The sequence below is a fragment of the Diceros bicornis genome, chromosome 3 (assembly GCF_020826845.1).
Source record: "Diceros bicornis minor isolate mBicDic1 chromosome 3, mDicBic1.mat.cur, whole genome shotgun sequence".
Taxonomy (NCBI): Eukaryota; Metazoa; Chordata; class Mammalia; order Perissodactyla; family Rhinocerotidae; genus Diceros; species Diceros bicornis.
Window position 1 is genome coordinate 87,468,524 of NC_080742.1, and position 207,914 is coordinate 87,676,437.

General features: G+C 44.9%; 2 protein-coding genes and 2 long non-coding RNA genes across 6 annotated transcripts; 1 reads left to right on the forward strand and 3 right to left on the reverse strand.

Moving 5' to 3' along the window:
* Nucleotides 1–3,070: 3,070 nt before the first annotated feature.
* On the forward strand, nucleotides 3,071–156,379 carry TBXAS1 (thromboxane A synthase 1). Its single transcript, XM_058531249.1, has 13 exons — nucleotides 3,071–3,159; nucleotides 39,048–39,141; nucleotides 41,868–41,920; nucleotides 71,544–71,640; nucleotides 83,068–83,184; nucleotides 97,796–97,884; nucleotides 99,607–99,755; nucleotides 101,499–101,629; nucleotides 105,679–105,993; nucleotides 147,193–147,284; nucleotides 151,063–151,200; nucleotides 152,738–152,900; nucleotides 156,135–156,379. Exons 1-13 carry the CDS (start codon nucleotides 3,071–3,073, stop codon nucleotides 156,207–156,209), a joined length of 1,602 nt encoding a protein of 533 aa, XP_058387232.1. The 3' UTR covers nucleotides 156,210–156,379.
* On the reverse strand, nucleotides 6,655–10,125 carry LOC131398107 (uncharacterized). Its single transcript, XR_009216833.1, has 3 exons — nucleotides 10,057–10,125; nucleotides 7,294–7,424; nucleotides 6,655–6,810 (listed from the first exon to the last, which is right to left on the reverse strand). It is a non-coding gene; the product is annotated as an uncharacterized LOC131398107 (long non-coding RNA).
* LOC131398113 (uncharacterized) lies at nucleotides 12,885–26,401 on the reverse strand. Of its 2 annotated transcripts, none has more exons than XR_009216836.1 (3): nucleotides 26,175–26,401; nucleotides 21,790–23,210; nucleotides 12,885–15,418 (listed from the first exon to the last, which is right to left on the reverse strand). It is a non-coding gene; the product is annotated as an uncharacterized LOC131398113 (long non-coding RNA). The 2 variants fall into 2 exon arrangements; XR_009216834.1 differs by having other exon boundaries at nucleotides 23,092–23,210; nucleotides 26,175–26,400.
* A 2,803-nt stretch (nucleotides 156,380–159,182) lies between the features above and the next one.
* On the reverse strand, nucleotides 159,183–195,112 carry PARP12 (poly(ADP-ribose) polymerase family member 12). 2 transcript variants are annotated; one of them, XM_058531238.1, is made up of 12 exons: nucleotides 194,352–195,112; nucleotides 190,104–190,239; nucleotides 187,089–187,389; nucleotides 186,069–186,170; nucleotides 182,481–182,604; nucleotides 177,918–178,113; nucleotides 173,789–173,930; nucleotides 170,649–170,745; nucleotides 164,665–164,740; nucleotides 162,690–162,820; nucleotides 161,648–161,799; nucleotides 159,183–159,394 (listed from the first exon to the last, which is right to left on the reverse strand). In XM_058531238.1, exons 1-12 carry the CDS (start codon nucleotides 194,936–194,938, stop codon nucleotides 159,312–159,314), a joined length of 2,127 nt encoding a protein of 708 aa, XP_058387221.1. In that variant the 5' UTR covers nucleotides 194,939–195,112; the 3' UTR covers nucleotides 159,183–159,311. The 2 variants fall into 2 exon arrangements, with proteins under 2 accessions (XP_058387221.1, XP_058387215.1); XM_058531232.1 differs by having other exon boundaries at nucleotides 159,183–160,351; nucleotides 194,352–195,111.
* Between the last annotated feature and the right edge of the window lie 12,802 nt (nucleotides 195,113–207,914).

Below are 207,914 nucleotides of genomic sequence, written 5' to 3' on the forward strand. Positions count from 1 at the left end.
CTGAAAATATTAGTTGGAGGAATGAATGAGTGGACTCAGTGTCACTAGGGGAGCTGGCAACCTCTCAAGAAAGTCAGACATCTCTGAGTTGGCCACCAACTTTCCCTGTTCACCATGAACAGGGCGGGACCTGCACATGGTGCATGGGTGACACGTCCATGGGTGACGTGAGGAGCATATTCTAGACACAGAGCCTAGAAAGAGAGATGGGAGACCTGGGCTCTATTACCAGGCAGCAATGGGACTTTGTACCAATCGCTTTCCCTTTCTGGGTTTCCGTTTCCTCTCCTGTAAATAAGAGTTGGGCTTGGTCAACATTTCTCAAAGCACGTTCCTAAGAACACTACATTCTAGATGCGTTAATAAATGTTCCTTTAAGAAGGATTCTGCAGTCAAATACACTTAGGAAATGCTGCTCTCTGCGTCCCACTCTTGGAGCTTCCCAGTGCACATTCGCGGGTTAAAGGCTCTGAGAGGTCTTTCAGGAAACAAACTTCCTTATCGATGCTTACACCAGCATTTCCCACATTTATTTCACCTTGGAATCTTAGAAAAAGTTTTTTCTGAGCAACTTTCTGATACGTACACTGGTCTAAGTAATATCTGAAGTCCTTCCAACTCTGAATCTGTGGCCATGATGAACTTGCTCTCTCCACACCAGCTTGCTATCCTCCCACACCCCACACAGTGGCTCCAATATCATATTTCAGATGCCCCTTATTGAAGTGCAACTCTGTTTTGTGAAGGGGAAGACGCAGATGCATTAACATCTCGGTGTGGTACTGATCCAATGGGACAAAGGAGCCAAAGCACATGAGAGGGGAGGGGAAGCCCGAAAGAGCTGGGCTGGAGCCTGGTGCACTTGGGTCCAGATGGGGTGAAACTGTTGGGGGACACCTTAGTAGGAATGCAAAACAGGGAGACAGGGCAAATGGTCAGAGAAAAGGGAAGTACTGGGAAGGTACTTGGTAGCTGTGTGGTTCACTATGTTATTTGTGGCTGGAGCTCATCTATTCCTCTGGATTTAAATACTATTTGTATGTTGGTATTATTGTACTGAATATTGCATATTGGCCTTCCATGTTTGAATATAATCTTTTGTTAAGAGAATGGGCTTTGGAGTCATATATTCCATGCCTCAACTTCTTCTTCTATAAAATGGGGTTAATAAGCTTTACCTCAGAGGGTTGTTTATGAGGATTAAATGAGTTAACACATATGAACACTCCTAGAATAGTAATTAGCACATAGTAAGTACTCCATAAATGGCAGTGTCATCATTAATTATAATTATTATTTATATTTTCAGCCAAGACTCCTCTCTGACTTGACAGCTCCAACCAGATGTCTTCCAACCATCTCAAACTTAACAAGAGCAAAACTGAGCTCTTGATTTTCCCAGTAATTCCCCATCTTCCCCATCTCAGTAAATGGCACCCTTAGACACCTGTAGCTCAAGTCAGGAGCCTGGGAGTCAGGCGTGTTCCCTCCTTCCGTTTCCCTTTCAGGCCCCTCCACCAGCAAATTCTGCAGAGTCTACCCCCAAAATATATTTCAAATTCATCTACTTCTTTTCACTTTCCATCCCTACTCTAGTCTGAGCAGCCTCATCTTGGGATGAATGCAATAGTCTTCTAAGGGGCCTCCCTGCTTTTCTTCTTGCTCCCTTCCAAGGAATTCTTCATGTGCAGCAAGAATGATTTTAACAAACGTAAGTACAACCATATTAAAACCTTAAGTGGCACATAAAATGAAGCCCAAGCTTCTCACCGTGGCTCTGTACTATCTGGCCTCTGTCCCTGTCTACACCTTTTCCCAGCTGCTTCCGCCGGCTGGCCCACTGTGTTCCAGCAGTACTGGCCTCCTTCCAGTTCCCACAACATGGGAAGTTCCTGCTCACCTTAGAGCCTTTATCTCTGTCTCCCTTTTGCCTGGAAGGCTTTGCCCATGGCTCTTTACATGACGGACACCTCCTCAACTGAGAATCTCAGCTTTAAGCCTTCTTCTTCAGATCCATTTCCCCACAACACTCCCTTACAGGTCACCCCAGTTGTTCTCGATCACAGCTCCATGTTCATGATCTTCACAGCACTGTTCCCAACTTGCAATTACTTATTTATCTGTCTACCTGTTTATTGTCTGTCTCTCCCCAGAGAAAATTTTCCAGAGTCCAGGACTAATTCTATTTTCCAAACACTGTTCATAAACTCACCACACAGTCTGGTCTCCATACATGTTGAGTGAATGGAACAACGTCATAATGAGTGAACAATTTCCTCTCTGATACACCCTCCCCGTGACTAAAGGTGTAATATGCTGACTAATAAGCAAAAAAATGATTCAGTCTACTTTCATCAGATAAGCTCAGAGCTAGAACAAAGGACCCAGACGTAAGCCTATGGATATGCATTCAGACATTTAAGAAACCCTCCAACTCATGACGAGAGTGCAGATCTGAGACAAGATTTTGGTCTGTTCCAACAGCCAGTCACCAAAGATCACGGTGACCCCAGAAGACTCCTTAGACCCCAAGAATCAGTGAACTTTGTGGGATGGATGTCCTCAATGCAGCCAGTGTTTTTCATCAGGCTAATGTCTGGCCCCACACTTTTCTGGGACATTCAGAGTCTCCTGACCCATATCTCCATTTAATTATGAATTAATTTTTTTTTTTTTTTTTTTTTTGGAGAGGAGTTCTTCTTTAAGGCCCACTTATCAGAGTAGAAATCTATGGTTGCAACCATTTTGTTTCTCAGCAAACATGGGGCCAGGTCTGCTGCTGTTTCCCATGGAAGTTAACATAAATGTTTATTGACAGTACAGTCATCGAGAAAATAAAGTTGCTGATTCATTGCCTGACACTGAAACCCTTTGCTTTTTCCCTCCTCTTCCTTCCTCTTTATAAGGAGACACTCTGAGAAAGAGCACATTTTGGGGACCCATTTGATGTAACGTTTTCTTGGTCTCGCATTCCTTCTTCCCTCTGCAGATTGTGGTTCCTATAACAGCAGGAGAATCACTCTCCCTCTTTCCTCTGGGAGGACCACCCCTCTAGGGTCTCTGAGGAAGAATGGAAGTCTTGAGGTTTCTTCAACTGGAAGTGAATGGCCTCATGGTGACAGTGGCTCTGTCAGTGGTCCTCTTAGCCCTCCTGAAATGGTAAGTGCAGCCAGCACGTTCCAATGACTGTGACATTGACGGAAATGGCAGCCCTGGAGCCTTGCTGGAGCCAGGTGGGGTATGTGGGAGTGTGTTTTCCTTCTTTTCTAATCTAGAGGGAGTTGAGTATTAACACAGCTTCAGAATTAAAAGCAAACAGCCAGGTTAATCTTTTGCTAAAATGCATGAGATTGAGGTGTCAGGAAAGGTTGGTGATTCAGTGACTGAGAACACTACACATAATTAAGTTTGAAAGAGCTGGAAAAAGAAACAAATTGGAAAGGTTTGGGTAGAAGTATTATCTTGTACCCTGTCATATCTTCTCACCTCATTTTTCTAAGACCCTCTCCTCATGTTGGGATTTACAGTGGATTCAGCCTCTTGGTTCATGGTACATTAAAAACAAAAAAGACATAGAAGCTGTCGGGCATCATGAGCCACTTTGTGGGAAGTCACTGGGATTTCTGTAGGTTTAAGGAAAAAGAGGTGGAACTAATTTCCTAACATTTGCTAGAAGGGAATGGATTCCGACGAATGTGGTGCATGCAGAGCCCACAAAGTTTGAGACCCTGAAAGGATCTCAGATTTGAACTGAGAGTAGCTCTCGGTGACTTTTTAATTCAACAGGAGGTTTTTCGAAGTCTGGCTTGATTGAAGGCCTGTGTCTGCAGATCGAAGGCTCCACAGTATGTGACATTTATGCATATTCACCCTGTCGTTAAACTTATTAGAGTTACCCACTCAATCAAAAGCACCTGGATTTAGGCAGCTCTGGTTTTTGAGGGGAAAGTGGAAAAAATAATGGAGAACTCGAGTTTGAACAGAATTTTAATTTATGTTTCCAGTGGTAATAAAGTCTCCTCTAGATTAATAACTGGGAAACCACTTTGAAAAGCATCAAGCATTATGCAAATGTGAGGTATTATTCTTTTGGAATTTGCATAGCTGAAAATGGAATTCACGTTTGATGTTCTATGATGATGAAATTACTTCTTGAAAATTGGCTCTGAAACCCAGCTTCAGTCCCAGTGCCGTTTTCCTTTTTAACTAGTTTAATTGTCTTTTGAACTTTTCTCAGTATAGCTTATCCTACCTTGAAATCAGCCACATGCAAAACCAGGAGCAAATGGTGGCCCTCCCCTCCCACCCCCCCCATCCCATTAATCTGAGCTCACTGATCTCAGTGAGCTCAGTGATGCATAGGAGTAGTGCCTGACATGTAGTAGGTGCTTAGTAGACATCAGCCACTATAATTAACCATCATCTATGTAACCTAAACGCAGAGGAAAAGAAGTCTTTAGTGCTTTAGGCATATTTTAGATTTCTTATTAATGTGCTTATTAATATTAATTTCTCACCAATAGCTATGCTCTGTGATTCTCAAAGCAAGTTCCATCGGAGTCCTCCCGGTGGTCTCACAGCATCAATGTTTCTATTACACACCTTTCTACACTTGTGTTTCTGTCTTTTTTGTCTCTTTCTGTATTCTTAACTCCCTGCTCAGTGCATGATATAATATGGCCTTGATAAATGTTTGATGAATGAATGAGTGAACTGCAGACATTAATGTTGCTCTGGTCATGGAAAGGGGCGTGTGTCCTGACTGATAAGCTGCTGTAACTGGGTGTTTACAATCAGCGTTGATCAGAGAGTCACAGACAATAACACTGCACCATTTAGCAAATTGGCTGTGCAGTCGTAATCTCTTCCTGGGGCCATATTAATACCCCGGGTCAAAGACACAGAGATTAGATAAAGGCATGAACCACAGGTGGTAAAGAGGAAGTGAGGGCTGACTTCCACTTGTTATCACAAAAATATTTATTGATCTGTTAATGTGTGCCAGAGATGGAGTGAAGTCCTGGTACAAGGTCAGGAAACAGGAGGTCTGGATCAGACGCTCAAGGCAGGGGCAGACATGGAAGTTCTGGGGAGCTTATGTCTGGAGAAGATAATGCTGAAGGGGAGGATGCAGCAGGAGGGAGTGGCTGTGGCTGGCTATGGTGCTTCTGGGTCTATCCCTTGATCTAGCTCAAGGGAACCATCCTTGGGCTCTCCACCGTCCTCTTCCAGGCAAGACTCCGGGTAGCCTCTGAGCAACAGACATCAGTCTGAATGAGGTAGGGCCTCCCTCCCACTTCATTCTCTAGAGAGGTCCATGTGGGAGAGGGAGGGGTGCTCAGGGAAAGCTGGAGGTAGAGAGACCCCTACAGCCATCTTGCTCCTGAGGAGAAATGGTGGAGGGTGGCGTGTCCTGAACATTCAAACTCCTTAGTCTTTCCTTTAAGAGTTATCCCCGCCATTGGGCCAGGAAAGATTGCCACGGAGAGCCTAAACTCTGAGGAGGGAAAATTATGAGGAGCACTTCTTGCCTCTTCAACCAGGCTGTGTGTTCTTTCAAGGCAGGGGTGAGGTCTCATATCTCATTGCAATTCCGGAAACTTCCGTTCTCCTAGCATGTGGTTTAAGGTGGTAAATTAAGAAGTACACATCCATCAGCCCAGCACCTAGGACTTAGGGTTTGGCTCCTGCCTCTTTCAGTGGCCTCATCGGCCCCCCTCTCCCCGACCCCGTGTGCTATGTGCAGTTCTGTGAACGGTTACGCGGCAGCATGCACTCACATCTCTGTCCTTCCTAGGCTCTATGCTGGAAATCTCTTCCCCCTCTCCTTCCTTCAATGCTAAGTTCAGGGGCATCTCCTCAGGGAAGCTTTTCCTGTTTGCCCAAGGCACTTATAAGCCCCCACTCAGGGCTGCTTTTCATCTCTTACCACCCCCCATCTCTCTCACAATGCCCAGCATATAGTTAGTGCCTAATAAATGTTGGCTGAAGGCTATTCCAGTCTCTATTCTCGGCTGGTATTTTTCTTGCTGGTTCTTCTCTTAGCCTTCACAGCTCAGTACAAATCTTAATTCTTTTGCCCACAGGAACCATCCCCTTTCCTGAAAGCCTACTGTATTCTCAGTTGGTACCAAAATGGTGTCTCCTGTTGCAGGTGTGCTGTTTTTGTATCCCCACTCACCTTACAGGGCAGAGATCTTGGCATGTCCTTAACAAACACTTCGTAATTATTAAGTGGAGAGTTAATTTCATTTAAAAAGAGTCCATCATAAAATAGGCATAGCATATTTTGATAGTTTTTCCCAAACTGCATTTGACATAATTTCCCAACGACGATCATTTAAATGGACAGTGATGCGGCTGAGCAGCAAGAACTGGGGTATACAGAGGTCAGAGCCGCTGCTCCAGGGAAGGGCCTGGGAATGGACAATACATCAGCTGGAAGTACGTGAAGCATGGGCGCACGTGATTAACATACTTGATAAGACATTTTAAAAACTCATTTTTCTGTCTAAAATTGTTTGAAATTCTGACTTCTGGAAGAGATTTGAGGTACAAGAAAGAACTTGTACAAGGTGAAAATTGCTAGAGGCAACCTTAAGTACCAGTGTATTTAAACTTTCAAACATGTCTAAGAATTGGCAGCCGGATTCCTACTGGTAAGAAAAAGATTTCTTTATTCTTTCTGAAAGAGTGTAAGGAATAGCCAAATATTAATAGTAGTTTTCTTCAGTGGTGGGATTATGGGTGATTTTTATTCCTTCTTTTAGTCTTTCTACATCTTCCATATTTCTTTAATGAGATGAATTACTGAGCCAAAAAAGAGAAACTTTATTAAAAAGAGTAGGAAATTGCTCCTCTCTAGTGGTGAAGAGGAAAGCAGTTTTATGCTTTGGGCATGGAGGTTCTGGGATTGTAATCTCACGATTTCTGCCAGCAGAGTAGAATGTACAGGGGACTTTGGAGTAATGGGGGAGTGTCTTGGCTAAGGGGCAGTGAGAAAGGTAAACCTTGGCTGTTCCATTAAGTAGCTGAACAGTCAAAGTAGGTAAATATATGAAGATGGTGGAGGCTGAGAAGAGCTGTCTTGGAAAGGTGGAAGGGCTTTCAATGCCAATCTGCATTTAAAGCTCAGGAGCCCAAGACCCAGAGGTATGAATCAACTGGACATTAAAATAGGAATCAGGGTGAGGTAGTGTTCTGATCAAGTCTCATTCTAAGATCCGGTTAAAGTAAAATGTGATTGGTGATTCTTAAGACTTAAGACTAAAATGAAAAAGTTCATCACTGTACCTGGAAGTTTCTCTCTCAGACAGCTTGCTTTATATGTGGAAGAACTGGATTCTAATTCTAGACCCACATCTAGTTCCAGACCATATTTAAAAGAAACCATTGCTCCCTGGGATGCAAGGATGGTTCAATATCTGCAAATCAATAAATGAGATACATCACATTAAAAGAATGAAGGCTAAAAATTGTATGATCATCTCAACAGATGCAGAAAAAGCATTTGACAAAATTTAACTTCTTTTCATGATAAAAACTCTCACTGAATTAGGTATATAAGGAGTGTACCTCAACATAATAAAGGCCATGTACGACAAGCCCACAGCTAACATCATACTCAACAGTGAAAAGCTGAAAGTTTTTCCTCTAAGATTAGGTACAAGACAAGGATGCTCACTCTCGCCACTCCTATTCAACATAATGCTGGAAGTTCTAGCCAGAGCAATTAGGCAAGAAAAAGAAATAAAAGACATCCAAATCAGAAGAAAAGTAAAACTGTGTCTGTTTGCAGGTCACATGATCTTATATATAGAAAATCCTAAAGATTCTATCAAAAAACTGTTAGAACTAATTAATGAATTCATTAAAGTTGGGGGATACAAACTAACATACAAAAATCATTTGCATTTCTGTATACTAACAACAAACTATATGAAAAGGAAATAAAGAAAACAATTCCATTTACAATAGCATCAAAAAGAAGAGAATGTTTAGGAATAAATTTAACTAAAGAGGTAAAAGATCTGTACACTGAAAAGTACAAGACATTGATAAAAGAAATTGAAGACAACACAAAATAAATGGAAAGATATCCCATGTTCATGGATCAGAAGAATTAATATTTAAAATATCCATACCATTCAAAGTGATCTACAGATTCAATTCAATTCCTATCAAAATTCCAATGGCATTTTCCAAATAAATAGAAAAAAAATCCTAAAATTTGTACGGAACCACAAAAGACTCCAAATAGCCAAAGCAATCTTGAGGAAGAAGAACAAAGCTAGAGGCATCACATTTCCTGATTTCAAACGACATTACAAAGCTTCAGTAGTCTAAACAGTATGGTTCTGGCATAAAAACAGACACATAGACCAATGGAACAGACTAAAGCATCCAGAAACAAACCCAGGCATATACAGTCAATTAATTTTTCACAAAGTAGCCAAAAATACACAATGGGGAAAGGATAGTCTCTTCAATAAATGATGTTGGGAAAACTGGATATCCATATGCAGAAGAATGAAATTGAACCCTTTATACCATACACAAAAATAAACTAGAAATACATTAAAGATGTAAATGTAAGACTTGAAACTGTAAAACTCCTCATAGGGGAAAAGTTCCTTGATATTGATCTTGGAAATGATTTTTTGGATATGACACTAAAAGCACAGGCAACAAAATCAAAAATAAACATGTGGAACTAGATCAAACTTAAAAGCTTCTGCATAGCAAAGGAAGCCGTCAACAAAGTGAAAGGCCACTGAGATCCTTCTAGATCTGGACTCCATGACTGCTTCATGTGTTGCTACTTGGGCAGGTCTGCACTGAATCGAGCTGCTGCTGGTAAAAATAAGTCAGACACAGCACAAGCAATCCACTAGTGACTGCCCCCTCTTTCACCTGGACACCGTACTCATCCTCAGTGGCAGTTCCTATGGCACTGCCAGAGTGTCCTAGGAACCTGGAAATACAATCAGGAAGCAGCTTTTAGGGGCCTCATTGTAGCTTTGTGTGCGATTCTTGCTTCTCATCTTCCAGACCCAGTCCGTCGGCCTTTCTGGGTCGCCAGCCAATCAGAGGTGGATTTGGAAAGCAAAAGGGTCTTGAAACGTAGGAAAGAATTGACTTGGCAGAGGAGGGAAGGGAGAAAATTTCAGGTGGGGAAATATCACAGGCGAAGGCAATATCAGGGTTTGCAACATTTGGTGGAACAAAACATTAAGAGTGTGAATAATGGACACATTTTAGAAATACATTTTAAAGGCCGTGGATAATTTCCAGTGCCCCAGAGCATCTAGAGAAGGATGCATGCTATTTTCCTTTTTATTTTTTGTATTTTTGTCTAGGATATGATGGGTACTTTGGTTTAATAACTCAGTGATGAGCTTGGAGATAAAATTGAGCCTGCTTATGAAAACTAGGTCTGTGCTTCCTTGAGGACCATTTTCACAGAATATTATTTTTTGTTTTCTCTCTTTTAAATAGTTATACACAATATCCCTAGCCTTCCCCTCACTTTATTGATTTTCCAGAATGAGAGTACGAGGTGTGACTATAAAGTAACGTGACTGATTATTTTAGCATACACACCAGAACTTATACAGCCAAATGAATTTTATGACCTTCAAAGGCATTTTTCCTGATAGGCTAAACCTTTACTGCAGATATGCCTCTATCAGAAAACTCATTCTTAGCACTTTTCTTCAGGAATGGTCCTTGGTGTCTAGATATAGTCTTTTGACAGCCCTCAAGGCAACAAATTATCTTTGTTGAGAATGGACTGATCTTTTAATACTGCCCAAATTTTGGCAAATAAGTGATTAGACTAAATATTATTTTCAATCTAAAACAAAATGTGATTATAAAACAATACGGCTTGTTGTTGTTGTTTACTTGGAGGTTATGAACCAGTTCTGGAAGCCTGGGAATTCTGTTCAAGGGCCACACTCATTGGGCATATGAGTTATTCTTAGTTTTTTTTTTTTTTTTTTTAAAGAAAACAATAGCAATAGTCTTAATACTTATGGTCACCCCTTCTCTTACCCGGTAAGGAATTCAGGCTTCTGGTAGCATCTTCTCTTTGGGCAGAGATGAAAGAAGAGTCTCATTCATTCTATAAACAAAGCAAATCATTAGATTTATGTTGGTGCCTCACTGAGCTGTTTGAGTATACGCTCGGTGGCACGTTCCCTTCGAGGACAGTGGCTCTTCCAGAAATAAAGCTGTAGAATGAACCCTTCCCTCTACTCCTGAATACCATAACAACAACCAACCTAACAGGCTGTCACTTGCCACTGACAATAAGTGCCCCATCTTCGGAAATCTCAGCAGTGTTACAGGTACTTGTTTCTGCTTGCAAAAATAATGTACATCTGGACATAGGGACGAGACTTTGGAGAGAGAAGGAACAGGGGCAGGTGCTCATGCTGTTGTGGATTTGCACTTCAATTATTAAGAGCCCCCTTGTTCCTGGTTTACCAGAAATAAGTGATGTTGCACAACTTCCTGGTGGCTGGGGGAGGAGAGGAGTTTGGGCAGTGGGGGTAGGACCCAGGATCCCTGCTCTTTAGTTGTCCTCAGCCTCCTTGCAGAGTCTGGCGCTGGGCCACACTGCAGGGCCATCCTAAACCTCCGCATGTCCTTGCAAAGGTGTGCTTCTTAGGTTTCGCCTCAGCATACAGCAATTCCTGAAGACGGTCCCAGAAAGAGGATGGCCTTTTTGTTTGCTCAAAGCTATCTGGAAAAAATGGTGTCAGAGATGGCCTGAAAGCAAGACCAACCTCTACAAATAGGGGCTTCCACAAAAACCCCATTTCCCGAGCACCACACATACATGCCCTGGGGAGAACCAGCGCTGTGCACCAAAACCAGCAGCTGCCGCCACATTCGGAGCGGAAAGGTACCCCCGAATCCTGCCCCGCGCTTCCCTGCTGCCTGCACACAATACGCCCCTTCTTCTCTCCACACTTCGCACATCACACTCCCTGCTGCCTGAATGCGCTCCCCTCTCTTTAAGTAAATCCCACCCATCTTTCAAAATCTTGTCCAAATGTCACTCTTCTTGAAGGTGTCCTTAACCAGGCCAGTCCTCAACGAGCCCTACCTCCTTTGAACTCCGGTAGGACTTACTGTTTCCATTGTTATCTTGGCACTTACTATATTATTTTATTGTTTATGCACATGTCCTATCTTCCTAGCCTGACTATAGGCCCCTGGGGGCAGGGGCTGAATGTTAAGCCAATGAGTGACTTGTGCGTAGTAGCTGCTCTCTAAATATTAATGATCATAATCGTGCCTCAGGTGACTGAGACAGCAGCACTGCTTCCAAATGGTCACTGTTATGTGTGTGTGCAAGCATAGGCGAGGGCAGGCTCAATCTCCCTCCCACTTGCACACTGGTTGCACAGTGTTCTCAACACCTGGCAGAATGCCTTGCACATGACTCATTGAAAGAGTAAATAAATTACTTCTTAGTTCACGCACTCATTGAATGCTGAAGGTCTTCTAGGCTGTGTGCTGGTTTACCTCATTGATGTGCAGTAGACAACATTCCCATGAACTCAGATAGAGGAATTGTCACATTAGAAATTGAAGAGCAAGGCTCTGATGCAAAAGAGGGGATGGGATAGAACGCAGGACCAGCCATTTAGAAGATGTGATAAATGGGGGAGCACAGAGCACCGGGGATCTGAGCCGGGTATCCTGCCAATAGCACGGGGTGGGGATAGGAGGCATCGACCCCCAGCAGAGAGGCATCAAAGGACAACACTTCCTCCTTCACTGTTCCGTTGACCACTAATCCCCATTGTTTAGAGCAATGCTATCTAAACTCTCCACCAACATCCACTGTTTATATTATTTCCCCACAGGTCCCATGTTCTATTGTCCAAACAACAATGTATATTTAAGTAATGATTGATTTATTTTCCCATTTTAATTATTCAGAGACAAGCTGATGGAAGCTCTGCCAATGAGAATAGCTGATCAATGAGATAACCAGCATTAGTGTACCAAGTTATAATTCCACTCCAAAGCAAAGAAACTTGACATTTTAGTTAACCTGAACAATCTTATTGTCAATAAATGCACAACTTACATCAGGCTCTTTGAAATGTTGAAAGTATCTCATGTACCCCCTTCGTACCTTCGCAAATCAATAGACATCTGGGGACCGCAGGCTGTAAGCATTATAAAACACTGTCAGTTATACACTGAAGGGCTTGAACTCTACCTGTCCCCAGAGAGTGACCAAAATTGGTAGCATCATCTCATGACATGAGAGATGATAGAAGGAGGTAATTGGGAAGTTCTCAGGAGACACGTGGCATTGTGGAAATCAGCTAGGCCTTTACAGTTCAGGGTAGATACGCTTTTCCACTGGATCACCTTGGGCAAGTCACTCCATCCTGGCTAGTTTCCTCATTGATAAGACAGGGCTGACAGTCCCTGCCTCTCAGCACATGGCACCTTTTTCACCCAGGTCATCTCTCCCTCAAACCTGGCAGTCAGCCAACCCACAGTCTTGTTTCCTAAGTGTTCCTTGAATCGCCCCTTCCTCTCTATCTGCTCTTCTACTGCTGTAGTTCAGATTTCAAGAGCATCCCTAGGCCTAAAATAGCTTCCCAATTGGTTTCTCTGCCTCCTGTCTTGTGCCCCTCAAATTTGTCCTGCAGCTCTGCAGCCAGAACAACACACCAGAAGCTCGTCACTCTCCTGCATAAAACCGTTCCATGGCCTTCCCTGCCTAGGGAATTAAGTCTTTTTGGCCTGGGACACGAGGCCCTCTCTGGCCTGGTCCCATCCACCTCTGCATGTTCATCTCCCATCAGTTCTCACCTGGCACAGTTCCTTCACACCTCACAGTTCCTTCCATACACCATGCTGTTTACCACCAATTTCCTTCCCTCTGCTGGGTTGCCCTTTACCCCTTCATTCAGGTGAGAGCTTCTGCATCCCCTGTGCTCCACCAACCACACCTGGTACCTCTTCTCTCTCTGACTACTTATCCCCGCTATTAGAAGGTGAGCAGGGTTGTGTTTACCTAGCTTTCGCTTCAAGTGCCCAGCATTGTGCCTGGGGCACTCAATACATTTCTATTGGGTAATATGCATTCCATTATTTGTTGAACCAAACTGAATTAAAAGAGATAGTATATAGGATTTCGTGTGGTATGTGCTTGGCATATATACATACAAATACATGTTAGTTCTTTGCTTCTACGAATATCATCACAGAGAATTTCCATCCACTTCTGGCTGCATACCACTGCAACCAGCTACCACCCCCACTTGTTATATAACCAGATTTCACTGAAGTGAACTCTGGATCTTAATAAAACATTTTGTCTTTACAATTCAGGCTAGACTAGGCTGTGGGTTAAAGTTCATCTCTGCACGATTTATGAAGGAAGCATTGCTAAACAGAATCAGGGTGCAAAGGTGACTGTTGAATCCATCTAGGAAAGTAAGCTGCTCTCAAGCACTTGGCTGCATGTCCATTCATCAGCACCGCCTCTAAAAACACCTGAAAACACTTTGCTCTTGGCTGCCTCTCCCCACTTTGTATAAGGGTCCAGAGCCTGGGCTTTGGAACCGAATTGCCTGGGTTCAAATCCTGGCTAGCTCTGTGACCTTATGGAAGTTTGCAAGGTCTCTGTGCCTCAGTTCCCCCATTTGTAAAATAGGGATAATAACAGTACTTACCGATAGCATGTTGGGAGGATTAAATGAGCTAAAACATGGAGTAGACTTGGAGCAGTGCTGGGCACAGTCAGTGTTCAAAAAGTCTTAGCTATTATCATCCCATAACTGCAGGCTGTACTCAACAATAATCACATAGATGCTAGGTAGATAGGTCGTGGTTTTGTTTTCATTTTATTTATCTATTTTTTAACACCATTCGGAACTCCTACATGATCTTCAGAAATGCATTGAAGTGAAAAGTGAAGAGAGGCATACTTCAAAGAAGTGGCCTCACTTTGAATGATCTTGGGCTTATACCAAAAGTAAGTAGTTTTGGCCTTGAACAAATAAGATGAGGTTTAAAAAATGTCTATTGGATTTAGCAACTAAGAAGTCTTAGGAGGTGATGGAGATAGTCACTGATGGTGTGGTGGGGACAGAAGCCAGAACGCAGCAGGTTTAGAAGTGATCGGGAAGAAAGGCAGTTGAGAAGATGAGTGTGGATTTTTCTTTCAAGAAGAAGGTCTGAGATGTTAGCTGCCTTTCTGAGCTGCAGTTTCCAACAGTGAAGGGCAGAGAGTCATCCTACTCCTGTCTTCTTAAAAGGGAGTATGGGCACTAATGAATGGTAGATCTTACATCAACATATATTATTACTAGTCTGTTGATGGCAACTATCTATCTCCTAGTTGTAGGTATTTAAAAATAAAAGAAAATCTATTTCTTGAAAAGTACTATATAAATCAAACTTTAAATGCAATTTGCTTTCCAGAAATTTTTCAGGTTTTCCTATGACAAATGTACATTTATCCTCTGATTTGAACAGTAATAGCACAATTCTATGTTTCATTTGATCTTTGTTTCACTGGTTGACGCTTGCCCTGCCGTTAGGTTTGAGAACCTGAAGTGTAAATGAGCATATCAAATCGGTAAATACATCTGGTGAGTCTCACTCGACTCTCTCTGGTAGACCAGACCTCTTGTTTCCTGTACACTCTTGCCCAAGCTCTTACCTTTGTTATCCCTTAACTATGACACTGTAAATGTTTCTTTGCAGATTCAATTCTCTCCATCTTAAATCATTACAAGTCAGTCAGACAAAGAACCAACTAACCAACTAACTACCTGTTCTTTGACTGTATGTTCCACCCAAGCTACTACTCCACCCATCCTTCTCTTCCCAGCCAAGTGGCTTGAGAGAGGACCCCATGCTTGCTCACTTTCTCACCTCCCATTTACCTTTCAGCCCTGCAATGGGGCTTCTCCTCCATTGTCCACCAGAAATGACTCTTTCCAAGGCCCTAATAAGTCCCCAGTTCCTAAATGGAATGCACGTTTCCCAATGCTTTTCTTTCTTTAGTGCTTTCCAATATTTGACTCTGGTATGTTTTGTCTCTGTTACTGTTGGGTATACGCCAGAGCCCTCAGCTGTGGAGGGGTATAAAACAGGTTGAACACCTTGATTATAATCCAATGGCTTCATTTTACAGATGGAAATGAAGGTCCAGAGAAGTTAAGTGAATTGACCTATATTAGTCAACTACTGCTGCAATAATGCTGTGTAACAAACACTCCAAACTTGCTGGCAAACAACACTGATTTTTCTCATGGTCTGTGGGTTGGCTGGGGTAGCTCTGTTCCAGGCTGCGGTGGATTCAGATCTGCTCCACATGTGTTTGTCATGGGGCCCAGGCTGAAGAGGATACTTCGAGAAAGCTCTCCTCCTGGAAGATCACAAGAATGCAAAGCAGAAAGAGGCCATGAGTGACAAGAAAAAATAAAACAAGAAACAAAAATAAAAACAAACAGACAAAAACTTAAAGCTAATGGATGCTTGGATTTTTATTTTAAATGAAAACAATGATCTCTGAAAAAAGAACAGACGTGGTGGGGAATTTGCCCACTGAGGCACTGACATGGTGGGTCATGGTGGGTCTTGGCTATGGAGTGGTAGACTAGCACCAGGATTGCTAAAGCAGAGTTGCGAGCTCATGTAGAAGCTCAGCTTGTACCTGGGCTGAGCTTGGGGATGTACCCAGGAACTTCAAGCTGAATAAGTGATTGAGGTCAGGGGCTGAGTGATGATGGAGCTAGAACATACAATGAGAAGAGCAAATATTGACTCGGGGGATGAGGTGGGGAAGGGAGCAGCTGCTATATAAAGGACCCAACTCCAATCTGGAAAAGCAGGATTGAGGGGAGGCATTTCTGAAGTCCAGAAGACCAGAAGAAGCCTGAATGCAGAAAAGACAGTGTGTACACCATACCCTGAAATGCAACAACCAGGGGATATCCTTGTAGATTGTGAGCTGCACAGTTTAGGACAAATTCATTGTTCTACACTGGGCAATAAATTTATGGATGCTGTTATGTCAAGAAATGGCTATGCCTGAAAACATAAATAGCTCCAGAATTGTTTTAAATATTCTCATGGGTGCTAGAGCCCTACTGGGTTATTAAAGAAAATATATGTTTTAGGATTATCTCTTGTCCTTCCAGAAACTACCCCTTGCTGCTGGCTAGCGGCTGAAAGAAGAAAGGGTGTACCCTAGTATCACTAGGTCTGTTACACAGGGTGAGTTTAACCTTGACTTCCCAAGATAAAAAGAGACCTTGGTCTCACTTCCATGCTCCCCCCTGTCACACGCTATTGAACAGTCTCTTCCAGGAAGTCGCTGGTTTATCAGAACAGGGAGGTGCTCTTGCCATGCAAAATCAACCACAAAATATCATTTCCTTTTTTCCCAGGAAAAGGGTGTGCTGACTAAAACAACTAAAATATATACATTAATTAGTATAATAATAATAAATAGTAAAAAAGAAAAAAAAAAAGACCCAAAAGCCCAATAGACGAAATAAAAAACAAAGCCCAACATTCAGAATGAGCCAAGAAAAAAAATGTTTTTGAATCAGTGTTTTCTTTCGTTAGGGTCCGTTTCTTTCCATCTCGCCTTCTCTGTCCCCCCAGTGGTCAGGAAGACCCCTCCCTCCAATACACCCAGGTGGATTATTCTCTTTAGGCCTTTTCCAGGGCTGCTGACAGCTCAGATGGTCTTTGTACTGGGTTGAGTCGTGTCTCCCCCAAATTCACGTCCGCTCAGCACCTCAGAACGTGGCGTTATTTGGAAACAGGGTCTTCGCAGATGTAATCAAGTTAAGATGAGCTTATACTGGATTACAGTGGGCCCTAATCCATGACTGATGTCCTTATAAGAAGAAGAAAACTTGGACACAGAGACACACAGAGTGAAGATGATATGAAGACAGACACACAGGGAAAACACCCTGTGATGATGGAGGCAGAGGCTGGATTGATGCAGCTGCAAGCCAGCATCTGTCAGAAGCTAGAAGAGCAAGGAAGGATCCTCCCCTAGAGCTCAGAGAGAGCACCACCCTGCTGACACCTTGACTTTAGACTTCTACCTCCTGAACTGTGAGAGCATAAATTTCTATTGTGGTAAGGCCCCAGCTTGTGGTACTTCGTTATGGTAGCACTAGGAAACGACTGCAGTCTCCTTCCCCCCACCGGTCTTGCTGAGCCAGGACAGATCCATCAGAGGCCTGGCTAGAGGCTCAGGCCCTTCCGTCAGAGAGACCAGCTCTGGGCTGTGGCCTGGTCACCAACCAGTAGGCCAGTCCCTGGGGCCTGTCTCTAAGCCTCTGTTTCCCCGTTGATATAATGGACATAACAAGGACAGCGGTGGAAATTAAAGGCCACTATGTTTATAAAGTCTTTGGTACAACGCCTGACCCAAAGCAAGTGCTCGGTAAATGTCAGCTATTGTTAGCCATATGGTTTTCTGAAGGCTTTAAATCCATTGTTATCCACCCCAGTTTGAAGTTTCCCTGATTTTAATTTTCCAGTAAAAGCCAAGTAGACCCTATCTACTCTCTTAGTGTGACGGCATCTGGCATAGTGCCTGGCACAGAGTAGGCACCAAATACATCTTTATGGAACGAAGAATGGAACAACTACATCTTGTTTAAATACCTCATCATAGGAGGAAACAGCTTACAGATTTTACAAGGCTTAGTAATCAGCTTGAAAAACCCGAGGTGAAACTTTGGAAGAAGGATATACTTTAATTAAATTTGTCCACACTGGGGCATAGGTGATGTGGCAGCCACCTCCAAGGTGGTCTCTAATGATCCCTATCCCCTAATATTCACACCCTTGCATAGTCCCCTCCCCCACTGTACCAGGGTCAGTCATGTGACTAATAGAATACTGTATGTCACTTCCACCATTAGGTTATAAAAGACTGAGGCTTCCATCTTGGGCACTCTCTCTCTCTCCTTGGTTGCTTGTTTAGGGGGAAGCCAGTTGCCCTGCTGAGCAGCCCTAGGGAAAGGCCACAGGGTAAAGCCTGCCAACAGCTACAAAAGTGGGCATGGAAGTGGATTCTCCAGGCTCAGGCAAGCCTTAGATCATTGGAGCCCCAGCTGATGGCCTGACTGTAACCCCATGGGAGATCCTTGGAAACTGTGTGAGATAATAAATCTTTGTTGTTTTAAGCCACATAGGTTTTGGAGTAATTTGTTACACAGCAGTAGATAACTGATACAGGTGATGAGATAGGAATGGCTAGGATTAGCCAGGACTAGGACAAGGGATAATAATTATACAAGGGATTATAAAGTGCAGGAGGCAGCCAAGATGCCAAACCCAGAAAGGCTGGCCATGGGGAAGGTCAGGCAGGTTCTATGCGTCTGTGCATCTCGTCCAGAGCCCAGGGGGTGAGAGCTAGAACCAACCACACTAATGAGCAAAGGGCACTGAGACTCTTGGTGATCCTAGACTGGAGCTATTGCCTTCTGACCTCGTTTTATACAATTCCCAGTTGGACCCACAGTTGAGCACTGAGGTAAGGGGGTGATCAAAGGCCAATGAACTTGCCAAGAATTAGGTCAACATAAAGATTTGGGGATTACGGTAACAAACAAGATGCAATGGGGATTATAAATATATTTGAAACACTCACAATATTCTTTTGTTATTTTGATTGCCCAAGCTCTCTATGTCGTCTGCCAAGCTGGGAGACAGAATTGGGTTTCCCAGGCCTGTTCCAGGCTTTTGGGCAGGTCACGGAGCAATAGAAAGATGGAAATATTGGCTGGGTTTATGAAGACATAACCTCACATCCAATTGGCAAATATCTTTTGAATGCCTACTAGGCTAGAGGCAAAAGAACTTAGAATCATTCTCTGCACCTACTACCAGTACCCAATGACCCCGTGTATCGACCTTGGCTACTCAGAGGTAACGAAACTCTACCGGCCAAAGAAACATCCTCTCTACTCTGCACAGGCCAGGTCTTCACTTTAAATTTACCTGTCCTTGTTGCAAGTCTGGGGCCCTGCTGATTAATCTGATCAGTTGATTTGATCCCAGGGAATAACCGAGTCCTGTGAATGGCATCTCTCTTTTCACAGGGATCTCAGAGTCTTTAACCCACAGAAGTGAGCAAAGCAGGGCTTTCCGCGCCCCCTGTCTTGTAGACAGTTGGGTTCTAGGCAATTTGCTGCTCTGCAAATGTAAAATGAGACAGCAGAGGCTGCTAGTTCAGAGCACAGACTCCAGAGCCAAACAGCCTGGGTTCGAATGTTAGCTCTGCTACTTACTAGCTGTGGGACCTTGGGCGAGTTACTTAACCTCTCTGAGCCTCTATTTTTCCATCTGCAAAATGAAGATGATCATAATAGCACCTTCCACACAGAGTGTGGAGAGGAATAAATGAGTTAATATGCGTGAAACACTTAGAATAGCTCCTGCCCCTTGGGAAACCTTCTGTAGCTGCTCACTATTATTATGGAGGACACAGAGGCAGGAGGAACTCCTTTGCCCTCTCTGGACCCTAATTTAATTGTCTGTTGGGGTTCACCCCAGGCAGAAGTCGCTCTTTCACAACAACGCCTAAAGGGTTCTTCAAGGACTTCATAAAAACAAAAGGATTAACTACAGATGACTAAGCCCACATGATGGAAACAGACCCAGGTACAGTAAATAATGAATTTAGGCAGGATTATATTCCTACAAACAATACACTGAGCTCTCCCACTCTTTGTTTGTAATCCCTCCGTCATTAGGGAGCCAGTCGCCAAGGAAAATGTCTCCGTGTGCCCAGGATATTCTGGGTGGGCTCCTGGAGGAGGTAGCCCTCAAGCAGAAACCTGAAAAATGATCAACACTTGCCAGGTGGAGAAAGAGGGTGGACACACTAGGCAGAGAAAAGAGTGTGCTGGGATCAGGGTGAGGTAAGCAGGTACCTGGGTGCAGGATTTAAGGAGGCACTCACTCTTAGGGTGGTGCAAGAGCAGGGTTGGCACTTACACATCCCTGAGAGTGAGTGCCTCCTTAAATTTTGTGTCCTAGGTGCCTCACATGGCTCGCCTTAGTCCTGGCCCTGGAGAAGAGCATGGATAAAAGGCTGGAAGTATGAAACAAGATGGCATAACTGGAAACGTCCAAGTCACGAAAAACTGCCAGAGTCTAAAGCTGGGGGACAGAGACCACATGCAGTGAGGCTGGGGAGTCAGGCCAGGGCCAGATCATCAAAGGCCCTATGTACCATATAAAGGAGTTTAGTGTTTGGTCTAAAAGCGACAGGTAGCCAACGAGGAATTCTGAATCGGGTCACAACATGGTCAGATTTGCGTGTTAGCAGTTTTCTTCTGGCACTAGTGTGGACAGCAGATTGGTGAATGAGGGGAGAAACTAGAAGCTGGGAGGCCAATTTAGGACCTATTGAAGAGCTCATGCCCAAGGGAGAGATGATGAGGGCCCGAAATAGGGCAGTGTCAGTTAGAAGTAAGGAGAACCTACTAGAGAGATGTTTGGATGGCAGGGCTGACGGCACTTGGTGATTGATTGCAGATGAGTATTGATGGAAAGAGTCAGAGAGGGCCCAGTTTAGAAGCCACAGGGAGTTATCAGGTAAGATAAGAAATACATGGAAAGCAGTTATCAGGGCTTCCCCAAGGCCAAGGGAAATCCCCGGTACGCCCCCCCCCCCCGCCCTGTTTCCCATAGGATACACTCTCTGGTGGTCGGGATGTGTCTCACCCTTTGTATGGTATCCACATCCTATAAGTATCTGAATTGAGTGGCTTCCAGACCGCATCCCCTCATCCTGCTCATTGGCTTCCAAGTGGCCTTAAGGCTGTCAAAGTGCTTTTAAAGATAGCTGTGCAGGTGGGATCAGACCAACACAGCAATGTGTCCAACCTTCCGTTCTGGACACGCAGGACCTCAGGGCTCTGCCCCGCCCTGCGTGATCTTGAGTCCCTGCAGCATGACTAGATACCAGGCAAAGGACTCAGGCCGACCTGGAGCTCTGGGAGGCGGGGGAGGGGGAGGGGAGGTAAAGGGGAGTGAGGGCCTGTCCCAAAGCTGGGGAAGCTTGAGCTGCCTGTGAGAGATGACTTGGAATCAGAAAAGTCAGCCGGAGAGCAGGCTGGAGGGTGGCTGGGTCCTGAGGGGCAGCCCAGAAAGGCTGAGGCAGCTGTCCTGGGAGGAAGTGGGGAGGTGTTCAGTGGCATCCCAAGCCTGGGGCAAGAGGAAGTGCTAAGGCAGCATTTGGAGGCATACACTGAGACTAACTTCCTCTGATCCAGGCCCAGCCACACACACTGATCTTGTGGTCAGCTAAAGCCCCAGATCCTTCTCTACGAACTTAAGTGAAGCCAGGTCTCACCCTTCCCGCACTTGAGAAATTTGGAAAATACCAGCTCTGCATGCATTTCCCCACATTTTCATAAAAATAAAGCTAGTAAAAAAGCAAGTCTGAGCTCTCTGAAAGATTAATTAAAGACACCATAGTTTCCTTACTTAACTGAGGGTTGTTGCCTCATTTGGGATCATTAGCAAAGCAAGACAGCCTTTGTTGTGCTTGACAAAGTGACTAATTCAGACTCTAGGTGAGTTTTGGCTTTCTCAACATCTTTTGATGTGCTAAGATTCCCCGGTGAGGACAAACATCATCAATTACTTAAACAAGCCATTACCTTGAGAGCACAATTATCAGGGAGGCCCAGTCTACGAATTGGCAGATGGAGAGATAGAAATGAACTCTTTGGCTCTGGCCTGGACCCTTACCTGTCCAGGAGGAGCAAGAGTCCTTTAAATTGTCTTGTGAAGATGCTCCTGCTGATCTGGGGACACCTAATTATTTTTCTGCCTCTGCAAATGTGCATCTTGGGCTCCTCGTGTCTCTGGAACCCAGAAGCTGCCTGTGGCTCTCTGATGAGAACCTTTTTCTCCTGGGCAGGGCTGCCGAACTCAGCGTGGGGGGAACACAGAAGAGAGGAGTTCACAGAAGTAAAATTCTTACTTGAAGGGAGTTTGTAAGAAATTCTTCAGCTTGCTTTTTCCCTCTCAAGATCCAGTTCTCCAGGTCCTGGGATAAGCAGGATGAGGCAGGGCTTTTGCAGGATGCCACATCTGGGCTGATAGTCCCGACATAAGGAATTCAAGGCCCAGAAACAAAAGGCAGCTTTTCATTTTTAAACATATAAACATATAAATTATATTTATATTTATATATTTAAATATATTATAATACATTTAAATGTTTTATTTAAAACTATTTATCATAAATATATTTTCAAATGCACTAAGCCATTACTCTCTTTTTTTTCCCCTCTCTATCCTAGAAGAGAGGTTCTGGGGGGATGGTTTTATACTGCATTTACATTTATATATGTCATTGATTTTTCTGGTGGTGGGCAGAGGAGCTCGGTCTAGCTAAATTCAGTCAAACAACAAATACTTAAAAAAAAAATCCAGAAGTGTTTCATAAATATCAGCCACTTAACTGGTTTTATGACATAATTCAATTGCTTTGTTCTATTTTTAAAATAGAAAGATAGGTCGCATGTGTGTTTATATTGTGAAGCTGCTCTTTGCATTACCTCCATCATTCTACGCCTTTAATTCTCGCTGGCACAAAAGGGCAAGGCACGCTCTGGAATCCTTCTGTGACCAACTGTGTGATGTGGCAGAGAATTTGGGAACAAAGGCTGAGGCCTCACTCTATGAGTTCCCTCCCTTATTTACCACCAACTCAAACTGCGCGCCATTTGCTGCCATCAGTTCTAGAAGGTAGTAGTTGGTTTTCTGGGCAGGAAGGCGTTGGAAAGCACACCTGAGAAAGCAGGGCACACTCAGCGCTAAGGCAGGTGCACAGCGTTTCCTCCCACATGACCCCCTTCCCCACTCTTCTCTGGGGCCTCCTGGTACACCACTACTTTCAAAGCAGCAGCCCCTTCTAGCACCTTCGCCTGCTATTTAACACCTCGGTCCTCAGTTTAATGGTTTTTTGGAGACTGGTCTTCTTTGGAAGGGCCCGTTTTTTGAAAACTAGCCTTGGGGGAAATAATAAGCATAAGGACCACTCACTATTTTTTCAGGTTCAACAAACACCATCAAACAGTTGGAGAGAAGAAGTGCTCTTAAGTGATCAAAATACAAAGCATACATTTCAACCGGCACATCCTCTGGCATGTGATGCTTCTTTGCTGCAAGGATCATAATGTAAATGCTTAATAAACTGCTTGTCAGGTCTGTCTGGTCCACCAGGCTGTAGGTGCCATGTCCCTGCAGCATCCCCGGCACCCAGCACCACGCCTGGCATGTAGGAGACGGACACTGAATATGTGTTGACCCACGGTTCTCTTCATTTGTAACATGTCAATTAACATTAGCCCTAACAGTGATAAAGGACTTCACTACTAGGACTTCACCCTTCATGAGGGTAAACTAACTTCATAGCTTGGAATAAATCCAATGCAGACCAGCTCTCCTTAGTTCTGAGACATGAAACACAGGACGCAAAGATTCATTTGATCTAATTCTCCATGTGTATTCTGAGAAAGGACTGAGATTCCTTCCTCATTCTCTGGCCATGGTGTTCAACTATCAGCAGAGCCAGGGCGACCTAGACAGAGTACGCTATAAAATGTGACCTGCCTGGACCATCCTCAGAGCCACATCTTCCCGGCTGTGGCCTCTGGATGATCCATGGCAGGTCAGATCATTTTAGGGGGTTCACAGGCTTTTAAAATTTTCCATTGTAAAGTGTTTATTTTTACCATTAGTTTTTTTTTTACGGAAGTGGTAATGGTTTTCATTTATGGTCATGACATTAAGTTTCATTTTAAAATAAATGTGTGTGAGTTTATTTAAAGGAAATTGGGAAGCAAGAGATAGCACAGGCGATTTACAGATATGGCAAAAATTGTAAAGATGTTCTATGAATAACTGAATTTAGAAGATTAATGTCTTAATACTAATTGAGATTTATTGACTTAACTGAGTCACCTGCCCTGAAAAGTTGCGACAAAAATGGGCAAGTTAGTTAACTCTCTGCACTATAATTACCAATAACTGACTTATTACTATTATTATTATTAATTGTAGTATTTTCTTTAAAATACTTATCAGTTTGGTGTTTAGGTGGCAGGCCCACCAAAGCCTGGTGCCCGATGCAGAGGCCGAGAATCACGCAAGCTCTGGGCTTTCTTCCTCCCCACCCCCCAGCAGCTGTGCCATCCAGTTCTCCCTAAACAGGAAGTTCTGACAATCTCACAGTCCCCACCCCAGTCACTTCTCCTTTTCAGGCACACTCCAAAATAAAATTAGGATCTATACACAACATAGATGTGGATATAGGTGTGGTAGCTGAATAATGGCTGCCAAAGATTTCTATATCCTAATCCCTGGAACTCGTGAATGCCACTTTCTATGGCAAAAGGGACTTTAAAGATGTGATTAAAGACCTTGAGATAGGGAGAGTATCCCGGATTACCTGGGGGGGCCCTAAATGTAATCACAAGGGTGCTTATCAGAGGGACGCAGGAGGAGACCGTCACGGAAGGCCTGCGATGACTGGAAGCAGAGGTTGGAGTGATCAGCTATATGCCAAGGAGACAAAGAACTGATACTCCCTGGAGCCTAGAGAAGGAACCAGCCCTGCCTGACACTTGACTTTAGACTAGTGAGACTGCGTTTGGACTTCTGGCCTCCAGAACTGTAAGGTAGTAAATTGTGTTGTTTTAAGCCACTAAATTTGTGGCTGTTTGTTACAACAGCAATGGGAACCTAATACAGTTGGGAAAGATTAGTTTACTTAAAAAAAATGCCTCCACTCTCTGATAGGATTCACTATACTGATCTTTCATGTAAGGCATTACTATACATTTTAAATAATTCTAATTATAAAGGATTCAACTAACAAGTTTCAAAATCTATTTAAGTTTTTGAATAGGCATTCACATGGTTAAAGAATCAAACATGGTATCATAAGTATCACCAAGAAATACAGTGAAAAGTCTTCTTCCTGTTATGGTCCCTAGATGCCATTTTCCACTAAAAGGATCCAGGGCTCCTTGGGAAAATTGCTGATCCAGGTTTGGGGCAAGAAATGTACAAGGTGAACTTGGATCATCTTGTCATTTAAGAAAATGAAGAAACTATTCTATCAAAAGTACTTAGGAACAAACTTATATGTACCAACTAGCCAAAGATGCAACAATTTGATAAATAAAATAATAATTGCAATGGATCAAAACATATCAAAAATATTTAAATCCATGAGCTCCTAATGATAGAAAAATATCATGTGTCACTATTGTAAGACGTTATGGAATCAACTCTTTAGTTTAGCACATTTTATATTCAGAAGTTTCCTATTAGAACACGACAGACACTGAAAGAATCACATTTCAAAATCTGTGAAATGCAGCTAAAGAAGTACTTAGAGGGAGAGTTACAGACTTAAATGCATTCATTAAAGATAAAATATTGAACGTAAGTGAGCTAAATTGTTAAGAAACTAAAACAAAAAATATATATCAAAGAAACAAAGAACACAGATTAAACCCAAGGAAAATAGAAGGAAGACTATATTAAAAATATGAGCACAAATTAATGAAATAGAAAACAAAAAATTAGAAAGGATCAACAAAAGCAGGAGAGAAGTCAAGATGGCGGCATAGGCAGACTCTGAACTCACCTCCTCCAGCGGACACAGCCAATTTACAACTACTCTTGGAAAAATTACCCCCGAGAGAGAACTGAAAACTGGATAAGAGGAACTCCTGCAACAAACAACAAGCCTAATTGAGGTGGAAGAGCCAGAAACTCCCTTCTGGAGAGGAAAAACGCCACTTTTACAAGCCGCCAGCTTCACAGCTGCCCGAGAGCAGCCCACAGGTCCGCAGCCTCCCTGGAGGAGCAGGGACCTGAGGTGGGGAGCGCCCTCGTTGTAGGCATTTTTTGGACCCAGCACAATCGAGACGAGGGGCATAATATCTGACTTTGCCTGCTACTAAAACATTGGGGGAGTACCCCCAAAAAAGCTGGTACACAAAGAAATTAAAACTGACTCTTAAAGGGCCCACACACACACTCACCCATTTCAGAAAGCAACCTAAAATGACCAGAAAGAAAGGTGCACAGCCCTTTGGGGAAAAGAGACTCACCTAATAGGTTCTGAGTGCATCTCGGTGAGAGGTGAGACCTCTCCGGGGACTGGGACATTGGCGGCGGCCATTGTTATGGCCTGGTGTGGGCGTGCTGACACAGACACTGGCAGAGCCATTGGAGTTCTCCCTGCTCCACCCATTAGAGCACCGATTTAATCCCGCTCAGCCAGGGCAGGCAGCCCCCCCTAGGGACTGGCCCCACCCAACAACAAGCCCTCAGGCAACTTGTGGGGCTGCTAAGGGAGCTGCCTGGATTCTCCACAGCCTGGCGACTGGGTCCTCCTCTGTAGGGCGGGTGTGTGCAAGGAGCGGGTGGAGAGTGTGGGGCTCCCACCTTGGAGAGACTGGGTCCACTTCAGGAGGTTGGGGCGTGCGCACGGAGCAGGACTGTGTTGACTGTGTGTGTGGACCTGTGGGCGGTGGGGCTTGTCAGCTGCAGAAGACTTGTGCTTCTCAAAGAGCCACATAGGGGGTTGGTCCCACCTTCCAAAGCCTGAAACAATTGGGTACTCCTGTGCCTGAGGTCAGCCCCACCCAGCTGCAATCCTCAGAGAGTTGACAAGGGACCTAAAGGCTGGAGGCTTATAGCAATTGTAAGCCCCTGAGCCTAACAACCTGCCACGCTGGGGGCCTACTCACTTAATAGAAATACGACAACAGGAATGTGCTATTAGACCTTGCAGCCAAATGTGCTGTGGCTCGCCACACCCGATAAAGAGACTGAAGGGCCCACAACAACTACAAGCAGCTGAGCATTACAACAGCTGGCCAAGGGCATAGCTCAGCCTCCCTGGGCACCTGTGGGAAGAACAACCCCACCACAACAGAAAGACACACGTAGCCCACAGAGGGGTCACTCCTGGAACATTTGCAACTGGAGAGGAGAGGAAAGCACACTGCCAGGCCTCCTAAGGCATCACTTATATAAGGTCACCTCTCCGAGAGCAGGAGATGTAGCTGACCTACCTAATACATAGACACAAGCACAGGGAAAGAGGCAAAATGAGGAGGCAAAAGAGTATGTTACAAGTAAGGGAACAGGACAAAACCCCACAAAAGGAACTAAGCAAAACAGAAATGAGCAACCTAACCAACAGAGAGTCCAAACAAAGAGTGTTAAGGATGCTCGCTGATCTTGGGAGAAGAATGGATGAACTCAGTAAGAATGTCAACAAAGAAATGGAAGATATAAAAAAGAACCAATCAGAAATGAAGAATACAATACTGGAAATGAAAAATTCACTAGAGGGACTCAAAAGCAGAGTAGAGGATACAGAAGAACGCATCTGCGAGCTGGATGAAAGACTAGAAGAAATCACCCAAGCCAAACAGATAAAAGAAAAAAGAAGTAAAAAGAGTGAGGACAGTCTAAGGGACCTCTGGGACAACATCAAGCACACTAACATCCATGTTATAGGTGTCCCAGAAGGAGAAGAGTGAGACAAAGGGGTAGAGAATCTATTTGAAGAAATTATAGCCGAAAACTTTCCTAACCTAAGGAAGGAATCAGACATACAGGTACAGGAAGCACAGAGAGCACCAAACAAGGTAAACCCAAAGAGGCCCACACCAAGATACATCATAATTAAAATGTCCAGAATTAAAGATAAAGAGAGAATCCTAAAAGCCACAAGAGAAAGACAAGTTACATACAAAGGAAACTCCATATGGCTGTCAGCTGACTTCTCAGCAGAAACCTTACAGGCTAGAAGAGAGTGGCATGATATATTTAACGTGCTAAAAGGAATAAACCTACAGCCAAGAATACTGTACCCAGCAAAGTTATCATTCAAAATGGAAGGAGAGATAAAAGGTTTCCCAGACAAGCAAAAATTAAAGGAGTTTGTCACCAAGAAACCAATACTGCAAGAAATGCTCAAGGGACTTATTTAAGAGGAAAAGAGAAGACCACAAATAGGAAAAATTATCTATTTCCATAAGAGGGTAATAAACACAAATGCACAAAAAAGAGGTTAGATATGATATCAAAAACATAAAATGTGGGAGGAGGGGAGTTAAAGAGTAGAGCTTTCAGACAGAGGTCAAACTCAAGAGGCTATCAACTTAATATAGACTGCTATATAGGTAGGTTACTATATATGAACCCCATGGTAATCACAAACCAGAAACCTATAATAAATACACAAAAAAATAAGAGAAAGGAACTCAAACATAATACTAAAGAAAGCCATCAAACCACAAGGGAAGAGAGCAAGAGAAGAAGAAAGGAACAGAGAAGAACTACTAAAACACAAAGAAAAATAAGTTAAAAAATGGCAGTAAGTACATACTTATCAATAGCTACTTTAAATGTTAATGGAATAAATGCTCCAATTAAAAGACATAGGGTGGCTGACTGGATAAAAAAACAAGATCCATATATATGCTGCATATAAGAGACACACTTCAGACCTAAAGACACTCACAAACTGAAAGTAAAGGGACGGAAAAAGAATACTCCATGCTAATGGCAATGAAAAGAAAGCTGGGGTAGCAATATTCATATCAGACAAAATAGACTTTACAACAAAAACTGTAAAAAAGAGACAAAGCAGGTCACTACATAATGATCAAGGGAACAATCCAACCAGAGGGCATAACACTTGTAAATATCTACGCACCCAATGCAAGAGCACCTAAATATATAAAGCAATTATTAACAGACATAAAAAGAGAAATAGATAGTAACACAATAATAGTAGGGGACTTTTTTTTTTTGCTGAGGAGATCAGCCCTATGCTAACATCTGCCAATCCTCCTCCTTTTTTGGCTGAGGAAGACTGGCCCTGGGCTAACATCTGTGCCCATCTCCCTCCACTTTATATGGGACGCTGCCACAGCATGGCTTGCCAAGCTGTGCGTCGGTGCGGCACACGGGATCCAAACCAGTGCACCCCGGGCCGCCATAGCGGAGTGCATGCACTTAACAGTTTGTGCCACCAGGCCGGCCCCAATAGTAGGGCACTTGAACACTCCACTTACACCAATGGATAGATCATCCAAACAGAAGAACAAAAAGGAAACATTGGCCTTAAATGACACACTAGAAGAGATGGACCTAGTAGATGTATACAGAACATTCCATCCAAAAACCAAAGAATACACATTCTTTTCAAATGCACATGGAACATTCTCCAGGACTGATCACATATTAGGCCACAAAACAAGTCTCCATAAGTTTAAGAAGATTGAAATAATACCAAGCATCTTTTCTGACCACAACGGTATGAAACTAGAAATCAACTATAGGGAGAAAATCAGAAAAGCCACAAATATGTGGAGATTAAACAAAATGCTACTGAGCAATGATTGGGTCAACGAAGAAATCAAAGGAGAAATCAAAAAATACTTGGAGACAAATGAAAATGAAAATACGATATGCCAGAATTTATGGGATACAGCAAAAGTGGTTCTAAGAGGGAAGCTTATAGCAATACAGGCCTATCTCAACAAACAAGAAAAATCTCAAATAAACAATCTAACAATGCACCTAAAGGAACTGGAAAAAGAAGAACAAAGTCCAAAATCAGTAAAAGAGGGAAAATAACAAAAATCGGAGGAGAAATAAATGAAATAGAGACTAAAAAAACTATAGAAAAAATTAATAAAACCAAGAGCTGGTTCTTTGAAAAGATAAACAAAATTGACAAACCTTTAGCTAGACTCACCAAGAAAAAAAGAGAGAAGGCTCAAATAAGTAAAATCAGAAATGAAAGAGGAGAAATTACAATGGACACCTCAGAAACACAAAAGATTACAAGAGAATACTATGAAAAGCTATATGCCAACAAATTGGATAATCTGGAAGAAGTGGATAAATTCCTAGAATCATACAACCTTTCAAAACTGGATCAAGAAGAAATAGAGAATTTGAATAGACCAATCACCAGTAAGGAGCTCGAAACAGTAATCAAAAACCTCCCTAAAAATAAAAGTCCAGGACCCGACGGCTTCCCTGGTGAATTCTACCAAACATTCAAAGAAGACTTAATACCCATCCTTCTCAAACTCTTCCAAAAAATTGAGGAGTGGGGGAAGCTCCCTAACTCATTCTACAAAGCTGACATTACCGTGATACCAAAACCAGACAAGGACAACACAAAAAAGAAAATTACAGGCCAATATCACTGCTGAAAATCGATGCAAAAATCCTCAACAAAATACTAGCAAATTGCATACAACAATATATTAAAAAGATTATACACCACAATCAGGTAGGATTTATTCCAGGGATGCAGGGATGGTTCAACATTCGCAAATCAATCAATGTGATACACCACATTAATAAAATGAAGAATAAAAATCACACGATCATCTCAATAAATGCAGAGAAAGCATTTGACAAGATACAGCATCCATTTATGATAAAAACTCTGAATAAAATGGGTATAGAAGGAAAGTACCTCAACATAATAAAGGCCATATATGACAAACCTACAGCTAACATCATCCTCAATGGTGAAAAACTGAAAGCTATCCCTCTAAGAACAGGAACCAGACAAGGATGTCCACTCACACCACTCCTATTTAACATAGTATTGGAAGTCCTAGCCAGAGCAATCAGGCAAGAAAAAGAAATAAAAGGGATCCAAATTGGAAAGGAAGAAGTGAAACTGTCACTATTTGCAGATGATATGATTTTATATATAGAAAACCCTAAAGAATCCATCAAAAAACTTTTAGAAGTAATAAACGAATACGGTAAAGTTGCAGGATACAAAATCAACATAAAAAATCAGTTGCATTTCTGTACACTAACTACGAAGTAGCAGAAAGAGAAATTAAAAATACAATCCCATTTACAATTGCAACAAAAAGAATAAAATACCTAGGAATAAACTTAACCAAAGAGGTGAAAGATCTGTACACCGAAAACTATAAAACATTGCTGAAAGAAATTGAAGACACAAAGAAATGGAAAGATGTTCCGTGCTCTTGGATTGGAAGAATTGACATAGTTAAGATGTCCATACTTCCTAAAGCAATCTATAGATTCAATGCAATCCCTATCAAAGTTCCAACAACATTTTTTACAGAAATAGAACAAAGAATCCTAAAATTTATATGGAACAACAAAAGACCCCAAATAGCTAAAGGAATTCTGAGAAAAAAGAACAAAGCTGGAGGTATCACACTCCCTGATGTCAAAATATACTACAAAGCTATAGTAACCAAAACAGCATGGTACTGGCACAAAAACAGACACATTAGATCAATGGAATAGAATCAAGAGCCCAGAAATAAACCCACACATCTATGGACAGTTAATCTTCAATGAAGGAGCCAAAACATACAATGGAGAAAGGAAAGTCTCTTCAACAAATGGTGTTGGGAAAACTGGACAGCCACGTGCAAAAAAATGAAAATAGACCCTTACCTTACACCATACACAAAAATTAACTCAAAATGGATTAAAGACTTGAATGTAAGACCTGAAACCATGAAACTTCTAGAAGAAAACATAGGCAGTACCCTCTTCGACATCGGTCTTAGCAACATATTTTCAAGCACCATGTCTGACCAGGCAAGAGAAACAATAGAAAAAATAAACAAATGGGACTACATCAAACTAAAAAGCTTCTGCACAGCAAAGGAAACCACCAATAAAACGAAAAGACAACCTAACAATTGGGAGAAGATATTTGCAAACCATACCTCTGATAAAGGGTTAATCTCAAAAATATATAAAGAACTCATGCATCTCAACAACAAAAAAACTAACAACCCAATTAAAAAATGGGAAAAAGACCTGAACAGACATTTCTCCCAAGAAGATACACAGATGGCCAACAGGCACATGAAAAGATGTTCAGCATCATTAATTATCAGGGAAATGCAAATCAAAACTACAATGAGATATCACCTATGGCTATAATTAACAAGACAGGAAACAACAAGTGTTGGAGAGGATGTGGAGAAAAGGGAACTCTCATACACTGCTGGTGGGAGTGCAAACTGGTGCAGCCACTATGGAAAACAGTAGGGAGATTCCTCAAAAAATTAAGGATAGAACTACCACACAATCCAGCTATTCCACTGCTGGGTATTTATCCAAAGAACGTGAAAACACCAATGTGTAAAGATACATGCACCCCTCTGTTCATTGCAGCGTTATTCACAATAGCCAAGACGTTGAAGCAACCTAAGTGCCCATCAAGGGAAGAATGGATAAAGATGTGGTATTTATACACAATGGAATACTACTCAGCCATAAGAAACGATGAAATCCAGTCATTTGTGACAACATGGATGGACACTGAGGGTATTATGCAAAGTGAAATAAGTCAGAGGGAGAAGGTCAAATACCGTATGATTTCCTTCATTAAGTAGTAGATAATAACAACAAACAAACACATAGAGACAGAGATTGGATTGGCAGTTACCAGAGGGGAAGGGGAGAGGGAGGAGGGTGAAAGGGATAATTAGGCACATGTGTGCGATGATGGATTGTAATTCGTATTTAGGTGGTGAACATGAGAACATAATGTAATCCATGCAGAAATAGAAGTATAATGATGTACACCTGAAATTTTTACAATGTTATAAACCAATGTTACCGCAATAAACAAACAAAAAAAAACAAAAGCAAAAATTGGTACTTTGAAGAGATTAATGAAATAGACAAGCCTATAGCAAGACTAATCAAGAAAAACTTTTCCAGGCAAAGTAGGATAGAAAGAAATGTTCTTAACCCAATAAAGGATACCTATCAAAAATCTACAGCAAAATGTCACACTGAATTTTGAAACATTAGATGCATTCCCATAGAGTCAGGAATAAAAATAGAATGCTCTCTCTTACTGCTTCTTTTAAACATTGGAGGTCCCAGCCAATGTAATAAGAAAAGAAAATGAAAAAGTGAGTCAAAAGGATTAGAAAGAGAACAAACTGATATTACTTGCATAAAATATAATTGTCAGCATAAGAAATCAAAGAGATTCCACATGTAAACCAGTAGAACTAATAAGAAAGTTTTGAAGGATCATTGATCACAAGATTGGCATAAAAAAAAAATGGTGTTCCTACACATGAGCAATACCAATATACAACATATGCAAATAGCAAAAAGATACTCTTCTGTGCATAAAATTATAAAAACAGAATCAATGGACAGATGTAACACATTTATAGATGAGAAGACTCAATGTTATAACAATGTTGGTACTCTCTAAATTAATTTATAAATTTAATGCAATTCCAATAAAATGTCCAATAGTATTTTTCATCAAACTAGACTAATTCTAAAATTAATAAGAGAAAGTAAGATATCAAAAAGTATTATAGAGTTAAAATAGTGAGGCACTGGCATAAGCCAGACAATTGGATCAGAATAGACCCAAGCACCTATATTACTAAGGTGTATGAGAGAGGCAGCACCACAAATCAGCAGGGAAAGAGGGGCAAGGCAGCAAGCACACTGTCTCCTTGCTAAACCTTTATAGGTGTGTGCTCGGCTGTGAGGCAGGATTATTTTACCAGGCTCCTGGTGACATATCTGTTCTGACGAGCTACCTCTCATTGTAGAACCTGGCTCAACAATCATCCTCTGATGATGGATTTGGCTTCTTGAGTACCTGGAAAGGATGTGCTCTGAGTAGGGACATCATATTCTTGTTCCTGGAAAAGGACACTTACTCTTATAAATTAGTAAATGAATATTCTGGTTTGCGGGTTATATCTTAGGAGATAACCTAACTACTACTAACTGACACATGAGTGAATGTATACCAGATGATTTCCAGCCTTGAGGGCAAGCTGAGAGCAAGGACTTGAGGGAATGGGTCACAGTAGAGGGGACTGACCATGAGGATGAGGATGCTAAAGCAGAGATGAGGTACTAAAAGGGAACTGAGATGACCTCACCTAGAAACTCTGCGTTTCCAAGGAACTCCTGCCTTGAGGCACAATTGAAGCAATTTTTATTCTTACAGTTTCTTTTGTTGTTGTTGTGGGGGAAGAATGGGGCAAGGAGGGAGAAGGAAATAGAACTGAAAGTCAAGTAACAAGGCTGAGTGAGTTATTTTCTAAATGTAAGCTGCTCAGAATTCATCTGCTTATCTTCCTCTCCCTGCCCAACTGTGTGCTTGGAGTCAGCTTGCGGTCACCTATCAATCACTGCTCGTTTTCCAACTAATTCTTTAACCAATTGGTGTAGCACAATTCTGCCTGCCACCTACATAAGCTGTGATGGGAATGGGGGGGGGAAAGAAAGAATAATTTCAAAGTTGGGAAATGCTTTTGAAATTAGAGGAAAAGAGATGGCAAAAAACTGTTCCCTCTCTAGTAATGAAAGAAATGCAGACATCAAGATACATTGACGAGTCTACAAAATTACGAAAAATTTTATGAGAGTATTTGGTGAAATGGATACACTGACAGTGAGACTAACTGGGACCAACTTTCTGGAAAGAAATTTGGCACCGTGCACCAACATTTAAAACCAGTGACTCATGGATTTCAGGTCTGGAAAAGTTTCATGCATGAAGTGTTGGCAAAGCTTGATGCACAGAGATGTTCACTGTAGCAGCATAACTTAGATTAAAAAAATGAAAACCTCCTAAATACTTAACAATAAGAATAGTTTGGTAAATTATGATATGCCCACAAGAGGAATATTATACAGCCATAAAAATAATATTCACAGGGGCTGGCCCAGTGGCACAAGTGGTTAAGTGTGCGCGCTCTGCTGTGGCAGCCCAGGGTCGCCAGTTCGGATCCCGGGAGCGCACCGACGCACTGCTTGTCAAGCCATGCTGTGGCAGCGTCCCATATAAAGTGGAGGAAGATGGGCATGGATGTTAGCCCAGGGCCAGTCTTCCTCAGCAAAAAGAGGAGGATTGGCAGATGTTAGCTCAGGGCTTATCTTCCTCACAAAAATAATAATAATAATAATAATAATAATAATATTCACAAAGGATTGATAACACAGAGATTTTTTTCCTTATGATAAATGAAAAAAGTAGAAATATAGAGAAATAGAAAAAAATTGTAGAGAATATGATCACAAACATAAAAAATACACAGAGGAAAAAAACTAAAAAGAATTACAATAAAATGAGAGTAGGCTTTCTCTCTGATAGTTCTAGCTTTTTTGCCCAAATTTCTGTCAAGCATTTCAAGATTTGTCTGCTGGGAAGCTAGCAAACCTCGTGTTCTGCTCCCATGTCTTAAAACCTTTTGAAAAGGCAACAATTTAAGACATTGTTTCTAATACAGTTTCTGACGTGGCCACAACTTTTTATGGAAATGCTGGCAAAGCCTTTGATGGCTGTGCATGTCACAAGCATAGAGTAACCATGACAATGGGCTTTTCTTCTCCAAAGAGCAGGACAGGTAGGTTACTTGGCACCCCCAGGTGTCACCTGTTCCTGGAGCATCAGGATTCTTATCCCAGGAGAAGTGCTATTTGTCAAAGGAATCTTGAACCATTTCAAAAACATCAACAGCCTCTGAAAAGCAGCTCACCAAGTAGAAATTCTTTGATAGTGACAATGAGGATGTAATAAATGAACCGAGGAGCTGACTCTTCCCAGAAGCACACTAGAGAGAAGCCAATTCCTCTATGGCTGCTTAAGATATGCAAGGAGGGAAATTTTAGAGGGCATCATTTGACTGTTTTCTTCTTTTGCTCCAAACCTCAACCAGCTTACCCATTTCCTTAAGACACAATTCATCAAAATATCCCCCAATTTATTGCAAGTGGCTTCTTTGGCTAAACAATGAGCTGACCACTCTTGTTGAATGCATCAGGAAAGGGCTTCGTCTTGGGGAAAACAAAATATTGGGGAATTTTGACGCATTAAAAATCGAATCTTATTTTGAATGGTTCAATTTATTTTGAGAATGGACAGTATAGGGTGCACCACTGGCACTGCAGGATTTGTGTCCTGTAGCAATAAACTACTGCTTTAGTTGTGCAAATAACACCAAAGGATGCTATCTGAAGCTTCTACATACACTTTCTGTTGTCATTTTCCAACTGAAGTATCCTTAATGTAAACAGTGATAGATGTCCATAATCGTAATTGTGGGATACATCTGCATTAATTCCCATCAAAGAGAAGCTATTCTAAATATCACAACATGGTGGCCACATGACAGCTGCATATTACCTGCTTTACACAGTAGCATCCCAGACTACCTGTACTTTTTTCATGGCATAGGATTTAAGGGCCCAATTTGACATAAAAAGGAAATTTCTTTCATGATGACAATTTTTAAAGTAACAGCAGGAAATTCTTTAAAATCTTTTTTTCATTGACTCTCTAAAACTCAGTCATGGGTATTCCTGGTGTATCAGTTTCCTAGGGCGGCCATAACAAAGTACCACAACTGAGCTTGAAACACTAGAATTTGTTGTCTCACAGTTCTGGAAGCTAGAAGTCTGAAACCAAGGTTTTTATAGGGCCGTGCTCCCTCTGAAACCTGCCTCTTGCTAGCTTCTAATGGTTTGCTGACGATTTTTGGCGTTCCCTGGCTTGCAGCTGCATAACTCCAATCTCTGTCTTTGTTATCACATGGCACACATGGCACATTCTCCCTGTGTCTCTGCGTTTTCATGGGGCCATCCTCTCACAAGGACACCAGTCATAATGGATTAGGGGTCTGCTCTACTTCAGTATGACCTCATCTTAACTAATTACATTGGCAACCACCTTATCTCCAAATAAGGTCATATTCTGAGGTACTGGGCGGTTAGGACTTAAACTTATTTTTGGGGGGGTGACACAATTCAACCCCTAACTCCTGGGGTCCATGGATTCTGGGTTAAGAGCCTGTTGAGACAGACAGAAGGGACCCTGGGACCAGAGAATAGGAAACAAGAGTGCAGAAAAGGAATTGGGAGTGAGACAAATGGAACCTACTTAGCAATTCTTTCCAGAAGTCTGGTGGCAGTGATCTCTCCCTGCTGATTTGGGGGCAAGGACTCTGGTTACTGATGGCAACATATGGCCAATTCCTAGCTGAAGACGCTCAAGTTCTATACTTGAGTCCAGGCTGCAAAGTGAAGTTTTTGGTTGTGTCCAGAACATTCTCTGCTGATGCCATATGTTTGAAAATGTCTGAATTTTGTGCAGAGACACACAAGCAGTATTTTCATAAGTGGAGTTACATAATTAGGGCATGGACTTGCATAATAATCAGCATGTGTAATTAGCCACAGACTTCTTGTCCTTTAATTAGACAATCAAGACATCTAATTACAAAATTAAGATGTAATTACGTGGCCCAAGATCGACATATTTCTTTCTAGCCATTAGAGAGTACATTTAGAAAATAATTCACAAAAAGTGATGAAGAAATGAACCTAGAAACCAGATTCGAGGATGTTGAGGGAAGTGTTAAGTGGACTGGTAAGTCTCCTTTAGTCTTTCCTTTTAGGGGTGGGGGGAGTTATTTAAAATATCATAGTCTACTTGAAAGAATAACTTTTACACACTGTACTGTCAACCTTTGGTACACACACTAATGAAGAGGAACGCATGACTAATCCATGTAATTTGCACGTGGCTCTTGAGTGTGGTTTGTAATTACACTTGAATATGAACTTAAATTTGGTGTCCTGGGGATTCAGTCCAACGTAATATTGTAGCCGTATGGTGGAAACCTTGGTAGGGACAGCTGGGAGGAGAATCCGACTTCCCTTTCTGCTCTGGTTTGCTTCTCCCTCTGGCCACTTTAAAAGTAGACCCATTGCTCAGAATAACACAAATCAACAGTTAACCTGGGTTGTCCTTGCCCTGAATATTTGAGTATTTGGTGAAATGTTCTTATTTTAAGTGCTCTTTATTGGACTGCAGGCAGGAAAGGGGAAGGTCAAAAATTCTAGCTCACATTCCCTCTTTCTAATGATAAGTGAGTGATTCTTACAGCAGTGTTTTTTGGTTTTAAGTTCCAGTAGTCCTATGAAGCCCATCTGTAGTGATTTTCTTTATTTTTTTCCTTGCTCCTAAATTGAGATTTGGCTGATCTCTGCAGGATGCTAAACACCCAGTTTGACTCATTAATTTTTTTGAACTGAACTTTTGACCTAATTGGCTGGCTGATTAGGGATTATAGCCATATGTCCAGGTTTTTCTAAGCCAGTTCTGACTTTAACTGTGTTATCCCTCTGTTCCCATAAACTGTTGAAATATCCTAGTAATTCCAATGTTTTGACAGCCACATTGCACTTCTCAGACCGCCGCTTTCTCCTGGAAAGTGGCACAGAAATCTGTCGGGGGACGTTTCCTGATTTTTCATTGAGAAAATATGCTTCCCATATGGTTTCAGGCCATGAAAACAAAGACTTAAAGAGGTTGTAAGTGGTAGGTGACGAGGTCTTTTCTCCATGATGTGTCCCCTCTGTTCCAATTTTTTATTTTTCCCTATTAGGCCATGGAATGTGATGAGGAACAAATTATGTGAGGGGTCAGTTTTGACCTAGAAAATACACAGATTTGCACAAGGAACTTATTTTTGCCATTGTCACTTTTTTTTGCCTTGCCTTCAGAGACAACTGTTCATGGCAGATTTACGGGCAAAGGAAGTGAACTGGAGAAAAGCACATTTTATAAACAATTTATTGACGGAAATTTTAGGTGGGGAAGGGGCATTTAAACTACATCATCTCTAAAGCATCTTCCAACAGTGAGATTTTAGGATTCCTTGATCTCTAGCCTGTCACTCAATCAGGAGGAATTGACCGAGCTCTATTCCACTCACTCACCTCTATGACTGTACCTCTTCAGTCCTCAGACGTTGTCAACTGGAAACTCTTCCTTCTACCCTTACTTCCGGAGAACTCAATAATTCTGATTCCGAAATAGGGCTATAAGCATGAACGCAAACTTAAGTTTCTCAGTTTTTAAAATTTGCTTTTCCCCTCAGGTATTCCATGTCAGCATTTTCAAGACTGGAGAAGTTGGGTATCAGACATCCTAAGCCTTCTCCTTTTATTGGAAACTTGATGTTTTTCCGCCAGGTAAGGGCTGTCTTCCATGATCTTCCAGCATAAAATATGCTGAGCCTAGTGCACCTTCACCCATGAAGCACTGGTCCCGTCTAGGTTACTCACACCTGGGGTGATCTCTATGTGAAGGTGCTATGTGATAAGCCTTCCTCTACTTGAATGAATTCTTGTGTGATATCAATAATCCATCTCTTATCACTCACTCATCAATTTGTATTGAGTCCTGTCGTCCATTCATTCATCTATTCACCCAAAAATCTATTTACTGAGTGGCTAAATGCGCCAGGCCCTGGAATGCAAAGAAGAAGTTACTTATGCCCTCAAGGGCACACATCAAATAATGGTGTACAACACCAAATGGGATATACCCTAGTGCTGATTGGGTGGTATAGACGGTAATTGTGGTCATCGTTTAGAGGACAGGGAGATCTGTCAGGGCCAGAATCATCCCAGAGGACTTCCTGGAGAACAGGGTCCTACAGGAGCAATAGACACAGAGACAAAGAAAAACAAACCAGTTGGGGAGCAACATGTGTGTGACTGCACCTACATGAAAACCATGGCACAGATTGACGAGCAGCCTGGACTGACTGAAGCCAGAGACTGGAGAGCACTGGGCAATGCAGCTGTTAGTGGGAGAGCTGGGCTAGATTACCGACAGTCTAGAAAGCCAGGGGAAGAACAATTCGTGTACTATCACTTGTGAGTAGAAGAGGGACACTGAAGTGGAAGATTACTCCGCAAGGGAGAGAATCTAACTGTTGTTGAAGTCTAGGTGTGAAGTGGTGCAGGCTTGGCCCCGGGTGGTGATGAGACTGAAAAGAGAAGGCTATTGGGGGCAAAATTCATACCTCTTGTGATTAATTAGGTGAAGAGAATTCAAGGCAAAATGAGTCAAAAATGCCTCTAAGTCTTGAGCCAGGGTAACAGGGAGAATGGCCATGTGTTGACAGAAATAAAAGGTCCAGAGGGCAGCTGGCTCAGGGAGACGACTTTGATTTGCTGGAGTGACACTCGAGTCAGATGTCCAGTAGCCATTTGCAGATCTAGGCCCAGGGCTCTATCTTCTAAGGTTATTTTTTTCTCGTGTTGGGTTTTCTCAGAAGCCAGATGGTTTATTCTGCTAACTCACGGGGGGGGGGGGTGCTGCCACCAGACCCAACATCAGGAGCCAACAGATCTTGCATGTGAAGAACCACTAAGCCAAACAAAGGCAGGAAGGACTAAATTTGGGCCAGTCCTGATAATAGCCTTTAAGATCTCTAGGATTTCTCCTACCCCTTCCCCCGGAAGGGCTGGCCTGTGGCACCAGATAGAAAATAACGTTAGCTATTTCTGTCCTTTTTCCTCCCCCTTCTCAGTTTCTTTTTCTATTCCTCTCTCTGATCAACAGCCGTTTTCACTCTTTATTGTTGTTGTTGTTTCTCTCTTCCTAGCATTTTTTAAACACTTCTTCTCTTATCTCTATCCCAGAGGTGGCCAATTCACAACTTTAACCCCACAAACAGCTATCTTATCAAGGCTTCCTGTGAGATCCTTGAAGCAAGTGTGAAGAAATCTATAAGTGTGAGAATAGAACAAAAAACCAGATAGGAAATTAAAATAAATAAATTTCACATATTTCTGGGGGAAATGATCAGTTGCATTCAGTTGAGTAATTAATTTAGTATTAACACTTTGAGGAAAACAGTATAACTGTCGATGTGAGGAGAACACAGTGCTCCTGCCTCTGGATAATTTCCACATATGCTCCTTTTCAGCTCATCATCCTTATATGTACAAACTCTGCCAAGTTCTTTCTAGAACATAGTAATTTCAGTGAATATTTTTATATGCATATAAGCTTTCCTTGATATATGGCAAGCTTAGACTGTGAAAGCAGATTTAATGAGAATGGGATGTATTTCCATTAAGGACATCCACCTCTTCTATCCCCCAACACTCTACTCTCACCCACCTCTTATATATCTGCCCATATACTCCATTACCACAACACAAAGCTAGCATTTTCCACTCCCCCGCCCCATCCCAACCCATATGCATATATATGAAAATATGTATATTTTCATATATACATCATCCCCACAACACAATGGATCTAGCATTTTCCAACCCCTATGTGTATCTGCATACACTCCATCCCTACAATATAATGGGTCTAGCATTTTCTGACCCTCCACCCTCACGTACATCTTCAGGTATACTCCTTTCCCACTACAGAATGTGTCTAATGTTTTGTCCTTTATAAAGTTACTCTAAGGTTCTTATGTTTTGAATATGTTGATTTTAGTTAATTTTTAACTTGGGTCATGATAATTCAGAATTTGTGATAATTTAGATAGACTCAGCAGACGTTTACACATATAGTGTCTGTGAAAAGAGGCTTTGCCAAAAATAATAATAACACAAACCAAATTGCAGAGGAGAATGTTAACATAGTTGAGAAGGCAAACAGTTTTCAAATATTTTAGCAGCAGTTATACACAAATAGTTTAAGTACAGATGATCTCTTCTGTCCATTAAAGCAGAGCTGACTGAAACTTTCCCTTGGCGATATATTTTTTTAAAGCTATTAGTTTATTCTAATACTCCAAAGTACTTGAAAGCAATATACTTCACTTCTTTTTTTATTGTTTATGTAATTGTGTTCTCACTGTTCCAGACTTTTTTCTGAATAAGTCTGAATACATGAAATTTTGTTTAATCTTATTCTTACTATAGCACTGTGTTTTCTGCAGGGTTTCTGGGAAAGCCAGTTGGAGCTCAGAAAGCTATATGGACCTCTGTGTGGGTAAGAGGGAAACTCCATTCTTCTACCATATATTTTGATCTTTGCATGTTGAATTGATATGGAAGTAATGACAAGAATGGGAACGTTGCATGTGTTTATATCTTTTGAGGACACACATAGAAAGTGCCCAGCAGTACAGATAAGGCTCCTAGAGAAGACCCCAGGGTTGCCCAAGGGAGCACCGTGCTAGGCTGAAAGAGTGCCACTTCCCAGCCTTTAAGACCCTGACCAGCTGGGTCAGGCCCTGGGTGCCTTGACCATCTCCTACCACTGCGCCACAGGGCGTGCTGCAATGGGACATCATGGCCCTCCAGCCTCAGTCTAATTTGCTTTGATAACTCATGGCAGGTCTTTCCCCATGAACTTATCTAAACCTTACTTGGAACTGTTTTGTTCAACTCTATAGGTAAAATATGGTGTCATACGTAGGACCATATCATTTACCATCCAATCCAGTACACTTTTGAAAGTGAAAAGGGGTGCTATTAATAATTACCCAGGACAACAGAGGAAACTAAGATTGTCATGGATATACTGGGACATATGGTCACTCAAGTTCTCAGCCATGTAAAGTAATACAGCCCTTCCCTTTATTTTTTCTGAATTTTTCCTTTCTGTGTTTCAGAGTATGCTTTTTTAAAATAAAATTCCAGAATCTGGTGAACAAACCCATGTTCAGACCATTTCCCCTACTCAAGATTTAACAGAGCTGAACCATACTGATTCTCAGCATGTGTCTTTCCACACTGGAGTCCTAATCATTTTAGTCTGTTCTCACATGGCTTCTCCTCAGCCACTGGGCGATTTTCAGTAGCTCTTTTCCAGACCTCCAGGTCTGTGATAACTTTCGTGGGTGCAGTAAAGCTCTATCGTATTCCTCATGTACATCCTAATGGGGTCTAGTGGTTTGTGAGCCCTTCTATCACAGGATACGTGATGCTTGTTCTCCCAGTGATGATTTTTGAAAGGGATTGACTTCTACTCTGTGGAAATGGTCCTACTCAGGAGACCCACAGTTTTGGCCAAGTTCTAACCACTTTTTAGTTTGCTATGTGACCCTGCAAAAGTAATAAATTAGGATGTTATACTAGATGCTCTCTGTATTAGTTTATTATTACTGCATCACAAACTACTCTAAAATGCAGTGACTTAAACAACAAATTGTTATTTATCATGTGTCTAAGGGTTGGCTGGAATTGACTGATCTAAGCCACCCTTGGCTGGGAAGCTCAGCTGGGCTTCCTGGTGGATCTGCAGGTCAGCTGGGGAGGTGGCTCACCTAGGCCACTCTCAACTGGGGCAGCTCAGCTCCACATAGCTCTCATCCTCCTTGGAACAGCAGGCAAGCCAGGGCAGGTTCTTCTCATGGTGAAGGCAAAGGTTCAAGAGAGCACAAGAACATTTCAAGTTTATATTGTATCACGTCTGCTAACATCCTATTGGCCAAACCAAAGTTATATGGCCAAACTCAAAGTCAGGGCAGGAAGCACACTCTGCCCACAGTGAGGCCAAAGCAAGTCACCTGGCCAAGCCAGACAACGATGGAGCAGGGAGGTGTATTCCTCTGATGGAAGGGCAGTGAGATGGTGTATACCTTTCAATAACAAGCAACTCGACCCCACTCTCTAAGATCACTTTTAGCTTGGTCTTTACTTACTTTATTTTTTCTAGTGCATAGCTTCTTGCTTTAAGCATGATAGGTACTCAATAAAGACTCAAGGGATTGAACTGTTTATCTTTCTCTTATCTTGTGCTGTTCTATTGCTTTTTAAAAGTTCTCATTCCAGCTCTCTCTTTCCAATAGTCTCATTCTGCAGTTGACTTGACACTGACCTTGGAGATTGTCCCACACATTTCTGAGACATAGCACTGACTTGGAATGACGGTAGCTTCCCAAGAATTGGAAAAAGGCCACCCTGAGTTTGAATTCTAGGAATCATTTCCCTTGAGTACTTCTTGTACAGATTTTCAGAGTACAGCCCTTGGGTATTTTAAATAATTTTTAAATGTCAGATGAAGGGTTTAAAGGGCACTATATTAACTGGTGGTTGGTGTGGTGTGTGTGTGTGAGAGAGAGAGAGAGAATGAGAGAGAGAGAGAGACAATTGGTTTCCTTGACAACAGGATGTCCAATCAACTTTTTCCCCCAACTATAAGTTAACACAATTTATCCTTTTCATTTCAAGAAAACTTAAATCAAAGAGAATGATTTCAAATGAGGTTTTGGAGATAGAAATTGCAATATCATCTCCACTCTTTGTTCCCACCTCTGGTGAAAGGAAAAAAAAAAGAAAGGTGATGGCATAATTTCTTTATACAAAGCTATCAACTTTCTCTGCTTTAGAATAAAGATGAGGCATAAAATGCTGACTTCATTTTAAACACGTCCACTCCTGGATTTAGAGGCAATAAGGTGGTGGGGTACAGTCCTGTTTGAGCTCTGTAATCCTGATGAGACTCAGTATGCTCACCTTTTAAAATGAAAGGGTTGAACTAGAATATTTAAGGTCCTTTTTAGCCCTAAAAATTATTTTGTTACTGCTTAAATTTTAGCAAAATGATTTCGCTGATTGGGAATATGAAGGATGGACTATGTTCAATGAAAGATTCTTCCTTTAGGAAAAGATTTGGTTTAAATTACGTTAATTTTTAGACTACTTCTATCTTTAGAAAATATTATCAATCCTAGATTGGGCTTCTTAAAAACTGAAATAATAGATGATTCACCATTTGACAAGTGAAACCCCACACTGCTGATGCCAGAGGATCCCCTCTCTGCTCTGGACCTGAAAACCAAATATGATGATTATTTACGCTTATTATCTGGTTGTCATTGTGGCAACTCAGACAGAGTTTGGGTCCCAAAACTGGAAATCAGTTCCTTCTACCCATTTTCTCTTCCACTCACTGCTATGGGGATGATATCGCTGGAGAAGCTTTCTGCCAGAGGGATTGACAACATCAGTGGTAACCACCACCACCACCACCACCATCCCATCACTACCATCACCGCCACCACTACTACCACCACCACCATCCCATCACCTCCACACCACATTCACTACCACCATCACTACCACCACCACCACCACCATCCCATCACCATCACCACCATATTCACTACCACCATCTCTACCACCACCACCACCACCATCCCATCACCATCACCACCACCACCACCAGCATGAACAAAATGTCTTCACTACATGTCTAATTATGTAGCCTGCTTTGCCAGGCTCTGAGCAAATAAAATACAAACGTTGTCTCTGCCTTCTTTGAACTTGAATGTAAAGCAGGTGGACTGGCATGCATACCTATACAGTTTTTATTCACAATACTTAATTAGAATTCTTTTGAATTGCACAGTAGTACCCTTGACAACATAATATGAAGAAGGCAAGGCTTTATTGCTTTAGATAACCTTCAGTCAATTAACAATTATTAGTTATCTCCTTCAGTCTGAGAATGAGCCCCAAGTTGGATTCATATTCCTTCCCAAACCCTAAAAGAACAGTATCAACATAATCATCATACATTTGTGATTGAATATAAACAGGATACAGATTATGTCTCCTCCAACTTGTAATTGACTTTGTAATCCAGTGGAGGACAAGCCTTTATTATGCTATTACTACTACTTACTTATAAATACTTACACAGCATCCTAAGTTCAGTTCATCTGCAACTCCTAAAGCCTCCTATCCAAAGCCTTTTCCCCCTATCTCATCTGTCTTTTAAGTAATAGCTCTGCAGTTATTTTTTATTTAGCCTTATCCCCAGTTCTTCTTGCCCCTACATCAGTGAAGTCTTGATTTCTAGTATAAACTTAGCTCCCTCTTGTTGAATTTGACTTGCATGCTTCCTGGAGTCCATCACCCATGCCCCTCCATTTGATTAGTGGCCCGGATTCCTGAATCCCTTCATCAAGCCAGACTTGGTGAATAATCTCATGACTCTCATTAGGATGTTAAATTGTAAGTAGGTAAACATGCACGTTGTACATAATTCATAAAATACAAACAAGTATACAGAAAAAAGACAAGTATACAGACTCCCACCATGGACCCTTAGCCACTCCTCCTCAGAGCAACCTCTGTTATCAATTTCTTAACACTCAAATGGATAATATATGATCAACGCTGTTTTTTACCTTGCTTTCTTCATTAATGACATTTGGAAAATTGTCCCATTTTAATACATTCATTCTTGTTAACTGCTATTCTAATTTTTAGGGATTCCATAGTATGGATGTATCCTATTTTTTTTTAATTGAGGTAAAATTGGTATATAACGTTATATAACTTTTAGGTGTACAACATTATAATTTGACATCTGTATATACTACAAAGTGATCCCCACTAAAAGTCTAGTTACCATCCATCACCATACAATTGGGATGTATTCTGATTTTAAAAACAAGTTCTTAATCAGTGAATACCTTTTGCTTTTATAAACAATAATGCAGTGAGTATTCTTGTATATATATCATTGCTTTCTTGTGTAAGTATATCTGTAGGATAAATTCCTAGAAATGGAATTATTAGGTCAAAGACTACCTACATTTTAATTTTGATATTACTAAATTGCTCTTTCTAGGCGTTATATCAACTTACACTCCCATTATAAGCATATGAGAGCACCTAGTTTCCTCACATGATTGCCATTTAAAATATGTGTTCACAATTTTAAATCTTTACCATTTGACTGCAGTTTTAATTTGCATTTCTCTAATTATGAGCAAGTTTGAGCATCTTTTCCTATGTTTAAAATCTATTATATTTTGTTTTCTGAAGAATCCTTTGCCACTTTTCTATTGTTATTGATCTTTTCCCAATTTATTTGTAGAACCTCTTTATATATTCAAGAAAATAGCCCTTTATATTTAATTTATGTTGCAAGTATTTTCTCCTTTTTATCATTTGTCTTTGACTTTGTTTATTGTGTATTTTTTCCAATCAGAAAACATTTGTTTTGGGGTTGCTGAATTTAGTCAATTTTAACAGTGTCTACATTTCGTATCTTACTCAGAAAGGCTTTCTCTACTAAGGATTTTTTTTTAAAAACTTCTATTTTTTTAGTGTTTTTATTTTATTTAAAAAATTTAGATATTTGATACATCAGGAATCTATTTGAGGGTAGGGATGGAAGTAGGGATCTGCTCTTATTTTTTCCAGATGGTGATGTTCCATCTGGAAATTCATCCTTTTCCGACTGATTTGAAATGTCATTTTTATCATTTATTAGTTCCTATACGTATTTCTGACTTCTCTGCTCCATTCTTCTGCCTAATCACACGCCAGTGCCGCACGGCATCTCCTCGTTTAGATATCACGTGTGTAGACCCTTCTTGTACCTAGCAGCAGTAGACTGTTCTAAGAACATCTTTGCAAGTATCAGAATCTAAAGCAATCTATTTCCCAGGGAACCTTGGGTCCCTGCACTGAAAAAAATCAATTTACCAAACAAATATGCCTTCAGTATAAAGGACCTGGCCCTCAGACGCAAAGTTCACGCCCACAGGAGGTAGAGGTGTCTCATATGCCTCCAACTGGGAGGCTTTCAGGAGCATTTTTTATTTAATTAGCTAGCATGCATGAACTAATAGCACCTTGTCACCAGGCAGTGAGGAAGCTGAGAACTTTGGGATGCATATGGAAAAGCATGTGGCATCAGCAATGAAAACAATAAGATTGTTTCAACAGTTTGTTTTAAGCTCAGATTCCACTGCGCCATCCATTAGGACAGTGTGTGCTCCGGAAGTGACTAAGGTGTGAAAACTTCTCACGTAAGTGCCCTTCACTTACATGATGCTTATGTACTACTTAGATGAGGCTGAAGAGTAGCACAGAGATGGTTTACATTAATGCAGTCAGATGGCTATGTCATCAACGCGTGGGAGATTTGCTGGCCTACTTCCATAAATCAAGAACTCTGGGAATCAAGGGGCTCTGAAGGACTCAGCCTGTTGCACCCTGTGTCACGTGATTGTTCTTTGCCTTAGAAGACACAAGACATCTGAATACACCGGACTTGCAAATGTGACAGAGAATGGGGTGGGGTGGAAACTATTGCGGATTTGTTCAAGAAAACATAAGTATTCAGACTCACATTGGGCAGCTGATATGGGGAGACTGTTCTTGTTTTTAAACTGGACTGAGCTCAGTAGAATCATAGATATTGAAGAACGGCAGAACTCGTAGGTGGAAATGAAGCCACAGCTGCAGAACAGCCTCGCAGACACTGATGCACAGAAGTCTAATATTAAGTTTCTGCTGCTGATATGGAGTGCACGCCTCAGAATGACACTCACTTACTAAGTGTTTGACCTAAAAATGTGACTCAGTTTTAGAGAAATTGACAAAAATGAAAACATACTATGATCACTGAGAAAACATAGTATCCTTGAAACTATGGAATTAAGTACAGAAATTCTAAATTATCCTTATATTCCTGGCCATGAGGCTAGACTGAGGGCAATATTTGGGTCCTCTAGCTTGGTAGAAGTTGAGTCTTTCACGAAAGCATTAAAAGCAAAGCTTAGAATCACCAGTTTCAAGTAATGTGAGCCTGGAACCAAAATTAATATGAGACCTAATAGTCTGTATGCCATAATTATTGAGACTCATTCAATGAGTTAAATATCTATATTCTCAGTGGTCAAAATAGATCAATCACTAACACCTGACCTGGAAGGGCATTTTTTTTTTTTATATAATTTTATTTATTTATTTTTTTCCCCCAAAGCCCCAGTAGATAGTTGTATGTCATAGCTGCACATCCTTCTAGCCGCTGCATGTGGGACGCGGCCTCAGCATGGCTGGAGAAGCGGTGCGTCGGTGTGCGCCCAGGATCCGAACCCGGGCCGCCAGCAGCGGAGCGCGTTCACTTAACCGCCAAGCCACGGGGCCGGCCCAAGGGCACATTTTTAAATGAGTGTTTATTAAACTGTTATCATATTTTAGGGGGCGCATTATTTTATAAAAGTGAATACCCTGACATAATGGGCTGATTTTTTAAGCAGCCTTTAAGAATAGGAAAGAAGTGGGTCAGCCCCCGTGGCCTAGTGGTTAAGTTCAGCATGCTCCACTTCAGCGGCTCCTGTTCATTTCCTGGGCGTGGACCTACACCACTCTGTTAGCAGCCATGCTGTGGTGGCAGCCCACATACTAAAAAGTAGAGGCAGATTGGCATGGATGTTAGCTCAGGGTGAATCTTTCTCATCAAAAAAAAAAAAGAATAGGAATAAAGTTGTCCACAGGAAGATACATGACAATTATTACCAATCCAAATGGTAGAATTATCAAAGAAACAATTGTCCTCAGATAAATAGGCAACTTAGACTAAAAAGGGACAGAAGAATTCTATTCAAGTCCCACTTTTCTAGAATTAAGCTTTAATAGACTCTTCACCCCGCCTGTCCTTATGATGGTCTCTTGTTACACCAAATGGTGAATTACTACAAAGCTTCCACTCTTCCTTATGGTTTAAGACCAGCTTTCTTCCTAGTCTTCATGAAAACACCCTTCTGAAGTTTACCCATTTTTCTGGACTTCTGACCTCTTCTTTTACCTGTTATTTCACACCACTTCCCCCATCCTCATTCTATGACAACCTATAGGTGATGGCTGCTGCATATTTTCATGACTACTGCTGTCCACATCATTGTGACCTATACTTCTAAAGATCAAGAGCCTATACTAATTCCTCTTGTTTGGGTAGAAAAACATCAAACAGAGCATGCCAACTTAAAATAGAAAACTTGGGTTCAGATTCCAGCTCTGACTTTCTTTCTGCCATTTGTTAGCTTAACAGATTTAGGCCAATCCCTTCCCCTCTCAGAGCCTGAGTTTACTCAGATGTAAAATGAGGGGATTTGGACTAGATCAGTGACTTTGACACTTTAATTATGAGCCTCAGTATTAATATACTTTACATTAATATCCAGCACACACACACACACACCCCTGAAATAAAAGTTTTACAAAATAATATCTTATTTACTATATAAGATCCACTTGGATCTATTCTATTCTATTCTAATTTTATTTTGTGAAAAAACAAAACAAACACAAGTTGGTCACAACCCACTAAATTGGTTTCATAACCACTAGTGAGTCAAGATGAGCAATTTGAAAAGCAAAGAGCCAGATGATATCTGAAGTCCTTTCCAGTTCTAAATGAGATGACTACAAACTGATGACTCAATCCCAACAGTCTACATTAGAACAATGTTATAAGCCCTGGTTTTTGCCCCACTGTGGTTTAAGATATTGAGAAACCTCTGACAAAATGAATAAAACCCACTGTTGGCAGCTGAAGTAGAATCTAAGCTGAAACATTATTCCTCCCGAGATGGGGCTCCTGCACCTGCCCGCAGATCCAGGGCTAGCTTTGCTGCCCCATAGCACCTTCCTTCTTCTTTAAAATCACAAGTTCAAGAATTATTAAAATTACTTCCCAGCCTTCATAAAGAATCTTCCAAGCTAAAAAGCTTACCAAAATATATTGGTTGACAATTAAAACATCTCTCTGTGAGATTTTTGCTCTGAGTGTATATATCTAAGTAATTCATGACGCTATCCTATCTCAGCTAGGTACGGCCAACAGATTGCTTACTTCCAGGGGATGGGGCAGAGGAGGGAATGGCCTAGAAACTGGAAGTAGCCCCATTCGCTGGGTAGGCTAAGTGTGGAAAACTGAGCAGGCTGTGGGTGCTGAGAGAGGAGGTTTCAGCTGATGAGCAAAGCGCAGCGTTTAAAGGGTAAGAAACTGGCAACTGCCCATTCTAGTCAACACTGGCCATCTTGGACAATCCAGGAGAAAGCTGCCCACAGAGAAGGTGTCGGGTGGACAACAGTCAGGTGTCCAGTAAAGCAGGAATTAAGAAAGCCTGTCAGTGGACATTAGGGCCCAACTAGAGGGTGTTCCAGGCCCTGAGAAGTGAGTCTGGCAGAAGCACAAGCAGGGTCTCAGGGGGAGGGGCCCAGGGAAAAATCACACATCCAGACACTCAGCTCTAAGACTGAGACCCTGATGCGAGGGCCAGGACTCAGAAACCAGACCCTATCCCCGTTATCACCTGGGGACAAAAGGTCCATCCTGGCTGGAACAGATCGAGGCTGAGGATGCTGGGGGCTGTTCCACTTCTGGGGACAGGCTGAGACTGCGGGTGGGGCATGAGCACCTGGCTGGAAGAGCAGAGGGCTGCAGAGGCTGGGAAGTCAGCCACTGACTTTCAGTTTTGCATTCCTTGATGTGTGTTTCCCAAATCCACATTATGTCAGGTTCAGGGTGGAAGGGAGCTCATTCTCCATTAGTGACAATCAAATATGGCATCAATAACTTCTTTATCCCCCAAATGACAGCCCTGCACAGATGTGTTCCTGAACAATAGAACATCAGAAATTAAAGTTGCCTAAAAGCTCTATTTCTAGCTAATATTGTCAAATAATAAATTCCATATTTAATTGAATTGTACCTGCAACAAATCCAAGTTGTTCAACCGAAAATGCAAAATAGAGTTATGTAACACAGTCATGAATCACTGTGGCATTTGCCAAGGCATTCTCCCATCTGGAAATAGGTCCAGATAACTCACGGCATTACACATATATCTACTTCAAGAACTCTTTTGCACTGATAGTCTCAAAAATTGCACACATTTACCCAATTCTTATGACTCTTAACCCTAATTAATTGAGAACGCAAATAGCATTCCTATTCTATCCAAAAAGAAGAATGACAAACCATCTTTAATTTCATAATTAAAAAAAAAAATTACTCAATTCAAAGAAGCAACTAATTCCCACTTCACATAGTGCTTAAAATTCCTCTTTGATCACTCTTTTGTGAGCAGAGAAACTTTTTCCAAACAAGTTCTCAGAATCTTTGAATGATTAAAAAGACAGTTTTAAATCTGGTTACTCACACAGGGCAAAAGGCAAAGGCACCTAAATGTATAAACCAAGTTAACTCTAGATACACAGTGTAAACTTTCACCACACACACATCTGAAATTCTACTACATTTTGAATAATCCAAGTTTATCTCTAAAATGGAACATACTGTCTTTTCTTCCTCAGGACTCTAAATCTTTTAGAGTTTAAGTTGTTTACTATGCATTCCAATTATTCCTGGTCAGTCCTATGTGTAACATTTCTGCAGCTGTGCACATGAAGGAACTCCCCAGCAAGGCACTGCCAGGTTTTATGATGCCTACATGCCTGGGGCAGATCATAGTTAACTACCGAAATAAGTTCCTTGATTATTCTTCGCATCTCAAGACCATGCTCCTGACAACTCCCCCATCTTGCCCCCAACCGGCAAGTTTTGTAACCTATTACATGAAGTTTTCCACTCTGGGTAAGGATCTCAGTTTATTGGCCTGTTTACAAAGGCCTGACTCTCTGACATGTTTTCCAGGCTCCCCACATTAACCACCAAGGAGGCACTGTTAGCAGATGATGCTATTTTTGCCTCTGCTTAAAGAGGAACTTACTAACCTTTCTCCTGGGGTCTATGGCTGGTGGATGGCCTGTTGCCACATGTCAGGTGGACGTGGTGAGTGTGGTCTTTTGTGTTACAACACCCACCAGCACCTCTTGATACTACTCAGGCTGCAGGAGAAGTGGGCATCCAGGTATTGATGGAGACTACTGCCTTTCCCAACAGGACCCCCAGGTGAAGGAAATCCAGGTCATCTCTAGATTATCCCCTCTTCATCTTCTCCATTGCTAACACAGTGCCCCGTGCATATTAACTACCAGAGAGGCAATCGTTGAATGCATCTTCCACTTTCCTTCAAAGGTTGTCTGTAATTCTTCAAGTTCTCTTCTCTGACTCACTGCTAGACCACAGTCTGTGCCTTATGATTGACATGGCCACTGGATCCTTCCAAAAGACTCCAGCCTAAAGATTCTTGACTGCTTCCCCAAAGTCTTAGATATCTCTGCTAGAGTTTAGGTTCCCCAGACCATTCCGTGAGCAAAAAGCCTCAGTTCTTTGTCCTCCTTAGCCTGGGAGTCTACTACGATGCTTTATCTCCAACCCTGAATGGACACTTAGCATCCTGAGTTCCACCCTCCTCCAAATCCTTACTTGTTAATGAGCGTCAGGCTTCAGAGTCTGAGAACCCACAACTGACACTGACAGAATAAAGATTTCATCTGAGTAGGTGGAATGGGTGGGTCTTCATGCTTCTACATCGTGGCTGGCAGGGGGAAGTCTATGACTCATGGCTGTGGGATTGACGGGTCCCCTGCTTCCCGGTCAGATCCAGGTGTTGAGAATGGCATGAAGGACATTTAGCTGGAGGATATTTTTTTTTATTGTAGTAAAATACACAAAACATCCTAACCATTTTTAAGTGTACAGTTCATTGGCATTAAGTACATTCACATTGCTGTGCAACCACTACCACCGTTTATCTCCAGAACTCTTTTCATCTTGAAAAACTGAAACTGTATATCCCTTAAACAATAACTCCCCATTCCTCCCTTCCCCTAGCAACCCCCATTTTACTCTCTGTCTCTGTGAATTTGACTGCTCTAGGTACCTCATACAAGTGGAATCATACAGTATTTGTGACTGACTTATTTCACTTGGCATAATGTCCTCAGGGTTCATCCATGTTGTAGCATGTGTCAGAATTTCCTTCCTTTTTAAGGCTGAATAATATTCTATTGTATGTATAACCATATTTTGTTTATCCACGCATGCATCAATGGCCACTTGGGTTGCTTCCACCTTTTGGGTATTGTGAATAATGCAGCTATGAACACAGGTGTACAAATATCTCTTTAAGACCTCATTTTCAATTCTTTTGGGTATATATCCAGAGATGGAATTGCTGGATTATATGGTAATTCTATTTTTATTTTTTTGAGGAGCTGACACACTGTTTTCCATAGTGACTGCACCATTTTAAACTTGGAGAACATTACTTAGCAATGGTTTATTGCTCCCTTTGACCATTACTGAATGACCATTACTTCTTGCCTTCAAACCCTGAGAGTGATCTCCAGGAGAAATTTACCCTTCTCCTTGTGCTCTGGAACCCAAGTGGTCAATGTGAACCACACATTCTGATTGGCATGCACAGCCCCAGTGATCTTGCCCAACTTCCTGTTGACTATAAGCCAGCAAGCACATTCTTTACCAGACTAGCCCCATTATCAACAAATGCTTGTACTGCACCATAAATTCAGTTCGTTTTAATAAATTCCCAGTAGTCCCCCCCTGGAGCTCCTTCTCTTATCTCACTCTCTACCAAACCCTTTACAATTTATGTGTTTGTTTTTCGATTCTGCTTTCAGCCCCTCCAGGTTTCCTCTTTCCCACCAGGTCACTCTGGACTTTGTGTCTCATCTAAATTTAGTCTTCTGTGTCTGAGACTCTTGTTGACTTCTACTTTCTTGTTCACTGGGCCTACACTTCTCCTTCTCCCCTCCCTGGCACCAGCCCTTCCATCTCTGGGCTCCCTACCTCAAATAATTTGTCAAGATCATGTCCTCGTGACTTGTAGCTTATTAGTTTTCCTTCTCTGTGTTTCTTTCACACAGTCTTCCAACTATTTCATAGGCATATGTACTAGCTTTGTGACCATCTGCTGGAGGTGACACACTGAAGTCCTCCTTTGTCCTCAAAGTCTCTGCACTGAGTGTGCACTCACGAGAGAGGTTAACTAGCTCCATAGCTATCCAAATAAAGAAGAGAGGGCAGGCGGCTTGTGGAGAAGAATGTGCACCTGTGAAGAACCTGCTCAGGCATATAAGCTTGGGAGGAAGTTTAGAGGTTTTGGCTGAGGTAGAGAAAGGGAGAGTAGAGGCCGAGGGTGTGCAAGGAAAGTGTGATGTTTGGGATGCAAATAGAGAGGACAACCTTGGCAGTACAGGAGAGGAGATATATCTAAGGAATGATGCTAAGGAAGTGGGTTATATGAAAGAAGTTGTGCAGACATACAGAGTAGAGAGGGGCAAAGTGGGGAGTGTCAGGGGAGGAAGGAATTTATAAAAAACAAACAAACAAACAAACAACCATTCTAATAGCCCAGGGGAACAATAACAGTGATTTGGCAGAAATGTAAGGAAAAGAGAAGGAGAATTTTATATAGGAACTGTCTCATAGCAGCAGAATTGAACAACTGGTTAATTATAAGGAATAAGAGACTAGTCAACATTGATCACTGATGCTGGCTTCAAATTCTGTAGACAAAATGGTCATGCCTACCATAGTGAGGAGGTTGAACATGGCAGAGGGAAAGATAGTGCCATCTTTGCCACAGTCAGTTGGAGCTACCAATGAGACATTGGATCCACAGTGGCTGAGGAAGAAAGCACTCCAAGGATCAGCCAGCTGCATTAGGAAGAAGAGAGGAGGACGTGAGTCCCAGGCTGTGCTTGGAATCTGGACTCTCTTGCCTCTCATCTTTTAACAATCTAACGTGGCATTTCCCACAGTGCGTCCTTTGGACCATTTCCACTGACAATAATCATCGTTACACGGAAAATAAGAAGGGGGAGTTCCCCTTGGTCAAATGCTGGAAACACTAGATTAGTCAAAGGAACACAGGTCTCTTTATTGTAGGACGTCTCAGAATCTTTCATGTAATAATGCGTTTGGAAAATATCCCAGTGAGAAATTTAGTATGCAGTGTTTATCTGACCACAGAACTTTTTTTTTTGTTTTCCAGAATATCTCTTGGGACTACAATATGGAGACTAGGCTTTGAGAGAAAACACTGATCTAATAAATAGCAGCATTTTACTCCTAAAGAATCTCACATAAAAAACAGCCATTGATAAGAATAGTTCAGTTCACCGTTGTGAATTATCAGTGTTGCAACCAGTAATTACTAATTACCTCCATTTCAAGGTTGTCTGTGTGTGTCTATGTGTGTGTCTGCGTGTGTGTGTGTGTGTTTATTCTGCGGTCCTAAGGAGAACTAGGACCGCACTGCCACATGTTTTGCATATTTATTTATTCCCTTTTACCCACATACTTTCTCTTATTTCCCTTCCCATCCCCAACAGACAACCATTCCATTGTGTTCAATGTGTATTTTCTTTTTGGTACCTGTTCTTGCAGACTGTGTATTCTTGTTCTGTGTGTGTTGTCTTCAGCTTATGCCCCTGGTAGGGTCATATATCTCATTCTGTTCTTTAGTGTTTTCACTGAGCACTATGCTTTGAGAATCCATCACGTCACTGTGTTCCCATCGAGTCTGTTGCTTCTGATTACTGTCCATCCTCCTCAGTGTGCCTCCCCCTTCCCACCCCGTCCATGCACCCAGAGGGAGACCCTCAGGGGTCTCCAGCAAACAATGCTGCAGTGGACATCCTTTCGGGGGCCTTTATGGACCTGTGCGCATTCTACAGGCTATGATCCTGCTTTATGACTGTAAGGGATATGTATCTTTGTTTCCTGGGGCCACTTATATAGCAAGTGTTACTAATCCACAATAGTTTTCCAGTCCCCTATCTGGGTCTTGTCCTTTCAATACAGTTTCTCATGTGACCATCCTAACCACCCTGCAAGTTTGGCTGGGCTGATTGCATAATCTCAATTTACACGGAAACATAAGATGAGAACAATATGTGGTTAGGAAGAGGTGAGCGCAAGGCTATGTGGGTTTTCCTTATTAATCCAAAGGCTTTTCTGCTCCACTGTCCCTTATTATTGGTCCTCAGACATTCCACACACTCGTGCCTTAGGACACTGGCCCTAACAATAGGCCAGGTAATTATTTGTTTACTGTTCCGCTCTCCTGCTGGAACACAAGCTCCATGAGGACAGGAACTCTGTCTCTTCTTTGCTCTGATAGTCCCAGCACCTAAGACAGTGCCTGACACACAAAAGGTGCTCAGGAAATATCTGTTGAATGATCAAAGAAATCGCCTCTGAGCACGTGACTTTCAGGACAAATTTGTCCCCAAGGAAACCTCAAACAGGAAGGTCTTGTTATTTTACTGATTTTAGCAATTAGTATTAATTCCCAGGGACATAATGAAAGGAATTGGGGAAGTCTCTCACCTTAAAATCAAGACTTCGGGTGGAGGGGTCTGTAATCCTTCCCCATCAGTGACCTATGCTCCATCAATCCGGCAGGAAGCCCATAAAAGTACAAAATTGATTTGCTACCATGTCAGGCCATCTCTGGATCCACAGGATAAAGGGAAGGGTCCGCTCTCCTGACACGCTAGCTATCTCTACTCACTCAGGTCATTCATCGGGCTCTTATGGGGCTACGACCTCACCCCTCCCTCTCCCCAGGCCTAACTCTTGGGGGTCTGCCTAGAGTGCCAGAAAGAGCACTAGATTGGGAGCCAGATCAGGTTCTGGTCTTAGCTCAGCTGCTCTCAGCCACCGGACTAGAATGAGTGACTTAACCATCGTCCTCAGCTTTACAAAATACTTGAGCGCCTGCCACCTTACAGGTCTGAGGTGAGAGTCAAAGGAACTGTCAGTGCTCTCAGAGCAGCAGGGATGCTCATCTTGAGTCTTCTGCTCTTCAAGTCGGGCTTTGAAAGGTCTTCTTACAGCCAGCCGGCATCTAGGGAGTGCTGACTTCAGGAGGCTGTCCCTAGCCAGCTCCGGGGTGAACTTCACTAGTTCCCACACGGGGATCCTCAGAAAACCTGGGGACGAGTTTCTGTCGCCTTTCATGCCTCCCCAGGAAATCCCGACCCCATCACCTCCTCCTGGCCAAGGGGCAGCTCTAGGGCGATGGCGTGTGTCCTGGCAGGGCCCACCCAGACATCTCACCTCTTTGGACCTCCGTTTTCCTAGCTCTAAAATGAGGCGGTTGGGCTAGAATGATATCTTGAAGCTTCCTGCTCTAAAATACTGTGATCTGTGCTTTAATTTTTTTCCTCCTGCCTCTTGTTTTTCCCCAGCTGTGTCTAAAATTCTTTTGCCACTAAATTCTCCTTTTTCCAGGGTCACACACTGGGCTCTCTAGCACCTAGCCCAGGACAACACATCCCTCCTGCTGCACTGGGGTTCTTCCTCTGGCCCCAGGGCCTTTTCAGAACTGATGCTGGCTTTGGTCAAGCCTCTCTATTCGTATTCTGAGTCCACATGTCATTTGGGGAGAGGAGATTTTGCCATATACTCTCACACAAATATATATCCTGCATGTATTCCATGTAATAGCACACACACACACAGAGCTCTCTCCAGTGCCCAAAAATCTACATGCCTGGGCATAACTGTATGGGCGCAAATATTCAGGGACAGCCAAATGACTCTTTTAATGTTTCTTTGTCCCTGCGGTGCCATCTAACTATTTATTTAGTAGCTTGATGCTGTTTGCATCAACAACTTTGCCTTATAGGCTGTTATTCATGTTTATGATTCTTACTGTGAAAAAAATTGCTTGCCTAACAACTGTTCTGAATTTGTTTCTTCTTTATTTTTATTTATCTATTCCCTACTGAATTAAATTTGTACCAAGGATGGTAACTTGAATTGGACTCTTCAGTGTCCTTCAGGATTTCTATGCACTTCAATACATCTCTTAATTACTCTTTTTTTATTGTTATGAGATATACATATGTACTCGTGCTCACACAGGCAGATTGGTTTGTAGCTTATCTCTGCCTGTCCCCCTCTGGGGAATAAGTTTTATTAACTGAGTAAATTAAATAGGTGGGTATATCCAATAGAGAGGTTTATTGTCTTAGGTTTGTTTCAGATAATTTTCCCCTTTGCTGCCCAATTCCCTCTTTTAGCCATAGCTCTGTTTGGAGAAAGCTTTACTGTAGCTTGACACAGTCATAACTCACCAGGATTAGAAGGGCTACTTCTTCTTACAGATAAAGAAGCTGAGGGTTAGGGGAGAAGCTATGAAGTTCACGAGCCATGAACTTGTGAAAAGTGGAGCATCGCTTGAACCTGTGTCTTGTGGCCGCGAGGCCTGGGATCTTTCCTCGGTGGCAGGAGGTCCCCTGGTAGGACCCTGCCACCATCCACGCACCAAGCCATTGCTGTGGACCAGGGGCCATCACAGAGCTCGTATTCGCATGTTTTCGATGGGTGTGGCTGGGGTGGGTTGGGTGAGGGAAGTGCAGGAAATGGCGTGGTGGCAGGGCAGGTCACAGGCGGGTGCCCTCTGTCCTGTGGACTCCCCTGGTGGAGTAGTGGTTCTTTGGCCTCTTCTGGGCTGGCTTGTGTGAACTCAGACTTGAGTCCTCATTAACCCCCTACGCTCATCACCTAGAAACCCACCTCAGGACTGACTGAGCATATTCTCAGCAGGAGCCAAGAAGGTCCCTAAAGAAGGTAGTGAGACCTGATTATCTGCCTGATATCTGGGAAATCTACCAGGTGTAGAGACTGCGACCCCAAGACTCAAGGGATTGGTCCAAAGTCACCAAATTCTAACTCCAAATGCAATGCTCTTTCTACCATCAGTTCTCAGCTCATTCTGGGAGTGAGTCTTTGGCAGAGCCAGCGGGTTGCAGCGGGGAGGTGATCTGAGGGTTCTGCATGCTCAGCTCCCCCACAGGGACTATGCACAGCCAGACCTGAGGCTCACCAGCACCAGCCACAAAGGTAGGCACACAGGTGAAAAGGTCAGTAGAGCAGACCTGCAGGCAGATGCTTCTTCCACGATGGTGGAAGAAAAATAGAAAGAATTGGCCACAAGTTGTAGAAGGAACAGGAACTGGGTGATTTTTGGAATGCAGGATAAAGGAGAGTAAAGAGAAACAAAGTTCTGAGATTTCAAGTCTGGCTTCAAATCTGCCAGTAGCAGGAATTGGGAAGTCAGGAGGATAAGAAGTGATTTCCCAGAACCAGAAAGGCAGACTCAAAACCATCCTTCCATTTACTCCTATGTATGAGGCACTCCGCTAGCTTCTTGAAGATGCAAGGAAAAATAAGACAGGGCTTTGTCCTCAAAGAATTCACAGAGTAGTAAGGAGCCTGTCAATACATAAGAGATGCAAATCAATGGAAGAATGGACCAAGCGCTATGAAAACTGTGAGGAGGGAAGGGTCTGAGAAGGCTCCACAGAAGAGGGAACACATGACCCGACTGTCAGAAATGTTTTCCAACCTAACAAGATGGAGACCATGACTTCAGAGGGAAAATCGTGTGCAAAGGAATAGGGCATGGAGATGTAGTGCAAATCTGGGGAACCACGAATAACTTCTTATAGCAACAGTGTGTGCTGTGGTTCCCAAACTGTGTGCTGAGGCATCCCAGGATGCCACAGGGAATCCACAGGGGCTTCCTGGGATATTTTAAATATTTGTGGAGAACACAGTGACATCTGTTGGTCACTGGGAGAACTACTCTCAATTTATGGGTAATCTTTTTTCAAATGTCCACTAAGTTGTTACAACATGAATAATTATTAAATTGTTTGGACTTTGCTTAAAAATGAGACTGTTGGGTACTTCTTTTGGCCTTGGGGGAATATGAAAAATTGAGATTGAGAAAGCTTGGGAATCTTGGAGGAAGAGGGGTAGGGCAGAGAGAGGCTGTGTGCTCCTGTGGGGCCCCTCATTACAGGCCAAGAAGCTTGGACCTTCAAACAATGGAGAACCATTAGAGGTTTAGCGAGAATGGGACAACATAGTCAGTTTCTGTTTCACAAAGGCAGATTTGGTCTTGAGCAGAGAGTTGGTTTGGAGGCAGAGGGGCCGACTGGGAGCTGCTGCAGCAGTCCTAGTGAGAGAGATGGGGCCCGAACCCAGTGGCATTAGAGGTTGGGACTGGAATACAGCATACTCCATTAACATTACAGAATTCCTACTGCACACCCAACACTAGCAAATGCTAGACATCAAAGATAAATAAGACAAGGGTTCTGTGTTTAAAACACTCACAATCAAGTGAAAAGGCAGCCAAGAGAACATACAATCACAATTAGTGGAGAACCACTAGGAGTTAACCAGCCAAGAGAAAAAGGAGTGCCGTTCCAGGAAGGTAGGGGGAACAGCATGTGCAGAGGTGTGGAGATAAGAGATGACAGAGGCTTTCAGTGAATCAGGTTGATCGTCAGTACTGGCTCTTGGGGTGACGGGGAATGAGGAGGGACAAGGCCAAAGAGTAAAGCAGGGGCCAGGTTGTGAAGGACGTTGTACACCCAGTACTAAAGACTCCCAAAGGCCTTAATGGCGACAAATCATTGAAGGGTTTTAAATAAGGAGTGGTACAATTGGATTTGCATTTTACAAAGTCCAAGTGGATAACTGAGTCAGGGCCCGTGTGTAGGCAAGCAGCAGGTCAGGAAGACAAGCCAGACCGATGGAGACATAAATCTCTGAGTGGGAGGTCCAAAGTCCATCCAGGAAGTGAGGGAGCAGAGACTCTGCCAGTTTGACTAGGGCAGGAGAAAGGAGGTGAACAGACCCCAGGCACCCCAGAGAGGAGAAGGGCTGGAAAGGGCTAACTCAGTCCCTCAAGCTCTGCAGGGCTCACGAGCTCAGGGTCAGCCCCAGCCTTGAGCGCCTGAGGCTTCCCATACAGGCAGTGCACACCCTGCTTGGAGTGACAGATTGGAGTCAGCACCTCCACACTCCACGGGCCTGTGACTCTGTCACTAGCTCCTCAAGAAAAGTGTCCCTAGCAGCTTGAGTCTGCTCTGCCACTCAGCTAACTCAAGCCACCCCTGCTCTATTGACAGATCGGATAGCAAGGTGTCTCAATGAGCTGAGCAGGGACAGATCCCCAGGCCTCCTGGGGCCGTGCTTTCTCCACCGCACTGTGCGGGCCACCCAGCCCAGGGGCAGCCCCTGTGAAAGCCAAATGCCCAAGTGCTACCAGCAGTGGACCTCTACCTAGCTTTTCTCAGAACTGGGTGGAAGCTGCATCTCAGACACTCACAGCTGTGGTCTCCAGCCATCTACGGCCACCTTTTCCCTCTGAGCTTCCTACCACTTCCACATCTCTACTCCAGGCCAGAGGCTAGACTTCAGGCCAGGACAGCAGTTACCCTTTTGGCATCCTCGATCTGCTGGGAAATAACACTGGCATAGAGGCAAGGATTTAGCAGATGCTTGATGTTGAGCAGTTGTCAGAGGAGCTGAAGGCCCTTATCCATTCTTCAGTCTCTACCTGGAAACCAGAAGTCTCCAGGTTCCTGACGTGCATTCAGACTCTTTCTGCAGACATGGTGGGGGAGGGGGGTGTGTCAGCGTGTCACCTGATCTCCCAGGTGTGGCCCACCTGCTGGGGTGTGCAGGGCCCTTCACTTCTGATGCGGAGGTTATCATGACCAGCATTTGCCTAAAATTTTACTGTGGACAAAGCATCCTCATATTTCTCATCTGACAATTATAAGAGCCTCTTTTATCAAAGAAACGGGCTCAGGAAGGTTGTGATTTGCTCAAGGTGACAAAGCTGTTCAATCACAGGGCGAGGCCTTGAACCCAAGTCCTGGCAGCTACACCACTTCCAACCCCCACCCTGACTCTTGACAGACACAGTGGGGCCAATCCAGTGAGAAATCCCTTTTTTCTTTTTTCTTATTACAAAAGTCACATGCACTCATTGTAAAATACTGGAACATTAAAGAAATACACAACATGACAAGTATAATTCCCCCACGATTTCCTGCTCCAGATACATGCACTGTAAGCTGTCTAACATATCTTCCTCTAGACTTTTTCCAGGGATATTACTAACATGCCCCAGCATAGTGCCTGACCCAGTGTATGTGCTCAATAAATGCTTGCTGAATGAACTAATTAATATTCAGACAGACTATTATTTATGTACACAACTCTATGTACTATTTTACAATGTGCTTTTCCACTCGGCTGTGTAACTTGGACATCCTTCTGTGTCAGTGCCTGTAGGTGCCTCCCGACAAACAGCCTTTATAGCTCGGTCACCCCTGACAGGGGCAGGCCTTCTAGAACAGGGCCAGGCAGCCCACAGGCTAATACCAGCAGTCTACCCTGCCTCGGTTCCTGCAAGGCAGTCGTGAACTATTTTGGTTGAACTAACTGGTCAGTTTTTTAAAAAAAGAAAACTGCTAATTAAACAAGTCAAACAAGAGTTATTTTTGTGTGCACAATACTGATTTGCTTAAATTTTCTCTTCAACCAGGTGCTTGGAAGTTGAATAAACAAATTCTTATGTGCATAAATAAATAGAAATGGATAACTGGCTAAGAACTTTTTGTCCCAAAAGGTGACTATATATACACTTGGAGTAGAGGGAAGCAAGAAGACTTACCTTCGTAGTTGGGCTGGGGGTTCTGGTCCATTAAACCAGAAGCTGCTCCAAATTTCCACCTTTAAAAGACACAGTCTGCACAGCAGGAAGCTGGGCGGTCTTCCCTCGCACACCTACTCAGCACTGGAGCTGTTCCGCAGATGAGCCTGGCCTGGGAGGAGAGTATCCATTGAGCAGATGGCAGCGTGGTCAGTGGTGAGGGGCCCAGGCCTTGGCAGCTGTCAGACTGGGATCAAGTTCGTAACCTTGGGCAACTAACTTAACCTCTCTAAGGTTAGTTTCCTATTCTGAAAAGTGGGTATAATAACCACCCCATCCATTTTCTGTGAGGCTTAAATGAGGTAATCCAGGCAACGCTCTTAAAACAAGGCCTGGCAGGTAGTGAACACTCAGCAAATGCTAACAATTGTGGTACCTCAATGGTTCTGAGAAAGTTCCTCCACCCATTCAAATACTTCACCCATATAGGAAGTTCCTTCACACCCTACGGAGAGCAGACTTGAAATTCAAAGACCATACTTTAATTTCCTTTTTAATTCATAGCAATTACAGGATTTAAAGCTACAACCAACTGCAGAGATTACCTAGTTTTACTCCCACATTTCAGAGGCGAGGAAGCTGAAGTGCAGGCCCTGAGGGATCTGCCCACGATGGCTGTCTGAGTGAGCTAGAGCTGCGTGATCCCAGACCCAGCCTCCTGAGCTCTAGTGCACATTGCTTTGCAGTACACTACTCCACCTCAGGAAGCAGTAAGACGCCACCAAACACTCACACCAATGTACAAAACGGAGGTCAGATCCTCTGGGGTGGATGTTTTGAGAGGTAGAACGGCATCCAGTATTCACAAGGTTGAGAAGGAAAAGGGGCACCATATTATTTAGGACTTCTGGATTACAAATGATAGAAACCTAACTCAAAATAACTTATGAGGGCTGTCCCAGTGGCATAGTGGTTAAGTTCGCGTGCTCCGCTTTGGCAGCCTGGGGTTTGCAGGTTCGGATCTTGGGCATGGACCTACACACTGCTTATTAAGCTATGCTGTGGCGGCGTCCCATATAAACTAGAGGAAGACGGGCATGGATGTTAGGCCAGGGCCAATCTTCCTCAGCAAAAAAAAGAAAAAAGAAAAAAAAAGAGGAGGATTGGCAACAGATGTTAGCTCAGGGCTAACCTTCATCAAAAAAAAAAAAAAAAGAATTTATGCACAAACTAACTGAAGCTTGGAGGATCCAATGAAGACTGCAGGAGGCAGAGCCTCGAACCAGACTTTGTACTTCCTTGACACTCTCTCTGATGTCTTAAATCTATGCTTGTCCCTGTTGGCTCCTTCTGCAGACAGTTCTTGCCATGTGGTAGAAAGATGGCCACCAACAGCCCTGGATTCATATATTCCCAGTTTAGCAGCTCCAGGAGAAAGACTGATCTTTCTCCCCTACCCCCCACAACCTCCATGTATATATCCAATGAAGCATTCTGACTGGCCCTGACTGGGTCACATGTCCCCCATGGAACAGTCACTGTTACCAAGGAGATGAGATACTATGATTGGCCATGTCTGGATGGTGAGTCCTTCCCCATGACCAGAGGGGCAGGGTGCTATCATTGACAGATCTTCCAGAACTGCATGGAATGAGGGAGGGTGCTTCCCTAAGGAGGGCCAAGGAGACAAAAACAGTGGGGCCATCCCAGGCACCCAAAAGGAAGGCCTGAAAAACAAGCTTCATTTATGCATTTCTCTGTTCAAGATCTTTCCAGGAGCCCCTCAAACTACAGATGAGTGTGTGTGTAAATGTAAATTCACAAGATTACACAATTTATATGTAAAATGGGGCCAGTTTTCTCACGAGGTTCATAAACCAGCTCTGAAGCAATTCTAAAGGAATTGTGACAAAATTGTTTTTAGCATTAGCAATATTACTAGAAAAAAGCACAAAGACTCCCAAGGTGCCCACTTGGAAGGACAACTTTCATTTGAATGTAGAAGTATTATTTTGGTTTTCTGAAAATCCAGATTACGTGTAACATTATTTTGGTAATAACTAAATCGATACGAATATATTCCCAAAATATGTTTGCACCCCAGTGTAAATGCTTTCCTTTTATTTTATTTATTATTATTTTTTTGTGTGAGGAAGATTAGCCCTGAGCTAACATCTGTGCCCATCTTCCTCTATTTTATGTGGGACGCCTGCCACAGCATGGCTTGATGAGTGGTGCATAGGTCCATGCCCGGGATCTGAATTTGCAAACCCTGGGCCGCCGAAGCGGAGCACTTGAACTTAACCACTACGCCACAGGGCTAGCCCCCAAACGCTTTCCTTTTAGATCTAAGAATTTAGGGAAATGAGAACAGACGTGATCTTTGGTTAAATATAGAGCAGAGTTTTTAATTTGGGGTTTGTGTGTCCCCAACCTGACTGCTGTCAATCACAGTAGGATCCCCTGGGGAGCTTGTTAAAGTTAGAGGAGATTGGGTCCACCCCACATTCTCTGATCAGGTAGGTCTGGTGGGCCAGGCATCATTATTTTCTGGATGCTCGGAAGTCGGTTTTGACCAGCCACTGAGGCTGACAGTCCCTACCCTAGGACAGCGTTTCTCAGAGTAGTCACAGAATCTGGAAAGCCTGTCAAAATGCAGAGTCCTAAACGCCTAGATCTGACTTGGTGAAGGGCAGAGCTGTGATTCTACAGTTCCTTGAGCTCCCAGGTGACTTAAAAAAAATTTTTTTTGAGATAAGTATAGATTCATAGGAAATCACACACAAAAAAATTGTACAGAGAGGTTCTGTGTACCCTTTACCTAGTTTCTCCCAATGGTAACCTCTTGCGTTAACTAGAGTACATTATCAAAACTAGGAAATTGGCATTGGTACAAGCCACAATGCTTACTCAGATTTTATCATTTGTGTGTGTGCAATTTTATCACGTGTAGATTTGTGTAACCACTACTGCAGCCAAGATACAGAACTGTCCCATCACAAGGCTCTCTAGTGCCACCCTTTATGGCCACACCAACTCATCACCACCCCCATTCCTAACCTCTGGCAACTAATCTATTCTCCATCTATATAATTTTCTTATTTCAAAAATGTTGTATAAATGGAATCATATAATATGTAACCTTTTGAGATTGGCTTTTTTCACTCACATAATTTCCTTGAGATTCATCCAAGTCATTGCCTATATCAATAATTTGTTCTTTTTATTGCTGCATAATATTCCATCGTATGGATGTATCACAGTTTGTTTAACCATCCACCTGTTGAAGAACATTTGAGCTATTTTCAGTTTTTGTCTGCTATGAATAAAGCTACTATGAACATTCACATACATGTTTTTGGTGAACATAAGTTTTCATTTCTCTGAGATAAATGCCCAAGAGTGCTATTGCTGGGTCATATGGTAAGCACAGTTTAGTTTTATAAGAAACTGCCAACTATTTTCCAAAGTGGCTGTACCATTTTACATTCACACCAGCAATGTATGAATGATCCAGTTTTTCCACATGCTCATCAGCATTTGATGTTTCTTGTTTGTTTGTTTTAGCCATTCCGATAGATGTGTAGTGATATCTCATTGTGGTTTTAATTTACATTTCTCTAATATCTAAGGATGTTGAACATATTTTCATGTGCTTATTTGGCATCTGTATATTCTATTCAGTGAAATGTCTGTTCATGTCTTTTGCCCATTTTTCTAATAGAATTGTTTGTATTTTAACTGTTGAGTTTTGAGAGTTCTTCATATACTCCAGATGCAAGTCCTTTGTTAGGTATGCGGTTTGCAATATTTTCTCCCAGTATAAGCTTGTCTTTTTGTCTTCTTAACAAGATCTTTCAAAGAGCAAAACATTTTTATTTTGAAGTCTGATTTATCAATCTTTGTGTTTTATGGATTATTCTTCTGGTGTCAAGTCTAAGAACTCTTTGCCTAGTCCTAGATCCCAGAGATTTTCTTCTAAAAGTTGCCCAGTTTTATGTTTTACATTTAAGTCCATGACTCATTTTGAGTTAACTTTTGTAAAAGGCGTTACACTCATTTTTTTGCTTACGAAAGTCCAATTGCTCCTGCATCACTTGTTGAAAAGATTATCCTTCCTCCATTGATTTGCTTTTGTTTCTCTGTCAAAAATTAGTTGAGGATATTTGTGTGGGTCTATTTCTGGGTTCTCTATTCTGTTCCATTCATCTATGTGTTTATCTCTCAGCCAATTTCACACAGTCTTGACTAGGGTAGCCAAGTCTTGGAATCTGGTGGAATGAATCCTCCTACTTCATTCTTCTTTTTAAAAATTGATTTAGTTATTAAAATCTTTTGCCTTTTCATATAAATTTTAGAATAATCTTGTCTAGGCCAGAAAAATTCTTGCTGTCATTTGGATAGGAATTGCATTAAACCTATAGATCAGTTTTGAGAGAACTGACACCTTTACAATGTGGTGTCTTTCAATCCGTGAACATGATATATGTCTCCATTTATTTAGGTGTTCTTTGATTTCTTTTATCAGCATTGTAAATGGCATTGTGTTTTAATTTTGCTTTCCACGTTTGTTGTTATTATACAGAAATGCTATTGACTTGTGTGTGTGTGTGTGTGTGTGTGTGTGTGTGTGTGTATTGATCGTGAATCCTGTAACCTTGCTGAACTCAATAGTTCAGGATGTTTTTTATTCCTTAGGATTTTCTAGGTGGACAATCGTGTCATCTGAAAGTAGGGACAATTTTATTTATTCCTTTTCAATCTATATGCTTTCTATTTATTTTTCTTGACTTATTGCACTGGCTAGAACTTCAAATACTATGTTGAATAAGAGTAGTGAGAGTTCACATCCTTGCCTTGTTCCCAATCTTAGGAGAAAGCATTCAGTCTTTCACCATTAAGTATGATGTTAGCTGTTTTTTGTAGGTTTCTTGTAGATACTCTTTATAAAGTTGAGAAAGTTCCCCTCTATTCCTGAGAATTTTTATCATGAATAAGTGCTGGATTTTGTCAAATACTTTTTCTACATCAACTGATACAATTACATAACTTTTTAATGCAGTTTATATAACAGATTATATTGACTGATTTTTTTAAAAAAATATGGAACCAGCCATGTACCTAGAATAAATACCACTTGGTTTCAGTGTGTAATTCTTTTTATGCATTGCAGGATCTGATTTGCTGATATTATGTTGAAGATTTTTATGTCCTAAGTTCATGAGGGATATTGATCTACAGTTTTCTTTATTTGTACTGTCTTTTTCTGGTTTTGGTATCAGGCTAATACGGGCCTCATAAATTGAGTTGGGAAGGGTTCCTTCTTTTTTATTTTTTGTTAAATTCTGTTAAAGTCTTGGTAGAATTCTCCACTGAAACCATCTGAGTTGGGAGTTTTTTTCAGGAAATTTAAAATTATGAGCTCAATTTTGTTTATGGTTATAGGATTCAGATTGATTATTTTATCTTGGTTGAGTTTTAGTAGTTTGTGGTTCTCAAGTTGTCAAATTTATTAGTGTAAAGTTGTTTGTAGTAGTCTCTTATCTTTTTAATGGCACATGATCTGTAGCGACATCTCTTTTCATTCCTGATATTGGTGTCTTCTCTCTTTTTATCTTTGTCAGTCTTGCTAGATGTTTATTAATTTTATTGATTTTTTTCAAAGAACCAGTTTTTTGTTTCAATAATTTTCTATTGTTTTTCTGCTTTCAAATTCATTTATTTCTGCTTTTCTTTTTTATTTCCTTCCTTCTGCTTGATTTAGGTTTTTTGCTCTTCTTTTTCTAGTTTCTTGAGGTAAGAACTTAGATGATTCATTTAACGTCTTTCCTCTTTTCTAAGGTAGCACTTAGTGGTATAAATTTTTCTCTCAGCACTGCTTTAGCTGCAACCACCAATTTTGATATGTTCTTGTCTAATTATTTCATTATATTTATAATTATAATATAGTAATGTGTTTGTTTTCTTTTATTCCTCTATTTGCTTCATTTTTCTTGCCTTCTTGTGGATTACTTGAACATTTTTCAGATTCTATTATAACTTATTAAAAAAATTTTTTTGTATATCACTTTGTATAATTTTCTTAGTGGTTGCATAAATATACATTTGTAATTTATCACTGGCTACTGGTATTGATGCTTTACCCCTTTGAGTGACATGGGGAAACCTTACTTCCATTCTGATCTCTTTTCTTTTATTAATTTTTAAATACAATTATCTTAAGTATTTCCTCTAAGTATACTGAACACCACATCAGATGGTGTTACAATTTTTGCTTCAATAATCAAGTATGATTTAACAAACTCATAAGAGGGAGAGTTTTTTACCCATCCCATTGTTCTTCTTCCTTTCTGAAGTTCCAGGCTTTCTATGTTATCATTTTCCTTCTGTTTGGAGAACTTCCTCTAGCCATTCCTAAGGAGTAGATCTGCTAGTGACAAACTCTCTTAGTTTTCCTTCATCTGACGATGTTGTTTTTCCCTCCTCTTTCTTGAAGGATGTTTTCACCAGATATAGAACTTGTGATTGACAGTTCTCTTCTTTCAGCATTTGAAACATGTGCCACTTCCTTCTGGCTTCCACGGTTTCTGATGAGAAATCTCCTGTCCTTTGAACTGGTATTCCTTATAGATAATACATCATTTCCCTCTGGCTGCTTTCAGGATTTTTTTCTGTTTTAAGTTTTCAGAAATTTAATTATAATATGTCTTGGCATGGATTTCTTTGAGTTCCTCCTATTTGGGATTCACTCAGCTTCTTGAATCTATAAGTTTACGTCTTTTGCCAAATTGGAGAAATTTTCAGCTATTATTTCTTCAAACCCAGGTTACTTTTAACCACCTTTTAATTTTGAGAAGCATTGCTCTAGAGTGGGCTTCAGGAGTCCAAGAACCCCTCAAACTGTATATAAAATGCTGTGAATGTCCATTTTTCTTAGGAGAATGTCCATAGCTTTCACTAATTCTCAAAAGATTCCATGACACTCCCCATAAATTTTATAAAAGCATTGGTTTATGGCCTTATTGGGTCATTTTTGGTCTTCTTGGTCTATTGGGTCTTCTTGGTCAAAACCAATAAAAAACTAGTTAGTATCATCTCTTTCTTTCTACCACTTCTATTGAATTCCTGTATCCCAAAGATTCCCCCAACAGTTTTGGAAAATATGATCATTCAGGTGAATATTTTCTGAGTGCCTAATGTGCACCAGACAAATATTTTTCCCCTAGTCAGTGAGAAGGGAAAGAATTATAAAATTAAAGCCATTTTTAGTTTATGAAAAGTTCTGAGTAACTAAGAATTCAGAGTCAACTTTGCTGCTTTCATGTCTTGTGACTTTACCCTTTAAAATCTGTTCCTTACTGCTCTGAGCTGGATATGGCAGCAATCAAATTACACTCCAAAAGTATAGAAAACACACTAAAAACATGGCATGATGCAGTGACTCATTTGTCACCACTCTGGTGTGCTTTATACAGTGGTAGCCCAGCACTCATAGTCCCCCAAGCAGGCTTGTCCCTGGACAGTTGCACAACTTGATTCCTCTGCCTGGTACACCCTCCTCCCCCTTTGCTACCCATCCTCCTGGACTAACTCTCGTTTATCTTTCAGAACTCAGTTTGGGAAGCACCGCTTCTGGGAAGCCTTCATTCTCTCTTCTCCAAGCACTGAGTTGAGTGTGCCTCCAGTGTCACCCATGCTTGCTAGACGTCACTGTATGCTGATTGCCTAATTGTCACTCCCACCAGATTGTGAGACCCTGTGACTGGGTCTTGGTTGCTTAACAAATATAACAAGACGTCCTTAAGCATTGCCTCTAGTTAGAGTTCACCACCACCAGCTGACTGGCTGATCCTTTCCTCCATTTCTTCATTAACGTCATAAACATCCACTGAGCTCCTTCACACATAGGTGTGGCAACCAGATGTTCAGCCCTTCACCAACAGGTTTAATCTTTCCTGAATTCTCACAGGCATCTGTTTTATTAATTCACTTTAGACTTTTTCCAAGAATCAATATAAAAGTTATTGGTCTTCACTTGCTAGAATGCCTTTCTCTCCATTTTTGGAAAATATGCACAATGCTGATCTCTGCCATTTTCCTTCTTGGTCTTACTACTGGATCTTATGAATTCTTTAACAGTGTGTTTACATTTACAGATCTCTTTCCTACCAGGCTTTGAGCTCCTTAGGGGAAGGGACTGTGTCTTACTCAGCCCCGAGTCTCCAGGGACTCTTACAAGGTGGGATTCCATAAATGTTTGTGGAATAAAATTTGATGTTAGATCATCACAGTTATACTGTTCCTCACAAACAGCACATGCATTTCCTCCTCTTCACATCTTTACTTCCTATTTATCTTTTATCCTTCTTTCTAAGCCACTGTGAATTCTTTTGGAGAGGAGAAATGGGGGGATAAATACAACACATTTTAAAATGATTTTTTTCTTCCTCCCAGGTACTATTTTGGTCGTCGCATGGTTATCGTCATCTCTGAGCCAGACATGATCAAGCAAGTATTGGCTGAGAACTTCAGTAACTTTACCAACAGAGCGGTATGTAGTTTTCTTTCTGCATATGGATGGATGGGGAGTCATTCTAAGATGCAAGGGCTGCACATCACATTTAATAGGGACGCAATTTGGCCTCTCATCGGGGTTAGATCAGTTCAACCAAAAACAGCTCCTCAACGAGTTCAGGTTTTCAAAAGAGATGACAGGACTGGTACAAAAGAACAGCATTTACATTTAAGAAACGCTTCAGGAAAGCTAAAGCTCAAGAGAAGTTGTGGCTAATAAAAATGCTAAAACCAGGAGGATTTTTTAAAGCTGTGTTCAAAGCTAGAGGAATCCAGAGGGCACAGGTCAAGTGACTGAGGAAGACCGAGCAAAGTTAATAAATGTCAGAGGGAAAGCAAAATTTCGAGCCTCTTGTGCTTACATCTTTCCCAGAGAGTATAAAAGTCTTAAGGCCAGAAAGGGAAGACAAGCCATATTACAGGGAAATGTGTCCCCACGTAGCAGGAGGAGCCTGTAAGAGGGTCCCTTATGTCAGGTCAAGGCTCCAATCCACTAAAAGATATACATACTCCATCTTTTTTAGAAAGTACAAATCCTACTTTTTATCTTTGATGAGAAATCCCAAAGAATGGAAGAGGTGACAAAGTGGCAGAGGTCAGCATTGTCTATATTTTCCAAAAATGGGGAGACAGGAATTCTAGCAGAGGAGACCAATAACCTTTATGTTGATTGTTGGAAAGAGTCTAAAGTGAATTAATAAACAAACACTTGCTTGTAAGTGTTCAGATAATCACTGTGCCAACCATTTTTTTTTTTTTTTTGGTCAAATTAAACTCATCCTCCATTCTTATAGAAATAGTAAGTAATGTCTTCACTCTTCTCCTGGATTTTTGGCAAACTTGTGCACACCTGCCATATGCCAGGCACTGTCTAGGTGCTGATTATGAAGAAAGAGAAGACTCAGTCTTGCCCTCCAGGAGCTCACAGTCTAGAGACAGAGGCAGATAGGCAAAGAGACCAGGACAATATGGATGGTGAGCACTACTACGGTGGAAAACACTGCGCCATCCAGGATGGGGATCGGGGAGGGCTTATTAGATGGGAGATCCTTGGGGCTGAATCATAAGGAAATTAGCAGAGCCCCCCTGCATTCTGTACTGGCTGAGCCAGCCAGAGTGGTTTTTTCTCATTAAATTTCATGAGAACTTATGAGATTGGTACAGTTATCATCTCTGTTTTACAGACAAGGAAACTAAGACTCAGAGAGGTTAAGTGACAACCCTGGTCACATGACTAATAGGAGAAAGAGCAGGGATTCACGTGTCATCTCCCAACTCAAGTCCAGGGCTCTTTTTACTGCCACTACAATAACAACTGCCTCAGGTGACACTTCTAGATTATCAAGGTTTCATTGACTAGTTGGTTGCTCACCCAAAACATGCTCATCTTCCAGCCCCAGAGCATCATGGCCAGTTCCAGACATCACATGGCCACTAGAAGGAGGTGACCTGGAGGGAGGTTACTGCCTGGCCTGCTAACTCCATCACATCAGAAAAGCTGAAGGAATTGTAGAAATTTAACTACTTCTCTGCTGCCTCTAGATTCTCTTCCCCAAATATTATGTTGCTATTCTCCTGTTCAAAGTCCTCTGAAGGTCTTCTGTGATGTCAGTCTTAGAGACTGAGTCTGACCATTAAATGCAGTTGTAGATTGTTGCTCCACCAGATTCAGCAAGGAATGTGGATTAAAGAAGTGGGGGAAGCAGTGAGTCAAAGGGCCCAGACCACCATGCCATGTCCAAGCAGGCAGTGAAGGCACTCTGAGAGGCCGCCACGGTTCCTGAGCACGCCCGAGCCCCTAGGCAGCGAGATGGGACGTGGCAGCCTTGTTGTCTCATATTGCTTTACATGACACCCAGGATGTCACCAGGGCACGAGACCCCAAGAGCTGACCTGGAAGAGGGTTGCATTCTAATTAATGTGCTAGGTAGAAGCAGACGTATACTTAACGTACATGTTCAAGCAGAGGGGACAAAACAAAGTTGCCCCAGCTTCAGTCAATTTCTCCTCCAAACCATTTGTCCATCTTCTCTAATTTTTTCCACACTCTAGACAATCTCTAGGTCCCAAACTCCAGAACGTGGTTCTAATGTCCTTCTTCCACTCAACACAGTGCCCTGGGGATAAATTTCAAGTTCCCCGGATGAGATTTAAGGGCCTCTGTAATTTAGGTCCATTACATATGCTCCAACCTCAGCTCTCACTCCTCCCCATTACAAGCTGTCACTCTAGGTGGATCAGCCTCTCCATTCTCTCTGTAACGTGCTCTAGAAAGCCCTGCCCCTGTGCCTTGGCTCATGCTGACACTCCCACTAGAACTGGAGGCAGCATGACAATGGGTCTTGCATTGACTAGCAAGGTGAGCTTGAGCAAATTATTTAATTTCTTTAAGCCTCTCATTCTTCCTTTGGAAAATGAGGCTATGACTTACCTTACTGGCCTGTGGTAACGAGATCACGCAGATAAGCCCTGCCTTATAAGCAGGCGAGACAAGCACTCAACGTGCCTTGGCTGCTATTAACAAGAAGATCCTCCACCTCTTCTTCACTCATCCAAACCCTAGCTATTCTTCAAGGCTCTCCTCAAACTCTGCCTCGTCCATGAAGCCTTCCCTACCTCAACCCACATTTACTTTCCCCTTCTCCAAACTCTCACGGCATTTATCATCTACATCACTCTTTCACAACTGTGCCTTCTATTATTGACAGTTAAATGAAGGTATGGCTTTCACCCCAACTTGATTAGCTCTTTAAGGCTTGTACTTCTTTTTTATACCCCATGGGCCAAACATACAACGACTATTTAGTATCTAGTATATTCTTGTTCAAACTGAATTGAATCTCCATCAACTTGACATTCTCCCCAGAAGAACTAGGTATTACCTGAACCTGGAGATTCAATATGCACTTCCTCTTCTAGGTCATTCACAAACACGTAAAAAGATCCATCAAAGATTAGATCTCTAGGAAACCCCAATGCTTATAATTTTCCATCTGGGAATGTATCCACTTATCTTTAGCCTTGTTTATGGTCTTTAAGCCAATTCCGTATTCATGATAAAGCAGTCCTTAGTGACTAAATTTTTTAACAACCGTCTTTAGAGTGGGATTTTCTCACAGGTTTTTGAAAGTCAAATTAAATTGTGTTCTGTGGTTCCCTCTTATCCATATGCTTATTTATCTGCTCAAAGAACTCAAGGAGATTAGTGAGGCGTGATTTCTCCTTACCGACACCATGCTGCCTTCCCTCTAATAAGCCATGTTTACTTAAGTGTTCAGCGATTCGGCTTTATTATACATTCATTCAGTAAACATTAAACACTTACTCCATGCAAGCTTCTACCAAGTGGTCCCCTGTGATACAGAAAATACCTCAGCATATTAGTCTGATACATTAAGTGAGAAGGAACTTAAATAACGCATGGCTTCATTTTCCAACTGCGAGAGCCCATCTCTGCTAACAAATCCAGGCTTGATGTATGCGTGCCCCTGACAGCCTGCTGGAGAGTGGACGTCATGTGGGAAGCTGGATTTAGCTCTGAAATTTCATGTGAGCTGTAAGCATCCCATGAGGGATAGATAGAGCATACTGGCTGGAGGTGAGGTGACACCACAGGGAACTCCCTGACATACGTGAGTATTGAGCAAATATTTGAATCCGAAAGTTGTTGAATGAAATATTTTTTTCAAACTCCAAAATGTTGGGCTGAGCAGACTATGGGTCAGATCTAGTGTGGCAGTTCTAATATCACGCTTTCCCATTCACACTTTTTGAGGCACTCCGTTCTCTGTGATGTCTCTGCTCCAACTTGCCCATTTTCCAAATGGACTCCTCGAGCCTCTATCAGGGCCCTCAGCACTTCCTGAAGCCCCCTCATAGTGGTGCAACCACAGTTTATCATTAAACCCAAATCAGTCTTCTCAGCATTTATAGAACCTCTGTTGTCTCAGCACCTCAGGACTTGGTTATTTTTATTTAGATATTTTTAATTAGCTCCTCTTTGCTATCGGGTACTCAGTGAAGCGATAGGGGCCGCTCTTTTTCTAATATCTGCAGAAACAGGAGCCGGGTCAACACAACTCAGCAGAAATGGTCATAAGCTGCGGTAGAACTTCTTATTCTTGGCCTCTCATCAAGGCCCAGAGGTGGGGAAGCTGTGGGAAGGGTGATAAGAGGTAGGGTGGTCTTAGGCCCATCTCAGGTTGGTCTAGTTGGATGGGGGCATGGAGAGGATGTGTTCAGTCACTAACACTGCTGTGTGGAGCTCTGAGTTCTGGTCCAAAATAACAGCGTAGAGAGTGGGTCAGCCTGCAGGCATGCCCATTCCCAGGTTCCAGGGCTTGTACATGCAGTGGAGGTAGAAGGCGGTGGTGGTGGCTGTATGTGTGGGGGTGTGGGTACCAGTACTCAGATCCTCACAGGCAACACAGGGGTCACCTCTCCAGGCACAGGTCCAGCCATACCATCGACTCACAAGAGTCACATCTAAAGCCATGTGATGGATTTGGTGAGTGGTTTTATCCAGAACCATAAAAACCCTGGGCCTGGCTACCCAGGTGCAGCCTCTCCAAAGGCTGCCTTCATTCTCTCACCATATGGACGTTGGAATCATAGGGCAAGTTCCTGTGAAACCACAAAGCCCTCGGCACTGGCAAAGATTACTCAAGTTGTAAGGCAAATTAGTCACTGGAAACCTTATCACCCTCTGCATCTGTGGCAGCACTCCATTATGGAGAAGAACAGGCGTGCATCGGCTCAAGGCAGGGCTCAGCGGCAAGGAAAACTCCATTCAGAGCTCCAGGTGGTTCGGGTCCCCTGTGCTGGGGCCACCAGGACCTGCCTGCTGGCATCCACCGAGGAGACAGGGTGCCTCTGCCGGTTGGCCATAAAACTGCCCCCTACACCTGCAACTTCTACCTCTCCACTGCCAGCTTTCGAAAACCTGTTGATCTAGAGTTTCTGATCCCCTTCCCCTTAAATAAAACATTGAGTAAATTAAAACATTCAGGTTTTCAAATGTAAGTAGTAAGATTTACATCACAAGAATGGTTTTTGTGCATGACTTAGGGAAGCTCTAGTCACCTCAGACAAACCTTGAATACTTTTTTTAGCATTGCGTTTCTTGAGAAGGGTCAACTCACATGATAGGTCCACAGCTCTGAATGAGGCAGAATTTCTTTCTTAAAACCCAAACAGACCACAGAGAACCAGAAACACAGGTGTGTAACCTCATCTGCCTCCTATTTTGAGGCAAGTCTCCTTGTTTTACACGAAACATTGTGCTCTGCACAGGAAACCCTCCAGCCTGAGCTGGAAGCTTCTCATCCCAGGATGGGCTGCCCACGGAAGTCCTTGTGTGACACCACAATAGGGTGCCCGCCCCCTGCAGGCCTCCTCTTTCACCTGCTTTTCCCGTGTCTGGATATTGGCTGCTCTTGAAAAAGCCAGATCCAGGGAATTGCATTTGATCTGTAAAAAAACAGCTTCACGTTTTCAACATTGTAGTTAAGTTTGAACTCTAACATCTTTAAAGGCACTGAAGGCTTCGTGAAGCCTTAGGAAAGTAGAAATAGTGCTAAGTGATATTGATCCGAATGCTCAGATGTTCTTCTATTGATGCCTTGCAGAAATTTTTTAAACTTCAAAATCTTATTGAAAATGATTTCACATTTTTGTGTCTTACTAGATCCTTGGTTCAGCAGGAAGCCATCTTTATATTTTTTTAAAAAAATAAGTAAAATCTTGTTCTTATATTTATACCTCCTTTCCCTAACTTTTCTGGTGGCAAAAGTAGAAATAAGTGTGTAAACCAGATTAATTGCTAGAATTTTGGGGAGAGAACAGTAAATAAGCCATAGAAGCAATTCTGGTCTCTCAATGGTTGTATTCCTTAACGTGCCATGGCAGTCAAGTCACTGTGCCCGTGAATCCCGACTCTCACTCCCCTTCTCTGCCCTGATCTCCCTTTTATAACACCCTTTTCATTTCCATTTTCCCCCTCTTCTAAGCCATAGCCCAGCAGTATGGTGAAAAGCACTTGGCTTAAATTTAAAGAAATGAAATCAGATTCCAGATTTTCTCCCTTTTATTAGCTGTGTGACTTGAGCCAGTCCTTGAAATTCTCTGAGCCTCAATTTCCTCTTGTATAAAATATGAGTGTTAGAATAGCTGATCGTCAGGTCTATTTGGTTCCCAGTTCAGGTGGCAGTCAGTGCCAATGGGTAAACCATGGCATCCCACCAGCATCCCAGAGAGCCATTCGGAGCTTCAGAGGCAAGAGTCTCTCTTAGGGCGCATCAGGAGAATTTCTTCTCCTAGCCAAGTGTGACAGGTGCTGATCAGGGACACCTTTGTCCCTCCCTAACACTGCTTCTGGCAAGAAACTCTGCTGAGAGCTGTTGGAGAAATTCTTCAGAAGATAAGAGTTAACTAGGCCCCAATCCCCTTCCCCATCAGGAAGGGCCCATGCTGTTGCGCATTGGGCTAATGGAAGCATGGTTCCAAGCTGTGGTTTCTTCCTCGTTGGTGGATAAACTGCTGGGAATTCTCTCAGGCAGAGCTGCCAGAGCCCATTCCATGCCGTTGTCCAATTTAGAAGAGGCCACCTTTCCACCAGCTGATATTGAGTTGGCAGATGGAGCCTGAGCTGGGTTTAGCCCCCACGGGGCCCCTAAGCCAGCTCCCTTGAGCTGTGGACACACCACACAACCTTCCCTGGAGGCCACACTCTCAGGCCAGTCACAGTCTAAAGCAGAGAGCGGGAAGATTGTATGATCTTTATGATCATCTTCTACTGGCAAAGGTGAATGGGTGAAAATTGTCCAGTGGAGACAGAACACTTTTACTCTTTCAAAACACCAAAAGAGAAGCCCTGCTTGGTTGAAATCTTTATACAACCAGAGAGCAACAGTCATATGTTGAAAATAGCATATGTTCTCAGGTATAGAATTTAGAGTTAACCAAGTGACAGAATTCTAGAGTTTTCATTGATTATAATACAAGGTGGGGCGGTGCAAGATGCTTTACACACTCAGGTGAGGAGGGAGACAGGTGGTGCCTGGAGCTTCCTCATCTGTGCAAGGTTGTGTGAGAACCAGAAAGAAAGCTTGTAACAGTGGACTTGGCCTTTTTGTGATCATGGCATTCTTCTTGATATTAATATTTTTGTAGCCTACTTGACATACTCGGCAATACTCACGTCATGATCACTGATTTATAACAGTATCTCTCGGAGTCTTTAAAAGTACCTCTCTCTGTTTACCCTTTACCTGAAGTTCTGTGTGGCTATTTGAGAACTGTTGACTGCCCTGCCAAGGCATCGTAGACATCATACAGATCTTGAGTCAACATTCTTACATGTTTTAGGACACAAGAAAACTTTTTTTCGCTAGGGCTTCATATTCTATTATGCCTCTTAGGCTTTTTTCATAACAACATGCACACTCAGTTGTAACAAAAATGCATTGTATGCATTTTTCAGCACTCTGGGAGGAGTTGGTGGTTCTTATGTGGCTCTACCAGGTCTGTTGAAAATCAATGCTTTGGCCCCTGATAAACCCCCAATAAATGGTTGCTCTCTTCATGTGAGCACAGAATGCAGAGGTGTTGGTTTTCTTTAATAATTTGCTCCACAGGATTGTATAATTCTTCAAAATTTAGAGTTTATGCTTAGCTGGTCTAATAAGAAGTTAGATTCTATTTTAAGAGATCTTAATTGAAAAGACAAACATTTTCAACTGTCCAAGGGAACTTAGCAGGGGAGCCACGAGACCACTACTGAACCATCGCTGCTTATCGGGACAGTGTTTCCTAATTACTGAAGAGTTATCCAAAAATTAATGGGATAATGTGAAAAGTACTTTGTTAGTTGTAAGATCAACAAATATTGGTTGTAAACCACTCCATTCCCACCCTCCAAGTCAACTGTGAGCTCCGTGAGGGCAAGGATTCCACTCTGTCTTGATACTTTCGGTGCCAACATAACACCTGGCACACAGTAGGTGCTCAATAAATGTTCACAGCTCACTAACACTGTGACTGACAGGATTTTAGTTGAGGGAGAGAATGACTCCTAGGTTTGGGGTTTGGGTTAGAATAGGTTTTTCAAATTGTTTTGACTGTGGTCTACAGTAAGAAACACATTTCACATCAAGACACAGAATATACATATAAACTTTCTCTCTTGCACACACACTCTCACACATACTGTCTCACACATACATACTCACACACACTCTCACACTCACACACTCTCTCTCTCACACACACTTTAACAAAAGTTTAACAACAACAACAAAATACTTACTCCAACTTTGAAATGCTCCTCTATATTTTCTAGTCTGTTCTATTTCTTGTTTCTCTTTCTTTTCTTTTTTTAAATGCCGATTGCCACCCACTACATTGATTTCATGACTGGTTACAGCATGCAGCCTGGAAATGCCTGGGCAGAGGGTGATTGGAGGTGCCTTCGCTGAGACTCGGAACACAGGGCTAGGCTGACAGATGGGACTCCAGAAAGCCCTGTTTCCTTGGCTCTCCCTTCCTGAGACCAGCGTTCCCTTCCTGCTCCAACACCCACAGTCCTGCCCTCATCAAATTTACCAGTCCCGTCCCTCATTCCTTCAGGGGAGAGCCCTCTGTACCTTCCAAGACATCACTCAGTAAATCTAAACAATTATTATATGTAGACAGGGCTGGGGGAGGGGGAATGAGGAGTTACTGTTTGATAGGCACAGAGTTTTTTTGCAAGATGAAAAGAGTTCTGTGGACGGACTGTGGTGACGATTGCACAACAATGTGAGTGTACTTACTACTACTGAACTGTACACTTAAAAATGGTTAAGATCGGGGGCTGGCCCGGCCTGGTGGCATAGTGGTTAAGTTCACACGCTCCGCTTTGGCGGCCCGGGGTTCACAGGTTCAGATCCTAGGTGCAGACCCACGCACTGCTTATCAAGCCATGCTGTGGCAGGCATCCCACATATAAAATAGAGGCAGATGGGCATGGATATAAGGTTAAGATGGTAAATTTTATGTTATGTGTATTTTGCCACATTTAAAGATAGATATATGTGTAGACAAACTAATTTAAAAAATACCTGGAGTGGTCTTCTGGAGATGAAGTCTCAGGGTTGGGAGAGTTTTTAAAGGGCATTTAGACGAAACTCCCCTGGATGCTCAAGCCTCCTGTCCAGAATTTTCAAGAAGTGGGGTACAGTCTCCAGCGACTGGGGGCTCATTGCTAAAGGCAGGTTATTTCATCTTTGAACGATTCTGACTTTTGTCTTTTGGAAAATTCTCCTTTAGATGAGCTGGAATTTTCCCTGTAGCCTCCACTATTGAACCCAATTCTACCCCTCAGGGTCACAAAAACAGCTAAATTCCCTCGTCCATGTAATATGCATTCAGTAAGTATTTTTCGAGCACATACTAATTACCACCACCTGATCTGCCAAGTCTTCTCTTTCCAGCTAAACATTCCAAAGTCTGACAACTATTTTATATGGTGTTATTTCATGTCCTCTCACCATCCAACTGCTCCTCTGAAATGACCAATTTGCTGCTCTCTCTCTTAAAGTATCTAGAAATGAAAACATGACTCTAACCAATGCCCCCGACATTTTCCATCAAAAAATGGAGAATTCTAATGGAAGTTGTAGGCTGAGGGGAGAGCACTGTCATGGCAGGTTGGTGAGGGAGATATTCGAGGGCAATGCTGACACATTGCATGGAGGGCTGGAATTACACTCCAGGGTCAAGATAAAAAATACTGTGGATCCAAGCCTTCGGTCTGAAGGGTAGATACAAAATCCAGCCAATCTTGACTCATCTCTAATTTATTCTGTTTCATCAGCACCCCATAAACCACCACCCAGCTTTCCTTGGAGTGAAATGGTTTATTACACATAGCATGGCATAGGACTGGGTGTTTGTGAATATATAAATATATATAATGTATGATTTCCTCCTTTGACTCTGGAACTTAAATAAATGTGTTATGTTCCAAAAATTCCATAAAACTACAATTCTATATAGTGACCATGGCGCTCCTAAAGCATTTCATTCTAAACATAGCGAAGTATTCCTCTGCAGAAAAATATCCCAGCAACTTGGTTATAATATATAATTAAATCCCCCCTAGATACTTTGCAGTTATGTTTTATAGCTTATTTTGAGTGTTCATATTTTATCAGAAAATTATAATTTTCCCCTAAATAGGAATTTTTACAAGGCTTTTGAATTATGATGGCTGGTTTCATGTTTCAACTATAATTAAAGCAGTGAAAAGAAATAGCGAAACCGTACATCACACATGGTTCTGGAGGGTGCTTGGTCATCCAATCCCCCCACCTCCCCACACCCTGCAGCCCCAGGGCTAGGGGTGCTCTGACCAGCTGTGGGGGCCCTAGTTTTGACCTCTTGGTAGGAGTACCTGGTTTTAGAAAGGAACAGAATGGCCTGGGAAGAAGGGACAAGGAGACCTCATCCTTTGCATGCTTTCAGACTCAGCTTGAATATCTCCTCCGTGGAGAAGCTTCTTGATCATTTAGTCCCCTATCATTGTCTCACCTCACCCTATTTCTCCCTTCATAACACTCACTTTCTCATGAACTGTAATGATATCTATTTGCTAGTTTATGAGCTTACTGCCTGCTTCCCCACCAGACTATCAACTCCGTGAGGGCCAAAGCAATGTCTTCTTTATTCAACACTGTATAGCCAACTCCTTGCATATATTAGACATCCAACAAATGCTTGTTGAAGGAGAAAAATGAACAAATGAATGGAAGAACACAGAAACATCCTGACAGGAGTTCTCGTGGAAGCAGCTCTGTTGGGACATGCTTCTGAAGGACACTCTCCCCCTCCTCCCACACTCCCCCCCTTATTTGCTCCACCCCCGCCCCCCCCCCCCCCCCCCGCCAACACACACACACATACCAAGGACCCAGACATATGAGTCTGTCAACTCCCGGCCCAACCTGACACATCCAGCCACACAAAACCTCTTGCTACAAAGTGCAGACGTGAAATTCCATCCCAGGAGAGCCTAGGCCATCCCAAGAAGCCTGCTGATTGGTCCTCAGGGAACCCTCAGTCAGTAGAGGGATTGTAGAACACACAGAAGCTGCTGAGTTACTTATACAGTGATGAGCACATGGTAACAGAGTAGAACCCGACCAGCAGAGCTTATTCGTCTGTTCCCTCTGGGCCCTGGGTCATGAACCTTTAGATCATTATCCATGGACCATTATATTCTCCTTCTGCCTCCTTGCAAGAGAAATCTCCTAATTTGTTGGTCATTGGTGGGCTTTAATCAGAGTGTTTATCATGGACCTGTATTGCCATCGAGCTGGCTTTGGCTCTCTTGTGTCTTAACCCTCTGCTTGTCACCTTCCATCAGGCATCAGGTTTGGAGTCCAAGCCAGTAGCCAACAGCATCCTGTTCTTACGTGACAAAAGATGGGAAGAGGTCAGAAGTGTCCTGACTTCTGCTTTCAGTCCTGAAAAGCTGAATGAGGTAAGACACAGGAAATGCAGACTCTCTTCCTTAAGGAGCAGGTTTCTCCTCTCCAAATTGTGATGGAGGGCTGGTTCACACTGCATCATTACCCCATGTGGCACAACAAAATGCCCTGCCCGTGGAGGCCTTCAAACCTCCCTCTTATGGAAAAGCACAGGATACTGCACTGGAGTGTCTTCCATTTCTCCAGCCTCCCACTTCCGCAGTTGCCATGAATCACCTGCAAGTCAACAAGCACTAAGGCATTCCCCTCTGTCCCAAGACTCTGCCCCAGGCACTTCGGGAGCACCCAGGAGAAACTGGAAGGGCTCCTCCCATACTTTCAGGTATGATGAGTCACCTGGGGACCTTGTTAAAATGCAGATTCTGATTCAGTAGGTCTGGAGTGGGGCCTAAGATTCTGCATTTCTAACAACCTCACAGGTGATGCAGGTGCTTCTGAACAGTGAAGCGTCCTTTACATAGCAGGGAACCCGAGAATAGCTTGAAACAAAGGTGAGCTGTGAGTCAAGTCTGAAACAGGGAAGAGATGGGCATGGATTAACGGGAGGAGTAGGGGATTCCTGGCAGACCTCTAGGCAGGCAGGCAGGCCCAGGTTAATCTTCGCAGCCGATTCAGAGGGAAGAGCCGCATCCACAAGATGCTCTTTAAGGCCCTGGGCTCGCTCCTTCCCCCACCCAGTGAGCCGGCCTTCCCCACCAGCTGTACAAATAAACCTACTGTTTGCCTCGAGGCCAAGTTCTCCCACAGCAGATCCTCACTGATGGCCCCTCAATTGCTGGTCGGTTTTGGTGTCTGTTCCGAATTCTGCAACAACCCGGGAGTGAGCACTTGAGCTCTTCTGATGTGAAGCGGTTACAGGACTGCCTCAGTTTGAGTCCCAGGTTCCCAGTGTGACCTTCCAGAGCCATCCACCATGTCTAGCTGTTCCAGAATGCCTGGGCTTGGAGGGGCCTGTCTTGAGTTGAATAAATGGAAGCTACTCTTAGCTTAAACTCAAGATGCTCACCCATATGGTCCTGCTTAATTCCTATAAATTTTCTGAAGTCCCCCAGAAGAGGAGAGGGCCCCATACTTCATAATTAATCCTATCCACTCAGAAACCAGCGCTCCTGCCTGTCTTCAGTGAGGTTTTGATTCGCGTTTCCACAAGCAGCCTTTGGTATTTTGAGGGCAGAGGGTGAGCTTGGCACACAGCATCAGCCAACACTCCGCAGCTCTTACTCTGTGTCAGGCACCACTCAACGGGCTTCCCATTTGTATTAACACATTTAATCTTCACCACATCTCTGTGAGGTAAATACTGCTACTATCACTCTCATTTCACAGATGAGGAAACCCAGGCACAGAGAGATTAAGTAACGTGCCCCATGTCACACAGCTAGTAAGCGACAGAGTTAAGATTAGAATTCAGCTCCAGAATACCCTTAGCCTCTCTGTTTGACTGCTTCTCTTACCTACATGTGATTTTCAACCGGTGTTCCGAGGCTGCCCAGGACTGTCCCGGGGGCGGTCTGGAGGTGGGGGGAGGGAAGTTGAGCAAATGGGGTCCCTGAGGAAACCGAGGGAGGTCAGAAGCAACACTCCTCTATTTTCCGCCTAAGTCTGGAACCAACTGACGTATGGAAATAGGTTTCAGACAGAAAAAATACAAATTTCTCCTTTCTTACCGGTAAACCTGTTTGAGAAAGGTAGCTCCGCGGTCTGGTCACGTGGGCCTGCTACTACTACTGCGCCCAGAATGGGAGCATTGCAGCCTCCGCCGCAGGAGGGCGGCCGAGAGCACACCCCCAGATCCCAGCAGTGCTGGTCCACGCATGCGCAGTTCATTCCTCCCAGGCCCCAGTCTGATAAGGGAGAGCGTGGAGGGCAGGAGCCTGCTGGGAGTGTAAAGCGGACAGAGCCCTCTTCAGCCGTGGGTACACATTGGAATCACCTGGGGGGCTTTGACAACCACTGCTGTCTGGGTCCCACATCTGGAAGTTCTGATTAAATTGGTTTGGTTTGGAGTGCAGCCTGGCTTTGAGGGTTGTTTAAAGCTCCCAGGTGATTCTTATGTAAACCCAGAGTTGGGCACCACCACTAGTAGAAGTTCCCCACAAGGAAACATGAGGAGAGGGACATCCGGCTTCAGCGGGAGCAATGAGCCCTGCTCCACAGTTAGCCGTGTTACAAACTGAGGTTTCAAGTGAGAATTTGTTTGAAGGAAGCGCCTGTTTCATTAAGTTGTAAAGCACTGTTTTGACCGCCTGACAAGCTGGAGGCAGTGTCACCTTTATTACAACTGGTCACTAAAATGTTGAGTTAACCTAAAGAAGGGGAGAGAAGGAGAGGTAGGTAAACCGTGAGTTCACATCACTAGCTCAGACATGTTGCATCATATTTCTTTATTCATGAGTAAACAGTGACTTGACCGCTATAGATGCAGAAAGAATCTCATCATTTGTTAAAAAGAAATTGATGAAGTGCATCTGATTTTTAAAAAGTAAGTAAGAAAAGAAAAAAGTTTTCTTGACAGTCTTGGGCTATGTTTCTTTGAAAAAAATCCATCTTAACGGGCCTAGATTTCTTCAGCACTTGACAGGGTATATTCCAGAAACTGATACAGTGTCATTTCCCAAACAAATCCAGTGCTCTTGGGATCCAAAGTATTTTCTCCTTCTGGTTCAGAAATCAAATTTTTAGTGCCTGAATTAATTGTAGAAAATAGAGTTCCTCCAAGTGGTTCACAGCACTAAGGTGCCTAGGGGGAAAAGGGTGGTCATAGATGAGAGGGAGAGTTGGGGAGAGGGAAGAAACTTCATAGACATAGATTCCCTAGGTTTTGCTTCGGTCCTAGCCCATTCTTTAACATATACTAGCAGTAAACTTAAAACTCCATTGAAAATCATCTTTCTACTCAATATAGTTCAATTTAAGTTCTTGGGTTTCCATTAGACAGGATGCCAATCCCGGGGCAGGGGTTATCACCTTTCTCCCCACCTCTAGAGAGTTTAGATGTGTAAACTTAAGGTTCCTGGGCGGCATCTAAGTAGATGCATCAAGAAGAAGTTGACTGCTGGTCTGGAGTTCAGGAAAGAAGGTAGGAAAGATGGTCACCAAAAACACAGACATGGGTGAGGTCACCCCGGGAGTGTGTGTGACATGAGAAGAGACGAGGGTGCTAAGGAGAACCGTATTTAAGTGAGAGAGAGAGGAGAGATCTACAAAGAAGACTCAGGAAGAAGAGCCTGAAATAGAAGTCCAGGAGAATGGGGAAGGGAGACAGATTTCAAGAAGGATCAGCCAACAGTGTTAACTGCTGCTTAAATAGAAAGGAACACAAGGACCAAAAAGTATGTAACAAAGGTAATATTTTTCAAACATTAAACCAATGCAGCTATTTCATCCTCCGTAAAGCATGTCCCCTGTGATTTTCTCTCCCCCACTGAATCAGTGGCCCTCGTTGCTTCAGAAGGAGACAGTGGGTGCCATCCAGAACAACGAGGTCCTTGCTCAGTTCGGAACTGTGCATTAGGCTTTCTTGAGCCGTACTGAGACAATGGTCTTGGAAGCCAAGCTTTGTTAGGGGAGAAAAGAGTTTTCCTAATTCCAAAAGCAGCTTCCATTTGCAGATGAAGAGCAAGGTTTGGGAATCCTAGCATGGACTCTAAGCCAAGCTGTAGACAGGATGGAAGATATGACAAGGGTGTGGTTTCTATCCTATGGAAGGTGAGTGGAGGGGACAAAGAAGGGAAGGCAAGCTGCCAGACATTAGCGTCCCTGACTGCCTCCTTCACCAGCATACTAGATCCTCCTGGTTTCTGTATGCTTCCTTGGACTTTAACCTTCCACTGGCCTTTGCTCTCTAGGTCACTGGTTCTCAAACCCTATGTGACCATGGTCTGCACCAGAATCACCTAGATCCCTTGTTAAAGGTACATAATTCTAGCCACCCCAGGAACTACAGAGTGAGAATATCTAAGGGTGGCTGAGAATCTGTATGTTTTACAAGTTCCTCAGCATGGTTCTGATGAGAGCCAGAGCCAAAAGCACTGGTGTTATGAGTCTTCCTCTTGATCCCCTGTCTGAGCATCTCAGGCTCACAGCTTCCAGGTTCTCGGTACCTGGCCCCAGAGCCCCCTCCCCCCCTCCCTGCTTTATTTTTCTCTGTAGCATTATCACCAGCTAACATTCCGTTTATTTTACTTTTTTTCCTTTATTGTTAACTGTATAGCACTAGGCACATAATGGGCACTCAATAGTGATTTGCCGAATGAATGAGTGGATGGATGGATGAAGAATCAAAGAATTAGGAAGCCTTGTACCTAAGGATATGTGTTAAGACTAAGATAAAAGAAAAATAAAAGGGAAATAATTTTATTAAGGAAACATTACATGAGAGGATGCAGCCAATTGTTGGCTTTCTCTTTAGAGAGTCACAAGTATATACATATAGAAATAGAAAAAGCAGGTCACAGGAGAATGAGGCACAGAGACATGGGGTGGAGGAGGCAGAGATGGGAGAAGCTCAGAGAACCATCAGGAGCCTGTACTCCACTTGGTTGCAGGTAGCTGAGTCAGTTTTCCTGGAAATAGCTTAGAAATATCAATATCTCATTGAATTCGTAAGTAGCTTTTAGACTTCTATTATCAAACTTCAGAATTTATTCTTGAAATAAAGATTTGTTTTCCCTTGGAATTCTGAGGCTTTTTTCTTTTAGCACCTTGGCAGCCTAAGTCCTTTACTACCTGTGTCTGTAAGTGTCATTAATATTCAAAAGCTCTGGATGGCACTCTTTATTTGTGTGGGTATTAGGTTGCCTTGGTCAATAATGCTTGAAAGTTACTTTAAAACCAGCGTTATATCATGAATCCATATTTTTATTTAAAATAAAATTGGCTTTTGGCTTAAGTCTTACCAGGGATAATATATAGAGAGAGAGAACCAGTGAAAATTTGATTGATGCATCCCTGATTCTGGAAGAAGAGACCATCGAAATCAGAGTCCAGCGACAGACAAGTTATTGGAATTTATATTAAAGGATGGCTGAGCATTGCTGGGAAAACAACTGATTTTTTTATTAGGGAAAATTTTGCCTAATTAACTTGCCAGAGTTTTCCCCCTGTCTCCTAAAGGATTAATTTTTAGAAGAGGCAATTGGTAGGTTTATTTAGATTTTTACAGAGTCTTTAGCTAGATTCTTTACCAAAGACTAATAGTAAGTAACCCTGGGGTTGTGTATGACTTTATTATGGGTCAGGAAGTAAATAGATTTAATTTCAGGAAACAAAACTGAGGCTAAATTAATTTTTCTCTGAGGGAAGCATATAAATAATGGGATTCCCTGAGGACTCAGGTTAGCACTACTTTTATTTTTAAATTTTCTAATTCATCTGAAAGAGGGAGAAACCGTGAAATCTATACATTTGTATATTCCTCTAAGCTGTTCTGATTTGAAAAATATTAAATCAATTGGAATAAGTTTTTAAGACTTTTATAAGATTGTGTAAGTCGGCACAAAAGTGGCGGCTAACCTTCAGTGTAATCAAGAATAAAATAATACATCTAGGAGAAAAGCATCTAAACTGTACCTGTATGATGATGAACTTCAATATATGAATTACTACCAGGGGAAAGAATTTGAAATCATTGAGGCCTGAAAAGGTCCCGTGGTCACACAATTTGGTAAAATATTGCAAACCATGTTCTTAGTGATTCACCATGTACCTTAGCATATTAAAGCCTTGAGAGAGAACTGCAGTAAAGAAATCTGTTTAACTTTGTTTATTTTGGGCTTGAATAAGTTCTCACTAGGTGAAAACATAGGTAGTTAAGTCATAGTCATAGTCATAGTCAGCTATTGAGAGAAACGAGGCCATTGAGCATTGTGCCTTTGGAGGGAGATTCCGTGGGGAACTCCATTATCAAATGCCTCTAGCAGGGACCAAGTTCCAAATTGGATCCAACCCAATATGGCGGCTGGTATCTTCTTAGTCCTCAAAGCCTGACAGAAGTGATGGACATTTCCTCATTCACCCAGATAACTAAGCTGATGGTGATCCACTGAGCAGATCTAAAATACCTGACAGCTTCATGCTTGAGAGCCTAAGGCTGGGTGTGTGTGTCACTCAAGAGTAAACGAGCCAGTCATATCTCCGTGCATGGGGACTCAGTTACAGAAAAGTCAGACCAGCAGGGAAGGCTGGCATCTCTCACAGTCACTGAGAATCCAGCTCGATGCTTAATTTTTCACTTTCATCCAGATGTTTCCTGTCAGGAAGGCACAGTCAATAATGTACGATTCTTAAAGGCGGAGGCAGATGTGGTTATTATTCCCTCTAGGCCTTTCCTGCCTTGAAGAAGACATATTATTCAAGAGTGACTACAATTTAAAAAAAATTTAAGTTGATATAGCCAGCTTATGAGTAAATGTATAGCTAGGACCATTTCAGGGCAAAAGTCTTTGCAGAATTACAGTCATCATCACGGTTTAGTTTAGCCTTTAAATTTTCACTGTAAACTCTTCAGACAATCACGCACAAGGGCTTCTAAAACAGAACTCAGTCTTCCAATAATGTTGGAGCAAGCAGCTTTCTCTCGGCTGCATCAGCCTCCAGCAGTCTATTTTTAATATTTGCTTTTATTTCTTAATCCTTCCAAACAATAAAAATGAAAGTCATTATAACCAAGTGTGGCTGTGGTAATAAATAATTTGGAGTCCAAAAATACTTTGTCCCTGCCTGACCAGTAGCCCATTCTCCAGGATGTCTGGGTATTTATCTAGCAGCAAGAGACCATTATCCTGCAACACAGTTGTATTCCACTGACACCTAATCTCCTAATTAAAATCGGTATAATGATGGACTGTTTAAATTCTGGTTAAAATGTTCCTTTTCCATTTGCATTCAAAAGAAAACACACTCCTCATCGTGGGTACCCCATCCTGGGTTATAATTTGGCTTTCCTTTGCCAGAATCCTAATGTCACTCTAACTTGCTGCTGGTTAAATCTAAAAGAGCATCTAAATGTGCCTCCCAGCTTGGCTGTTGCTTGGCAACACCAGCAGCCACCTCCTCATCGGGGTGAGTTCTAATTGGTCACAACTCCTGACAGGAGCCACTGACTTATTAGAAATGACACTCGATTATTCACCTAGATGGCTAGAGTTGATGCTTATCAGCAGGAAATTTTGCATAAAAATAAGTCATGGATGTTTTTAATATCTGGGTGACAGAAGGAGGTTATAAGTTTTGTTAGCTGGTGTTAATTTTACATTTGTTAGTCACCAGTTTAGAGCACTTTTGGGTATTAATTTTTCTATTTTTTAAACCAACAATATGTTTAAATACCATCTCCCATCCCCATTAGCTGGTTTTTATTTATTCAGAAAATCCCCCTCTGACATCAGTTCCCAAACAACATTGCTCACAGGTCTAAGAGTGCCAAAGAGAATGAAACATTAAATTCATAAAATTCCACAAATATTTATTAGTTCCTGTCTTTAAAAGGTTTATGATGTAGAAGGGCAACAAGGTGCATAAATTCCTACATTATTGCCAAGCAGTGGAAGACGGTGACAGAGCTCACGTCCTCTTTGGAGCATCAGAAGCTACTTTGGTGGGAGGTGGGAAGTAGCATTGGAGCTGAGCCCTGAAGATTTCGCTGGGTTTTGACAGAGGGAGAAGGTGCATGGCAGGTGGAATGAGCTGCAGGAACAAAGGCATCTGGACAAAAAGTACAGGATGTGTTCGGGGAATAGAGGAGTACAAATTGGCTGGAACACAGAGTACATGTAAGGGATTAGTGAGAGAAAACTGGAAGAGGAGCTTGAGGCACATAGAGCTTGCTGTTCTCTGCCAGGGGGAGTGTTTGGTGTGAACTTCACTGGAGAGTGAGGCGCTATTAAATACTTGAAAGTGGGGGAGTGAGGAAAGGGGTGCCGTCTCAGCTCTTTAGTCTCCAAGATGCCAGACATCCCCCAGACCCATGGGGCAAACACTTCTGGAGCAGATGAGGGGAACTGCAAGTTGCACCTCTGGAGTCTTCAGTTGGCCACGGCCCCAAGGGGGGTGGCTCCCGGGGACCATGTTTTGAGCTCAGGGTGGTGGCCTCTACTCAGGCTCTTTTCTGAATCCCTCTTCATGTGCAGACAAAAGAGTCACCCAAGCTACACCCCATCAATGTGTGAGGATCATCTCAGTTTAGAAGTATAAGGTGACGCAGACTAGGCCCTCCCTTTCGCTCTCCCTGCTCAGGAAATGTGTCTTCCCTAGGACTCAGGCCGACTCCATTCTCCAAACTCGCAGGAGCTCCAAAGGCCTAATGGTATCTGTTGGTTTTCCAAGGTCGTGGCATCAGAGCTGCACTGAGTGAAATTATAACCTAGAAGTTAACTGGGGAGCAAAAGAAATGTGCATCCTGATTTTGGAGATAAAAGCAACAAGCTAGGAGTCAGAGGATCTGGAGTTTTCATTCTCACCTTTACTAAATTATTTGAGCAAGAAAATAACTAGATGCTGCATTTTTGGTCTTGATGCAATTCTGAAGTCAATCTCTTCTGAAGAGATGCAAAAAGGCTTTCTTAGGGATGGGATGTGTTGGAGCAAATAGATGGGCCCACTGATCTGACCCTTTACTGCCCCAAACTAGGAAGTTGCCTGCTCTTTCCATGGTTCCCAAGCAGTTGTCTCAACCTGCTTAGTGACCTCCTTGGAATCCCAGAATGTCCATGGAAAGGGACTTTACAGCTCATTACAATTAGCCCCTCATTTGGGGGTGAGGGCCCAAGTTCAGAGAGATGCAAATGACTTGCCCAAAGTAAGAGGTAAAACCAGCACGGATCTTAGGTCTTTCATTCAGGTCCGGCTGCCAGCAAACCGCACTGCATTCATGCTAAGACAGAGCACCTCAATCTATTAATGTTTCTTGGGTACCTTTTATGTCAAGGCCTTCAAGGAACATTCAGTCAATCAGTCATCACAAAGATATTTCCAGAGAATCAACTGAGTGTGTTACACTGTGCTCATTCCTGATAGAACAAATACCAAAAACTTCAATAATACCTGACAGCATACAAACAGTTGCCACAAGATAGTGACGTTGAGAGTGTATTACTTATCTCTTGCTGTGTAACAAATTACCCCAAAACTTAGCACTTAAAACCACAAACCTTTATTAGCTCATAGTTTCTGTGGGTCAGAATCTGGGCCTGGCTTAGCTGGGTGCCTCTGTCTCAGCATCTCTCTGTGTAGCAGTCAAGCTGCCAGCCTGGGCTGTGGTCTCATCTGAAGGCTTGACAGGGGAAGATCTGCCTCTAAGTTTACTCACACAGTTATTGGCAGAATTCAGTTCTTAATGGGCTTTGGAAAATAAGACAAGAAGCCTGTTCTATGTCCTTCAGTCAGTGGGGATCTCCAAAGGGTTTCAGCAAAACATTGCTCGGATACCAAATATTTTTAGAAGACCACTCTAGTGACTGAGTATAAGATGGATTAGAAAGTAAAAAGACTGAGGCAAGGAGGCCAAGAGGCTCTTGCGAAAAAAATTTTTAGTACATCTATGTGTCAGGCAAGGTACTAAGACTACAAAGATGCTTAAGATATGGTCTTTGTTCTCAAGAAGCAGGATGGGGGCCTGCCTGGTGGCGCAAGCGGTTGGGTGCGCACACTCTGATGTGGCGGCCCGGGGTTTGCCGGTTTGGATCCTGGGCGTGCACCGGCGCTCTGCTTGTCAAGTCATGCTGTGGTGGCATCCCATGTAAAGTAGAGGAAGATAGGCATGGATATTGGCCCAGGGCCAGTCTTCCTCAGCCAAAAAAAAGAGGAGGATTGGCAGATGTTGGCTCAGGGCCGATCTTCCACACTAAAAAAAGAAAAGAAGAAGCAGGATGCCAGCCATATTCCAGGTGACAGGTGGCAAAGCCTGAATTAGAGTGGTAACTGGGGAAATAAAGATGAAGGGACATATGCAAGAAAGGAAGTGATGTTATCATGGTGAGGCAAGACCAGAATGGGGTCGTCTGTGAAGAATAAGAGAAGAGAGAATAAACTAGGTGTCCACACCGATCTGGGAGCATGAGAGTCCTCCAGAAGACAGCTACCATGCTTGGAACACCACTGCCTTCTAGTGCTAAGCCTTTCACATATTTTGTTTCTAATCTTTGTCACAACTCTTCAAGGGAGGTATTATTATTCCCATTTTTCAGATGAAGAAATAGACTCAATGATGTTAAGTGATTTGCCCAAGGTCACACCACTAAAAAATTCCAACGAGAGGAAACCTAATAGTTGGCAGTGGCTTTGAGTGTTTGCTCTCCCCAGGCCAAGTGTATTTAACAAGGTCAGAGTCTTAGCCTCAAGGAAAGAAACTCGAGTGATGAAATTCTGGGGATGACCTAAGAGGAGAGAATTTCTTAGCCCTTCTTCATCATTACCCCATAAGTCATCTTTTGCCCACTCATAAAGCCCTCTCCACCTTCTTGAATTAACTCTATTGCCCTCTGTCTATACCTTGACTCAGAATTACTCAGACACAGTTGGTAAAGAATCCATTTTTTCTTTTTACTGGGCTCTTTAATTATACAGTAAACTCCAGGTGAGCAAGAACTTCCTTCCTTGGGGAATTTCCTTCCCAGGCTGAGGATGATGCTTTACCCTTGATGGTTATTGCTAATTAGCAAATAGCCGACCAGCCATGTGCTCAGCATCATCTATAATAAAGACAACCAACATGAGAGGTGAGAGAAGCAAAATGGGGAACTTTCTCCCCAGGCTTGGTTGCTGAACTGTACCCCCAAGAAGAAATCATTCTTTAAAAACCTAATAACATTAATATTTTATCTGATTATAAGTATAATATATGTGCATTATGAAAAATGTGACAAAAATAGAAATCACTCATTTTCGTATAAAGAAGATGAAGCGTAACAACCAAATGAGAGTCTTTTATTAAGATCCGGGTGATGATGGCATTGTGTGTTCATCTGTGCCTGTGTGTTTGCACAAGTCACCTATGCCTGCTTGTCTGCAAATCTAGAGGAATAACTGCAGGATTTGTGGATTGTATAAAGATGATTGCAAGCCCATCAAAGAGAGCTTTTGTTTGTATGCAACTCATGTAAGAGTAAATATTCCATAACTGCTTGTGTATAATGCAAGGAAGAAAACCTGAAATGATGGCTATTGGCCAACACACAGATCATGCTCCACTGTCTTATAATATTTTCTCTGCATTGCTTTTTAAAACATTTTTCATATTACATGCCCCATCTCATATCATGTTAACCTAAATAAAAATGTCATTATCCATTCAGTTCGACAGACAGCAGGCAGAGTATGGTAGAAAATTACAATCATGCCAGCCAGCAACAAAGCATTTTAGTTACAAGTGCATAGAGGAGCTGCTGGTGGCAGCAGGCCCAGCCCTCCTTTGCACTATCCAGGCACACAACAGGATTCAGTATGGTGAGTAGAGCCCTCTTTATACACAGGGAATGCTTCTGAAGAGTTGTGTGTAAATCAAATTTTATGTTGCATCCCATTTTTGTTACATTAAGGAAACTTCAAGCTTGCTATCTAAACAGACTTCCTTTCAAACAGTATTTTTCTTCTTTACCATGTTACTATTCCTCTGAAATAAATCTGAAAGATATTTTGGTATATGGGATTTTAATAGAGTAGAGTTCACTTGTACCATTAAGTTTATTAAAACAATGGAAGAATGTAGCCAGTGAAGCCAGTTACAGAAATGCAGCTTAGACAGTACTGAGTTCTCCGAACATTAAGGTAGTCTGAGATTTCTGGAGAGTGATGGGCCAGAGGCCATTATCAGTGACCCATTTACATGCACTTTTGTACTGATGGATTATTAAATTGATGGTTTGTGAGAATTTAGAAAAGAATGCAGCAGTCATGAAGAGTCCACCCAGAGTTACCAAGAATAAATGAATAAATCAGGAGAGTCATCCTCATTTCTGTTTTGAATGGCTTCAGGATAGGTAGATAAGGTAAATTACATTTCTGTTTCAGCAAATCGTTTGACAAATTCTTCCCTAGCTGACTCATTGGAAAGATGCTGCCTGGCTGAATATTTACTTAGGTTCATGCACAACTAGCCGAAGAGCCAGAAACAGTGATGATGAGCAATTCTGTGGCTACCGAAAGTAGCAGTCTAGTGGAGGGCCACGGGCTCTGTGTTTGATGCTGTGTACTTATCGACAAACCAAATACAGGCTTAGAAGGTGTGCTTATCAAATAAGCTTATCAAAGAAGGAATAGCCAGTGTTACAGGTGATGAGATTTGAATGCGTGAGTACACCCCTTGGACCACCCAGGCTCAGTACAAACACCCCAGGGCTCTAAGCCCTTGAGGCTTGATGAGCGGAAAATCCTTTTTCCCAGGATTTCTCTCTCCAGATACTCCCTCCAAAAGTCTTGACAAGGGGAGGGTCTCAGATGCTCAGCCATCCCTCCACTGGGTGTGTGGTGTGTTTTGCTCCCTGACCTGCTGCTCGGCTGGCTGCCCGTCGGTGCTGCCCAGGCCACAGTCCCTGCCCTGGGAACCCATGCAGCCCTGAGCTCAGACCACAGCTCACTCACTCTCACTCAACAGGAACGCCCCTTCTGCTTCACAGGACCAACTCCTTCCGAGAGGACTCCCACAGCAAGCGGTTGGGCCTCTGGTGACATAATTCTTCCCTTACACCCCAGAGCACATGGGGCTGGCTTGGAGGAAGCTGTGGGAGGGAGGAGTCCAACAAAGCCATGTGTCCCTCCAACACCCAACCAACAGCCACCCAGGCTGTCCCACTCTGCCAGGATTCTCCAATCACCTGAATGTTTCAGGGCAGTTAAGAGATTGTTCTTCTCAGAACACATGGCAGGACGACTTTTTACAGCAGTAAATGCAATGTAAACATAAATGTAATGTAAATTCTAATGAATGGACCCTAAAGGGTCAAAAAATCAATTGCACATGGTAATGATTCATGGAAAAAGACCTTGTGGTTTTCGTTGACCTGAACCTCAATATTTGACTGTGTTATGTGTCTTCTAAAAAAGTCAACATACTTTTTGTCATTTTTTTTTTTTGTTATTGACGTTTGTGGAAGTGATCCATTTACTATTTACCTGATCGCACCAGAAATGCTGTGTTCCATGTGTGGACCCGCCTTTCAGGAGGGACGCTGATCAAAAAGAGAGAGAGAGCAATAAGAATGGAGAAGTGTGTGCAAACCGCGTGGTACCAGGAGTAGCTGAAGTGATGGGGAAGGATCTTCTAGGAGACGAGGAGGAGCAGCACTTGCTGTCTGGTGTTTGGAGCACTGTCACTGGGAAGAAGACAGGAATGAAACCAGCGAGAGGTTGTTAGAGGGAGTCACATTTTGCCTCAATACAACCACATACCTTCTAACAAGTAGATCAACATTTTATCCCTTTTCCCAATGCCTCAAGACATTAAGAGCAAGGAGTGGGTCTTATGTAATCATTAAAATTAATTCATTCATTCAACAAATAATTCCTAATGTGCCAGGCACTGTTCTAGGTGCTGGGGACACAAAAGTGAACAGACAAAAAGTCTCCCCTGCCCTTAGGAACTTATCTCTTAGTGTCAAAGTAGTACAATCTGAACACAGGTAACATTTTAAAATATGTTTTCCATAAGAAATGCTCAGAGCAGTGTATTAACAGTGTGTTGCTTTAGCTATGGTGTTATTCTAGAGGGCACGCTGGTTAAAATGATTCCCCTTGATGTTTCCAACTTGGCTTTTCAAATCTACAGGAGAGAATGAAAGGTCATGTGGGTGCACATCAGGCTCCACAATGAAGTCCACCCACTTGAGCTAGCCTGTTAGAGTCAAAGTGGTGGGTGGCCAAAAATGAGATCGAAATTTGTTGAAGCCGGATAATAATTACATGAAAAATCACGATACCATTCTCTCTATCTTTCTATGCGTATGTTAGAAATTTTCCACAATAAAAATATTTTAATATTAAAAAAAGAAATTCAGTAGACGTCCTGTGTGGGCATAGGAGGCCTCTTGAAGTCAAGGGTTCTCCTATATTCTAAGGTTTAAGCAGCTTAAGCAGAAATGAATAACCATCTATCAGAAATGCTCAAAAAAGGATTTTTGTGTTGAATAGGAAATTGAAATGGATGACCTTAGGTTTTGTTGGATGCTAAGATTCTAGTGGAAGATCTGAAGTATAATTGGAACCAAGCACACATGGATTTGGGCTAATTCCAGGGATAGTACATATGGATTGTGGTCTAGTTACTCTCTGATGCTAACCACATGTCATGACACCGAGTGCTCATTCTCGGTTCTGTCTAAGCACTTAATGATTATTTTCATAATTCCTTCACAGTACTTACTCTAAATCCTTTCTTCTTTTTGCTTCCAAAAAATACCAGATTGCTTAAGCTGAAATAGACATTTACAGCTATTGTATTTTATGATATTTGTGAATTTTAAAACTTCCTCTTGAATGTTAGCTGCATGCAAGTTACCTTCAAAACAATGTCCATTTTCCCAGGAAGCCCCACACATCACCTCTTTTTCTGCAGCTAATTTAGGTGTGCTCCCTGCATGGTGTCCTAATTACACCTTTGTTATCCGCTCTCAGATGATGCCCCTAATCAGCCAAGCTTGTGACCTGCTCCTGGCTCATTTAGACTCCTATGCAGAATCTGGAGATGCTTTCGACATCCAGAGGTAAGGGCTACATTAAGGATGAGAAATCGCATTCTTGAATTGCTGCTTCTTGTAACGTACATAATTGCTGGACAATTACCTTGGGACCAGCAAACTGTGGAAATGCTGGAAGCTCATAAAAGCATGGGTGGACTGACTAATAAGAAGAAATGACACCCACATAAAATGTGAAGGGAATGTGGACAAAGCCCTGGGGAGGTGTGGCATGTCAAGGGAAGCCTCGAGCGGGCAGCGGTTTGTGGGTGGACTTGCCCTCTGACTCTACAGACCCAGGAGTGGGCAGGATATACCTGGGCAGAAGGACAGGGTCCTGGGGAAAAAGTCTGTATATTTTTACTTCAAGAAATATTGTGGAGCACATCAGCCTAGAAGCCACGACTTACTGGTGGACACCAAATTGAAACGATTGATTATCTGGCTTTTCTCTTAGTTGTCCTGGGCTAAATTGTGGTTTACAGCAGATTAGGAGTAATGTGGCAGATCAGCCAGAAGCCAACTGGTTCTTATCATTGTTAATAAAACAACAGCATAATCAACAGCAGCATCTAAATTCTACCATATTGTTCACAAAATTCTCTCATACACATTCTCTCTGGTCACAAGACACGTGCGTTGGCTAAAGACAAGATGGGCTCAACAACTACAAAAGCAGAGTAAATAACTCTTAAAACCCTTAAATCTTCAACCATTAGAATCAGATGGAATCAGTATAACCAGTAGTTAAATTGTTGTTTTTGCTGTAGCAAGGAGATATGTAATCAATTGTAGAAATGTTTTCAATAAAAGCAGTCAAAATATATAAAAAAGTCATGTGGAGATGTCATTTATTCCTTAATGATAAGCTGTTGGTGACAGAATTTATGAAGAAGAGGAACTAAGTGTCTGCCTACATCAAGCCACAAAAATAGACCTTTTAATTATAAAAGGATATGAATATCCAGTTGTTGTTAGCCTTTTTAGAAATAACCTGACTACGCCTATAAGAGAACAAGAAAGGATCATTCTAGTTCAAAATGGCCATTTGGGGGGCAAGTTTCCTAGAAACTAAGAGGTTAATTTTTCTGGAGCTACTGCCAGACACTTTTCCTTCTGTTTGTTTCTAAAATGCAACGTGTGTTTTCTGTAGTAATATACATATGCTCATGAAGCTGGTCCCAGAGTTTGTCTTGTATTTATTTGAGTGTGAAGGGTCCTGGTTTTTTGTTTGTTGCTCTTGTGGAAACTGTAAAATCATTAGGAGGAAGTGGGGGACAGAGCTAATAAAAGTGGACCATCAGATTGTTAATTCATCCATCACAATTTGCTACATATCAATTAGGCACTAGAGGCTGTCTTTGGATGAGCTCTGCGCAGCTTTGGGGTAACGCACACAGGCTTTCCGTCACCTCCTTCACGGAGGAAAATTCAAAGTGTAGCCCTTGGTGTTTGCCTGTGTCTGGTTGACTAAGGCTGCCCGAAGCTGGAAAGTCAAGTAAGTGATGCTCTCCTCCCCCCAGTCTTTGTTTAGATAAGCCGTTATGTTTTTATGTCTCCTCTGGAATTCTGCTGTCACGCCCAAAGGATCTAATCCTGGAGGCTCCGCTCCCACCACCTCACTCCGGATGCGCAGGAAGCTCCCCTTGCGAGCAGGCAGACAGTGGAGTTGTGCCTCTTCAGGAGTGAGTGTGATGGGTGGGCCAATGGCAGAGTCCTTTCGACATTCAAATGTTCCCTCCCTCGTAGGTGCTACTGCTGCTACACCACCGACGTGGTTGCCAGTGTCGCCTTCGGCACCCAGGTGGACTCCCAAATGGCTCACGAGGACCCCTTTGCGCAGCACTGCAAGCGTTTCTTTGCATTCTCCATCCCCAGACCTATCCTGGTTTTAATCTGTAAGTACAGCTCCTGCCGAGGGTGGTAAGGTGGGCTACGCGAGCTGGGCAGACCCCGTGACACCTGGGTGGACCCAGGCCGCTTCCAGGGCTCAGCCTCTGCCACCAGGAAAGGGCACTCGGGGTGTTTCCCCGTGGAGTCTGCCCTGCAGAGGCCTTGTCTTCCTGGAGCCACCCAGGCCCCTCTTATCACCAGCCTGGGGCCACTTATTACCATCTTAGGGAGTCCTGGCCTCCCTTACCACCAACTAGTGAGAACAGTCGCAGCGCCCCCTGCTGAGTGCTTTGCATGCCTTGCCTCAGTTAGTGCTTGTATTTACCCAATGAGAAAAGGTACCCCCATTTTACAGATGGGAAAACTGAGGCTTCGAAAGGCAGAGCGAAGACTGACATCCAAAGCCCTTCATTTTCTAGGGCATATTTCCCCCCTCCAGCAAAATCCTCTTCAGAAGACCTCTCTGCTTGAGACTCAATGCACACTAAACTAGAAATCACATGTGATGGGTGACTGGTAGCTTACCCAATGCTGTGGAGACCAGTTGATTTAGTTTATTTTTAGTTTAGAAGGGAGTTTTTGCCCTCTGGCCAATTCCATTATCTTCCTGCTTTTATGGACGTATTGAAGTGTTACTGTTGTTATTGATTATTGCCATAATTTCTAACCATTCTGCTGGGCTGGTAAATTCTATTCATTCCTTGGTCAGTTTCATTCCCATTTCTGAGTCAACTTCTGTGGAAGCCTTTGTCACCTCCATTCGCTCGGCACTGCAATTGTAGGAGGAGCTGCTATGGGGTCAAGGCAGCCCCCTCCTTCGCCCTCACCCCGGTCACCCTCAGGGGAGCTGCTCCAGCTGAGTCAGCTCCTCTTGCCATCAACCACGAACTCGTCCTGCAACCTGTGGGGCATGTGGGTTCTGTTGTCCCATCGCTGCTGCTATGTCTCCCCCTGCCGCTCTGAGCCTGCCTCCCTGCTCTGTCATGCTGGTTAGCCTCCAGGTCTTGAAAACGGCAGAGCCTTCTGAGACCTCCATGGGTCCCCAACTGTCCTCCCCAGTCCAGCCCCCATGCAGTGCTGTGCGCAGCAGACCCACCACGAATGCCGAGAGGCTGAACTGAGCCGAGCTCCGCCTCGGCAGGCTCAGCCCTTCAGCCCAGGCCACTGTCGGGGGGGGGGAGGGGATCCGTGTCCCTGACCCAGGTACCTCGTCCCAAGGGCATGGCAGCAAGGGAGGCGCCCACAGGGACAGGACCAGCATCCTTGTCAGCAGCTGCAGTGGCAGCTTTTAGGGACGATTCAGGTGGTAGCTCTGGGGACAGTCATCCAGTGGGGGAAAAAAAAGCAAATGACCAGAAAGTTAAGAAAGTAGATCAGCTTCTACCACTTGCTAAGACTCGAAACATGGCTTGTCATCTGTTCTTTCTTGATCAAATACAAAGACCTTGGGCCCTCATACCTACAACCTAGAAAATTAATTTATGACATTGACTTCTTGGGGGCCAGATGGAAGTGGGGATTCAACTGTACAGACGTTCACTGAGTGCTTACAATGTGCAAGGAACAGTGAGGAGGCCAGAGGGGAACGAGATATAACCCCTGCTCTAAGGAGCAGCGATTCAGACGGGAAGACAGGCCTTCGAATGACTCTAATTCAAGGGCAGGGCTTGCTTCCTGGCAACAGCCATCTAATAGCCTGGTTGATTATCACCCCCTTCTCAATGCCACTTTTGTTTTTCTCTTTCAAGTATCATTTCCATCCATAATGGTCCCACTGGCCCGGATTTTGCCCAATAAGAACCGAGATGAAGTGAATGGCTTTTTTAACAAACTCATTAGGAATGTGATTGCCTTGCGGGACCGGCAGACAGCAGAAGAGGTAACGTATTTTAATAGGACACAGCATTGAAATGGAATGGAACCTAATTTGGCACTGTTGTCTCTTTTCTCTTTCTTCCCTCCTAACCCCGCACACCACACCTTTATTGGTCTACCACTTAGAGCTTGCCAGGGCATCAGAGAGAAAGGAGACTGGTGGAAGAGAGGCAAAGAAGAATGAGAAAAGTGAGGGCAGACGGGAAGGATGCTGGGGAGAAGCCCAGAGCAATTTGTTCACACTCTGACCTGGGGGAGTGGAATTAAAGCCACTCCCCAAACTCACGGGCCTCTCTATTTCAAGCATCACTCCCAGCACAGGTTATAGCAGCCCCAAAAGAATTTTTTAGGTAAATGTGCTCCCATGTACTTTTCATCAGCATCTTCTTTATATTGAAAAGTAGCAATATGGAGTTTTCCAGCATGAATAGTATCAGTGTTAGGGAGGAATTCAGGCAGCTCTTACCAGTCCCACCTTCCCTCTCAGCACGGAGGATGTTGCTACAAAATTCATGGTTGAGGGCCCTCTCATGCTTCATCTGAGACCTAGAGCTTTCTTTCCTCCTTACAGACTTGCCCTACTATGTGCCTTGCTTGGCACATAGTAGGAAACAAGTAAATATTTGCTGATTGAGGGGCCAGCCCCTTGTCGTAGCAGTTAAGTACGCGCGCTCCACTGCTGGCGGCTCGGGTTCGGATCCTGGGCGCGCACCGACGCACTGCTTGTCGGGCCATGCTGTGGCGGCGTCCCATATAAAGTGGAGGAAGATGGGCACAGATGTTAGCCCAGGGCCAGTCTTCCTCAGCAAAAAGAGGAGGATTGGCATGGATGTTAGTTCAGGGCTGATCTTCCTCAAAAAAAGAAAAAAAATTTGCTGATTGAATTTGGCTGAGAATAGAAATAAGAATTTTCAGTATTAAGGCAAACGATTTCAATATTGCATATGCTCCTGCATGTATAATGCTATTCTTTAAGGGCCTCGTAGCATTCAAGAAAGTCACTTAAAAGAAATAACAGGCCTGAAATGTCTTTTCCTCAACTGACTTGTGCAAGATGTAGCTTTAAAAGGGTTTCTTCAAAGACTGGGTGGCTCAGAGGGATTAACAAGGAAAGGACGTGAGGTCCTATCGCTGCGGCATTAGCCGACTATCAATTCCGGGGTCAATTAGTGGCTGGATGCACGGAGCAGCCTTGGGAGGCAGCCTCGTCCGGTGGCCCAGCTTCGTCCACAGTCCTGGAGACTGTGCAGCAAAGGTGTCCATGTCCAGAAGGCAGGGGGACGGTGCACACAAGCTCATGGCCCCTTGGCGCATGCCACCGTGAACTCAACTTGACGCTGTTGGAGGTGTGGGAAGAATCAGCTCACCCTGGCCTGAAAGGACAGAACATTCTTATCCAAGTTCATGCTTCTCCAGAGGGAGGATGGAGCCTGGGGAAGAAGGGATGAAGAAAGCACCATTTCAAACCATGATATTGGTATGAAGGGCTTCCCAATGAGAGTGTAATCACACACACCTCCCACCCCAGCCCTCACCCAAAACCCACTGGCTGCAGAATCAGGCTGAAAATTCTAAAACTATTGCACCATTACTAAGAGGTGAGAGGTTATTAAAGATCCAATTACTGGGATTGCCTCAAGCTTTTCCTTTTATAAACTCGAGAGCTATTTGTTTCAAACAATGAGTTGATCTGAGAAAAACCTCCCAACCACAAATCCAGGACTGCCCGTGTCAAGACAGAGCTATATGGTTACTAAGAAAACTTGCTTTAAACCCATCTAAACTCTGTAGACATTCCATCAAGCAGATGTGTGTTTGCGCAGTGGAAAATGCAGCACAGATGTTAAAAGGTAAATATTTTTCTAAGCTCTAGCCGATGGGTGGATTAGACACCTACATCTATCAGGGTGCGTATTTTTCTTGGATATAACCATAAACCAGCTCTGTTTCAGTCCTAAATGGGCAGTGTTCAAATAGCCTCCGTGATGCAGTGCAAATAAAGGAAACCCATCTACACTAATGCTCTTCTCCCATGCACAGGCCCTGGAGAGCAGCCCTTTCCTCTGGCCTTGGTAGCCAGAGGTTAAGGCAGATTTCTACCGTGCTCAATGGCCCTGTAGCAGCCTGTCTGAGCCAGGATGAGAGGCAAGGATGCCAGCTGCAGTTCTGCACTGGAAAAACCCAACTGTGTGGATGTGGCTGTGCCCTTCCTCCCATCACTGCCCTCACCCCACCCCAGCAAAACCACAGGCAAGCCTCAGAGACCACAACTGTGTCGCACCCCGAGGAGTTTCAAATGTGCCAGCTGAGAGGTCTGGGATGCTCTGGGGTCCGGGAGTGGTATCCAGGAGCCAAGGTAGCAGAGGGTGCTCACCTCCCACAGGTGCCCTCATGCCCTGCCCTGCCCCGGCTCTGCCCCACAGGAGCAGGCTAGCAGTGGGGCCACGACAGCCACCCAGATATCACCAAGTGACAGGAAGGAAGCTGGGGACAGCCAGCTTTTGAGGATGCCATTTGGAGAGAGAATAAGCAGGACCAAGGTGGAAAGAGGCAGCCAACAATGGCTGACCCTTGGCCATTTTCCCAGCTATTACAACCCGAGCAGTCTGGCAGGATGCGGAGGCCTGGCCCCCCTCTTTTCAGGCTCTTGGTGCCCACAGGCTTAGCTGTGAGCCCTGCTGCCTCCCAGCAGACACCTGCCAAGGTCACTACGCTGGGAAGCAGTAGAGCTGTGAAGGTCTCAGGATCCAAGCTTCTTGCTCCAAACGGCATGCAAATCCAACACAGCCTTCCTCAAAATGCATTTACTGCATTGCATTTTTCTTTCTGGAATTACACAGTACCAGGCACGGGTGAGGGGTGGGGCTCAGGGTCCTGCCCTGGAGATGCTGATGATCTCATGGAGGAGAAAAAGCAACCACACATGAAATAACAACATCTTCAAAGACAGAATTAAGTGCTGATGCGTGTGGCATAGATTATTAGTGCAATTGAAATTCAGAGGCCAATGAATTAAGAAAATACTGCAACAAGGCATGTAATTGATGAAATTATAATATTGTTCTGCTGGTGGTTCAGATACTCTCCTTTTGCTGTTTAGTCCCATAAACTTCAGAAAAGAGTAACATATTAGTTGTTACTCATCACATTAAAGAGCTTTTCAAAGAAAGCATGGGCCAGAGATACACTTTGTCAATGCTAAAGCAATATGTAAACGCTTCTATTGTTATAATTAGTGGTAGTCAAAATATAAAGAATATGCAAACTGCTGATAAGCAAGGTAGGGGAAAATGGTAAGAAAGCTCTAACCACTTAAATGGGGTAGGGGATTACTGAGAAAAAAGGGAACGATATGAGGAGTCTAGGCTATGGGAGACTTTGAAGACAAGCTTCACTGAAGCTAGTCCTCCCCCTTCTGTTAACTTCTAGCCATGTGAGAAAAACATGGCCACCATATAAGCCCTGAACTGCACATAAGTGAACAATGGAGCACATGCTTTGGTTCCAATCTATATGATGTTTTAATTGTTTTATTATTGGAAAACCGACCAACCAGCCGACAGTACAAACATGGATAAAGCAGAAAATAAAAGCTCCCCTGGCTTTCCCACCTTCTCCAGCTCACTGTGAACGCTTCATATGTGTCTTGCTAAGTATTTTCTATGCATGGACAAACATACATAATTATATATATGTACATTTACTGTTTTTACAGAAATGAGATTCGACTGTGCATATTGTTCCACAACTTGCTTTTTTCCACTTATCAAAGTGGCTTAATACCTTTCCGAATCAGCCCAGATTGAACGGCCTCATCATTTTTAATGGAGGTATCACAGTCTGCTGTTGCCGCCCCGGAGTCTGTCTGACGGTGCCATACTGAGGGACACTGGGGGGGCTCCAGGTTCTTGCCATCTCAGTAACCCTGCAATCAGGATCCTTGTTTGTATTGAGCTCTTTAAAAGCTACACATGCATCTTCTTTTGTGTTCCAAGAAGCCTCACTTATGTAACTCTAAGGCCAAAATGTGCTTTTTCTTCTTTTGTCCCTTAGAGGCGGAGGGACTTCCTCCAAATGGTCCTGGATGCCCGACATTCTGCTGCCTCCGTGGGCGTGGAGAGCTTTGACATCGTCAGACAAGTCTTTTCCTCCACCGAATGTGCAGCAAATCCTTCCCAGCAACACCAGCCCAGACCCCTGTCCAAGCCTTTGACTGTGGATGAGGTCGTGGGCCAGGCCTTCATCTTCCTCATTGCTGGCTATGAGATCATCACCAACACACTCTCTTTCGCCACCTACCTCCTGGCCACCAACCCTGACTGCCAAGAGAAGCTTCTGAGAGAGGTGGACAGTTTTAACGAGAAACACGTGAGTACAGTGGTCCATGTGCAATTCACAAGGACAATTGATTTTGTGTTCGTAGAAGTGAAACTTTTTTTGATAACTGCCTTGCTAAAATCACATTCTAAGTTTACAGGATGGAATAGGGCCATTACCCACCTTCTCCATCTCTCTGGGTTAGCAAGTAAAATGGAGTCTTCAGAACAACAGAAAAAAAGAAAAGAAAAAGACAAATTGTGCACATACCTTCACTGTCTGGGGCTGTCCATGAAGCCAGGCCTGGCTCGGCAAAGCTGTAAAGTCTTAGCCAAGAGTCAGGGTCAAAGGGCAGGGATGGGAAGGAGGTGTGGTTTCCCCGCTGCTCTGACTGTGGAGTCACCACGCTGCGGGAGGCAGATGTGAGCCAGGGAATGGAGCCAGGTTGGAAGGCAGGAGTGGGTACAAGGATGGGCCAAGACGAAGCAGGAATGAAGACTGGGTGAGCCCTGAGGGGGAGGTCCATAAATGGAGTAAAGTGAGATGGGGCCGGTCAGCACCAGGTCCAGATTCTGGATATTCCTTCTAGATGAGGCTCCTGTTTGGTGCACTTGAAGCAAACTTTCAAAGGGAGCTGAGGTAGGCTACTTTATCGCCTCATTTTTTTCTGGATGCTTTTGTGTGTATTGCTTTGACTTATGAGAGGTTAAAGAAAATCATTTTAAAAATCTGTGCTTTAAAAGGAAGACCACCGTAAGAGAATCCTTTCTATTACATTCTGACGTCATTACTATTACATTCACAATTTTGGGAGGTGGCCTGTTCTGTTATTAGAACACTAGAATTTTTTTCATATATTGAACTGAAAACTGCTTCCCAGGGGCCGGCCCGCGGCGTAGCTGTTAAGTGCGCGCGCTCCACTGCTGGCGGCCTGGGTTCGGATCCCGGGCGCGCACCCACGCAACGCTTGTCAGGCCATGCTGTGGCGGCATCTCATATAAAGTGGAGGAAGATGGGCACGGATGTTAGCCCAGGACCAGTCTTCCTCAGCAAAAAAAGAGGAGGATTGGCATGGATGTTAGCACAGGGCTGATCTTCCTCACAAAAAAAAAAAAAAGAAGAAAACTGCTTCCCAGAAAATTCCATTTCTTTATCCCACTGGGGAAGTAGATGCAAGGTTAGCCTTTCTTCTCCAATGCAGTTTTCATATATTTCGGAACTGCATTAGTGGTGTTACTAATTGCCTCAACTTTTGGCTCTTCATGAGCTTATGGTCAACTTGAAGCTCCACGACGTTGTGACACTGCCCAGCTTGCTCTCCGCGATCCACTGCTTGTACGATTGATTTTTTGAGCCTAGATGCAAGAGTTTATATTTATCCCTATTATTGCTCAAGTCAGTCAAAATAATTTTGAATTTTGATTCTACCATCTGTCATATTAGCAATTCCTCTAGCTTTGTGTCATCTGAGACTTGCTAAGCATGTCTCCTAATTCATCCAAGTCATTGATTAAAATGTTGAACAGGACAGGGCTTCCTTCCAGGTTGACATTGATCCATTAATCAATATTCTTTGGGCATGGAATCTCAACAAGCCATGAATCCAAATAACCCACCTCCCACTCCCACCACCCATCTTATCCTGTTTTATAGGTAGTTGTGGTTTTTTTTAAATTGAGGAGTGGGGGGAGGGACCCAAGATGATTGGGGTACATTGCTGCAAGAGAAATAAGGGGATCTGAAGGGCATATCTATTAGGATGTGTTTAGTGGTAGGTAACAAAACCCCAACCCAACCTGATTCAAGCAAAAAAGGTGAGGGAGGGGGCACTTATTAGAACAGATCATTGAACAACACAGGAATAGATGTGGCTTCAGGAAAATCTTGATGAGGCCTCCAGGATGAGCACAGGTCCCAGTTTCTCCCCCATTCTTGGCTGTGCTTCCTTAGTATTGGCCCATTCTCAGTTGTGCTCTCCTCTTGAAGCCCCAAGCAGCCTTCCAAGAATGTCTGGACTATAGGCTCTCTTGCTCATAACCAATGGAGAAGACAGAGTCTGTAGCCCAAAATTCTCAGCAAGAGCCATCAGAATGCTTAGGTCACTGCTCATTCTTGAACCAACTATTGTGGCCAGAGAAATGGGAGCACCGATGGGCCTATGCCAGTCAATTCCACCCCCGGGGTCAATCATACCCAAGTCCTATGACTGAGAACTTGCGAGAGCCCCTCCCAGATGAAGCTCTGGCTGCTATTCCAGGAAGGCAGTAAAGGCAATAGAGGGGATTCAGCCCCCGGGTCTCAAATAAACCAGAAAGCAAGTCAAATTAAAGACTTTTAAGCATCTAGAGAGTGGTCAGCAGTGTGGTAGATATGGCAGCGGGTTGGAGAGGGCGCAACACCTCTGAGAGGTAGAAGTCACCATCCTCACCTTCAGGGAATTTAATCGCCAATTGAAAACTAGTAAGTGATATCTGTTAAAACAGTACCTCCCTTCCAAATAAAACCCTCCAGGGCAATAGAAGGCAGCAAATAATCAAGTCTAGCTGCATGGTGTCATTTAGAGAGCCGTGGGGCTCTCAGGGTCTGTCCCACCAACACTGTAATTACATCTGGTTGTGTTCATCTACCAGGAGGACACAGGGAGTGTTTCTGTAGGCTTCCATTCAAAGACCTTCACGAACACAACCCCTTACCTGGGACACGGCCTTAACTGACCACAACCTCAAGGAGGATGGTTCTGTCATACCAAACCCTGGCCTCCTTCAGATCCCCCAGCTTGGGATGGGTGCGCCCTTCTCTAGAGGTCCACCTCCCACAGGGCTGTGTGGAATGTTGCAAGGCACTGAGATTCCACGAGCAAATAAACAGATTTTAGTAGGTAAAGTTTCTCAAACTTTAGTGTGCATAAAACCACCCAGGAAGATTGCTTAAAGTGCAGATTCCAGGGCCCTGCCCTCAAAAGTTATGATTGAATAAGTCTAGGCCAGGGCCTAGGAATCTGCATTTTTAGTAAGTGTCCCAGGTGGTTTTGATGCTGGTGGTCCCTGGTTGCTCTTTGAGAATGCAGCCTTAGACTCAGGGTCCAGACTCCTCTCCTAAGAAGAGACAGGCTCCAAAGCCATGCCCCAGCCATGCAAACTCCCAGGTCATTTCCTTTCTCTAGGTGGCAATTGGGACGGTCTCTGAGAAATGGGAATACATGGAGGTTGTCTTTTTCAAAAAATAAATTTGGTAATCATAATAGTGTTAATAATCGTATAGTCTTGCACATGGTATGCAATCAATGAATACTTGTAGGTTCCTTGTTTTCTGTTCTTTTCTTTCTTTCCTTTTTTTTTTTTTTTTTTTTACTATAATCAGAGTTCTGTTAATATGGGCCATCTGTCAGGACATGGAAATGCAGATTAGGTGTTCACACATTAGATATTTTCCTGAAAATATTCCTGAAAATTTTCATGTAAAGTATGACTTGTTATAATTTTCCTGCTGGTTTCCATTCAGTAAATGTTTCTTGAGCACCAGTTAATGCCAGGCTCAGGCTCCAGACCCCACTCTCCAGGCTGTTGTGCCCCAGCTCTTCCGTGACATCCCTATAGAGCCCCGTGCACCTCAGTAGATGGCCTCCCTTATATTTGTCAATGACTTCACAGGATCTGAGCTCTAGAGTTTCTTTTCCCTGAGCCATATCCTTTTACAGCAATGCCTACGAGAATCTGAGGAAAGCCGTCCCTCTCCCCAAGAAAAAGAGTATATGTACTGTATCAGTTAGGATGTTTTCTGTTAACAGTGATAGAAAATTCAGCCCAGATTGGCTCAGGGAGTTTACTGACCCACATAACTGAAAATTCCAGAGGAGAGTGCTGCCTTCAGGTATGGCTTGAGTCAGAGGCTCAAACTCTGACACTGGGAACCAGCTTGTTCTCTCTCCTCATCTCTCAGTTCGGGTCGCTCTGGGCATACTCCATTCTCAGACAGGATCTCCGCTAGCAGTCTCAACACAGCTATGTAAGCAGTATGTTGAGCAGTCTGAACTAAGTGAGGTACAAACATGGAAACGTTTTATGTTTTCTCCAATTATTTCTTTTAAATGTGTTCTGATGAATCTCCTTCCCCTTTCTTTGATGATACCTTGGACAGATCTCAAAAGTTTTTGGTCACTTTTAGGCATTAAAAAGCCCAGACCAGTCTGGTCCAGTTTAAAACTTCAGTCCCAGATCCAGTTTAATGCTCATCCATCCCCTTAGCTCAGGCTGACCTGTGGCCTGAGGAAGCTTCCCTGGGGAGGGTGTGTTGTCTGCTCTTTCACCCTCCTTTCTCTCCTCCCCTTACACCTCCTGGGCCCCCTTCTCCAGGAGGTTGGGGCCATCAAACAGGTCCCCCAAATTCTCCCTAACTGGGGCTTCTGTCTGCACCTCTGCTGTGGTGGCTTCTGGCATGGAGCAGATGGTGGAGTTATTCAGAGGGCTCCTGGGACCTCCCCACCACACAGTTCTCTTTAGGGAGGGGCTCCAGCTCCCACTGCCAGCTCCTGCCCCATAGCTTCTTGGTGCTGGGGTCTCCTGGTGGCAGTCAGCCCTCTGGAGCAGCTTCGAATGCCTTTCACAGTGTCCAAGTGGCCCCCGGGAGACAGACATCTTTGCCACACCCATGGTGGCTGCTTCCTCTGCTGTCCCCTCTCTCTGCCCTGACATCTCTCTCCAGTTATTTTTCCTTTGCTCAAATAGGCAGAGAGGGACATGGAAATGCAGGTAACAATTGAGCATGCAGATGGCAAATGAGCAATTCTGCGCATCAACAGATGACCACCTGGAGAAGGAAAGGCCAGGCTCAGACAGCTGCCCTCTGCTCTCTCTGAGTGGTTCTGTCGGGACCCCTTCCTTGGCTGGAGACAGGGAAACACTGTTCCCTGGGTTGATGATTCCTTGCTCTGACAAGTTCTCCTTAAATCCCTCTAATCTCTTCATAGGCTGAGGATGGGGGTAGCTGACGGCAGGTTCAAGCCCCCAGCATGAAGAAGCGAGTCTCTTTCCTGGAAGTCTCAGAGAAAATCTCACAGCATCTCTCTGATAGTGATTGGGTCCTGCGCCCAGGCCTCAACCAATCACCGGGGCCCTGATTGGTTTAGACCTGGGTCACTGGCCCCATCCCTGGAGTTGAGCCTAGGCGGGGCCTCACCTGAACCACTCAGAACTCAAATGGTGGAGAGGCAGACCCCCAAACATCTGTTACTAGAAGTGGGGGGAATGGCTGCTGGGAGGCCAGAAAACAGTGTACGTACAGTCCGTGGTCCCCAGATAGAAACTCCCACTTTCAAATTTCCTGTGATGCAATCACACTCACCTTTCCTCTGAACTTATAGAAACCAGCTTCCAAGTCAGAATTATAAGTCCAACGTCGCCTAGTACTGCCTTCTCTTTTGTGCTTCTAAGTGATGAGCACGGCCTGCTCTTAGGTGCTTCTTGTAAACGATGTGGCCACTTCAAACCGAGTGTTTGTGATTCCACCAAGCCAGTTGCTCCTTATCAGTCAGAATGAAGCCAGAGTTGGCAGTTGGCCTTACTGCATCCTTTACCAGACAAGACGTGAAATTGTCAGTCGTGAAAGTCAATAATTCACGTGCTCTGCTTTTAGCAGAACTAGACTTCTGGCACATGTAAGGATACTCGAAGGTCTTCCTTCACTATTAGGGATTATCCTGATGTACATTTTACAACACCCACATCCTGTCCGGTGATATCCCATCTCTCACTACCCATTTGACCCCAGTGGCCTTGATGGCCTTTCTCTTTTCAGGGTTTGGATTTCTGTTCCGGTTTCTAATACTGTTATAACCCACTTCACAATTCGTGCCTCTAGGCTACTTCATTCTGGGCTACATATGTTTTCTTCCAAATTATCTGATTTTGGAATTGTGTCTGGCCTCCCCTCCTCTCTCCCCACCATCAAAATTCAGCTCAAAACCTTCTTTCTCAAGTCACCCAATCTCTTGGAGAGCTCTCTTTTTCCCCATGTTTCCTTAGTCATATTGAAGGGGAGGTACAGTCATTAAATTCAATAGTGGAGGAGCGGAGAAAGCTCTGTACTACTTGTACCACTTGTAAAATTGAGAAAAAATTTTAAATTAATATTATTTCAAAAGACTTTTGTAATGTGGATGCTTCATCGTGTCCTCCAATATCTAATTTTGAAAAGGATGAGAGGAAAAAAAAACAACTTCTTTCCATATAAATTGTTTTTGCTATAGCTTTAGCACTTTATGTTGAAATTATTGACTTTTGATCTGGCTAAACCATTCTCTTTTCTTCTCTTTGGTGCTGGACTGTGCCAGCCAAAATTTATGACCCATTTTCCTTCTGCTTAATTGTTGTTATAAATCTGCTGTGCAGAACCCAGTTGTAAATTTATCACAAATTGGACTAGATTGATATACAGCCTCTCTTTGGGATAATTTGAACAGAGTTGTGCCTTAGAAGGAAGGCCAAATTCTTAGAACTTCTCTTGAAGAGCTGCTTTTTAATCACTATAAATATCTAATTAAAATACAACTTACTGTTCCTTTTTCTCTTAAGGATAAAAGAACCTTCCATGCTGGATATTTCAGCTGATTAGCTCATGCTGCTAATGTGAGCAAGGTTGGGGATTTGTTCCTTGAAGCAGCCAGAGGATCTCAAAGGAAAAAAGCATATTCTGTGGCTACAAAAAAAACAAAACAAAACCAGCCATTTTGCCCCCAACCAGCTGTTTCATAAATACACGTCCTTTGTCACATGAGAGGGATGGGTGGAAAAATGTGACTAGCTTACCACAAATTCATCCTCACTATGGAAAAGAAATATATCTCCCAGTTTGGATTCCAGTCAGAGTCAATCTTCAGGGTCATTTTCACACAGGGAGTAGGGCATAGTTGACTTTATGGTTCAAGTGAAGAGCTGGAAATGGGTTTTTCCCCATCACGAAGGTTTCCTACCCTTTGCCCAGGTCTGCTGGAGTCCTGCCGTCTGAAGTTTTAGGAGGACTAAGCTCAGGTGTTCCCCATTAATTGGAGACCTAACACTCAGCCACGCAGGGCTTCGGTTCTTCTGAGTGCTTCCCTTTCCTACAGATCCCATAAGCCTGCAACAGAACACAAAGCAACGAGGCGCAAGGAAAGAGATAGGAACAAAGACCGACCTAGAGCCCTAAAGTCAAATTATGAAACAAAGACAAGAACTGGGACACCAGCAGGGTGACGGGAGTGGCAATAGACTGAGGTGCCAGCCACCAGGTGGAAGTCTCAAAATTTTAATGTGCATACGAATCCCCTAGGGATCTTGCCAACCTGCAGGTTCTGGCATAGTAGGTCTGGGGTTGGGCCTGAGATTCTGCATTTCCAACAAGCTCCTAGGGGCTGCCGATGCTGCCGGTTCATGGCCCACATTGTGAGCAGTCAGGTTCTAAACCCTAAAGACTGCATCTCCCTCAGTTGTGATGAATGTAGCAAGTATTTATTCCTAACGATGTTCTGCAATGATTTACCTTTTGTTAATAAGTTAAAACAGTTTCAAAATTATTCCAATGATAATGTTGCCACTCTCACTCGATTGAGTGAGAGATAAAGTGATGCAGGAATTCCCCAGTCCTGGATGTGTCTTTAGAAGTATATTGCCCAGAATCCTAAAATCATCTTGCTTCCTTAAATAATTTTCTCCAGGGTGGGAAGGTAGGGAAAACTTTTGAGTTGATCTAAAGTCATTTTCAAGCCTTCAATCAGGATGCACATGTAGACGGCAGACCTGTCACATCCAACAGGCGCCCTCCAGGTTGGACCTTTTAGGCAGGGAGCTCCATCTACACTGTGAGCTCCCCTAATGAGCCCTTAGTGTATACGGTAGCTTTGGGTGCCAATTGAGAGGCCACGTCAAAGTACTATGGTCAAAGAGAACTTTCGTGATGCTATTTCCCTGGGGCCTAGAGCAAAATCTGTCCTATTTTCACTGTGGGAGCAGGAGCTACAGGGGAGGACCTGTAGCTTGGAATGTGTCCAACATGCCCACTTCCTCTCCTTTCTGGAAGTATCTGTCCCAGAGAAGTGGACTCTGTCACCCTTCCCTAGCATCTCAACAACCAATCTCAGTGCAGAGAAGTCTTGACAGCCTACAAGAGGGGCCTCTCTGGGCATGCACCTGGAACGCTATCCTGGTGGCTATGTTTGGTGGCTACCGCTACCAAACTACCAACTCCGGGAAGGAAGAAGGAAGCCAAGAGATTAGACACTCTCTGCCCCATCAGTAGACACCTCAAGAGTCCTCAAAGCAAGCTCACCAGTCAACCAGGATCAGGTGGCACAGTCCAAGTTTTTAACTGCCCATATGATTATTAGATACACACACCACCCAGGGTTCCAAACTCTTCCACGTTGCCTGGGGGCATCCAAAGCCTATGCCCATGTGACCCCTTGGGAAACTGACCCCCTGACTTTGAACTGCTCCCAGGGGCCTCAGCAGTGGCAGCCTCATCCCCAGGCCTCGCCCCATCCAGGATCTCAGTGCTCCGCTGAGGACCTCCGCCTCTTCCTCTTTCCTCACCCTTCTCGTTCTTCCCCATTTCTCGTTTTTTTCCTCCTCTCTCCTCTCTTCAATGTTCACGGCATTGTTTAGTCTTCCTGCCCTCTTGCTTTCCCTTATCCGTGTTCTGGCTCTATCTCCAGATCCAGAGAGACACAGAGGCTTCCCTGCTCTACCTACTGACCCACTGCCCACTTGGGAGCCCCTGGCCATCCCAGAAACCTGTGATTTCACACAATGACGTCCCACGTGCGCGCAGTGAGGGTGTCAAGTGGGAGGCGGGTTGAAGAGCAGGAAGGACTTGCAAGTGCTTTTTCTGGGCCTCCTGGCTTAATCAAGTGGAATACGTCAGCATTTTGAATTTTTAGCAATTAATGCTCCAAGTCGCCCTTCCCCTGCCTCCCTGCAGAGCAGTTCTGTCTTGGCAGAGGGCGAAGTGACCTGCAAAGAGATGTTCCCCCCGGGAACGGGCCACACCAATCAGCATATATCTGGTGTCTTTCACATGGCAACTCAGAGCATTTCATGCTCAATATCTGGGCCTCTAGAGGGGCCGAGCTTTGCTAAGCAAATAAGCTGGTGGGGTCAGTTCACATCAACCCAGAAAAGCAAGAATCAAAAATAAACTTGGGAGAGTGAGCTCCACAGGTGAAGCCTGGTGTTCTATGGGTCCACTTGGTGTGGAGCTAGATTCTCAACTGAGTGGCTCATTTATTTAACGATTGCTCACATTATGGGCTCTTAAAACAACGAAAGTATGGGTTTTATTGCCAACAATTAGCTTTTGGAATAAACACACACACTTTTTAACTTCACTGAACTCAGTTGACCAAAGCCACTATTACACCCGCAGAGCAGGGACCTCAGACTGGTGTCATCTGGTGCAAATTTAAAGACTCCTACCCCTGGAAAACTTTGTCCATCAACTCAGCACTAGGCTTAAAATTTCGCCATTAGGAGGTTCCTTTGTTTCAACACATTGTCCATTATTAATATGCCACAACTCTTGGGAAGGGCCATCTAATCACTCACCACCATGATGTGAGCCCCCGAGAGTAGGGACACTCGTCTGCTTGGCACACTGGTACATCCTGGCGCCTCCAACAGTGCCTGGCACATAGGAGGCTTGTGATAACTAGGTGTCGAGTGAATGAATGAGTGAATGTTAGTTCACTCCTTCTTTTCTAACTGGAACTTTTCTAACTGAAAGGAAATTTGAGGTGGGGAAGTGTAGGGAGGCGCACTGGAGAAAACACATGGTTACGGCATCCTGGAAGGAAGGAAGTAGACGGGAGTCAAAGAGAGAAGGCTGTGCAGGCAGATGAAAGCAGCACTCAGCGGTCCCTACAATCCTGTAATTGTGCTCCCACAAGGCTCCTATGGGGGCCAGAACCTGTCGTGCCAAGGAAAGGAGGGAACCTGGGCTCTGAGGCTCCAAGGGGATCTTAGGGGCCACCTAGGGCAGCCTCCCACCCAGGACAGCTATCTGAGAGAAGATCATGCTGCTCCACTTGAATGCTCTCAGGAACAAGGAACTCACTACCTTATCCTTGAGAAAGGTCTTCCTTATATCGAGTTGAATTCTGCCTTCGCTAATTGCCCATCTACACCCTTGTTCTACTTCTCTCCCAGTTCATGGTATTTGTCTACTAGCAGTCAGCAAACTAATACCTTCTGCCTGGGGGGCTAATAGCCAGTCATTGGGCATTTCAGAAACAGAGAGAGGAAGGGAAATTGGGAAATTGTAGAGAATAAGGGGCCTTCCTAAAATGTTTGCTTGTGGCTCAGACATTCCATTTACTCCAAGTTTTCTAGTAAGTCTGTTTTGCCCCAGGACTATGGGCTGCATTATATACATATATTTATCATTATGTTTTATAGCTGAATATAGTATGTGTGAAAATATCAACCACATGAGCCTGTTAGTCCAGGCATACAAATATTCCAGATCAGAAAGGATGTTTCACTCCCCTGTGAATTGCAATGTGTAAGGTTTATAAAGTTAAGCACTTAGAATTCTGTCTTTAAAATTTAAATATTTAGATTGGGTCTCTAGGACACAAAAGGCAGTGCCTGTTTCTCACTCGCTTAATTTGACTTTTTTTTTCTTTTTGGTAGCATGAGTTGTTTTTCAAAGCCTCATTCCTTGGATGTTCCCTATAGGAGGAATGTAATTAAACTCCACTGGCCTCCCCCTGCTGGGACCAAACTGGGGCCAGAGCTGTAGGAAGCATAAAACAGATAGCCTGCGAAAAGAATCCGTATTATACAGATGAGAAGAGAATCAACTTCCCTCTGGTTATGAACAAGAAGCTTTAGAAAGCCACCCAGCCTCTTTCTACAAGGGGCTTAGTCTCAAGACATTTTAATTAGTAATTTAAGACTGGAAGGAAGAGGATAAACTCCTCACCTCCTTAGCTATCGGCAAGAACTTCAACTCTATGAGAAACTGGTTCAAGTGGCTGAGGAGGAGGGAGGTCCGGGAGGAGGGTGGTTCTTGAAGAAGAACAAACTTTTTCGTGGAAATGGCACAGCCGGGTATCCTGGCCACGTCATCCGCTGTGTTTGGGGCCCCACTCCTTAAGGCTGTTCTCACCCCTCTCTGGGGGCAGGCGCTGCCTCTTACTGGGACACCCGGCTGGTAGCAGAGTCAAGAAGCTCTCGCTGAGGGAGGGGCTCCTAGTCACACTCAGACCAAACCTAGACTTCTCTCTGACCTAGGAGCACTGCCACCCGAAAGAGGGGGTCCCGAGACCCGGGTGCTAGTCCCAGCCCTGCCAACGGAGCACCCGTGGGCACTGAGCTGCCACTCCCTGGCAGTGTGACATGGATGACGGCTATAATCCCTTTGTTCCTCAGTTTTCCTGTCTGTAAAATGGGGTTAGCAACAGCATGTAGCTCATAAGGTTGTCGTGAGGGTTAGGTGAGTGAACCCACGCACGATTCTAGGCACAGTGCCGGCGTACGTACACATTCTACTACCATCCCCCCCTCTGTGCCTCAGTTTCCCCATCTGTGAAAGGAAGGGATTGGACAAGACTCTTCTCTGCTGGCAATGATGGTGCTGATGATGATTGAGTGGTTATATGCCAGGCCCTGAGCTAAGTACTTTACACACAAAAGTTAACTTGACCCTCACAATAACTTGATGAAGTAGGAACTATCACCATCTCCATTTAATCAGTGGGCAGAGAGAGGTTGCATTAGTCAGGGATCTCTGGAGAGGCAGAAACAATAGGAGAGAGAGAAGAGAGACTTGAAGGAATTGGCTCAATCAGTTGTTGGGACTGGTGAGTCCAAAATCTGTAGGGTGGCCAGCAGGCTGGAAACTCAGCCAGGATTCGGTGCTGTGATCTTGAGGCTGAATTTTCTCTGCTCCAGGAAACCTCAGTTTTGGCTCTCGAGGCCTTCAACTGATTGGTTGAGGCTCATCCACATTATGAAAGGTAATCTCCTTTACTTAAGGAGGATGAAAGATGTAGATGACAGCCACGCCTCCAGAATACCTTCACAGCAACACTGAGATTAGTGTTTGATTAAATAACTGGGAACCATGGCCTAACCAAGTTGACACAAAATATTAACCATCACAGGGGCATCGAGAAGATAAATAACTTGCTAAAGGTTATGCTCTTGGAAGGGGCCTGGCTTGGACTGGAACTTATATCTCTCCACCACTTAGTCTGTGTTCTTTTCAGCATTGTCTCTAAGATTCAGTGATTCGGTGATTCTGAAGCTATTCCTCGATGCTGTGGTGTCCTGCCTGAGGTGGATCAATGACGGCTCCAGCATTTCTATAAAGGGGGCTTCTGGGATCAGGGGCCTGAAGTTGTGTTTGCACCACACTTTCATGGCATTGAGAAAATCGCACTTGTCCAGGCGGACGCGGGCACACACCCTCATCGGTCACCTTTGCTGGCACCATCTTTGACCTGTCATCCCTAAGGATAATAAGTTTTCCTGGAAGTTCCTGGGTTTGTTGTGGCATTTTCCCCTCATTCTGTGACTTTTCATGGTCCATTCTCTGAGTTTCTGAATTCTCTTTCTTTGCGGCCCACACAATACAAGATGAAGAATACCTGAGCAGCTTCTTCCCTGATGTCCCTACATCCCTGGGCTCTTACCCCATGTGGCAGGAACATTCCTGAAATAGAGACATCGTACCCCAGGGATGCTCTCTACCTCTGTAGACACCCATCTTGGTGCTTTTCTCACTTTTTTGTGAAGCTGATCTTGTCTTATTCATGGTAGAAAGTTCTTCTCCAGCCATCTCAGGCTTTCTCTTTGGGTTCCATGCCCTTGGAATTTTCACATGTTGCATTTCCTTGTAGTTCATTTCCATTGTGTTCTTTGGTAAAGAGCATGAAATGTGCATCTGAGACAGTTGTTTTGCAGCCTAATTGTCATCCTGGCTCCCCCCTCCTCATCGCCGGTGCTGCAAAGGAGAGCGAGCACTGTCCTCCCACCCCTGGCTCTCTGTTGGACACCAAGTGTGATGCTCTCCTGGCTGGGGACAGTGTTAACTGCTGCTGACTGCCGTTTTCATTTCAGTTTAGAAAAGTCCTTAGGAAATGGTTGGGAGCCGGGGAACAGCCCTGCATCCCCATACCTCCACTGCATGCAGCCGCTCCCCTCTCAGGCAGTGAGAACAGGGCTACCTGTCCTCCCCAGATTCCCAGAGTCTCTGACTGAAGTGGGCCGAGGCCTGGGGTTACAGAGTAGAGCCCAGCCCACCTCTAGGTAGACTCTGACTTCAGGCAACTAGAGACCTTCTGATGGTTCCTTCTCCTATCCATGCGCCACCCAGACCAAGGGGCCATGTGCATATCAAGACCCACAAGCAGCCAGGGGTATTCCCGTGTCCTCGAGAACTTCTAAAAATGGCAGATGCTTGGGATCCAGCCCCGGAGATTCTGATGTCGTTGGCCTGCAGTGAGGCCCGGGCAGCCGCTTCTTTAAAAGCTCCCGGGGGGTTCTAAGCAGCAGCCAGGGTGAAGAACCGTTGCCGTACTCCCATGAGGTGTATATGCAAACTGAGCGTTAACAGTGGCCTTGGGTTTGCATTATTGACGACACAACTAACTTGATAAATACTCTGCATAATTACTGGAGCTGCTTTTTGCTTTTTAGAAAAGCCACTCATTGGGTCACCAGGAAGTAGTGGGTTTTCTGTGACTGTGCTGTGATTCAGATCCAGCGCATCCAGAGAGCCAAGAAACAGAGGTTTGGCAAGACCCCCGAGGTGACTGCTCTGGTAACGCTCAGCAGACCTGCCTGTCTGAAAGCACCTCTTAGAATTATGGTCCTTGGACCTGGAGGATACCAAACCCGAGAGGTCATCTGGTCTGTGCTCCTCCTCCAGGAGCGGGAGGGGCTATTTCTCCATCTTACAGACACAACAACTGAGGCCTAGGGAAGGTCCCTTACAAGACACATGTTATCTCAGAATTTAGGGAGCGTTTCTGGCTGCCCAGAGTATCAGAGTATCGGTCTCTGTCTCTCTTGCTCTCTCTCTCTCTTATCCTCTCACCTTCCTCTGAAAAGCTCATTTAATCATTCCCCAGCCTGGCTGCAAATTAGTGATTTGTAGACCTGAAAGATGCTAATGATGGTGGTCACCACCATCATCATCGCAACAGTAAACATTTATGGAGCGCCATAATTATTCATAACAATTTTTACGTGTTAAATAACTCTGACCTAACTCTATAAAGAAATAGGCCCTGTAAAAAAGAATAATATGTAAATTAGAAATCTCCTAGAAGCATCTAATGAAAGTGTCTCAAGCTCCGTGACACACGTACCGTTTGGTGGTTTTGTTTCTGGGCTTGATTCACTGTGGGTCACCTGTGCCATCTCAGCGGGTATGGCCCATCTTCCCCGTTCTCAGCCTGGGGCCTGGGGCAGTTGTAACTCTCTGCTGTCCACGTGGGCTGTTATGGTCTGCCACAGCAACACCCCGTTTCCAGCTTGTTTTTATCGAGGAGTGATCCTTTGGGATCAAGTATTCAATATCAACTAATGTTCATAGTAATTATGATGGCAGCAATAAGAAGAAGAATTACTCTTCATTGAGCACGTGCTCTGTGCCTGGTGCTGGGCCAAGCAATTCTAACAACCAATTCGATATTTTCTAAATATAGAAAATGTTTCCCATTTTAAAGATTAGGAATTTGAAACTCAGAGATTAAGTGACTGGCTCAAGGTAGAAGCAGAGTCTAGATTTGAACCCAGATCCACTAGCTCAAAGTTCCTTGGTGCTGTCTTGGGAATGGCATTAGGTCTGTGGTGGATTGTTCTATGAGAGCAGATGGTTGTCCAAAGTGGTTTAGCAAACAGTAGGACACTCTAATGACCATTTTGTTAGCACTGTGATGGCCGGGTTTCTATCTGGTGTTGAGAAGTTCCCAAAGCCTTTTCTCCTCCTCTCTTGGGTGCCCCTCCCAAATGGATCTTCAGCTTCAACTTGGATCTTCCGCTTCGAGAAACTAAGAAATTCTAGTAAGTCAAGATGTGTCAGTCTTTACTATTAAAAAAAATTTTATTTCAACAACCAATAAACAGATCAAACATAAAAATCCATAGCAAAAGAAAGAAAAAACCCTAAGCCAGGAAGTAGACTGTTTCTTTTTACTTAACGTTTGACAAATTTACAGTCTGCTTGTCTGCTCTTGGGTGTCTTAAAATTCTATCGATAGTTCCATGTGAAAAAATTTTTTCTGTGTAAAATCCACCATATCAGGAATTCCTCTATTCATTCTGTCCCTTGGGTTTCAGACAGACAGTTTCTTCCCTCGGGAATAATTCATATGTCAAACCTGTCATTTATCACTGTGTCTAGTAGCAGTTTCTCCCTGTCCCTCAGAATTTAGCTTAAAGCCCACTTAATAACGTCTGTAGGTGTCCTGACAAACATCATTCTCAGGCTCCGTGAGATTTCTGGTGTTATAAGCCATAATCTAGCAAAACAAATCCTGTCCATCACTGGCATCTAAACAATATCCTGTTAAATGGCCACGCTCGCTTTTCTCTTCTGCAACTGGAGGGAGGGATGAAAACATCACCCATGCCGCCAAATCTCATTTCCTGTATCAAACTTCAAAGCTTCTGGAGGTGCAATGCAAGTTTCTTCTGATTAGTTCATTCATTTCCATGTGAATCAGCCGAAATGAGAAGTGGTCCATGGGTTTAATCCCATCCCTGCTGGTGCTCCGTCTTGGATAGAAATTTCCAGGGGCCAGCCCCGTGGCTTAGCGGTTAAGTGTGTGCGCTCCACTACTGGCGGCCCTGGTTTGGATCCCAGGCGTGCACTGACGCACCGCTTCTCTGGCCATGCTGAGGCCGCGTCCCACATACAGCAACTAGAAGGATGTGCCAACTATGACATACAACTATCTACTGGGGTTTTGGGGAAGAAAAAAAAAAGTTAAATAAAAAAAAAAAGAAATGTCCAGGAATCAGCACCTCCCAGTTGTCCATGTCAGGTCATTAGAGGCCTCTCCCTCCTTAGCTGAGAGAAACAGTGACCAAGAAAGCAACAGATTTTCCCCCTTGGAATTTGTCTTCCTTAGTCATTTCAGAAAGTCTGAGTCAGCAACCTTAGAAGGAGTTTCATATCATATCCCTTCCACTCCCTCCCCCCTTTCTCCTCCCACTCCTCCTCCCCCTCCCCCCTCCCTACCCTCCTCTTCATCTCCCTCTCCCTCCTCCTCTCCATTCTCCTCCTTATCCCTCTCTCCCCTCCCCTCCTCCATCCTCCCCCTTCCTCTCCTCTTTCCTCTCCTCCTCCCTCCTTCTCCTTCTCCCTCTCCTTCTCCTTCTCCTTCTCCTTCTCCTTCTCCTTCTCTCAAGCAGGACGACACACTTCTGCTCAGCTGTTGACACCATGAGTGCACAGTCCTCTTGGTAATCACATCTAGGCACATAATAGGTGCTCAATGTTAGCTGAATGAATGAATGAATGAATGAAAGCTGAAGTTAAAAGAAACTTAGAGATCCTTCAATCTAATCCCTCTATTTTCGGCAGATGAGGAAACCGAGGCAAAGGACATTAGGAGAACACCCAGGATCATACTGTTTTGGTGTGGTTTCCTGCCTCCCAGGCCCATGCTCATTTCTCCCTGTGTTCTAGAGCCTGTCACCCTCTCTTGTAAGACCCAGCATAGACAGGGTGCCCTCGCCCCTACCCTCCATCTTTGGAGCAGGGAGAGTTTGCATTTGTGGTAGAGGAGCAAGCACAGTGCTTTGACTCCTTCCTCAGTGTCTGTATTTTCTCTTCTAGATGAACAGAGTCCTTTTTAACTGTGTAGGCCTCACCTGCCTTCCTCCCTGTAACTTCTGCTGCGAACAGCCTGTCTCCTACTTCTGGCTGGCATTCCTCAAAGATTCCTTCTGGCCATCTGGCTCCCTGTCCCCTCTAAGCTTTTGGGCTCTGTACCACTTTGGAGGAAGTACTGTGCCCTTAGCAAGATTTTATCCCTCCCTCCCAGAAGAGACACAGGCATTTCTTCCACAAACAGTATTCCACAATTTAAAAAAATAATAAAAGCTAAAAAAAATACTGGTGGTGTACCAGGAGCCTCCAAGAAGATGACAGTCATCAGTTAAAAAACTAAGCAAATCAGGGGCCAGCTCAGTGGCGTAGTGGTTAAGTTAGTGCGCTCCACTTTGACGGCCCAGGGTTCGCAGGTTCGGATCCTGGGTGGGGCCATACCCACCACTTATCAAGCCATGCTGTGGCAGCATCCCATATCCACAAGATAGAGGAAGATGGGCACAGATGTTAGCCGAGAGCTAATCTTCCTCAACAACAACAAAAAATTAAGCAAATCAGCCTGAAGATAAGGCATACCTATTATGCTCTGGATGTTATATCAGCTAACTGGTGGACATTTCTACGGCTGTGCTATAGAAAGGTAACAGCAGAAATTGCTTTTTTCCCTTTGCGTATAATCACCAAGAAACACAAAGGCACAGAGATTAAAAATCAAATGAGGGGCCGGCCCCATGGCATAGTGGTTAGGTGTGCACACTTTGCTGCTGGCGGCCCGGGTTCCGATCCCGGGCGCGCACCGACGCACCGCTTGTCAGACCACGCTGTGGCGGCGTCCCATATAAAGTGGAGGAAGATGGGCACGGATGTTAGCCCAGGGCCAGTCTTCCTCAGCAAAAAGAGGAGGATTGGCATGGATGTTAGCTCGGGGCTGATCTTCCTCACAAAAAAAAAAAAAAAACAAATGATTTCCCTTCTTGCTTGTCCAGTCAAGCTGACCTTCGTGTTACATGCACAGTGTTTATTGGTGAGAGTTTGCTAACCTCTAGCTGAGAGGCAGGGACAGTCTCTCCTGTTATTTCACTGCCAAGCTGTGTTTCTTCTGAAAGGCATTAAAATGGAGGGAAAGCAACCTCTGGCCGCTCACTGGGATTGTTCCTGAGGTTTCTAGACAGACCGTAAGTAATTCAGTGAGTCACTCACAAAGACCCTGGCTCTGTGTGTTTGTGGCTGCAGCATGCAGGCGAGCCGAAGGGAATCAGCGCCACCAAAATGCAGAGCAAAATTCTTATCAGAAGATGTCATTTTTTTCTAAATGTCATATATACAATTTTTATTGGAGTGTGATGACAGATAGTGAATAACTTAACATAAATTTGCATAATGCAATACAGCTGTTAATTTATGATCATATTAAAGCACAAAGTTTTGTAGTTTGGGGCACTTAAAAGTCTTAATCTTTTGAAACTTTCCCTCCTGCTTGCTGTTCGTTTATTACTTACTAAGGGCTGCCAGGTAAAACACAGTTGTCTGGTTAAATTTAAATTTCTGGTAAACAATGAATCATTTTTCAGTATAAGTATGTCCCATGCAATATTTGGGGTATACTTATGCTTGTACTTTTATTTGATAAATCTGGCAACTCGATTCTTACTTCATAAACACCTTAAACCCTGCTGGCTCTTTGCTGGCTGGGGGGAGGGGCTATGTAGGGAAGGGGACCACCTGCTGGGACCTTGGTATCTTTACACAGAGTTAAAGGGCTCAGATTATAGACACCCCAATGCAAAGGGGGAAACTGAGGCAGGCAGCACACTTGAACTTTCCTGGCAGCACCAGGGGTGTTAGAGCTATGTTTTTCAAATTTTTTTGACCACAACACATTGTAAGAAATATATTTTATAATTCAACGCAGTACACACATACCTGTGTAACTGAAACAAAAATTTTACGAAAGAGTATGTAGTCTTCTGTGTGTAATATACTCTGTATTCTATTCTGTTCTATTTCATTTTTTTAAATGCTAGTCTTCAACCTCTGAATTGAATTCACAATTCTCTAAAGGATCATAGCCCACATTTTGAAAAACACCGGGTTAGACGGTTACAGCTCGGGAAAGTGAATGAGGAGATTTAAGAAATTCGTTTTACAAATGAGGAAGCATGTCAGATCAGTTAAGAGACTTTCCAAGTCCATTTCACTAGTTTGCGGCCGAATTAGAAATAAAACTCAGGTCTCCCAACTCCCAAGCCTGTGTTTTTTGTTTCATTCTCCTGCACTCTCAAGTATCAATTTTCCTGGTCTCCAAGTTATAATTCACAATCTGGGATTTACATTTTTTTGTTTTATTATACATAATTATATTACTTCTATACCATTTTGTTATCGCTTCATATTCTTCTAAAATTTCCAAGATTTATATCATTTCTGATCTCAACTGATTATATCATTGCTTATGACATCCACTTGACTTACATCAACATTTAGACTAATTCATCTTGGTACTTACCCTTTGATCTTGAGCATCTTACATCCCTCCTACCCCCAACCTTGTCTCCCTATTTTGGTGCCTCAGGAGATCTGTACAACGCATCTTCCATGTGCTCTCCCCTGGTATTGGCACTGTCAGAGACGTAAGAAAAACATAGGAACAGTAACTATTATTTGTTACCATTTGTTCTTCCTAATCTATGAAGTTGATAGAGTATTTATTATAAATATTCTCCTTTAGAGTTGAGAAAACACAGGCTCGGGGAGGTAAAGTGTCTTTCTCAGGGTCACACAGCAAATATAGAACTCAAACCTTCTTGCTCCAACTCTTATGCTCTGTCATCAGGACGTGGGGGCTGCTGAGCTGAGAAGCCCACAAACAAGTACACTGGCAGGAAAAAGACATCAACCCAAGAGATATCCATGTATTTTATACATTTTTCTCACATACTAAGTCTAGATTTTCAAACCACATACAGAACTTTCTGGAATCTTATAATCATTCAGTTTACTGTGCTCTAGATTCTTTCCATGGCCACCCACTCGACACTTATTTTTTTCCAAGTGTGATAGACATATTCCAAAGAAATGCGTGGTCTTCAGCGCACCTTTCCCATTCCTCCTCTTGTGGTTCTATAAGAGAACGTCTTGGCTTGCAGAATCCAAATTCAGGGGCTCCTTCCGATATTTCTATTAGCTCAGTAGTCAATCAGTTTACACAGAGAAGCTGATTTGGCGCCCTTCCTCCATCCCGTGGAACGAACTTGCCACTTGGTTCCTCGGCTCCAGCAGCTCCTGCCTGAGCTGCCGGTGGAGAAGGTGGTTCCCTGCAGCCCCACGGGGCCCAGCAGAGAGGAGCTGCCTCTTCAATCACACTCACAGCAAGACTCACAGACAGCACTTTGCAGGCCCCACAGCCCTATCACCAGTTTTATCTCCCCACCCCTGATGGAGCTAGGCTGAGCACAGGCTGGGGTCACACTCCCGCCTCAAAGCCTGGCTGAACCAACTGTGTGACCCTAAGTCTCAATTTCCTCAACTGTTTTTTGTTTTTTTGTTTTTTTTCTCCCAAAGCCCCAGTAGATAGTTGTATGTCACAGCTGCACATCCTTCCAGCTGCTGCATGTGGGACGCTGCCCCAGCATGGCCAGACAAGCGGTGCCTCAGTGTGCGCCCTGAATCCGAACCCCTGCCGTCAGCAGCAGAGCACGTGCACTTAACCGATAAGCCACGGGGCTGGCCCTCCTCAACTGTTAAAAGGGGTTAGCTAACCATATCTGCTCTATTAAGTTGGGGCTGATTAAATGAGATAAATATGTAAAGTGCTTAGCACAGAGCCTGCCACCTAGTGGCTTTCCAGAAACATCCGTTTTTATTTTGCCATTATTGTTTTAAATCTTCCCGTTACTCCCATTTTACCGGTCATCTCAGAAACCCTAAATAGACACATGACCCTTCCACATGTCTCTCCTCGCCTGCCGCTGAGCCTCTGCTCCCCCAGGGTCTCAGCCTGTGCTTTCTGTCCCCTCCCTAACACGGTTCCTTCTCTGCCACTCCTGGGTAGCCCACTGCCTGGTGCCTCTGAGTTACCCTCCCTTTCTGCTCAGAACTTTTTCTACTCTCCTTCCCTTCTAACAAAACTGACTCTTTTGACATCCCATTGCCCCAGGACACTATTTTCTGCTAGGCACCAACAAAATAATGATCAAACTACCAGGATCTGAGGACTTGGAAGGATTCCAGGATTGTTGGTCCATCCCAGCAACCAAGGCCCGAATGCCCTCTCCTAGGCCTCTGCTGGACATCAGTCATCCAGCCGGCCACTCCAGGAGCAAGGGGCTCACCTCTTCCACTTCATGCGCCTGGACCAGACCATTAATCCATTAACCCGTTAATCCATTTCCCTATCGCTTCCACCCACAGCTTCAAACTCTGGGAATAACCCTTGATAAAGTTGGAGACTACACCCCTCGGGTTCTGCAATTTTTCCCCACGCGGCAGAGTTTCAGGTCCCCTGCCCATCCGAGTCCCCCTCCAGCCGACCGTGTCCCTCTAGGGGTGACACACCTGGAGTGGAGGCGGACTGCAGGTGTGGGCTGACCGTGCGAAGGAGAGCGTGGTAGCTTCTTCCCTGGGAGTTGCTTCCCAGGGCCAGGGTAACTGCATTAATAATCCATCATTGAGTTATCGCCCCTGAATTGATCGAATTCTATCTCAATTATTGTAACCCCATAGAGTAGTAAGCCCTATAAATTTAAAATACACTGGTTGAAAAAGGTATTTCTTTTATTTGCCCCCCAAAATGAACTCCTTCAAGTACTCTGGAGCTTGGTAAACAATTTCATACTCTACTCTCTTCACTCTTTTCTTCAAAACACTTAGCTCTGTTGTGGTTTATACTTGACGGGACTAGTCTGTCTTCCCCACTGGACTGGAAGCCCCACGTGGGGAGGGACTCACCACAGCAGCCCCAAGGCCCAGCCCAGCACCTGGGGTGCCCGGGAATGAGCGCCTGAGGAATGAGCAGGTGGACCACTCTTACACGCTCCGACCCCGCCTCCTCTGGCCCAACTCCCTCCCTGTCGTGTGCCGGACAATCGGGGGTCCTAGAACTGTGGTCCAGGTTGGGGCAACACCCAGGAGCCTGTTCCCAGCATGGTCTCGTGCCGGGGCCTAGTCTCCAGGTGTGGCATGAGATGCCCAGTGGGCATTCTAGGAGCATCTTCAGGGACAAACCACCTCAGAGAGTTGGTCAGGCCTACAGAGAAGTGGTCAGTCTAACCACGCTGGCCAGAGGGGAGGAACCCCGGGCAGCAGCCAACGGGATGGACATGTGGAGGCCATACAAGGCTACAACTGCAGCAGCAGCGAGCACTCGCCGAGGACTCTGGGTGTGCCATGTGTTGTCTAAGTGCTGTCCACAAACCAGGCTTTTTCCAGCTGCAACTTTATGGAGGAGGATTAGCATTATCCTCATTTTCCTGGGTGAGAAACCGAGGCTGACAGTTAAGCTGGCCACAGTCACATAACGGGTAAGGGCCGAGACACGAATGCCGACTTGGGCAGTGTGACTGCTGTGCTTTTGAGCATGTATGACATTGGCTCCCAAGGTGGAAGTTTGTTTTTTTTTTGTTTGTCTTTTTTGTGTGTGAGGAAGATCAGCCCTGTGCTAACATCTGCCAATCCCCCTCTTTTTTTTTTTTTTTTGCTGAGGAAGACTGGCCCTGGGCTACCATCTATGCCCATCTTCCTCCACTTTATATGGGACGCCGCCACAGCATGGCTTGCAGAGTGGTGCGTTGCCGGCGAACCCCGGGCTGCCGCAGCGGAGCGCGCGCACCCAACTGCTTGCGCCACCGGGCCGGCCCCTCAAGGTGGAAGTTTGAAGTGAAAAGCAAGGGGCAGACTCTGTAAGAGTCCCCCAGGCTGTCTGTACAGAGCTAGACTTGATATAACATTCCAGAAACCGAAGGCTTGGGCAATGCCCTGGGAGCTTAAAGGTACGGTGGGGAACCAACACTCAGCCCGCATCTCCCTCAGGGCTTCTGGCAGATGTCACAAGGTCCCTGGGTATTCGGGGGTGCAGCCGAGCTGGAGAACCTCTGTGAATCAAAATGCAAGAGGAAGGTTCTCTTCCCCTGCCCTTTCCAGAGCAGAGCCCAGGGGCAGGGGGAGCCCCGAACTAGAGTCTCACTTCCACTCTCCCACCGGAGAGCAGAGTTTCAAGTCCACGCACCCTGAGTGAGAGGCCAGGATGGGCCAGGCCAGAGGAAACGTGCTCTGGCTGAGACTGACCAACAGTTCTGGGGATGGGGGGCGGAGACTGGACGTGGCTCTGTCGTTCGACTGTAGTTTAGTCCTTTCCATTGCCTGGCTGTTATTCCTACAGGAACGCCCAGGACCGAAGGCCCCTTCCCTGGCTGCATACACGTAAAGCCTCACCTGGTGTTTCCCGGCTTCACTCGCCATAAATCAGTTTCCAGGGCCTCCGAGCCTAAAACAGTCACCTCGTTATAAAGCACGTGTTTGATTATAACAGGATCCTTCCACTAAGACAATGCATCAGAAAGAAAGGTAATGCCCAGGGATATTAAGAGCTCTCTGAAATGAGTTCCAGACATTTTTGCTTTAAATCCATATGAATGTTACCCTATTTTTAATTTATGGTGGAAAAAACATTGGGAAACTAAGTGGTTTGGGATCCCCAGGATCAGCGCGGGTTGACAGGCCAGTTTTGCCCTGGCCTGAAGGACTTTGTGGGTCACGGGACCCGGAGCTTAGAGGGCCGTGGCCCTGCCGTAAAGGAATGGTGTGTTTTCATCAGGCAGATTTTACCAGTTTTACAAAATTCAACTCCCAGGCTAGACACCCAACCCTACCTACCGTTAGTCTAAGTTTTGGGAAAGGACTCTCTTTTCTTAGATCATTGGGGGAAAGATCTCAGCACCCCGTGGGCTGGGCCAAAGTGAGCGACAGCAGAAGGATTTCTGTGGACGCCATCGACGGGTGCCCCTACTCCTGCTCTGGTTTAAGTCCATTTCCTCCTGCCCTGCTCTTAGCAGAAATTAAGAACAGCTGGGCACCGTGCTATTTTCAGTAAACTTTGCGTATATACTCGTCGGTCTGGCCAGGACCCTCAGGAGTGGCTCCCATTGACCTGGGGACAGTTGTGGAGCAATTGCTCTTTGAGAAGGAGCCAGAGCCAGCTGGGGTCAGTGAGAGGAGAGGGGCAAGCAACGTGGGCCAGGGAGCCACCCCCCAAATTTGACTGCAAAGACTACAGGGTAGAGCAGTGGCTGCCTAGAGGGCCCGGTGCCGGAGACCTCCCCAGGTGCTCGGGGAGGTTAAAGCTCCGAGACTAAGGAACATAAGGGAGAAACTCTGCGTATCTAACACTCCGAGAGTGACCAACAGTTCTGGGGACGGGGGGCGGAGACTGGATGTGGCTGCAGAATTTTTCTCAGCTTCCTCTCCCTTCCCAAGGAGCCACCCCACGCCCTTGTCTATCTGGGATGAGATTGGCCCTCACAAGCCTGAACACTTTGCCCCGCACAGAGGGGTACCCGTGAGGTCTCTGTGAGGGCTTGTCTCTGCGAGGGCTTCTCCTAGCTCAGCTGGGCAGAGAGCCCACGGCACCCTCCCCATCCCCTGGCCTGGGTTTACGAACACTCAGGGTGCACAGAGTCCATCCTCCCCTGCCCATCCCAGATCCTCCCTCTTCCTGAATTCTCTGGTCCCAAGCGGGGCCCATTTATGCGCTGCTGCCCGGGTTTATGTCCCGCCTTATGAAGCACCTGCCTCTGACTGTTCCCTCGGCCACTCCCGTAGCAGTCAGAGTGGGGAGCACGTCCTCGCACGTTCTGCTTGAATGAGAAAGAGAAAAGGCTACTCTCCCTGTTGTCTTTGCTTGGTGTTGTCACAGCCTTGGGAGTCGGGCAGACTAGAGTTTCCCTCACTCCACCCTACGAGCCCCTGTTCCTGCTGGGCTCCACCCTCTCTGCCTACTGCCCATACGCACAAACCCCCCAGGCCTCAGTTTCCTCATCTGTAAAATAAGCTCAGTGAAGTGATACAAGGGACACTCACCGTGTGCCTGCCCCACAGCACTCGGTCAATAAATAGCCAGTGGAGCTGCAGAACTTCCCTTCTTGTAAAGACGTCGTTGGTTCTGCTCTCTGCCCCTTCCCCCGGGCCAGGCGCCCTCTCCTCGTCCCCACCTTGCACCCACATCTCCCCGCCCCCCACTCAGGGCCCTGGCTCTGAGGGGAGATGCAGAGACATCTGCAAGGGCAGCCGCTGGTGTCTGGAGGGCGCGGGAGTGCGCTTCGTCCCCGCACAACACTGTTTTGTAAGCGCACACATGGACCCAGCATTTATGGGCAGGATTCACCAGCTCCAGCACAAAAGCCACCAGCAGCCTGTGCCTCCTGGTGGGGGTGGCAGCATTGAGAGCCTGGAGCTGGAGGCGGCAGCTGGCCTCCCAGACCTGGTTCCTATGTGGCAGCACATGATCCTCATGTCCTCCGGAGAGCCTAGCCTCCCGATGTCTGCTGGGAGGTTATCCTACCACCCCTGGGGGCTCCTGGTCCTGACCCCTGGGGCCTCCTGTCCTAGACTCTGCAGGGTTGTGAGGCTCTCGCCCCATGAGCGCCCTCACCCTGTGATGGGCAGGAAACAGGGCCCTGCAGACAGGCCTTGCCTGGCTCAGCTGTATCTACCCACTCAGGGCTGCCTCTCTGTCCCCCTGACACTGGAGTTTCTCTCCCTGCCCCCCCAACTGCCCCTCTTGGTCGGTGGCTGTGGACTTGACCCCTGGCTGCCTGGACTATGATCCTGCAAAAATCCCTCCGGCCAGCTGGTCCTGCCCCTCAGGACCTCCTAGTGTGACACAGACACCTCTGGCACCTGGAGGGACCCCAGTCTGCCCCCTTTGAGAAGACTCACCACTCAGGGCTTCAGGGAGAAATGCAATGAGGCCGTGAGTGAGGCCGTCCATGCAGCACGTTACAGGGAGCAGCAGACACAGAAGACAGAAACAAATGATTCCTTAAGATCCACGGCCAAAACAAATTGCCATAATTAACACGTGCCACCACCACCATATATGGGCTGTGACGCCGTTGGCGTGAGGCATAGAGGCATAAACCGCAGAAAGCACGCACATCATTAAGATGGCGATGAAGGGGGCGGCTGGGATGCAGCTCATTTCAATTTTGTTCCAAAACCTTGTTTAAGTGCTTTATTGTTTCTGTGTGAACGAACACAAATGCTTTGTGAAGATTGCTCTGGCATAAGCCTCACCTTCTCTGGGAAGTCTTTCCAATTCCCCCAATCCTCACCCCGGGCAGGTTCCATGGCCCCCATGACGCCCCCTCCACGTTCCCATGGGGCACAGGCTTCCCTCCATCAGAGCCTCAGCCCCAGAGTCCACTGGCTTCTCCCTCCAGGGACCGTGCACTGCCCGCCTGCACCCCTCCCTAGAACATGCCCGGGACGCAGCACGTACTGGGTGATGCCTGGCCCAGCACAGTGACTGTCAGGGTATGGAACATGCAGTCTGTGAACATCAAGGGAGTCCCAGAGGTTGCTAAGGGGACCTCGTAGGACAGGTGAAATTCTTGTCAGAAAAGATCTTGTTAGAGAGATTCCTAAAATAAATAAAAATATAAAATAAAAGCATAAAGACATAAGAACACATAAACAGAGAATCTTTTCTTGTGGGGGGTGGGGAATGGTGACTTGCTCTCACGTGGCCCTCGTGTCCGCTTTGGGGTTTTGTCCCACATTAGAAGAATAGCCAATAGCAGAGATGAGAAAACCGGAAAAGGTTAACAAAGTGCGGCCCAGGGTGACCAGGTTGAAGCCCCAAGGGCCCTGGTAGCTCTGTCCAGATGAGAGGCTGCTGGCCAAAGGGTGATGCCTCAATCCGAAGCCTTTGTTGGATGCCTTGGGGGTCCGCAGGCCTAGCTTGCCGGGCAGGTGGGGGAGGGCTTTGGCTGGGAGCACTCAGCCTCCATTCCATGAGAGATGGAGCATGTGGGTCTCACTTGCAGGGAAGCCTCCCTGTGGCCCTCTCTCCCCTACCTGCAGGTGTGGCGGGCACACGTGGGAAGGAGAAGGGTTGCATGGAGTAGCCGTTATCACCTCCACGCCCACCCCAGGGAGGCCAGCCCTCCACGTTGGATAACATGGTATGAGGGAGAGGGTCTGCCAGGCCACTCCCGAGAGGCCCGATGGGGACCACCTGCAGGCCAGCTGGCAGGAGCCTTGCTGTCTGGGTCTCTGCAGCCCCCTTCAGCCTGCACCCAGCAGACCAGAGGCTGAGGCGTGAATTTGGTGTCTCAGATACTTTGAGCAGAAATTGGCTTTCAAGGCTTGGAAGCATATGCTGTCTGTGATTTAGTAAGTAAGTCCCCTCCCATCCCCAAATTTAATTTAAAAAAAAACAGCTTTTGTCCCCAAGAGCCTCATTCTAATTTATCCAAACCCACTCCTCCTGCTCCAAGGGGAAGGGAGGGACGCTTTTTTTGTGTACACGGGCCCACAACAGTGGGGAAGCTCATGCCGGCCATTCCGCTGGGTGCGTTTTTACTCAGCTTTGCCACCGTTGAAGCCATTCTTGCCAAGGAATCCTTTTCACGAAAAGCTGCAGAAAAAGAACTAAAATCGCGTCAGGTGGAAGAGGTGGAGGCCGATACCATGGAGGGTAAGAGGCGGCCCTGGAGACAGCTCTTGAAGCCCAGCTCTCTGACATTTGGCTGTGTGGCCTTGGGCAAACCTCCGTCTCCTCCTGTGCAAAGTGGGTTCTTGTGAGGATCAGGCAAGATGATGGGGGGTGCTCTGCTCAGTTCTCGGCAAAGGGAAGTTATCAGTTCTGCGCAAACCCAGAGGTTTCCACGGAGGCCCGTGAGGTAGAAGAGTCGCTGAAGGCATCTCTCCCTGAGGGTCAGGGCCGACAGGAAACAGAAGCAGGGATTAGAAGAGCAAGAAGACGTGGGGGAGGCGACAGTACGGGGGGGCCTGACTGTGAGAGGGGTGTCCGCGGGGTCAGGCTCCTCTTGCAGGCTATGCAGCAGGGGCGTCTGCATCCACTTGGAGGGCTCCAGGTTAACAGCCAAGTGAGTCAGAAGAAGGACAGGTCCGTCCTGAGGACGCAGTGGAGAAGCCTGGTGTCTGCTGGCTCTTCCCTGCTCCTGCCAGCCCGGGGTCTGGACGGAGGCAGGCAGGCCCCCTGTGCTCCGATGCAGGTGCCCCGAGGCCTCGGGCCCCTGCACTTTCTGAAGCATTCCCGAGTGCCTGGCTCCCCTGCAGGCTGCCGCCCAAGCCCCAGACTTCATCGGAGCTAACGGGGCGTCGCTGCTCCCTCCTTCCTCACCTGCGGAACCAGGTCCAGGCCTGTGAGCAGGCACTGGTTACTGGGGTGCATTGAGCAATGCAGGGGTTCCCCGTGTGCCCTCTCCCTGGCCATCCCCAACCCCGGCTCCAGGAAAGGCTGTCTGGGCGGGGGGTGGGGGCGGTGGGGTAGATGTCACGGTTTCAGCCCGGCCTGGGTCTGGCTGCGGCCAGGTGGCCCTGACCTTGTTCTCGCCCCAGGAGCGGGGCAGAGTTGAGGCAGGTCTCTGAGGACCAGCAGTAGCTCAGCTGTAGCCCCTGCCACATCTTCTAGGGTTTCTCTTCCAGCATCTTCCACCCTCCTCTGATGACAGGAGTGGGGACTTCTCGCCAGCATCTCCCTCAGGCGGCCCCAGCTGAATTCTTAATTCTCATTGGCACAGTTGTTTCTGTCTCTCCTGGGTGACTCCGTGCCTGCAGCTACTATGGACTCACAGGGTCTCTAAACAGCACTTTCAGAAACAAATTCAATACTTATGCTCCTCATCTCATGTCTCAAAGCAGAATTACAAACAGAGCTTCATAGGAAGAGCCCTATGTGGCACTTTACAAGGAATCCCCACCACCACCCTTCAAAGTATAATTTCTTCCCATTTTACAGGTGAGCAAACTGAATCTCAGTGAGGCTTAATATTCACCTACTGTCTTCCAGCTAGATCTGGTGAATTCCACATCTCTGCTCTTCTGTTTACAATTCTGCCGATCACGAAATTCAAAATCTCGGGAGTTAATTATAAAAGAGAAAAACAGTAAATTGCTCTTTACACTTCTTTTTTTTTTTAACTTCAAAAGCTTACTCTTAACTAGGGTTGGGTATATTTTAAAGCCTAGCTGGTTTAATGGAATTATTTTTTTAAAAAAGAGTAATCAGTGAGAATTTCTGTGTAATAAGTGAGAATTTCTGTGAGGGCGAGTCCCCTTAGCTCTCTGGGCCGTCCGTACAATGGGAGGGTGAACTCATGTAACTTCTGACCCTGCGCTTTTCTTTCCATCGTCCTGTGACTGATCTCTCAGTCACACGCCAACTGGGAGCACTGGTCCCACTCCTTCCCCTAAGCTGGCCAACAGCGGTACCTCACTTCCCGGCATTGTCAAAATCTGGTACCAGATGCGATTTAGGTCTCTGGACATCATTCTTGGGCAAAGGAGATTTTTATTTTCATTTTTTTTCCGCTTGGGCCTAGCCCTCCCCACTTATATCCTGAGATGTGAAAATGGAGTGAGCAGGCAATAGGGAATTTAAAATGAGCTGGAAAAAAAAATCCTGCTACAATAAATCGCATCACAGTGGAGATCTCTATCTAACCAGAAAATCCTCAGCCAGACAATGGCTCATTTATTTCCAACAATATTCAATACAACAGAATTCCAGACCAACAAAAGGATTTCTACAGGTTCTTGGAGTTGGTTGCGAAGGGATTTAACCTACATAGAAAAGAGAGCTGTTCAATTATAGATTCCCAGGCGTCGGGGAGACCTTTGTAAATAAATTGTAAGGTGGTCTGCTGAAAATGCGGCTACTTCCCTGGGGAGCGTCTCACCTCCCGACAGTGTGAGACAGAAGCACCAGGGCCCGGTCAGGGGAGGGTGTTTGGGTAAATATTTGGGTAGAGATGGCTGCCGCTAGAATGGTGAGGAGAGCCAGCTATCCAAGGAGACGGTCCCTTTCTCCCAGGCCCTCGGAGGACACATTTTTATAAACATCTAGGCAGGCAGCCCCTAAAGACTCCTGGGCTTTACAAACACGTCTCAGATTCCACGGTCAGCGAGACCGTGTGCTGAGCACGGGCGGTAAAGAGGAGGCAGGAAACAAGAGGGCGGGAGGGGTCTGGAAGCAGCCTTCTAAATTTAACACACAGTTGCTTTTAGGCCAAGTGGATAAAAAATAAATTCCAGTGCTTAAAGTTCTTATCTTTGTTTACCCTTTCCCCAAACAGTAAGTGACCTGGGCTCCGACTTTTAGACTGAATTATCAGCGAGGCGCACACAGGAACGAGGGATGGGAATGTGGGGGCTGGGGCGGAGGGCTAAATGCAGCAAGATGATCACTCTCCACCTTCACGTGACATTTGCTCGGCCTGGCAGAGTGACCTGGGATCAGCTAATGTCTTGGGCTGTCCCTGGGTGGATGGGGGGATGGTCGTGATGTGTCAGACCATCCCAGATGTGGAAGTACCATGGAGTTGCCCACATCCACCTCCTATTAATGAGGGATCCATGAATATCCCACAGCGACCTTTTCAGATGCTCAATAATAGCTTTTGAAAATCTCCAGTGGGCATGGGACTTGCCCATTTCATTGTTAAGTTCTAGTCATTTGAAAATCCTTCCCTATATGGAGTCAAAATCTTTCTCTCTGGGACTTACCACAGGGCCTGGCACTGCCCTCAGTAACTATGGGAGCAGCACATCATTTTTCTTTTGTCACATGCTTGCTGCTCAGACATGTGATGATGCCCTCATTTCTCCCCTTGGTTTGCTCCGTTCTCCCGCATTCTTTCAGTGTGCCTCACAGAAGTGGGGTGCCACCTCACTCCCTCTCTCTCCATCCTCTCTCTGCTCATCCTTTAACCCCACTGACACTGGCTTTGGCTTCACCTCCCTCCCCTACTTGACAGATGCAATGGCCTTTCCTAGTCATTAATCTCCTTAGCCCTGTCCCTCTGCCACCTTTCCCTGGGCAGTCCTTTCTGTTCAGTCCTCAGTACCATGCTTCTCTTTCTTACCCCCATCCCAGAGGACTCATCCACCTCTGTGGGCTGAACCAGACACCATTTCTCCCTGGTTCCCCGACACATCCTGCCAAAGCTGAGCTCCTGGAGGAGGCAGCCCACGCGGGCTGGTCCTGTTTCCATCTTTCTTTCAGCCACCCAGGAATGAAACCTGGAAATCGCTTTTATCTCTTCACTCCCTGAGCTCTTATATCCAAACACTTACCTCCGCTGGCAAGTCTTCCTTTATTACAATGACTCTATATCCAGGCTGCACATGAGAATCTCCTAGGGAGCTTTTACAACAATACCAATTCTTGCACCCCAATCCAGACCAATTAATTCTGAATATTTTGCAGTGGGGCCCTGGCATCAGTAGGGAGCAGCCAAGGTGGAGATTCACTGCTTATATTGCTTCTCTCAACCTCTTTTCCCATTCTGACAGTGGACACTGCAATGGGAGCCCATCGCTTTTGCCTGGACTGTTGCAATAGTCTCCTGTCTTATTGCTCTGTTTCCCAACTCTTCCAACTATCCATCCCAAACGTCATTATCAGATCACAAAATACCATTTTTAGTATGTTACCTCCACTCATCGAAAACCGTCACTGGCTCCCTATTACCATAATAATAAATCTTTGAATGAACAAGTAAATGGTTTCCCAAGTACATAATAAGTTGTATGGCATGCAACTGTATCTTATCTCCTCTTCCCTCCACCCCCACACTCTGGTAAGTGCATGTCAGGTACTCAATGCCTATCTGGGGAGAGAGTGAACAAAAAGAATTTCTCTGCAAATTAAATGCAAAACACTCTCTCTCTAGTGCAGAGAAAGTGGGCTGGGTGACTTAACCATCATTTACTTAGGGGCTTATGTCTTTAAACATCATGCACAGTCAACTGTAAATGATCCATGCTCATGGAGAGAACAGAATCCTAAATATTGCAAAACAGCAGACAACTCAAACAATCGAATCTAGTTGATTTTGGAATGTGTTTTATGCTTATGAGTGCTTCAGTCTGATAATTGGGACAATTTTTTAAAATTAGGTAATTAGATGTGTCTTGTTTCTTCCTACCCATCCCGCAACATATACACTGTAGGGATAAATAGCTCAGCTCCCAAAATAATACACTATTTTTTCTCTCAACCTTTCCTGGAATAGAGATGGTGGTTAGATTTCAGTGTGTTGGAGGGGGCAGGCAGAGGGAAGAGGGGAGGAACCCACACTGAGAGTAAATAGAGGGGCTGGTCTGTCAACAAGCTGCTTTTCAACTGATGCACCATTAAAATTTTAGGCAGTATGTACAACAAATTTGTAAAACTGTTCACAGTATCTGCTAAAGCTGACCATACACATCACTCAGGACCCAGCAATCCCACTCTTAGGTATATACACCCAACAGAAACATGTACATATGATCACCAAAAGCCGTATACGAAAGTGTTCAGCCTTATTCACAATGGCCCACAAACGGGAAAAAACTCAATGTCCATCCAAGGTTGAAAGGATGCAAAGATTGTGGAGCACCACACAACAATGAGAAGAGACACAACACAACTCCACACCACACCATGGATGAACCTCAGAGACACAATACTGAACACAAGAAGGCAGATGCAAAGGGCTACATACTGCATACTCCATTTATAGAAAGTTTGAGAAAAGGCAAAAGTAATCTCTCGTGTTAGAAGTCAGGATAATGGTTACTCCTGCGGGGGCTGTGACTAGAATGGGTCATGGGGGCACTTCAAAGTACTGGAAGTGTTTTGTGTCTCGACCTGGACGCTGATTACACAGGTATGCTTACGTTGTGAAAATTCAGGGGCCGGCCCCGTGGCTTAGCGGTTAAGTGCGCGCGCTCCGCTATTGGCGGCCCCAGTTCGGATCCCAGGCGCGCACCAACACACCACTTGTCCGGCCACACTGAGGCGGCGTCCCACATACAGCAACTAGAAGGATGTGCAACTATGACATACAACTATCTACTGGGGCTTTGGGGAGCAAAAGGAGGAGGATTGGCAATGGATGTTAGCTCAGGGCCAGTCTTCTTCAGCAAAAAGAGGAGGATTGGCATGGATGTTAGCTCAGGGCTGATCTTCCTCACAAAAAAAAAAAAAAAAAGAAAAGAAAAAGAATATTCACTGAGCCCTCACTTTTGTTTGTGTTATATTTTTCTGTATGCATGTTATTCTTTCGTAAAATGTACAAAAGGAAAAGAAAGTAGGAAGGAGGGAAGTGGGAGGGAAGAAGGAGAGAGGGAGGGAGGTCTAGGCAGCACGGCGTGATGGAAAATCCTTGGAATTTGAAGATCTGGATTTAGTTCTGACTCTGCCATTTACTAGCTGTGTGACCTTGGATAAGCCACTAACCTCTCTGAATATCTGTTTTTCTCATCTATAAAATAGGCAACAAAAACTGCCCTACCCACCTCACAGTGCAGCTGTGAGGACCAAATGATATGATGGATGTAAAACTCCTTGGTAGACAATGAAGTTCTGCAGGAGGTAAAGTACTGTTGTCATAGATCTCTGAAGACAGGAATTCCTGTGGAGGGTCAGCACTATCAAGACGGCTCAAGCCAGGGCCGTTGGCAGTGCGGGCTGACACCCGTGGTGGGTGTGTGTGTGTGTGTGTATGTGAGAGCACACACAAGCTGGTTTATGTTCTTTCATTACATCTCCCCACCTAATCTCTTAATGCCCTGGGCCTCAGAGAACCAGAGCACCTGGAATAATCCATGTGCTTATGTGAGATGGGTTCTGTCTCTTTCCTTCTAAAGTGGATATAAATAGATGCTCTATACACTCTCCTAATTACTGTTTCTAAGGTATGGATGCATGTCTACATCTAAATCTGCCAAATTCTGTAATCTAGCACGTAAGACTTTCTGGGCATTGGCTAGGCAAGCCAGCGATGTTGATAGAAAGATTCCCCCCAACCTTCTCATAACCAGCCCCCATCCCCCCATTGTTTCTCACTCAAAGCCTGAAACAACTCACTCAGACACATCTGTGGAATCTCAAAGATGAAAAGTCAGAGCTGAAAGGAGCTTGGCACCCCAGTCTAAAGAATCAGTCATCGAGGAGCCCAGGCCCTGGCTCAGGCCTCCCCCTGGGGACTCAGTGCTCATCTTCAAGACTGGTCCCAAGGGGAGGGGCTCTTCTTCTGGGCTGGTGGGCAAAAGGGCAAAGCGAAGGTCTCCACATTTTCCACTGTTTGGTTTCATATTATAGTCTATGTTCCCCAGAGAATGAGCGTGAATGGAAATCTTTATTCTTTCTATGGCTGCATTGCCCCTGGCTGTCCTTGTGCTAGAATGCTGTGTCTTAAGAGATTTCAAGTCCCCTGCTTCTAGAGGGCAAGGGCTGGCATAATTTAGCCCACTTCATATTATACCAAGTCCAACGACATGTGGGTGGCCACTTATCAATACTGTTTGATGCTGCTATTGCTACCGCTTGGGATGAACAAAACTGAAGCCGCCCCCACTTCGATTTCCTCTAGCAAAATAGGAAAATGTTAATTTTCCTATTAGGTCCCTGAATCTCCAGGAAAAATCTTTTTGAAGCAATGACATTTTTATTTTCTTTTTCTCATTTATACTCCACATCATATCTTTACACACCCAGGGTGTGGTGTATGTGTAGGTGTGAGTGATGCTGTGTGTGTGTGTGTGTGTGTGTGTGTGTGTGTGTGTGTCTAGGTTTCAGAGAAAATGGTACACAAAAATCTAAATGTAGCAAAGCGAGATTAACAGGAAAGGGCAGTATTATTTCCTATTTAAAAGGATTTATCAATAGATTTTCCACAGGGTTCCCTTAACCATCAGGTTTATCTATTGCTTTTAAATATTGGTTTACAGATCCTAAACTATAAGATAGAAAGACTAAGAGACCAAGACCCTTAGAAATAAAATTAAAAATTACTGCCCACTGAAAATCAAATATAGACGAAAAAGTCTCCTTGAAAATTAAGGAACTCTGGATTGAGAATGTAAACCACAAGGCAAAGATTCAGTTCATTTTTTTAATTACTATTTTTCCCAATATTTAATAAATATTTAATATTTAATCAATATATCTCAATATTAAATATCAATAAATATTTAACATTTATTTTCAACCTTCTAAGAGCAGAGTTACTTATCTTATAAGTCCCAGCTGAAATAAATTCGTTAGGATTCTAGGATTATTTTCTTCCTTGACACATCCTTACAGAGTAGTTCAATCCACACAACAGAAGGCCTCATGATGAATGAGCTTCCTGCCACCGGTTCAAACGGAAGTATTACCTGCTTGTTTGGTACCTTCCGGTTTCCAGAGACTGTTCACCTTCCCCATCTTGTCCACCCTGCCCTGTGAGATGGATGGGGAAACGTTATAACCCCAACTTACAGACCAGGTGACTGTTGATGTTGCCTTGGCAACTGGCCCAAGCCCACGACTGCTGGGCAATAGATCCAGGACAAAACCCCTGGCCGAACCTGGCTGCTGCAGGGGCATCCTCGTTGGGTGGGAGGCAGGAAGGTGATTTTAAGAGTCCTTCCAATTCTAACTCTGAGTAATTTGGCCTGTGCAACAGGAGCCAGGGAGAACCCTTGGGGATCGCTTTCTAACGTTATCTTTTGGAAACACAGACACTTAAAGTGCTTCCTGACTTGAAATAAGAGAACATTCTGCTCAGACCCCCAAAGTTCTCCTGACACCCCAGGCCAAGCAGACCTGCCTGGGCCCTTAGCAGCACAGACAGGGACCCGGAGCCTGCCGAGGGTGGCAGACATGGTGGCCTGGGTCAGAGAGCTCAGCCCATGCTCCCAGCCTCCTGCCTGCGACCTCACCGCTTCTATTTTAAACATTTGGGCTGAGCCGGCCAGCCTTTTTTCCCAAGGAAAAGCACTTTCTTGACTAAGCTTCCCTTCCTTTCCCTTTTCACTTCAAATTAATTCTACTCCCCCCTCAACGTTTTTTATTTGGTGGTTTTTTCTAGATGCCAAAGAAAAATACGTAGCCTCCATATAGCGTAACTACCTTTTCTGTCTCATTTCTTACAGCCTTCCACCACTAGGAATCATGCCCAACACGTGTTCACTCACTTCTTCTGACTCGGCCGGAGCAGCTGCCCCTGCAGGGGAGGCCTGTCTGCCTCTGTGCCTGGGAAGCTCCAAGACAGCTCAGAATGGCACCTTTCCCACTCAGCCAGCCTGACAGAACCATTTTTAATTCTTTAACGTGTCTCAGAGTCTTTGCATAGGCTGTTTCTCACTCTATTGTTATTTAAATTTCTGTTCATTATTTTAACTTTTTATGAAGGAAAACTTTAACTGTACAAATCGGAAGGATAACTGAGTGACTCTGTGTACCCATCACTCAGCTTCAACAAGTGTCAGCTTATGGCCACTCTGGTTTCCTCACCTTCCCCTACTGCCAGTTTTTAAAAAAAAATCCCAGATGTCATATCCTGTCATTTGTACATATTTCATTTTATATCTCTAAAAGAAAAGGGCTCTTTTCTAAAACATGACCACTATCCCATCCTCACACTAAAACCAAAAAGGACCATAATTTCCTAAGAGCATCAAATATCCAGTCAAGGTTCAAGGTCCTGTGACTGACTTATAACGTTTTCTTAGATTGGTTTGTTTGAACCAGCATCCAAATAAGCCCACCCACTTTTCACCGGCTTATTCTTCCTTATCGGGAAGATCTCAGTGCAGACATCCCTTCCTCCTGGCGGCTTCCCCATCCCAGATGCCGTTCTCGTCTGTTCTCCCACAGCACCTGTGCTCACTGCTGTCACACTCACCACTGGTTTGCATCCTGAGATAGACTGCAGGCTCCAAGTGGCTGAGGAGAGTCCAAGTGTCTCCACGTCAGGTCCCCGTGCCTGGCACAGTGCCTGGTCGCTGGGACGCACCAGCTCTCTAGGTGCTGAGAGAATGAGCTCCCAACAGCCTGTTTGCCCGCGCCCCCTAAGCCCGTTCTATAATGTTCCACATCCAGTATAACGATTTGCTTAGAAGTGTTTCCCCGGAGAGCAGAGACTTAATCATTTTTGGATCCCCGGCGTGTAGCCCAGCACCTGACACGCAGAAGGTGCTCATGGAGGGACTGCTGAGTGAACAGGGACACTTGGGGTTTCTACCCCAAGTTCTATCTGTGTGACTGGGTTCACAGGCTTTCCTCTCTGGGTCTCATTTTTCTCATCTCTTTACTGAAGAATTTGGATTCACGATGTCTAAGGTCCTTTTGGGTATAACTTGTGATTCTGAGTAGGGGCCCAGCCACGCTGTGGGGTCCCCATTTGCCATACACGTGCTGCCCTCTGCTGGCAGGATTGGCTCAGGACCCCTTTGTCCCCAATTTTCCTGAAAGAACTAAAGGCAGGCAAAACAAGGTCCAGATGGGTGGATCCGTCTGTAGGTGGGATAGGGACTTGCATAGAGTTGTCTCACCTGGATTCCATTAAAACATGGAGGCCTGAGCCTCCCTCCACCCCATCCCTCCACTCTTCCCTTGGGGAAGATCACTGGGGAGGTCGTAGACACACGGAAAGACCAGCGCAGTGGTCTCACTCCCTGGCTGCCCACTAGAACCGCTGGTGGTGGGGCTTCAAACGAGGAACAGGTGCCCAAGCCCCACCTCAGACCAACAACCGAATCCCTGCGTCCCAAGCGCCCGTATATATTAAAAGCCATCTGGCTGCTTCTAACGTTTGGCCACGTTGAGAACTGCTGGACCAAGCTGATGTTTACATGTGTATCATGAGCCAAAAGCTTGGAAGCACATTGAAAAGCTCATCGAAGGAAAGAATAGATGAAAACTTCCAAGTTTATAATGTAAATTTCTCTGAGCCTATTTTTAAAAGTTTTCTTTCAGATGCTGACAGCTTCCCAGCCATACAGTTTTGTTTGGGGAACCAATACTATCTACCCGTTAGGGACACTGCTTCCAGATCTGGTTTCTTTTTCTTTCTGACATATAGTCCTATATTTGCACAGTACCACTCTTCCTTATTTTTTTTACATTTCTGCATTTGTTAAGACTCCTTTGGTTGCAGATAACAGAATTCAGCTGTTGCTAACTTAGGCCAAAATGAGAACTTGCTGGAAGGGGACTGAGATGCCACCACAGGGCTACTTGCCAGGAGCAGATGGCAAACAGGAACTGGAACTCTAGGAACACCAGGAAATGGTCTCTCTCTGTCATTTTCCTCTGCTTCTCTCTGCACGTCTAATTTATTTCTTCTTTCTGGTGGCCAACTGGTGTTTTCTCTCCTTAATCCACAAAGCAGAATACGGCCACCAACAGATCATGACTCACCTGTGTTCAGCTTTGCCTGCTGGAGAAAAATTCTTTTTTCTCTACCCCAGATCTAAATTTGCAGACTGGTCTCCTCGGGTCAGAGGTCCAGTCTTGGGCCAATCAACTGTGGCCTACAGCGCCGACTACATAATTTGTTGGGCCTGATGCAAAATGCAAATATGGGGCCCCTTATTCAAACAGCAGGGGAAAGTGCCATTAACGGTACGTGTAAAGGTTTTTCCTTTCTTCCGAGATCTCTCGATTTGTCATGATGTTTTTTATTTTCTATTTAATGTCATTCTAGGTAAAGAAAAATCTAAAATTTAAATTGTTAGCATGAATTGTACCATTTGTCTTTATATTAAGTGATGCTAGTTTTAAATGTTAATATCAGAGCATTTAGCTCACGTGCAGAATCACTGAAGTCACACAATTTGTGTTTTGTGACTCGAGGGCCAGGGGAGACAAACACAAACCAAACTATTGAAGAATCGAGGGTGCAGAAGTGCAAACTATTGAAGAATCGAGAGGAGGAATCGAGGGTGCACCTCCCTCAGGTGTGGGGACACCGGATGGGCTGGGGGAGCCAGGCCACGCCCCTCCTGCCACCACCAGCCCCATGCACGTGACCCAGCCAGTGGCAGGTCCATGAAAGTTGAGCCAGGTGTCACCCCTTCCCACAGGCCCACCCCCTAAACTCGCAGTAGGATGTGACTCCCCCCTAAAGATCTGTACACCTCCGTGCCAGGACACACTTGGTACCTCGACCAGGGGTGGGCAGGGTCTTGCCCCGGGCCAGTCCCACCACATACACCCTGGTGCTGCCAGCCTGGGGCAGTGATGGCCGCCAACATGCCCACCCCGAGATGGTTCGGAGTGCATGCATGCCATCCCTGTCCTCTCTGTGCCTGCACCTGGGCCCCTGCCAGGAGTGGAGGACAACCATGGTCAGAGGGCAAGGCAGAGAGAGGGAGGCCAAGACAGGCCCAGGGCACTAGGGACTGGAGAGCAGGCAGCTGAGAACTCGTCCTGTGGGGGCAGCCAGAGGGGGACCATGTGTGAGCGAGGCTCCACGCCCCCAGCACATGCTCCACTGTCCCATCCGACTCTACTTCCAAAATACAAATTCAAAGATAAAATGATTAAGAATCTTGAGATGGCAACCACAGAGCATTAAACCCCAAGCACGGGGCCCTTCTCATGGATTGCATGCTTATTGAGCTGGCCCTGGTGGCCGGGGCTGGAGGTAGAAGTGTGGGGTCAGGCACCAACCCTCTGAAGGAATAGTTCCCAGAAATGAAAATGGGAGAGAGTTGGGAAAACCAACAATTGTTTTCATTTTTTATTACAAAGTAGAAATATCTCCCTCGCCCTCCAAATTCATAGACATTAAACTATACATATTTTCTGCAACTTGACTTTTTTACTCAGCAATGTATTATGGACATCATTAAACAGCTGCATTACATTAAATGGCTGTACCGTAACAGACTAGCTGAAATATTGACCATGGACTTCCAGACTCCACTACCACTCTCCCCTCTGAGCCCTCCTGTCCCCATTCTCCTCCAGCCACCGGGCCTCGTTATCTTCCCCAAGCAAACCAAGCACACTCCCACAGGGCCTGTGCACGTGCTGTGCCAGCGTGGTCCCCTCCCTCACCAGGAGGGCTTGCTGAGCCCCACTCCAGAGTTTCTGTTCAGTTCTCTTCTGTGGTTCGGCCCAAGGATCTGCATTGTAAGGTGTCCCTGATGCTGCTGATCCGGGGAGCTCTCTCTGAGAACCACTGGTCTAGATCCCATGCGGGGCGGCCATGTGGCCAGCTGCAGGCTTGTGAATGGCTCCCTGCAGCGGGAGCAAAGCCACCCGGAGCCCATCCACGGAGAGCTGGAGGCTGCAAAGCGGACTTGCCTCGAGCGCTGCCCCCTGCTGCTCTGGGAGGGGAGGACAGAAGAAAGCAAATCCCCCCAAACTGAGGGGTCCTCTTGGATTAGCATTACCTAATTGAAACAGATGAGGCTGCCACCTACCAATCAGGTAACTCCCTCCAGCTCTGTAAGGAGCAGGGTGAGAGGCCCGGAGTATGCAGGGAAAATCCTTCCTTGGGGAAAGCAGCAAAGCAGCAAATAGGCCTCCACCACTGCTCCCTCACCCATCCCCCCACAGGCGAGCCCACGTCCTGCTCCTCAGCTCACCATCAAATACGTCCCACCCCCTCAGGCCGCGGGGTGAGGGCCAGAGAGCCACAGTGTCCCTCCAGTGTAAGTCATCCAGGGCCTGTTAGGGTCCCCAACACAGAGTACCGTTGTCTCCACACCTTCACCCCCTTGCATCTAATCAATATTCCCCAACCTTTCCTAATCTGATGGGTGAAAAATGGACCCTCAGTTTTAATTTGTATCCTTCATCCTGGCAGCTCTACTCCTTTTTCTGTGTTTTGCCTCTTCATATCCTTTGGCCATTTCTCTAATGTGTTTCTTTTCTTACTGATTTATGGTAGCTCTTTGGTTTTTCGTTACTATCGATCCTTTATAGATGTTGCAAACTTTTTTTTTTTTTGCTGTTTCACTATTTGTCTTTTAACTTTATGATGTACCAATTACTACCTATGTGACCGCCTCTCTGAGCCTCAGTTTCCTCGTCTGAGAGATGGGAGAAGAGCTGTCTCATTGGTGTGCTGGGAGGATTAAATAAGGTGTGTCCGAACGATGCTTAGCCTGCCGCATCACCAGCTCTCAATAAATGCCAGTGTTGTTTTATAACCAAACTTTTCTCTATGACACTCAAAGACCCCCAAGTCCCAGGCCAGGCCTGCTTGTCTTCAATAACATATAGTACCATGAAACCTCAGCACGACAGAATGCATGGAGTGCTAATGGAATACAATTTGGGTAGTATCGACTTTTCATTTTGCAGGGTCTCCATTTAAGTGTTTGCTAAAGTCAGAGCAGGACTCTAAAGCTAATGGAAAAGACAGAGTGTTGTGTGACTCGGTCTAACCCCACATTCTTCCTTTGTCACCACCCCTCCATCAGACGGCCCCTGAGTACTGCAGCCTCCAGGAAGGACTGCCCTACCTGGACATGGTAATCGCAGAGACCCTGAGGATGTACCCACCGGCTTTCAGGTATGCACACAGCCCCTACCCTGCCCCGCCTCCCAGGGCCCCTTCAGCATCACTTCTTGGGGTCCTGGCTGGTCCTCAGTCTGTCACCACCTGTGTTATCATGAATGCTGGACTCAAGCTCCTGGAGGGCAAGGTCTTGGTTTCTTTGCATTCCCCGGGGCACTGGACATAATGCCTTCCATATAGAAACCATGGCAATAAACGTCTGGCCCATTTTCCCATATGTTAACTACCTTCTCAAAGCATCACTGATCTTTTCTTTACATGACCGTCTTCCCCAACCCAAGCCAATCTCTTTGGCCTCCTAGCCTTAGATGACTTTTGCTATTTCCCCTGCCTGTTCATTCATTCATTCATTCATTCAGCCACTATTTATTGAGCATCTACTCTGTGCTAAGCACTGAGAAATCAGCCATGTACAAAACAGATAAAACCGCTGCCCTTGGAGCTGACATTCAGCAGGGACCATCCAAGGTCTGGAATGCTCCTCTGTGCTCTCCAACCACCCACACCTGCCCGTCCTCAGACCTCCAACCAAGACTCAGCACTCCAGGAAGTCTGACTCGGCCACGCCTCACCTGTTCCTCCCTGCCTCTCCTCTCCCAGCACTTCTTGCTCTAACTATACTTCATGTTATATTTTTGGACACATTTCAACTGCTCTGCAACACTTCACCAATGTACATCCAGTCACACCAACCTATCAGTGCCTTGAGGGCAGGAATCAACTCTTCTGCTTCTTTCAAACTCCCCCTACATGAGGCATCCCATGGAGTGCGGGGTCTTAACTCAGGTCGCCAGATCCTTAGAGAGTGAAACAATGGCCAGATTTCAGGCTCCAGAAACAGAAGCAACACAAAGCATTTAACTGTATATCATAAATTCCACTCCGCATTTCTATAAATTAACATGCCACATAAACCATATGGAGATACTTTTTGCCATTTTAAAAGAGAAAATGTGGATGATTTGAAGGTATCTCACAATTATATTCCAAACCAAACACATCACAGAGAGTGTGACTGTAGATATTGCCCAAAATGTTGAGACCCAGAGCAAATATAGAGAATTCCAGGAGTGTGAGTCAAATCCCATCATCCTCAAGTCTACAAGGTTTCAGTCTCCTGGTCTGGGAGCAGGAGTAGTGCCAGGGTTCGCCTTGTTTTTCTCCTGACGTCATCATGAAGACTGACTCTATGGGCGCTCCCTGTTTCCTTGGGAGCCGCAGAGCAAACTGTCATTCAGTCTTTGTTTTTTTAATGATTTATAACCAGCTTCCTCTAAGGGAACTTCCTCCAAGGGCAGCTGCTATACACGTTAAAATGAAGTTCAAAATCAGACATTCAGCGATAAACAGAACAAAGGCCGTCTAAAGGAAAGAAGCCTTTATGGGACCCCAGAGATGGCAGATAACTGGGGTCAGCCCCCAGCTTGGTGGCTGAGGCTCCTGGCAGAGAGGAAAACTAGCTGAGCTGAGCAGTTGTGTTGTCTAGTGGGAGGAAAGTGAGTACACTGCTCAAAGACACATCATTTCCTGGATCTAAACTCAATCAAGAATTCATCACATGAGACCTTGTATAGATGACGTGTTGAGTGACAAAGCGAACAGGCTCTTCAACACCAAAATGCTGCAGCCAGTTCTACAGATGCTTCATAAACAGCACCGTGGAAAAGGAAGGCAGTGCAGGCGCTGCTCTGGGGAAGCAGCAGGCTGGTGATCTCACTCGTGGGCGGACAGAAACTAGGGAATCTGGATGAATTTGTTAGAATTCCCTCATGAAGTCGCTGCAGTTCCAGTGCTCCGTGATGACAGAACGGGTCTAGACAGAAGTCAAGACAGTCTCGGCCCTGCCCTTAGTCACTGTGTGACCCTGGGTAAGTTCCGTACTGCTCTGGGCTTCTACTCCTGTATGTTCAGTGGGCACACACGCCTGCTCCGCCCTCCCCACAGAAGCGTTGGAGTGAGAATCCGTGGGCGACTATAAGTGGAAGCACGTACCCTTCTAAGCAGCGTGCCGTCTGAGGTACGAGGTGAAGAGCACAGAGCGCTGAACTTTGAAAGGAATGCAGCTCCAATCTTGGGCAAGCCAGGATCTCCCGGGCCTCACCTTCCTCCTGACCTGCTCCGCTCGTATTTTTAATCATATCAGCTCTGCTGACTTCGGTTATCACACAACAGAAATGAGAGCAGCAAGCCATCAAGATTCTCACCCAGACAAAGGGCCAATTCGCTTCAGCCCAGGCATGGGATCTGGGGGTGAATATAGAGTGAGAACTTTATTGTTTTATTTTATTATTTTATTTTATTCTATTCTATTTTTTATTCTATTCTATTATTACTTTAATCTCAGAAAAGCCTGTGGGATTTTCCAAGCACTGCCACAACTTGACTGACACCCTTAGCCATAAAAAAACACTCAGAATGGCCCTTGTGGAAACCATAATTCCCGTTGAAGTGTTATTAATGTGAATCAGGATTCCACACGGCATAATTCAGCAGATTTTTCTGGCCTTTTATTTGGCCTAGTCTAGCCAGACAGGAAGCCCAGTCACACACAAAAGGGAAGGGTCTTGCATTCCCTTTCTGGCTTTCAGGGGGTCTTGCATCCAGGTCCAATCTATTTCTGGTAAAAATGGGAACGAAGGAATGTCAAAGTCTAGCCTTGTTTGATCCCTTTGGAACTGAGGTTGCAAACATCAGCGCCCCCACCTGCCTGCTCTGATTTGAGCACTGGAGTTTTGCTACCAGCCCCACACACACATTCATTGCATTAGTAGCCTAGGATCTGAATGGGGGTCCTACAGCCCTGGCCTTTCACATTCCTGACTGTTATACGAAAGGCTCATAACAGAGCGATGAATGCTGCCAGGACCCACGGGTTGCTCTTAATTTCTTTTATAGGTGGGAACAGGGTATAATGGTAATTAGTGTAATAATTTTATCTCCTCTAAGATATTTAGGGAAGACCTGTCCTGCAACTTAAAGTAAAAGCCAGCACAGATAATTTTTTGTTTTTAAAATAATTATTTATATTACCAAAATAATACGCTTATACTTAAAAACAAACAAATAACAAAAAACAATACAGAAGGATGCAAAGAGAAAGTTGACACCCCTGGTATTCTGCCATCCTCCACCCCAGTCCCATCCCTTAGAGGAGGCAATGGTCGAAGCTTAGATATTCTTTCCGAAAGTTTATGTTCATATGCACACCTAGCCTAGCCTTTAAAAATAAAACATAAATGGGATTATGTGATGGCCATTTGGTAAAATAGACAATCTGACCAGAGGTTTTCCCACGATATATAGACAATGAATGGGGAACAGGTTTTCACCCAAATTTCCTTGAGGTAAAGCGAGGGAGTGGGCGAGGGCAATTTAAAGAGGCTTGACTGTGAATGGGAAGATGAGAGAGGCCAGGGGAATAAGCACGCCTGCCAGAAGTAAGCCCTTCAAAGGCTCCTGTGCACCCCCAACACCAGGCATAAGATGGCTCTTCAGGCTGGATGGGTGGATGAACCAAGGGATGGATGGATGCCTTTTTACTGAGGGCCAAGCAAGTCTAAAGAGACTAGAGACTGCAGGGTCCTGGGCAGTTAACGGGGTGGCAGCTAGGTCACCATCTGGGTCACCCCGGGAAGAAGGCTAGGCCTCTTGTCCCTCTGTCCCCCAGCCTCATTCCACACGTCAGACCAAGACTCCATTTGCGCCACCACATCGCGAGCTCTCCTCATCTCTGCTCTGCATCAAGGTGGGGGTGACCCATGTGTCCCCACAGGTTCACGCGGGAGGCAGCACAGGACTGCGAGGTGCTGGGGCAGCACATCCCTGCGGGCACCGTGGTAGAGACAGCCGTGGGTGCCCTGCACCACGACCCTGAGCACTGGCCGCGCCCCGAGGCCTTCGACCCAGAGAGGTGAGGCACTGCACCTTCAAATGGGCCCTGGAGGGACACCGAAGAGGATTGGAGGTGGCTGCCAGATTTAGTACCGTCGTCCCCAAAACTCAAAAGTCACGCCAATCATATAGATGTTTGCAAGGCATAATTTTTGAAGGAAACAATTGTACCATTTTAAAATGCCCGAGGGAATCCAGAGATTTAGCATTTCAGCAGCACTATATGCAAGTAACAAGGCAATTTCAAATGGGTGTTCTCTATTTGCTGAAGCCAAGAAACAGGACCCAGGATATTTCGGGTCTGCACCAGAAAGTAACAAAACATCATTTCCTTCTTAAAAAATTGGCACCTGTTCCAAAACAAGAGTATCACCTAAATCTCTCCAAGATCCAGCTAGGCTAACATGATCGACCTGGACCCCCCTCCCGTCCCCTACATGGATTTGGTCCATTGTCTAAACTTCATTTTTAGGCTCGTGATTTAAAATGTCTGAGCAGGCATTCACAGCCCTCCCAATCAGAATCCAGGGATATCCCTTCCTTGTGTGATCTGGCAGGGGAGGCCCGGCCAGGCAGCAGTTATGTTTCCACCTTTAGTGCCTCCAACTTCCCATGGAACCAGCCCCAACCCTATAACACTGTCACTGGGAAACCACGGGCAGTAGGACCTAGATAAATAATATTCCACTACACAGCAGCTCCTGGAAATACGGTAAAGATCAAGTGCTATCAACAGGCTGCAGGGATTCCAGCCTCACCTTCGAAAACAAAAAGTGCTAGAATACGATGTTGAAAAGAGTAGGTAAAGGGCTCCTTGGGCACTGAAAAGTCCAGAGGCAGTAAGAAGTGAGCTGGCTATTACAAAACACGTGGTTGCCCCCTAGTTTTACTGTCACAGAAAACAGTGGCAAACGCTGCCATTTGATAGCAGAAGTGGCAGTTCCTCCAAGGAAGAGCTTCCAGTGGTTCATTTTAAATACCGCAACGCCCAATAGTTCCAGTTTCACTGCTTGAACCAGAAGGCAAGTGTGGGCAGGGGAGACAGCTGCCTCGCATGGCATCGAGAGGCAAACTGGTAGGACATGGCCTCCAGGGAGGGCAGGTGCCCGGGGACACTGCTCCAGAAGTGGGTGATGGCTGGTGTCACCCTCTGGCCGATGGGGAAGTTGGAGCCCTGGGCGGAGCTGAGGCCGGTGGTTTCCTTAAGACTCTATCCTGGACCACGGTGAGCCTGCAGGCTCATTGACAACACAGTGAACTCATGAGGAGGGGCAGGGTCCGGGCGATGCTTCTAATTCGGCGGCAGCGCCGCCAGAGCTTTGCAGGACGGGAGGAGGGGGCTGGACGGAAGCTCCTGGATTAGCAGCCACTCGCAGCAGAACCTTGGGGACTGGTTCGTGAGAAAACAGGCTTCTGTTGACCGTGGGGGGTTAGGCCCCGCTTGGTAGGGGCGTGGCCTCAGATGAAGGGGTCCCTCAGCCAGACCGAGGGCCTGAAGGGCCCCGGAAAGGGAGGCGGGTGTCCCGGGCCAACCCTGACCGCGCTGCTGCCCCCAGGTTCACGGCCGAGGCCCGGCGGCGCCGGCGGCCCTTCACGTACCTGCCGTTCGGGGCGGGCCCCCGGAGCTGCCTCGGGGTGCGGCTGGGGCTGCTGGAGGTCAAGCTGACGCTGCTCCACGTGCTGCGCAAGTTCCGGTTCGAAGCCTGCCGGGAGACCCAGGTGAACCCTGCTGCCCCGGACGCACGAATTCCTTAATCCCTCTTGGCCTCAGTTTCTTGATCTGTAAAAGGGCGGTAATAATAATAACACCTCCTACCTCTTCATGTCGTGGGAGGATTAAATGAGTCAATGCAAGTGCTCATTAAGCACCTGGCACATAACCCAAGTCTTTGTTAGCTATTATTATTGTTGTTCCCTGTACAGCAGGGCTGGGCCTCACGATGCTGTAGCTCTTCCCTCTTCCGCAAAGAGAACCCAGTAATCCTGCAGAGCGGGTTTTATTATTCCATTTCTTCAGATGAGGAGCTAAAATAAAGCTCAGAGAAGTTAAGTAACTTGCCTGAGGTCAGATACTTGAATGGCAGACTCCATGAATGCAGGGACCAAAAGTCTGTGGTATTCATTGATGGAGCCTCCAGCACCCAGCTTAATGCCAGGCATGTGGCAAGTGCCCACTCATCAATTCAAGAAACGTTAATGGGGCCGGCCCCGTGGCTTAGCGGTTAAGTGAGCGTGCTCTGCTAGTGGCGGCCCGGGTTCGGATCCCCAGCGCGCACCGACGCAGCGACGCACCGCTTGTCGGGCCATGCTGAGGCGGTGTCCCACATACAGCAACTAGAAGGATATGCAGCTATGACATACAACTATCTACTGGGGCTTTGGGGAGAAAAAGGAGGGAAAAAAAAAAAGGAGGAGGAGGATTGGCAATAGATGTTAGCCCAGGGCCGGTCTTCCTCAGCAAAAAGAGGAGGATTAGCATGGATGTTAGCTCAGGGCTGATCTTCCTCACCAAAAAAAAAAAAAAAAAAGAAACATTAATGAATCAATGAATGAAGAGCCAGAGAGTGAAGACACTGGGATTCAAAGCGGATCTTGCTCATTCCCAAGGCCTCCCTCTTCCCTCTTTCCTCTACATCTAGCAGCCTTTCTGCACGATGTTAGCTGCTCCCTACACAGCCTGAACATGGCCCTCCTCCTGCCTCTTTGGAACTCCTCTGCACGGCTGCACACCTGGACAGGAGGGTGTAAGGGGACAGATAATAAGGACACAGTGACGAATGGTGACAACTTCTAGATTCAGAGTGGCATTGCCTCTGACAAACAGGGAGCTGGGTAGCTGCTGGTCCAGGGGGAATAGTGAGTTTGGTTGGGGTACAAAAGATTGAGGTACTGTGGTGAAAATGTCCACCAAGTTCTGACGGTCAAGGCTGGAGAGAGGGAGGGGCAAGCTGGGAGCAGAGAGCCAAACCAAGAGGGATGAAGGAGCAGAGAGAGAAGAGCGGGCTCCCAACTGCCTTAGGTATTCCATGTGTACAGGACTTGCTTTTGGGGTTTGTCTCATTTATCCTTGATCTTGACATATAGTACAGCAAGCAGCCAGACCAATGTCCCACAACACTGCTTTTTTTGTTTTTTTGGTGAGGAAGACGGGCCCTGAGCTAACATCCGTTGCCAATCTTCCTCTTTTTGCTAAGGAAGATTAGCCCTGAGCTAACATCTGTGCCCATCTTCCTTTACTTCATACATGGGATGCTGCCACAGCATGACTTGATGAGCGGTGAGTAGGTCCACACCCAGGATCCAAACTTGCAAACCCCAGGCCACTGAAGTGGAGTGTGCAAACTTAACCACTACGCCACCGGGCTGGCCCCCCAAAACACTGCTTTATGCCTAGCACTCCCCTGCTCAAGAACTAGCCATGAGTCCCCGAGCCTGCTGGGTCCAGGGAGAACTCATTTGAGCCCACTTTGCATTCCCCACCCCAACTTCCAACTCTGAGAGGATTCCATCGACTTCTCCCTTCTGCTCAGGCTGCTGCCCCTACTTGGAATGTCTTCCCTCCCACTTCCCTGCCCCTAGTCTAATCCCATCCTCCAAATCCTTTGGTGTCCCCTCATATCCCGAAGTGGCCCCTGAGAAGTCCTGCTCACACAGCTTCTCCTATTCCTAGCCCCAGCCCGGGCATCACTTCCTCCAGGAAGCCCTCCTTGACTTTGCCAGCCCCAACTGATCCCTCCTTTTTTTTTTTTCTACTTTGTTTTTCCCTTCCCCAAAGCCCCAGCACGTAGTTGTATATTCTACTTGTAAGGCCTTCTAGTTCTTCTATGTGAGCTGCTGCCACAGCAGGGCTACTGACAGACTAGTGGTGTGGTTCCTTACTTGGGAACCGAACCCAGGCCACCGAAGCAGAGTATGCAGAACTTTAACCACTAGGCCATCAGGGCTGGCTCAGACCTCTCCTTTTTTTGAAGTCCAATGGTGTTTCAAGTTTGTCTAGATCTGTGCTGTCTGATACAGTAGCCACCAGCCACGTGTGGCTATTTAAATGTTAATGATAATCAAATAACATTTTAAAAGATTCAGCCCCTCATTTGCACTAACCACATTTCAAGCTCTCGGCAGCCAGTGGCTACCCTACGGGAAAGCGCAGATCGAGACCATCTTGTTTCTTGGTTGTATGACTTGTCTCCCTTCTGAACCATCACCCTCAAAGACGTCTGAAAAGCCCGCCAGGCCCCAGCACTAAGGCCTGGTGACTCTTCTTTCCTTTGAAGCATTCGTGTTAGCCACTGAGCAGTCATCTTACACACAGCTTAAGGGGACCCTGCTTCTTGAGTAATTCTTTGGCTTTCCTCCCAAGTCCCCAGTCCACCATAGATCTGCCTCGTAATTTGGACGTAAGGAAAGCTTTCTGAATGGCAGCGAGGCCAGACCACAGCACGCATGAGCAGGCAACAGCATGGGGCTGCTCTCCCCAAAGCCCCTTGGAAAGAGAGGGGGCTGCTCAGTTACTCACAGGGAAGTGAGATGAGGAGAGAGAGTTCGAGGCTTTGCTCTCCACTCTCTAGTCACATGAACTCTGACAAGTCACTTGGCCTCTCTAACCTCCATTTCTTCATTTGCAAAGTGAGCCGCTACCAGCTCTTCCGCAGGCTTCCTGGGAGGATAAATGCGGGACGAAGTGCCCTCCTCTCCTGCAGTATTTTATTAACGTGGGGAAGGGGCACGAGCACCGGGATGCTGCTGGGGTCCCACCGCCCAGTCCCCAAGAGGCAGCTTTGCTGGCTTCCCAGGGCCCCTGAGAGGCTAGGGAGGCTGCTTTGCTCACTCCTAGCTCAGCTATCCCTCAGCCCTCAGCCAGACTTCCACAACTCTGCTTCAGGCCCAGTTCTGAGGACGTTTTCCTGCAAATAGGGTTAACTGTGACAAATGTTTTAATTTCCTCTGTTTTAGGTACCACTGGAGCTAGAATCCAAATCTGCCCTGGGTCCAAAAGATGGCGTCTACATCAAGATTGTCTCCCGCTGACAGTCAAGTGTTACGAGGGCACCCCCTAATTCAAAGAAAACCCTCATGTGGAAATTCAGATTTTTGGAAAAACATCACTGAAGCAATTGAAAGTGTGCCTGGCATGCAAGTATAAAAGAGGACATTTACATAACATTTCCTAAATGCTTAATAAACAGTTGTTGCACTTAGTTTTGACTTTGCCAATGGTGTCTGAACCACAGATCCACTTCTCTTGATAAGGGATTGCTGATAATTAAGCGAAAACATAGTTTTGACAAAACAACTGAGAACTTGGGGTTTTGAAGGAAGTCCTGGCCGTGGGATGGAAGGAATCTATAGGGCAGGGGACACGGGGACACTCAGGTGAGCTGTCCTGACAGTACCAACTCCTGGGTCTTTTCAGCTTCTGTTGCATTGTGGTGTTTGACTTAGATAATGACATCTGAAGCTCAACTTCAGTTCAAAAACTTTAGTATGCTTTGATTTTCCTAGGTAGGGTAATACCAACTTTATAACAAGTTTCAATGTGTAGAAAAGTGATATAGGCTGAAATGTCCTTTTTCTTTTAAAGAGCATCATATCTTTTCTTAATTTTGATCAAAGAATCAAAATATAGAGGTGAATTTTAGTAAAAGTAATTATTGTGTTGCTAAGAAGTTCAAATTCAACGAAGAACTTGCAAATTGAATCCCAAATCTGCCACCAGCAGCCGTGTGTCTGCTGGTCTTTCCACCTCCCTGTGCCTCAGTTTCCTCATCTGTAAAACAGGGAGGCTGACCTAGATCAAAGACCCTTTCCCCTATTTAACATCTGAGCAGCATTAAGGGGCTGCATGTTGTATAGATAACAGAGCAGGAATCTGTGAGCACGGATGTGATACCCAGAGGCTGACCCACATTTAGAAAGTTAGGCTGTTTCAGGAAAGCTGGCAGAACAGGTTTCCACACATCCACAGCTGAAATGCTGCTTCTGCTGTTTGTTTGATCCTCCCCCGCTCCAGCCCAGAGCACCCCATGTTCCCCCAAAGCACTCCCATAGAGAGGCCCCTTCTCTCCCTCTCTGGCCTCCCCAGAGAAAGGACAGCAGCCTTGTTCCCCAGCACTGCCCCAGCCCTAGGAGCTGCCCATCCTCTGAGAGGTCTGGCCAGCCCATCACACAGCCCTCTCCGCACCCTTGCTGCCACCACCTACCTGCTCATCCTGTGACCCAGCCCCTCCGGGATGCTGGGCCCTGGGGCTGACTCACTGGAGAAAACCATTCATTCCTGTTCCTGGTGACCCATTTGCCTCCCCTGATTACCCTGCCCATCTCCTCCAATCCCTGATGCCCCTACAGACATCACAGAACCTCATCCTGCAGAAGGGCCCAACCCCTAGCCCATCAACTCCATTGGCTTCCCTCTCCTTTTCTGTCCAAGTGGTCACCATCTTCAGATACAGCAGTGAGGCTTCCTAATGTGCTAGAATCGCTGGACTCCCAGCCCATCCACTGTTTCAACCCACAATCCCTACTCTGCTTAAATCCCACCGTTCATGCCCAACACCAACTAACAGAGGGCAGGAAATGGCACTGACTGGGTCCTCCACCAAACCCTTTAGCTGTATCCCGAGTCCTCACAACTATTTCTTGTCAATCACACACGCACACACTTGCCCTGGACCCCACTACCTCTTTGCACCAAGATTCTGAGAGTTATGTCATTTTGACTTCTCCCCATCCCAGTGCCCACCCCTTCCCACACTCACGGGAATAGCTCCCTGCAGCCCAACCCCTGACCACACAGACCCCATCCTTCTCTCAAATTTCCAGTCCTACTAGTTGCACTTCCTGACTTGCCTTCTCAAAGGTCAGCAAATCCAGGGACCTCTGCAGTCTTCACAGCTCCCTTGACTTTTCTGGAGCATTTGATCACCTCCCACCCCAGGCTCCTCTTGCCACTCTTCCCACCCGTATTCCCAAATGGACCATTCCTGCTTCCCACTTCTCAGCTCCCAGCTGAGATGGTTAAAAAGTGTATAATCTGTTCATTTACATTTAAGACTTAGAAGGCAAGCACCTGATTCAATGGTTCTCTCTGACACCCCTCTGGCCACCCACCTACACTGTAGTAGGACCAACTACTTAATCAAAAAGCAATGAATGAAATTTCAGGATTAGTCAGGGTGTGGGGGAAATATTTTGGGGGCTCTGAAAATCATACCATATACAACTAAGTGACCACCCCTGCTGGTGGGTAACGTATTGTTGCTGCTTCTTTTTCTGGTCATTTAACTCAGTTCTCCTCTGGCTTGATTAGCTGACCTCGTATAAGGTTCCAGATCACTCCCAACCCGTTCTAAAGATGGAAAAACTAAAGAACCTTTGATCTGAGAACTACCGGACAAGTGAAGTGGAGGCATCAAGTGGAAAGTGGACACAGTGTATTAGAAAGGTGGGGGGATGGGCAAGAAGGGTGCAGGTGCAGAGAGAAATCCGGGGCTGAGGACTGAACCTGGAGGCCAACAGGTACAGCCACTGGGGAGGGGGCAGACGGCCTCATAACATGGAGCCGCTGTGTCAGCCCCTCCACCCTCAGTCCAGGGCCAGCCAATGCCCAACAGACAGACTCCGATAAACTGCTGGGGTGGAGGGCACACACAGACACATCCACCCGCTGTGTCCACAACACCCTTTTCCCAATAGTGAATCTGGGCTGTGTGGGGCTTGGAATTTATATGAATTGAGTGAAAGAAAAAAATACACATACGTATCTTCTGCAAATTTAACTGAAACATATGATCATGTGACCATACAGCTAGGGCCATGGAAGAGGCCCCAGCAAGTGAGGGGCCCTAAAACTTCAGCTTCATCAGCTTCATGATAAATCCACACTCAGCGCCCACCCAGGGCAGTAAAGGGGGCTCTGTTATATCCTGACACCCAGAAAAGTGCCTGTACCCCACGGGTGCTCAATAAACAGATGTTGAAGAAAGAGCTGCAGTCATCACCCACTTCAGACAAATATTCTTTTATTTCCATACTCTGTTGTGACATTTGCAGCACAGATATTCAAATCTCATGGGGACATAAAACCCATATTCAGGGGGTGTCCAGTGCACTTAGGAGGTGCAGGGATGGCATTCATGGGCCAAGCCTGGAGGTCCTCAGGGGGAGCCACTCATCCACGTCACTGGCCAGGGTGAATGTGCTTCCTCTGGATGACACTAACCGCAACCAGGACAAAGGGAAACAGACAAGGACTCAATGACATCACACAGTAGCCACTTGTTCTAACAATGTGATATATGGGCCAATTCCAAGGCCAGAAGCCCAGGAGAGGCAGCAGAAGAGTCACCTGGATTAGAGCCAAAGCAACAGCCACAGTGACTGTGCCTCCCTAGGCCCACAATATAGGTTTCCATATACTGATTGCTACTGTGTCATTCTGACAAAAAATAAAACAAGATGCCACCGAGACTGTGAAAAACCGAATCATTGGAGAGATAAACTCTTAAAAATTAAAACCAATCCATAAAACACTACCTGGAAACTCTGTGCCTGGTGCCAATCAGCAGCAAAGTCAACAAAGAGAGTAAAAAATAAAACTTCAACCCACTAGTAAAAAGCAATAACGGGCTCACCTATAATCACTACTGGTTAGTCCACTAGCAAGCCCAAAAGTGACTTAAAAGTGAAAACTATTGTCAGCAAGAGATTAAGAATGTAACTTCATCGGGAAGTCAACAAACAGTTCATTAAAAGTTTGTTTAAAAAAAAAAAAAAAAAAAAAAACTTTCCCAAATAGCTATTTCAAGGAAGACAAGCCTGAACGGCATAAAAAACATCCTCCTGTGCTCACTACCGGCTGCCAAAGAAAGACGCTATGGAGAGCAGGGCGGAGGCCCCGGCCGTAGGCTTGTCAGAGGTGGTGTACTGGATGACATACTCCGGGTAGACCTGGTATTTCTCGAAGATCACGAAGATGGAGGGGTCGGACATGCTGTTCACACAGCTGTCATAGAAGACGTTGCTCTGGCCCTCTCTGGCCGGGGGGCGGACAAAGGAGGAGTTGCCCCGGGTGAACTCGCCCACCAGCACCCGAGCCAGAAACATCATGTGGGACTTCGTGTCAGATTTGCTGTAGTGGTGAGAATACGCAGCGTCTCGGGCAAAGTAGCTTCCTGTAAGGACAAGCACGGGCTCAGCTGGGCACCGAGAGGACAGCCCACAGCCAGGAAGGGGAGGCTCCAGAGTCCTGCCAACCAGGCAATGCCAATGGCCTCTGCTCCTCCATCACTGTATTTCCTTCCTCCCTCTTCTCCCATTTCTCCAGCCTTTCCCTCGTGAAGGGCATCAGAGGGGTCACCCAACTCCAGACAGAAAACTCCCTTCAAGTTCCAAATCTGTCACCCAAATCCTAAAGGTTTCTGGGCATCTCACTACTTAACCCCCTAAACCTCAGTTTCCTCAGCTATAAAATGGGGCTGTCATGCCCAACCTCATAGGGTTGGTGCGGAAAGTGACCAAGATCCCACATATGGAATCACTCTGTAGACCCTGGCAGCCCAACGTATAAAATTATGAACCTTGTCAAATGGGAACCTGAGCTGGAAGCTGCCACCTGTACATTCGGATTCACAACCTACTGCCGGCTCTCGTCCACCTAGAGCCCACAGCCATCGCCACATGGGATTCAGGCTGACGGACAGACAACTGATGGGACTGGAATAGGGAGAGCTGATTACAGTATCACACTGTTATGAGATTTCCTCACTTTAGTAGCCACGGCATGGTTACAGAAGGTAATGTTCTCATTCCTGGGAGCTGTTAAAGGGTGAAGGGGCAGGATATATGCCACCTACTTGCAAATGATTCGGAAAAAAATAGAGGGAGGATAATAAAGCCAATGTGGCAAAATGTTAATACTGATGAATCAAGGTAAAACTCATGCAAGAGTTTTTTTATATTATTTTTGCACCCTTCTGGTGAGTTTGAAATTATTTCTAAATAAAATTTAAAACTAAGAGACACGAAAACACTCATAACTCACAACTTGCATGACATAGTACCATGAGTGTATCAGAGGTGTTCAGATTTCTATTCTAACAAAACAGCGCAGGCATGGTCTGGGGACCTGGCTCAGGGCTAAAAGGCACCCCTTTCTTCTCCCGACCCGTGCTCACCATCTCCCAGGGCCTCTCTCCACAGGGATGCAGGCCTATCTCTCAGGGAAGCAAACCCCAGCCTAAGCAAGGAGGCCCCTGCTCAAACCTTGGGTCAGGCTCCTGAATGCACACTGAGGAGTGCGAGTGAGGGTATGGCCAGCTGGCACCCCGCAGAGGGCCCAGGGCCATTGCTCACTGAGTCTGAACTGGGTTTTCACTTACACTGGGTCCCCCCAGGCCCTCCATCCATTTGCTTTAAAACGGTTTCCCAGAACCTGGGCAGCAAGGCTTGGTTCTGGCCCTCGCCCTTACCCTTGCCATAGGATGTGCCATGAAGACCGCAGATCCGCCAGTCAAAGTTCTGCTGGCAAATGGCATCAACGAAACTGGCGCTGGTGCCGTGGAATAGCTGCCTCTCATCTACCGTCTTCCCTCCGTTTCTCTTCTGCATCTGCCCTTTTTGCCTAGAAACACGGGAGAGGAATGTGTGCTGGAAGCAGAAGGAGCTTGCTGCCAAATGCAGGCTACCCGACCCAAGAAAACATATTTTATTAGAAGTATCAGGAGACGAGGAGATGCAGGTCCAGGCCCACGGGACTCCAGCCACAGGCCAGGGAATGGGAAAGAAGGTGGAGAAAAGCAAAGGGAAGCCTTTCTTTCCATAGCTCTAGGACTCCAGCAGCTCCTTGAACTCCCAAAGCAGATGAGCTCTTGGAAGGCAAGGGTGCTTCTTCCCCACCACTGTGATCCCCTGTGGAGCTCAGCCAGAGGAGCTGGAGGATGCTCGGTGGAAGCCATCCTTCTCCTCACTCCTTAAGTTACCCTGATTTCATCACTGGGCCCAGAGTACAGATGACACTGTCTAACCTCTTGTGAGGACAGGTCAGCAGGACCCCAGGCCCACCGTGACCTGCTGCAGATCTCCTCCCGATATGGACAAGTGCCTGGGTGCCCAAGCACGTGCCAGTCCTCAGGCACAGAATAAGGCCCCTGCTCTCTGGCTGTCAGGATGCTAGTTTATATGCCCAGGGCTAACGGTGTGGGTGGCTTGTACTTTCCCATCTCCTCAACCTTCAGGCAGGGAAGCAGAGCACACAAGTGCGAGTGCTGGCTTTGTCACCAGGGAAGCCTCAGTCCCCTCTGAAGGGATATGTCAGCACTAAGCTATAAAGATGATGAGATAAGACAGGAAAGCAATGACACAGCTCCCGACTGCAGCAGCACTGGACCAGCAGTGGCTGCTATCTCGGGTTGTCCCTGAAGCCCGGGGCCCGTTTGGTAAGCAGCTAGCCTACTGTGTGTGCGTCTGAGGGGAAAGAGTAACCAGCCCACCAAGAGCGAGCCCCCAACGCACCACTGGTAGACTTCCCAGAGGGCCAGATTCTGGACTCGCTCGATCTTCTGAATGAAGCAGAAAGGCAGTGTGTTGTTAAAGAGGTTCCAGACCTTCTGATACTCCTCTGAGGAAGAACTGAGGGCAATCCGCTGCAAGGGGCAAATATTTTTACCACATTATCATCCAAGTGTGGAATACAGATCAATCCCTTCCCAAGGTTGCTCATAAATGCTAGAACTGTAGAAGGAAGGAAGCCCAGACAGTGATGACCACCCTCTCCTTTGCCCCGGGGTGTAGCGTCTCCAGGTGCAGGACATGTGCAATTTGTGGTCACTTCCCTCCTGTTTACTGTGAAACCACAAGAAGGACAGGATGTGAGGCTTACACCAGTACCATCCTGGGTGTCTCTCCTTCTGATCCCACAAAACGCAGATTACATAGTCTACAAGACCACAGCATCGGTGTCAATAAATGCAGAACACGCACATTTGGTAGGGAGGGGGCAAACCCAGCAAAGCAGGTTCGGGCTCATGGGCAGCAGTACTGAGGGCGAGGCCAGCCTGGCAAATGGGCACACTGCAACTCAGAAGCCTGGCCGCTGTGTCCCTCCCAGCTGAGCCCGCCTCTTCCTTAGTGTCAGCTCCGGGAAGCAACACTCCCGACGAGCCAGGAGGAGCCCCTGACCAAGAGCCGCTGACCATCACGGAGGGACAATCCACAAAGCAGTTGCAGCCTGCACCCAACCAGCCTCCCTATTCCTGGCTCCAAGAGGCCTGCCCCAATGACAGCCTGTTTGGGGATCTCTGGGAACTCCCTCTATACCATCCCCTACCCCACGCAGAGTGCAGCCTTATAATAAACACCTCACCCACCCCCTGCAAAGACCCTAAATGATCAGAGCTCAATGTGAATGTCCATGGGTCTCTGTAACTCAAATTCAGACTCTGGTTTCCCTGCTCCCATCCCACAGGAGGACCCCAAACTCCTCTCCCTCAAGTATGGAACCAGCCCCACCCCTCCCAGACCAGAAACTGTCGGGGGCTCCCACACCTGTCACAGCCTGCAGCTCGGCTCCATGACTAAGGCTCTCCACAGCACAACCCTGACCTCTCTCCTGCTCTCCCGCGTCTATGCATGCCCTCCACCCGAGATACTAACCTGGGGTCCTCCCCCATGCAGTTTCCACCAACCTGTATGTTCTTCTCCCACCTCTGCCTGTATAAGCACCAAGCCACTGTTTAGGTGTGGACCCAGTGACACCTGCCCTGATCCCCTCAATATGGTCGCCTCCTCCTCTGACGCCCGAGGGGTGCTGTCTGAGCTTGCCCAGCTCGTCGCATATCCTGCTGGTGCAGTGGGTGTGTGTGTGTGCTTTGTACAACTTGACAAGATGAGTTCTCCAGGGCAGAGACTGCCATGTTGTAAAGGCCGGTGTGCACAGTGCCGGGCAGGAAGCCAGCCATCAGAGGTCAGTCCAAGCACCCCCCACAGACGGGCAGCATCAGACTTGGCTTGAATACTCTACCAAACTCAGTGTAGCTCCCATTAGCTGGCAGGCCCTAAATGAACTGTTCAATTGACTATTCCTCTTCTTGTCGTCTAGGATCTAGCACCTTCCAACAGCAACTGCCCCTAGAGATATCCCTCACCATACTCTAATCCTCCCCCCTGGTTTCTTTTCCTTTTCTTGCTTATTAAAACTAATATTTATTGGCTAAGCAGTTCTTAAGCTCCTTTTTTCTGCCCTCTCCAGAAAATTTCCAGTTCACTGTCCTCCATCCACAATACATCCTCTCCCCTCAGGGCCACAGCCATCTCCTGGGTGGTCATCCAGCCTTAAAATCCCCAAGACCTGAAAAAAAACAAAACCCCACACACACCTCTGCCCTCTTCCCTGAGCTCTTCAGTGGTAGAGGAAACAGCACAATCGCTCACGCTCACCTATATCTAGGAACACGGTCCTCCCCAGTCCGAGGCAGCACGAGTTCCATACCTTAAAGCCGGGGTCCGGCAGGGCTGAAGGGTCCCAATGGTCTGGGAAGCTCTTTGGACCTTGAAGCCTGACGCTGCTACAAAATGTAAACAAAAACACTGAGACATTTTGTTCTCAGACATAAGCATATCTATCAAAAGGTGGCCTCCACATCTTTAGTCTCAGCGTATCATTTTGTAAACGTGAGGAGAAGGCAAGGAAGCACATAACCACACTAACCACCATGTGAGAGCACTTTTATCTTTGCCTGTGTGGCCAAAACCAAAACCAAAACAATGATGCGTGAGGGATCCATTTCTCACCTAGATCCCAACTCCTGCACAGAAGGGAGAGAGCATCTAATAAAGCAGCACACACAAACCCTTATCCACAATCTTGAAATTCAAAGAGCTCTGAAACTTTTATTAAAAAGAGCCTCAATGGTGGGAGGCTAGCCTGGTGGCATAGCAGTTAAGTTCGTGCACTCCACTTCGGTGGCCCGGGGTTCGCAGGTTTGGATCCCAGGCACAGACCGACACACCACTCGACAAGCCATGCTGTGGCGGCATACCATATAAAGTAGAGGAAGACAGGCACGGATGTTAGCCCAGGGCCAATCTTCCTCAGCAAAAAAAGAGGAGGATTGGCATCGGATGTTAGCTCAGGGCTAATCTTCCTCACCAAAAAAAAAAAAAAAAGAAAGAAAAAGAAAAGGAAAAAAAACAGCTTCAATGATGTCTAATTGCACTCAAAAATATTTTTTAAAAACATAAAATGGATGTCAAAACTCATTTGGCAGTAGAAATTTAACTTAAACTGCTAAGATGCTACTTGTGGTCTCTATATATCCTTCTTGAAGTGACTATACTTTTTACTGCAGAAATATTAGCATGTTTAATTACAGGATGTCACATAATACAAGCACCACATGATCTTTGTAAAAATAAAAATAAATATAAACTGAGTTCTAAAACACATGTGGCCCAAAAGGTTTAGGAACAAGGACTATGAAGCTGTAATTCCAAATCATTCCTACTCTGTTTCAGAATGCCCTGTTTTTCCTACAACAGATCTACCTCCTGTTTCTGCTGGCATGAGACATGTATCTTCATCCTAAGCCTCAAAGAACTCCCGCAAATAACTTTCCTAGGAAAATGGCACAGTTTAAACATAACTAAGCAAGGTCCCACAAGCATGAATAGCCAGAAACAGATCCATGAAGACTTAAGATGTTGAGATTATCAGGCATACTATAAAACAACAACTATTTTTTCTATGTTTAAAGAAATAGGGCCAGCCCCATGGCTTAGCGGTTAAGTGCGTGCGCTTCGATGCTGGCGGCCCAGGTTCGGGTCTGGGGCGCGCACAGACGCACCGCTTCTCCAGCCATGCTGAGGCCGCATCCCATATGCAGCAACTAGAAGGATGTGCAGCTATGACATACAACTATCTACTGGGGCTTTGGGGAAAAAAAATGAATAAATAAAATTATTTAAAAAATAAAGAAATAAAAGACAAACTTTAAAAACATATGCAAAGAACAGAAAACTATAAAAAGATCTGTAGGATTTGAAAAAGAACCAAATAGAACTTGTAGAAATGAAAAATACAATCCTTGATAGTAAAAATTCAATACACAGGATTATTAGCAAATTAGACCACCTGAGGAGAGAATGAGTGAGCTGAAAGATATGGGAAGTGAAATTATCCAGACTGCAGCCCAGAGCAATAAGGAGATAGAAAATGTGGGGAAAGCTGAATTGTGGAGAAGCGACTGAGAAGGCCGGAATCTCCTCAAAGCCTAAGTGAAGCTCCAGAAAGAGAAGAGCAAGAACAGGGTGGAGGCAATTTTCAAAGAGAACTAATGAGACACACCAACTCACAGGTTTAAGAAGCCCAAAAACTCTCCAAGAGGATAAATAAAAACACCTACGCAGACATACCACAGTGAGAGTGCATAACACCAAGACCAACAGAAAGTCTTAAAAGTAGCCAGAGGAAAAAAGAGTGATTCTAGAAAAGAAGCGCCAGTTAGACTAACAGTTCACTTTCAAAAGCAGCAATGGAAGCCAGAGGACAGTGGAGTCGTATCTTCAGCGTTCCAAGAATGAAAATATCTTTTAGGACTGAGGGCAAAATACCAATGTGAGCAATTTTAAAATGTGAGTAAATTTAAAATAACAGGGTCTCATGAAGTTTAAAAAAAAAAACAAGTCCAGAGGAAGGTAAATGGAATAAAGTACATGAAGGTCCTTATATTAGCTGATGGGAGGGCAAAGATATTGACTGACTTATACCTAAGTGAAGAACACATGCTATAATTTCTGGTGTGGCCTTTAAAAAAAAATAGTAATACAGTGTATAACTTCCAAACAAGTAGAGGAGAAAAAAATGAAACAACAAAAAATATCCCCAAGAAGGTAAGAAAATAAAAATATGACCCAATCACATGAATAAAACATTTTCATGGAGGATGGAAGGACACTAAGGAACTAAACCAGATACCTATGTGTAAACGCTGTTTCAAACTTTACGTGAAACTCCTGTATTATGACTTCTGAATATGGAGATCATACTCTGTAATCCTGTTAATTGTGTAAAGAGAGAAGCTGTTTCTGAAACTGACCCACCCCAAGAGTCCAGGTTGGCCACGGGGGCCCAAGCAGACTTGCCTGCTGGAGTTATGACAACCAGCTACCATCACACGGGTCAGAGGGAAGAACCGAGCACTTCACTGCATCAACGTGTGTGACTCTCAGGTTACAGAGCAGGGAGATCTTCAGTCACTCATAACTTAGTCTGAATTTGACCAAATTAATCATGTTTATTTCTGACATATGGTATCTGCTTGTGGTCCCCTGAAGACTAAGTCACAGTGACGACAAAAGAGATCCAGTCTCAGAAAGGAGACAGACAGACAGATTTTTCCAAACTGTGCCTAGGGTAGGCTCTAGATAGAGAAAGAATCAAAAATAACTTTAGGCAATAGGAGCAGTCACAGTTAACCAAAACTCTAAATCCAGAAGCAATACTTAGAAGAGACTGATACATTTAGCTAAAAAAATAAAGTAAAAAATAAATATTTCTGCACAGCAAAATACTTCATAAGCAAAACCACAAGGCAAATAACAAACCAAGAGAAAATATTTGCAATGCATATAAGAAACTGAGGGCTGATCTCCCTAATAGATAAAAGGCTCTTAATATTTAAGAAAAATACCAAAAAGTTGATAGAAAAATGGACAAAAAGACAAACAGTCCACAGAAAAAAAAAGGCGAATGGCCATTACATGTTGGGAAAAAATATTAAACCTCATCCAGGAGAGAGAGCAATTTAAAATACACTGATACACCCTCTCCCTCCGATGAGACCGGCAAAAGTCCAAGAGCCTGACAACCCGTTCTGGCAACAAGACTGAGGAAACACGCACCTCATGCGTCCTGGGGTGAGTGCATGACTGCACAACCCCACGAAGAGGAACCGGCACTTACCTTCCAGCACTCTAACCCGATGACCCATCCCCACAAGTATGAAACAGCACGGACACCAGATGGCCCAGTGTGGCATTACACTTGTAACAGCCAAAGATCAAAAACAACACAAAACATCCCTCCAAAGGGGACAGATTAAATAAACTAGGGGACATACACATGATGGTGAACCATGAAGACAGAAACAGAGTTCCGAAGACTTCACTGCACTGAAGTGGAGTAATTATTTTTAAATGAAAAAGAAAAGGTGTACAGAACAGTACATATAAATGTTACCTTTAGTGCAAGAAAAGGGAAATTAGAAAACACTTTTATGGGGCTGGCCCGGTGGCGCAAGCGGTTAAGCGCGTGCGCTCCGCTGCGGCGGCCCAGGGTTCGCTGGTTCGGATCCCGGGCGCGCACCAACGCACTGCTTGGTAAGCCATGCTGTGGCGGCGTCCCATATAAAGTGGAGGAAGATAGGCACAGATGTTAGCCCAGGGCCATCTTCCTCAGCAAAAAAAAGAGGAGGATTGGCGGATGTTAGCTCAGGGCTGATCTCCTCACAAAAAAAAAAAAAAAACACTTTTATGTATAAGCATTTGCTCATTTTTACAAAAAGAAACACAGTAAAGATAAACTAGAAACTAATGAAAATGGCTACCCACCGTGGAAACAGGGTGGAGCCAACACGCAGGAGGATGCTGACTACTGAGTATACCTTTTTCTATAGTTGAGGCTTTTAAATCTGTAAATGTTTTACACCTAGTCGAAATTAAATTTTAATTAAAAAGAGAGAAAGGCAGGCACATTTGGCTTCAAGGAAACAGGGAGGGGAAACCCCAGGACCTGACTCCCAAGGCACTCGATGTTCTTGGATTGATAGTACCTTTTCCCTCTAGCTTCTATCAACTCTTCTTTAAATGACCTTGCCGTGCTCCACAAACACAGCCGCTAAAATCCATCTGTGAAACTGTAAAAGAACCAGCAGCAACACTCTCAGTTCTCCACGAAACAGAAATGAGCCAGACTTCTCCAGCTAATGGAAGGTGTAAGTGGCAACAGCAACAACTGCTCAAGTCCCAGCATAGGCTGTGACACACCCAACTGTAATGGGCACTCTGGTACCTCTCACCACCCAGGTTGCCCTCCCCCATTATGTGGCTGTGCGGTTTGGAGAGAACTGACCCCTCCTCCAGCTCCAATCCCATCACTCTTGCCCCAAGCCTGAAACACTACTGGTTCAGAGGGGGTCTGATCAGTGCAAAACTCAAGAATTTGTCCCCATCTGCTGCAGGAGGGCCCTCTCCCCCTCCTAAATGCTTACAAGGCCAGAATCTACCCTAGTGGCTTCTGGCAGCCATCCTGTGATATAATGGAAGGATGAAGCTGGCCCGTTAGTGCCTGCAGTATCCGTTTTTGGTTTTATGGTATTCCACGATAGTCAAGTACTGAAATACAGGGGTTTTTATTGGTGTAATTCCATTGTTATTCCATTATTTCAACATTTAAAAAAATTCAGGTCTATGACTCAATTATCCACTTGAAAAGATTAACTGATGAGCTGGCTTCAAGTGTAGACTGGTTTGCAGATCACAAGCAGCCTTATAACTATGTATTACAAAGCTTCCACCCACAAGAATAATTTGCTCCCTGCTTCGAAGCCTTTCCCAACTAGTGGAACGTGAATAACAGTAGTCAAATTGCTACAGGGGATCCTGCATTAGAACTGTCATTCATTCATGATGCAAAGAGGAACCTAAAATGCTTTGTTAGAATCAAAAAGCATGAAAAAAACCTGACTTTACAAATAAAACAAACAGATAGAAAAACCCAAAGAACTGTTTTAAAAAGATCTCCTCCAAGTTATAAAACAAAAGATAAAATCACTTGAAACAGAGGGAGAATATTAGGATTAGATAATTTTACTATTTCCTCACCATTCTCTAAATTAGTCTAAAGTCAGAAAGAAGTTTTTTGGCTTCTGGAAAAATCTGCATGAGAATATCTTCATGACTCATTAACACCACTGGCACACTTAAAGTTAAAATATCTAATTATGTCATTTTTTTTGGTGTCTTGGGTTTTTTTCCTTTATTTTATGTTTCGTTTGTCACTTTAATGCTTTATTAATTGCATCTGCATCATCATTAGAATGACAGTACATCTAACATTTATCTTTTTATAAATTTACATTATATTTTATAGTTTTATAATACACACTAATACTCTTCTATTTGAAATGTGGTAAGTGTACATTGATTTTTCAGTCTAATGAATTCTCAGCCCTTATATAGTACATGGGTATTAACACAGCACTTCGGTATTGAGTGAAGGAAAATTCAGATATACACAGAGGAGGGCAGGGCGCAAAAAACTCAGAGACAGACAGTGCTGGAGCATTCAGTTACAGAGCCAACAAATCCCTTTTAATGCTTTAGCCAGTATGGGGTAGGTTTTCTGTACTTGCAGCAGAGGAAGAGCACACCCCAACTGACATACGCTAAGTAACATGTTCCCCAAATGACACCTACCAGGTTTGTTTCACCTTCACATCCTGGGGAGACACATATTTGGGTCTTCGGCAAACTTTTCTGACTGTACCATAAGCCAGGTTTTTCTGAACGAAGGCTGGAAAAAAAAACATTTATACACACAGGATGGCAATGTTTTATAAACACAAATTAAATGGGCTGGAAAGCTAATCCAAATGTGTAAAGCCCAGAATCAGTCTGCTAAAAATAAGGCAGTCTGACACATTTCAAATATTCATAAAGAAAATAGGTATCCTTAGGAGACTGGGTTTAATGAATAGATGAATGATTAGTAATTGACATATCAATTATACTTGAGTGCTTTTAAATTGTTCTTTCCAATCTTGTTTAAACTATTATTTTGCTTAGCAATTTTTCCCAGCTTGGATATAAAAAAGCTTCAGCCCAGTCTGAGACCAAATTACCACATCTTGAGCTAGTGGGATTTAGAGTTAATATAATAATTTTACTTCTATGACTTTTTTTTTAGTCTGACTAAACTGACTCTATAGCAGTATTTCTCAACCTTTTTAAACCTGTACCACCTTTCTTTTTCTTTCCTTTCTTTTCTTTCTTCCTTTCTTTATTTTTTTCCCCAAAAGCCCCAGTAGACAGTTGTAGGTCATAGCTGCACATCCTTCTAGTTGCTGTATGTCGGACGCGGCCTCAGCATGGCCGGAGAAGCGGTACGTCAGTGCGCGCCCGGGATTGAGCCCGGGCCGCCAGCAGCGGAGCGCACGCACTTAACCGCTAAGCCACAGGGCCGGCCCTGTACCACCTTTAATAAACAAAATTCTTGCCCCACACCCACTGCCAAGATCCTCAGATTTATCCTGGGGGAGAGGGACACTGCCCCCCAAGTTAAAAAGTCAAGAATACCTACAAGTCAGATTAGATATCCCCAACCACCAAGAAACCCTGTCAACTCTTACTTTCGGCACTTAAAGTATAAAAACAATTTTTTTTCATTTAAAGAACATTTTAATATTAATTTGTAGATGTCCAGAACTTACTTTACTGCATTTGAGCATACACTGTGTGATCACCTAGGTGTGTGTCCCTCATGCTGTAGCCCAGATGGTCGACAAGAATGGGCACTCCTGGGTGGTCCCCCACATTCTAATCAGGAGCCCATAATCCAGACATGGCTACCATAATCCCTTCTGTTACCCACTGTTCAACCTCCCATCAATACTCTGCTAATCAGCATACTAAATGGGCTTTTATTGGCCTGTCGACTAACATCGTGATGAATCTCAAATAGCTTTCACTGGTGAAATTAAAAGTTTTCAAGATACGTGGACTGGCTAAATATATGCGAGATTCATCCCCTCCTCTCCCGTGGACAGGGCAAAGTGAAGCCTTTTCCCTAATCTACCCTTAAAGAGGATACACCAGCTAAGTCCTTAAACAAGCCCTGACCTTGGGGATTCTGCCCATCTGAGGCCAACTAACAGATGACAGAATTCTGCCTCTGGAATATTGGCATTTGCCTTGAGTGACTCTTTTGGGACAAGAGTCCCTAAAAGGACAGAGATGAGTCTTCCTCGATCCTACAGAATGAGTCATTTGGTCTGTTGTGTGTGCTTCTTAAAAGTACTTGCTTCCTAAGAAATATTTAGTTACCAAGTGTGGGTGGCAAACTTGGGTCTGAGACTTGTTGTCACTATACCTAGTAGTGAGGTTGGGAGAGGAGAAGCTAACTCATCTCAAACTAGTTCTGTGGCTACCGTTATCTCGCAACAACAAAAAAAGAACTGCCCATCCAAGTGAACTTGGGTCAGTCTGCTGTGAACACACGTTTCCTGCAGTTTGCAGTGAACTGCACGCGTGTGCTCTTCCCCAACCTCCTCCTGACTTTCGGTTATGTCCTCTGGGGGTACTGCCTAGGTTAAGCATGTTAAGGCTGCATATGACATTTCTGGTTTATTTGTTTTGATATTTTCCATATTCTTAAAAGAAATATTTCCAACTGTTGTCAGCAGCAGTCAGACGGGTGCTAGTTATATCAACTGGATCTTCAGGTCAGTCCTGACTTGATTACTTCATGTATCTCTCACTGTCCCCCCTTTAGTGCACTGGTGTTTATCAGACTGTAGACTGCAAACCACTTCACATACGGTTGGTTTTCTCCAGCAGACACTGAAGGCTGGTAGGCAGTTCTCACTGCAGAGTAGAAGAAACTTCTAGGTTCTCTGAAGGGCACATCGAGGGGGCAGTGATTCTACATTAAGCAAAAGCAACTGGCTAAAAGCAGGCAGGCAAAGTGATTTTAGGATAATTCACCAAATACACTTTGCTGCCCTCCACACAGAAAGTCCACAAAAATAGAGAAAATGATAAACTGTGTTTAAAGTACGGCCCTCTTAAATCCCTTAAAAGGTGCTGAACAATCACAAGGATTCAGAGTTTAAAATGTGAATTTAAAGGCAAAACTAAATTGAATAAGACTGGACTGATAAATCCACGTGGAAATGGCTTAAGAGAAGCCACAGAAAAACTAAAACTTAAAAAAAAATCCTCACAAATCGGCCACTGGAAGAACGGCCAAAGTGTTTGGCCTGCTTCTGTCTGTCTGTCAAGGCAAGCTGGACAAATCACTTAAGGCCCAGTTTCAAGACACCATGAGCACACGAAAATCTGCTCCCCAGCAGCTGTTAATTACAGTGTGTGTCTACCACGTGTTAACCTGGCAGTCCATCTAGGCTGAAAGCGCCTACAGAAAACATATTAATGCTGCCCCGCCGGGGAGTGACGAGGCTGAGCTGCACAGCAGAACTGCTGACACTTGTCAGGGACTGAGGCTAATCCTCAGACACAGCGAGACTTGTCCATGGCCTACAGGACAACCACCACTGCACACATGCTGACCCTCCACACTTTGGGTTCCTGTTCCCTCCTCGGGGTTCTCTCCCCTCATTCCCCCAGGCAGCTTCTCCTCCATCCCACTGGGCTGGCATCATCTGTTTTCAGGGCTGTCTCCCTTCCAGATGGGCTGCACTTCAGGAGCAGGGACCACCCCTCCCTTTTCTTTCCTGGTCCTCAGTGTGTATACGGAGCTTCTCCAGGGTTAATGCAGAAAAGGCAGAGCCAAGAGATGGCCAGGCCCTGCTGGGAGAGGGCAGTGGGTCAGGAAATACCTCTGAAGTCTAACTCATATTTGTGCTTTCCGGCCTGGAACTTCAGAGTGGCTGCCTGGGCATCAGACCCCGGTGTACAGTAGGCTAGGTAGGCCTTCTCCAAATCGCTGCTGCTGACAGTGGTCACAGGGTGCTCCATGCCCTGTAAGGGAAAAGCCAGATACTTCATGACGGCAAGAACCTACAATGATGAAGAAAGACACTAAGTGCTATCCACACCACACCACACCACAGACATGCCCACAGCGGATATTCACATCATAGAGGAGGTCGAGGAGGGAGGAGGGAAGAGCCAGGGAGCAGGGGTGTGGCAGGAGGCACAGAATAGAAGCTGACACGACTGCCTCCTAAAAGCTGCCAGGGAAAATGAAGATAGTAAATATGGGTCTTGTTAACCAGGATAAGTGGGATGGGAGCAATGGAAAAGAGGGTATTTAGATTACTCATAATGGATGATACAACCAATTAAATGAAGGTGAAACACCAACAGTGAACTCGCAAATGCTGCTTGACTGATGGCCTGAGCAACACTGCCTCTTCTCCATCTATTCTTGTTCCTGCCATCCTTGAATCAGAGTTCAGGCCTCACCCTCATTTTCTTTTTCTGGTCCCTTGGAGAACTCTTCTATTTTTTCAATTATCCATTTTGATCCCTCATTCTCTTTCCAATTACCTACAGGACATCTAAGATTTCGGGATGGACTGAATTTGAATGCTGGCTCCCAAATCTGTTTACTCTATAACCTCAGCGAGTTATTTTAACCTCTCTGAACCTTAATTATCTCAACTCTATAACAGGAATAATAACAGAACTTAAATCACCCTCATATCATTATACACGCGTACCATCCTATCCTCAAAGGTCTGGAAAAATAATTAAAATAAGGCATGCAGAGCACTTACCACAGTGCCTGGGAAAAAAAGCAAAGGTGTGGCAGAAATCTCAGGTGGCTATCTGGATACATGAGTCTTAAGTTTGAAGAGGAATCTGGTCTGGAGACAGAGATGCAGAGATCACTCCAGGTGGCCACCACTGTCAGAAGAACAGGGGTATGGGCCAGATCTTAAGAAACCCCAACATTCACAAAGGGGAGTGGAAAAAAGAAGCCCATGACGGAGACAGAAGAGGAGCAAGAAAGCCAGGAGAATGAGGCGAGACTGGGCAACAGGCTGGGCGAAGGCTGGAAATGCCATGGGATGTGGATCTGGCCCTTTACCTGGCCGGGTCCCATCTCCTGCAGGTGCTCCACGAATAGTGATCAGACAAACAAGTAATGGGAATAGAAGTCAGATTCTGGTGAGTGGAGGAATAAACGGGGGTCTTTCCTTCCAGGCAGAGATGGATGGATTGTTCAGGTATGAAGGGTGCGGGCAACTGTGGGGCTTTTAGATCACGGCAAAGGAGATCACAGGAAGGGGGAAAGTGCACAAGGTAAATCAACTTGAGAAGCCGTTGAGAATAATCCAAAGAGGATACAGGTTGGGGTAATGCATCCTGCAGCCCAACACCTCAGGGATGTCAACTTCAATGCAGGAAAATTCAGTGGGCTGAGACCAGTAAGACGTTTATACACAAGATTAGGTTATGGGCTGAATTGTGTCCCTCCACAAAATATATATGTTGAAGTCCTAACCCTGAGTACCTCAGAACGTGACCTTATTTGGAAATAAGTCATTGCAGATGTAATTAGCTAAGATGAGATCATACAGGAGGAGGGTGGGCCCTAATCCAAATGACCGATGTCCTTATAAGAGGACAGCCACATTAAGACAGACACGGGAACGCCATGTGATGACAAGGCAGAGCCTGGAGTGATGCAAATACAAGCCAAAGAAGGCTAAAGATCACCAGCAAACCACCGGAAGCTAGGAAAAGGCAAGAAAGGATTCCCCTACAGATCTCAGAGGGAGCAAGGCCCTGCGGACACCTTGATTTCGATTTCCAGCCTCCAGAACTGTAAGACAATAAATCACTGTTGTTCTAAGCCACCCAGTTTGTGGTACTTTTCTATGGCAGCCCTAGGAAATTAATACAGAGTGGAGGCAATTTGGACTTGAAATTTGGGGGTATATTCCAAGCTCAGGCAGCAAAGCACCCAGCTTTTCTGAGAAGCAACAGAAAACTGTGTTCAACTGGCAATTAGCAGAAAACTAAGAAAGAAATCCAAACATGGGGTGACACCAGAAGAGTGTAGGAAAGGAAGAGCTAAAATGGACAGGTCACCCTATGAGGGGGTCCAGCCGATGGTACAAAATGAGACCATGCAGCTGAAAGCCACCAAGTCCACAAGTGCACACGTGCACCCACCAGCATGTGGTGTGTCAATAATACCCACATACAGGTCATCCCCAGAGATTCTCCCTGTTCTAAATGAGGTTATGCACTCCGACTATACTGCAATAAAGGAGTAGCAGCATAAAAAAGAAAAGGGGAAAACCCTAAGTGTGGGTTGTTGGGAGGAGAAAGGCCTCCAGTCCCCAAAGTTGTGATGACCCAGTTTGCGAAGTTACCCACGGAAACTTACTTTCTCCTGGGTTGCCCACTCGGCTCCCAGGGAGCTTGTCTCCCTCAGAAGAGGGACGAATCACCAGAGGGATCACCAGAGGTTGTCACATTTGCTAAGTGTTTCTCGCCTGCCATGTTGTCGCCAGGTAAGCTCGATTCACGGAGCATGACCAGCCCGTTAGCCTCTCCCTTCCTGCTCCTGACCAAACTGAGAGCGATGCTAGAGAGCCTCCCTGAACAAACCCACATGGCAGGGAAGGCAGAAGAACTCCCAGGATGCTCACAAAGGGGACATGAGCGGGGAAGAGGGTGGATGGAGCAGCCGACGAGGAAAGGCTGGTGCTGGAAGAAATGGAGGGGAAAGATGAGGGCTCAAGGCCACTAAGAGTAACCGTGTCCAACTGACCAGTGGGCATGGGGCAACAATACCTCTGTCCTTCAACTGGCCAATGTCTATGCCCTGAGGACCTGCTAGGCACAGGCATTGTCCTTGACACGAGAACACATCAGTGGCTAAACAGAGACAAAGCTCCTGCCCTCATGCAGCCCACGTGACAGTGTCCCCAGAGAAAAAGATATTCTAAGTGTAGTTAAGAACAAGAAACTAGGGCCGGCCCCGTGGCTTAGCGGTTAAGTGCGCGCGCTCCGCTACCGGCGGCCCGAGTTCAGATCCCGGGCGCACACCGACGCACCGCTTGTCCGGCCATGCTCAGGCCGCATCCCACATACAGCAACTAGAAGGATGTGCAACTATGACATACAACTATCTACTGGGGCTTTGGGGAAAAAAAAGGAGGAGGATTGGCTACAGATGTTAGCTCAGAGCCGGTCTTCCTCAGCAAAAAGAGGAGGATTAGCATGGATGTTAGCTCAGGGCTGATCTTCCTCACACACAAAAAAATAAAACAAACAAACAAAAAAGAACAAGAAACTAAAGGTTTAATATAGCCTTTCACAACCCAGAAGAGTACAAATGTACAAAGAGTACAAATATCCCAATTTTCATTCTGGAGAGGCTGTCCCTATAGAAATGGTGACCTCCCTGTACAGGTACCTCTACAGGTGACCAGGGGCCTCCTTTTAATCTGATCCATCAATGAACATCTTCAAATAACTGACAGCAGCAGTTGTTCGATCCAGATTCCAAATCAATACCTGAAATAAGTCAACTTTCTTATACCTGCCCACCTTCTGTAAAGTTACTGCTACAGATAAGGCAGAGAGCCAGCTTTGAAAAGCCTTAAACTTTATTCCACAGCTACACAAACACTCCTGCACACACAAGCACTTGCTCCAGAGTTACCTGTTCAACAGTAGAAGAGGCATCTTTCTACCTCATTTAACAAAACCCATGAAGAAACGTGCTCTCACTACAACTTATATTCATTCAGTTCTCATGAGCCAACAGATAGGTAATCGTTCAAAGATGGAACCTCACACAAATGAACTCCAAATTATCTAATTTTGCCATAATTCCCTTAAAGTGAGTGAGTCATAAGGGGATCTGGGGATCACTGGCTCTGTCAAGGACTCCTCAGAACAATCCGCCTGCTCATGTTTGGAATGGCTCCTCCATCACTGACCCTCAGGAGGAAATACTCGCCTTCTTTCCATGACACTTACTTGTCTTCCATATTCCTGCCAAGAATCAAATTCATCCATCCAGTACCAAACCCAGTCAGTGGTGAGAATGAAGTGTGGAGGTCTGGTGACTGAGGAGGCCGTGGAGAGGCGACGAGCCTGGGCAGCACCAAACATCATGGAGTCAAAGTTCAGATAATCAAGGTGAAAGTTACTGGCCGACTCAGCACATAGGATCCTGCAAAAGAACATGAGAGGTAAACTGAAAATTCCACCAGCCAAATGAACACAGGCCCCTCAGCTTCCACCTGTGATCTTCTAGATGCCTGGCTGGTAGATGTGAATGTAAATGTGATCCGCACATTAAAAAAAAAAAGTTTCCAAGGTGGGGAGGGGAGGATTGCTTTTTAAGATCAGTTTTGCTGTGCAAAAATAAAATCAGAGTAATATGGAAAACTCATTATCGTGACAGTCACTATGCAGAAAATGGTGGTTAAAATATTCCTTTTTAAAATGCACTCCTGAGCTAGCAAGAAAGGGAAATCCTTAGAAGCCAAAATAAGAACAGTTAACATATATTGAGTGTTTAGTGCGTGAGCCAGACCGTGTAGTAGCGTATGTATTAAGGGATTAAGTCTTCATAACCCTATGAGGTTGAGACTGTTATCTCCATTCACAGATGGAAAAATAGAAGCCCAGGAAGGTTAAGAAACCTGTCTACGGTCAAACAGCTAATAGATGGTAGAGCTGGGGTTTAAGTCAAGCAGTTTGGCTGTATGGCCTGCAATCTGAGCCACCAGGATCTACTCCCTTTCCAAATAAGGTACTACCCAAAGAGCAAGCGGACAGTATGAAACCAGAGAGAGGAGTGAGTGCTAAAGCCAGTGGCCGTCCAAGGGCAGTGTCAGTGAGTAACGACAAAGAGCCCTACTTTAGCAGCAATGAGGGAACAGAAAAGAAACGCGGGGTTTGAGTAAGGTCAGGGGTTAAATCTCAAAAGAGATACTTCTGCATAAAACCAGGATCCTAAAGACTATACACATCCTTAGTGAATAGGGCTGGGGAGGCGATCTGCCTTACAAGGGTAGTCAGCAAGGAAACTTGCCTGTATCAATGTTGGCTCTGGATGAAGAAGAAAAAACCTGCCCTGAGAACTCATAAACCACTCAGATCTCACAAAAGTTTCAAGGTGATTCACAATTCCTGTGTGAGAATTAACTCTAAAGACCCACAGAGGCAGTTCCCAGGGATGTAAACACAAATCCTTTCTGGAGGAATTCACCTTCAACCCAGGCATCACCATGAGCAAAAGTCAGCAAAAACAAATATCATCAGCCCACCAAAGAGAACAAACATTAGCGTTCTCAGATGCAAATAAAAAATATGTATCAAGTTATTTTTTAAAATTAAATTGAGTATCAAAAGTATAAGAATCAAGAGACTATAACAATTAACTGAGTAAATTTGAAAAAAAAAAACAGAGCCTTTAGAAGTAAATAATATAATAATTGAAATTTTAAAATCACAGTTGATGGGACACACTGCATCTCAGACAAGGGTGAACTAGTGAATTGAGTGACCAAGGTGAAGACATTTCCCTAAATGCCGCAGAGAGAATGAAAGAGAAGTTAAGAGACATAAAAGATAATGTGAGAAGATCTTATATATCTAATTGGAAGTCTAGAGAAGCAAATACTTGAAGAGATCTTGGCTAAGGAGCTACCAGAATTGATTCAATATAAAGCCTCTGACTCAGAAAGCACAACAAATTATAAGTGGAGTAAATAAAAACAAATCCATACATAGACAGATCTTAGTGAAACTGCACAACACCAAAGAATGACAAGATATTAAAAGCAGCCAGAGAGAAAAAACAGATTACCTACTGTACTGGGTTGAATTGTGTCCCCTCAAAAGATATACTTATGTCCCAACCCTCTGTACCTGTGAATGTGACCTTGTTTGGAAACTGGGTCTTCGCAGCTGTAATCAAGTTAAAATGAGGTGATACTGGAGTAGGGTGGGCCCTAATCCAATGACTGGTGTCCTTATAAGAAGAAGGAAATTTGGATACAGACACAGAGACACACAGGGAGAACGCCAAGTGATGACAGAGGTAGAGATTGGAATAATGCAGCTACAAAACAAGGCATGCCAAGGAACAGCAAGGACTGCTGACAACCAGCAGAAGCTGGGAAGAAGCAAGGAAGGATCCTCCTCTAGAGCCTTCAGACAGAGTGTGGCCCTGGTCTCATCTTGATTTCTGACTTCTAGCCCCCAGAACTGTGAGAAAATAAATTTCTGCTGTTTTAAGTCACCAAGTTTGTGGTAATCTGTTATGGTGGTCCTAGGAAACTAATACACCTACATTTAGACTAACAGCTAACTTCTAAATAGAAGCAATGGAAGCCAGAAAACAATGGAATCATCTTTGAAGAGTTGGAAGAAAATACCCAATAAAACTATCTTTTAAGAATAAGGATGAAATAAACACACTTCAGACAAACAAAAAACACATTTGTCACTAGACTCTCACCAAACCAACTTCTAGGAGATGAACTTAAAGAAAGAAAATGATCTATGAGGAAACATAGGAACAAAGGAATGGTGAGCACACAACAAAATGATAAATGTGTAAGTTTAAGCAAAGATTGACTGTATAAAACAATGCTAATTTCTAACTTCTGGGATTAAAAAAATAACAGAAGCAACACACATAGCACATCTTATGTGTCTGCCATTGTTCTGAATGTTTTACGTATGTTAACTCTTTTATTCTCAAAATAGCCCTTTGATGTAGGAACTATTATTTTACCTAACTTGATATTTGGGGAAACTGAGGGAAGGTTAAGTAATTTGCCCAAATTCATACAAGTAGTAAATAAGTTTGAATGGAACTAGTCAGAATTTAAGTGTTCAAGATTCTTTTATTGTTCGAGAAAATGATAAAAAGTATTGATTAGCTTAAGTTGTTAAGCTCAAGTTTGCTAACTTAAAGGGCCTGTTTAGATTTCTAAGCACTAAAAGAACAGAAACAGAGTATGTAACTCCCAAACTAATAGATAAGGAAAAAAAATCAAGTGAGGAAAAGAAATATAAGATAAGACCAAAAAGAGAAAAGAAATATAGAAAAAGCAGGTCAAATAGCAAAAAACTAAGATGGACAGTAGAAATAAATTCAAATGTATAGGTAATTACAATAAATATAAATTAACTGATTAAAAGACAAAGATTGTCTCACTGGAAAAATATCTAGTTCTATGATGTTTACAGAAAATATATCTAAAATTAAGGACAAAAAAGCATGAAAGTAAAAGAACCATGAACAGTAACAAAAGGAATGCTGGCATAGTTATATTAACATCAAACAAAATAGACTTAAGGCAAAAACCATTACTAGAAATAAAAAGCATCACTTTACATTACTAACAGGCTCAACTTACTAGGAAGATAAAAATTCTAAACCTGTATATACTTCATAACAGTTTTTAAATATATAAAACAAAAATTGATGGAATTACAAGGAGAAACCGAAAAACTCATAATGAGTGTTAATACACCTCTCTCGGTAACTGATGATAGATGTGTACAAAGCAATCAATAAGGACAAACAGAAGACTTGAATGACACAATTAACACACTTCATCTAACACCACATCAAAAAGACTTTAAGCATGCATAGAACTTTTACCAAAACTGACCACGTACTACACCCATAAAGGAAGTCTCAATGAAATTCAAAGAATCTGTTATTAAAAGGTCCATACTTTCTGACTACAATGCAATTCATTTGAAATTAAATAAACTAATTTTAAAATACACTTAGAAATAAACCATGGGTCATCTAATATATGACATCAAAAGGACAAAAGTTCGTTCTTACTAAAACAAGAAAAATACTAATAAAATTAATAAATCTCTTCAAGATTGATTAAGAAAAAGGGAAGGGGGAGAAGAAACATTAGAAATGTAAAAGGGGACAAAATTAAAGATGCCATAGACCTAAAAGGGATATTACAAGCAATTTTATGACAATTAGTTTGAAAATGAATAAAATGAACAAACTCCTGGAAAAAACATAAACTTACCAAAATCATCGCAAAGAAAAACAGAAATCCTGACTTGTGCTATAACAGTTATAAGAAATTGGGTCAGTAGTTTAAAATCTTCCCACAAATTAAACATTAGGCCTAGATATTCTTATAGACATATGATCAATCATTCAGGAAAAATTTTACATAAATTTTTTCAGAGAACAGAAACTATCCCAATCTCTTTTTTATGAGGCTAGAAACTTCTTAAGATATAAACTAGGCAAAGATAATATGAAACAATTATAGACCAATCTTAAACATAAACACAAAAATCTTAAACCCCAATTACTGGAATCTAACTTCAGCAGTGTGTGTGTTGGGGGGGGGGGGCGGAATCTAACTTCAGCAGTGTGTGTGTGTGTGTGTGTGTGTACTTTCAGCAGTGTGTGTGTGTGTGTATGTGTCTACTTTCAGCTGTGTGTGTGTGTGCAGGCCATCAAAACTAAATCCTGCTGTGTCTATGCACTGAAAAGTCCAGGCACAAAGCAGACACAAGTGACATATTTCATACCTGTCTCTTCTGGGATCGCAATATGCCTCTTCAATAATCTCCATTTTGTCCAAATCCTTCCAACTGCCTCTGTCCAAGAATTGCCAACGATATGGCAAATGGAAATGAACTTTATTGCACTTATCTAAAATAAAAATATAAAGAAGTAAGACATCTTGGCAATACACAGCATGGCCTAGCACCATGGTTCCCAATGGATGTGGTGCTGCCCCCTGACCTGTGAATGTTTTCATGAGGTCAAAGGTTCCATCCCTGCACAGGGCAGTCTGACTAAGCGTTATTGCCACATATGCGGCATGTGGATGGGTAGCAGTCACACCAAAAACAGAGCCAGATTCATCTTGACTAGAAATCTATCCCAACCCGGAAACATCTGACCACAGGTGGGTCAGCAGTGTGGTTCCAGCCCACTTTGATCTTTCTGGCTGCTAACACACTCACCCTCTCCTCAACATATCCCTACTTCCCTGAAGGTATTTACATACACTACTCTGCCCCTGTTGATATACAAACAATGGCCTAGGTCTATGGTTTCCAGCCAACCACTCCCTAGCACTTCCCACCTGCCTCACCTTGTCTCATCCTGGCCCCTCACTTGGAATGCTGCCCATACCCTCTCTCTACCTTTCAATACCCTATAGGAAGTTCTGGTACATCCTTTCAGGGGAATGTTGTGAGAAGAAAGGGAGACAGCAAAGAAAAGCAATGGGAAGCTCTCTGCACTCTGATACAGACCTACCTCCAAGATATATGCTATTAGTTAGAAAGATACTTGAAACCCACTGCAGCAGGCACTCCGTCAGTGCCTCATTTGTGCCCAGCAACCTTGCTATTTGCCCCATGGAACAAGAGTGTTGATATAAGGGCTGGAGAGAGAGAGAAGCATGTGAGAGCCATCAAAGCCCCCACCCCAGTTCTAGGATACACGCTACCAGCCCACCCCACCAAGCAAGATGCACTGCCTCTTCCCCATTAAGCCTGGAATCAGAATCAGCTTTCACCATCAGGCACAGGCATTCTTGAGAATTAACACAAGCAGACAACCAAGAGTCACACAGGAAAATAACATGGACAGGCAGCTAACTCAGAGAAGAATCAATACCTAAGGAAATAATTAGTAAACAGATCAGGAGTAACAGCTTAACCTAAACATAAAAGCTAAACCCACAAAACTTACAGAAAAAAAACCACAGGTGAAACATTTTTGTGGGCCAGGAATAGGCAAAGATTTTTAGAACACAAAAAACAAACTATAAAAAGAGAAAACAATTAAAATAAACATCAATATTAATATTTCTTCTTCAAAAGACACCATAAAGAAAATGAACATGAAAGACAGACTGGGAGAATATATTTTCAATAGCTATATCTGACAAAGACTTATAAAAAGAATATCTAAAACTCTTACAACTCAATAATGAGAGATCAAACAATCCACCAAAAAAAGGACTAAACAGTCATAAAAGATCACATATTGTATGAGTTCATGTAATATCCAGGGAAAGCCATAGAGACAGAACGTAAACCTGTAGTTGCCAGAAGCTGAGGGGAGGGGAGAACGGGGAGTGACTGCTAATGGGTACAGGGTTTCTTTACAGGTGATGAAAACGTTCTAATATTGACTGTGATGACGGTCGCACAATTCTGTCACTATACTAAAAACTATTAAATGAGTGAATTGTATAGAATGTGAATTACACTCAATATCTCAATAAAGCTGTTATATATTAAAAAAGGCAAAAGATTTAAACAGATACTTCACAGAGTATGGCCAATAAGCACATGAAAATAAATGTTCAATATCATTAATGACTAGGGAAATGCAATTAAAACCACAATGAGATATCACTACTCATTAATTAGAATGGCTAAAATTTAAAAGACTGACAATACCAAGTATTGGCAAGGATGCAGAGCAACCAGAACTCTCATACATTGCTGGTGGGAAGGTGAAATATTATATCCACTTTGGAAGACAGTTTGGCAGTTTCTTATAAAGTCAAACACATTTATCATACGATCCAGTAATTCCACGTCTCTTTACCCAAGAGAAGTGAAAACACACACACAAACAAAAACTTGTACATGAACATTTATAGAAGCTCTATTTGTAAAAGCCAAAAACCAGCAACAACCCAAATGTTCATCAACATATACATGGATAAACAAATGGCAGTCAATCCATGCAACAGAATACTACTCAGTAATAAAAAGAAACAAACTATGGATATGCCAGCATGACCGAATCTCAAAAGTCTGCTGAGTGAGAAGACGCCACAAGAGAATACAGGCTGTATGATTACATTTATATGAAGTTCTAGAAAAGACAAATGTAATCTATAGTGACAAAAAGTAGATCAGGGATTGCTGGGAGTCAGGAAATTGGGGAGTGAGGATTAAGTGTATAGGAACACAAGGGAAATTTTTGGAATGAGGAAACTGTTCTGTATCTAGATTATAGTGATGGTTACATGGGCATACATATTTACCAAAACTTAAGGGTATACACTTAATATGGGCGAATTTTATTGTGTATTAAATATATCTCAATAATGCTGATTTTAAAAACATGCATATATATGTATATATGGCACATATTCCCTGACCTAGCATTCCATTTCTAGGCATCTAGCTATGGAAATACACGTGTACTCAGATGCTCAATGGAACATTACTCTAATTGAATACCACACAGTTGTCTTTAAAAACAAGGTGGACTTACATGTACTAACATGGAAAAAATCTCCAAGACACAATGTTAAGTAAAGGAAACAGGTTAAATAATAAATATCACACGTTCCCTTCTGTTGAAAAATGTGTAAAACAAATATGACCACACAGCACATGTTTACCTTTGGGGAAGGTTGAAGGAGGACTTCAGACTTTACTCTGTATTATTTGACTCTTTTACAAAGTGAAAGTATTCATGAATTGCTTGGGTAGCTTTTAAAGACTGAAAACGAAACAAGAAATTTTGGTGGTTGTTTTTTAAGAGAAGTCACCAAATTTAAGGAGGAAATTTTCTTCAGTCAAAGCCCAGGACAGCAGTAAGAAGAAAACAAAGGTTTAGTGAAAATATAGACATACACATACACACAAGAATTGCTACTTCTGATAAAAGAGGGACTGTGGAGAGAAACCCCCCCACTTAAAAAATTACTTGTCCCCCCAGAGCAAACACAGGTGTCTCTTCCTCAGGGAGGGCCTTCCTGGTTTCTAAGGCATCTCTAAGTCTACGACCAACTTTTATGAGGGACACTTATTTTTGTTCCCACTAGACTCAGCATCTGCGTCTTGTGCAGGTCTGTGGCCTCATGCTAAGCTGACCGAGGGTCAACACTTGGCACTCACTTGCTGCATGAATCAAACAGTTACGTTCTCAAAAACTCATCTACGGTTTGATTTTTAGAAACTCAAATAATTCCTACCATCCTCAACTCAAAGTTCCTCACCAGCTCATGACTAAGAAGGCCCCGACCCTCTCTGGAAGGGGGAGAGGACCTGGAGGGGTGGCCTCAGACCAGAGCTCCAGGAAAGAGAAGCAGTTATCCCACCTGCAAGGGGATGAAGGAGTTTCCTCTGACTTACCTTGAAAGCTACAACTTTTCCAGATATGGTACAAGCAGATCTGATCGCTCTCCTCTTGGTTAGCAGGGTTTGAGGACACAGAACCTGAACTGTCTCTTCTTTCTACAAAGAAACACCAAAAAGATGCATCAGCTTCCATCAAAGTTTCTGCTATGGGGTTGGAGTAGTTCAAGGCACAAAGGAGAGAAAAAAGGATTCATTCATCTCTCTGCACGAGACAAAAGCGGGCAAGACAATCTCACAATATCCTGTAATGCTCTGGATGAAAGCACCCTCAGACATGCAGGTCGGCCCCTCTGCTTTTTAGGGAGGAGCCAGGGAGCCAAAGGCCACAGGGCTGCTTGCCAAATCCAGGACTCTGTGAGGGGGCTCTCTTCTTAGCTCTGGCTGCACACCCAATTCACTAGGAGACCCGTTTAAAAACACAAGTGCCCGGCTCTACCCCAAACTGACTCAATCAGAACCTCTGGGGTGGAACCTCGGACACTTTTTTAATGAGGAGAACCACTGTCCAACTCATTGAGATAGCTTGAGATTCCTTCTGTATCTAAGGCTGTGATGATCCCAGAGAGCAAGTGGAGGGCTGCATTTTATAAAGTGGATTTGATTCTAATAGCAAATACTTGTTAATGAACTATTAGAATTGGGTACCAAGAGCAAGAAAAAAGCAATAAGTGGAAAGCCTACATATCAATATGAAATCTTCTTAATTAATTTTAGGTTACCTATTGGAATTTTAATATAAAAACGGCATTAAACGCTTTCCAAGTTTACCTTTACTAGTAGCACTCCAAAGAGCCTTTACCTGGTAATTACATTTACCCCACAAACAGCTACCACCATATAAGCATATACAACTCATTAGCAAACCCTCCCTATCTAGTATTATGTGTCACAATCCCCACTGCCTAGGAAGGGATCACCAACCGTGTTTTACTAAAAGCAGCACAGACTTGCCCAGAGTCACACATTCCATTTAATGGCCAGCTGGAATCCAGGAGCCCCAGCCCAGGGCCTTACCTGAAGTCCCCTGTGGGCTTGGGGGAGGAAGGTGTCCTCTGCTAGGGGCAGAGCTCTTATTCTTGATGTCATGAGCATTTCTGTAAATGGAAGGCAGCCTCCTCACCAGGTCTGAGCTCATACCCAACTTCTCCAATTTTTTCAGATTCTCAGAATTAGAGAAATCATGAGATCTCTTACAGCCGGTGCCAAATTTGCATTCACCCTGTGAAAAATACTGGCAGACGTGAAGTTTGATACATTGCTTTTGAAAGGTACAAGAGCCGTAGGGTCCATCTCCTTTGTTGTAGTAAAGGCAGATCTGTTGACAGAGAAGAGAAAAAGGCTTAGGAAGGCCTCACAAGACACCACGTCCCTACTGACTAGTCCACTGGTTAGAAGAGGTTCCTCTAGAGACCTCTCTCACTCTAGACAGACGGCTGCTAACAAGCCCCTGGCTAAAATGGGAAATGGGTGGACAGCAGACTGCTCAGAGCAAGCCCCTCCCCTGGGAAAATCCAAAAAAACTTCAAACTGATCAGAGTGGCTCCCTTCACCGGAGACATTTTAATGTAAATCACATAGCAGCATCCTAACAAAGCTTACAAGCTACCTACACCCTTCCTCCATTGATTCTTTGACTCTTCCCTACCCAGACCCCAGTTTCTCCCAACTCTTTTTTCTACAACTTGGGGTCAAAGAGGTTCAGAGGGTTTAAAGCATTTCAGAGAAGGCCAAATACAGCCCTTTCATTTCTCAAGCACAAACTGACTCAGAGAAGTTAACCAGCTTGCCCTGCGTCACACAGCTATCTACCACATCCAGCACATACAATGTCTGTTGAACTGGGTTGCTGGCAAAGCTGAGACTTGAACTTGAATCACCTGCTCCTTCTCCTCTACACCCCAAATTCCTGGAGATGGGAACAAAGCCCAAGACCACCTAGGGGCCATGCATCAATTCACAGGCATTACATTAAGCAAGACATAGAGGTACATAAGTCTGCAGAACCCAGCAGTGACCGCACTCTGGGGATGGAAGCCCCGAGGGGAAAGGCCAGAGAGGGCTAGGACCCAACTCTGATTCTGCCACTTTCAAGCTGCCTGACCTTGGGCAAGCCACCCACAAGCTGTGCGATTCAGTCTTTTAATCCCTAAAATGGGAATAATGCCACCTACATCGCCGGGCTATTGTGAAGATTAAATAGGAAACAGACAAAGCAGCTAATACAACGCCTGGAACATAGTGGGTACTTGATTCATGGTGGTGGCCCTCAACTGGTCACCTGATAGGGGACTAGCCTGAGAGCAGACATCCTGGCAGGAAAGCTGCACTGGGTCCAAGTTTATGGTCTCAGCTCCCATTTGCTGGCACTGTGTTCTGAGCCAACCTGCACACCCAAGCAGAGAGAGGCTACACACCCTCCAGACTGGTCACCTTCTGATTCATTTCTCACACTACTGACAAGATCATCTCTCCAAAACATTAATGCCCACTCTCCAAACACAACTCCCCCCAACTCCTTCCTGTGATACAGAAGGCTGAGTGGATGAGCCTCTGCCCACCCATTTCTCTTTCTCTCCCTCTCCCACCCTAAACCCAGGTTGCACTGACCTACCTGGTGTCCCCTGACCATGCCACCTTCCCTCCTCTCTGTGCACAGGTCCCCCTTCCCAGGCCTTCACCCTTCATCTAACCTTCAGCACCCAGAGCAGGCACCATCCACGCCAGGATGCCTTCCTCGGCATCCAAACTGTGCCCCCAAGACCAGAACACTGACTTCAATTACAGCATCTAAAACAGCATCTTGCAATTATTTGCTGACTTGTCTCGCCCAGTAAATATGCCTTCTGGAAGGGCATAACAGGGTCTTTTATCTCCGTATTGCTAGTGCCTAGCCCACCGTGGATATTCAATAACAGTTAGGTGGATTAAATCAATACTAATTTTCAAAAGGCACAAGAGAAAAATTACTACCTATTATGTCCCAGTCACTATGCTATGCAGCACCTTTCTCAAATGGGCAATTTTAATTGAATGATGTGGAAGAATTTTCATTAAAATATGCCAATCTATTCTCTATTACATCATACCAGAAATAGTGCCAGGGCATCTCCTAGAACCTGTGCTGGCCACAGGAATGCATCGCTCAGCCCAGCTGCTGTTCTCTGGAGCCACTACCTTATTCACCTAGAGGCCACACTCCCAAGGGCTGCTCCCGGCCAAGACTGAGCACAACGTTGTGGGGAGATGCAGGATGCCTCCAACAGTGACTTTACCTCAGAATTTCCCGTTGGCTAGGCAGAAGCTTTCGTAGAACCGTGCTGTAGTCAGTCTCTTCTGACCCAGTCCCTTTCCTTCCCTCTCTCCTGCCACAGATGTCAGACACGCATCACTGCCGAAGACTCCCCACCTTCTTCTGCTCCCTCCCGAATAAATCTCTTGCACCTCTAACCCCATCTTGGTGTCTGCTTCTCTAAGGACCCAAACTAGCACATAACCATTGCAGGAACCTTCAAAACAAGTGATTAATGTCTGAAATGCAATTCACATCAACTTGAGTTCAAAATTCCCTGGTGTGACTGAATGAGCAGAGAGCACATCGTCTGCCTGTGAGCAGCTCTGGAAAGCTTCTCCACAACCCATCTGGGTCCAGTGATACCTGCGTGGTTCCAAGTCCTGATGGACAGGGAGGGGCCAGCTGGAGTCACTCATGCCCTCAGCTCTGTGTAAATAACATCTTGCTGCAACCACTGGCTAAACAGGCTCCCCCAATCTCACAGAAGCCTTGCAAAGGAGGTACCAGCCCAATTGACACAGAAGGAAAGGGGGCTTTGACAAAGGGCAAGGTTGGCCCAAGGTCACAGATCTAAAAATTAGCATAGCCCAGGATTCAATCCAGGTCTCCTCCAGGCAGACCCCAGCGGTCACAATGGGGTCCTTGGATTCTCTTCTGCCATAGTATTTCCTATCTTACAACCTTCTGACCTCTCCCCGATTATGTGCACACACACCCCACCCACTCCTGGCACTCACATCCGGCAAAAGCCAGGGGTCGTTCTGAAACAAGAGCTGGCAGAGCTCACTGTAGCTGAGGTGGTCCACACCATGAGTTCTCAGCACACTCAGGTTGTGATCGGTGGTCAAGCTGTGACTGTTCCTACAGTTCTTCCTGCAAAGAAGCAGAGCTGGTGTCACGGCTGAACTGTATCTCCCCCAAATTCTTATGTTGAAGTCCTAACGGCAGCACTTTAGAAGTGACTGTATCTGGAAACAGTCTTTAAAGAGGTGATTAAGTTAAAATGAGGTCATTGGTGAGGAGCCAACCCAATCTGACTAGTGTCCTTATAAGAGGGATTTAGGACACAGACATGTACCAAGGGATGATGTAAGGACACAGGGAGTAGTTGGCCATCTACAAGCCAAGGACAGAGGCCTCAGAAAAACCAACACTTGATCTCTAACTTCTAGCCTCTAGAATTGTGAAAAAATAAATTTTTGGTCGTTTAAGCCACCCAGTCTGTGGTACTTTTGGTATGGCAGCCTGAGCCAACTAATACAGCTGGTAATATCAGTATTTAAGACGATATTTCAGGAACAGTTCCTGACATTGTTTAGAAGCACCGGAGAAGCACCAGCATGTCTATGCAAAGATAAAAATGCTTATTTACAAACTCACCAGTCACAAGATGAGTCACAGCATACCAGTCACTGGGCACTTAGTAGGCACTTAAACATTGGCTGAATAACTGAGTGTTGACGCCTTATGGTTACAGTACACATCTGAGGCTCAGCCCTTTTTTCTGCTCCTCCCCCTTCATTTTTTCCATCAATAAGCCCCTGTCGAACCCTCTTTGTGAGTCAGGCACCGGCACCATGCACCAGTAATCCAAAGATAAGACTTTCAATGATCGCCCAGGTCAACAGGACCCGGAAGAGTCAGGCAAACAGCATTTGCTTGAGTCAGACACTGCCAGACCTCATACACCATGCTTATTATAAGCATCTCAAAAGAAAACTGAACCCCTGATAGACTCCTCAAACCTGCATTTCCCACAGGCTCCCTGATCTCAGTAAAAGGCAACTTCCCTCTTCCACTGAACAGGCCAAAAACCTTGGCGACACCCTGACTCCTCTCCTTCTCTCATCTAGTGGAGGTGAAGGACACAGAGATGACTCTCAAATGGAGTCGGAAGTGCAAGGTCAGCTGTGCTCAGAATATATCAGCGGGGAGAGGAGGGACACCTGAGACTGATGGAAGTGGGGAAACAATCAAGGGAGAGTCCCTGGAAGGTGTAAAGCCTGAGCCAAATATTTCAAGTTAAGGAGGATCCAGGCAAGGAGAGAAAGGAAGAACATTGTAGGCAGAGGAGCTAATCATCTGGTGCTGCCAGAGCCAAAGATATCTAATCATTATAATGATGATGATGATGGCTGCTAAAACTTGTTGAGCATTTACCATGAACCAGGGATTGCCTAAAAGTTTTATGAGTTAACTCATTCAGTCCTCAACAAGCCTATGAGGTGGGTGATATTATTATTCCCACTTTGCAGATGATGGAGCTAAGGCTCCATCAAGCAACTGATGATTGAAAGGCCTAGGATGGTTGTGTCTGCACTGAAAATGTACAGACTTTTTTTTCTTGTCATTATTCCCTAAACAATACAGTATAACAACTATTTACACAGCATTTACATTGTATTAGGTATTATAAGTAATCTAGAGATGGTTTAAAGCATACGGGAGAATATGAGTACATTACATGCAAATACTGCGCCATTTTATGTAAGGGACTAGAGCATCCCCAGATTTTGATATCCCAGGGGATCCTGGAATCAATCTCCCACGGATGCCGAGGGACAACTGTAACTTGCCCAAGATCACCCAGCCAGCAAGGAGCACAGCCAGAGTTGAAACAAAGCAGGCTTGTCTTGGGGCTGTGCTCTTGATCATGGTGCTTACTGCCCGCTAAGCACAGGATGGCAGTCAGGGACCCGGGACCCTTCCCAGCTGTCACCAATGGGCAAAAAGCAACAGATAATCTACTTCTGAAACAACTGACCCTGCGGTTCATGGAGACAAGTAGAGTCCCAGGGAAAAAAGCACAGAAAACGCAGCCGACCACATCCACTCCCCCTTATGCGACCCAGAAACAGTCAGAGAAAGAAGGTTCAAGAAACTCTCCTGTGTGAATCACAAGCAAAAAGGAAAGGCAAAGAATGAAGAGGAAAACTCAGAATTATCTAGGCCAGTAAATACCAGACATCCAGATTTCCAAGACAAGTAAAATCTGACCCCAAATTTTGGGAACTAGCCTAAGAACAGGGCTGCCATCTTTATTTTACCAAATACGGACATTAACAACATCCACCAGCTGTCTCCATCATTAGATCCATCCATCCACCATTTATTGTGTCCACCTTCTTCTCCGGCTGCTGCTCCTCATTCTCCCCTGAGATGCCACTTTCTACCAGTCCCCAAAAACCTGATTTCCCCGGGGTTCCACCCTCAGACTCCACCTTGGATCTGACCCACTCCTGGAGCCATGGCCTACACCGCCCAACAACTCCCAAACCAGCACCTTGGGACCCTAATCATCCTCCCAAGCTTCAGACCCGGATAGCTACGCCCCGGGCACACTTCAAAACAAAGTCCTCTCTCACTCTCTCAGCCAACAATAAGAAAGAAAAGAGTCATCCCTCAGTCAATAATAAGACAAAAAACAGAGTCATCTCAGTCATAATAAGAAAGAAAACTGAGTCATCACTTGTCTCAGATCCTGTCACCACTCTCACCAACTCCCCATCTCTCCCAAGCTTCTCACAGATACATCTCTTCTTAAGGCTTTATCTGAGCCTTGGATATCTTGGAAATATCTAGATATTTCTGGGCAGCTGTTTCCCAGGGACTACATTTCCCAGCCACTCTCCTGCCACCCCCCCGATCTAAGCAGGGTCATGAGACATCTTGTGGTCCAGGGAATGTGGATGGAAGGTTATCTACCACTTCTAGACCTGACCCATAAAAACCTCCCTCCAACCCTCCATGTGCATCTTCTCCACCTGCTCCCTGGAACCTGATACCCAGAATGGCCTTAAGAGGCATGGGTTGAGGAGGGCCGAGTCTAGGTCAGCCAGCCTGGGTCTCTGAAGGACTGCATGGATCAAGGCCCCCACCCTATGCTGATTATTGGACCTGACATGAACAAGAAATAACATATACCATGTTAAGCCAAAAAAAGAAAAGGAGCTAATTCTTCTAGATTACTAGATTAGCTTCTGAACAGGTCCCCATCACACCCTCCTCTAAATCAGCATCCACACCACAATCTAAGAATATCTTCCTAAAATACAGACCTGATGGCTGTTCTCTCCTGCCATCTGACAGGTCCCCATCACCTTCAGGGTGAGGTCCCAATTCTCTAACATAAACCTCATCAATCCACTTCACAAATCTCACTGAGCACCTGCTAAGTGCTGGGGAGAGCGGTAGCCAGGGCCAAGACAGCAGGGGCCTCTGCCCTCACGGAGTTTTGTTCTACTGGGAGGATATGAGGGGCGCTATGAGAAGAGTAAACAGGAAGATGTGATGGAGAGGAAGAAAAGGGCTCAAAAAGAAAGTGGTATTTGAGTCGAGGCCAGAAGGATTCACCGGGCAAACCAGGAAAAGTGTTCCAGGATCAGCAGGAGGTGCCGAGGCTGGAGGGCGACAAGCCCCAGCTCCCTAGGGACCTTGTGGGCAAAGGTAAGGAGCTTGCATTCTATTCCAAATGCAACAGAAGCCACTGCCGGCTTGTAGGCAAGTGAACAACAAGAAATGAGAGGTTCTAGAAGACTCCTTCCTGCTGCTGCGCAGGGAAAACCCTTGGTTGTGTGGCCCTCCAAGCTAGCTCTGGAGACGGGGGCGCAGTGGAGCTCCGAGAAGCCAGATGCAGCCCCTTTTCTTCTGGAGAATATTCCCTCCTCCCCCACCTCCCCTTGGCTACCGCGCTCCCCACCCCCACCCCGGTTCTGCCATACCTAGAATGTCCCAGCCGGTACCACGCTCTAAGTCCCTCTCTGAGACTGCAGGAGCCTAGAGAACACCACTAGACCCTGAGTTCCTCACGCGGTGCCAGGTATTCAGTAGGTGCTCCATAAGTGTTCGCTGAAGGGAATGAAGAGGGAGAGGCCAGGGAACGGCCACCTAACTGTCCCCCCCGAATTCCAGAGGGGCCCCAAACGGGCCTGGAGTGAAGGGTCCCTCCCCCGCCGGCCGCCGTCGGGCCGGGCGCGGCGCCTTACCCGGCCCTCAGGAACTTGCAGGCGCCGTAGACCATGAACTTGCAGAGGTGCAGCTGCGCGCACAGCCCGGCGCAGCCCGGCTTGGGGCTCTGGTGCTCGCGGCACAGGCGCAGCGCCGAGGCGGCCAGCACCACGCGCTCGGGGGCCGCCGCGCCGCCCGCGCCCGCCCGCGCCGCCACCACGAAGCGCCCGCGCTCCCGCAGCAGCCGCTCCAGCGCGTCCGCGCCGACGCCGTCCCGCACGCGGCGCCGCAGCTCCTCCAGCTCCAGGGCGCCCCCGGCCGCGCACAGCACCTGGGTCACCTCGCGGAGCACGGCGGCCTGGGCCATGGCAGCGGCGGCGGGGGCCGCTGCCCGGCGGACCGCGGACCGGAGCGACGCCAGCGGCGGCCGACGCGGGCTGGTGCGGCGGCTTCCGCGGGGTGGAGAGGCCAGCTGGAAACGAAACCGAAAGCTGCCCCGGCCCGGGGGAAAACAGAAGCCGGGCGGCCTCGCCACGCCCCCGGGCCCACAGCTGAGCGGGGCTCGGCGCTTTCCGGCCTCAGGGCCCCCAGCTGTGCGCGCCCGCTCGCCCGGCGCGGCGATCATGCGGCCCGTCGGAAGCGCGGCCCGGCTGCTGCGGCTCCCCCGGGGCTCATCACCGGCTCCCCGAAAGTGGTTCTCCGGGCGCTTGAAAGAGTCGCGGTCGCTTCCTTCGGGGCGGCGCCCGGCCAGGGCCGGCGCGCCTCCACCTAGATGCTGAGGAGCCGCCCGGGCCGCGCGCATCTCCCTCAGAGGCCGCGGCGCCGCGAGGAGCGCTTCCCGCCAGGTCCCGCGCGTTTCCGCCCGGCGCGCGTGCGGTGCAGGCTGGGACGCCCACCCGAGACCCAGCCAAAATGTCGCCCAAGACACGCTCGGGCTTCCCTCACGGCTCACGTCGACGGGCACAGAGAGCCTGGGGCCCGCGCCAGGTGAAACCGATCACTCACATGACCAGATGGGCTCAAATGTTGCTATATTTTCAGTGCGTGCAGCGACGTAAGAGGGTATAACCTTTTAAAAAGCAAATCCGTTTCTCCTCACCCTCGCTGAATAAAGATTGAATATTTAAAGACCATCCGGAACATAGGGACACTCGCTCTCAAGGGTCGTTAATGGAAATGTGTATTGTTACAACCCTTTGGGAAAGTAATCTGGGAATAGCTATTAAAATTTTAAATGCGCATGACCTTTGACCCAACGACCTTTCTTCTAGGAATCTTCTAGAACTAAAGGAACAGTAAATAAGTTACGTATGAAAATATTTATGTGGGGGAGGTAGGATACTGGGAGTGACGCGGTTGGTCATTATCCAGACTGTTAATATAGCTGTAACAATCATGTATTAAATCTCTGTCGATTGAGGTAGAAGGACATCCATGATGTGTTGTTCAGCGAAAAAAGAGGCTATATAGAAATGTCTAAATTAATAGCAAAAAGAATCCGATTTGTGTGTGAATTTTTTCTTTTCTTTTTTTTTCTTTTTTGCTGAGGAAGATTAGCCCTGAGCTAACATCAGTGCCAGTCATCCTCTATTTTGTATGTGGGTCACTGCCACAGCATGGCCCCTGAGGAGTGGTGTAGGTCAGTGCTGGGATCCCAACCTGGGAACCCCCTCCGCCAAAGAGGAGGGCGCCAGCCCTAAGCACTAGCCTGCACCAGGCCCCTGAATGTAGTAGGAAATGTTTGAATGAGCATGGAGAAAGCTGAGGAAGGACACCCTATGCTGTTTGCATTAGCACTGGTGTAGGGAGGAGGGTAGGAGGGGTAGGAGGTGCGAGAAAAGTGGAAAAGAGATGAGAGGTGGAGAGATTGTGGAAAAATAGTTACAGTATTATATTAACTTAAAATGAACATCAAATTCTATTTATAATATTACTACAAAAATGTAAAAATCTATTAAGTGGGTGGATGGAGAGTAGATAGTAACATGGACAAATGAAAATGAATTAATTAGGGGATGGGATGGGAGCAGTTTTTCTCTTGGGTTTTAATTGTGTTTTTTAAAAAAAAATACTTGTGTAAAAAAATAAATTTTTCATTAAAAATTTAATTTTTAGTTTAAAATTATAATTTTCATTCTGGTTTTAATATTTTTTTTGCAATAAAATAACATTTTTTTAAAAAGAAAGAGTGATGTCAGTGGAGGAGTAGGGACCTCAGAAAGTTTGCCCTTCTGTACGAGCAATGAAAAACTGGCAAAAATGGTCAGAAACAACATTTTCAGAGCCCTGGAAATTAACTAGTCTTGCAGCAACAGCAGTTAGTCAAGAAAGACAGCTGAATCTAAGGAAGAACATCAAGCTTTGCCTAGTCTTATCTGCTCCTCCCAGCTCCATGGCAGCCTTGAAAACTAACAGCCCACATTCCTGGTACCTGTACCAGAGAGAGCAGAACAGGACCGGAGCTCTTTCAAAGCCTCTGTCCCAAATAAGTCGTTATTTGACCTGCCTAGTGTTTCCCTGGAAGACCCTCCTGAAAAGGCTTGTATTTATTCAACCTCACTGGAACTAGCCCAGTCCTAATGGCTTCTTCCTGGGGGATTGTTGTTGAATGTTTTAACAGCATGACTGGTTGAGGCAATGGAGCAAACAATCAACTAACCAGAAAGCTTAAAAGGAAAAGCTGAAAAAAAGAGATGTCCATTGGGGCTTTGAAAAGCTCCAACATATTTCTAGGACTCTAGAAGGCCACGTGCATGCCTCTTTAGTTCCTTCCCTTGGAAATCACAATAAAAGCCTTTGCTCACATTTTCCCCTTGCTCCCTGTGCTTGCTGGCCAACTTTGGTGCCTCCCTGTGTGGCCCGCAGGTGTGCCAGCCTCCTGTTTCTAGGGATCTGAAAGTATAAAAATGTCTTCCTTCGTAATATCATTTCTATGTCTGCATGTCTTACCATACCTGATTAAAACAAATCCTGGGTAGCCTTTTAAAACACAGGTCATGAAGGGTTTTAAGATAGAAGAAAAGTTAGTACCTATTAAGTCTTCAGTGGAAATGCCCAGCGGGCGTTCGGATCTGTGAGTCTGGCATATATAGGTCAGTCCTAGAGTTGTGAACCTATAGATCGTTTTTAAAACTACAGGACTGGATGAGATCACCCAAGAAGAGAGTGTAAATTGAGAAGAGAAGAATTCCAAGGATCTGCCCCTCTGATAGAGAAGGAAGAGACTGATGGAACTTAGAAGGCTGAGAAGGAGCAGCCAGTGAGGTAGGAGGAAAACCAGGAGAATAGGGAGGTATGAAAGCCAAATATTGAAATACTTCAAGCAGCGATGATCAACCATGTTGAGTACTATCAAGTGCTAAAACCAGTGCCACATGTTGTAGGTTTTTGTTACATCAGTTCCTCCTTTTCAGATGCCAACTTCTGTTTCAGTTAGCTTTCCATGTGTAACAAACCACCTCAATACTTGTGGCTTAAAACAACCACAATTTATTATATATTTTAATTCCGTGAGTTGACTCAAGGGCTCAGTTGGGAGTTCTTCTCCACCTTCAATAGTTGAGGTCACTTATGTGGCTGCATTTAACGGAAGCTTGGCTCTGGCTATAACATCCAAAATGGCCCCTCATCCTCCAAGGTCTCTCTCCACATGGTCTCTCATCATTCAGTGGTTTGGCTTGGGCTTCTTGACACCATGGTGGCCAGCTTCTAAGAGGGAGCATTTCAGGAGAACAAGCCCCAGTAGGCAAGCACTTATCAAGCCCCTGCTTGCATCATGCTTGCAAATCTTCCATTGGCCAAAAAAGTCATATGACCAACCGCAGAGTCCATGTGGAAGGGGACTACACAAAGGAATCCCAGAAGGCATGGCTCATTGAAGGCCACCAAGAGGTGACCAAAGGATTCAGTGATGTGTATATAAGAGTCAGGGTCCCAATATGAAACACTCCAGGTAGGAAAATACAAGAAGGCTTTATTAAAGGGACTATTTACAAAGGTATGGGCAGAGTTGGGGAGAACCACATGGAATAATGCAGTAATCTGGGCCCAGTGGCAATGAAGTTAGCATTCAAAGATCTGTAAGGATGAAAGGAGGCAGCAGTTACTAGATCCCAGAAGAATTAAGATGTAATTCCCTACACCTTGAAAGGAGCAGTGACCTTCAATCAAGGGACATAATCAGCCTTAGGCAGCCTTGAAGGAAGGAAGCCAGAGAAATGAACCCCCAAGCCTCACATTCCTCCCTCCCTCTGATCTGCTGGAGCTCCCCAGTGACCAAACCCATGCAGAGGCCAAGGGTAAGGAAAGGAAGCCCATTGATGTACTCCATCCAGGTCCTCGGGGGTGTAAAGCAGAGCAGAGAAGGATGGATCTGGAGGCCTAAACAAAAGATATCCACACAGTGGAGGCCACCTGTCAAGAAGAATGGTAAGAACAAAGATTGGAACGGGTTCAAGAGTAAAAGAACAGTGAGGAAGTGAAAATAGCAATAGAGATAATATTTGTAGGAAGCTTTGCTGTAAAGGGAAGCAGAGGAAGGTGGTGATCACAACTGACCTTGCTAGAGAGAGGAAGGGGATGTCCGGTCAAGGAAGCTTTTTGGTTGTCTATCTTTTGTTTCAAGATAAGATAATCATAGCTAATGCATAGTTTTATTCTGATGTAAATAATCTGGTGGGGAGACTGCTGATATGAGGTGAGGGAGTAACTGCAGGAGCAACGAGGGAGCCCACTGTGCAGAAATGGGGGATTCGTTTGGTAGGAAGAAGGATACTTCTTTCATAACGGGAGGGACGACAGAAAGGAAGGGTGTAGCGTGAGGGAGTTTGGATCTAGCCTTGTGGGAAGATGAGGAGGGGCTTTGTACTTAGTTGAAGTACACGTCCCTCAAATTCACGTCCACCCAGAAACTGTAAATGTGACCTTACTTGGAAACAGTCTTTGCAGGTGTAATCAAGTTAAAGTGAGGTCATCCTGGATTAGGATGGGCTCTAACCAATGACTGTTATCTTTATAAGAGGGACATTTGGATACAGAGTGACAGACACAGGAAAAAGCCATATGACAACAGAGGCAGAGATTGGAATGATGCATACAAATCAAGGAATGCTAAGGATTGCCAGCAGTCACCAGAAGCTAGGAAGAGGCAAGGAAGGATTCCTTCCTGGAGTCTTCAGAGGGAGCATGTCCCTGCTGACATCTTGATTTCAGACTTCTAGCCTCCAGAACTGTGAGAGAAGAGATTTCTGTTCTTTTAAGCCCAGTTTGTGGTAATTTGCTACAGCAGCCCTAGGACACTGATTCTATTTTCTCAGTGAGATGTGGAGGAAGATCACAGCTGAGGTGGGGCTAAAGTAGGGGCTAGGGAGGGAGAAGATACGACCCAGGGATCATATCTCGTTTCAGAAAATGGAAGAGCAAATTTACCAGGAAAACGCAGGATTGCCAGACAATTTTGAGTCCCATTTAAGTGTGAGGATCATAAATTTAAACTTAAACCAGACAACCTGGTTATGTGATTGGTTTTTTCCAACAGAGTTTAGTGGCTTCTAAGTTGCAAAGAAGTTGGGTTCAACTTGGATTGGGCTTTTAGCTTTTAAGTACGATGGAGGGAGATCAAGGCAAGTCTTTGAGGGTCTTTGCAAAGGAGAAATTGTCTTAATAGATCATGGAAACCAATCTGGGTATAGCAGGCACGTGAAGGTGAAGGAGTGTAAAAGATAGTGTGAAAGGCCCAGGATCGGAAATCTGAGTTAGACCAAAAAACTGCTGCAGAGATGAAGAAAACCTGGGGGAATACGTGACACATAGTAAATAAATACATACATAATAAAGACAGACAATAAACAAATTATATGAATAACAGTGAAGACATAGAAAGTCAGAGTTGGGAGGAGAGAAGATGGTGTTGGAAAGTGGCAACTTGAAATGTAGTAGAGGCTTGCTTATGTGGAAATCAAATCCTTATATAGGAGGTGAACCTGTTATTTTAAAATGTCCCTATGCCATTTATGGGAAGTAGCAGTCACCTTGGGCAGACCTCATTTGTTCTGGGAACACTGACTGCATGACCCCTCTTTAGCTTGTATTATAGGGAATGGGGAGTCCATTGTCTGAGCAACCATAATGACAAGACCTTCTTATTTGTGGCTTGACCACACTACCCTCCCAATACCTCACATTACATAGAGCTGGTCTCTGGCGAGGAGGGCAGACCAGTTCTCCCAGGGGCTAAGGAACTGCCTGGGAGCAAAGAGATAAGAGCGCTGCCCTTCTGTTTTAGGTTCAGGTTCCCAGAAGCAGACCCTGAGACGCTGATTCTTGTGCAAGTAATTTATTAAGGAAGTGATCCCAGGAGAAACTGGTAAAGTAGTGGGAGACGCCAGAGAGATAATGGGAAGAAGCCAACCTCAGCCTGAACACACAGGGGAGTCTGCAATGTACACTGGATTCTCATCATTCCTGGGAGTTATGTTCTATAAAGTCAACACAAACACTGAATTCACAAACACTGAATCACTGCTCCTAGGGGAAGTATGGGGTTAGGCTCCTGCGAGCCTCTGGTCACATTTTTGGCAATTAATCAATGCACAACCTTGTTTTATGTGTGTTTCTGTTTAAAGACACCTTATTTAATATATATTGTTGATTTATTAACATTGAACTCATAGCCAACAGCACTGTAGCTCGTGCCTGAACGAAGCTTACCTAACAAGCATTTTCTCCGTATTTGCAAATATGGAATCTGTGAATAACGCGGGTCAACTGTAAATACTCCTCCGAGTTTGTCCCTCCTGTGGGCTATCACACCCCTGCACCGTCATCCATCCAGCATTGGCTAAGGCCTGTGGGGAACAGGCGCAGGGGCAGGAGTAAAGCCCCGTGCCCTCTGGCTCTCCGCACCTGCCCCTGGACCAAGTGGCTCCGGTAGTAAAGCTCACAGATGAGCGCACAGACTGGGGAAAAAAGATCCAAAGGCGTCTGGGCAGAGCAGACAGTCAGTGTCCACGGCACACTCTGTGGTTTGGGTCACGGGAACATCACTGAGGGGCAGAGATAATCCTCATGGAGGAAGAGGAAGTCTGCACTGCTGACCGGACTCCACACCAGGCATGGGACAGCGTGTGACCCGGGACGAGGCTGCGGTGCTGTCGCAATGACTAGTACATTGCTTGTTTACTTGGCTGTAACCCCTGCTTTGACAGAAGGGACCCTGTCTTGTTCCCATTGACCTCCCCAGAGCCTAGTCAGCACCTGATATTCAATAAATATCTGAGGAAGGAATAAAGTCAACAAATGTCACTCTTCATCCCACCACCTAGATGGAACTGTATTGGAGCCTAGGAATTTGCTCTGGACACGAGTTGGGCTAGAAGGCCTACCCCAAAGCTTCATCTGACCCAAGGTAAAGGGATCATTTCAAGGGTTGTGGGCAGGCCAATGACTCTGTAAGGAGCCCCATTTCTTATGCACTGGTCACCACTATTGTGATCAGGGGACTCTAAGCAGATAATGTGGTGGTAAGAAATGTTTCTTCTTTTTTTTTTTTTTTTTTTTTTTTTTTTTTTTTTTTTTGTGAGGAGATCAGCCCTGAGCTAACATCCGCCAATCCTCCTCTTTTTTTGCTGAGGAAGACGGCCCTGGGCTAACATCGGTGCCTATCTTCCTCCACTTTATATGGGACGCCGCCACAGCATGGCTTACCAAGCAGTACTTCGGTGCGCGCCCGGCATCCGAACCAGCGAACCCCGGGCCGCCGCAGCGGAGCGCGCGCACTTAACCGCTTGCGCCACCGGGCCGGCCCCGTTTCTTCTTTTTTTTAACCATGGTTTTTTAAACTTTAATCCCTGAGAGTTACTGTTTGTATATGTATACTTGATCCAGTAGTGTTATGGGTAGAATTGTGTCCCCCGAAAATTCGTATGTTGAAGTCCTAACTCCCAGTACCTCAGAGTGTAACTATATTTGGAGATAGCGTCTTTAAAGAGGTAATTAAATTAAAATGAGTTCATCATGGTGGGCCCAAATCCAATACGGCTGTGTCTTTATAAGAAGAGGAAATTTGGACATAGACCATGTACAGAAGGAAGATGGTGTGAAGAGACACAGGGACAAGACGGCCATTTAGAAGCCAAGGAGAGAGGCCTGGAAAAGATCCTTCCTTCTTGGCCCTCAGAAGGAACCAATCCTGCCAACAACTTGATCTCAAACTTCTAGCCTTGAGAACTATGAGAAAATAAATTTCTGTTGTTTAAGCCATCCAGTCTGTGGTACTTTGTTACATCAGCCCTAGAAAACTGATACAAGTAGTTACCCCCCAAACCAAAGAGAATATGCACACCTTCACCTCCCATTAGCAAGAAAACCTCAGAAGAGGCCAGTTTTTGGAGTGTCAAAGTCCTCCCCAATCCCACAGATTGGCCAAAGTCCATCTTCATGCTGTTCACTCCCCAATATTATTCTTGACTGAATAAGTCAGACTTTGGGAGAATTGCTGCTTGCGGTTATTGCAGACTATTGAAGGCTATATCCTGGGGTGAAATCAGTCCCTCTCAGTAGAAGAGGTCAGTTTTCCCAAGAGGTGGGTGTGGAAATTTCGAAGAGTAGAGGATTTGTGCTGGATAGTTTCCACTTACCCCTCCAGGTCCACTTTCCACTCTTCTCCACCCTGCTCTGTGCTCCCAGAGGCTGACCTCTGTGGACCAGGTCAAGAGGGCTTCTTGACTATCCAGCTTCCAGTAGGACCCACCAACGAGAGACCCTGGCAAGAGATCAGAGAGTGAGGCCGGAGTACTCACCCCCTTGGGTACTTGGCTATATCCTTGTGCCAGAGGCCACAGCTCCTGTGGGAGGCCCTTTCCACACAGCTCTTCCTCTGCGTCCTAGTAACTTCTCCTTTCCCTGACCCTTCAGGAGTGGTAATGGCTCCTCCTCTCTGATTTAGCCCCCGAGATGCCTCACCATCCCTTGATGCTTTCCCTCACCCCTGCATACTCATTTGTAAATAGTCCTTTTATTAAATTCTTCCCAATTATGCAATTTGAGGGTAACATCAGCATCTTCCAGGGAATGCCAACAGAAAACATACTGAAGAGATCTCCCCTCTTAGGGAAAGTGGAAAAAGCAGGTCTTAAAACAGAAGCAAGGCCAGGGAATGGGGTGTTTCCTGAAAATGGTCCGTTTTCCCTTGGGCTGTGAGGGATAATCATATTTCATGGACAAATTAAAAGTCTTCTCCTAATTCCTTTCAACTACCCAAACCCTTTGGTAACGCCCATTAGTATGCTTAGTTCCACGTGTGGTACTGTGGGGAGCTAAGGGAAGGACTGTAAAGGACAGTGTGGCCTTTCCCATCTTGCTCCTCCCTCTGCTGAGGCAGCGTGGGCTGGTGGAACCATTTATAGAGCACAGCAGAGTCCTAGGGATCTAGGTAGAGACCTGACGTAAAGTGTGTGGTGACCCACGGAAGCAACAGGAAACAGCTGCCAAGGTGTGACTCAGCAGATGTGAGGCAGATGTCTACTCCAGATCAACCACAGCCCAGTGAAGCTCCAAGGGAAGCAGACCGATAGTGCAGTGACAAATATCAAAAGTAGCATATCCTCAGTGAGTACCCACTACGTACTGTGCAAAGACGTGCAAGGTCCAAAAGCAATGGGACCTTGGTCCCTGACCTCAGGGTTATTCTGATGTGATTAACAGATTTACAGACTTGAAAAAAAAGAATAATAACAATTACATTTATTGAGCACATATGTGCCAGGCACAATGCTAAATGCTTTACGTGGGTTATCTCATCTACTTTCCATACCAAGCATGTGAAGTTGAAGCTATTATACCCGTTTTGGAGCTGGAAAAATTGAGACTCAGTTAAGGAGGATTAAGTAACCAGTCCAAGGTCACCCAGACATTAGGTGGCTCAGTTCTTGGGGGCTCCAAAGTTCTGGCTTTAGACCTCTCAAGAATAAAGAAATTATAGAATAAAGTGATTACAGGTTCACCCTTCCTCCCCTCTGCTGGCTAGAGGATCCATGCAGCCATCTTGGATCATGAGGTGGAAGCCATATGCCAAAGATGGCAGGCCAGCAGGATACAATGGATCTGGGCCCCTGACGACTTCGTGTAGTAGTCACCAGTCTTGGAATGCCTACCTCCAGCCTTCTATCTTGTTAAGCCGTTCATGTTTTGGGTTTTCTCTCCCTTGCAGCTGAATCTACATCTGACTGACACCATGTCAAGAATTTTGGTCTCAATCCTAAAACCTCCCATGAGAGCTGAAGTGAGGCTGTGGTTGGTGATGGCAATCAAGAGAAGGTGGACTAAAGGTATGTTAGGATGAATTGACAGGCCTTTGTGAATCATTAGGGTGTGGAGAGGGAGGATTGGAGAACAGCACGCAGCAACCTGGCTAGGGCAACTGAAGATTGTTGAGGCCGTTCACCGAGAAGCATGTTTGGGACAGAACGTGGGGCTTTGGGATCTGATATATAAGTGTAAGATGTCTCCACAAGGGGCCCCAGCCGGCGGGACACATCGATCTAGAGTTAGGGAACCAAGCCTGGAACCCGTGTTCCGCTCACCCTCCTCTCGACCAGTCTCCCCTTCCTGACCTGGACTCTTTACAGCCCAAAGACCATACTGCACTCAGCGCACTGACACGCTCATCCATGCCCGGGCCAGCTGTGTGATTTGTCTTCCAAGGTGAGCCCTGCTGAACCCCCAAGCCATTCCTTCCCCGAACATCACACTGCCCAGGAATTAAAGCAGAGCAACAGCACCCATGAAGGGTCCTGCTTCAAATCTTTGAAAATACCGCTTCATGGAATCAAGTAACTGTTTCAGAAAGCACCTTTTCCTTTCTTTTAGGTAGAAAAAAAATCCTTTCATATCTAGGTACCACCTAATTAATCTGTTTTGTAGTTTTACACGTTAACCATTACTAAATTCTGTATTTTCAAAGCAAGGCACACCTATATACATTAAAGTTTACAAAGCAATTACAATAAAATTTTAAGCTTTAGACGCTAAGTGAGCTGTATAATCACAGTTTATTTCATTAAAAAAAATCTATTCTACCATCTTTTTCTTATTGTAAAGAAACTCAAAACATCCATTCTTTATAACACCATACTGGTTAGTTTCTACAGTTCTTAATAGTTGACAGAAACAGAAATCTAAAATTGTCTAGGGTTCTTTTCCCATTGTTCTGCATTTCTCTTTTACCCTATCTCTTCCACCTCCTCCCCATCTCGTCCTACAGCTGGAAGGAGAGAGGGAGAAAGAATCGTGATAATGAGGAATATCCGTGTTTGTTCATGTGTTTATTCAATGTACTTTTAGTGGAGATTTGTGCGAAACTCCAGGAGGTGCTGATGATGGGAGAGTAACACATATACTCCTGGCCCTAAACTCAGGCTGGTGGTTCAGAGAGACAAAACTAAGAACAAGTACACACTGCAGAGTGACAAGTATAGCAGTGGAAGCGCAGACAAGGCAGAGAGCAGGGGAGGAGGGAATGTTTCTCAGCGAGAGCCCCGGGTGACCTCTGTGTCCCATGCAGCATCTCTGACCCACCCTGCCCTGCTAGGCTGCCAGTGCAGCACCGGGAGCAGGACAGTCTGATGCCTGATGGATGTGAATAGGTACGACGGTGTAATGAGTATGTCTTCGTGGGGCTAACCCATACCCAGGGGTAGAATGCATTTGTCTTTTTAAGTTACAAAATTGACATGCTATTTGAATTAGGAAAAAACCCCAAAATGTAAAACCAAAGTGTGTGCAAGTGCCCAGCCTCAGTGATGTCCCCATCTCTAGTCCACTCCCCAGAGGTCACCAGCCATCACTAAGTTGGTGTGTGTTACTCCAGAAACTGAAGTGTATCTCAAGTTCCCTAGGTAGGGCAGCTTCTCAAATACATGCTTAACGGAAGGTCAAATACCATTTCTTACTGTTATTGAGAATCTTTTGTCCCAGGTTATATTTGCCTTAAAAAAAACTTATGGAATTTACACATATTACTTTCTACTTTCAGGGCCTTTATTTTTTCTTCTTTTTCCAACTCTGGCATAAAAGAAACATGAATTTACAAAATTTTAGAATTTGCACTTTAAAAAGTGTAAAGGGTATTTCTGGGACCAAGGATGGGGAGAGCCCAGGCAAGGAAGGGGAGAATGGGGATCCCGGAAGTGAATGATGAGGATGTGGGTGACGAGTTATTTTGGGGGGTGGAGGTGGGAGAGAAGCCAGGCTCTGGAAGGCAGAGCCTCAGTATCAGCAGACAGCAGGCAGAATAGGACTCTTCCTTCTCCTTCCTTATCTGGGCTGACCCACTGACCAGAGCTGAGGGGCAGAAAATGATGGCAGGAGGCTTCAGTGTGGGAAGGGCAGGGGCAGCAAGCGAGGCAGCTGTGCTGTCCCACAGAGGCCACATTCAGGCCTATGGGATGGATGCGCTGGGCACAGCCTCTACTCATACCCTCGCTCTGCAACTCGGGGAGATCATGTTAGGTTCATGTATTGTAACAGTATAGCATATCCCTAGTTTACAGCTTGATCTTCACTAGAAACTGGGATCCTAGAAGATGAACAGCATTCTTTCCTGTGTGCCTAGCCCCTGGAAAAGTACAGACTCAAAGCTGAGTGACAGAAAACTTCTGTAAGAAAATATATTTTCAATCCAAAATGGGTGCCTACAAAGGAATTTCTAGAACACAAAACATTCCTAAGGACCATCTATTCCTTTTTAATAATTAAAAGTATGTAATAATTAAAAAGAGAGAAAGACAATTCAGAAGAAATAACATGGCCTTTAGAGTTAGGTTTTTGATGAAAATCTCAGTTTGACTTATTAGCAGTGTGAACCAGGGCATGCTATTTACCCTTTCTGGCCTTGGTTTAAGCTGTAGGATGGGGAGCATAGCCCCTACCTCGTTGGGTTATTGTGAGGAAGAAATGAAAATATGCCCTGTATACAGTAAGTACTCAAATGGAGTAAAATTAAGAAAATGAGGGCTTCTGTTCAAAACCTTGCCTGCAGCATAGACCGATTCTTCCCGCTCTAAAATGAGGACTGGGAACACCCCACATCCCACAGTGTTGGATGTATCTCAGTCTCACTGCTTGGTGGAAACACAAAAATTAAGCTAAAAGTCTAAGGAGAGTAGGTCCTGAAAATTAATTCATTATAACAGACGAGTTTGATGACGGGTAACAGCCCTCGGGTTTACAGATAGTACATGGATTTTTACAAAAGAAGAACAGATTTGTTAGATTTAGGTTTCACTCAGCTGGACGCAAGCAGGCCAGTAAGAAGAGGAAGTGTAACCGTGCTTTGTAACAGCTGTTGAGTGCATCCAAGTGAGCACTCGGGAATGCTACTCTCTTGCAGGCGTCAGGTCTAGGAAGAGCAGAGGCCTTGGTCCTTCTGTCACCTGGGTTTCCATGACTCTGCACTCTGGTTCCTCCAGAGTGGACTCTCCGCCCACTTCCTGCCCCCTTCCCAGGCCCCTCTTCTGCCCTGAAGTGCTGCCCCCAGTGCTCCTTCCTCCTTGGTCTGTGGCTCCTCTCTCATCCGCCACAGGCAAGGCCTCACCACACTCACG

Coding starts and splice junctions, on each gene's coding strand:
- TBXAS1 (XM_058531249.1), top strand. CDS start 3,071: ATGGAAGTCTTGAGGTTTCTTCAACTGGAAGTGAATGGCCTCATGGTG. Junction 71,641..83,067: donor GTAACTTTACCAACAGAGCG/GTATGTAGTTTT, acceptor ACCTTCCATCAG/GCATCAGGTTTGGAGTCCAA. Junction 151,201..152,737: donor GAGGCCTTCGACCCAGAGAG/GTGAGGCACTGC, acceptor TGCTGCCCCCAG/GTTCACGGCCGAGGCCCGGC.
- PARP12 (XM_058531232.1), bottom strand. CDS start 194,938: ATGATCGCCGCGCCGGGCGAGCGGGCGCGCACAGCTGGGGGCCCTGAG. Junction 186,171..187,088: donor AAGCCCACAGGGGACTTCAG/GTAAGGCCCTGG, acceptor GTTTCTTTGTAG/AAAGAAGAGACAGTTCAGGT. Junction 160,352..161,647: donor TGGCACATCCTATGGCAAGG/GTAAGGGCGAGG, acceptor TTGTCCTTACAG/GAAGCTACTTTGCCCGAGAC.